The sequence below is a fragment of the Python bivittatus genome, unplaced genomic scaffold (assembly GCF_059951505.1).
Source record: "Python bivittatus isolate LINGU-HERP-01145 unplaced genomic scaffold, Pbiv_v1 ctg000840_np1212, whole genome shotgun sequence".
Classification (NCBI taxonomy): Eukaryota; Metazoa; Chordata; class Lepidosauria; order Squamata; family Pythonidae; genus Python; species Python bivittatus.
The window spans coordinates 4,911,641-5,199,998 of record NW_028277113.1 but is presented as its reverse complement, the minus strand read 5'-3'; the positions used below and the strand labels follow the sequence as shown (position 1 = coordinate 5,199,998).

Here is a 288,358-nt window from a genome sequence, read left to right as displayed (position 1 = left end):
AGAGTGACTTCATTTTTGAACAGATAATAATAATTATTTATAAATTATCATTGTTGGTTGCACAGTCAGCCAGATGTTTAGACTAGATTTGCCATTTTTATCCACCTATTGAGTCCTTCCCAAGGGCCTGGGATAGGCAGATGTTGTTTGATGGTGTTAAAGGTATTGTCAGAGGATGTCAGCTGTTCCAAGTGAAGCTGCCTTTTGCAATCAACTGATGGTGATTTTGTCAATGCCGATGGTCTTCAAGTGGTGCTCCAGATGTTTTGGGATTGCACCCAAAATGCCTATAACTATTGGTACTATCTTTGTTTTCTTTTGCCACAGTTGTTCTACTTCTATTTGCAGGTCTTTGTATCTTGTGATTTTCTCCATTTCTTTTCTCTTCTCTTCTGCTGTCTCCAGGTAGCGAAATGCCCTAAATCCAGACTTTTTTGGTCATTATTATTGTTGTTGTTGTTTTTCTCCCCTGGGGGAGTTCCAATTAATTAATTTTTATAGGGAAAAGCCTGGTAACTATATTGCCTCTCCACTCCTGTAGAGCTAAATTAAGACTGGATAAAGTTAGGAATGTTTGGTTTGGTTTGTTGCAAAACAGATTCCATAGCCTTAGAACCACTCCTATGATGAAGTGTTATAATGCCACCAGATTAGAACATGCATAGGGTAGCTACAATTGCTGGAAAAAAAAAGGTCGTAATTGTAACTGGTGGGGGATGGGATCTGGAATGGAATATATGGGATGAAATAGCACCAGCAGGATGGGCTGTGATAAACATTATGGACCACACTTGTAAGAAAAATGTTGCAATATCCTGTTAAATTTTAGGGTAGATGAGTCTATATTGGCAACTACAAAGATGGGGGGTTAGACTTTCTTCTCTGGAGATTCATTTGAGCCAATCTTTGATTTTCTTTTAAAGACAGAATTTTCCTCTTTCTAAAAGAGAACTGGGATGTGTGATGAATTTTTAAAATTCTGTGTCATTATTACTATTGTATTATTTTGTTGCTTCTTTTGTTTTCTTGATAATGATACATAGCTTTTTTTAGTTTAAAATATCTTCTGATAAGTATCACAAATAAAATAGGAACTTCTTTTCTAATGCTTCTCACAAAATAATTGCTTCATTCTGTTCTACTCTGCTCTGCAAATGATTGCTTCGTTCTCAAGAACACGTATTTTTTTTTCATTATGGTTTATTATACGAAGACCCTTAAAACATTTATGCTAAAAACAGAATATTTCATTCCACAATAGGAATGATTCTTGTAGAACAGTAATCTAATATATTCAATACTATTTGCTGTCTAGGTAGATAGTTCATTTTTATATCTTTAATTAATTAAACAATTTATATATTTGAAGCAGGTGGCTAGGAACTTAGTATTAAGCCTGTGTGTGTGTGTGTGTGTGTCAATTTATATCCACTGCAGTCAAAATCTATATGAATGTTATCATGATGGCAAAAATACCTCCAGACGCAGAAGCAGCATGTTTCTGAACACCTATCACTGGGGAACAACAACAGAGACATGTTATGCCTATGAACTTCCTAGATGCATCTGTGTCAAATAAATTGCAGCATTAATTAGTCCTTTGGACTGATCCACCAGCACTCTTGTGTCCTACCTTTGTTTAAATTGTACAGATCAGAATAAGTGCAAATACATGCAATACAAAGTTAATATAGCTCTGAAAAGCAAAATAGGCTCATGATTTACAGATACCATTAAAACTAAGGATCATCCGTAATAAATTCAGACGGCTCGACGATATAGTCCAAAATAATCTGTATGACTAAAGAGTATACACATAAACTCTCTTTCTCTTTCTCAGTCTCTCTCACCACAAAATAGTGCTATATATTTACATACATAAATACAAAGAGAAGCCTTCATATTCAGGCTAAGAAAAAAAAGAGCAGCTACCATCAGGGTACAATGATGTATAGCTCCGCTGTTTTTCTTGCTTGCTGTAGCTGCTTATGGCACCTAAACTGAAGGTCTGCATATTTGGACTTTAATACCTATCTCAAATGGGCATTCATATTAATACTGTAACAACTAACCATAATGTTGCCGTTTATCGTATCTGGGAAAAGAGTTCAAATGAAGTTCATGCATAGCTCTGCCCATAAATATCTATGTGGTTTATGTCCATATAACCAGTATACTAGGAACTCTAGGGTGTCTTGTACATTTTTACCTTCTTGAAATGCAAATGAAATGCCTTGAACTGAATTGATTCTGGTTTGTTTCTGTAGTCATACTTGGATAGCCTGATAATGCATGATTTATAATTTCCTCAGATCTTTCACTAATAGTTCCAATGGATTTTTTTTTTTTTTAAACTAGCCTCCTCTTCTGCATGATTAGGGTAAAATTAACAGCCCTCAAGTTTCTATTTAGGAAAGGAGATTCATAAATATATCAGAATAAACCCCAAACTCCATCTGATTTTAAAAGACTTTCCAAGAGGGCAAAAAAAATAAGAATGCAATATATTGTGGCAATATATCAAAGTGTGTTATTGTTTGTTCTTTGCTTCTTGCAAGTTTCTCTGCAAGATACTGTTGGTAGAGAATGTGTGTGAGATCATCACTATGATCAGCAAAAGGTGGAAAATAAATGGATAATGGAAAAATAGAATTTCTTCCATGGTCTCCCACTCTCTATAAATATGTCATTACGTATACATGCTATAGACAGCCACTTTGGTGTAGAGGTTAAGGCATCAGACTAGAAACCAGGAGACCAGGAGTTCTTAGGCATAAAGCCAGCCAAGTGACTTGGGCCAGTCACTCTCTCAGCCCTAGGAAGCAGGCAATGGCAAACCATTTCGGAAAAAGCTTGCCTAGAAAACTGCAGAGGCATGTTTGGGAAGTCACCAGGAGTCAACACTGACTCAAAGGCAAAAAGAAAAGAAAAGAAAAGAAAAGAAAAGAAAAGAAAAGAAAAGAAAAGAAAAGAAAAGAAAAGAAAAGAAAAGAAAAGGAGGCAGGTAGGCAGGCAGGCAGGCAGGCAGGCTGGAAGATTTCTGATGCTCCCTGCCAGCTTCCCACAAGCAAAGTCAATGGGAAACCAGCATCAAGTCATTCACCCTCCCGCTGCTTTTTTGTCCTTGATCATTCTGTTTCTCTGTTTAGGTAAGGAAATATCCCTAAAACAATGACACAATGGGTCATGGGTTGTCTAGTATCTAATACAGGTATATATTCACCTCATTTAGCAACTGCCTCATTTAGTGGCCATTTACAATCATGATGGTGATGAAAAGTAACTTTACACCCAATCCTCACATTTACAACTTTTGCAGGTCTGTAAAGCAAAGGAAAGCTGAAGTAAGATCTTAATCACAGTTGTAATTTCAATTAGCAACTGCTTCGTTTAATGACCAAGTTACTGGTCCCAATTGTGGTCCCTAAACAATGACTACCTGTATATCTGCTCTAAATACATGTTTAATTTTTAGCTAAGATTCTTTGGATATCTATTTTGGACAAGTGGTTTTAAAGAGAGCCTCTGCAGTGTTAACCTATGGTTGTGTAGGAGAAGCTCCAAGTCTGGTATTGCACTAGACATCCATTGTCTCTGTCCCTCAACCTGATCTAGAACTGAAGTGAGAACAGGAGGAACTCTTGGGTAAGGTCCCAGTCCAAGATCAAGCTCTTTGTGCTTGCTTTTGAAGAAGAAACAACAGCATCACCTGAGGTCCAGTTCTAATATGACTGCATGTTCAGTTAACTGATCTCAAGAAACAACCCCCACCAGTAAAACCCAAGCCATGAACATATTCCTCAGTTTACAACAATTTGTTGCAAAAAAGGCCATTTCTGCTAACCAAACTCTATGTTTGCTAACCTGGATTTTTATCTTGTTTCAGCCTTAGATTGTGAGAGTATATTACCATTGGATCCCTTCCTCCTTTTCATTTTGACTTTCCTGGAAATACTGGATACCAACACTAGTCCTGCTCCTATATAACTTTGATTGTGTATCAGGATTTTCTTGTCCTGGATCATTTGTTGCACTCTTTGCACTTAACTCCTGTTCTTTTCAACCCATGTGGATTGAGAGCTCTTTATTTTTGGATCTTAAAGCTTGATAAGCCCAATAAATACTGCGCTTGCCTGAAAATGTATGCTCTTGAGCAGAGATTTTGTGAAGACAAGGATAATACAGTGATTGACATATGCAATACAAAAATGTAAAGAGGCAAAGTGTACATTTCAGTGAAGTGATGTGAGAAAAGTCAGCATTTTGTTAATGCTGATCACACACACAGGTGTGGGTGAATATCTCAAAGTAGTGCAAGAATATATACTTATATGTTAATATCAGGATGGATAACACATTCGTGTACATCTCCATTTAATTGAATCATCTCTTGTTATTGTAATTATTTGCATCTTCTGAGCTTCAGATTTATGTCTGAGAAGAAATATTAATAAGCCATACCGTGTTATGGTTGTGAAAGAAATGTTGCATAAACAAAACCCACAGTGAATTTGGGAACTCTGCCTGAACCATCTAATAAATTTAAAGGACATTAACGGAATGTTGATATGACCAATGAAATTTCTAGGGGAGATTGCTGATGTATCTGTAAACAATGCTTTGTATCCATACAAAGTTCTTATTTTGAGGAATAACATTTTGATTTGGCATGAATTAAAGACTCTGCTTTGGGAATTAAAGGAAGTTCTGCCCTTGATTTAAAATATTTAATATAATCAAATTAGTTTATAGGTATTGTGGGGATCCTTTTATTAATTATGAGCCATTAAGTAAGTGTTAACTTTTAGAGACCACACAGAACTTCTCCAAGTTGATTTGTGGAGTCCTTGGGGTTCTCTGAGCTTGCAAATGTTTCATTACCCGGCTAGGTAACATCTTCAGTGCTAGAATGGGATGGGGTTTGCTCTCTGTTTATATTACTGTGGCATGCCCTGCCAGCGTTGGTGGGGATGGGGGTTTTGTTTTGCTCCTCTGGTAGTTCCTTGATTAGGGTATTGTTTACTGCTTGATTGTGTGCCTGGTGGTAACCTCTGCTTATCTGGGTGATCATTGCTGGTCTTTTGTTTTCTTTTCTATTGTCTCTTTTGAATAGTGTGTAGATGCTGTTTATCTCTATGTGTCTGTTGATTGCTGCCTTGTCTGAATACCAAGCTTCCAAGAATTCCCTTGCATTTTTGGATTTAGCTGGGGGACAGATGACCTGTCCCCGACCTGGTCCTTCAGATTGTCCAATCAGAACTGTGACTGCACTATACTGTTCTGCACTGTAACTGCATTAATTCAACTTGCTGTGGTCATCCTTCCCTTCCATTTTCCTTCCATCTTCTGCACCACTGTAGACTTCTTAAAAGAGCTGTGTTTTTGCATAATGTATTCAAAGTATGGTAATTTGAGCCTGGTCATTTGTACTTCAAATGACTCTGCATTGATTTATTCTATGATCTGTTGTTTGTTTTCTTGGGTCTCCAAAGTATTACTAGACTCACATACTCGCGTATATTGAAACATAGCTATGCAACAATCTTTAAAAAAAAATGGAAGGAAAATAAGACATCTTATAAAGAACTCATTGTGTGTAGATCCTAACAGGCCTGCTATAGATCTCAAACTGATAACGTAGAGGGAATAAAAAATGCTGCCCATACAAGCCACCCTATCATCATTCATAAATAATGAAATCCTGATCATTTTTACATCATACTTATTTGGGAGAACTGATATAAAAGATGCTGCATTTTTCATATTCTTGGAAGGATTCTCATTAATTGTTGGAGACCCATTTAAAAAGAGATGAAATTGATCATCATGGTACAGCTTATGGAGAGCTAGTGCCAGAGGCTAAGTGCTGAACCAGGAAATCCTGATGGAATGAGGGTAGAAAGAGGGGAAGAACAATCATATTCACCATGAATGAATCAGGTAGCCTTAGGCAAATGATTATCTTTCAGCTCTCCTTCTCCCAGATCTGTAATATGGAGGTAATAATAGTGACCTATGGTACACAGATGCCATAGAAGTTCTTGATATTACATGTGAAATGTTTTGAACACAGAAAAGCATTAATATGGTTACATATTGTTCCTTTTTCTTTTTTTTTACAGAAAATTTCCTATTGACCTGGTATTTTTTTTTAATAATATTTTTATTAGAGTTTTACATAGTTAAAAGCTAATACAGAATTAGAAAAGATATACAAACGAAAAACAAGAAAGAGGACAAGAAAAAAAGAAAAGAAGAAAATATAAAAAATAACTCCCCCCTCCCTCCAAACAAGTATAAGCATTTACAGTAACTTAACGCCTTCTTTAATATTACAGGAATTAAAAAAAAAAAAACCTCTTCTTCCCATTTCTCATCACTAAACAATAATCAAATTATAGAAAGGTTCATCAGTCTTACTCAGCAAAAGCATTAAGAGTACCAGTAGTAGTAACCTCTATGTTTTAAGCTTAGACAAATAAATCTATTTTGTATTTTGACTTATAACTTTCTCCAATAAGTAAGACATAAAAGATTTATTTGCTTAGGTATAAAGAATACCAATAATAGTAACATATATGTTAACATATATATTTTAAACTAGATCCAATAGATCCCTTTTACATTCTAACCTATAACTTTCTCTAACAAATAGGAGGTAAAAGATTTATCCCCACATGAAAAAAATCTTTACATCATCTTGCAATCCTGGTCAAAAAAAAAAAAAAAGATTTCAATAACAACAATCCAGAATCAAAATTTATACGTTTAATCCTGGTCCAATAAGTCCACTTTGAACTCCTTTTTCTTCTTCTTAAGAGGCTTAATCTTCAGTCACTTCTTCAAATAAAGTCCCACATAGTGATTTCTTATTATTTTCTCCCTGTCTGTTTTCAGAAGCAACTTCAGAGATTTAGTACTTCCCTTCTGTGGATCCAAAATAAGATAACTCTCCAAGTCACTCTTCTGATTTATAATCAGGATATCCCTTTCAATTGTTAAAACATCAACCAGCATTGTTTGTATATCCATTACAACTTCTTTCTCCATGTCACTCTTGTAGTCAAATATTTTTAAGTCCATTTTCAAATCCACAACATCTTTTTCCATATCTTTCATATCTCTTTTATACTCTGGCAATTCTTTACAGTCCATTTTAAAATCTGTATTCAAATCATCCTCAGCTTCTGTTTTATCCAGTAGAATCTTTTCTTCTTCTATAACCTCTATTAGATCCAATTTTAAAAATAAGTCCTGAACACATTGTTCCCGAACAGATTTAAATTCTTCTATAATAAAACAATGCTCGTCCAGTGTGTTAGAATGTATCTTTTCCTTATTTGCTCTCTGGTTCCCTCTAGTTAACCTTCAAACCCAGTCTTGTTTTTTGTTTAATTTCAGAGCCAAAACTTTCCCACAATAAGTTTTCTTACAGTTAATTCTAAAATCATGTGCTGTATTTTTATAAAATTTAAAACAGTCCATAAAAGAAGTATTCTTTCAAATCCAACTATCCACAGCCAACATTCTTAACTCCCTTTCGCTGTTTTCCAAAAGTTTCTTTTCTTTTTAGTCTTTAAACTTACTTAAATCTTCTTTCTTCCAACATAAAAGGAAATTCTCCTGGTGTACAGCAACTTGCCTTTCAGAAGGTTTTTAATTTCCAAGTGAATCGCTAATAAGTAATTTCTAATGTTAATTAAAAGAGGAAGTGAACGCAAATCTAGTGTCTCTTTAGAAGTTCCGAACCACAGCTTGGGCTCAATGTTTCCCATGATTCCCAAAGTGCTCAACCCACTGGAAATTGCTAAATTGTGGCCTCTTCACAGGGAACCTCTGTAAGGAGTAATTGTGGGTCACCTCCTTTGTCCAGAGATGTTTCCAAAGAGCTGGACTTTTCACCAGCTCCTCTTAACCACCATGCTTGTCAGCTTTGCAAAAATGGAACTGTCTTCAATATGCCACTACTCCCCCAGAAGTCTCCTGCCGCTACTCCCCTGGAAGTCTCTGACCTGGTAATTTTTTAAAGATAGTATGACAAAAAAATTTAAAAGTTGAATTTCATTTCTAAACTATTTTTATTAAATATTACTAAAACTTTACAGTTCCACAAAGCATTATGAATTACCTCTTAACATGTTAACTGCTATAAAGATACATTTCCAACTGGAAAGTGTACATAGTTTCTTCTTCAAAAGAATGGGTAATTAAGCTTTGGGAGTATGCCTAGATGTCCAAAATAACTTCATTATTTCAAAAGTAAAGCTGACAAAAAATGTAATTCAACTTGGACATAATTTTTGGATTTGACTCTACATATGGACTTGTGCCACAACCAAAATTTGGATTTCTCTTAACATAAAGTCTTTAACTGCTTGGATACAAATTACTGTAATTCTTAATCACAAGTTTTGAATTTGTACTATGCTGACTATTGATATTCATATATTATTTGGATTTTAACTATTATTTTCAGTTTTTAAAACAATCTAATATATTCAGTTAGTTAAACTAATAAATGAAATACTGAACATTTTAACTTAAATGTATGATGCTTGTAAACTGCCTGTTTATTCCCTTTGTGCTCTCTCTTTTCTTTTCCTTGTGTGTGTTTGTGTGTTTATTTTCCTTTCTTCTTTTTCTTTCCCTTTACTTAAAAACACTTAATAAAAATATAATAGAAATATGTTATCAGGAGCTTCATAGAAATACATAGAATGAATATGCATGGAGCAGAGAAAGTGCAATGTTTTTCTTCTTCTAAGATTGAAACTTGGGTCTTTCCATGAAACTGATTGGCAGGAGATCCTGTAAATTAAAAAGAAATACTAATACAACACTGCATAGTTAATTTGGGGAGGTTGCAACTCCAAGACATGGAAATAGTGGTAGGCTTAGATGGCTTTAAAATAGGGATTAGACTAATTCATGATGGAAAATGTTATTGGTGCCTGTTTGTTGTGATGATTATAGACCATCTCTAAACAGAGATTTAGAGGCAGTAAGCTTTCATAAAATATCTAATGAGGAACACAAGTGAGAATGAGCTTTTTCTAGAGATATCTGGTAGACCATAAGCAGGGCTATAGCAGATGCTTTTTATTTTTCATTAAGCACACATACTCTTTTGTTCCAGCTAAATATTTGAAGGAGAATAGATGCCCTCCACAATAATGTTCTGCAACATGTAAAGCTAATTTACAAGAAGAGTTTTCCAGTAAAAATTTCCTGGGTCAAAATTTCTTTAAAATATTGGAGAAATAAACCCCCTTTTAAGAGGCAAAACAACCCCTCCCCCTTTGCTTTTCCTCCAGTCACTAACAATATATGAATAAAAGTGTAGAAGAACTACTAAAATAATTTTAATTCATTTAGGTTGCACGGTCCTGCTGCTCTTAGCACAGAAGGTTGACTGCTATCTACCGAGAAGTCAAGGTCTGCTTTTAAATTCTGTTTGCAAATAGGATGGTAAAGAAAGACTCTTGGCTTGCCTAGGGTAACTTCTATTATTTCAAAGAGCTGGAGATGGATGGAATTTTGTTCATCTCTCCTGTATTATCTTCACAGTAATTCTGTGGTATATTGGACAACCAGACTAGCTCTAGGACGTGTAAAGCATTTCTACCTTTTTTGCATCTAATATACAGTAGTTCCTTTAATAAGGTGTATCTGACTTGATATGTATACAAGTCTATATACTGCATATGGAAATTCTGATTATGAGACTTTTAGTAATAATACTCTCTTAATAATGTCATTGTTATTATTTCTAATATTCATATTATATAAAATGATATCAGAACTCTTTCACTAAAGTCAGAAGAAAGACAACCATTACTTACGTTGCTTGAAATGAAATTTGCCATCAGTCAGTTCTACATGAATGTTGCTTCCTGTGTCTTTATTACCTGTCATGGGTTTGGTGGAGACTAGACTAAGAAAGGAAGTTTTTGGGAGAAAGAAATTCAGGATAATCCTGTCTCAATTCTGTTTCATATAAGAAATGGCAGAGGAATACTCTGGTAGGCTTTCAAGATTCTGTTATTATATCCTATAACAATATAGTAGAATTCAAGCCGTCCTTATGTTTTCTGTTCCTTGACCTGACCTACCTACCTTGAAGGGCTGACAGTTCCTATCCTTTTCTGTGACAAAGGAGAGGCAGGGTGCTTGCTGATACATTGCTATAGAAAAAGCTTGGGACCCAATGATTTCTTTATTTTAATAAATGTATATGGCCATCCATATAACCAATGGAACTCTGGTCAGCAAACAAAGATAAAAACATAGTACATAATCCACATCAATTAAAAAACCAAGTTGAGACTGCTGTAAAAAATCTAATCGCAACATATCACACATCAGAGCACCATTAACATATTGATTTCACATCCTGGGAGAAAAGCCAGGTCTTCGTGGTCTTAAGGGCCATCTATATCTACATGGGAGTCTGTTCCATAAGACAGGGGCCATTACAGAGAAATCATACATCCTAGGACCTGCCAGATGATATTATTTCATCAAGGGGACCTGGAGCATGCCCACTGTGCCAGATCTGATGGGAGAGTCACTTTTATGTGAGATGGGTGGCTATATAAATACGATGAATGAATGAATGAATGAATGAATGAATGAATGAATGAATGAATGAATGAAGGCAGAAACCATCAGGGACAGGGAATTCTGTAGTCGCTGGGTCCTATACCATGCAGGGCTTTACAGATGACAACCAGCACTTTCAATGGCAACTAGAAGCCTATGGAAGCCAGTGTAGGTCACATAGCAATGGTGTTTCATGGGTGTACCATGCTGTGCTCAATACTGCATGTACCACTGCATTCTGAACCAGCTGAAGCTTCCAAATACTTTTTAAGGGCAGCCTTATAGAGCATGCTGCATATAGAACATGTTGCTGCCTACTATATCATAATTTCAGTTCAAATTGAAAATGAACATGGCATTTTGCCCACAAAAACTTGCATATATTTCCCCTGGCCCCTGGATCACAGAAAATGGCTAGTTTGTCTCAAGGCTATGTTCTAAGCATTGGGCTAGAATTTGTTGCCCAAGCACTGGGCCATAATCTTTTACGGTGTAATTCTACCATATAGGTTGCCATTAAACATGAGCAGAAGAAGATGCCACTTATTTCTCTTTTCCTTCAAAAAACTAAAATTATATTTTCAACACTAGTGTGAGGAAATCCTGGCTTATGAGTCTAAAGCAGAGTTCCCAAACTTTCCCAGCTCATGGTCTGCTTAATGTCTCAGTAATGTTTTCATGGCACCCTAGTATTCCCAAACAGGGTGCCACAGCACAATTCCATGTATTAAGTCAAAAAATATCCCATGGAGCCCCTATGAGTATGTTGTGGTGACCTGGGATGTTGTGAGGCACCGTTGGGGAACTGTGGATCTAAAGTGTTGTTTTATAAAGTGATAATAACCAATATACTATACAAAATGACTTGCCCTGTAGTGATTATGATGGCATGAACCTGTTATTTTTTTTTTCTCTGTATGGGAAATAATCACACAGTCAACCAAATAGGAGTAGTAAAATAATAAGCTTTACTTCAACACGAGAGGATCAGATTCTGAAAGAAATTGGACCCGACAGACATTCTCAGCTTTTGCGAATAAATGTGTCATTTCAATGCTATCATTTTTGTTAGTTTTTTATAATATAGATTTTGTCAGAATATTTAACAAATTGTTTTTACACAAAGTTCTGATGGTTGTTAAAGATCCGTAAGTCCTATTTTCTAAATTAAAGTCATTTCTTTGACTGGCTCCATTTCAGATTTCAAAACCTAATACTGAATTTCCACTACAGTGGATAATTATCCCAAATCTATTTTTTGTCCAATTCCATCCAATTGACTTCTTGGTAGGGAAAAAAAAAAAAAAAGTGTGGGGGGGAGGTTATTATTTTAACTTGAGGTTTACAAGTAGGCAGAGAAATTCAATTAAAAGTAATAGAAAAATAATTCATTTAGAAATAAAGCCCACAGTTCTTAAGCCTGGAAATTGTAGCTGGAGAATATCTAGAGATGGAAATCCATTACCTTAAGGATTTTCCAACGTTTTCAATCTTTGGAAAAGTGGAAATCTCAGTGGAAATCAATATAAATTCTAGGTTTGTGGAACTGCTGGACAAGATATTCTCAGAAAATTCCTCCCCTTCTCACGGCTGTTACTGTGGATCTTTATTTCGGTCCAGATTACTCTGCAATGTAGCTTACATTGGGAAGCTAAGTGAAGCCAATGCTTTATCTCCCTGCTGGCAGTCATAGATGATTTAAACAAGGCAGTCACTTAGATAGATAGCAAGAGCAAGGAAGATGGGTAGAAAGAGGAAGTAATTATGGAAATTTGTCAAGAGGGGCTGCTAGTTATGATTCTCAGCAAGAGCCTAACAATAGGACTGCCCCACCCAATACTGCTGCCTCAAGCTGGTGACAGGATGATGTCTGCTCTCCATTACATACAGTATATGGAAGCTGATCAGAGTAATGATCCATTTGAATCTTAGTTCTTTGACAATGGGATCCTGATTTCCAGTGAGTAAGCAAGCTAATTTAGAGGTTTTGTGGCATTCAGAGTTCTCTTCTAACCGAGACAACACCTGGGGAGTTCAAGAGAAAAAGATAGAAGCCTGCTGTCCCCTAGCATCTGCTGCCTAAGGCAGTCACCTCACTCTCCCTCATGGGAGAATTGATCTTGCCCAACAATACTGTAATGAGCCCTGACGTCATCCTTTTTGGAAAAGAAGGTTTTTGAACATCCCAAGTTCCATTAATATGCATGGGTTTTCTTTCTCAAAGAGTAGTATTTGTGGTGAGCTGAAGAAAATCTCTGGCTGTTGATCTCCAAAGTATGAAAGCTGAGAGTATGAAGTATGAAATCCCACAAACATTTTTAAAACTCAAATTGTACAGAGTTGATGTGTTTTAGCTTAAAAGCCCCTTCAGATTTAAGATGCTGTTCAGAAACTGATGATAAGCAAGTTTTTAATGCTTTTTTTTTTTTTTTTTTTGTCTATTCTGTAGGTAGGGAGTCATTATAACCCTAGAAAATTGGTACATATCATCACTTTTCTTTTTAAAGGCAAATTTCTTCTCATTACATATTTGAAAGAATGGACAAACAAGGAAGGCAAAATAAATAATGGGACTATTCTGGGAGCTATTTTTGCCTCCCCCCCCCAAAAAAAAACCTGCTTAGGAAGGCATAACTAATGTTCATTCCAGTGTACTTTAGCATAAATTCCCATTCCAGGGGAAGATGCCCCCGATGTGTTATACTGGTGGTGTGTTCCGGCCCTGGTCAGCAGGCCTTCAGAGTCCCAGGCTTTTGGCTGATGGTGATGAATGCCAGGTTGGTCAATAATACCCCCCCCCCCCGCCTTATTCACAACCTTATTGGGGAGAGCAGGCCAACCTGGCATGCATTACTGAGATCTGGCTGACATCAGAAGAGGGTGTTGCTCTTTCGGAATTATGTCCAGCCAGGTTTAGGGTTTGGCACCACCTGAGATCCCAGGGCAGGGGAGGGGGTGTGGCAGTGGTTATCCGGGAATCTCTGCTGGCCTTCAGAGGCTCTGCTCCATAAGTTGCTGGATGTGAGACCCTGTTCCTGAGGTTGGGCACACGGGATCAGTTGGGAGTGTTGTTTCTGTGCCAGCTTCCATGCTGCACAGCAACCATCCTGCCTGTTCTGCTAGAGGCCATCTCGGGGTTGGCAGTGGAGTTTCCCAGGCTTATGGTCTTGGGGGACTTTAATCTGCCATCCCTGGGGCTGGCCTTGGAGGTGGCTCAGGAGTTCATGGCTACCATGGTGGCCATGGGCCTATCCCAGGTCATCTATGGCCCAACTCAGGACAGTGGCCACACTCCAGACATGGTTGTCTTGTTGGAGCAGTGGAGCATGATCTGGTGGGGGATTTGATATTATCCCCTCTGTCATGGTCAGACCACTCCCTGGTGACCTTGAGATTTTCCTGTGCTGCCCTCTCCACTAGGAGGTGGGACCCATTCGAACTGTCCATCCCCGGTGACTGATGGACCTGCAAGGGTTCCAAAGGGAGCTGGGGATTGTTCCTGAGGCCTTGCTGCATGGTCCAGAGGAGGCCCTGGACACAGCCTGGAATAAGGAGGTGGCTGGGGCCTTGGACAGGATTGTGCCTGTGCAGCCTCTCTTGTCCCATTGCCCCTGGCACTCCCCATGGTTTACGGCGGAGTTAAGGGAGCTGAAAATGGCCAAGAGACGTCTTGAGCACCGTTGACGGAAAACTGAAGATGAGTCCGACCGAACACAGATTAGAACACAGATTATTAAGGCCTACCTTGTGGCCATAAGGGTGGCAAAACGTCATTGTTTCTCCACTCTTATTGTATCCTCAGAGTGTCACCCAACAGCCCTGTTCAGGGTCACTCAGTCCCTCCTGGGTAGGGAGGGCTTGGAGGACTTTCTACAGGGCCATGCAGAGGAATTTGCTGAACACCTGATGGATAAAATCACTCACATCCATTTTCAGTTGGAAGCCAAGCATGAGGCGGGTCTAGTGGAGATGCCTGGGGAGTGGTCTTACCCAGTTATCTGGGAACAGTTTGATCCTGTTGGCCCTGAGGAAGTGGACAGGGTCCTTGGGGCTATTAACTCAGCTACCTGTATTTTAGATCCCTGTCCCTCCTGGTTGGTCAAAGTCACCAAGGAGGTGACTTTAGGGTGGGCACTGGTGGTGGTCAATTAATCCTTGCAGGAGGGGGTGTTCCCAAAGCCTTTTAAGTTCCCAAAGCCTCCACCCACTCTTCAAGAAACCTTCACTAGATCCCACCCTTCTGGACAGTTTTCATCTAGTTTCCCACCTTCCCTTTTTAGGAAAGGTGGTGGAAAAGGTAGTCGTGCAGCAGCTTCAGAGGATCCTGGAGGAAACAGATTATCTGGATCCCTAGCAGTCAGGGGCTTGGAGAAAGGAGCTGAACCAGCACAGAACTGTGCCACCCAGCCTCAACTCCTGCAGCTAACCCAAAAGGATACCATGGTTGATGGTATCAAAAGCTGCCAAGAGGTAAAGAAGAGCAAGGATGGATGCACTACCCCCATCACGCTCTCACCAGAGATCATTCACAAGTGCGACCAATGCTGTTTCTGTCCCATAACTGGGCCTGAAACCTGACTGCACAATCAATGTTGATAGGGAGTGAGAGGTCCAACCCATGGCTCCTACTTTGTGGGGTGCCTCAGGGTTTGGTGCTCTCACCGCTCCTATTTAACATCTACATGAAACCATTGGGTGAGATCATCCAGCACCATGGGATGAGGTATCATCAGTATGCTGATGATACCCAATTATACATCTGCATACCAGGTGACCTAAGTGATGCTGTGGCTACCCTTTCGTGGTGCCTGGAGGCTGTAGGGGCCTGGATAGGGGGCAACAGGCTTCAACGGAACCCTGGTAAGATGCAGTGGCTATGGATACGGGGAGCCTCAAGATCTAGGAGTTTATCATCTTTGGTTCTTGACGGGGTTGCACTACCCCAGACAGACCAAGTGCGTAATCTGGGGGTCCTCCTGGACTCATGACTCCTGTTCAAAGAGCAGATGGCAGTTGTGGCTAGGAGGGACTTTGCATAACTTCATGTTGTGCTTCAGTTACGCCCCTGTCTCAATCAGGAGGACCTCCGCATGGTCACTCATGTCCTGGTCACCTCCCGGTTAGATTACTGCAATGTGCTGTACATGGGGCTACCCTTGAAGAGTATCCGAAAGCTACAGCTTACACAGAATGCAGAGGCGTGGACAGTTCTAAATGCCCCCGGGTGGCCCATATAACACCACTGTTACGTGAGCTCATTGGTTGCCAGTTTGCTTCCAGGTCCAATTCAAGGTGTTGGTCATCACCTTTAAAGCCCTCCATGGCACAGGACCAGGTTACCTGAGGAGCCATCTTGCCCCTGTTATATCAGCCCACCCCACTCGGTCCGACAGAAGGGGCATGTTGTAGACTCCACCAGTCAAGGAATTTTGACTGGTGGGATCTAGGAAGAGGGCCTTTTCTGCCATGGCCCATGCTCTGTGGAACAACCTATCACCCAAGGTCCGGTGTGTCCCCACTCTCATGGCCTTGAGGAAGAGTGTGAAATCTTGGCTATTCCCGATGGCCTGGGGGCCACCTGTGGGCTCACACCAGTGGAAGTGGCTTGTGGGATAATTGATTTTACTTCCCCATCATCTTGAATGTTTTTAGTTTTTATGTATAGGGCTTGTTTTTGTAGTTTGACTCTCAATTAATCAATTAATTCATTCATTCATTGTGTTAATAATGAATAAATAAATAATTATTAATAATTAATTAATAATTTTAATTAATTAATGGCGGTATTTATTTTTTAACTGTTTGTGGATTTTACTTTCATTGTGAGCCACCCAGAATTGCCTGCTGGGGGAGATGGGCAGCATACAAATTTGATAAATAAATAAAATAAACGTGCAACCACAACCTTATGTCAATCACACACTTAAAATTCGGATGTGGTGACAGGATTATAATACATATTTTATATTTTTCTTTCTATCTGGCTTCTAAATGATCCCTTTTTCATAGTTTTAGACTGCTGATGAACTTTTAACATTATTATACAATACTGGGCATTTAATTTCTCGAGGTTTCAAATGATGTTGCTCTTAAAAGCAAAACAAATGGGACAGAGACAGCCTTGTAATTCCTATAATCTGCCAGACTTTTGGCTGTACAAGACTGAGTATTCCCTAAGGCTGAATTCCATGAAAGCCAGAAGTTAAGTAGAGTCTTCAAAAAACAATGCACAAAATTGAGGAGGATATGAATGCATGTGAATGCTTGATTACTGAGACTCATCCAGAACACACACACACACACACACACACACACACACACCTGTCCTGGTGCCCAGACAGCCTGCTTATCATTTGTGGATCATATATCCTTCTAAACAGAGGATCCATCTTAGAGCTATCAGGCTTCTGAGACAGGCTGAAGCCAGATCAAACTGATCCAGCAGAACAATAGTTTGCATTTTGATTTGCATGGAACAAGAACACGTGAGTTGGTGACCTGCAGGACTCCAGTTGGCCTACTGCAGTACTGTCTCCTTCCATCCAGTCCCATGGCTCTCGGCTTCCATGGCTATTTCTGGGTTGGCTGCAAGAGAGAACAGATCCTTGCCTAGCAGCCAAAGTTTTGCTGTGGTAGGAACAGTGGCTTCATGGAATGTATTCTAAAAGGTCATTCTTCCAACCAGTTCCTGCTCTGACAAAGAGGCTCTCCAACAGTGTCTGCATTTGGAAGAGGGCTGAGAGAAAAGAAAGAAGGAAAGCAACCCCCCCCCTTTTTTTCCCCCTTGTTCCCTTGAAACTGAGCACTTGCACCAGGAACTTTGAGTCTGAAGGGAGAGTCCCAAAAGGGTGCTTCTTCTGGGATGCATAAAAGCAATCTGCAAGATCAACACACATTACCTTCTGTGCAGGCATCAACTTTCTTGGCCTCACTGCAGAGGCAAGGGGAAAGGATTACTGTCAGAGAAGGGAGGAAAACATGTTGCTGGGGGTATGAAGTACCCATTAGCTACACAAATAAAGAATTGGTGCTTATTCCTGTCTGCTATAAAATCTGTGTAATGGTGAGGTCACATTGATGAAACCTAATAGTAGCATTTCTTTTATACTTCTCCAAAGATCACCAGATATAATGTAGGAACTGCCTATGAGGTCTCCTTCATAATAACATTTTGCTGTATCTTACCTTCCTGAATCCACAAGGAAGCAGAAATGATGTCCTTGTGTAATAGATGAATAGGTCTTAAGTGAAAGCAATACATTCAAGAAAGCTAAGGTGATTGCTGTCCTCCTGTTTCAAGCTACATTAGATCAAGCCAGAACCGTTGCTCTTGAACAATGCAAAGAATATGCAACGCTCTTTGGCAAAAGCAGAGTCTTATGACATTCAGATTCCAAATGCTTGTGCTGGTATTAATTTGCTACCAACATAATATTCCTGTGCTGCCAACATAACATTATGGTCTTATGATACTTCATTGATTCCCATATCATTGCTAAGAAAAGCCCAGGAAAGGTTTAGCCTTCTCTTATTTCCATAGGAGGTGGCTTAGGGCAGAAGCATCTGTAGGATCCCGTGTTTTCATTAAAATGATCAAACCAGTGTTGCACCTCCATGATACAAACTCTGCCCTTTTTGCACCATAACGTGTGTATAAAAAGGATAGAGGTTGGGTCAGAGCAGCACAACACAACACTTCTTGCGCTGTTTCCTTCCCCCCTTAATCTCCCTGCAGACACCTCTGCACAAGGGGCTATTAATAAGGCATATCTTAACTGAGAAGAAGACAAGAGACAAAAAACTCAGGACAGGCCTTTAGTTTCTAAGGCACCCATCAAATTGCTTGAATGAATTCTGATGTGTTATATATTTCATTGTAAAAAAATATTTAAACTCTGAACTATTTAATATAATTTAATAGGTATTAATATATTCCACTTTCAGCAGAATATGCTGATAGCCCAGGACCCTAAATTGACTTGCTTGCTTTAAATTACCTTCAGTGGGCACACAAAGAAAAATATTAATGAAACTCCTGCTTGTCTACTTATCAGAATTCTATGAACAATTGAGTTTAAAGACCAGAGATATTAATGAGAATAAATAGGATGTTGTATACCAAGGGCCAAACTGTGCATTACACTAGAATCACCATGTAGTTAATGGCCTTGCAGTGAAATGCAATTGTTTGTGACTTGAGGCAAAGTTATAATTTTGTTTTTCTGCTTATTTCATTGGCATGGTGTTAAAAAAAATAAGATAAAGAACTTCATCCTTTTTCTACATCCCTTAAAAATAATAAAGATATACATACAAGTACACTTGTTTTGTTAGTATAATGTAAAATCAATTAATTCTGCTGCTCATTTGATTTTTTTAAAAATATTACTCCACCAGACAAGTAAACCCAATACCCCTTTTTTCCCCAGTATATAATATTCTAAGTTCCATATACCATGAACTGTGTTTAACATCTCAGGGCATTTTTCAGCAGCCAGTCAGATATAAATGAGGCATTAAGTTTAAAACAGATCAGAGACAAATAGGTTTGGGGGGTATTATTTTATTTATAAAATAATTTATATATTTTTGTGTATGTGTGTGTAAATATATATATATATATATTATATATTATATTTATATATAATGTATTTATATATATATTTACACACACACACACGTGTGTGTGCGTGTGTGTGTATACATACACATATACATACATATTATACACATCTCTGTGTGTATATTTATTAAAATACAAATACAAAGAATATAGAAAAAAAAGTATTTTTGCTAATAGGAAAGAGGAAAAACTTGAAGTAACATACATTTAACTATTTCCAGGTCCTACGTTGAAAGGCTTTGCTCTTGTAAAGATGGGAATATTGAATCACAGGACCACATTTTACCGTACTGTAATTTTTACTGAAACGTAACACCCCTTTTTAGCCCATTTCCAGGTTGGACAGAGGAATTCTATATACAGCTTCTTTTGACAGATTAAGATCCCATGATAACTCTTGCTGTCACAAAGTTTGTAGCCTGTAGAATTCATGTGCTGTTGACAACAACTTAGACTTAGTGGATGACAGGCCTTTTTTATTATGCATGCTATATTGCATTTTGTATTAGATTTTGTATTTTCTTTAATGGGTCTAGGCCAATGACTCATAATATAGTCAAGTAAATAACTATTTCCAGGTGTGGAGTGTCACCCATTAAGATTTCTGATGGCTTACTTTCTATGCAGCAACAATTTTCTTGATCTTTCAGGCCCAAATTCAGTTGTAATGGATAACTCTGATTGTAGAGTTGCTCTAAATTGTCCCAGTTCTATTGTAATCTTACGAAGCATCTGAATTCAGTGGCATTGCACATCATTGCTTATGTGTCCATCAAATTCTGATCAGTCCAAAAAAATCATATACGCTGGATGGAAGGACCATCAAGGAGCAGCATCATACATGCATTGGGCCAGGGTTCTAGGTGAGCCTGTCTTAGGGTTATTTGTTTATGTGCTATGCTTTTATTCTATTATTATTACAATTGGTTGCACAGTCAGCCAGATGTTTAGACTGGATTTGGCATTTTTATCTTTTTTTTTTTTTTGGCACTTTTATCCACCTATCGAGTCCTTCTCAAGGACCTGGGATAGGGAGATGTTGTTGTTTGATGGTGTTAAATTATTATTGTTGTTGTTGTTGTTGTTGTTATTATTGATATTAGTTACCCAGAATCACATTGTGCAGCCTGTCAAAATCCTCGCGCTTGTTCTTTGGCATGTATGCTCAAATCACTGTGGTTCTGCCATTCTGGCAGGAAGTGGGGAGCAGCTTAGAGTGAGGATTGCTCGATGCCAGCAAGCCATTTCCTGAACCATCAGGGACAATTAAAAACCTGGCAACGGAGGAAATCAGAGAGCCTTGACACCCTGAGCAAAAAGGACTAAGGATCGAGGGGGAGGGGGAAAGGAAAGGGGTTTAAATTTGGGGTTTGGCTGGGGGGATTTAGTTCCAGCTATTTCTTTTTGCCAAATCACAGTGTGCTTCTGTTTTTTCCCCAATAAAACTTCTTATCCATGAACCTGTGGCAGTTTCAATGAGGATTGCTTTTATTGAGGACTGAACGCAACCTGACAGTTAGCTGGAACTCAACCACTTCTGATTTCCTGGAGCGGAGGCTCAATGAGAAAATCATTCGAACCTTCAGACCAATGGAATGGCAGATGAAATTGCCAAGATGGGGGCCACTTGCCCAAGGGAGCCAGAACATGAAGCGGAAGAGGAGCTATCGGGGGGAGCGACCCAATTAGCAGCAAAGTCAAAGGACTGGCGAAGGAGCCAATACTGGACAGCTTTCCTGGAGACGCTGAATCGGGATGTGTTCCTGTCCATGAGGAGGAAATCGGCGATGGCGGCATGGTTGATGGGGGTGGGGGTGCTGAGCCCTGCAGAAAAGGGGGAGCTGGAACCCTGGGCGGCCGCACTGGAAGACCGGGTAAATGTAATGGAGACCCAAGTTAAGGTGGTGTTGGATGATGTAAAGTCATTAAAGATCATGATGGTAAGAGTCCTGAGTTGCCTGGACCCTGGTTGTCCGACTGAAACCCATTTGACCCCGGGGGCCAGTGGGGAGACAAGTGAAGAGTCGGCAAGCAGTGAAGAGGATGGAAGGGAGTATTGTGATGCAAGTAGGAGGATAGAAAGGAACCTGCTGCAGGAGAGAGGCTTGAGGATGCACTTCAATGGGGACCCAGAGCAGCTGGCGTACTTCCTGACCCAAGTGCACCTCTATATGGAATGATGTGGCCGGTTGTTCCATAATGATGCAGAGAGGGTGGCATACATGTCAGGCTTCCTGAAGGGGCAAGCAGCAGAGTGGATTATGGAAATGTATGAAGCCAATGCAGGCGAGCTGAGAAATTTTGTCAGTTTCATGAAGGCGTTATGGGAACGATTCGAAGACCCCTTCACTGTTATACGAGTGAAGAAAAGCCTTGAGTGGATAAGGCAAGGAAACCAGCCAGTTGCCAAGTATGTCTTGGAATTTAAGAGACTGGCCGGGAAAGAGATTAAAGTTAGATGTTTCCAACAAGAGCTGTAGCCGGAGATCCTGGAACATGCACTCGCCAGAGGATGCCCAGAGACCCTGAGGGAGTGGGTTACCCTCGCTGGGAAGGTCAAAACCAACTGGATGGTGGTCAAATGGAGAAGTGGGAGTGCTTGGACATCACCCCCCCCTCGGCAGCCACGGCAGTTAAGCGAACACCAAGGAAGCCGAAGGATGGTGGTCAGGAGACGCGGCAGATAACATGGGCAGGCTTCAGGTGTGAGGCCAAGGGACACTAGGCCACAAACTGCCCTCAAAGACCCTAGCAGCAACCGAGGGGGGGAGAGCAAGCCGGGGGGGGACCCCAGGAGGACCGAGACGAGAAAAGAAAGGGATGGCAGCTGCAGGAAGGGAACAGCCCATCCAACTCCCGGCGACAATGGAAAGTGACTCATCCACAGATGAGCTTATGCAAGTGGGAAACTCCAGCTGCCTGCTTTAAAGGGTGCCCCAGGGCAGGTGGAAAATCAGGGCCATGATAAAATGGTGAGTGGAGAACGTGATCTGATGATGGTGGCAGTGAGATTGAAGGTACTAGGGACCCACAGCAAGGCGGACCTGTGTGCATTAATAGATTCGGGGTGCACCTGATGCCTGATTAGCCCCATAATTGTGGCCAGACTAGGGCTGAGGGTGCGGAAGTTAGAAACCCCTATCCTATTCAAGCAACTGGATGGGTTGATTGTGTGTGTGTGTGGGGGGGTCCCGTGGAATTTTACACCGAACTGGTTGAGATGAAGATAGGGACCCACCGGGAAACACTAAACTTTCTTGTGACCCCAATCGCCCACCACGTGGTGATACTGGGATTGGTGTGGTTAAGGCAGAGGAACCCCAAAGTGAATTTGACAGAGGGGAGCTTGAGGTTCAATGATGGGGAATTTCGAGCACTGAAAGGGGCTGGAAACTCTCCCAGGGTGGCACTGGCTGTGGCGAGTGTGGAGGTTCAGAAACCTAGTGACCCCGGAACCAACCCCTTCATCCCAGAACAGTACAGAGACCCGAGACAGGTATTCAGCAAAGCGGAATCGGATCAGCTTCCCCCTAATTGAGCCACAGACTGCATGATCGAGATCGAACCCAGGGTGAAATTTCCCAAGCCTAAGATATACTCAATGACCCCCAAGGAGCTGGGGTCCCTGAGAGACTTCATTGACACCAATTTAAAAAGCGGTTTTATATAGACCGCTAAATCACCCTTGGCGGCACCCGTCCTGTTCTGAGAAAAGAAGGATGGCTCGCTAAGGCTGTGCACTGACTACCAAGGCTTGAACATGATTTGCCAGGAGAATAAATACCCTCTCCTACTGATGAAGGACTTGCTGGCCCAGTTGTCAAAGGGAAAAATCTTCACTAAACTAGACTTAAAAGAAGCATACTTCTGGGTGCGAATCAGGGAGGGAGACAGGTGGAAAACCACTTTCAGCTGTCCCCTGGGTTGCTATCAATATTTGGTAATGCCCTTCAGGTCGGTGGGCGCCCCTGGTGTGCTTATGCAGCTGATAAACAAGGTGCTACACAAGTTTCTGTACTGGGGTGCTGCTGCTATATTTAGATGATATCCTGATTTGCTAGGAAATGATGGAAGAACATGTGAAAATGGTCATAGCAGTAATGAAAAAACAGTTGAAGGCACACCTATATGCTAAACTCTCTAAATGCGAGTTCCATAAGGAACAAATTGACTACTTAGGGTATAGAATATCCAGTAGAGGGTTGGAGATGGACCCTGCGAAGGTGCGAGACGTAGTAGGTTGGGAGGTGCCCAAAACGTGCAGACAATTGCAAAGCTTTTTGGGGTTTGCCAATTTCTACTAGCAATTCATCCCCAACTTTGCCCAGATTGCTCTCCCTCTCACTGACCTCCTGAAGACGAAGGGGAAGGGCAATAGCACAACAGCCCAGAGACTGGGGGTGCTGATAACCTGGACTGAGGAATGCCAGAATGCTTTTATGCAATTAAAAAGACTTTTTACTGCCAAGCCAATTCTAAAGTACCCTGACCCAGAAAAGCCCTTCATTATCTAAGCTGATACCTCGGAGGTGACAGTGGGGGTGGTGCTACTCCAGAGGACATCAGCTGGAGTGCTTAACCCGTGCATGTACGTATCATGGAAATTTACCAAACTTAAATGGCAATGGCTGGTCTGGGAGAAGGAAGCATTCGCGGTGAGGTGGGCATTGCTAAATTGGAGACACCTATTAGAAGGGTCGGCTCATCCATTCGAGGTATGGACCTATCACAAGAATTTAGAAGTGCTACGGTCGCTGAGGAAACTATCGCCAAAGCTTGTGAGATGTGTGCACTTTTTCAGCTGCTTCAATTTTGCACTAAAGCATATATTGGGGGAGGGGAGAACTTTTTGGCAAATGCCTTATCTAGATTACCGCAGCATGATAGCCAAAGGGAAACAGTGATTGCGGCCGTTATACCCGAACCCCACACTGGGCTGAGGGCAGCAACCCAGGCAGAAGGGGGGGCTGCAGGGGTTGACCCAGCATGGAACCTTTTAAGTGATTTTCACAACCAGTTGCAAAACAACAAATGATTCCAACAGAATAAAGACACCTGTGACAGGGCATGGTAAATTATATGTCCTGGAGGGAGCCAGAAAACTGGTGCTGCAGAAGGGACACAATAGCAAGACAGCAGGACACTTTGGCTTTGTTAAAACTTTACACCATTTGCGTCAACAATTCTGGTGGCCCTCTATATGCCGGAATGTTGCAGAGTATGTAGCCAGGTACCCTACTTGTGTTATGCCAAAAAGATTAGGTAGCAAGCTAGCAGGGCTCTTACAGATGGTAGCAAACTCAGAAAAGCCCTGGAGGAAGATCGCTATGGATTTCATTGTAGATCTGCCCGAGAGCAAATGAAACATGGTGATTTGGGTGGTGACCGACTTATTTTCCAAACAAGCCCATTTCATGGCATGCCCATCCCTACTCACGGTGAACAAACTAGCCAAGTTGTTCATACAACACATCTATTGAACACATCAGTCTCAACACCAATAATTTCCGATCACGGCACACAGTTCACATCAAAGTTCTGGAGGGCATGTATAAAATTAATTGGGTCAAGCCACGCCCTTAGTTCTGCCAGCCATCCCCAGACGGACAGGGCTACTGAATGTCTGAATGCTGTATTAGAACAGTATTTACAGTGTTTCATTAACTATCAACAAGACAATTGGACACAACTGCTCCCCTTTGCTGAGGTTGCCTATAATAACGCAGTGCATCAGAGCACTGGACACACCCCCTTCAAAATTGCCACAGGACAGGATTTTGTAGCTGTCCCCGAACTTCCCCAAGAAGTCACCCACGTGTTGTCACTTGATGAGTGGATCAAGCAATTGACTGACCTATGGCCAATCATTAAAACAGAGCTCCAAGATGCCCAGGATGACTACAAGAAATATGCCGATCACAAACGCACTCCTGAAAAGTCGTGGGGAGTGGGGGACCTAGTGTACCTGTCAACTAAATATCTCAAAACGGCACAGCCCTCAAAAAAGCTTGGACCCAAGTTTATAGATCCCTTTCCATTAGAGAAAATCATTAACCCTGTGGCGTTCCAACTAAAACTGCCGAAGTCCCTCAGTGGGATTCATCATTTTTCATTGCAGCCTCCTAAAAACCACTCAAGGGATTGCCCAAATGGCACCCCATGCAAAACCAACCTGAACCCATAATTATTAACGGCCAGCAGCATTTTGAGGTTCAAGAAATTCTGAACTCCAGGACATGGAGGGGGAAGCTGCAATTCCTTGTGCGGTAGAAGCACTTCCCAGTTGCGCAGAGCAAGTGGGTGGATGAAACAGATATTAGGGTGCCCCAATTAGTCAGACTAACAAACCTAGATAGTGAATGGGGTGGGATGGGGTGTATGTTTTATTTCCTTTCTCTAGCCTCTCCACAGGTTCCTTCCATGAAGACCAGAGCTGCTCCTCTTTTTTGGGGGAAGGCATGTCAGAATCCTCATGCTCGTTCTTTGGCACATATGCTTAAATCACTGCAGTTCTGCCATTCTGGCAGGAGGGGGGGAGCATCTTAGAGTGAGGATTGCTCGATACTGGCAAGCCATTTCCTGAACCAGCAGGGACAATTAAAAACCTGACAACAGAGGAAATCAGAAAGCCTCCACACCACACCCTGAGCAAAAATACTAAGGATCAAGGGGGAGGGGGAAAGGGAAGGGCTTTAAATTTGAGGTTTGGCTGGGGGGATTTAGTTCCAGCTATTTCTTTTTGCCAAATCACAGTGTGCTTCTGGTTTTTTTTTCCCAATAAAACTTTTTATCCATGAACCTGTGTCAGTTCCAATGAGGATTGCTTTTATTGAGGACTGAGCGCAACCTGACACATACCAACTGACTGAATAAGCAAACCAGCAAATAAATACAGATTAACAAAAAAATAAAAGCAGAGGATGTAGGATATTAAGATAAGGAGATATAAGGAGAAAAAAGGAAATTCATGGAAAAACAATTATAAAGAGCAAAAACAAGATGGATGATGGGAAAAAAGAACGGAAGGACAGAGCAGACTAATGAAAGAGAGACTGAATTATAGAATTTAGAGTCTCATGAAAGATGTAGTTGCTAGAAGGAAAGCCTCTTTGAATCTGTATTGCTACTAAATTGTTGTATTCATTTCTATTCAAGTTGAACCTCTTGGGGTGAGGCAGATTAAATATCCAACTAAAGAAAATAACTACTGTAAATAAATTGAACTTGAATTGCCAGCAAAGAGGTTTTGTTTTTGTTTTTTTTTTCCTGCCCAAATGTAGACAGGTTATATTGACTTCTTTTTTATCCCTAATGAAATGCCACAATGGACATTTCCAGTTTTATTTGGAACTGAATTTATCTATATAGAAATGCTGGAATAGATCTACATGTGAAAATGAATTCAGTAACAGCATAGTAACCAATTTTGACAATGATGGCCTGATATCATTTTTCCTAGTGAGCCTGAATAACCCTTCATTACAAGAAACATCAGGGCTAAATTTAGTTGAGTGAGGAAAATTGTAAAACTATCTTGATATTACAGTTAAGAAACCATTACATATTCAAAGCCATGAGTCTGCTTAACTATCAGATGCAATATAGTTTTCTGCAACCTCAGAAGACCACAGGAAGCTCTGTCTGTAAGACACATCTGTAGGGACTATTTCTCATACCATTCTATCAAGGCTCTGTTGAGATGCCACCTGAAATCTATTTCCAGTACACACTCTTGGAATATTTATTTATTTATTAAATTTTTCAACCGCCCATCTCCCCCCAGTGGGGGAACTCTGGGCAATTCATAACAAACATTAGAACATAAAATATATAAACACATAAAACCTTAATTTAAAACTTTACTAAAAAGAAGAAGGAGAGACCAAGAGGATGAAAAATCTGAGGCGGAAGGCAGAAGGACTCTATGGGGCTAGCCATCCCCATTTATGAATGTTGTGTCTCTAGCTTTGCAATCCATCAGACAGTAACATCTAAAAAAGAAATGTTTGTGGCAATTAAAGATTTAGAATTCCATGACGATTCTGACATAATCATCCAAGTGAGGTAGCCTTCCAAGACATGGGCATTAATCCACAAAGGGACACAGATAAATATGTTACCTTAGATTGAGTCAAACTTCTGGTCTTTATCAACCCAGTACTCTGCCTGATAATGGCTCTCCAGGGTCACAAACATCTTTGACAGCCCTTTCAGCTTCTTGAATCCTTTTAAGTAGAGATACCAAAAGTTGAGTCTGGGGCCCTCTACCTGGGAGGCATACACTCTGCATACTTAAAGGTCTTGTTAGTTTAGCAAATTTAGATGGCCACCCATCTTAACCAACAGAATAAAACAAAAACATAAACACAGTATAAAGTGACAGAAAATCATAGTTGAGGCACCCTTAAAAATCCAGCACCTGGGACCCAGTCAGCCTACCTAGCTATCATCCTTCCTCTGTACACATACCATCCCCTGCTCCCTCCTATCTTTCATTGTCAGCCCTACCAGGTAGACCAGACTAAGAATCTAATGCAGCATAGGTCAGGTCAGCTATTACATTTTATAGTAATAGCTATAGTGACAGAATCTTGCAAGTCTGAATGTGCTTCCCCCCTCCCTCTTTGTGTGAACTAGGGACGAACTTGTCTGAGATGTTTTCTCAAATTAGTTTCTTGGCCTGGGTTCAAGTCCTGCTTATCTGACCATTGCACTGGAAGAAGCTCTTCCTCCTGTCCTTCAAGGCCATTCCTTATTCCCGCTATACTCACCCAAGAAGGGGCAAGTGGCCCTGGTCTGCTTCCAACATCTTTTTTTCCAAAACCATCTAACACAAAGAACAATAATCTACATTCATCTAATCCCAGTGCCCCCCCCCCTGCCAGACCTTCAGAAGTGAAAAACATCAAAGCCACCATAAACCTTAAACATAACACCTAAGCCAAACTCCTGTTCTTTTCAGTCTCATGTCCACAGCAGGGAGTAAAGATGCCCCCAAAATATTAAAATGCTCACTGTCTCATGGGATCAGTCACATAGCAGCTGCAGGATGCAGGTCAGTTCTCACTCTGGACCACCGACTGCCCCCGTTCTCACTGCCATCTAAGACCTAGGTGTTTGAAAACCTCCAACACATGAGAATGGGCATACCCAGATCACCATTACTATTACTGCTTGCCAAGACTGGTCAAACGGGAGCAGCTGCCACCCTAATGCTGTCACTGGCAACATCAAGGACAGTCAATTCTGGTATCCCAGAGTTGCTTTCCCAAACTCTCACTACAACTTCTCTGGCTGAAAGTTGTGTGCTGCAAACCAGCTGATCAGCAGAGCTGTTGGAAGAGCTACATTGCCACTGGCTCCACCAGAAGACTTTTTGGCTGTGTGTCATGATCTCATTCCAGGCTGATCCATGATCCTCTGCCAACCAGTTAAGTGATTGAAGAAACACCTAGAAAGGCAGTATCATAGAGATCCCATAGGGAAAGATGGGATGGTAAACAAAGTTGAAAGCAGCAGGAGACTGAGTAAAGACTGAACAGAGACACTATAGAATTTCTGCAATCTGAGACTTCAGTACTGTGGAAAAAGTCAGAATTGTCCAAACGAGATAAACTATGAATGCTGAGAATGAATTCTTACAGAGAGTGAGTATTGGTCAGGGGAATTCTATAAGTAAAATACAATCACCCTCATCAGTGTCCACCCCGCTTTCCAATTCAAATATTGACCCAATTCAAAGAATTATAGGGTTGAAAGGAACCATCAAATCCAACCTTCTTTTCCAGTGAAGGAATCCAAAACTTCCCAGACAAATGTCCTTCTAGCTGCCTCTCTGAATATATCCAATGAAGGGAAGTTCAACATCTTCCTGAGTAATTGCTTCTACTATTGGCCTGCTCTTAGAGTAATGAATTTTCTCTAGCATTCATTTGTAATCTCCCTTCTAAAAACTTCAATCCATTTTTCAGTGTCTTGCCTTCCAGAACTATAGGAAAATGATTTGACCTTCTGTTTGATGTAAAGTTTAATCTGTACCCATCTTAACTAGAAAGAAATATCATTTTAACATGTTAATTAGGAAGGGTGAAAATACTAAACATTTTTTTTTCCTGGCTGTACACACATCTGGCATCAGATTTAAATTAGAAACCAGCCCTAACCCAGCCAAACATTGTGGCTAAGGTTGGCAATTGCATACCCTGGACTAAGAAACGGGACCCTCAAGGAACAGTATGAACAGGAAAGAGCTGAAAAGCAAAGGCAGTGGAGATGAGGAACTGAAGAAAGGAAAGATGAAAAGATTGTTTAGAAAACACTTAAGGCATTTCCCTGCCTGAAGCCAAAAAGCAAATTTACATGATTTATTGCTTAAATTTTTACTTGTTCTCATTATGTAAATACCGAAGCAGTTTACAATAATAATGTTAAAAAAATGGATGAAGTGAATAGATCACTAAAAGAGGGATATTTTTAGCTGGAGTGTAAAACAAGCCAGCAGGCACCATTTTACTGGACAGCAAGCACTATAGGAAAAGGCTGTCACTAAGTAGCAATTTGGGAGATATGGCCTGGACAGCAGGATCTCCCCTGACAATTATAAGGAAGTATAAAAGAACGGTTATTTAATGGTGTGTTCCCGATAAATGTCACTCCCGCCTAAAGTCATGACGCACATCCAGCCAAGTTATTCTGGCACCTGAGGCAAAAAAGAGAGAGAGAAATCCCACAAGGACCTCTTCTTGTACTTAGCAATGAAAATATAATATTAGCAAAGTAACTAATGAATGCTTTGCAGACCTTTCAGAATTCCTGCCTCGGCCAGTTGGCTCCTGAAGCTATTTGATAATATGTTGCATCCCAGATATGAAGGTGCTTAAAAATGGAATATTTAATGCCCCATGTGTGCCTGTTACCAAAACAAGAAAGCACCCCCCAAGGAAGGAAGGAAGGAAGGAAGGAAGGAAGGAAGGAAGGAAGGAAGGAAGGAAGGAAGGGGAGAGAGAGAGAGAGAGAGAGAAAGAGAGAGAGAGAGAGAGAGAGAGAGAAAGAAAGAAAGAAAGAAAGAAAGAAAGAAAGAAAGAAAGAAAGAAAGAAAGAAAGAAAGAAAGAAAGAAAGCAACTTACTGTACCTGTGTATTTTGCCTTTCCCTTTTTCTCATGGGAAAGAAATAGCTTGGGCAAGAGGAATGTGTTTGAAAATCAAATTGCAAGTAAAAGGAACATCAGTGAAATTCTAGTTTGGAGCAACAGATTGCCTAGTGAATAATTAATGAGAGATTCATACAGAAATATTTAGTCTGTATAGCCTGCAATTAGGAATTGGAAAAACAAATTCCCTTTCTCCATGACAGCTTTATGAGAGTAACAAATATATTTTAATTACCTTCCTGATTAATTTCCTTCTTAATTCAACTTGCTGTTATCTGTATCTTTGCAAAATCAACGGCCATTGCATTCACTCTGAGTAAATGATGTAACAGACCCACACAGATCCGTTAATTATGTCAAAACGGAATGATATTCATCACCTAAAATAGAAAATGCAGAGGGATAAGATAAGGTATTGTGCAGAAGACAGGACATCTGCTAATGCCACCCAACAGCACCCATATATTTGTTCATATTTGTGTGTGTGCGAGTGTGTGTGTGCTTCTTTTACAAATATCCTGAAACATCTTTAAAAGTGGCTTTTAAAAAATATTTTTAATTACTGTATTATACATTGGGCATATCTGCACTTTCCATTTAAGCTGCTTCTGTCCTGTGCTTTTAGCAGCTGAAACCTAAGCAAGTTTAAGAAAAAATATATATACAGACTGAGACACACTGGCAATGGAGTGCAAGATATTTGGTCTGGACTGCAGGACAGCATGTTCTTTCATTCATAAACCCTTTACTTCCAGTGACTGGAAAAACAATGAAAGGGTGGAATCTTGGCAGAAACCTGGCCTTTTTGTAAAATACCAGAAGCCAGAAATCAGTGGAAAAAATGTCTTGGAACCAGCAATCTCTCATCTACTAGTGTGAAATTCTTAACCATTGTGCTATTTTAATACTAAAGGTAAAAATGGTCTCTTAAATGCTCACTGATCAGGGCAATTATTGCCTCAGCTAAGGGGGTGTTCCTCCCTCTGCAAAGTAGCTAATGAACTGCTGGGGTTAGCCTGTAAGTAAAGTCCATTTCCAGCCACAGTGGACAACAGCACTCAAGGTGACATAAAAAGAAAAGTCTATTTTCAAACTGCAGCAGGAAAATGCATCCAGATTAAATTTCTGATGGGAGGGAGGTGAGTAAAGGCTGACATCATCCATGAATGCTGTCCATTCTGGCAACAGGACAACTAGGCTGTGTGGATAAGACCTTACACACAGTTTCTGTTTGCAGTTTCATTTTGATGCCTTCTTTCATAGTTCTAACAAGGAACCAGAAAACTAATAAAAATCAAAGAGACTTTAAATTTGTTGATTACATTGTTCTATTGTCATTTCTTAAGAAAGGCACAGTTGCAGCCTGCTCTCTGTTTGTTTGATACTAGGTTTTCAGAGTCTCAACTAACTGCTGGAAAACACTGACTGGAAGGACTAAATGAGATCAGCAGACTGCCTACAGTGTTGTATTCATTCACTCGCATATGTTCATCAAACTTATTTCTGTATACACGTTGGTTCAACAAATGTTTTAAGTTGTTAACTGCATTGTACAAGACAAAAGAAATAAACACAGCTAGTAACATACAAGAGCCATCTGTTTCTGCTTTATTTAGCTTAATTCTCTTTCATGTTTCTATAGCTCTTGGTTTAGCTTATTACTTTTTTGTGTTTTGAGTTGCAGAGGTGTTGGCCTATATATATTTGGTTTTATGCCTTTCCCTTTGTATTTTTAAATCACTTTCCATTTTAAAGATGGCATGCTGGATGCAGCAAATACATTTCATCATTGCTCTTTCTTTCTTGGCCAAACTAATTATATTACTAAGGTCTGAAGTCACCAGGGAGTAAGGAATATTGAATTCAGTTGGGAGATTTCTGAATAGATATATAAAGGATTATATTATAAATCCATGTTCACGTTTAATGAATAGTTGAAAACAAAGTATAGGAGCTTTCTTCCCAGTGCAAATAAGAGTAGCATGATATGGTTGTTTCTGATAGCCAATGGAATTTTTCCTTTCCCAACTGAAAGTCCTGAATTGTAGCACCCAACTTGTCACAATCTATACCCTTGACTACATCCACCCATAGTTGCAAGGTGGTCTTTAAAGGTCAACCTAGGATATTGCTTTTATTGGGGCTTTGAAGGATTTATCTTGTTTCCTGTGGCCTCCATGCTCCAAATAATCAGTCAGGAACCATTCATATGGGCTTGCTGACATTCATAAGTAGCCAGCCAATGAGTTTTATCTCCTTATTAAACTCTCTGCCTATTAGACCCTTTTTAGGGATAGGAAAGGTAAAATTAGCTTTTAATTTTCTTCATTCACTTTCTTCATTCAAAAAAGCTTCATTCACTTTCTCAGCTCTTGACTCCTTTAATGGAACCAGCCAAAAGTTTTTGTGCTAAAGGAATGTTGTATTTCTGTATTGGTAAACTCAACCTTTACTATTCTGAATATGGGCTCAAAGCTAAACAATCCAAGATGAACTCTTGGATGAAACCTTATTATCAAATTCTGCACAAATAGGGCAGGTTTACTGTCTTGATAAAGAGTAACTAGATGGAAGTTAGGCTAGGACTGGAAATGGCTAAACACTGATTGTTATGAAAAGTAGGGGAAAACAAGGCTACAAGCTTTCTCTATTCCAGCATCTTTCTCTGTACCTTGCCTATCTCTAGTTCATATCAGTGCATCACCCACTTCTGCTATTTCTACTAATTAAATTAAAACTGGATTCAAGGGAGAATTGACCTAACCAACAGAGAATATTGCTAGCAAGTCTGGTAGAACTAAAGTTTGCCCAGGTACTCTACTGAAACTGGAGAAGAGAACTTACTTCCCAGGAGGGGCCCAGCTTGCCCATCAGTGGGCCAACTCTCCTGGCAACCCACAAGACACAATAATCAGAAGCAGTAAAGTGTACTGCCCCACAAAAGCAAGTCACTTTTCATTCTTCAACTTCAAGCCAACCTGGAACTTCAGAAAAACAAGTGTAAAAAATATTGTACCTTGTATTCAGATCTCAATAACTTTAAGATGGAATAGGACATTTTGTGCACTGGTTCAGCCACTGTTATTCCCAACGGTAGCTTATGGGCAAACCTTCTTTTGAACAGGATCTCAAAATTGCTCAGATTAAATCAGTTTACCTGCAAATTTATCCTCCGTGAATCTGGAATCTCCAAATCCAGATCAAATCAGGACTTATTTACACAAGGCTGAGATATAGTGAGGGTGAAGTTCTAAATGAAGTTTGCATGATTTCGCTGTGCCTTCCTGGGCCTGGCATACCCCCTGGCTTTGTCTGACTAGCTATGCTCAGTTCAAAGAGTCACAACTATTTATTTTAATATGTGAAATGTGATAGCTTTAATTTTTCAGAGCTATTTTATGTAATTGCTATATGTCATTGTAAATTATTTATTTTAATTTTTATTCATTTTATTGCTTTACAGTCAAAGACCAGACCAACACACATCAAAACATACATAACATTTAAAAACTCAACATAGAAATGACATAAAATCAAGTCAGTCACAACTGTGAGGCAGGCACCAGTTCATTTCTATAGGATAATGGTACAGATAGAAATTTTGCCACCATCCTTGATGCATCTAAAATTGGTCACTGAAAAGAAAAACAGGGATCTCCCCAACATGAAGGAAATTAAAATTCCTAATAATTGGGGTTATGAGTTCTGATTGCCCATATGAGTATAGTCAACCTTTTAATAAGACATGAGATATGGATTCAATTTGTTTGCTTAAAGATATACAGGTCTGATTTTTGTATGGGCGATGGCAATATCTTCTTGCTGTTGCCTAATGTGTAACATATCAACACAGGCCAGAGGAAAAAACCTTCTATGCAGAACATGCATGATCTTGAAAAAATAGTTCAGAAGTGTCCAGGGAGAGTGGATGTTTCTATTATAATAGATAGGAAAATTTAGTCTTATCTGCCTGAATATCTAATCTCAATGTTGTAAATTGCTATGATGCCTTGGAGATGATAGCAGTATAAACCATTTGACAAACAAACAAATCAATATAGTTTCTCTCTTTGTTTTTGTCTCACCTTAATTTTTTTTTCATCCCATTTCTCAATTAACAACTTCACTCCCTGAAAAGACATGCCATGTGCAAGCAAATTACCATGCATTTTTGTGCAAATCCTTCATGTATGTATTGTTGAAGGCAATTTCCCTTTACAGTCATATTCTTGAAGCTGTTTTTTTTTCTAACCTAATAAAGCTTTGTATTATATTTTCCATTAATATATAAGGTTTTTTAGAGAACTCTACTACAAATTCTGAGGCCTGGAGGATAACTGTATTTCAATCAGTGTCTTGGTTCAGGATATGTAACATCTGGTATATTCTTATTCAAATCTGAGCTGAACAAAATTCTCTGCCTCCCCCTGCCCTAGCCAGGCATTGTACAGACCTTGTCTGAAACCAAGGGAATATAATGAATGTGAAGGGGGGGGGGGGAATGAGCATAATAATGTCATTTAGAGAAAAAAGCAAAAGAAACATGAACACCTCATCACTGAGCTACCAAATAAGGGAAAAGTGCAAAATGTCAGGAAAAGAGACCTGACAAAGCTGAAAAGAGACAAGAATAGCCAGCAGCTTTTTTTTTTTTTGGGGGGGGGGAGATTTTATGATGTTGAACCTTGATGCCACCACAATCTGATACCTACCAATATGCAAATCACCCCTTCAGCAGCACTTCAGCTTCTTTTTTGAGCCTCCAATTTCTCTCCTTAAAACTGAGGTCAGTAAGGCAGCCATGCAAAAGGATCAATAACTCCAATGTCTGTATGGCATTTGATTAAGTAAATTCTTTCCTGGCTTATCATTAAACATGCTAGATTCTCATTCCTAGAACTTAATTAATTCCTGTCTTTCTAATTTGATAACACGTGCAGATTTGACTTGAATTTTAATTCTCAGCATCGGATTTTTTTCTCTCTCTCTCCCCATCAAGAGTTCTAGTTTTGTCAAGAACACCTTCTAAAGATTCACAAAGGCTTTTGTTAAATTTATCATTCTAAAGAGGTGGATATATTTTTCTGGATGCCCATTCATTCTCTTCTTTAAAAAAAAAAAAAATCAGCCTCTTCATGTCTACTTATTGCAGATATAGTACACACTTTTTTGCCCCATACCATTCCAAAAAGAAGATTATTGGTATGATTTATCTCTATATCATCTATATCTATATAACTGTCTATATATACATATATCTCCCTCTCTGGGACTAAATGGCTGACATTCAATTAGATGGGTGATAATTTGGACTCAGGAATACCACACTGGGGTGGATATAAAATTTCTTCTCTTTTCCTATGAGTTCAGTTCATCCCATCTCCTGAAAGGCTTGCTTCTTATTTAATCAGCTCCACAGACTTCAAATAGAACTTGTGGTATTAAGATCAACAACCTTGTGCTCTTTCGTATTTCAGCACTTCCAAGTGCCAGGTGGATCAGATCTCCAAATGTGTCTGAACTTCTGAATCAGCTCAGGTGGTTTCTTCATAACAGTGCTTCAAATGCTGACAGACTGAAGGGCCAAACAGAAGGATTATGCAGGATTGGAAGTGAAGAAGCAGGACCTCCTTTGAATGCCAAGGGAGACACTGATGAACAGCCCCAAAGGTTCTAGTTGCAACTGGAATAAAGAAAGAGTTGACTGCTCTTGTGGGAGACAGGGAGAGAGAAAGAATGAATGCACAGGAATTTGTTTTTTAAAAGTCCTTTAAATGCAATGGTAGCTTATTTTCCAAACTTTGCTACCATGTCTAATCACAGATAAATACTCCTGATCCCTCATCATCTGCCACCAGAGTTCCTACCTCTTTTATTAAGGACTCCCTTCATGATTCCTGGCTCCTGAACTCTTTAACAGTTAGGAATCTCTACCCTCTTCCAGTCATTCTGAACTCTTGAAGCAGTTATAGAAGGCATGCATTTTTACTAAACTAGACCCCATAAAGTCTTCACTTGAAATAGGGTCATCAATAGTTAACTGGACATCATTCTTGTTAGGGGGAGTTTGAATATACAGTAATGTGCTTTGGTTTGGGTAATAGTCCTTTTGGCTTTCAAAGATTTATAAATAATATTTTTTTCTGATTTGCTGGAAAAGTTTTTATTGCACATCTAGGTGATTTGTTGATTCATTGTTCATCTAGATGATTTGCTGTGGATCCTGCTTTTTGAAAAGTTATTGTCTTTGTAACTGCAGTCTCTACCATAATGAAAGAAATGTGTCTTTGACTCGCCTGTGGACTATCATATCTCCTTGAAAGGAATTCACATGGAACCATTTTACTAAGAAAGGTATTTCCTTTAAGTGGGATTCTGATAAGCCTTTCTTCAATGCAAAAAAAAAAAAAGGATTGGAAGGCTCTACTCTTGGTCACTCATGCCCTGGTTACATCCCAAATGGATTAATGCAACACAGTCTACATGGGGCTGCCCTTGAAGGGCATCTGGAAGATGCAGCTGGTGCAAAAGTTATGTGTATTCCTCAATCAGCACACATTACACTTCTGCTCTGTGAGCTGCATTGGTTGCCAGTTTGCTTCTGAGTGCAATTCAAGGTGCTAGTAATAACCTATAAAGCCCTACATGGCATAGAACTGGGTTATTTGAGGGATTGCCTTTTCCTGGTTACATCCTCCTGTCCATTAGGTCTGACAGAAGAGGCATGTTATGGGTCCTGTCTATTAAGAAGTGCCATCTGACAGGACCCAGGAGGAGAGCCTTTTCTGCCATGGTGCTTGCCCTTTGGAACATCATGCCTCCAGAGATTAGATTGGCCCTGACCCTGCTTGCCTGGCTTTGTCATTGTGCCTGGGGATCTGGTTATGGTTTGGAGTCCACTAGATGGTTATATTGATTGATGCATGATTTTCACTTGCCTGCTTGCTTATGATGTTTTATGGTTTTAATCTGGTTTTAATGGTGTTATTGTTTTATTAATATCTGTATTTTGCTTATAAGGGTTTGTGTGTGTGTGTGTGTGTTCTGATTATGTGAGCTGCCCAGAGTCATGAATGTGAGATGGGCAGCTTTGCAAATTGAAGGAGGGAAGGAAGGCAGTCACTTCTCAACCCATCCCCCAGATTTTGCCTATTTCTTTGTTATATAGACTGTTGTTTTAGATTTCTTCTTGAAGCAGCTTGTTTACAATTCATTTCAGAGTTTGGAGACAACCTCCTACCCATCCATCTCTTTTCCAGCAGCTCCTCCAGTTGGAAAAAAAAAATGTTTTTAATAAGAATTTTCTGGACATCAAGAAAGCTTTTTAACATTGGTACCATTTCCTCAAAGGTACTGAATACCTTACTCAAGTTCAAACGGACCAGAAGAACTTGGAAGACTTTAAAGTTCATTCAAAAACAGTGCCAAGTCAGCACAATTATTTTTCATTTTAACTTTTGAATCTCTTACACATTCCTAGTTTGTCTGCACAATATGTCCACATTCACATCCCAAACCAATACAACTGTAATATCACAACAAGTGTTCCTTATGTACATACTTTTAGTTGGGGTTCTCCTCTTTGCAGACCTTTTTATCTTGTGTTCCAGCAAGGCTTCCTTACTGCAGTGGTTCAGATGTAGAGACTAGTATTTCTAGTCTGTTGGTGATTGGAAGTTTCTTGGGAAGTATCAGTTGATTGGTAGTTGGGAATGGTGCTAGCTCTATTCTGATTGGTCTGCCTCATCAGTCAGTTCTTTATATATTTACCTATTAAGACATTAAAGAACGAAGAGGATCTGGCATGTACTTGTCACTCACTGCTCAGTAGTAAAGTGTTCATTAAGCATTCCATTTATTCTCATGTCATATACCACTTGTATTAGTTGAGGAACCAACCTTCAACTTCATATTCATACCAAAAAGTTATATTTCAAGCTTGTTAACTTGATCATAAACTTTCTCTAAATCAACTGATGTACAATAAACATTCATTCTCACATGTATACATCCCTCAATCCCTGTTGTAGATGAAAATCTGGAGTGTAGATCCTCCCTGGTATAAGGAAATACTACATTTCCAAGTTTTTATTCATTGTCACCTCTTGAACCCTTTCAATTTTCTTTCCTTTTATTTTCATTTAGAATAAGTTGCTACTATACTTTAAACAGAATAAGGTCTAATGTAGTTTGGAGGGCACATGACAAACTTTTGCCATCTTGAAGGAGCAATAAATTATCATTTACTTAATTTAAATGCTTGCTCTTCAAGGTTATGCTTTTAACTTCTATTTTTAAGCCCCAGACAAACCTGTCTTTGCAATATACATAAACAATCTGTGATAAATTTGTGAGGAAATTTTGAATAATTTAGATGCTGCTCATCCATTTATGATAAAATAAACTACAGCTTTCATGTACACAGAGTATCTTCTACTGCTTAGATCTATTTGGATCTATGATCTCCAGTGGTAGGGCTAAAGATCAGTGGAAGGGTATATGTTGCAAGTGTAATCTCAGGATTAGTTATCAGCACTTCTACTCAATAAGGTCTCAGGCTGGGAAACCTTACGGCCTGCAGCTTAGACAATTGCTGACAATAGCAGAAGACAGCACTGGGCCAAATAATTCCAGAGATCCAATTCAGCATGATAAGTTTTAGTTGTCATGTTTCATCCCCTTCCCTGTACAAGATGTTCTAGTTATTTGTAGAGAAAGAAATCATAAAACACAGAACATTTCTCATCTTTGACTTTATTTATAAATATATGTATAAGCTGAGGATAGCTTATGGATCAACTCAACACTACTGCAAAGAAGAAATTCCACTATCTTACTCCCCCTCCCAAAAACACTCATTTACAAACGTGGACATATACTGTACACAAGATTCCTTCAGCTCACTATCTGTCTATTTCTTAGTGATATTTTTCGCACATCAAGCTAAGCCATGGCTCAACCATAGTTTAATTAATAGTGGTTTGCTGGGTTTAGCCAACACACTAAGCCATGTGTTATCTTTTAGGACACTTACATATCTCAATTATTTCTATTAACCAATTCCTCAGAAGAAGCTTGGAACTGATCTTCAGTCCTTTTTATTGCTGCTGGCCCTTTAAACACTGAGAAAGCCATGAGCCAATCAATGTTTTTTGTTTTAATTTCCAGATGACAGATTAAAGAGTGATCAAATGACATTCCATGTCCATGTTTTAATTTTAATTTCATGTTCTATGCATTTCTCTAGTGATTTCCTCAAAAAATGCAAGTAGTTACAGGGGTGGGGGTAGACATGCAAAACCACCAAAGCATTAACTTTCTGCTGCATTTTAAATTAATAGTGTCTCAGCAAATAACTGATCCTCTGTCAGAAAGGGGAAGACCCTAGATTGAGTGAAGATACTAAGCAAGTTTCTACTACTGTAATAGGAAACCCTACCACCCACAAACTCCCCAGAATGATTTTTATTTTATTTCGTTGTAAGTGTCCATGAGTTGATTATGATTTGGTGGCATATAAGTTTCAGAAGGAAGGAAGGAAGGAAGGAAGGAAGGAAGGAAGGAAGGAAGGAAGGAAGGAAGGAAGGAAGGAAGGAAGGAAGGAAGGAAGGAAGGGAGGGAGGGAGGGAGGGAGGGAGGGAGGGAGGAAGGAAGGAAGGAAGGAAGGAAGGAAGGAAGGAAGGAAGGAAGGAAGGAAGGAAGGAAGGAAGGAAGGAAGGAAGGAAGGAAGGAAGGAAGGAAGGAAGGGTTTCAGGTATAATTTGAGATGCACTTCAACTCAGCCAGAAGTAAATTATCTCTGCTGATAAGGGAATCACAAGCTTTGAGACTCGTACAAAGACTGCTTCTAAACCATATAGGTGGAGTTCATATCATAAGCTCAACTGAAACCAAACAAACCAGATTAAGGTTTAGTTATCTTCTTCTCCAACTAAGGTTTTCCCTAAGGAAAAGAAAGTTTGCCAGACTTGGCCAACAGATTTGGCCTATTTTAAACAGCCCTTCTAATCTCATTTCATTTCTTCTGTGCTTTCTTTCAAACTACTCAATCATATTCTGAATTGCTTTCCCATTTACTTATGCATCATGATGCAAATACTTGAAATAAAAGAGAACAGCTGAGATCTACTTGCTTGACTCCTCTTTGTGGGGCAGCTTATTCTGTTTTGCACTAGGTAGACCAATATCTGGTGAAAGAGAAATGCTGTGCTTTTAACTTGATTTAATTGCTTCTAGTAAGGCTACCTGTTTTTTTCACTCTGTGTGTGTTTTTTAATAGTGATGTAAGTTATTATTATTGGTATTTTTTTTTTAAAGTCCTTCATATATTCCCTAATAACTTTCTTCCGTGGATAGTAAGCCAATTCATTTACCAAATGAACTTGAATTTTGTTAACTTTGGTCAGTAGATTTCCCTATCTGTTATATGTACTAGTAAAGTAATCCTAGAGCACAGGGCCTTAGTGTGATGTCAAACTTAGCTTCAGGCTAAAAAAAAGTAATTGTAGATGACAAATAGGTTTTTAAAAAGAATCACAAATCCAGCACCACCTAGGTTCAATATTTTAAGGTTACACAAATAGGGTGTTTGACTAGCACAAATATTAATACAATAATCAAAGTTAAGAGAAACCTGACATTTTAGGCTCTTTAACCACCATTGTTTTAAAGGACAGTGAGGTTAATGCCAGCTTTATTAGATATAGCAGAATAAATGCATGATTTATATTGTTTATAATTTTGCAACACTTTCCTGTGTATCTTTAACAAGAGTCTCCATCACATTAGTACATCACATTAGAAACCTGCTATTCATATACAAGCTAGGACAGATCTGAAGCAGCGTCTATAAAAACTGTAAAGGCATATTGTGTCAAGGAAGGTAAACAGGGATTTTTCTTTTAAAAACTTTGTTTTCAAGAAAAGAAACTGACAAGACTTAGCCTAGCTTTTGTCAGTTTTTAGGTTGTTTTGCTTTCATAAATATACCATGAGGGATTTAACATGTATTATTTCTTAAGGTTACCTTTTGTTTACTATGCATTATGTTTTTATTCTCCATCACATATACATATTCTATTAAACATCAACATGGGCTACTAAGTACTTCCTTCTTCAATTTCCATCTTCCTTTTCACTTCTACCCATGATGCTGGTACAGGGTTTTTGTTTCTTTTTCATTATCAGGCATGGCATGCAGGGGTTATGCAGGGAATAGGCTGAAAAAGATGGCAGCCACAGTCACGGAATCAAGCGCTGCTATTTTTGATAGGTGTTGTGATGCCCATAGAAAGGGGTGGGGCTCAACTGCGTGGTTCTGGCTGCCATATTGGCTTTTGGAGAGCAGTTTTTTTAAAATTTATTTTAAAGCATTTAAAGAACAAAATAAGTTACTTCATAAAAGGAAAAAGAAGAAAGGGAAAAGGACATAATGGATGGAAAATAAAATAGTAAATAAACAGATCATTTATAATTATCATTAACTTTAAAATTCATTATTTCATTATTGATTAAATATTTTCAATCTATATAACTTCTTAAGAAATAATTGAACACTAAGCTCTAAACATCTTATATTGATGTCACCACTAGTTATTATTATTCCCAATCTGATATTGTTTCTTTTCCAATATTGGGCCAAATTTCTCCTTGCAGCAGTCAGCAAATATCTTAATAATTTTCTTGTTTGTTCTGGAAAGTTCCCTAATTGGGGTGGGGGGGTGGGGGGGAAGAAAGATTTCCAATTCAAACTTTGTTTTTGTTTTATTTTTTTAATAATGCTGTGTATTTCTTTCAAGTACTTTTGAATTATTTTGCATGACTATCACATATGAAAAAATGTTCCTTCTATATTACAAATTCCCAACAATTATTCTTATATGATTTATCTATTTTTGCAATTATTGATGGATTTATCTATTTTTGCAGTTATGCACCATCTGTAAAACATTTTGTATGAAAATTCTCTTAAATTATAGCTAGGATTAAATTCACTGAATTTTTCTATAAGTCCCCACATTGTTGATATGTAATTATTTCTTTAAAAATTTGCATCAACTTTATCATACAATCTTATTCCATCTGCATGCCACATTTTAATAGCAATATCTATCCATCCATCCATCCATCTCCTAATAAGTGGTCTTGGTTCTGTATAAGTATTTCAAATTCTGTAATTTGTCTTAAACCCCAACCCCCCTTTCTTGAGGCTGCTTTTTATTCTTCCAACAATCTGCAAATATACCAGCCATGGCAAATTTTGGCCTTTGTCAAATAATTCTTTCTCTCTCTTTAGTCTATTTCTAGAACAGTGTTTCTCAAACTTGGCAACTTTAAGAAATGTGGACTTCAACTCCCGGAATTCCCCAGCCAGTATGCTGGCTGGGGAATTCTCAGAGTTAAAGTCCTCACATCTTAAAATTGCCAAGGTTGAGAAACTCTGCTCTGGAGTCTTGATGTACCATATCCACATACATAATTACACTTTTCTTATAATAATTAATCTAGAATAAAAGACATTTGAGGGTGAGGCTAAAGGCAAGAATGTTTTTCTGGAATTCCATGTTTTTATCAAGGTCTGTCTTATAATACAAGTAGTCCTTGTTTAATGACACTAATTGGGACCAGAAACTTTGTTGTTAAGTGATGTGGCCATAAGTCAAAAAGCCACATGAATGCACCACTTAGCAATGAAAGTTCTGGCAGTCCTATTGTCATCATTAAATGAGGACCATGCAGATAATTAAGCGAGGACCTCACGTGACTGCGACTTCCAACTTCCTGCCAGCTTCCCCATTGACTTTGCTTGTAAGAAGCTGGCAGGAAGGTCCCAAATCACAATTACATGACCACGGGATGATGCAACAGCCATTAGTACAAAGTCTGGTCATAACTCATTCAGCACTGTTGTAAGTTCAAACAGTCACTGAACCAGTGGTCATTAAATGAAGACCACCAGTATGTTCTTTACAATTTTTATCATCTCTTGTACCCTTATACCATAAATATCTGTAAAATCCATTGGATAAATGGGTGACTTTTAATATTTACATTCTGCTATTTAGGGCTTTTACCCATCGATTTTCCATGAGAAACAGCTTGCACAGTAATATAATTTAAAATTTGGGAGAGCAAGTCCACTTTATATTTTAAATCTTGTAAAAAACAAAACAAAACTCTAGGGTGTTTTTTTTCTTTCCAAATAAGTTTGTGAATTCCATCTACCATGGAGCATGGATGGTGTGCTAAGATATTTCAGGAAGAAAGGATAAAATCTACCCTGTGACCAATGGTCTCTGATTGAATTAAAAACCTGATTACTTGGTTTTCTATTATCATGCATGTAGATGTCGTGTCTTTTGCACAAGCATTATCTAAAGACATTCTATTTTGTTCTGAAAGAGGAAGTTACATTGAGAAATTAATGCTTCTATCAAGATGAAGAGTATCATTTCTTAGTAGTTAATACAGGCCATTACTTATTATCCCTTACTGTTTAAATTAAGGAAGGATACATCCTTTCTCTATTTATTAGATTCCACTGTAGAGAATTTCCTATGTAAGTATAGAAAATGTCAGTATCTATCTGTGTGATTGCAAACTAGTATGTTGCTGGTAAACATGTAAGATGACCTTTGAGCTGGCCAATTCTCTTTTTTTCTCTAGCAGTCTGTTCATTGTTGAGCAGATCTAAAAACAATCTCTTTGTACTAGTTAATTATTGAGGTCTCCATAATCTTTGTTTGTATAACCACCATTGAAGTAACTGCTTTTTTAATCATTCATTGTTGACTTGATGCCTTTACACTGGGTTTACTAGAATATGTGTGCATAGATTTGGCACAAAAAATTGACTTAAGCTTCATTTCATTTCCTTGGCTGTGCTTTTTAAATTGTTACCTAATATCTGTTCTATTTCTGGTATCCAGTGATCATTTCCAGGCTAAATCCTCCACAACTTTGATTGATTACATGGAACACAAATTTGGACTAATTAGATTTAGTCCAAGTTTCTGTTCCATATATGAAGTACTTCTAGCAGCCAACTTTTTCAATGCTGTCTTCAGGCCTAGTGGGAACCATGTTCTTTTATGATTTTTTGGCTCTGAGTCCAATGATTGTTTGGATCAAGTAAGAAATGTAGAGCCAATGAGAATGAAGAGTAAACAGTAACCATTGCAAATACATTTTCAGTCAAATTGTTGTGCTTCTAGGCTTGGCAGAATCTGAATCTTTCTGAATGACAATATTCTGGATTATATCCAAACAGACTTGAAGATTTGGACTCATGTTAGTTTGAATCTGAAACCAGAGATTCAGGAGGCCCATTAACATATTTTAGGAAGGAGGGGAGGGGGCTGCAATGGACAGGGCTATAATACAAAGTGGGTGGATTCATGAATGGGGTAGGAATTTTGCGGGGGGGGGAGGCTCTTGATCTTGGCTTTTAATAGGACAACCATATCTGGGCTGCAAAATTCTGAATGACCTCTAAATGGCAGGAAAGAGTTTAAATTTTCTATATCTCTGTGATGTCATCTAATGGTAGTGTGGATTCTTGCAGCCCAGGTATGTTAGCTCTAGTAAAAATGTATCTGATATATAACAGGTATTATTGTTGCAGCCCAGACTTAGTAGCTTTACTTTTAGATGGGGACAAGGTTTGACTTCCTAAATTAAGCCTATGTATGTGTTTCTTACTTCAACATTGAGGAAGACCATGCCCGCAATTGTCATTAATTTGGGGGCACAGACACACAACACAAAAAGAAATTTGGGGGCTTCATGCAACCAAGGGTCTTCAGGCTGCCTACCATTATGTTTGTTTTTATTTCTCTGTGGATCATTCCAAAGTAAAATTGTTCACCTCTGGACAGGTTATTACTATATTTCCTCTATTTCCCTTTCTAAGACTAGCAGTTTTGACTCTAAATATCCATATTTTCACCAGCAATTGATTTTGTCTGAGGTTGATCTACCTAGGGCTGCTGTACCTGGGCTACAAAAATCCAGACAGCTACTAGGATTAGAGTATTCTGCAACTCCTTGCTGCTCTGTAGTGGCCATGCAGATTTTTGCAGCCCAGATATGTGTAGCCTTAACCTACACAGGAATTACATTCCATGCCTCATTTGCAGAACATACCAACCTGTTCCTTTTATATATATTTTTTTTATCTAAAAATACTATCCTTGATTTGTTAGAGTAATTGCAGCTTCCATATGCTACTGAACACAAGGTGTGATAAAGTTAAATCTGTCAGTGTTATTTGTAGAACATTGCTAGGTGAAAGGTACATGTGACTTATCTAGACAGGGGAAAGTAAGGTGCAGTGTTTGTAATCTGCATTGTGAATCTGATTAAGGGATTATGGAATTAACTAGATTGGGTTTTCTGATAAAATCCTGCTGTAAACCAGACTGGAGAATAAGCAAAATGCCAAGGAGACAACAGGAAGGAGCTTGTGGGCAGGAAATTATTGATTTTTTTTTTAAGCAACATTGACCGCATAGATGTAAGGGGGGGGGGGAAGAGAGAGAGAGAGAGTTTGAACTAGTGCAAAGATGAAAGGCTAAGAAACAAAGAATGATGGCTGCAAGGGGAGCCAACACTGTTCTGCTGTTGGTTACCAAAATCATGTGTTCTTTGGACTTCTCCTGCTTCTGCATGTCTGAGCTACATTCTTTCTGCTCACATTCTAAACACAGTGGACACGGCATTGTACAATTTATCATGCATCTACTAAGCAGCAGTTGCACTCTGGAAAATTACCACCAAGGCATTTTCGGTAACATAAGCAATTGCATTCCCATGTCCTTGTGTGTTTGCATTTGTAAAATGAACATCTGCACTTTTGAACTTCAATGCTTATCTGAGTAAATTCTCCCCTTCCCATTTTTTTCTTTCAGATCTGCATCTCATGTAGGTTTGTCTGTGCATGTGTACATATATGATTTTTGCATGTGCATTTAAATGGTCAGCAGCACATGCTATGTGAACAAAGTACTGTTATATGACTGTCTGAGGATGTTGCAGAGGATGAGTATGTATCTTCAGTGGTTGACCTATGCTGACCATGGCACTAGTACTTTCTATGTATTATTATTGTTGGTCGCTGAGTCAGCCAGATGTTTAGACTGGATTTGGCATTTTTATCCACCTACTAAGTCCTTCCCAAGGACCTGGGATAGGCAGATGTTGTTTGATGGTGTTAAAGGTATGGTCACAGGATGTAAGCTGTTCCAAGTAAAGCTGCCTTTTGCAATTGACCGATGTTGATTTTATCAATGCTGATGGTCTTCGAATGCTACTCCAAATGTTTTGGGATTGCACCAAGGTGGTGCTGCTGGTGCTGCTGGTGCTGCTGCTGCTGCTGCTGCTGCTGCTGCTGCTGCTGCTTCTTCTTCTTCTTCTTCTTCTTCTTCTTCTTCTTCTTCTTCTTCTTCTTCTTCTTCTTCTTCTTCTTCTTCTTCCTCCTCCTCCTCCTCCTCCTCCTCCTCCTCCTCCTCCTCCTCCTCCTCCTCCTCCTCTTCTTCTTCTTCTTCTTCTTCTTCTTCTTCTTCTTCTTCTTCTTCTTCTTCTTCTTCTTCTTCTTCTTCTTCTTCTTCTTCATCTTCTTATTCTTCTTCTTCTTCTTCTTCTTCTTCTTCTTCTTCTTCTTCTTCTTCTTCTTCTTCTTCTCCTGATTCTAATAACTTTAATGTAACTCCTGAGAGAAATCAGGTTTCTGAAAATATATTTCTGTTCTCTACTGAGCAGTAGATCTGTATATAATTGGACTTATCACTTCCAAATGCTTTCAAATGAATTTATCTTTAATTGCACAATGGAGCTCTTCAGTGGTTATTTGTGTAAAGGGGCATTCATACTTAGAAGAAGCAGCTTTCTAACCCCTGCTGTCTGGCAATTGTGCCTGAACATCTGCAGAGGGGACATCCCTGCCTTTTGCTCATGTGCACAGACTTTTCAAATGTCCAGGCTGAATCCGTGGAAGAGGGGCCAGGATTGTGCACTTCAGGGATATGGCCTACTGCATAGCTCTGCTAATTTTATTAATTTATGTTACAAGAGGTTTTCCCTCTGCTATAGAACTGAGGAACCTTTTTATGCAACACTAGAGCAAAGTCAGTGTATGCCACCCAGTGGAGTAGACTACCAGTGGATTTTGAAGGGTTTTATTTTAGCAAGGCAAGCATCTCACGTTCATTCTCTCAATCACACAAAGCTTACACATCAAGAAACCTTACTAGTCACTGGCTGAGCCACAAAAGGGAGATGAAAAGTCCAGAGAGCTCTCTGAGGTGATCTTCAGTGGAATGAAATGTGGGACTTCAACTTCTCCTTTCTTCACTTTGCTTTTTATAGGTAACATTGGATTATCTGAGCACTGCAGGTGGAGTCTTCATCAATCTACAGACTTTCACCTTTGTGGGCATCATTAGGATGTTCCTGTTTGTGCCTATACCACGACTGTGCCATAACCTCAGGGAGTGCAAGAAACTTGTTAGAATGATTAATTGAAGAATGTTCTTTCCCTTTACAACCCAGTACATTTTATAATGTCTCTAAACAACTTGTGCCTAGATGTGCACAACTATATGTCATTTTCAACGAGTGCAACACTTCCACCCTTTAATGTCTGGCCATTAACTTATCCTGCAACACTAGCCCTTCTGTATGTACTGTCTCTTTCATGCATATAACACATATAATAGTTAAATATGTGGTTATACTTATTTTATAAGTAAACTAAGACTCTCTTGAGACATTCCTAGTGATTACATGGAAACATCTGTGTAGTTTTTTTTTGGCAACAATATGGAAGGTGTTTGCCATTGTCTTCTTCCCAAGTGTTTTTTCCAACTTCCCCATCTGACCTACATTCCTTGGTTCTCTGGTCATCTACCCAAGAATTAACCAGGTCCAACACAATTTTAAAATCAGTCACAATCAGCTAGGTGCTGCTACCAAATGCAACTATCTTATAAGCCTCAGTTTATTTAAAATATAAGAATAATTTGGCATTTGTGGCTGTTGCCTGTATTCCCTGAAGGCATTTTTAAGCAAAGGAAGCTGTTAGCCGCAATCTGTTTATTTATTTATCCCACCCTTCAGCTATATATATTCAAGACAGCTCACAATCAATAGGAGGAATAGAAAGAATCAAGGAGTAAAATAACACACTTAAACAGTTGAGGTAATAAAAGTCCACAAATATCTCAAGAATAGAGTAAATTTAAATTTGTCCAGTTTTATTAAAAGAGGTGTGTCTCTGTAAGCTTGTGTTCATTATTCTGGTGCCAAAAGAGGACCATAGATTGAGTGAGAACACTCATTGAATGAAAGCAGCATTCCAGAGGCCAGAGCTAAGGAAATTATCTCACTGGTAGTTGTCCAACTAAGGTCAGAGGTCAGATGTAGCTAGACGGCTTTCGAGGTTCCTTATATATAATCAGTTACAATCAACCATTGATTGATTTCTTTCTTAACATCCTCAAGAATAACTTGGATGCTTCATAGCAACATGAAGAGCATCATTCAGTTGTCTCCAACCTACTGCTTTCCAGACATACCACTTTTTAAATGCTGTTTCAGAATTTTAGAAGTTAAAGACTACCCCATTTGAGGTATATTGCTCTAACACCAACTCTACCTAAATGCTTCTTTAGACTTTACTCCCCCTTTTCTCTACTTATCTAAGTTCCAACTTAAAGAAGAGTTCCGAAGAACTTGAAAGCTTGCTCAGTATTAGAAAACATTTTTCTGGTTCTAAGGGAGGTACTGCTATATTGTGGTACTGAAATGGATATGTATAGAAAGAGAACACATGCAGCATCTAAATTAGTTATTCAAGTTGCTTAAACAGAATAACCCATGCTGCAGAGACCTAGACAATGGAAAGTAAAAGCCTTGTCTTGATTATTATTACAAAAAAAACAAAAAAAACCCAGCACCACTCACATACATATGCACAATCAAACAGGAAATCACTTTTAGAATTGACAGAGGAAATTCAGTGTGATAGGAGAAATTGTGCTCTGGAAAGAAAGAACAAAAATGCAAAAATCTTCAACTGTGTCTCAAATCTTTAAAGGCACCCCTAAAGTTATTTCAGCTGTGGACTTCTTAGCATATACTGTAAGTAGCCCAGGTTGCCTATTCATTCTTAGTAGTTAGGTAAACCAACTACTGGAGAGCCATGTTGGTGTAGTGGTTAAGGCATCAGGCTAGAAATTGGAAGACCATGACTTCTTAGGCATGAAGCCAGCTGGATGACTTTGGGTCAGTCATTTTGTCTCAGCCCTAGGAAGCAGGCAATGGCAAACAACTTCTGAAATCTTACCAAGAAAACTGCAGGGACTTGTCCAGGCAGTTGCCAGGAGTCAACACTGACTCAAAAGCACAAAAACAAAACAAATCAAAACAAAACAAAACCCAACTACTAAGTATATATTTCAACTGTCCTGCATCTTAGAGGGGAAGTGTCTGTCAACAATTAGCTGAGCTTCTTAAATCTCATATTGGGGCAGGATCAGCAGAACAGCCTAAGGAATTAAATATGATACAGAGGCCTAGATCCCTAAAGATCTAGGAAAGAAAGGGTAAAAGAGACAGTATCAAGAGAAATCATAGGCAGAGAAGATTACACAAGAGCAGCCTTTCCCAATTTAAGTTCCCTTAGACTTCCAGAATTTTCTGCAAGGGTTGCTTGCAAAATCCTGAAATCTGAAGTTCACAAACCAGGAGAATGCCAATATTGAACAAATCTGTCCCAATCACTACAGGGTTGGGACATACTATCCCCTACAAGTGTCCTCCTTTCCGAATCAGCAAATTGAAGGCTGCAAGGGGAAGAAAAATCCAGCAAAATCCCAAATGTAGGAGTCTGTATTAAGTTTATTTAGCAAAAGCTGATTGGAGAAACTTCAAAGGAGATCAAAATAACTTTGAAGTTTCTTGGTACATTGGCTATTCCTTTTTTCAAGACAGAAAAAGAAATGTGAGCTCTATTTTAAGCAGTTACTCAGACATTGCCATTACAACTTTGCAGGGTGCTCTCTAATGCTAACAGTAATAGGGAGAGTAATAACTACATTAAATTAGAGTTGGAGCTGCCATTTCATAGCATTCAAACTGATTACTTTGAGACTTTATTTTTACTTACAAATGAACTGCTACGATGATGATGATGATGATGATGATGATAAAAAACAGGAAAATTCAAGCAGTTCATTCTTCTTGAGATACTAGGAGAGCCAACTATTCTTAGCTGCTCATTTTTCCCTATAACATTTCACAGTATGCGTTAATGAAGTAACATTTCCTCTCGGTGAAACCTGCATCTTAATATCTTTGAAGACAATCTATTCAAAAGGAAATCTTACTAGCTGTGCAATTTTCAAAGAGCAGCATGCAAGTAGCTTGGGAAGTCAGTGGGAAGTACCACTTAGTTCCTCCATTGGCAATGGTCTGAGATATTTTATACCCAAAACCAAATTACCAAGCAGGAAGCTTTCCAAGTTTGAGTTAGAATTCATTAAAAAAAAATTAAAAAATGCAGACAAACAGACAGACAAAGGCTGAAGAGAGGAGACATATTTTAAGTTGCTGATGAAAAGTGTGCCTGGAATAAGGCACTTTGGCAAGAGTTTGCAAGGCATTCATTCTGGACCACAGGCTACCACATCTTCCCACAATGCCATTTCATAATCTTTCAGAGTCAGATGTGGAGGATGGAATGTCACAAAACAGCAAAGATTTTCTGATTTTCTAATTGTCTAATTTTTTAACACTAGCTGTAGAGCTTGAAAACTTCTGAATGTTCCTGATTATTGATTGATTATATGCCATCAAGTTGATGCTGACTCTTAGTGACTGCATAGATAGATAGATTTTCTGCATGATCTGAACATTCCTGGAAGAATGTTATTGTTGAGTTCCACCCTCCAGTTTCTTTCCCTGATGGTTTTCACAAAAATTTTAGTTTGGTTTCCTTTTCCTTTCTCTATCCTTTCCACAGTGCTCCATCTGTCAAGGACAAAGTCAGAAGACGCTTCTTGACTTGATCTGAACCAGAGGCTAAAAGTCTGGCTGACCCTTCTGTGCTTTGTTGACTAGTTTCTCATGCCACTAGTTGGTGCTGAAAGTTTTTACAATTACACAGTAACCTTCTAGTTGATCAAATATACTGGGAGTGTACACACGTGTGAGAAATAATTAGCATTGTAAACAAAGCTATTTATTATCTGTACATTTTTTTCCTGTTTTATTTTTTAATTTTATTTTAATATCTGCTATTTTAGCTTTGAGCAGAATCCATTGATGAATGAGCAGAAGTCTATTTGTATGGTAGAACTTTGTATTCCTCTCTTTGATGCATATTTTGGTCCACTGTTCAAATGAACAACAACAGCAACAACAACAAAAGATTTTAAATTGTTTGAGGAACTGCAAAGGTCAAGAGAATCCCAGGTCTAGTAATAGAAGAAAATTGGATTCACTTTCTATCATATTGTACTATTTCTTTTATTTGTAGAATATTATTGTTGCAAGTTAATTGAGAAAGATTCTGCTATTACATGTAGACACAAATTTTAAAAATACAAATACATGTATGTATGCAAATGAATAGTGTTCTCCTTGTTCAGTTAGATTTATTTAACAGCCTGCATAAGACTGGTCTCCTCTCCCCACTCCCTCCCCTAGTATCTTCTCTTCAGTTTTGATCTGTCTTTCAGACAAAGGGATTCTCTTGGCCCAGTTTTTTAAAATTTTGTTTTGTTTTGTTTTGCTTTGTTTTATTATTTTTAGACTGCCCCAATCTGTTCTGACCCTGAGTGCCCGCAAGAAGTAACATGACTCCTTCCTTCCTTCCTTCCTTCCTTCCTTCCTTCCTTCCTTCCTTCCTTCCTTCCTTCCTTCCTTCCTTCCTTCCTTCCTTCCTTCCTGTTTTCTTTTATAATTTCCCCAGTACCTGAATAATAACTAGAATAACTATTCTTTACATAGCTTGAGTTAGATGCTTAGATAAAGTTACGTTATTTCAATAAAGTTTAGGGCCCCAGGGCACCACAGCCAACTCACAGGGGCACCATGGATATTTTACTACTTAATAAACAGAACTGTTAGTGAGTTTGCTGTGGTGCCCCAAGGCACCACAACACCAGTTTGGGAACTGCTAAGGGCACCATGGACTGAGAAAGCCAATATAGGTTTAGCCTATAAACTATTATTCAAAACATCCAAGCATCCTCTGATCTTTAAACACTATTTCCTAAATCTCACCATAAAGGTTTAATTTTTAGACAGGAAAACTGCTGTATCAGAATAAATATTTTGATAGTTTTTTAAATTACCAAAGAAGGGGAGAAGAATGTCAGCAAACCCTGTTTCCTGCCTGTCTTACGATGCACATATGTTCTGCTTTTTATTTTATCTAATTTATTTTATTTATTTATTTAAAAGATTTCTAGGGCTGCCCATCTTAACGTGCAACTCTGGGCAGCTCACAACAACGATAAAACCACAGAACCATAAAAACCGTAAAAACATAAAACTATAAAAGAAAAAAAGAAAAACCTGTCACCTCAATCATCCCCCTGGGAAGCTTTTACAGCTTGCTGTCAGGATACTGGTAACTCAACTGTATTTTCTCATCTAAAGTAATCTTATAAATTATATGCAAGGGAGTAAAATCAATGAATGAATGCATATTAAAGTCCTTATAATGTTATTATCAGTATTAGTATATTTCTTCCTGAAGAAATGTCCGTAGGACAACACATAGGACAATACATCCTTTTTTTTTTTTTTTTTTTCCATGTTCAAAACATCCTGATGGTGTAGGAGATGCTGAGGCAAAGTAATTGGCCAAGATCGCCCAGTGTGAAGGAATGTCAATCTGAGCTAGGGAATAAATGAGTGAACTGTTAAGAGAGAACTTTAAGAAAGTTTTCTTAGTCCTGGGAAAGAGGAAAGCATGAGAAAGATACCCAAAACACCCTTGCCTTGATATTGCCTAATATAAGATAGGGCAGAGAAAAACTTGAGCAGGTTTTTGTTCTACCCGGCTATAATAAAGAGCATTCCTGAATCCCTGTCTGCCTATTTCTTGACCTTAAAAGGAGATTTTGTGTTGGATGTCTTCTGGCGAACCGGTTCAATGAAAACTTAATTGCCTTGTTCCCATTAGTTCAGTCTCTTTCCCTCCATTCTCTAAAGCAGTTTAACTGTCAGATGTGTGCGTGTGTGTGCACACAGACACACATATACACACTTCCCTGATCAAGAGGCAAAACACTAGTGGTAGAGAACTGGCAATAAAATGGAAAGCAGAACATTTATTGTAAATGCAAAATTAACATTTCCAAAGTAGAAAAAACAAAACTTGAATTTCACAATTATTTGTGGGGTTAATGTTTTAACCAAACAAATACATGCTTTGGGCATTTTTGTGTTCTTACATAAAATTACATGAATTGCCATTTTCTTCTCATGAAGTTCCGCACATTTTCTTTTGAAATACTCAGGACTTTTATCTTTCAGGTGGGGAGGTTGGGTTTCAGATTATTTATTTATTATTAAATTTATATTCCACCCATCTCCCCCAGAAGATGTCTTTGTACAAAGGTTGAATGAAAAGCAATACCTCCGTCTCCAGTTTAAATAGGTATATTTTAATAAATGAAGCAGGAACATAACCCTTGAAATGGGCTTGTCAGATGTTTTCTTCACCCAGACTCAAGCCCCACTTATCTGACTGTTGCCTTGGTAGTAGCTCTTCTTCCTGTTCTTCAAGCCCATTCCCATGCCCTCTATAGGTGGATACTCTGCTGTACCCACTAGAACCTAGGTGTGAACCCTTGTAGGGAGTAGACAGAATTTAGCTATTGACTGTGTAACATTGCTCATACAACCTGCCAGAAGCACTATAAGCAATCCTGAATATTATGCTAAAGCCAGCCAACCTGATGGCACTTTAGCCAGTAATGAGGGAGAAGGCTTCTCTCATTTTTTTGCAATGCTCACTGAAAAAGGTTAATCTCATCCTTCTCCTATAGTGTGAGTTCTGTGGGAGAAAGCTACTGGGGCTCTGAAGGAAGGATTCATTCTTAATGCAAGGGAACCACTTTGCTTCATGAAAGATCTTATACACTGTCCTAGAAACCACCTTTTGCAATGCCCTAAGATGGAGAAGCAACTCTTGCCCTCCAGTGCTAGGAACAAGAACTTACAATGCATTGCATATTTATACTCCATGTAATGTAATGCATATTTATACTGATTTCCCAAGGAAGTTGACTGAAGTATCTGAAACTGGCAAGAGAACAAAACACATTTTGGGAAACCAGGCCAGCTTCTTATTTGAGATAGGTAGGAAGAATCAGATGGTGACTATTAAGGTCTCTCTCTTGTTGCTTTAAGTGGTTTTATGATGACTGGCTCATTATGATGTCTCCTGTCCTTGCCTGTAAATATAATAAAGTTATAAGAAAGCCTGAAGTGAGAGGGGAAAAAAGATGACACATCTGTTCTCACTTTTCCACTTGAAATTGCCTTTTTCTGCTACAGTAATTGCTGTTTGCTGAAGACCTGAGTCAGTTGCTGACTGTCTACCTCCCTGAGCTTGTTATCAGGCAACTGGGCATGAATGGGTAGGCATGAAGAAAAAACTATTTGCCCTAACTTAAAAATAGGCCACCTGATCCAGTTTTCTTTTTCTTTCACTGATGTATTTCAAAGCAGATCTGTTCACAGGGGAAGTCTGAAAATGTATGGCAAGCTAGAACAGGATTGTAAGCATTACAAGATGGCTGCCAAACAGGGTGTAGGCAATTCCAAACTGGGAAACTGAGTTATTCCCCATCACCTCCTGAAGCTCCCAAGGATGCTTCCTACCTTCACCACTCCAGCTTACCATTGCTTTCTGTCAGCCCTTTGAGGTAGTCCAGACTAGAAGCACAAACCATGAGTACTAACACTACCTTTATTGTAAAGTTACAGTAACAGAATCTTGCAAATCTGAAAGCACTCCCCTTCCCTTGTCCTTACTTTCCAGAGAACTAGGGACAGTCCTTAGGGGTGTGGGAAGTCATCTTTGAATGAACAGGTACAGTAGGTAGTTTAGTGGTGGTGCCAGAATGATTATCATTGTTGGAGGCCCAAATGACATTTGTAGTAGGAACGTCTTTGACCCAGGCCTTTCCATTATCTTGGAAGAATGCTTTTTTGTTTCTTTGTATCTTCCCTTTCCATCACTTTTTCAGAAATATGTTTTACTGAATATTGGTTTGTATTCTTTTGGTGTATTGTTTCATTGTACATTATAATGCTGCTTTGGCTCTAAACTGCAGTTATGAGGAATTACATACATACATGTATATGTGTACACCCCCCCCCCCAAGTGTGGATTGAATCAGTTTTTGGAATGCATCATAGCAAAAACAATTGCTGTAAATGTATATGTGAAGGGAACTTAGATGGGAAGGCTTCCAAATGCACCACAAAATGGGGGGGGGGAATCAGATTACTGGAAGTACTTATTTACAATTATATATTCATATACAGCAAGGAATTGCAGTCTCATTATGAATTTAATTCTGAAGGCACATCAGTGCTTCTCGAAATGAACAGCACCCTCAGCTCCATTGCAAAGTATCACACAACATAACAATACATTAATACTCCAGTCAAATGTACTTGAACAAATATTTAGGAATTAGAATATAAATCACTAATAGGTGGGAAAAAATTATTAACTGGCACACAATAATTTAATTTCTTTACTTTTGTAGGTGACTGGGTATTTCAGTAAAAATAAAACCAGTGCATCAATCCTGTATTTTTAATAACATTTGCAAATTATTGCTTAAACACATTTTAAAGAAACTCTATTTGTATGTGAAATCTCAGTTCCTGGAAAATGTGCATTTTTGCTGGTATATGCAATTGCTTTGGTAGAACACTGAGCTGTAGTTTCTGCTGATCTGAGGTTTTTGAAAAAGAAATTTTGTGTGGGCATATATATTTATTCATAGATAGACAGACAGACAGACACATCGATATCTGGGCTGACATTCCCTTCTTACACTTTCCTAAGGAGAAAAATAATCCAGGAGTTTAGCATTTCTAATGTAGAGGGAATGAATGGTAAGAGGAACAACCCTACCACCCCCCCCCAAACACATGCATACAGTATGTATATATACACACATATGTACGTTTGTGTGCATATTTCCTTCTTGTATTACCATATTTGAAGTAATTGTCCTGGTCGGCATTAGAAAAAAAAAAGGCCTAAATTAATTCTTCCTTCAGTTGTTTACATTGCAGAAGAAAGATTGTAATTATAATGTCTTTTGTTAGAAAGTAAATCTTGTTTATCCCACTGAGATGTCTTTCTTGTGAAAATATGTTTAGAATTGACTGTAACTCAATAAACATAGCTTATTATTTAGTATGTAAATACTTAGAATCTTGGTGTCCTGTATATTAGAGTACAGTCAGGTAAAATATATTGCAGTGAACTTAATAAGGTCTGAGTGGATCAGGAACTCATTTGGATGCTAATAATGCACATGTGAATGTTTAAAAGGTGTCCAAAATGATTTGTAGGCATCCCGTTTGATTTCACAATTTGAACTGAATCATCTTTTTGATTCAGAAAGCCACTTTGATTGGGAGATTTGATTGAATCGCTTTTCAATCAACACTCTGAATTGAAGCTTTCCGCGGCTCTGTTTCTTACACTGAGTGTTTATATTATTCATGAAATTGTATAGAAATATTTATTGATGATACACTTGGTATGACAAGAATGTCTTATCCCTGAAAAATATTTATTGTACTGGCTATTGTGATTCTTAATTTTTCATTGCTCCCCACGTGGCTACCTTCTTTCATATTGTCACCTTTCTTTTATGATCTCCTTCAATACCTCTCTGTGATGGAATGGAATTATGAAGGCCAGGCTCAGGGAGAAAAGCATTTTCTTTCATCTCCTGAGGAGCGTGGGAGATACAAGAGGATGAGACTGGCTCCTCCCTGAGGAATTCACAATGTTGCGGCTGGCATTACTTGGGAGCTGGAGTTTCAGTCTGGGAAGATTCTTGCTAGAGGTTGTAGCTAATAAACACAGCTGGACTGAATTTACATGGTCTCTTAGAGTTCCTTGGGCTAGGCCTGACACTCTCCCTAAGCTTGCTGAATTTAGTGTTTTTTACAAGGTGATTTCAGCATCAAGAAAATAACAGGCAGTCCAGTATTACACTCAGCATCATCAATGGAGAGGGGTAGGATGGGAGGAAGGGTGTCCTTCTACGAGCAGATATGTGATCCAGTCAATTCTGTCTGCCATAAAAGCCCAGTCCTGCCCATGAAATTCCATGTGCAGAAGCCACTACTAGGTGTATACCCACCAGCAATTGCAAAGCCATAGAACTGAGCATTTGGGGATTAAGAATGAGTTAGAGATGGCATTGGACTTTGGATGCAAAGGCACTCCTAACCTTTGACATGTTCCTGGATCAGATATTCAAACTACTTCTTCCTGGAGTTGACATAACTAACTTAAAATAAAACCATCAATGTTTTGCCTTGGCTAATACTTTGGGAGGAGGGGGTAAATTCTCCATTTTCCTACTCTATGTCCCTATTTATTAATGTGATATGACTATTTGTGATGGAATGGAATTATGAAGGCTAAACTCATCTGTTCCACCTCACCTCTGTACTTCTCCGGCATGCTACCAGGCGAACGCAGTAACACCGGTGGCGGGGGAGGTGGTGGCTGAACTACTGGTCCGAGTTGCTGTATTAGTTGTCCCATAGCTGCTTGCAGGGTATTAATCTGTGCATCCACTTGCTGCTGATGCTGTAGTAGGGCTGCTGCCAATAACTGTGGTGTCAAATTAGCTCCCTGTGGATCTGTTGCCATGATGTAAACTCCTTCGTCTGGAAGGTAGTATGAGTCTGGGAAGATTGATGTCAGGCCTAGCCCAAGGAACTCCAAGAGTTCATGTAGATTCAGTTCAGCAATGTTTATTAGCTACAACCTCTAGCAAGAATCTTCCCAGACTGAAACCCCAGTTCCCAAAGTCAGCCAGTCACAACAGTGTGAATTCCTCAGGGAGGTGCCAGCCTCATCCTCTTATCTCTTCCTCACTCCTCAGGAGACGAAAGAGCATGTTTTCCTCCCTGAGTTTGGCCTTCCATCACACTATTACAGTGATTCACCTGTCCATGGAACTCTTGGAAAGTTCATATAGAAAGACAGGGAAGATTCAAGAGATACCCAGATCACTGCAACTGAGAATGTGAGTAGGATAGATGTAACCCTGCATCCATCCCACTTGCAGTCAGAAACAGTTTGCCGTGTCCCATCCTAATTTAAGGGAATGAGATCACTGAGTTCTTTTGGATGGAATAAAATTGTGTGTAATGTACTAATGAGAGGGAAAGGAAAAACAGTCACATTTCTGAGATCTTGGAACCATAAGAGACTGCAAATGGGAATAACACCGTAGTTCCAACATTGCTAGAAGACAATACTGAAAGGGAAATGAAAACAATGGTACATATACAGAATACATATATGTATAAGGATGACTTCTGTTCCCTTCTGTTTAGTTATTGGTAAATTAATGCAAAAGTGATGCAGAGTATGTATAATCAAAGAGTATAAGTATATATGTTATGGTTAAGTAAACGATGCATAAGAGGCTCCAGCTTAAACTGTTACATGATATATCATTACCAGACAGCTGTAGGACTGAAATGTGTGAAACAAGGGGAATTCAATGTGACCTCATGTGTTCCATTGGCTGTTTTGCATTCTGTAAAACTTTCAGTCTCTCTGTAGGTGTCATTCTCACTAATGGTTCTCTCATATCAGCCATTTCTTCTGTGTGGATGTCTCATCTATGTAGGACAATTGCCAGGTATGAATCTCTTAGAGTTTTACAATCTTGTAGAGCAATTAAACAACTACCAAAGTCTGAAAAGAGCTGGTTGTATAAAAGTAGCATTGCAACTATTTATCTTTTATCTGCCATTGGGCAAACTGTTCTGTAGTACTTTGGTGTAAAAAAAAAAGACATACTGACAATTTGCACTGTTTTTCTTATAATTCTGGGATGACAGGCCCATGAAGTGAGCATCAATGCCCCACAGCCCAGCAACGGCTAGAATGATATTGTCAGCAGAATTCTAGAAAACTTCACATTTCTTTGAGTCTGAATGATTAAGAATGAAGAATAAGGAAAGATTGTTCAAGATTTTTGCTTCTAATAAATAGTCACTACAGAGTTTACTAACTTAGTAACCTACCTCAGCTGTCCTCAGCCTGATGCTTTCTGTCAACATGGCCTTCTGGATGACGTATCTAGAGAGCATCATGTAGAAAAGGCTACTCTGCTATCATTTGGATAAGTATTGGAATTTATCAATTTATAAATTGGAATGTATACATTCCAATGGCCTTACTTCTATGATGGAGTTTATTCCAAGAATTACATAAATAGGAGTGCCACTTTAATTTCTTATGACCATGCTATGCAAATGTAATGCCTTCATTTTTGGCTTAAACACTATGGTGTCTTAATCCCTAATTCTGCTTTTCTATCAGTATCATATCAAACCATCTTCTTTGTGCCTGACAAATGGATTTTGCAAAGTGAGAGCATCTTTAAGAAGGCTTCTAATGTTGATCTTAATGTCTGAACAGATTTATATCAAATGCAGTGCCCTAAATGATTCACAGCTTTAAAAGAAAAAAAAAATCTTCAATTGTGCCTGGAAAACAACTAGCAGCCAGTGCAGTATTGTGTACTAGTTAGCAGTCTGGCTGGTACATTTTGAAGTAGCTGACATTTTCTGGGCATTCCTCAAGAGTAGCTCTTTGTACCGAAATATAAGTAGATGAGCATAAAGAATGGAAAATGGATTTGCTAGGGGATATGACTGTTTTGCTGTGGAAGGGAATCTATTCACTTATTACTTTTTTTTTTTGCTAGAGAAGAGGTATGCACTTTTTTAAGGACAAAATGCTGCTTTAAGAAAGAGGCAAATATTCTTGAAATGACATATCATGCTTTTAGTGAAGGCCTTGGGAACCAGATCAAAGATTCAACCTGAACTGCACATCCAGATCATGTGCTTGGCATCAGGTAGTATAAATCATCAGATCCAAAATTTCACCATCTACAAATCTTTCAGTTAGCATGTTGTGCAGATATTATGCATTACTCACTGTGCCTTATGTCATGATGATGGAGAATCATGCCAGTACCACTCAAAATTGTTGCCCACTTTGACTTGACTGAATCAGAGGCTGCTTAGTATGATTCAGGAATCAAATCAAGAAGCTTGTGCTTCTAATAAGGTTATGCCTCTTTTCAATAGGGTTATGTTCACATGACATCCTGAACCACAAACTGGTCAAGGACATTGTAGCTTAGCATGTTGTACAAACCTAATGTGATTAGTTTATGGTTCAGGATGTCACGTAAGTCCCCAAAACGGTGTTATTTATGGATCAGCAAGTGGTATGAACATAAACATTGCAATGACATTTGCAGGCAAAGTAAATCCTCCTTGGGAGTAAAGGCAGCCCTAAACCTGAAAGGTAAGTACTGTATAAGGATTTTGGAGCTAGGCTGCTTTTAATCCTCCTCCTCTTCTCTACCTCTGGGTAGCATGTTTAACTTTTTTGTGGTAGTTTGTAGATACACTTAGAGTACATCTTTAGGCATAGTTACCCTTTGGCAGGGATCAAAACACTCCTCTTCGGTACCAAAAGATTCACATTTTTGGTACAAAAGAGGAATTGTTGCAGATTGGGGGTGGGGGGGGGGAAAAGAAAACAGATTTACTCATCTTTCTATTGATGGATATTACTTCTGAAAACGGCAGATGTAGACAAGGCTTCTGTAAACTGCTGAGAAATGGAGATATGCCGGAGGTATTCCTTAGTAAGAAATTTGACAAATGATAAAAGGATAAGTGCAGGAAACTGAAGATAGCCTCCACATGAGATTATGGATTTTTAAATAAATGTCTGTTTTTGTTTTCCAACAGAATTAATTACATTTGCAAAGCACTTCCATAAAGCATTGTGGCTTTCATGTCCTGAAGCAAAACTGCCTATCGTTACATGGTAGACTTGCCTTTTATTTGGGGCAATTCTTCTGTTTTCTCTCCCTTTCCCTAGCTATTTTGCAGAATTTCTGTCTTTGGGCTACAGTGTTACAATACCTCTGGCAAGCCAACATTTCCTAATTGCCCCATTCCAACTTGCCCCCTTCTAGTGATATCATGGCATGGCCAGTTTAAATCATATTGCCCAACAGTAGGTTATGAGGCTGAGTTGCAACTCCCAACCCTATATTGTCCATCCCTATCTGATTCCCTTACGATCGGAAGGCCCAATGAACCGCAAAGCTTTCATAGAATCATAAAAATTGATTACCTTGATTCATCGATATTTAATGATCTTGATTCAATTCTGGTCACTTGGAAAGGATCCTGATTCTTCTTGTGGAGTCATAGCTTCTATCTGTTTGAAGCAGTCCAATGTGCTTAAGATTTGCCTGAATCCAGTGCGTGCTCCTAATAGCTACTCAGGTCTTCCAACAGGAATGGCCATTTATCATAGAAGAAAATGTCAGAGGGTTGTAACAATATGTCTTCAGAAAATGTCCCTTCAGATGTTCAGATTACAGAATTTAACTTGCTGGTTGTCTCTCAATACAGGTAGTCCATTTGTTCAGTGACCATTCAAAATTACGACGGTGCTGAAAAAGTGGACTTATGACCTATGCCTGAAGTTATGGCTGTTGCTGCACCCCCAGAGTCATGTGTTCAAAATTTGGGCACTTGGCAGCCCGCCCGTACTTACGACTGCAGAGGTGCTGCAACTCCCCCCACCCACCTATCTCCCCCACTGATCTGTGCCCTTTTGGCCACACTGCACAGCATCACTCGTCAGGGGCAGTGCTGGGGCTGAAGTAGAGGCTGGGGGTGGTGGCAGCTGGCTGAGACTCCTGAAGGCCCTGGGCCTCTACTTCAGCCTCAGCCCTGTCACTGCCAGGTGCCACTATGCAGGGTGGCCAAAAGGGCATAGATGGGAGGGAGATAGGCAGGTGGGGGGAGTTGCAGTGCCCCTGGAGATATAAGCACTGCTGGGCGAGTTGGGGTGGCTGAGGCTTCCTGGGGCACAGCAACTTTGCACTGCACTGCTGGGCCAGACTGGGGTGGCTGAGGCTTCCAGGGGTGGCTGTGGCTTTGTGCTGCACTGCAGCACTTCCCCCAACTTGCACATAGCTGTGCTGAGCCTCCCAGGGCCTCCCCCACCCTCCTGCGGCACCCTCGTGCTCCTTACCTGGGACTCCCTCCACTTAACGACTCATGATTCTTGGTTAATGATGGCAACCAGGAATGCCAGGAATGCGGTTGCTAAGCAATGCGGTCATGTGATGTCTCGCTTTACGACCACATTGCTTAGTGATGAAAATTCCAGACCCAACTGCCGTCATAAGTCGAGGACTATCTATAGTTACCAGTTATCCAGAGTTTCTAGGCAAGTTCCATTCTTTCATATCGTGCAAAGCCCATTTACTCTGAAAACAATATGTCTGTACTTTCTGTCATTATCCCAGCAGCACCACAATATCTGGCATTTTGCTATGATGAGTTTCTGATAACAGCTGATGTGACATTGTTTGTGGAAAATTAATTTATACTATAAAATAGCCTTCATATCAAAGAACATTCTGAGGCATTATTGAACTATATGAAGAAGTGCTATGATCAGCTAAATGTGCTATGATCAGCAAGTTTCATATGAGCTGGACTGTACCTTTGTAACTCTTTGAATATTGCACTGCATGATTTATGGTGGCATTCGGTTTGCCAAATGATATCCCAAATCATCCAGGTGTCCTCCAGGCCTCTAGCAGAGGAACTTTGTTGTAAAGTACTCAGCAAATATGAGACTAAATATTAGGGCTGAATGGTGTTTTAGAAATACATCCCAAAAGATGTATTTGGGGTGGAGTAGGCACAAGCACAGCACTTGTTGGCAAGTCTTCAATGCATCCACATCATTTCCTGATTTAAAGAGTAGCAGATTGTGCTGTGTATGGGTCCCCACATCCTTCAAAGTACCTTTCTGGAACTGGATCCAAAGCACTTTAGAAGTCTACTCAATATTATCACCTGCTAAATGTGGCATATAAAACTTCAGTTAGAGAGCATTTACACTGATTTCTTTTTGTGAAGCTGGCAATGCCATGTGACCCAAAGGACATTCTGACCCAGTTCTGAATGAAGAGAGTAAATCTGTACATGACTTATACCTCTTCAGACTACCAGTGACAATTCCCAGTGTGCTTTATTGCTTCTAAAAGAAACAAAATCATGAAAAGGCTGGAGTTCAAGCTTCCTTCCTAACATGCAGAAGTCCTTTTTATTATTATGTGATCCCTCACTTGGCAGTGGAAAGGATCAAGTCTGGAATCCAGGTTTAACACTGCAGTGTGAGCTCGGCTGCTCTTCTCCTAGATAAACCCCTGTCTATGGAACAATCAATAGTTGGTAGCTGTGCAAATCTTTACAGTCATCTTAGAACCTTCAGTAGGCCTCAGAGAATAGCCCACAGTGAAGGCTATTAGAGCGTATTCCCAGAGTTGTGGTGCTGATATCATCACAAATCATTTCTGCTCAAGAGCATCAGGAGTTAATGAAGGGAGATGGAGGAAGACATGAATAAAGATAGTCTACCACTGGGAATAATAGACTATCATTCTTCTCACAGTGAACTCAGAGAGTGAGTGCTCATGAGATTGCAACCAAAATGGAGCCACTGAGAAACAAGAAGGAAGTATTTGGCATATCTGGAAGAACTGAGCTTTGCAGGAAAAAAAAAAAAGGCAATAAATAAATAAATAAACAGACCCAATAAATCCTTACAAACCCAAAGTACAAAGCAGCTTGTTGCAGGCTGAGTATAAAATCATTTATTTATTATTAGCATTTTATAAATACAGTAAAAGTATCAAAAATTAAAGGAAAAATAAAAAAGGAAAGGGGAGGGGAGGAGAGGAGAGGAGAGGAGAGGAGAGGAGAGGAGAGGAGAGGAGAGGAGAGGAGAGGAGAGGAGAGGGGAGGAGAGGAGAGGAGAGGAGAGGAGAGGAGAGGAGAGGAGAGGAACCAAGAAAACAAGCAAGAAAGAAAGAACATAACATCTTGAAAATCAGTTGAAGGAAAAATTAGAAATGTATTCATTTATTGAATTTACATCCTGCTGCAAACTCATGATTCTTGGCAGTGTATAAGATATGACAAGAACAAGTTAAAACATCCACAGTAAGATTAAATACAAACAACATAAAGAGACAATAAAAATAAAACTAAATTAACAACCACATATAACATAATAGTAAAAATAATATTTTGCTTTTTAAAAAAATGGTGCAGTAGCTGTAAATCACTAGAATGTTCTATGGAAAAGCTACGTTTTTAATAACCTTCTGAAAGCCCTCAAGGAGGGAGCTAGCTGGCAGGAAACTGTTCCACAATACTGGCATTGCCACTGAAAAGCATTGCCTTCCAAAAAGCTTCCTTTACTCCTGGAAGTGTAAGACTATCCCTCAGTGTTCCAGTAAGTTGGGCTGATAACAGGTTGGAAAAGCTGATCCTGCAAGTATCCAGATTGAAAGCCATAAAGGGGTCTTTGGATTAAAAACAGCACTCTAAATTGCACCCAGAACTGAATCAGTAACCAGTTCAGGGCCCATAGTAGTGGCGTTACACAATAAGTAATACTTTTAGCTCTACGCATCCAAACTTTAATAAACATTTGAAATGTCCAATATTGTCACAAAATAAAATTTGATTTTGTATTAATCTTGTTTTAACATTAAATCAAAATAATTCCACATTCTTTAAGGTGGCCTTTCACTAGTTCACAAGAAGAAAACATTCCAGTTAATTATTCTGAGATTTGCATAAATAGTTAATGTTGGTTTCATAAACTTCTCTTCTTCTTATAGAAGTATGTTACCAGCTTAGGAACCTCAACTGATTACTCCAGACCCATTAAAAACTATGGTACATCAGAGGAAGCACTGATCTCCGGTCTAAACAACCAAAAACAAGTGCTTAAGTTGAATAAATTGTTAGGAAACTCTCTTGAATAATTCAGATACTGCTTTAAGTTCTAAAACAGTCTTAAAACAGACAAATCTAAAATTGGTCCAAAATAAATAAATAATTTAAAAAAAAACTGTTGTGGCAGGCCCAATTTACCCAAAGCACATATTATTATTGGACTTCCAATAGAGATACATTATGGCTTTTACTTTTGTCATGGATTCCATCAAGTAAGAAAGCATTACTGGTGCCTTCAAAGCAGCCAAAATATCTGGCCCATGCTGATACTTTAAACATGCTTAAGTTGCTAATAGCCAACTAGGAAGACCATATTCAATCCGAAGTCAGGAGAAATCCTTAAAACAGTCATTACACAATAATTGGTTCAAAATCATAATCCCAACTTCTGCCCAAATTTCCAAAGAGTTAAATATTCATGAGTCAAAACCCAAAGTACACCCTAATATGGCCCAAAGATTTCTTACCATCCACACTCCTGGAAATAAAATACCTTTTCTGGTACATTTTGTGCAAAGAACTTGTCATGACTGCAAGGGAAATAGATATTATAATAGATAATAACTTTCCAATATGGCCCATAAAGGGTAATATTCCACTATATTTTCATTCCACATAATGACAGCTGATAAAATGTAAGCCCAATGATAATTAAAACCACCTTCCTCATATGGTAGTATCAGTTTATCTAAAGAAAGCGTTGGTGGTCCACTATCCCAAATAAATTTCCTAAGTAACCTATCAGTGAGAAGGAACTATTTACACAGGTATATCTCTAAGGACATAAATCAAATGAGAGTCAATATTCATTTTAAGAACATTAAGTTTACCCAAAAAGCTTAAGGGAATTTTAACCCATCTGTTTATATCCAGTTAAATTTGTTTCCACATATTTATAAATATTTTTGGGTTGGTCTTGTATTAGCTATAGCAGTCTCACATTCTGTAAAATCCATCTATCATCTCTCTATCTCTCTACTTATTGTATTTCTATACCTACCTAAACTGTTTCATCATGAGATGAGAAGACAGAATAAAATGATACTTTTTGATTTTTTTAAAAAAAGATGATGTATTGGTTTGAGCGTATTTTTCCCATGTATATGACAAGTAGAAAAATGTAGTTTTAGTTTTTGGCTTGATCATGATCATGAGTATATTTTCTAAAGTATATACACTTTGGATAAAACTCTTTTTTTTTTAATCCCAGCACACTATTAATTATGAATTGTCAGAGATACATGGATTTGTTCAGCTAGGAAAGCACATTAAAGATAATAGCAACAAGACATTTTATACAGTCATATAAATCTGTATTCCTGATTGCCCTTGATTAAACTATAAAAATAGAGAGAGAGGTAGGTAGGTAGGTAGATAGGTAGGAGGAGGAGGAGGAACAAACTGGCCTATACCAAAGAAAGCAAACTGGCCTATAAGAAAGACCAAATGAAGAATAGAAAAGAGACATGGCAAGGCAAAGTATTACATGGCCAGCACACCAAAAACAAAAACAACTAGCAGGCAAAGAAGATAACGATATCTGGCAATGGCTAAGAGCAGGAAAGTTGAAGAAAGAGGCAGAAGGGCTAATTCTGGCTGCATAAGACCAAGCCTTAAGAACAAATGCATACAAAGCTAGAATTGAGAAGACAGAAACATACAGCAGATGCCACCTCTGCAAAGAACCTAGTTAGCTGCTGCAAGAAGATTGCACAGATTGACTGCAACAAAGGCATGACAAAGTAGCAACAATGGTGCACTGGAATAGCTAGAAGAAATATCATTTGCCTGCAAGCAAGAACTGGTGGGACCACAAAACAAAGTAATTGAAAATGAAGAAGCTAAAGTGCTCTGGGACTTCAGAATTCAAACAGACAAGCACCTGCCACACAACACCCCAGACTTAACAATTGTTGATAAGAAAGACAAAAAAGTCTGGATAGTGGACACTGCAATACCTGGAGGCAGCAGAATAGAAGAGAAAGAACTGGAGAAAATCACAAAATAGAAGAAAATCACAGAATAGAAGACCTGCAAATAGAAGAATGACTATGTCAAAAGAAAGCTAAGATAGTACCAATAGTTATAGGCGCCTTAGATGCAATCCCAAAACAGCTGGAGCACCACTTGAAGACCATCAGCATTGACAAAGTCACCATCAGTCAATTTGCAAAAAGCAGCTTTACTTGCTACAGCTTATATCCTGCAATGATACCTTTAACGCCCTCAAACCATCAAACAACAACATCTGTCTATCTCAGGTCCTTGGGAAGGACTTGATAGGTGGATAAAAATGCCAAATCCGGTCTAAACATCAGGCTGACTATGCAACCAACCATAATAATAATAAACATGAGTTGTATATTAGAAAGTAAAGTGAAATGATGTGCAAAATCATTCTTGGCCTAATTATTCAGCAAAGAATAGACAAGCAATAGTGGAGCAAAACTGTGAGTCTACAAGAACAGGCTCAGAACAAACACATGTCCACACTTCTGACCCTTCCTTTCATTGTTCAATCTGAGCTCTCCTAATTGCTGAAGCAGCAAAACAGGCACTCCCGACAATTGTTCCCATTGCTGTTTCTTTCTCTCTCTCTTTCCTCGCCATATATTTACTGAATGGTTCCTGTCATTATTTAGTCATTTCATTTGCAACACTGACAGCTCACACTGCCATTCTATGATGTGAATAATGTAATGACTGAAGGAGAGGGGAAAAGGAATCTCACCAAAACTTGTGGCTCCATTTGTTAAACTCACAAGGTTTCTGGGTGTGAAAGGGAAAGTGCTGTTTCACCAGCTTTTACTTCTTCTGAGGGCTGTATGATGTACAATAGTATGATTGAGTGAGCCAGAAGAGTACTAAGATCTGACTCAATGAATCAAATCCAGGTGGACCAGTTCATACATGCCTGATAACTTCTAGATGAGTTGAATTATGATGTGTACATGTGTGTGTGGACAAGCCATCCAAAGTAATTTCCAGAGCACTGCCACTGCAGGCATGGTCTGAAAAAGAGTGTTTTTCAACTGAGACAATCTATACCATGTCCCTTGTTTTGAAAGTTGTGCACATTTTTGACTCTATTTATTTGTATAAACAGAAGTCAACCTCAGGGCACATTCCCATCATTTTTGTACCCTGTGGAACAAATATGTGTCTGAAATGCCATTTCTTTTGTGCTGTTTTAGTGAAAGTAGTTATTTGTTGTTGTTTTTTTTTGGTGGAGGAGGGGGAGTATATCCTTGACTTTCCCTTTTAATCTTACGACTGCCAACTCAATATGATAAAAATGAAGGAAATTACTTCCCCTTCGTTCATGAATCCTTGTCACATACTGTATCAGAATATCCCACTTAATCATGCACAGAGGATTTCTAGCTGTATGTTTCCACCCTGGATTTTGAGGTGCTTTTTCGTAGATAATTAGATAGCAACTTTAAAAATCAGACACTTTTATTATTTTGGAGTTAAATTAATGTAATTTTAGAAGCCAGAAAAGGGAGTCCCTCATTTCTATCTTTCCCAGTCAAAATCAAATAGTTAAAAAAAAAAAAAAAAGTCCAGCCATCTTTTCCCACAAGGACAGAAAATGTGTATACAGTATATGTGTGCGTAAACTCTATTGCTGATTGTCCAAAATGCAGAACTGTTACTAGAATTAAAAAAGAGCATCATCAAAGATGATCAGAATGTAATTTCAGAACAATAATGGAACAGAACCTGGGGAGATTATGAGTTTGTGTTTTATATATATGTGATTTATATATATGTGGTTATATATATGTGATTATATATATATATATATATATAAGCATCTGCAGGAGGGGTGGGCATCAACAGCATAAAAATGGCAGGTACCTCCAGGTGATCAACACCTCATTCCTTTTTAACATGCATCACATGGACATAAAAGAGGTAACTGTTGATTGCCCCAATTGAGCCTGCCATTTTGACTCTGTTGAATGTGTCCCCTCCCATGGATGCCCCTGCAACCAAACACACATCTTCCTAGTGAAAGATCCTGTGCTGTGGCTAATACACTTTTCAGAGAGCTTATTTACCTCATTCATTCATTCATTCATTCATTCATTCATTCATTCATTCATTCATTCATTCATTCAATTACAGGTTGCAAACTTTAAAATGATGGGACAGAGTTTGATTCTGGACAGAATCCCGGATACATGACAGACGACTGTACTCAAGTCAAAAGCCCTCTGTGTGCATAATATGAACCATGCTAAAGAACAGCCTGCAGAATAGCTGAGTGTGCAGAGATGAACCAAGGGGTGTGGGGGAGGGGAGGGAGAGAGAGAGAGAGAGAGAGAGAGAGAGAGAGATCTTTCTCCACTGTCAGTGCTGGATACGGTCATTTTCAGGCTGTTCACTTCAGAAGCCTGGCAGGTGTAGTCCTGGAGGATCAGTCCTGGAGTATCAGGCTCTTTGACAACCCCCCAAATCAGAAAGTGAATCTTTCCAAGGCCAATTCTCACAGCATCTCTTTAGCAAGAGAGAAGGGATGGAGTTACAGAAATTCCAGCAACTGAACAGTTTCCCATTTAGAACCAATATATCCCCATGGACATTTGGGTGGATATTTTCTGATTTTCTTTGTAATAGTCTTCCTATATCTGGTGAGCAGGCAGGTCTTTTCACTGATAACAGAGAGACTTGCAGATGTCTTTTACTTACTTATTTGTCTGTTTATAATTTAACTTTTATGTGGCCTACTGTTATTTGGCTCTGGGCAGCTAACAAGGGTTAAAAACAATGTAGTAATTAAAACCAAAGTCCAGGGTCATGCCAGGTACATATTGTTCTTTTAGAGTTCATCAGGCTTGGAACCTATTCTTATATTCACTCTCCCATAGTGCAAAACAGAACAGCCTGGAAGACAACGTCCAGAAGCTGGAGGGTAGAAGCATGGTCACACCTGCCTAAATGGCCAATAGATGCTGGACTGACCCCATTCTGAAATGTCCTCTTATCCCCAACTGTTGAGTACCGCATGGTCCCTGCCTCCATAGTTTCTGCCCTTTGTGTTTCGGCAGTGAAACAAAATCCATGTTTGAACTAACCGTTGGGATGAAATCCCTGCTGTTTTGTTTTTGTTTTATCAGATAGGTATTTATTCTAGTGAGGAGATGGCGAGCTCTTCCAGAAACAGCTGCTGTTTTGCTAATGCAAGAATGAATAAATAAATAAATAAATAAATATTAAAAAAAAACAGAATTCTCCTCACAAATATAGCAGTATAGTACTGTATAGCAGCCTGCCAGTATAACAACAAACATTCCCCTATACTTAAAAATAACCTCCTTTAACCCCACCCATGGACAACAATTGGGCATCAGTTGCTGCAGCTTTAGCTTTTCATGAACCATATTAATTTCAGCTGCAGTGAATCACCACCTTTTTCTCCACTTTGCCTTTGTTCTTCTTTTTGAAATGATGAGAATATTTAAAGGATTCCAGAGATGCATTGTAATGTGTGGGCATACAGTAGGTCATACATATAATAAGGTAATAGAGGTCATTCAGGATGGGCTAAGTATGCCCCAAAGGCTTTCCAAACTGATTTATTCAGTACCAGAAGGGATCCTGGATAACTGGCTAATAGCTCGGAAAAGCCTGCAACAGATAACTGAGAGCTGCTCCTGGAGATGCTTCGTGCCATGTAGTAATCTTCTTCAAGGTGGCTTCTTGTTCTTTGTGTTTATCGTAAGACCAAGTGGTGGTAACATATCTGAACACAGCAAGAAGAGAATTCTTGCCAAGCCTGTATGTACCTTCTGTTTTGTAGGAACACAGTGAGAAAAATAGTTGGCGCAGATGCAAGGAGTGTGTAGCTTCCAGTAAATCTTTCCCTTTACAAAAGGCAAGTGTTCAAGCCTTGCAGGTGCTTAGCCTATGTCTGAAGGTGCCAAAATCTCAGGAACTAGAAAGATGGTTGGACGTTTTAGTTTCTAGCTTATCTGTGTACGTCTTGTTACTTATAAAAATAAAACACCTCACGGAACATTAAAAGAAGGCAGAACAAAATGCAGATTGAATGAAATACCGCACATTTGAAGAACTGGGTTTATACAAGTCGTAGTACTGATCGTGACCAAGAAACAGCTCTTGTTATTTTTTAAGCACAGGGCCCATTGTCTTTCTGGCATTTTCGTTCTTCGTCCGTCTCCTAAGTCATAGCGATCCCATCAAGTCAGTAGGAATATCGGCCAGCCCTAATTAGATTTTGTTTGTGAAAGACTCTGTTACTGATTTAATTTTGAAATGTCTTGAGTACTTGATGATGTATATGCAATTGCCTAAATTAAAAAATCTGGCTTAACATGTCAGTGCCATCTCTCCTGTATTATGAAGAAAGCTGTTTCTGCAAATGCAGGCTCCTGATATTTTTCCTCAGGAAAATACAAATCCTGTTCCAAACTTCCGAATGTGACACTCGGCAGGTAGATTATTATGTTAAGCTGATAAATTTATCCGGGCTGTTAAGTGGATAATGTAACACTTTAACTTTGTGGCTGATTTTGTGAAAACTGAGGATTGAAGATTAGGGCTACCAGATCTTTGTTGAAAACTGAGCACAAAGCTCTCTGCTACCACCTCTTGGCGAACTGGAGATTTTCAGCCCCTGCCTTGTAGACCTGTCAGAATGCTATCTCTCTTTAAAGAAATGCTTAAAAAATGAGAGGGAGAAAATAAATAAAGCAGAGATCAATATGGTTCAAGTGACCATGAAATAATACAGCATGCAAGGAGGCAGGATTGGCGTACTTAAGCACAATTTTATTCCCAGGCAGGCCATGCAACTTTTCATCTCTGTTTTGCCATTTCAATATATTCTACCACTTGAAGGGAATTTTGTAAAGTAGAAGGAAGTGCCAAGAAGGAAGTGCCACAGTGATCAGCAGGTGACAAAACTAAATGAATAGTTTTGAAGGAAATCTCAGCAGGTTCGAAAGTCCTGAGGAAGTCAATATTCCTGTGAGACGTCTCCCCACCTGAAACATACAACAATATCACCCGGCCTATGATCTAGCTGAGCTCTTCAGTCATTTCCTGCCTGTTAGCTTGCAATTCCTCAGAAATAACCTAGCAAGCAAAAACTTGCTTCTATGCTCTTTCTTTTTCTTATTCGGCTTCTGAAATTGTTCAGCAAAAAAAGGCATGGATGTTATCCGCCTATGTAAGGACTGGACAGCATCTGCTGTTTTTTTCAGAAGTGTTAATAGCAGTCACAGGTGTGCAGTGCTGGGGGAGAGGAGGTAAACCAGTCTCCCATCTATTTTCCTTCCCCCCCCCCAAATGCTATTTATTTCACAGGGTAAAACACAGAGACACCTAATGGGCTTGCAGGAAATAAGTGTACTTTGGGATAATTTCTAGTGAAAAAGCAGGCTTGTAATATTATAAATTAATAAAAACATTGTGCTTTTCCCTAGAAGTTTCAAGGATCTTTCCGAGACCCGAGTTTTAAGTTTGAGTGCTATTACCAAACAACTGTGTACCATTTTTGAAAAATTTTGCATAACATTAGACAGTTGAGACCAGGGCAAAATGTAACATGTTACATTATGCAACTCACATCATCCCTAGACAGCATTTGAAATGGTGGCCTAATTCCAACAACTGGCCAGCTCCATTAGAAAAATACATTTAGTTGATTATTATAGTTTTTTTTCCAGCAAGCACATTAGGTATCTCTATGTTTTGCCCTGTGAAATAAATAGCATTTTGGGGGAAGGAAAATAGATGGGAGACTGATTTACCTCCTCTCCTCCAGCACTGCACACCTGTGACTACTATTAACATTTCTGAAAAAGCAGCAGGTGCTATTCCTTACATAGGTGGACAACATCCATGCCCTTTTTTGAGTGGAAATTAGTATTGTTGTTGTTATTTTAATAATCATTTCCAGATTTGTCATTCAGAATTTGGGGAATTTCAAGTGTGAATTCTGAAACTGCATTTTTTAATGTAACATTTAAATAAATAAATAAATGTAACAAGTAGTAACTGCTTTAGAGCTCTTGTAATAGGAACTATGTGTACTAACTTCAAATAGTATCAATTGCTAAATACCATTTAATATTAACTACAGGTAGTCCTCACTTAGTGACCACAACTGGAACTGGCAATTCCATAGCTAAGCACTGTGGTCACTAAGCAGAAAGTCACATGACTGAGATGGGCTTATGACATGACTTCCCATTCGGTCATTAAGTGAATCATTGCAGTTGTTAAGTGAGACATCACATGATTGCAACTTGTGATTTTACTTCTGCATTCTCCATTAACTTTGCTTGTCGGAAGCTGGTTGTGAAGGTTGTGAATGGTGATCATGTGACTGCAGGATGCTACATTGGTTGTAAATGTGAGGACTGGTCACAAAGCTTTATTTTTATACCATTGTAACTTCAAACGGTTTGCTAAACGAGACACTCAGTATGTGAGAACTACCTGTATTAACTGTTGTGACATGTATAGTTCTTAGATCAAATATAATTGCATGTGAAATTTTGATATTTGATGTCAAATATTTCATTTCTAAGAATAGATATACATGTCATGAGAACTTGCAGAAGAGAATTTTTAAGATAACTTCCTGGAACATACTTGTTTTGGTTTCAGAATTAGTACAGGGAATTAGAGGGATATTTAAGGCTATTAAGCTATTTTTTTATAGAAATAATAGCCATAGATGTTATTTTTCAAATAAAATGGTGAAGAATGGACATGGCACTGTACAACTACAGCAGTCTGTTAGCTAAGGATAGAAAAAAAAAAAAAAGTTTGATTGAACTGCAAATATCTAATGGCTATAGCCAAGCATTTACATGTCCATACTATTTTCTATCGAAGATTTAGGATTATGGTCTTGGATTTGAAATTAAAAGATTTCATCATCTTTACAATATGTACACTGAGCTAAACTTTGATTTTGGATGAGAAAAAAATGTTCTTATAGAGAGACACAAACAACAGGGAAAAAATGTAACTTCTGTTCAGGTTTCTTTCCATTGCATGGCATAAAAAAACCTGTCAGTGAGAACATAAAGCTTGCTCTCAGATGGATGTACATTGTATCACTCAATATTTTGATTCTCAGCTGAGCATATGAATTGTCTCCATTTAAACCTGGACACTATTATGCATTTACAGCAGATAACTTTACACCTTTGTCAGCTAGAGGGCCATGCTAAGCTTTTAGGTCACATGTCAAAGGTCACATTCTAAAAATGAATGACAGCAGACTCCTTTTGGGGAGGGTGATTCAATAGCTTTAATGATGAAATGGGTGGATCTAAAACAGAAACATCCCCAATCCCCGCAAAGTGCAAAACAAAGGATTTACATTTTAGGCTTCATCTACTTGGGAAACCATAAATGGAACACTAGTTGGCCACATCCCAAGTTTCTTTGCACACTCCCACGTAGAAAGCAGAAATATGACATTGGATCAGCTCTCTTGATATTAATGCATTTGTAGATGGCTAAAATGGAGTATATGATTTACGAGCAGGAAGACTGGTTTTTAATGTGTCCCAGTCATGTAGAGCGGCTTTACACATTCACTTCTTCTTAGGGAGGCACAGAGTATAGACACGAAACTCTCCTTTTCATCGTGTACAGAGATAATGTGTAATATGAAATTATTTCCTAAAGTGATTACTCAGCACATTCATACATTTATATGAACTTGATGCTACATTTAACAAGTTAGGAAACATCCATGTTTGGATCATCTGACAATTTCAGTCCCAAGTGAAGTCATGCCAATGCAAAAGACTGTATTGGTCTTTATAATCAAAGCTTGCATGTCACTGATTTTTTTTTTTTTTTTTAATGTAGACAAATGCTATGTAGACCTGTGAGTCCTTTACTGGAAAAAAAAAATTACCATATGAGAGGATAAGAAATGACAAAAAGGCAAAAAGCAACCTCTGCATCTCTGAACTAGCTATGTAGTGCTATAGTGGATTTTTCTCTGTCTTCCCCCCAAAAATGAGAGAATTAAGGGAAACAAGGGGAGAGAAGTTGGGGAGGATGAGATTCTTCTGTGTTGTTTAATGATCCACTGTCATACTGACTGTCAATCAACATTTACAGATTTTTACCTTGTTAGGGAAAAAATGGCAAAATTGCCTCTTTGATAGTAACAGAGCAGTACTTCCCCAATGCATTTTCACTTGGAGCTATTTGTTTTTGGTAGTAGCTTAAGGAATGATGCTTAATGGTAGAAAAATGCTGAACTGAAAGCAATGCCCATCTCCTCTGTAGTGCCTTTTTGAGGCTAGTGGTTGTTCACTAAATCCTTCTGAAATTGCTACTTCTACACACTACTTCTACACTAACATGAGTTAGTGACTAAAATAAATATTTAAAGGAAGCCTTTTGCCGTTTCTGAAAAACAGTGCTAATAGTCTCCCGTAGGCCTTCATTATATCTCATAACTTCGCATTACTCTGTACAGGAGTGTAATTGGAAAATGTCAGGACTCCCAAGTCCTTGAATACATGCTTTCTCCAAAAGAAGGGTGGGGTGTGGAATGGCCTAATGAGAGAAAGAAATGAATATCTGGCCAATTCCCAACTGAATTTCTAAAGGCTTCTGATTAATCTGGGGTCTTCTTTGTTTATTTCTTTTGTTTTTCTCCTTCCCACATTTCAAATGCTACTAACCTGAGGCAAAAACATTATGGTCTTTTAGAAGTCTTTATGCAAAATTCATTTTATGCTACTGGGTGACATTTTTGAGAGATGAGAGAAAGCAATAAATCAGGGTTCCTCAACCTCAACCTCAGCAACTTTAAGATGGGTGGACTTCAATTCCCAGAATTCCCCAGCCAGCATGGTTAACTTTAGGTTGCCATTTCTCAATGGATGCAAAATTGTGGCAAAAGCAAGCAGCAAAATTGGAAGGAAGAAGAACCTTTGTTGCTCAGGCAAATAGACCATTAGAAGAATGGCACAGTTTGAAATCTGTTTTGTTTATTCACTTACTGTTTCTTATCAGATACCTCTGAGTTTATTTATGAAAGGATGACTAATGGATGGAAATGATGTAGTAGTAGTATTGAATTATTTAAATTCCAGCCACAAAACTCTAGAGTTCAATATCTGATGATTTGGAATTATATCAAAGCAGCAATCCTTTGGCTTCAAGTATGAGAAATAGGAAGCAGAAACCCCATCTAATACTAAACAAAAATGGACACTTTGATCTTTGCTTATACTCTTAAGTATAAACAACATTTTGGAGTAGGAGTATGTATATGCAAAACACTGTACATGATGAATATAGGAGCATCCTGTCTTCCTATGATTTTATGGTGACCATCATCATCATCGGACAAACAAAAGCTCTTGAATTTTCTCCCCAAAACTCAGACACTGAAATCGGAGCCCAGAGTCCAAATAGGTGAGCTGTGTCAAACTGGATTTGGACTGGGACTGGGACTAGCAATTATGTGGAAGTGTTTTTTTTTCCCCTTCAAATCCTCGATTTACTTGCAATTGCTGGTCCTTCTTCTGTGACCTCTATACCTGATAGTGGAAGCAGTAGCTGTTTCCTTGCTTATTATTTTGACAGTGGTAGAAAGGATTTTTTTCCCTTTTTTCCGTCTTCTTTATCCTCGGCAGCTGCTGTGCCCTAGGCAGGAAAGATGGAGGGAGTTCTCCTCCTTTCTTAAACTTTCTCTCTCTCCCTCTTTCCTTTCTGGGATTTGCTGAATGAGATATCATCAGGTGTACTGGTAGAACATTTTTTCAGACATTAACACCTGTCCCCCCCCCCCCATTCCCCAACAATATATTTAGATTTAAATGAGAAGCACAAGATGTGGCATGCTAGTCTTTGATCCCAATCCCACAGTCTTCAAGATTATAGGATTGAGTTTTACAATCTAAAGAAGTTGGGTCTCTAATCATAAGCCTTTTTCTTATTTAATAAAGTATTAAATATCAGAAATAGAAGAAGGTCAAAGACAGAATGTTTTGGAGGAGATGGAAGAGTAGAAACAGAGCAGTTCAATCTCTATTCTTTCTCTCTGTTGTCACTATTGCTGAGGCAAGAGCAGTTGGATGGTGACAAGGAGAAGGAAACAGTAATAGCTTGGATGGAAATAAGAGGAAGAACTGTTCTTTAGCTGTCATTAAAATCCAAGTCAAGCCAAAAAAAAAAAAAAAAAGTGGCTTCATTATATATCACGAAGGCTGACATGCAATTCACTGCTATGAAATTACCATTTATAGCAACATTTCTAGGCTAGAGAAGTAGATTTGAATATGGGGCAGTTTAATTACACTTGCTCACATACTCACTGAACTTCACGTGGAGTATGGAGCTTCAGCATTCTTTCCATAAAAGAACATGCCAGTATGTGTGAACATACTAAATCCTCTGCAGTTACTATGCAGTAAAAAAGTGTGTGTGTGTGTGTGCGTGCATGCAAGCACATATATGTGGGTATATCTATACCTATCTCTGTCATCTCTCTCTATCTTTATAATACATCTCTAAAATAAAGACAGTTTGACCTTCAGAATACCAGGTAGCTTTTCCTGGCCTGTAGTACTTCAGACTACAGATTGTCTGTCTTTCTGTCTGTCTGTCGGTCATCTAGGTTAAAAGAATGCACACTGGGTACTTTGCAATAAAAAAAAAAATATTAATCCTTTTTCCCCATATCCCTTATAAAGGAAGCTACCTCGAATAGGAGAACTCAAGGAAAAATAAACCAACCAGTTCATTTGGAAAGAGCAATAATTGTGACTTACTTTATTGAGCATCTGAGAGAATGAATAAACAAGTATCCAGGTAATGTTCTGTAATCATAATGATTATGTTTCTGATTCAGGTCCACCTCACACAATTGCTTTAATCTGCAGGAAATACAAAATAACAGGTGAGGTTCAAGTGTAGAGACAAAAAAAAAAAAAAGGTTAATTATTCCGAATGCATGTTGAAGTTTGTTGTTTTTCAAAGAGCTCTGTCAATCTCCAGCTGCACTGAAATTTAGTCACAGCGAACTCAATGGGACATGTTAGTTCTGATTTAGGATCCATTGATTTTAATGGGAGTTAACTTATTAGAGATCCAACCCATTACTTTGAAGGGGTTTGAAGGGGTTTGAGAAGATTCCATCTTCTCATCTCAGTCATTCTTGCATAAATATTACTAACAGGCAAGCTTACCTCACTGCTACCAATTGAATTGTATTAATAATATTAAAAAGTAGTAAAACATTGTTTTATATGGAGAATATTTATGGCTGTTAGATTCCTCAGTTACCTGGAATTCAAAGAGCAAAGAGAGTAAGTAATTGAGCTGGGACATCACAATGATAATAAATGGAACAAATCTAGGCACTATAAATGGAACAAATCTAGGCACTTTCCTTCTGTTTACCCATTATCTTGTCATTTCACCGAGCCCAACAAAATGTGATTTACCTTAATTAAGATTTATTGATGCCAACCAGCAACATAATATATGCTTTGAAGCTGGCTTGGTTTACATAAGCTGTAGTTAAACTACATTTTGATGGGATCAGATGTATGACAAGTTATGGGTAATCAAAACTGGAAGTGGACTTTTTTTTTAAAAAAAAATCCAGATAGATAGATAGACAGATAGATAATATTTATTTTGGTCAGTGACCAGCTAAAACAGAACATAAATGAACTGAATACAGCAGAGAGAGAGAGGAGAAAATAAACAAACCATCCATAAAATAAGTAAATCAGGTATGAGGATGTCAGTCATGTGCAGTAGTTGTTTGTTTGTACACATTCACAGCAGCTATGCGGAACTTTGCTACATTATTGGTGACAGCACTATTGGTGACTGATAAGAGGAAGTTGACATGAAGTTCCTCAGAATAATTTGGTGCATTTCCCTACAGTTGTACAAGAGATGGAAAGGGAATGCGAGCACATATGAGACTGAGCTATATTGAAACTTATTCCTATTATGAAACCATGACTTATCATGCCTTACTTTAATGTAAGTCAATATAAAAATACTTCCATGTGCCACAGAATGCAGCTAGACAGTAAAGAAAAATAAAGTTTGTCCTGCTGTGTCTTTAGCAGCGTCTGAAGGGAGGGGATCAAAATCTGCCCAATAGCAGGTTCAGCTTTGTGATTCAAACCCCACCCATCTTTTTGTACACCATCACCCACATGGAGAAAAGGGGAGGGGTTTGGGTCACAATGCTGTGCCTATCATCTTTCACATTTTGGCCCCACCCAATCCTGCAAATACCATCATTTGCCTTCCTTTCATGCATCAAAGTAGAAACACTAATACAGAGTCTAATGTCTTTCTGCTATAGTCACAAAATAATGATATGCCAGTGTGGCACAAAGTGTGATTCACTTCCGGTTTTATTTTGCTTAAATCGCAGTTAAAGATACTTTTGAAGGAAAATGTCAAGTTTATTAGTTAAACTCTGCCAAGGAAAGATCATTTAACAATTATTTTTCTTATCCCCTTTCAGGCATTTGATCTCTTTTTTTATAATATTTTTTATTAAAGTTTACAGATACAAAGATAAAAAAAAACTAATACAAACTAAGAAAAATATAAAAAGAAAAAAGAAAAGAGAAAAGAGATACTGTATAGAAAGAAATGACTTTCCCCTTCACAAGACAAGTACAATTTCAGTAACTTATCACCTTCTCTAATTCTACAACAGAAAATATCTTTTTTTATAATAATTTCTATTAAAGTTTACAGATACAAAGATTAAAAAAAACTGATACAAACTAAGGAAATTATAAAAATAAAAAGTGCCAAGAAAGCAAAGAGCAAATTGATCATAGAACAAATCAATCTGGAAATCTCACTTGAGGCACTAATTATCAGATTTAGCTTACCATATTTTGGACACATTATGCAAAAACCCAGTTCCCTTGAGAAGTCTATAATGCTGGAACAGGTGGAATGAAAGAGAAGACAAGGACAACCAGGAGCAAGATGAATGTACAAAATTACAATGGCAATGGGTGCATGGTTGGAACACCTGAAGGACCAGGTTAGGATAATCCTGGAGAAGGTCCATCTAAGAATCAACAACTTGATGACACATAATCAGATCACATACATGCATACACATACGCACACACATCTATGTACGTGTGTGTGTGTGTTGTAGTGTGGATGGATGGATGGGTGGATGCATGGATAGATAGGTAGATTTAAAAATAGGCAAGCAAAGGGTATTCCCACTTGATCAGTGGTTTTTTGTTTTGTTTTGTTTTAACTGCCCTGCCAAATGGTGAGGCAATTTTATCACGACTCCTTATTTGGCCAAACATTTGGGAAAGTCAGAATGTGGTGAAATCATAATAGCTGATGCACTACATCTATGAACTCACTAGCAAATAAACAGATGGCAAATGGGCATCTGCATTCACATGCAGTGAGTCACTGAAGTGCTTAATACTCTCATTAAAAATAGTAAATATTCTTACAATGTCTATAGAAATCGCAAAAGCATAATTTTCCACTTCTCCTGCAAATAACAGAAGATTGAAAATCAGTTCACAGAGAAGTGCATAATGAGATTTAATAAATCTATCAAGATACAGAAAATGGGACAGAGAACTGGACAAACGACGTTTGCCCAATGTGAATCTAAGGACACTGATGTAGTGGAAAGGACAATAGAGCAGAATAAAATAATAAAACAAAGTTCTGCTTTAAGTTATTTTACTCAGCATCAGTTCCACAGACAGGATAAAATCTTTGCTGATTGTGGTATTGTAACAAATGGAATGTGAGCCTACTCCAATTTCTATACATTTGAGAGCCCTATTAACCGTATAGGCTTCAGTCAATTTTCTTTTATACCAGTCCTTGTCATGAGGAGTTGCATGCTTTTAGTTTCTTCTTTAACATTTAGGCATCAAAATTATTTTAGAAAGAAAAGTTTTTCTTACATCATTTGCTTCTATCAATATATTTTCTCTATATTTCTTTATTTCTTTATTTATAGTAGCTGATGGACTGATAGACATTTCTTTTTCAATACTTCTAGTTGAATGCTGGAAAAAAGGATAGGTAAAAATGTGTGTACATGTACAAAAATACATACCCATACATCACTTTTATAAGGATTCTTGTTTTTCTAGTTTGCTTTCTATAGCATCCACAAATGAAGGGGCTCATATGAGAAGAACACCTCCATTACATCACAAGTCCATCAGAACCATGATTTCTGTTGTGGTCTATCACAGTGTCTTCATAGTAGGAGGAAGCTGTATTGGTCTATGGTAACCAAAAATCAGAATGGAATTTAGTGGCACCTTTTCAGACTAATTAATTTTATTAAAAATAAAGCTTTTCAAGAAGCCACATTCAAATCATGAAACAATAATAATAATGTCTGTTTTTTACCTTGTTAACTGGTAGTCAGTAGCATATGGACTCAAAATATGTAAGTTCTGCATTAGACGTTCACACCTCAAATTAACCTAAAATTCAGTGGTTACAAGATGGTCATTAAAATACCCTAAGAAAAGAGGACAGTGACGCTAATGAAGGCATTCATGATGAAGGAGAACTATAAGGATAACTGATTTTTTGGTGTTTTTTTATACAATGAAAAGTACCTCCAACTAAAACAAAGAATAGCAGCAAGAGAAATGCTAGATATGTACTCACCAAATCTATACTCATTCTGCCCCCTCACACACAGACCTGCATTTTTCTCTGCTTTTCTCTTTCACATATATGCACAAACACTTGAGATTGATGGTGCTTTCTGAAATAATTGTACGGCTGGCTAATTTAGAATTTGCAGGAGAGATACCAAAGCAGGAGGACATTGAAAGAGGTGCCAGGACCAAAACAAACAGCATCATATTTATTTAAATTGTCCCTCTTAATTACAGTGCCAGGGGCCCTTCTTCTATCTGCCCAAGTAGCAAAGATGGTCTCTAGAATTCAACTCACAAAGGGGTTGCTTTCATTGGGCAGGTTTTATAGCCCTGCCACCTCTCTTTCCCCCTCCATCCCCAGAGCTTCTCAGTTTAGGCAGCAGCAAAGGAAGGTTAGATATTAATGATTTAAGCGTCTAGCAGGCACTGGGCACCTGCTATGACAAATAAAGGAAATAATTATCTGATTAGGGTTAGATCTGAAAGTTTATTATCTCACAGCTCTCAATAATAAATAGGAGAGCCAGCTTGTCTAAGCAACCTCTCTTCCAGGTATTAATTGAAAGATGCAAGTCAGACCCAGGAAGGAAGGCTTTTTTAATGAACAGGTCACAGCAGCAGTATTTGTCCTGGGAGTGAACTTTTAAAATTTGCACTGGAAGCCACAATGAGAAAGAAAAAAGGCTTAGAAATTTGCCACAGGACTCAGCTGTTTTTGCAAGATTGATGTCAGCCCTCCCAGGTAAACCAGACAAGAAACAAGACTAGACGAACTAATTCTACTTTATTGTAAGGCTATATTAACAGAGTATTGTCGAAGGCTTTCATGGCCGGCATACGATGGCTGGTGTGGGTCTTCCGGGCTGTGTGGCCGTGTTCTGGAAGTTTTGTTGATTGAAACTGTGCTGGTGTTTGTGAATCTCAATGGCTTCCCAGTATAGCCTGGTATAGTGGCTGTTGGTGTGGTCCAGCCACTATACCAGGCTATACCGGGAAGCCATTGAGATTCACAAACACCAGCACAGTTTCAATAAAAAAGAGGAGAGTCTAAAAATCAACAAAACCTGGCTACCAATCCTGAAAAATACAGCCTGCAAAAGGTCAAGGAACTCAGCTCAAGCACCAGGACATGTGAACAGTTCACACAATGAACTTGCTAATCACCCCCTGCAGCCCCTCGTTAACAATTCAATAGAAGAAAAAACCCTACCTAATCCCCAGGAAGATACACACATATTCTGACACCAAAACAAGCAGCCACTCAGTAACCCAACCCCCACACCCCCAATCCCCCCCCACCTCAGATCTCTATAAATACCCACAAAAGGGTCACATCACCCTGGGCACAGAGAGAACTGCTCCTGTCTGTGCTCCTGCACTCTGAAGATGCCAGTCCCAGGTGCTGGCGAAACGTTAGGAAACAAAACTTCCAGAACACGGCCACACAGCCCGGAAGACCCACACCAGCCACTATATTAACAGAATTTTGCAAGTCTGAAAGCACAAATCTCCCGCCCTCCCTATTTACTGCCTGAGTAGTTAGGGCAGGTCCTTCTTAAGTTTCTTTCTTTGACCATTACCCTGCTGTGGACTCCTTTCTCCTTTATCTGTTTGTTCCCTAGGCGGCATCTCTTCTCCCCATCTTCCAAGGCCACCCTCACATTCCATCACACTCACTGTCTTCCTGCCTGGACCATTCTGCCTCACTATTGCAGAGAGTCTTTGGAGCCTAGTCAAGATAGTCCTATGCTTACAGGTACCCTAACTCCTTCTGAATCTCATGCCACAAGATTCATGGCATAGGGGTTGGTCATCTGAGGGACCACCTATCTCCTGGGGTGTCTGTCCAGCCAATAGGAGCCAATAGGACAGGGCTGGTGCACTCCAGGTCCCTTCAATTAAAGAGTGTCATCTAGCAGGACACAGGAAGTGCCTCTTCTCTGGCATAGCCCCTGTCCTCTGAAATAAGGTTCCCCCTGCAATCCAGGTTCCTACTTTGATGCATTCCAGAGGTCCTTAAAGTCTTAGCTGTTTCCCAGGCCCTGGGTTAGGGTGGCTGGAACTCTGGTGGGAGGTGTTTGTATATGGTTTGTGTGTGTGTGTGTTGTTGACAAGATTTCCCATCTTGTTCTTTAATTTGTTCTTTATTTATCTTGTCTTTTTTCTTATCTACGTTCCACTTAATTTGTCTGTTACATTGTGAACCACTCAGAGTCATTCTTGAGTTGGGAAGTACCTAAATCAAATGAATTATTACTACTACTACGATGACGACGACAACGATGATGATGATTAGTTACTATAGTTGAATTACACAAATTTGGATGAGCAGTACATGGGAGCAAGGTAATCTATTAGTTTCCAGATTTTTGGAGCCCAGATCTGGTAGTCTTATGGGTCAGAAGCAGGGCAGACAAAAATTAAAAAAGGAAGGGAAAATATGAATCCAGCAGAAGTTGGAGGCAGACAGAAGGTAATGTAAATGTCTGTCTGTCTGTCCATCCATCCATCCATCCATCCATCCATCCATCCATCCATCCATCCTGTCTGGTGTAATTCTGGAATTCTATGCATTCTGTGCTATCAGAGAAAACATGGAACATGGACCAAAATGATATAAAGTTGAAACCAGACTGTAAGAAATTAATGACAGCTGTTATTTATATATATATAATGACTGTAACATCAACCATGTGAAAGTGAAATTATGCTATTTTATTGTAGTCATTACATGCTATTGTATAACCAGTTCCACTACTTTGTTTTTGAATATTTATTTACAAAAAAGTATATACCACCCAGCTCTCAAGGCTTCAAGTGTTTTATAAGTTGACTTGGAAACCATTCCGTAACATAATAAGAATTTGAGGCAAGCTGTGGATGTAATGAATTTTGTTCTTCACTGCTGGGTGACATTTGGCAGGAACAATATAATGCTAAATTCATACCCAATCAGGGTATAAGAGCTGAAGAACTCCAGATCAGCTCATGATGAGCCCAAATTTTATTTATGAAAAGCAAGCAGTTAAGAATATGAATATAAGCAGCAGCTTGTAGAATCAATCCATCTTGGGTCAGGCTGGATCAGGCTATCCAGTCCAATATTCTGTTACTCAGTGGCCAAACAGTTGTATTTGGAAAGCTTGCAAGCTGGGATAGGAGGGCAATAGCCCTCTTCCATTCAGCAGCTGTTATTTAAGGTATGCAGCCTATAATTCATACAGCCATCAAGGTTACTAAGCCACTGATGGCCTGAATCTGTCTTGTCATTTTAAAAACTGCCACACTGGGGGCCCTTTGATTTAAAAGAAAACACACACACAGACAGATTTTAACTATTTTTTACTTTATCTGAATGTAATTGATTTAAACAAGAGTTTATTGTGCAAAGTGATCCTACCTGTGTTTAATTTCAAAAGATGATCATTATGAATGAAGGAAAACACACACACACACTCTCTCTCTCTGTCTCCATAATACTTATACTGGGTGTGTCTTCAGATCCTTCTACTGGGTCTCCCCTTACCTCTCTTTATTCTATGTTACAGATCCCTTGAAGCTGTGTTTTCTATTAGCAGAGTTTCTGTAGCCCTGTAATCATTTTAACTACCCTTTTCTGCATTTTTCCTCTCTATAATATACTTTTTGAGGTGTAGTTATATCATCAGTTACAGATCTGTAATGTGTCCTTTCCCTATTTCTCAGTTATATATAGTGTAATAGGTGACCCTATCATGAATTATATCCCCCCAAAATTGTGCCTAATGTTGTCTTGATGAAAAATGCTGTTCTGTACAAACTAAGCTTTTCCTTCATGTAAGAAACAGGACTGAAGCTGGTTAGCTTTTGTTTTCTATTGTTGGAGCTCTCACGTTTTGGCGAGTGCAAAGTTTAAAGAAGGTATCTGGAAAAACACAGATTAACCTTATCGGAAGAGGAGGGCTTGCTTGCTCATTCATTTCTGTAGAATTGCATATGCGCATACATGCCTTTTTCAGTGTAATGGGATTGCGATGTACTTACCTGTCACCCTTTCTGGGAGAGATGCATCCACAATACTGCTGAAGCAATGCACTAAAATTTACAGCTGTGTGAACTAAAACACACTTTTGATTAAACCTTCCCTGTGAAAAATGCTATGCTGACACTTGGGATGGGGGCAATTTATTTATGTTAGGAAGCTATCGAACAACAGATAGGAAAGGATTAAAGCATGATGAAAAGGAGCTGCAAAAAGGATTAAAACATGAGGGAGAGGTATCTCAGAAGTTACGAATTCTTGCATCTCCCTTATAAGACTAAGAAGTTTGCATAGATGTTTAATATCATCCACTAATGTACTAATATTCCTTTCTCTGTACATATCAATTACTCTAATTCTATAGTGATGAACAAGTGAAATGTACCAACAGACCTGCAACAAAACTGTGTGTTTTGTTAATTTCAGCGGAAGCTTGCAGGTGTCGCTTCTAAGTGGGGGCATCTGCTTTATGGAACACCTCCCACTTGGAAAGTAGATTGGTTCCCATGTTTTCGGGTTTCTATCAACTTTTATGAACTGGATAGTTTCAGAGAAACTATGGAGGGCGCAGTAATTCCATCAGTTTATTATTGTTGTGACTGTTGCTTGATTTTATTTTACAATAATTAACATTACATTATGGATGTGCTATTGTAGTGTTGATTGCCATCTGCCTATTGTTAACCACAAAGAGTCTGTGGATAGCAGCAAGTATAAATGTAGGATGTAAGTAAGTAAGTCAAGTTTAATCCATGATAGCTTTAGTGGCAGAAAAATGAAGAATTCTTGACATTTTCCCATGCCTCTGACTTTCCCCTGCAACTCTGCTCTTTCCATTACAGAGTCCTATCAGAGAAGGCTTGGAAACATAACCACCACGACTCAACAAAAAAGAATGACAGGTAGAAAGTGAACATGTAAAAATTATGAGTAGAAAAAAGGTGCATCAACTCCGCTAATGCTTTGAATTCCCCACCCTGCTATATCTTATTTACTTCTTCAACTGCCTAGCTGCTACTATTAGGTTGCACCTAGGAATTGCACTGAGTCTAATGAGGCAGAAGTCATGTACATCAGGAGGAGTCTCAACACTGACTATTTATGTTTACAAAGTAGCAGCAGCTGTTGTGTCTGCAAAATATTTTTTACTCTCCCCACACCACTAGAAGAGGTAGCTTAACCATAGCCCAGTAGATCTCTTTTAGGCATGACAAAGGTAAAACAAGACTGTTGTTGCTTCTGGATCATTTTAATTCATTAAATATTCAAATATGAGCAAAATCCTTCAAACATACCTAAGACTTTAATTTAGGTACAGAGATATGGTTCTGTGGTGAGGATCTGCCAGTTATAGAAACAGACTGACAGACCCTGTTTCCTGTCAAAAAGCAGTCTTAAATTCATTTCTTATATCTTTTTGAAGGCAATAGGACTCTCCTAGGCTAAACCAGAGATTTTATGAAATGGCAAAAGCTATTTTTTATGACGAATACCACAACAAACACAAAATAGGAAATGCCAGCTGGTTGTTCACCACAAAATGGCAAAGATCCCAAACAGAGGCAAGAGGACGTGATTGTTGTATTGACTGACATGCTTTTGTTGTTAAGTACCTTATCTGTGGGTCATGCTAAGCCACGTTCAGTGCATTATGGGAAAATGTCCTATAAAACCTATTTTATATGAGCGCACATATGGCTCTTTGATTACTGATATGTTGTGGAATTAATGTTTTGGTTTTTAAGCATACATAAATCTCTATCACTGTATGTTGCTTTTATATGAGAGCAGAATGCTTCTCAACCAGGGATAGTAATACTCTATTCCCAACTCCCTTCCCAAGATTGGGAATAATATTAACCAAAGAAACAGAGGGAGAATGAGGAGGGCAGAAAAAGTAGGCTAGGTAGGTTGGTAAGGCAGTTTCCAGCTGAAGGAGCAGAGATAAAAGGAAGTGAGTGTTTCAGAAATGCCTTTTGTGACATTCAGACCTCGACTTAGAAGTCAGGACTGGGCTCCATCTTACTCGCCTTCAGAATCAGGGAAAACAGTTTTCTTCTACAGAATATTTAGTGGGGGGAAATTTTAATGATAGGCAACAGCTTTGGGATGGTTTTGTTTTATATAGGCAGACAGACAGATAGTATTTGGTTTATATTTCTTATATAGGTTATTGTTACAGGTGGTGTTTATAAGTTGTGTTTTATATTTTATATAGGATTTATTGTTATAAATTGTGTAAGCTACCTAGAGTCTATTGAATCAGGTAGCATACACATTTTTTGCAATAAATAAATTAAAATAAATAAAACCATGATTTGTCCTAGTTAGCTCACTCTCTTTTTATTTGGATTGGGTTGGGCTTAGGGAAAGACTGTTTTAACAGTCTCCCTCATTATTTGGACCTATTTCTTGGCTTGATTTTGGGGAAGACTGTTATCATAATTGCAGTGACTGCTTCAGCTGCAGTTAGAGCTCATTCATCAGTCCCAGTAGTACAAATTTTTGTCAGCATTATTACTGCAATTTGTTTTAAGTCCTTAAAATTGACTGTGACTTATAAAAGTAGTAGCAGAATGCACACAGACAAATATATGTTGGTAGAAAAAAATATCTTTTTGTTTCAAGCTTAATTAGAAGACTTTTTTTTTTTGATAGAACAACTGATGACACTTAAGATATGAAAGATTAAGAACCAATACACTAACGGACATGAAGAATAGTAATCACATTGAATCAACAACAACAATAAAGCAAGTAAAAAAATGTGCAATTTATATAAAAGTAATAGAAATGCCAGAGTTGAAGTCTGCTGGAACCCACAATGAACGTAGAAGCATTTCTCCCCTAATCTGGGCTTAAAGACAGGAGAGAATTAATGGGCAAAGACAGACTTTATTCATATTCTCCTTTTTTGGGGGGGGTATTTTTTCAGAACTGAACTTGGCTACTGAAAAATGAACTAAGCCCTGGTGACAAGTGAATAAAATTAAATTCTGCATAAAGGTGAAGAATAGATAAGAAGGCACTAATATTCTTGTGGGCATTATTTTTTAATCAGATTTATCATTGCCATACAAAACTATCATATCATGAAGGTTTTTGTAAGGGATATATATTTTATAGGGAAGATAGTTTTTAAAAGCTTATACAAACAACAACAACCTGAAACACCTTCTAATTTGTCAAAAACGTAAAGAACAAAAACAATGGTTCTTGATGTTCCCATTATGGTCAATAGACTATATGATGGTTTCAGTTTTCCAAAGCAAGGTTATGACTTGGATCTCAGGCAAAATTGACTAGACTACATTAGCCTACTTTCTGAAGGCTCAGAATGGGATACAGATCAAATGTTTATCTCCAGTACATAGCCATACTCAGAAGGGTATATTCTGTTTTCAACAGGATGGATCTATTATCTAAGGCATGGGACCAACATTTCATTTCTTCTCTTTCTCCTCCTTCTTCTCCACATCTCTGATTTTGGAATGAACTTCGAGACAGTGATACCCAGCTCCTTTATGCTGTGGCAGACTCATTTCTGCCTAACAGATCTGCACTAAGCAAGGAAAAACATAAAGCAGCCTGCCAAGGATCTTATTTCATTCTAAAACCACTGTAGTTTTTGCATGACAGAATAAATGGTAGTGATAGAATTAATTACAACCTGTGTATACAGAAGCTTCATGAGAGAGAGTGGAAGGTGGAAGTAGGTTGCTGTTCAGGAGGAGAAAGGAACCTCCTTTACTGACAGGGGGAATAAAACTCCATCCACAGACATTTGTTGTTTTGCCTTGCTTCTAATGTGTATCATCCAAAAATGCCAGGCTTAATCAGAGCTTTGTGCCTCCCTTGCACTATGATGCAGAGAACATTCTTGAAGCTTCAGGGCATCTGTGTGCCTGTGACACTTTGATTCCCTCCTTCTCTCTCTCTCTCTTCTTTTCCTCTCTCTCAGGGTATCTATGTGGCTGTTCCTGAGGTGAATAATAAAACAAGCTATTTATGCCTCAGATTGCCTTCCCTTTCTGTGATTAGCTTTTTCTGAAACATATTGCATGCTTCTAACTGTGATCTTATATTCCACAAGAAATGACTTTTCTATAAGAGATCTTTTTCTAACCAAAGTGACCATTTGAGTAGCAAAGTGGTGAGTGTATATCCTCAAGTTTTAATTAGGGTTTAATTTCACTGACATGACATCAGGGTTTAGCCCTTCCTTCCTTCCTTCCTTCCTTCCTTCCTTCCTTCCTTCCTTCCTTCCTTCCTTCCTTCCTTCCTTCCTTCCTTCCTTCCTTCCTTCCTTCCTTCCTTCCTTCCTTCCTTCCTTCCTTCCTTCCTTCCTTCCTTCCTTCCTTCCTTCCTTCCTTCCTTCCTTCCTTCCTTCCTTCCTTCCTTCCTTCCTTCCTTCCTTCCTTCCTTCCTTCCTTCCTTCCTTCCTTCCTTCCTTCCTTCCTTCCTTCCTTCCTTCCTGACTCCTACATGGACAAAACCATGTAGTTTCCTTGGCAAGATTTCAGATGTGGTTTGCCATTGTCTGCTTCCTAGGGCTGAGAGAGAGTGACTGGTCCAAAGTCATCCAGCTGGCTTCATGCCTAAGGCAAAACTATAACTCCCGGTCTCCCAGTTTCTACCCTGATACCTTAACCACTATACCAAACAGGCTTTTTTTTTTTTTTTTAGGTCAAGCTTATTTGTGGAAAATGTAAATGTAAATTACTCAGGGAAGTAGAACACATATAGATTTGTGGGTTCTTTCTTCTCTCTCTCCCCATCCCCTTCTTCTCTTCTCCTTCCCTCTTCTCTCAATTGGAACTTGTCTCTAAAAGAGGACTTGGGGAAAATGTTTCTAAATAAAAACATACTGTAGGTTCCAGCAAGCTGAAATACACACTTCTCTCTTTAAAAATTAAGCATTGTCTTGAATTCCTCTAAGCTTAGAGAATGAACCTGTGAATGCTATTGTTTGATTCTTTTATGTATCCTCTGAATCTTGTTCCTAGGGCTAAATTGTACCCAGGAAATGTTCAACTTTGGGCAATAGTTTTATGTACCACAACTCCCCTCTTTTTGATGATTGGGAAGGTGAATTGACAGAAAACAAGCATATTGCCCCTGATACCACTAGAAGGTAAAGGAGTATCCTTCCCTGCTGTTAACATGTAACATGTCAACATATAATATATTACAAAATTGACATTGTAATGTTTAAGCTAAGGATAAGACAACGATGTTAGTTTGCTTGATGTAGATTTTGAATAAATGTATAATGAATACTTGTGGGTATTATGATGTGCATTGGTTGGGAACATAAATTTACACCTTTATATGCAGAAAAGGCTGTATAGCTGGCTGAAAATCCAAACACAGGAACATGGATATGTGTCAGGCCTAGCCCAAGGAACTCCAAGAGACCATGTAAATTCAGTCCAGCTATGTTTATTAGCTACAACCTCTAGCAAGAATCTTCCCAGACTGAAAGCCCAGCTCCCAAGTAATGCCAGCCACAACACTGTGAATTCCTCAGGGAGGAGCCAATCTCATCCTCTTGTATCTCCCACGCTCCTCAGGAGATGAAAGAAAATGTTTTTCTCCTTGAGCCTGGCCTTCATAATTCCATTCCATCACAATATGAACGTCTATTTATGAAAGGCCAAGGTTGAATTTGAAAAGGAAAAAAGAGTGGATAGTTGCCAATTATATATAAATGGTAAAAACAAAAACTAAAGTAGATGAACTGTATTTTGGTTGAATGTTACTATAGATGGGAAAATTAATGCAGAAATGTTAACACATGAAAATCCTGGTAGAAAAGTAGTATATGATCTTGCAAAGTGTGAATATTGAAACAAGTGAAAATGATTGTATATAATAGTGTGCTTCTGCCCCCTTTTTACACAAGAACTGAGTAAGTCTGGAGAAACACAAAAATAAGTTGAATGTAGAAATTAAGATATGGCTGTGGGTTAAAACAAGAAGAAATAGAATCAAGAATGAATGGGTGCTGAATGAATGTGGGCTGAAAACTGAGTGACCAGAATGAATATTTGCATATATTATTTTATTATATAAAATAATATGGAGAGGTATAATGAATAGTGTTGGTGTAAAGCATTTATTTAACAGCCTTTATCACTGGCCCCATTCAAGTGTATCCTTCCAATAAACAACAGAAAAATACAAAAATACAAAAATGACAGAAGCAAAAATAAGACTAATACCATAAATTCCCATAAATTTGGTATGATGATACATGGGCTCAGCTCAAAGACATGATGAAATAAGACCATTTTGTTTTTATTTTTCTTATCTTGTGCCTGCAATTTCTTTGGTATATTACTTCTTCCTCTTTTTCTGCACTTTCATAATGTTGCTTCCCCCTAAAAGAATTAGTGCGATGGATATATATGTATGCATGTTTGATGGTGCTGTGGTATTAAATTTGTCCTACTAAGATCCTTCTGGGAAGAAGTATGTGAATAGGGTGGGGGTGGGGTTATTAAGGTGGAAAAACAGTAAAGAGAGAAGAAATTTGAATTTGATTCTATGAGGAATAGTGTCCTAATTTGGAAAATATCTCAGAACACCTGCCTTTTTTTTTTTTTTGGCCAATATAATGTTCCCAATATAAAAAGTTAATGTTAAAAAAAAAAAAAATCCCACCCTCCAACCCCAGCCTCATTTTTGCCTGTAATAGAAACCTCTCAGAGGCCTATTCTTCTGTCCTTTTCAAGCATTTAACTGAGAAGTATATTTAGCAATTATAAATTATTTAAATTCACAGAAATTTTCTGAAGAAAGCAGTAATATTCTTATGGGAAGGGTGATACTCAGTAAGTATTGGTTATTCAGTGTCTAAGTCACAAATAACGGCAAAACTTTCCATTGCGATAACAAGCACCACCAGTTCTAAACTGCAAAATCTAGATAACTACTTGGCAGAAAAAAAGATACTGAAAACTCTACCACTTGCCACCATCCAATGGTCATCAAGATCTTTGCAGCCTATATCTAGTACCCCTATAGAAATATAGATTCTTCATACACTTTCTATGTCTACACTTTAAACTGACAAGCTATCTCATGCCTCAAGCAACCAGACTGGTCCAGTAGCTATCAGTTACGAACCACTCTGTTTCAAAGTACAAAATGTATTAACTCTTCTAATAAAATCTGTAGCACAGCTATCACTTTAAGAGGGTGTTTCACCTCACAGTGACAGTGAGAAAGTGTACAAGCAGATAAATTGCTACTACAAAATGGAGGATAACGAAGATTGCTGGAAGCTTCTGTTATGCCTGGCTAACTTTGTGGTGAATTTACAGTAACTCCGGGCTGTTTAAATCTCAGACTCAGATAAATGGCAAGAAAGGGTTTGTAGAAATATTCAGTATGACTTATGCAATGCAGATCCTTGAAAATCATGGAAAGTGTAGCAAGAGGTTTGAAGAAAAGTGCCTGTAGTTAGTGCCTTGTAGAAAATAGGATCAAGATTCTGAAAAGGTATGCTGTGACATACAGAGGACACCAGAGTTTAGTTAGTTCATCCATTCATTCCTTCATTCATCTTGTATCCGGATAAATCAATAAAACTCATAGCAATTTACAAAAGAGTTGACAAAAAAACCCAAAGAAACAAACATCCAGAAACAGTTAAAATGTCCACACAGAAGCTATTACTATATTAGACAGATCCAACCAATTACTAATCAAAATTACAACAATCAAAAATAAATGGAAAGTAAATATAATGAAATCATAATTAAATCAAATACCAAAATAAAATAACATAAAAAATTAAATTTATTTATTTATTTATTTATTTATTTATTTATTTATTATTAAACTTGCATGCCGCCCATCTCCCTCAATGGGTGACTCTGGGCGGCTCACAATAATAAATTCAAGGTAAAGTGAAATAAAAATAGTGATAAACTATTCACCAAGTGCTCTTCAGAAGAATCCCATCTCTTGAATCATTTCCAGAACATTCAAAGGGATGGAACAAGCCTTAATTCTAAGTGTGTGTGTGGATGGGGGGTTTACTATTCTGCAAGCTGGGGTGGCAACTGAAACAAAACTCCTCCTCTTCCATTTTCCTTACCCCATGAAAATGGGACATAACCAAAAGTTATTAGGTTATTATTAGGTGGGCTGATTTAGGTAGGAAAAAGTGGTCCTGTAGGTACCTGGGCACCAAGCCATATAGAACTGTATAAAACCCATGACTTTGAACTGCACCCAGAAACCTATTGCTAAATTAGGACTTTATGGATACGTTTGTTTAGGATTTCTACAGATAATTCTCCATCATACAGTCCAACCGACTGGGCCATTTAAACCACACCAATTCATTACGCTTTAGCATAATGGGAATATATTTCTTAACAGAATGTATTTAGCCTTCCTTCCTTGTGGTGAATGGGGCAGGGGGGAGAAATATAAGTTTATTAACCATTAGAGAGAGACAAATGCTTTTCATTTATTTGTATGTCAACCCGGGGCCGAGGGAGCTGAGGGCAGCATACTGTACCTGCATGCTTCTCTTCTTAATCTCAAAGCAATGTTGTCCTAATTCCTGTGAGTTGATTAGATAATGAGGTAAGGGCAAGGTTTGTGGCTGAATGAGGATTTGAACTTGAATCGTCCTACTTCAAATATCATTCTTTTATAATGTTTACTAGATAGTAAGGTGGTTCTGTTCAGTAAGGCAAATAAGGCTTACTCCCTAGCAAATGTATTAAATTCAAGGCGATATCCATATCCCACCCTGGGTTCACAGATTAACACTCCAGCATGGACCAAGTTTGTAGTGTGTGCGTGTGTGTGTGCCTTTGAGTAAGTCTTGACTCCTGGTGATTGCCTGGACAAGTCCCTGAAGTTTTCTTGGCAAGATTTCAGAAGTGGTTTGCCATTGCTTCCTTCTCAGGACTGAGAGAGAGTGACTGGCCCAAGGTCACCCAGCTGTTTCCATGCCTAAGGCAGGACTAGAATTCAGAGAGTCCTGGTTTCTAGCCCGATACATTAACCACTACACCAAACTGGCTGTCTCAGGCTTATAGTAGGAGAGTTGTTTTCATGGACAATCTCCCTCCCCACTGGTGGTGGTTCAGTTCCACTGACTATACAGAAGGACATTAATACTGTTCTTCTGCAGCCACTATAAGAATGGAGTGAGGAAGTTAAGGGTCCCAACATCAAATTCACTCTCAAAAGCTGCCCACTAGCAAATCTCATCCCCAAAACAATACTTTCTTCAACATATTATTTTGCTGTCCGTATTTAAATCATAACTTCTTTTGGGGAAATATTTGATGCAGGGCTTGCTTGTTGTTAATATATACCCAGATAAAAAGGATAATTGGCAGCCTACCTATGATCTGTTCCCCCTTATACCCATGGTGCCCTGCCTTTGGAAGCTGCTCCCTTTTTAGTTTTCTCATATCAATCTGTCTTGATTTCAAGGGAAAATGGCAAAATTTCCCATTTTATTTTTACTTTGGTTAGTCAGGAAGAGCAGACTATTACTGGTTGGTAATAGTCTGCTCTTCCTCTATTTTTTACTCTTTATTTTATTACCATGTAGCAGGGCTGCTTCTTTTCTTTTGTATATATGATCAGGAGCTGCTTTGACTGCCTTTTCTAACCAAAATTGATAGCATATAACATCCAAAACATATTTAAATTGAATATGTGCATAGCCCATTTAAATTATTTGTTGACAGGTGGCAAAATTACTGGACTTTGCAGCCTTACCAGGCTAGGAAAATTTCCTTACTTTTAAGTGAACACTTGAACTGATTTTCATACTTGAAAGCGGTGTTTTTTGTTTTTTTTAAGTGCATCCACCAAAACCCCCTCATAGCACAGATTGGATGGAGCAATACTGACATCCTTTGGTTTACTCTTAAGGAAGTGTTTGTAGCACATCCCCATGTGTTACGAAGTACACAATCCTTGCCCTTCCCCCCTTTGCACAATTGGGAGGCTTTGGTCCAGTATGATCCAAGAGGGATTGTGCAGAGCCCAATTTGCAGCATTAGGGAGCATCAACTGTCACAGATTTAATCCGTGGAAAAGGATGACATCTGCAGAATAGCAAGCTACAGGGCAGCAATTCCAGTAATGTTACCCACACGCAGGGGATGCCAGAGATCGGCTGGGACAAAAACGCCAGATCTATAGGAGGCCAGAAAAAGAGCACTTGGATTTCTGCTTTGCTTAGATTCTGCAGAAACGATTGCAATAGGACCGCTGAAAAATTTAAATTCTGCAGAAGTCACCGGGAAAGAATCCAGCACGATCAGTATCTCGTAATGGGTTTGCTTCTCCCTTTTTATTGCAAAAGAGAGCTGAAAGCGAGCAACAGATAAACGCTGCCCTGTCTCCAATGCCCCGGTCAGAAAATGTAAAGGCAATTTCTTCTGGTATCACCTCCGAGAAAAGTATAATTTAATTTGTCACCCTGGCAATAGATGGGACGAGGAGACAAGTGCTGCAGTCTCCCGGTGGAGAGGGAGGAAAATTAAAGATTGCAGGAAGACACCCCTCCCCTCCCCTCCCTCCCCCCCCCCCCCAACAGCCCCAAACAAACCACCAAGCCCGAAGTGGCGATGTTAGGACTGTGTCTTGTTTACCGCCAGCAGAAGGGACGGGGCGGATTATTACCTTGGACTTGAAGCACAGAGACCCCTTCTGTCGGGAGCAGGAGGAGCAAATCTTCCGGGCAAAGCCCCCCTTTCTTGGTATCCCTCCCACCACATTCACTTGCAAATCCCGAGGAAAGCCTGCTCGTCCCCTAGTTTCTGTAACCTTCCGATGGCAAGGGCTGCGCCTCTCTCAGCAGCATCTTTCTCTCTCTGCCTCTTGATCTCCCTGCCTCCCTCCCCCTGCGCGGTGGCTTTTATTTTTTCTGGTTTCTTTTCCCTTTAATCAGGCTCGCTGAATGAAAGCCAGTCAGAGCGAGCGAGCGAGCGCTCCCCCTCCTTTTCCTCTTCCCCGCTTCCCATCCCCGCCGCTTTCTCTGCTCTCTAGAGTTAAGTGATGCTCGGAGAAGACGCTCGAATTCAATTCGAGTCGCATCGGGGTGAGGGGGCACAATAGCAGGGGGAAACCGCGAAAATAAAGAGGAAGAGAATCCAGGACTTCGGGGGTGCTGCCTGGGTTGGACTTGATTCACAGCAAAAGGTAGGACCCTCTTGCCTTTGGCTTTGTTGTGGAAAGGGCATAGGAGTTGTGTTTGCCCCCCTTGTGCACCGTGTTCTGTTCTGTAATGCATGGGGATATAAAACGGGTAACTTTCTCTCTCTTGCTCGTTCTTGTAAAAAGAAGCTTGCAAGCCCGAAGTTGCGCGTGGAGGGGGCTTCATATTCTAGCCGAGCTCCCTTTTTTCTACCGGCTTCCAAAGGGCGATTTGCAAAGCTCGTTAAAGAACTGCCGAGCTGGATTCAGGGCAGCATATAGATCCCCCATCTATCCAGCCACAGCTCCAACCAAAACTACCTAACTAACTGTAATAATACTACTAATATTAATAATGCGTTTTATTATTGTGGAAAAGGTGGAGGAAGGGAAATTCAGGGCATACTTGCAAGCTTAATCAGTCCCCCGGTAGCCCTTATCTTGGGCTTAGCATGAATTGCAAACATACATGTCCAAACTCACATATCCTTCTTGTAAGATTGCCCATGGGGTCTTCAGCTCTGAGGGCATGATAATGTCTCTCCCTGTCCCTTTATATTTGGGGTAAATTCTGTTTCAAAATGCTCCAGGAGTGTTTGAAGCATAGAGACTTAACTTATGTGTCTGTATTGATAGAGGGATACACAGAGAATGGTTGAGAATGCACCCATCCCATGTTGTGATAAAGGGCTTGCAGACCACAAAGGAGAGAAAGCAAGTTGTGTGTGCCTTTACTGTCCCTACTGCAATAAAATCCATATTTGATGTAGTGTTAAATTAATGCAGCATGGTGCAAGTCCCCTTCTGGGCTCCCAGCAAGTCACTGTTGGTCACTTTGTCAGCTGCTCTTGGTGCTGTGCTACAAAATTTCCAGCAAATGAGTGTGCATCATAATGCCAGCTGTAGCTACCTGAACTAAACAGAGCTTTCAACATCAAGGAGGCCACCAACTGACAGCATGTGTGGTTAGTAACAGGGTAGTACCTGACCTATCATCTTTGTTTGCATCTTCCACTCAAATGGAGCCTTTTCACAACATCCCTGGCTTGCAGTCTGGAAAAGAAAAGAAAAGAAAAGAAGATAGAGGGGATCTGTTATTTAAAACTGTACTCCATTCGTTTTGAGGCACTTTGAGGTGCACGATTTTTACCCTGGGTGCTAAAAAGAAGAGAGCAGAATTTATTTGCTTTCATATGGTACATGGCTCCATATTTACCTAACCAACCAGTCAAATTTTGACTTGCTGTTTGTTGAGTCCTTTCCTAAAATTATCTGTCAAAACTTTGTTGAGTTTCGAGTTACTGTTGTCTGCATTCCAGATTTTTATGCTAGTCTGGATTCCCTCTCCCCTGCAAAGAAAAAAAAAAAACTGGAGAAAGAGAGAGAGAAAAAGGTGGGAGGGGGAGTGGGATGAGGGCAGAGAATTAGAAAGACAAGTTCTATTTGCTTGGAAAAAAAGGCCTCCCATTAGCTGAAAAAAAATGTTGGTATCATTTGGTGGGGAGGGATGAACTGTGTGATTCAGAACATAATCAAATCGTCTCATTGAAGCTAAGCTGTTCATCTCACATCTACTCTGATCAATGAAACTTATCCTTTGTGCACACTTGATTGAAGGTGGGTGTTCCTCATGTGAAAGTTCTGTCCTGGGAAAGAAATGGGTTTTGAATTTCAACCTGGCATTTAGAACTATGGAACTAATTTTTTCTAGAAATGGGCTTGGCGTCAAACCAAATTATATCACAGGCTTTGTTCTTTTATATTTGCAAATAAGATACGATTTGTCTATGGGGTGGGTGAGAACGATAGAAAAATACAGCTCTTCTAGTTTGCTCTGCACTCATTTCATCTTGTTACTTCCGTCTCTCGTTTAGGTTGACGTATTTGGCTTGTATAGATGAGTTTCAGTGAGGGAGATTTTTAGATTTTGTCAACAGTCAAATGTTATGTGCAGGTGTACTTGGAGAGCACAGTGTGTATTTTTATTCTGTAATGTACTTTGGTGCTTTAGAAGTATGCAGAAATTTTCACAGTACAATAATGCATTCCTTTAAAAGAAATCAGGTCTGAAAGCAGATTTGGATGTGGATGATGATGATGATGATGATGATGATGATGATGAAAAGGTGATAATACTGAAAGAACCATAGGGACATTATTGTTCTTGTCTTATCAGAATAATTTGTTGTTAAAGTTAATCCAGAGAGCCCTGGTACTGAACATGGCTAGTAAAAAAAAAAAAAAAAAGACTATTGCTGCTGCTTCTTTTAATCAGAGTACTAGGTACAGAAGAGAGAAAAGGTTAATTTAAAAATGATAACCCTTTCTGGTACTTAGAAAGCCATTTCCTGATTTTAGCATGATATCCCAAAGGGGGGAAAAAAATAATGAAGCCTTACTCTTGTTTGCTGTCTGATTTTTGCTGAGGTGATTTATTTTCTATGTATTTTTATAGTAATAATACAAATCATAATAATTGTTCGTGCCCTATAATGCCACTAGGCTGCAGCAGTTGCACGCAGGGTCAGGCAAGTGTGGAAAAACACTGAGCAAGTGACACAAAAGCGGTGTAAGGAGTGTGCTTTATGTTCGTATTAAGTACTGACCATTTTTCTTTAAAAAAAAAAAGATTAATGATCAGTAGCTGAAGTATTTTATATGATCTATCCAGTTTCCTCATTAAACTGCACCACAATCCTCACTGCTCTGCATCATAGTGCTGTATTTATCTCCAACTGGGCACAGGGGAAGGCAGGCAGGAATGGGACAAATAAAGCAGGAGGGAAAAGATTGATAGATTCAGAGAAAACATGTAAATTATCATTTTTAATAGAGCTGAACTGGAATCTCTTTATGTAACACACGCAGTGGATGCTAATTAATATTGTATTCTCACTGCAGAAAACTAGATTTTGAAAAATCTAGTAAAGGACTGCTGGTGATTTTTAAGGTGGTTTGAAAACTTTTCATGTAGCTTAAAAGCAAATATGGTATACTGCTTTTAAACTAGGATTGGGAAAACCCAGATTCAATGCTCATCCCCTGCTATGGAAAGTGACTTCATGACTTTGAACCAATCACTACTTCAGGTCAATCAACCTCATAGGATTGTAGGAATGCTATGTAAGCCACCTTGACCTCCTGGAGGAGAGGTGGGATATAAATCTACAAACAAACAAAATGCATTGATAGCATCTAGCATTGTGGGGATATCATCTTTAATTCCACAGATTCCATGGAAGCATAAGTTTACAAAGTGCAAGTGATTTGTGCCCTGATGCTGCTACCTCAGAATCAGTAGCCAAATTCATATTCCTTCTCAAGGAAATATAAATGTTAAATTGTAAAAATAAAGGGAGAATATCCCCAATATTATTCAGAGCATTTTCCTGCTGCTGATCGATATTATTTAATGTATTTGCATTATTTGTGAGCCTTCCACTTCACCAGACTCTGGGCAGCCCCCAACAATAAAGCATCAATAAAATCTCCAACACTAAAATCATCATAAAATTAAAAGACTACAAGATCATTTAATAGCCAGAAACATAGAACTGAAACCTTCAGGGACAAACGTAGCAGCTGTTATTTCACCAACCTAGCCTCCAAAGGCTCAGCAGAAATGAATGTCTTCTCCTGTTTCTGGAAGGTCACTATGGAGGAGCCATCCTCACTTCAGTGATAAGAGAATTCCAAAGAATTGGAGTGACAAAGAAGAAAGCTTGTCTCTGTGCTGCTGTTGCCCAGAGGGAATGGGGAATCAGCAATCTTTCCATATAGTGTAAAAATACTCTACTTGGAGAAGGTAATCCTATAAGAATTGAAGAGCTGGACAGTAAAGGAATTTATAGATAATAACCAGCACTTTCAACTATACCCAGAAACCTATTGTTAACCAATGCTGCTCTCACAAGTTGGGCATAATTCTGACAAACCAGGACTAGTCCACTGGCAATCTGGAAGCCACATTTTATACCAACTGCAGTTTCTGAGTAGTCTTCAAAGAAAGCCCAGTAAAGCACATTACAGTCATTCAGTAAACTACAAAGCTCCTTGTCAATCTGTGCAACGTGTTGAGAATCCTGCCATGCATTTTAAAGCAAATTTCCATTTTTCTTATATGGAAACATTAGAGCAGAACAGAAACAAAATTCTTGTAGTTCATTATTTGTTGAACAAGTCATTGCCCACCAGAAGTTTAAATAGCTTTCAAATCTAAAACTCAGGCTAATGGATAGATTTGTACCCAGTAATTAGATTGTGGGGGTTATTCACAAAATGAAAAGATGAAATTAAAAAAAAAAGTTTTCTCATCCCACAAATGGTGTTTTTATACTATTTGTCAGTTGTTTCACTCTGTTCACACCGTTTTCTCTTTCTTAATCGCCAACCACTTGGCCAGGGCTGGATTTGGGTTGTGAAATTACCAGTTAACCTTTCAGTTTCAGGCCTTTCATCAAAATTTATTATATTATACAGCCCAAACTACGTTGTACTTTAAAATTCCACTGATGACAATGATAGAAACTAGTAGCTACGTGGGCTAAGAATTTGGGGTATAAAGTTGGAGAAGGCTTACATTTTTATTGGGGGGGAAAAATAGGTGTTTAACTGTGGTTGGACTGCAAACTTAATCAGATCGCCTTGCATATGTTCTCTCTATCTCTGCCCCTCCGTCCCTCCCTATCTATATCTCTCTTGTGTGACTGGATCAGAATATCCAGAACGTCTTCCCATCTCAAGATTAGGTTGTTTAATGTTACTGTGAAGCTGTGATTTGAGTACCTATCTAATAGCAAGGGCTTCTAATGAACTGTGCTTTATAAGTATGTACGTTTTAGAATGGATTCCATTGGACAATTTTTGTTTTATCTTATTTTTGCACACAGCCTGCTCATTGTCCATAAAGGTTTTTGAGCCTCTGAAAATGTGAGGCTATTGTATAGGGGTGGTTTCCTAATCTTGTCCCCTCCAGATGTGCTTTATTGCAAGTTCCAAGATGGCTATGCAGGCTGAAGACTTTGAAAGTTGTGTTCTGGCACATCTAGAGAGCACCAGATCAGGGAAAGCAGTTATACCCCCTCCCCACTTTTATTTTGTCCTGTGGTAAATCATACCTTATCTAAGACAATCTTTTGACTCTTATTCTCATTTGCTGATCCACGAAAGTTAACACTGCAAGTAAAAATGGACAAAGCTTGTAGATAGACCTCTATGTTTACAAAAGACACACAAGTTTCAAAACAATTTTAAAACTATTTAGGATCCCTGGAACCTATTGTTAATAAAATAGATACTGTATACTACATAGGTATGCACAAAACTGCTTTCGTAGGATTTTTGAAGGGTTAGGGTTTTCATAGACCTTATTTGGTCTACAGCCCTGATTTAAACAATTTTATTTGATGTTATTTGCAAAAAATGTCCCTGAAGCAGAATACACACATTCCATTTACAGTCGACAGGGGGTAGTACATTGTAAATAACCCCTCTGTTGCAGATTAGATATGTAGATATTCCCGTCATTAAAAAACAAAACAAAACAAAAACACTTTAGCACATCAAAAAAAAGTTCTCTTGGTCTTTCTCTATAGAAGGGGGTATTTTTTAATGCAGACAGGTCTTTAATATGGGACCATCATAGCTGCAGTCTGAATAATAGATGGCTATTAATGTTGTAAGATCCATTTCTCGTAAAGCTGGTGTGGTTTCAGTTCCCTTTCTATATTGTTTAGTAACACTGAGATACAGAAATTGTGTTGGAGAGATGGGCCATGAAGGAAACAGCAATCTACCAATCCTATCTTTGATATTTTGCGGGGTCTTTCTCCATAATTTTGTCTGTAACTGTCAGCCCTACAAGGTATTCTCCCTTGAGATCCAGAAACTGACTCCACAGGAAGACAATAACAATACTTTATTGAGATAGGCTAGAGTAACAGAATCTTGCAAATCTGCCTGTTCTTTACCTTCCCTTCCTCTTGTATCCCAGTGAGTCAGGGAGGAGCCAGCCTGAGTCTCTTCCTAATACTGTCTTCTTCTCCAGGGCTTAAGGAACACTTCTGCCCTTGCTATTCTGTAACGGCTTCTGAATGTTTCCTTCAAGGCCATCTCCATGGCTCTCTACACTAACATTACAATCTTATGTGCAATGGGTAGCATATAAATTTGATAAATAAATAAAAATAAAATAAATAAATGTGCCGTTTTGATCTTTTGTTATCTAACAGGCAGGGGTATCTGCAAGGTATAGTGAGAAGAGTCAAGATGCCAGCCATAATGTTGCAATCAAAACTCCGCAAAACTGTTTTTTAGGCATGGGTGGAGCTTCAGTTGCTCCACTATGACCACATGTTGACTTTTTTAAAAACAAACTCTGTGGGTACCTTTGCCAAGAGGCATGAAATGGAGCCATAGGAATTTCTTTAGTTTATAATATTCAACAATTTCTTCTGTCTGTTTAAAAACTGGCATTTGTCGGATACCCCTGACAGAACTTTCTGTGCAGTAGATTCCTGGGCACTGGGTTGATAAAACAAATTTTGTTCTGCAGGTAGTAGATGTCCTGGAAGAGTCTTTTGAAATACCGCTTAACTTGCTGTTTAAAAATGGATATGATTAGAGCAGCAGCGTCTAAACTACAGCATGCTAGCTGGTGGCGTGCAATGTTTTCTCAGCCCCAGTAACTTCAGTCAGTAGAATATCAAACTTTAGGATTTTAAACATTTTACTTTTTAGCACTACATATGGAGGTTCTCTCTCTCTCCCTCTCTCTCTCAGCACCAGAGGCCTCTAAAATAAAGAAAAGATAACCCACTTCCTAAGTTAGCATTGTAATTTCTTTTTCTTTTTCTTTTGGTGCAATTGATTACTTTCTTTGCACATAACTTGAAATACTAATTTGACATCCTTGCTCAAAATTGTATGGCTTTAGATTAATGAAGCATAATAACATCCATAACTGTTGTAACATTTGAGAAAGAAAGCACATGTTTAAATAAAATGATAACTCTGTGTGTGTGTGCGCGCACACACACCTACATACACATACTTGTATATAACTATATTTATAGATAGATGATAGATAGATGGACGGATGAGAGATAATACCCACAGATAAATGTATTCTGGTGTGTGTGTTTGTAGTGTATATGCATATATGTGCATAGAAAGAAAGAGTATTATTTTGCCCTCGTATTTTAAGCATTAATAATGTGTATGACTGCAGATTAATTGAACATATGAATAGTTATGACCCAACATATAATTATATCATATCACTTGTTTTGCAAACTGGATTTCTGAAGAGATATACTATCATACTAATTTCATCAAAAATATTCCAGCTCCTAGAAGTCAGAGTAAATGGATAATCTACAGTCTAGGAAACAAAAAACAAAAACAAACAAACAAATAAAATGCCTGTCATTTCATAATTAGATACCATTATTTTGCCAACATTAAGTACTGTATGTGCAAGACCTACTGCTGCTGACTACTAGTGCAGTATTAGAAAAAGCAGTTAGCATGGCAGAGATACAGGAAACTGAAATTTCTGTCCTTCAAATCAAGGTGAAGGTTTCTTGCAGTCTACAGGGCAAAGCTATAGTGAAAAAGATGTATTCATTGATTGATTGGACTTTTATACCATATGAGAACAGGAGTTCTATAGGTAATAGATTGGCTGGCATTTACTTTATCATCATCATCATAACCGTTATCATCTTAAAAAAAAAGATTACATGAGTATTCTCATAAAAATATATGATATTCTGATATATTTAGTCCATGGTGAAGTAAACCAAACTGATTAAAACTAAAGGGATTGGCTAGCCACCCCTTTCTGCAAAGACTGTGATTGCATACAGCTGTTATTGAATTCTTTTCTGCTTCCCTGCTTACCTTGTGACAAGTGATATGTTGTACATGATACATTTCTAATGTAATTAAGCTAGTGAGATGGAATCTTGAAAAACTGGACTGTATGTGGATCCCAATATGGGAAGTATGTCAACATTGTTTATGGAATCATGGCAGTATCACTGGGTCAGGGTTCACATTATTTTTTTATTTAAAAAAATTATCCCCATCTGCTATCCAGAGGAACTGACTATCTAACAGAAGGCTCCTGCATTCCTACCAGCACATGGCTCAGTGTTTGCTTTTTGGGAATCCCAGTTTGTTTATTTATTTATTTATTTATTAAGTTTATATCCTGCTTATCTGTCAGGTCCTAGTCCAATACCTTCACCATTACGTTACACTTTTTGTATCTGCAGTGAAGTATACATTCATATTAGAAGAGATTGTGCCCAAACTGCTTATTCCCCCCCCCCCAATGATGCATATATTAGAGTGAAGGAAAGTTGGACTCTATACTATGAATATATTCCAAAAGGTGTTGGTAGTACTTACAGACCATGATAGACTTCATGCACTAGCTTTGAATGTGGGGGTATAAAGGAAGGAGAGATGTGACAAAGGAGGGATTAGTATGTGCCCATCAAACCCCTATAGTTTAATTGCTGAGTCAATGCATTACCCTCATTTCTTACAGTTGGGTCCAAGCTCAATGGATGAGTTAAACAAGAGAATGCAACATAATGCCTAATTTGTCATTAAATTGCATTGCTGTGCACACTTTCTGAATCATTAATCCTATTGAACAAATGCAGAGGACTGAAGCTAATAAACCACACACGTGGATACCAGATGAAATTTAAGAATCATGCAGCGCATCTTGATCAGGTGACCCTACCAAAAATCCAGTTAGTAATTTAACTTGCATTTGCTGTTCACAGAGTTCACACACTGTAATTGTCTACTAAGAAGGTTCTTTTAGCTTTGACAACCCTGAACCAGCAAACATTGAAATTAATGAGGCCATCCAGATGCCCCATCCTACTTCTCTTTGAATCTGTCAATCATTAGTTGGGTTCACTCTTCTTTCAGATCCATGTAACTAATCTTCCTTTTCAGATATGAGGTATTTGTGCAACCCTCCAAAAAGAAGCAGATCACAGACCTAATTATTTTACAGAACAGAGCAGAGGTGCCATTTCTGAATTTTAACTTGATTCCTAGGAACTTGGTACTCACTTTCCTTCTTGCAGCTTCACACAAGCAACAAATATGGGTAGTTTAGATTATGTTCCTATGTTCTTTTACACAGAAATAACATCTAGAGGACTCAGCAGGGCTTAGTTCTAAGTAGAGATGCATAAGATTGCACTGTTAGCATTTTGTGGATCCCCATTTATTTTTATTTTATTTATTTATATGAATTTATTAGCTGCCCAATTCAAATGGATTTAAGATATGTGATTTGGGGGCTGAATTTGGGTCAGTTGATCATTGGGTTTGCAAGTTTCTATCCCAGATAATGAAATTTGTAGTGGGTTTATTCCACATTCTATTGCCGGTGGCAAAAAAAAAATCCTAATATTAACATTCATGTTATCACTTTTTTCATGAACTGGGTCACTGTGTAAGTTTGAGAAATAGCCTGCAAATTGGATTCCATAAGGCTGGGTAGAGTATAATTAGAATGCTTAATTCACCGTGAAAAGTAGCATAAAATATATATGGCCTCTGTTTGCCGTTGTGATTTAGTTGTATTAATCATCATATTATTTTAAAAATGTTCTCTTATTAAAGAATTGAAGCCCAGATTTGGCCTGAAGAACTGGTATGATTTTTCTCTCTTACAGATTTGTGATTTGCTAGGAGTGATCAGAAATATGCTTTAGTTTCAAGGACTTTTCTTCAGTCAAGACAGGCAATGTAAGCTTTGGGAAAATGTGGACACATTAAATAACTTTATGATTTGCCCTTCAGCATCAAATGCTCACACAGTTATTCACATAAGGACATCCTTATAATCTCTACTCAGATATAAGGATGGAATGGGGGGAAAAATATTAATTGTAAACCTCGTAAAGAGGAGATTTACAAGAGGGCCAAAACATTTTACAGTATCTATTGATTCCTGCCTGTTTTAAGTCACTAGAGTGACTCAAAACAATGTTGCTTCTCAAGACAAGCTTAGAGTAATTTGGATTATTACTGTCTATGCTATAACTGTTTTGGTTGCTAACTATTTTCTTCACCTGCCTGTATTATGATGTGAATATCTGCTGAGAAGATTAAAGGAGGTTATGTTTAATTGCATATGAGCTTCCTTTTTTTTTTTTTCCAAAGAGAAATAATTTATATGCAATAACTTCTGCATGAAATGTCTGTATATCATTGGCTGGAGGGGATTTCAAATTGGGACTTAATTCATTTAGTTACTGCCAATCCTTTGAACTCACTAAGAATAAGCATATGTAGGTTTAGACTAGAAGTTTCATCATCTTTATCATTGTTCACCAAATCATAAATTCAAACAAGTTGCTCCTAATCCCACAGTGGAAGATAACATTCTGTAAAGAAAGCCTCAGTTATTCACTATTTTGATTTTTAAGGGATTATTGTCTTAAAAAATGACAAATAATCACAGATCTCAAACAAAAAAAAAAGTTGTTCAAGATCATTATATTAACACTTCAATTTTAATAGCGGTAACTGCTTGTGCTCCAATGATGAAATATCTAAACTAAGAATAATATATTTATTTGTTAGTAGATTTATGCTCTACTTTGCTATCCATTTGAAAATGAAAAGCAGCTTACAACAATCAAAAATCAAAAATGTAAGCACACTGATGTTTAATTCAATTTTAGAACAAAATCAAACAATTGAAATATATAAATATACAGTTAAAAGCTTGGTGGGAGACATGCATTTTTACTAACTTCCTAAATACTGAGATAGTGACGGCCATGCAGAAAGCAAGCAAGCAAATAAATAAATAAATGGAAACTGCTGTAGGCACTAATCACTGAAGATAGGTTGATGCATGTTAGGTTCCTGAGATATTTTGAAAATTGAGTTTCTAAAATAATGGATAAAACGCTATAAAAATATGAAATTATACTCTTAAAAATACTGTGGTGAAAAATTACATGCTCTTAAATAACAACATCAATAAATCCCAAAAGGAGGGGAAATCTCTCTCTCTCTCTCTCTCTCTCCCCCCCTCCCCCCTCCCTCCCTCCCTCCCCCTCTCCCTCTTCTGCAAGAGACATAAATATTCTAAATCTGCCTAATGCTTTGTTTTGGGAAGTATCTTTGAATTGATGCTGTTTGGGTGGAAATTCTCAACATTGTCAGCTCCTGTAATGATTTACATGTTCTTCTCTATGTCTCTCCAACATAAAAACAGGAAACAAAGACTTTTATGCTGTCAGTCATCTGATATATCCAAGAGTTCTTACTTTTTTTTTTCCTGCCCTATATCTTGTTCAGTTTTGCAGTGTAAATTTGAATATACACTGTGGATTTTATTATAAAATCTGCTTCCACAAGTTAAGCTTGAAATAGCATATCTCCTAGGGATTGTGGTATGTTGCACACTTATGGGGAGGACATAAATATTACAACCATATGCATATGGAGTGCAATGCATGCAACAACTTCATAACACTACTGCATCTGGGGAGGCAGCATGGGTAAGACACCTCCACCCTGGCCCAAGACTTGTTTAATGTACACCTGTCCATTTTTATAGACTTATACACCAAGAATTGGCAAATGTGCTAATGTAGTAGAAAATGTTTTGTTCAATTGTACTAACCTATCATTTTAAAGTGCATTGGAAAAAGAAGCCAATTGCTACATGGGAAATGAAGCAGATTTATTTTAATGTGTAGATCTTGGTCACATTTCACTGAATTCTTATAAATGCGTAAAGGCAAAACCATCACCCTGACACTTAGTGCTGCCCAAGCCAGAATGGAATAGGCAAAATGGTGCCTCCCCCAAGGAGTAAAATCAGTAAGGTAAGGTCATACCACATTAAGCTTCTTCTCAGCAGAAGCAGTAGAAAACCCATAATGGACCCAATGACATGTTTTAGAACTAGCAACACAAAGTGGGCAGAACTCAGCCCTCTTTCCTAGTTTAAATTAACTTTCTGTGCAGTTTCAGTTTCTAGTTCCAGTCCTATTTTTTAAACAAAGATCTAGTATTCTTTTAAAAGATTGCTAAACCTGTGCTTAATGCAGCCTGCATAAGACATGGCATTTGCTTTGGAGAACACCAGTCAGGCAAATAGGTTGGCAGATGTCCCTGCAAAAGAGGTGTCTGGTCACTCCTCAGTCAGAGCTTAAATGTTGGAGAAGGCAGGTCCCAGTTTCCCATGCAGAAACATGAAAGTGGCCAATAGGACTGGGCAGATCCCAAGACCTGACAGTGTGAGCAGACACATCATCAGAAATGTGCTGGGTGATATATCCACATCATAAAATGTATTGGAAGCAGAGGAAAATGTCAGACCCAACCCAAGAACAGCAGGGAAGCATTCCAGCCAAGTTCAGGTTTTTTAATTGATTACACCATATAGAGAGAATCTTGCCATCTGTACTACTTTAACCTAGTGGATATATCCTGGGAATTTCTAGGGAGTAGCTATCCTAAATATCTTCCTCTTCCTACATTCCTGCTCTGGACTATGCTCTTTCTTGTCTCACCCCCCTTCCTAGAATGTGCTCTGTCCTTCCTGAGAACCTACTGCACTACTGTAGTCCCTCACATCACCTCCCTCTTCGTAGATATATTCCATTACAAGAAGACTCTACTTCCAACCTGGAACTGCTAAGGGTAACTTTAAACCACTTCAGGTATGGGCTGGAGGTTAGATGAAGGCAATGTCATGAGGACATAGCAGAAAAAAAATTAATTACAGGGGCATGTTTCTGCCATGGTTAGGGAGATGACAGGAAGAGCCCTGTCTCTGACCATTTATTTATGGTAGATAATTTTAGGGTCAATTAATTAATTGATTAATTAATTAATCAACATAGATTTTGATTGAATACAATTTTGTTATATTCTTTGCTTTAATAGGCCTTAAATGAAATTCTTATTTAAAATAGACAGCATGGAATAGCATGACCTATAGAGCTGGATTAAAATAAAATATAATAAACATGATTAGGATTACTAGCATTCAGATGGATGGATGTAATAAGCTGCTAATGGAGTCATATTAAAATGTTTAATGTGTATTAAATTTAAATGTTGTTGAAGGTGTCTGGGTACGAACACTATGTGTACTTAGCAATGAAGAGTGCGTCACAGTGCCTGTCAAATATATCCATACAAGTATGTATATGCAGAGGAATTACACATTATGTTTTGGGGTGACCATTTATGACAAATCTAACCTTCCTTCTTCTTCCCTCTATGCCGTGCATATCTAGACCAAAATCAACATGAATGCAGGAGTGACTTCTGTGACTAAGTCTTATGTTAAAGAGGTTCTGAAAGAGTAGCTGCTTTGGTAAAATACTCTTATATTTAGATTCCTAAGAAGTGTATCCAGCTAATCTTATTTTAACTGAACATTTTATTTTAAAAGCAACTGAAGATTTTTAAATTTCTCTCTCCTGGGTTCTTCAACAAGTTTACTTGGAGTTCTTTAATAAATAAATCTGTTGGAAAATGAGTTGATTTAGTTCTTTTCCTAGCTGGTAGAACAGTTTTACTCCTGTGGCAAAATTCTGTCCACAATCATTTACATGAATTTTAAGAAGATACTGTAAAAGTAAGCAAATCATGAGTCTTTTGATTGTTATTGTTTACATTAAAATGCAAATAGGCTATATTTCTTTCTTCCACCCTAATTTGAGATCGGGGAAATGGTTTACATCTTAATTTAATTATTTCTAATACATTTCTGTGTAAAGGCAGAAAGAATGGTTGTGTCCATTTCACAAGGTGATTTCCATCCTAGTGGAAACCATCATCTAAACTTCAGTATGGTGATTGTGGTGCAGTGTATATAGTTCAGGAGGTGGATATCTGCCGGGCCATCTCCTCTCAGTGATTTCTGCCCATCCAATAAAGTCTATTAGGGGAGACACCTTCTGAGTGTTTCCTTGAGGGACTGTCCTCATCAAGGAAAATAATGGTACAACTTTTCTCTCCTTCCCCTTTGAAAAGTGATCCCCCTGTCAGATCAGTATCATTCCTCTGGGCATTTAAGAGAGCTGCCAAGAACTAGATGTTGCATAAACTAAGAAACAAATGTTTAATCTCACCACCATGAAGGCTGGATGATGCTGTAAGATGCTGTAAAACATTGCTATGGAAATGCTGCAATGTAGTGAAAGTAAACATTTGTTAGCTAGTAGACACAATTCAGGGGTCTGCATGGTTAAGCTCCACTCACTAGCAAATTGCTGATTTGGCAGAAGTTTATAAATGCTAATTTCTATTCATATTCTGTGTTTTTAGATCCAAGACTTTGCGTTTGTAGTTTGTTTTGTATTTTGGGATCATAAGATACAGTATGATGTGAAAAACTAATTCCTAAAGTCTGGTGAACTGGGGAAGAAAGGATATTTGGACCATATATCTATTGTATATATTCATATATAAGCCCGTTTGGGGATGAGATGACCCTTGAACTTTCAGCTGGCTCAGGGTTTCTGCGAATTGAACTCTACAAATCTTAAAGTTGCTGAGGCTGATTATATGAAGCAAGGTGGAGTATGCAGCTGAATATTAGTGTATCAAAAGACCAAGCTAGTTATGTGAGACAGGGAAAATGGCACGAACAATTACATGCCATATTTAAATAGTGAAAAATTAGAGCATGTGCATGAATTTGTGTACCTTGATTAAATGTTTACTAATAATGGGGAAATGGATGGAGAATTCCTAAGATGTGCAAATGCTGGAAGAAAAGTAGTAGATCATGCATGGTAATGGGTAATGTAAGGAGCAAATATTTGTTGAAAGAAGTAAAAATGGCTGTGGTATATGAGTGTGATTTTGTCCACTTTTTAATATGGAAATGAGAATTGGACATGTCAGAAAAACATAAAAGTTTAAGTTGAATGGAGTGAAAATGGGGTACTTAAGTGTGTGGTACAACAAGAAGAGATGGAAGTGAAGAAGGAATGGCTGTTGAATGAATGTGGACTGAATGCAAAAGTGAACGACCAGTATACAGAGATGGTTTCAACAACATGTACACAAACATGCCTTAAGTCAGGGAAACAAAGAAAACATTAGGAAGAAACTCAGGCTGGTTCTGCCCCAACTCTCTGGGGTATAAGGGAAAGGGAAAGGAAAGCAGCTGGGTTTCAAGGCTCCGCTCCTATAGCTGTATCAAGTATAGTTCCAGTGAAACTTGTGAAGTTGCCTTCCTGGTTTGGCCTACTGCAAAGGGCTGAAAGTAGAAAAAGAATGAGAAAGTCATGGTTGGATGAGATCCTCAAAAAGGAAGAACTAAAGACAAAAAGCAGTGTATGAAGTGGCAAAAGCAAGCATGGTTGGCAAGGGCAGTAATACATGTAGAGACATAATGTTATTGGTGTAAACTAAATGAGCTCTATTTTTCTTATGTTATGCTTTTGATTTCTTTAGCTTACTATTTCTTACTCTCTTTCTCTATAAATTGCTTTCAATGAAAGAGAATAATGTGATAGGTAGGTATGCATATATGCTTTATATTAATACGTTAACAATGTTCTATTTTGCTAAATATTGAGAAAATTTGATTTGCCTTCAATATTTCTAAAATATTGCAGTTCTTAAGATATTAGCATAATGTCCCAGGATTCACATACAACTTTCATATCATGAGATGTGTGTATTTTTGTGTATATAGATGTTACTGACTTACACAATTTATTTTTGTATTCAAATACTAGCAAGCTAGCAAAAAGTCTCCGAGGTTGGCTTTTTATTTCTCCAAATTGTGTATACTACTACTACTATTTCCTCCTCCTCCTCCTCCTTGCTCTCAAGTTAGTCTTGAGTCGTGATTACTATGCGGTTTTCCCGGCAACATTTTTTCAGAAGTTGTTTCCTGTTGCCTTCTTTCTAGGACTGGGAGAAAGTGACTGCCCCAAATTCAGTCCATGGATTCGTGCCTAAAACAGGGCTACAATTCATAGTTTCCCAGTTTCCAGCTCAGTGTCTTTAACTACTGCATCAAAATGGTTGCTCTGTCATAGCTCCATGCAGAATTCATTAGGGTGATTTGATTAGCCTAAAACACTTTTCCATTCTTTTTAAAAAATCTATATTAAAAATATTAAATTAATTTAAATAGGGCATTATACTAATATATTAGTAATATATTGACCCTATAGAATTTTCTGATGAAATTCTTAACAAAGTACAGGTACCTTATTTTGCAGGCCAGTAAGTTTATGCTTGTTAGTCTTTTGGTGCCATCTTGTGGTATGTCTAAAAGTTTAGAAAACTTTTTTTTTTTCCCTGAGCATTGAAACATCTAAGAATATTGGTAATATCTATATAGCATAATGTAGCATGCTACAAAAATGGTATCACATTTTTTATCTTTATAAAGTTGATGTCCTGGGGGTGTGATTCTAAGTGAATAGGGTTAGAAAAAGTCATTGTTGACTTCCACTTTGCATCTGTATTATATCCGATTGCTGATCATATAGATGGCTAGAATCATGTAGCTGGCCATCACAAAGGTAATAGCAATACAACAGGAATTAGATTACTGAATGGGAAGTACCTACATTATTTCATAGGCTAGAATTTAAGATGTAATACAGGAGATGAAGACATACTGTGGCAGCTACATGACTTCATTTCTAAACACTTTTTGTTTTAACACTTCAATATCAACAATGCAATATCAATATTTCTCAAACCGCTAACTGTAAATAGAGCAGCTAATTATTAGGAAATAATTAACCCACCCCAAAGGACATTTTTGTGAACCTTTTCAGCATTGCTGCATGCTCGTTTTGATCAGAGTTCTCAGCAAGATTGTTCTAGTTTAAATGTGGTCCAAGAAACTGAAACTTCATCCAGACAACATTGAATGATTGTTGGCTGGGAATTTTTATCTGAATAGAGAGATGTTTTGGGAGAAAATTATGCTTTCTCTCAGGAATCAAAATACAAATTGGAGCTGCTCCTGGAACTGGCATTAGGCTTGAATGCCCAGATGGAAGAAATAGTGAAGAGCTCTTTTTTACCAGTTTCAGCTGATTCCTCTCCCTATTTTGAGAAAATGGCTTGGCCTTGGTAACTAATAACAATCACATCCAGAATAAACTGTTGAAACACATTTTTGTAGGGCTGCTTTTAAGCTTACACATTTCAAAACTATGCAAGCACTATGTAGCACAGTATAATAGCATCTTGCAGAAGGTTATTCAAAATCAGTTCAATATCATATAAGATCAGCATGAATAACTGAGAAAATGCACATGGGCTTATTGAAAATCAAGATCAGGATCTAAGAAATGAAGGTTTAAATCAGGGTCTAAGAAAAGCAATATAGAGGATGATCTTAAGAGATATTGACATGATGTCTTTGTACCAGTATGTCTCAAGACATTTTCTTTGCCATCTGTCCTATCCTCACCTCATTTTTTAAAACTTCTTTTATTAACCCAAAAAAGTAATTAGCATCATCTTTATTTTCAAAAATACCTCTGAGTCCCACATTAACCCAATAGGATTATTAAAAATAATTTTAAAATATGCTTGTAGCCCAGTGTTTTGTTTTGTTTTTCAACTGTGTGCTTCTACATGAAGGAAAAAAAAATGGTCCAAGATAAGCTGGGAATGTGGAGAGTATCTTCAGGAGCTGAATGGGTGATAGGGTGTAATTCCATTAATTGGCCTTCTAGCATATGAGTGCCTTATGACTAGCTATGACATGCTTGAAATGTCAGCTATCCTCATTGTTCAGAGAGATTATATCCTCGAGTGGGGATCATCATAGGAGTGGGGGTTGTGGAGTAGTGTGGTCTGGAATGTATTTGAAGGTTTCTCCTCCATAACCATGGTAGCACCGATGGATAAGCTCAGAGGTTACTAGCAACTTCACCATGAGCCCCAAAAAGGGTGTTAAAGAAGATTAATTTTAATTTTAAGATGGGAGAAAAAAAACTATATTTTTCCCAGGTGATATAATTTTCCAAACCTAAGTGCTAATTAGCAATTTTAGCATTTCCTTGCTCTATTTTTTTTTAAAGTTTAAAAGAATCTACTATCATTACTATGATCTGACTGTGGCTCAGATTATGAGCTTCTTACTGCAAATTTAGGCTTAAATTGAAGAATATAGGGAAAACCACTAGAGCACACAGGTATGACTTAGATCATATTCCTTGTGAGTACACAGTGAAGGTGATGAATAGATTTAGAGGATTAGATTTGGTAGACAGAGTGCCTGAAGAACTATGGATGGAGGTCCGTAACATTGTACAGGAGGCAGCAACTAAAACCATCCCAAAGAAAAAGAAATGCGAGAAAGCAAAATGGCTGTCTGATGAGGCTTTACAAATAGCTGTGGAAAGAAGGAATGTGAAAAGCAAGGGTGAAAGGGTAAGATATAAGCAACTGAATGCAGATTTCCAGAGAATAGCAAGGAGAGATAAGAAGGCCTTAAATGAACAATGCAAAGAAATCGAGGAAAACAATAGAATGGGGAAGACGAGAGATTTCTTCAAGAAAATTGGAGATATTAAAGGAACATTTAGTGCAAAGATGGACATGATAAAGGACAAAAAAGGCAAGGACCTAACAGAAGCAGAAGAGATTAAGAAGAGGTGGCAAGAACACACAGAAGAACTATACAAGAACGATCTTAATGTCCCTGATGTCCATGCTGGTGTAGTATTCCAGCTGAGTTATTTAAAATACGAAAAGATGATGCTGTTAAAATGCTGCACTCAATATGCCAGCAAGTTTGGAAAATGCAACAGTGGCCACGGGATTGGAACAGGTCAGTTTACATTCCAATTCCAAAGAAGGACAATGGCAAAGAATGCTCAAACTATCGCACAGTTGCGCTCATTTCACATGCTAGCAAGGTTATGCTCAAAATCCTACAAGCTAGGCTTCAGCAGTACATGAAGTGAGAACTACCAGATGTACAAGTTGGGTTTCGAAGAGACAGAGGAACTAGAGATCAAATTGCCAACATTCGCTGGATCATGGAGAAGGCATGAGAGTTCCAGAAAAACATCTACTTCTGCTTCATTGACTATGCAAAAGCCTTTGATTGTGTGGATCACAACAAACTGTGGCAAATTCTTAAAGAGATGGGGTACCAGACCACCTTACCTGTCTCCTGAGAAATCTGTATGCGGGCCAAGAAGCAACAGTTAGAACCAGTAATGGAACAACCGATTGGTTCAAAATAGGGAAAGGAGTACGACAAGGCTATATATTGTCACCCTGCTTATTTAACTTATGTGCAGAGTACATCATGAGAAATGCCAGGCTGGAAGAATCACAAGCCGGAATTAAGATTGCAGGGAGAAACATCAACAACCTCAGATATGCAGATAATACCATCCTAATGGTAGAAAATGAAGAAGAACTAAAGAGCCTCTTGATGAGGATGAAAGAGGAGAGTGCAAAACTGGGTTGAAACTCAACATTAAAAAAACTAAAATCATGGCATCTGGACCCATCAATTCCTGGCAAATAGAAGGGGTAGAAATGGAAGCAGTAACAGACTTCATTTATTTGGGCTCCAAGATCACTGCAGATGGAGACTGCAGCCATGAAATTAAAAGACGCCTGCTCCTTGGGAGGAAAGCTATGGCAAACCTAGACAGCATATTAAAAAGCAGAAACATCACCTTGCCGACAAAGATCTGCATAATCAAAGCTATGATTTTTCCAGTAGTAATGTATGGCTGTGAGAGCTGGACCATAAAGAAGGCTGAGCGCCGAAGAATTGATGCCTTTGAACTGTGGTGCTGGAGAAGACTCTTGAGAGTCCCCTGGACTGCTAGGAGATCAAACCAGTCAATCTTAAAGGAAATCATCCCTGATTGCTCATTGGAAGGACTGATAATGAAGCTCAAGCTCAGATACTTTGGTCACCTAATGCGAAGAGAGGACTCTTTGGAAAAGACCCTGATGCTGGGAAAGATTGAAGGCAAAAGGAGAAGGGGACAACAGAGAATGAGATGGTTAGATAGTATCACTGAAGCAATGAGCATGAAACTGATCAAATTCAGGGAAGCAGTGAAGGACAAGAAGGCTTGGCGCGATGTGGTTCAGGGGGTCATGAAGAGTCGGACACAAAATGACTGAACAACAACAACTATCATTAAAAAATTAAACTGGGTTAGTTACCAGTGATAATCCTTTTAGACAGCTGTGTTTCTTTCTCTAAACCTCTAATTTTCAAAGTTATTGGAGATTTGGCTAGCACTGCAAAATAGGTCATGAAACTGATGACATAGTTAGAAGGATATCCACTGAGGATATCTTAAGTTCTGAAACAGTGGGGCATCACAATAATTCAGTGTTTCAAATTATTTTGTTCTTTCTTATTGGTATTGTACATATGTAAATATATATGGAAATATTTTTGTCCCTTGACCTAGCTTTTCCAAGGGTAGAATCTATAGTAGTGGTAGGTTTATTTTTCATACTGGATGCTTAAGAAAGTATTACTGGAAAAGAATGGAAAAGAAGTGCCTTTTCTGTGGCTGCCCTACCTTGTGGAACATCCCCCCCCCCCAGTGATCTGTTAGTCCCCACCCCTTTAGCCTTCTGGAAGGCCATCAAGATCTGGCTTTTTACCCAGAAGCTGGAGTAGAGGGAAGATGTCTGGGGTTGGTTTTGGGGCATCCCAGGAGAATGACTGAGGTGCTGCATTTTTGTATTACCAGATCTTTTCATGTTTGTACATACAATAATCTCACTGCAGTTATCATATACAAAAAGTTCCATGACTTTATTCCAACTGTTTGTCCATCAGTCCTAAGAGGAGAACTTCTGATCTCAATTGTATATTAATCTTTAAAATCCTCTGAATCAGTGGGTGTATTTGAATCCAAAATTTTCTAGCTTTTTTACATGTCCACCAAACATGATAAATTGTCCCTTCCAAATTTCCAGCATAAATTTGAAGTGCTTTTATACATTCTAGACAATTCTCTGGTGACATATACCAAGGTTACATCATTTTTCTCTCTCTCTCTCTCTCTCTCTCTCTCTCTCTCTCTCTCTCTCTCTCTCTATCTTTAAGATTATAACATAATGTACATTTCAATCTTTTCAACTATATATTTTCCCACTGTTCCATCTGTATATTATAACCAAAATTTTAAGCCCACTTTCTTTTACTACTTCTGTTTCAAATTTCAATAAGTTTATACATTTTAGCAATTACATGTTCATCATTTATTCACAATTCTATTTCAAACTCAATCTTACATTATTCAAAACCATAAACTCTTTTGCCTACTTTAAACCTTTATAATTACTCTAAATAAGAAAACCATTGGCAACTATATCCTCTTGCCACCAATTGTTCTCTTGATTTTGTTTTATTTTCCCCTTGGCAAAATTCTCCTATCTTATGATATGTTAGCCATTTGTGTTTGCCTATTATTTCTTGTCTATAAAATGTTTTTTGTGCTGAGAGCCACCAAGGACACAAACTGGGTTCGTATCTATTCTATGTTCTCAATAAGGCAAGTGTAACATAATGATTTTTAAAATTTATATTAACCTTGACTTTATCCTACCACAAATATCCAAGCCACCCAAATCTCAGATCATGTTCTTCTAACTCCAAACACCTTCTATTTCTCAGTACCACCCACTCTTTCATTCAAACCAAACAAGGCTGCAAAATACAATTTTAAATCAGACAAACCCAATCCTCCTCTTTCCTTTGTATCTTGTAATACCTTATATTTAACTCATGGTTTTATCCCTTGCCACACAAACTTAGATATATCTTGATTTGCAGAATCCACCAATTGTCTGCACTCTTTCATAGTAAACAAATAACATTTCCACCAAGGTTTAGTCCGTTTGTCTGTTAATTCCAATTTGTTCAAAATCACTTACACCAGAAATAAACTTTCAAAATTACTGTCCCCTGTATCCATTTCAAACTTTCTTATATACAATCCTTCTTAAGCTTTTTGCTAAAAGTTTAAATCCTTTGAAGCCCCCCTCCCTTTCCCCCCCTTTTTTAGTCCAGAAAGAATGTTGACTCATCAAGTAGATTTCTCTTATCCTGCTGCTCACAAAATCTCTATTTATCTGTAAATAGATTACATCCAAAAGTGGCTAAGAAAGTGAGGCTTGTGCGAACCTTGTGTCCTTATAGGGTGCATTACGGCTATGAACTTGATTGAATTCCCTCAACCCCAGCTGTTTGACTCATGAGTCGCCTGCAAAACCTCAGTTTCTGCAGTCTCCTTGTGACGAGCAGCTGTCCGGGGTGCAAGTCAGCGATCTCATGATCTTTCTTTATCCAGAGAGACTGTGCTGACTAGAATTCACCATCTAGTTGCTGATCTCTGCCACAATGCCATCCCTGCTCCTTCAGGGACATCTAGTCCACCATAGATCCTCACCCAGAAGCCCTGTTTTGTGATTTTTATGGTTCTGTGGTTTTATTGTTGCTGTGAACTGTCCAGAGTTGTGCTTTAAAATGGGGAGCCATACAAATTTATGGATTAGAATAAAAATAAAGAACTAAGCCTGAATTTGAAATTTGCAAATTATTTTTGAATTTGAACTGTATCAGTTACAAAATATCCCATTTGGGGTTTGAAACTGTGATCTGAGCTCACCAGTTTGGAAACACTCTTGGTAAATGTATGGTACAAACTGGAATAGAGCAGCTTGGAACATCTGTTTTAGCTCAAGTTATTTTCCACACCTGGAGTCTCAACCCCTTCATAACTAATTTCTCTTGCTTTATGATTAAATCTGTAAGAGGAACTTTCTTTCTTTGCCTTTTGAGTAATAATTACTGGATATGATACAGGACAATATTAAACACAATATTACTCAACATGTACAGATAGTGTCCCCTAAATGAAGAAAAAGCTAAGAAGTTTTCTTTTATTTCAACAATTTTGAAACGTTTATGGATGTTGATTTTTCCTACTGCTCAATTGCTTAGCCAGAGGATACACAAATATATCTTGCAAGAGAGGATTAAATCAATATTAACATACAGATGCTTGCTAGTAAATGTGATATAATAAACATCAAGCATTTCAGTTTGACATAGATTGTTCAGCTTACAGTTTACATTCTTTTACCCAGCAAACTTCTCTTGACAAACCAGAGTAAAACTGAATTTATATTCTACGTGATCATATATTACTTAAAAAAAAATGACCTTGTCTAACTGAAATTTTTGTGAAAGTTGAACTGTAAGTAGATATAGTTTGTATTCTGCTGGCATAGATCTGTGGCTGTTAATGGTAATGGAATTTTCTCCTATTCTAAATCCAAGCTTCAAGTGTCTACAGTACTCTACCACTTCAGCCTTCTGATTATGCTTCATATTTTTATTATTGCATGAAAAATAAAATCTTTTATCCATATTTCTCTTAACAATCACTGTGTCTTGGGCTAAGTGTGTAACAATTTTTAGCTTTTCAAGTATCATTGAAGTACCATTACCATTTTACTTATGAGCCTCAGTTTATCATGTTTTGATTATTTAGGCAGCAGTTAGAATGACTTTCACCCTGTTTAGACAGAAACAGCAATGAAGGTTGGATATATTGGTTCTGGTTTCTCTATCTGTGAGATTTGCTGCAATAAAAGTGAAAGTCCAAAGTAGATTTTTATGTTCAGTTTTCTGTTCAAATGTAATGACAGAGCTTGCCCACAAGTGTACTGAGTATCAGTTTTCTATGGGATTTGGCAATTCATGACTATTTGGGTATCAACATTTCAATTATTTCTTACATTTTTTAATGGGGGAAAAAAACCCCACTAAAACGTCTCCCAGGATGTTTTAATGATTTTTAACATTAAAAATCAGGATGGTTTAATGATTTTTAGCATTATGGTTAGCGTCCAACATTCTTAACATTCTGAGTCATCTTACTCAAGAAAAATATCAATGACCCATTTTTAGTTTTGTGATTAGTGAAAGAATTTTTAACTATATGTACATGATTTGTTTCTGGGGTCTGTTTTCTTGGGATGTAGCTTAACAATTGATTGACGGGTTGATTTTGTTGACTCCTAGCAACCACATAGATAGATTTTCTCCATGATGATCTGTCCCTAACCTGGTCCTTCAGATCTTCCAATGGTGCATCCATCACCACTGTAACTGAGTCTCTCTACCTTGCTCTTGGATGTCCTCTTCTCTTCCCTCCCACCTTTCCCAACATTAGAGCCTTGTCTAGAGAGCTAGGTCTTGCAAAATTGATATCAGCCTTCCCAGGTAGACCAGACAGGAAACATGACCAGATAAGCTCATTCTAACTTTATTGTAAGGCTACATTAACAGAATCTTGCAAGTCTGAAAGTATAAATGTCTGCTGTCTCTTTTTACAGCCTAATAAATTAGGGAGGTTCCTTTCTGAGTTTCTCTGGCCGTTATGCAGCCACAGGCTATACCCTTTCTTATCTGATTGTTTCTTAGGCAGCATCTCTTCCCCCCATCTCCCAAAGTCATTCCCACATACCATTATACCTGGTATGAATATGTTTCCTTGTCTCAGATATAGTTGGGAGTTCCTTTTGCCCCATATACAGGTAGTCCTCACTTAACAACCACAAATGGGACTGGCAACTCCGTCTCTAATTGACACAGTCATTATCACATGATTGCACCTGGCTTACAACATCAATTCTGCTACAGTTTTCAAGCAAATCACCTGTGGTTGTTAAGTGTGACGTCTTCTGATCATGACTTCCAACTTATGCTGGCTTCCCCATTGACTTTGCTTGTCAGAAGCCAGCTGTGAAGGTTGCTAATGATGATCACGTGACCGTGAGATACTGGAACTGTTATAAATGCATGCCAAGTGCCCAAATCACAATCACATGATCGTGGGGACACTGCAATCATTGTAAGTTTGAGCACCAGTCATAAGCCTACTTTTTCAATGCCATAGTAAGTTTGAACAGCCACTGAATGAGGCCGTCATTAACTGATGACTACCTGTAGGTTGAAGCAGAATGGTATTGAGGGATATATTTGGGTATCTCTTAACATTTTTTTCTCTCCTTTCTCTTCCCTTAACTTTGCTCTCTTGTGCAACACATGACTTTTTCTTTAAAATAATCTTAAATCCTAAATTTGGGCTATTCATTTTAGCCATGCTAACACAATATGGAAAGATTCCATAAGGCAGTGAACCTGCAGTCTTTTAGAAATAAAAATAGGAAAAAAAAGTGACAATTATACATGTTTATTTTATTTTTTTTCTAAAATAATAATAATAATTTAAAAATGTCTAAATTTTAAGGCAGCTGAATGTCACTTACAACCTCAGTGTTTTCAAATGATGTCATTAGTTAGCTGCCACGGCCAGAGTTATAGCAGTCATTATCTAAATAAGACAACACACATAGTATTGATCCTGAAAATTAAAAACAACAACAACAACAACAGATAAGTAATCGTATTCTTTGTTGTAAGACTGGTTAGGTCATCATCTTTAAACAGATACATCGTTCTGACTCAGCTTGGCATTGTGTTGCTGGTTACATTAGTTCATAACATATGGATTTAGAATTCAATTTTCTTTTCTGCATTTCTGCCACGATTGATTTGAACGAAACCCATTATAGTAATAGCACCCATCCAATACAAGCTGCATTCCTTCAATGAGTTTCAAGAACAGCATAACTATTTAAGATTCCTGTAGATAAGAGATGATGACTTTGTTACAGAAATAGGTGGGCACCAGCTATAGTTTCCTGTTTTTGTTGGTATTCTTCCAGTGGCCATGTGTGGAATGCTTAGGAGAGAATGATGGGAAAAACTGCATGGTCTAGATGCCAGATAATTTAGAATAAAGTATATTTTATTCACATGCCATTTCATATTGTTCTGCAATTGCAAGAGTGGCACATTCCCCCTTTAGGATTCCAAACATGAAAAACTATTCATTCATCATGGTATATTGTCTATAATCAGTTGCTTATTTGAACAAAGAAACTTTGATCTCTAGGAAAAATTCCTACTGAGAATGCTTACCTTTGAAACTGTGAATTAAATCAGCTCATTGTCCCACAACAAATTGCAAGAATGGAAGATATGGGAAATTTCTATATAAGTTGTCCAGGAAGTCCAACTGGATCACAAAGAAATTTGCCTCTCGGATGGCTCAAGAAAAGTGATCATAGTTATGAACTCCTCATAGTTCAGTGACTCATTCTATTAGCTTGATTTAGGGCAAAGTCTGACTAACAATTCACACATGTTATTTTAAGAATTGTAAGTTTAGTGGTAGTTGTGGAAACAGGAATGAATATCTGTCAGTTGTAGTGAACATGTCCTGGGTTGTATACATAATCAGAACAAGAGATACTGTGTTTATGTAAGCAACAGAATGGAGAATAAGAGACCAGAATTCTGCAGACAGTGGTAGAAGACCCATTCTAGCAAAGCCCATACAGTTAAAGGGTCTAGAATACCTCTTACATCAGGAAATGTATCTCAGCAATGAAGAGCTATTTTGAATTTAGGAACCCAAACATACAGTAGATATATGAGTTATTTGGGTCTAGTATTATTTCAAAGTCCTCTCCCGAAAAATAGTGCTGCCACTAACAACTATTTGCCTATCTATTGTTTTCCCTTTTATTAGTATACCTACCCAACAACTAATCCCATCAATTTTTGTGAATTAGATCAACCATGGCAGGCAAAATACCTCAGTTGGGGCTGGGGCGGGGGACTGCGTTTGAAACAAGAAAGCAAAGGCCAGTACAATATTTATTAGAACTGTTGTTAAATTACTTGATTTAGCATAAATCTGTACAATTACTGAATTGTACAGAGAGTTGAAGCTGCAAATTCCAGGCATCCTAAATAGGCATTATTTTATTACCTAATCTTGGGAAATTTTCAATTGTTTCAGTTTCCTTTTGCAATTCAGTCACCAGCTGATCAGGCTTTACTGTCTGCTATCATACATTGATCTGTTTTATCTAAAAAAAGGTTCCTAATCTTAGTTAAATCTGTTTTTTTTCCCTTCCATAGAAGTAAAGCCTGATTTACTGTCTGAGAATCTGGGCATTTAATTGTCTTTTCATTCCACCTATAGCATTTATTTAATCTCAACTTGTTAAAACTTCTGTTAATCCTTTTTGACAGTTAAGCATTTGATCTTTTGAGATTCTTAATTCACTGCACAAGTTGTGTTATCAGTAAAGTTCAAGACAGGCTTACATGATTGAATGTGGGTTTAATTAAGTGGATAGATGCAGAGTCTAATTTGTGATGAGACCAGAACAGACTTTATTCTGAACAGGCTGAAAGTTCAGTCAGGAGGTTGATGACAACTTCAAAGCATTTTACCAAGGGTGGAAGGTTTTACTCTAAAGTACCTTTATCAACTCTGGGTAACGTGTTAGTTTACAACTCCAATATTTCTCCAGTCAGTATTAGCTAATGGCTGATAATATCTAGAAAGCACCCAAATGGGGATTGCTGCTCTGAATTGACTCAGAGCTCCTTTTACATACTTATTGGTAGAATAATACAACTGAAGTAACGGGACTTTATTCATCATATCTGATGAATTTGATATTTTTAATGAAAATATTTTGATGGCGCTATTTGTACCCTTGATTTGTGGAAGATTATTTGATTTTTCACCCCACCTCCATTTAAAAAAAAATATATTAAGAATTTTAATTACAATAGTAAAAACTAAAACAAACTTAGAGAAAGAGAAGAGAATGGGGAAAAAAAAGAAGAAAAAGTGCAAGAAAAGAGAAAAAGGAAGAAGAAAAAGAAAAGAGAGAATATATAGGAAAAGAAATATATAAAGAATTCCAACCTTCATCACAACAAGTAGAAACAAATTTAATAACTCTTCACCCCCTAGAAGGTTAAACAGATAACTGTTCATCCTATATCTCATCCCTTATCTATAAGCAAATTCATAAAACATCAACTTTTCAATTCTGGTGTCAGCAAAAAGTCCATAAAGGGTTGCCAGAACATTGCAAAAAACAAAACAAACAAAAAACAAAAATAAAAACAAAAAAACCCCCTTCCTTTTACTTCTAACAGTCTTAATCTTTAATTCAATCAAATATTGTCATAGGATTTGATTTCTCTTCAATTCTTTATCCCATCACACAGATTTCTTCAAGGCTTTAACAAGCCTTTTTTGTACAGTAGATCCAATAAGAAAACATTTTCCAGGTCATTCTCATGGTTTATCATTTGTATTTCCCTTTTATTTTTTAAAACTTTAGGCAGTTTCTTTTGTATTTCCAGTAAAGTATCCTTTTCCAAATCATTCTCTTGGCCTGTCATTTGTAGTTCCACATTCTGTGTTTTCTCTATTTTACCAGATAAAATTTGTTCCAATCTGGTATTCCTTCATTAACATCTTTTAGACATAGTCTGTCCGTTGAAGCAGACATCATTACTGACAGTGTTGATATTGTAGTTATTAATTTCTTGCTTTTTTCTTCAAAGGTCTCCTTTGATATTTCCAACATTATAACATTCTGTATCATTCTGTAAGCCCCAGGATTAACTGACATCAGGCTTTGTATTTTTTTTTCCTCTGCTTAAAATCTTTAGTCCCCTCTAGTATCCAGTTTCTAAAATCATCACTTATCTTTTGTTATGACTTGCAATTGCCAGGATAACCAAAATAAGTCTGTTTCCCATGAGAAATTGTTTATTTTTATAGTTAATTCCAAAATCTTATAGTAAAAGTCAATATTCCAAATTTAACTGGACTCTTAATCCATTTATAACTTTCTTAGATTAAAATCTTATTTAGTTTTTGCTGTTTATTTCAAATTCTTCAAATTCTTAAGCTTGTAATTAATTTTTCTTTTGTTCAGAGTTGAAGATAAACTCACCTCATTAAGACTTTTCAAACCTCTAATTCTGAAGGTCTCTAATAGCTTTAGAAGAGTTTAGGCAATTTCTGAAAGTGATTAGAATGTGAGTTTGCAAACTTAGTGTCCTTTAAAAGGCTCCACCATTGCTGTGAGCAAGATGGCTCATTCTGTCATTTCCCAGTGTTCAAACCCACTGAAAACCACTGTCCTGTGGTCTCCTCGTGAGGAACAGCCATCTGGAGCACATGTGGGCAATCTCCCATCCTCTCCTTATCTGCATTCTCTCCTTATCCAGAGAGGTGCTGAGGAACTAGTCTACTGGTTAAGACTAAGGTTCCTTGGTCTTAGCCGCAGTTATCGGCTCCACTTTTGCAGAGCCGTTTTCAGTTTGCCGTACCTCCCCCAGAAGGAACCAATTTTTCACCCATTTGATAGCAGTCATTTAGTGAAAAAGACATAGATCGTTGATGGAGGACATCCTTTTGCATGCTCAATCCCTGACAATTAAGGAATCTCAGAATGGATAACCTCCACTATTCAAAGTTTTTCTGTTCTTTGTTCAGTATTCTTGAAACAGCCCACATAGACCTGGGTGATATAATTCCTTCCTTCCCTCTCTGCCTTCTTTCTTCCTGTCTGGTTATACCATGACACCTTTGGCACAAAAAAGAAATTGCATATTCATATTCTGTATATGTAGGCTTGATCCATGCCCTTCATGGTTCCTTTAGAGTACTAGGAAGAATGTGAGCATATAGAGATTGTCAGCATGCCCTGGGGAAGGGTGTGAAACCACCTGTCTTGCAGGAGACAGTGATGCACACTTTCCTGAAGAAACTCCCTGGATCCAACCATGTTGACAATTTCTGTCCAGTGTGCAATTCTCCTTTTCTAAGGAAGGTTGCTAAGAAGGTAGTAGTGAATCAGCTATGAAATTCCTAGAGGAAATGGATATTTGCATCCTTTTTCAGGCAGGATTTAGGCCCAGTATGGGACAGAAACTGTGTTGGTTGTTTTGGTAGATGAGATACATCTTGATCAAGATAGGGTGTGTGTACCCCTCTTAATTGCATTAGACCTCCCAGTACCATTTGATACCATTGTGCATGGTATCTTCTGGTTCCCTTGTAGTAGTTGAGAGTTGGGGACACTATTTTTGATGATCCTGCTCCTATCAGAACAGAGGATTTCAGTTGGTGGTCATGTGGGAACAGTAGTCAAATACTCAGGGGTCAGTCCTCTTTCCCATGCTATTTAACTTCTACATGGGGGAAGTTGTTAGTTCATTCAGGGTGAGTAACCAGAATAACCAGATAACACCCAGTTATATATCATCACCTCAAGCTGATTCAGACATGCCATGGAGATCCTGAATTAGTTCCTGTTTATCATCAAGTGTCTTAGCAATCCAGTAAAAATTGTCCCAGCAGTTACCCTTCACAGAATTGTGCCCCTCTGAAAGAATTGATTTGTTATAAGGAGGTATTTGTAGACTCCTGGCTCCTGGTGGAACAACAAAAAGAAACTATGGTGAGAGAGGATTTTGCCCAGCTTCATCTGGTGAGCCACTTATGACCCTACCTTGACCAGCATACCTCTACAGTCTATGCCCTGATCATAGACTACTATAATGTACTCTACGCACTTTTGTAGATAACCTAGAAGCTGCAAGTGGTCCAGAATGTGGTGACAATGAGAAGGTTTGAAGTCATTGTATTGGTTACTGGTGAGCTTCTGGACCCAAGTTAATATGTTGGTCATTACCTTTAAAGACCTTCATTAAAGCTTTAAAATAATATATCAGGCAGTGCCTTGCCAAAACAAAATCTGCCCAGCCAGTTAGAACACATAAGGCAGACCTGTTGAAGGTCCACCTCCCATGTGAAATCAGTAGGGCATAGACCAGGTTGACAGGACTTCTTGACGGTGTCCCCTACGTTATGGAGCACCTTACCTCCAGAGGTACAGGTGGCTCCAACTCCTTGTCATTGGGAAACAAGTGGCACTGTTTCAGCCATGTTTGGCCTGTAGTTTTGTTTGGAAGACCATCAGAGTTAGTTGGGTGTTACAATTTTAAAAAGCAATTAAAATAATATTATATTTTGAATTATAGCATGCCATCCAGAATTGGAATGGGGTGGCCAATAAATATTGTTAAACAAACAAATAAATATTAAATTTCCTAAGCGAGCAGCAGCATACACCATCGCAAAAGCATTGCTAAATACCAAACACGTCAAAGAGTAATAACCAAGTATAGTCTGAACCAGATAGGTGTGTATATGCTTTGAATGAGGGATTTAATGAGAAACAGTTTAACATTAAATGTAATAATAGTTGTGATTGGACTTTGGGGAACTGCTTGCCAGAGGCTAGGATTTCTGCAGTATCTTACCAGCTCTGTGCTCTGAATGGGAAGAACTAATGAGAAACAGCCTGGTAGAAAAGATAACAGAAGTATGCAATAGCTCTGGATGAGGAACAAAAGCTCAGAATGATTCAAAATGGCTGGTAGAGCTTTGAATTATGATAGTTGAGAAAACAGGATCTGTGAGAAAAATATCCGGCAAATTAACAGATACAACTGCCCAGGTTTATGCTTCTAAATGGGAAAATGTCATACTCCCCAAGTTTGTTCTTTTGCATGGCAGATGATATGCAGTCAAGCTAATTATGCATGCAGTATGGAACACGATGCATAGTAACAGTTCTGGAACAGCAATCATCATACCAGTCTGAAAATCTTCTTTTAATGGGTAACTGTCCTGAAAAACATTTTTTTTTAAAAAAAAAAAAAGTCTTTTCTCCAAGGTGAAACTGGGCTGGGCGTAAGCAGTTGATTTCAGTTGTTTCAGATCTGCAAAACATATTAATTTGTGATATAATATATGGAGAAGATGCTTCAATAAAACATTCAGAAAATCAACTGCTTTTCTTTTTCATTGAACAGTCTTTCAATAGCTTAACCATCTGCTGAGTATTATTAGTGTTTAAGATATAGTGACCCAGTTTTTACAGCTGATTTTGCTGCCTTTATTAAATTTGTTTTTGTCTTTCACATACTCACAATTTTATAAGCTTTATGAATTGTTCTGACAAGTCTATGGCTGTTGGGATCCAGATAAAACATGCCAGAGTTGGCCCAATTATATTAATGGGAATTAAATTAACTATGACTCATTTAATTGATTTCAGTGCCTTGGTCCCGGAATGTGATTAAGCGTGGGTCCTAATCAATATACAGTGAGAGGGACCTAAAACAGCCATTCTGATAAATATGACTGTTTCAAATATCTCCTTTTGTAAGTAAAAGGACTTTAACTACTCTGTATCTCTTGATTTTAATGGTAGAAATTTGCTTAACTTTCACTGAAATCTGAAGGCTGACCTGATGAATTTTAACTGGAACATCTCCCTATTTGGCAACTTTGAATTCAATGGGATTTGAAAGGTCTGCATTATAAAGTCACCGGAGACAAGATGCCCCTCTTTCAACAGTGACACCACTGATGTGTTTTTATATAGTATAATCTTTATATTTCAGGCAGCACCTCTTCCATTTGGAACAGTTCCACTTTTCTTTTTGAATGCACAAGATATATAGGCATTGAGCATTGTGCAGTCATGCCCTTGAGCTATATTTCTCTTTGCCCATAATGGTAAAAAGTATTTCTCAAAAGCGTGTATTTTAAAGTGACAATTTAAAATGCAAGTATAGCCAAGCGAGTTACCTTTAAACATAATATGAGTGGATATTTCAGCATTCAAATTATAGTAATCCCTGCGGGCAGGGGAAAAGTAGGTAGTCTTTTCAGCAGCTGATGTTGAATCTCAGTCAAGTGATATTTTATTCTCTAGAACAGTAATTCCCAAATGTTGGTGCTGAGAAGGGGAGGGAGGGTTGTTGATTACACAGTACCGGCTTTTTATTCCCACTTGTTAAACTGCATTAAAATAAATTAGTAATTATTTTTAAATGGCTAGTGCAAGTTAATATTGCACTTAAGATTGTTAATAGCTTCACAAGATTCATGCTATTGGATGACTAATATACAGAGCTGTGGAAAGGATAGTTATATATAGGCAGACAAAAGTATAAGACATGGTTCCCCTGAGGGGTGACCAGTGTGTGGACCACAGATATGCATGGATACACATAAAACATGCATAACCACTTTTTCCAAATAATGAGGACATTCCCTGATTTATTATTTATGCATTTCAGTTTCAAGGATCTACATTTTATAATAAGGACACTGTGCTGGAAAAACAAAGGGAGTCAAGTTTGGGGTTAGCCTTGAAAAGGAAAGAAAATGACTCTGGGGAAGAAGCCATTAAAGATAGCATTCTACATCCTCTTGCAGTTTGAATTCCACTTTTCAAAAAAAAAAAAAAAACCCACATAAGTTTTGAATGATTATAAAAACTGAAGAAGCAGTTTGTGATGGGATACGTTTCCTACTTTTTCTTCTAATAGATCTAACTGTATAGCAAACATTTTTTTTTCAGATTGGTATGTAATGCAGATAATAATTAACATCACAAGGGAATTGTGAGAATGAATTAATTAGCAAATACTCTGCACAGTTTTGATATTGTAAAGTATATCATCCATGCTCAAATCCCATCCATCCATCCATCCATCCATCCATCCAATCTTTAAAAAAGGAAAGATATCAGAAGGATAGATATAGAATATAGATACATATAGGATATTTATAGGATATCTATATTTCTCCTGATCTCTTTTCTATTTGAAAGAGAACTTTTTCTTGGATTACCTTTTCAAAACAACCTTTTACAAAATTGAGACCTTGAAAAATACAAATGTCTAACTACAATTAGGATAACATATGTTAACATTTTCAATTACTGTACAGTTAAAGGCTCCCTATTTCCTGGATCTGGGCTCCCCCAGGTCGTGAAAGTGGCCAGGGAGGTGACCTGGGGTTGGGTCCATGCTGTAGTGTCAGCCTCTTTGATGTATGGGGCGGTGACCCTAACCTTGAAAGAGGCGGTGATGCACCCCTCCTTAAGAGGCCTTCTTTGGACCCAATGGTCTTCAATGACTACCAACCAGTCTCCAACCTTGCCTTTTTGAGGAAGGTTGTTGAGAAGCTGGTTGGTCTGCAGCTGATGAGAACCCTGGAGGAAATGGATTCTCTCAACTACATTTCAGTCTGGGATTTAGTGCTGAGATAGCTGTACGGATGGTGGAGATGCATCCATCCTTGTGCTTCTTTATCTCTCGGCAGCTTTTGATACCATCAGCCATAGTGTCCTTGATTCTCAGTTCCCACAGACAATCAAGAAGAATGTCATGTTCAGTGGTATTGAAGACCACCAAGAGATCCAGCAGAACTAGTAGAGTCACACTTTCCTTATTTAAGCCCTGCCATAGATCATCAGTGAAAGTGACCAATGTGGTTTCTGTCCCATGCCCAAGATAGGACCCTGATTGAAAAGGATCCAGATAATGTATTTCTTCCAGAACTGATGTTGTATGACTGCAATGGGCAGGTAGTAACTATTTCATAGAAAATCAAACGAAGATGGAAGGAATATACTGAAATTCTATGTGGTAGAGATGTCAACATCCTAGATACTTTAAAAAAAAAAAATCTCTATTTCCAAGTACCTCTAGTACTAGAAAAAGAAGTTAAATTAGCTCTCCAGTCATTACCAAGGCTAAAGGAATTGATGGAATATCTACAGAAATACTGTATAGCAAGCAACAGAGAAAGAATCAGTAAAGGCTATGTCAGCAAATCTGGAGAATGACACAGATTGTAAAAGGACAGTCTATATACCAATATCAAAGAAAGAAGTCTTAAGAGTGTGTGCAAACTATTGTACAATATTCTTAATTTCACATGCTAGCAAAATAATACTTACGATTGTTCAATGTAGATTATAGCTGTACACAGAAAGGGAGATGCCAAATGTTTTAGAAAAGGCTGAGAAACATGAGACATTATTGTTGATGGATGCTAGTTAATTCAGAAAGCCAAAGAATATCAAAAAGAAGTCAATATGTACTTCATTGATTATACAAAGGCCTTGGATTGTGTCAACCATATCAAGTTATGGAATGTGCTTGGGCAAATGGGAATCCCGGAATATCTCACTGTCCTTATGCAAAGCCTGTCAGATCAGGAAGTCAGAGTCCAGACGGAACATGGTGAAAGAAATTGGCTCCAGGTCGGCTGTATATAGAGTCCTTGTTTTCTTTGTATACCAAAGGTCAAATAGGCTTCCAGCTGCCTTCCAGATTACTGGGAAATTACCCAAATACTATATGGAAACCAGTTAGATCATCAAATGCCTGGGGTGGATCAGTCTTTCCTTTAAAGGCACTATGAAGTCTGATGTAACATAGAAAAAACCGGTCAGCCACTCTATTTGTTAAGGTACTTCTAAGGAATCTTGACCCCCTTAAAATGTATGCCATTATACTTTCTGGATGCCAACATCATTTTTTTTTTTTTAATTACAGTTCCTAAGTTACTGTATCTAGTTTTTCATAGTAAGCTAGCAATGATTCTTACATTCTTTCTGGAAATTTATTTGGAATCTCTTATGAGACACATCTTTCTAGAAGGTGCAGCCCTAACCTCCTAGCCTCAGATGTGCACTTTGGCTACTTACATTTCTGATAATTTACCACTTTTTCTGTGACAACAGTAGAAATTATAAGAGATGGACTTGCCATTCCTAAATAATGTGATGGGGGGGTGAGAGAGAAAGAGAGAGAGATGAAAGCTGTTGTGCTTATATCTTGCTTACATCTCATAGCCATTTAGTTGGCCACTGTGGCAACTAAATGGATGCAGGGCTAATATCCCTTTGGTCTAATCCAGCATCAGTAATTAACATTTTTATCATATTTCTTCCTCAAATCACATGCTACAGATTTTAGAATGTTCCCTGTATAACTCAAGATAGAATGAGGAGGAAACTCACTTTTCAGTGTCAGAGACACAATATTGCTAAATATCTATTGCTTGATAATACAGAGGTGCTATTATGATGATGATTTCATCTCTTGTGGGCTTCTGGTGGACATATTCTGATCCAGCAAAACTAATGTCCTGTTCAGTCTGTACCATTTTCCTATAATTTATCCACAATTCTTTTGTGCCCAAATTTTAATTGCTATCTTCAATGACTTGTCTAATATACAGTTTACAGTAATCGCAATACTATTACAATCCTGCTTAATAAGTAGCAATTATAAAATAATAATAAATATTGATCTGTAATGATTAGTTGTGCACATGTACAAATGAATTTTTAATCTCCTTAATTTCTAGGATCTGTGCTGCAAATCTAGAAAGGCACAGAATTTGTTGGAACCCTGAGTTCTGATCTTCAAATCAATCCAAGAGGGACAATTCAGGTAGTTTTACATTCGAGCTGACAAAAATTTAATTCCGTAAGCAACCCTTGAAGTAATAAAGTGAAAGCCTTTTGGAAATATTAAAAAAGAAAAATGTGCGTGTGGGGTAATGATTTTCCTGGAAGAATAAATATTTAAGGGTTCATTTGGAAGACAGTTATTTTCAGTATGGGATGCTGGGTGTACCTCATCTGTTGGCATCTGTGTGTATAAGAGAACTTAGTTGTAGTGCCACCATCTAATTAGCAGTAATGGTTATGCTTGGACTGTAATAAAACAACTTTGTTATACTTTGAGGGAGTGCATTATTAAATCACAGTCTCCTGTTTCTCGGAGCTTTAGTTCTTCATGCCTTGATGAATTGATTCTGCTCTCTGAAGCTGCAGGGTTTCAGCCTCAGCAGACACTCCAAACGCTTGATGAGCTAATGGTAGGTTTTTAGATGCTTGCCAACTTTTTGCCCCTTCCCTTTCACTAATAAACCTGGTAACTTGCTGACATGGAGAGATAAAGACAGAGAGAGTAGTCCTGGAGATTTAATATTTTACCTGCCTTGGAGGGAAGAAATGCCTTTTTAGAGACATTCAGTGTCATTCAGTGGAATTCTTACCACAAAGCAGGAATTCATCCGAAGGGCATGAGAAATGTTGAACCTGTTCATGCAGTATTAATCTAGACTGTTGACAACATACTAGTGTTCTACCAGCATTACACAAAAGAGGAGGAGAGGAAGAGGAAGAGGAAGGAAGAAGAGGAGGAGGAGGAGGAGAAGGAGGAGGAAGAAGAAGAAGAAGAAGAAGAAGAAGAAGAAGAAGAAGAAGAAGAAGAAGAAATTTGTCAATCTAACGGGAAGCTGCTATTTCAGACACCTTTTTATTTTAGTGGAAAAATGTATATTGATCATAAATCTGAGATATAGATATGGATATAGATATGTAGACATGTGCTGAACAACCTTTTCACCACTGCCAATCGTATATAGCAAGCACATTACAAAACAATTTTCTTTTACTGATGTACATAATAACTTTTAATAAATATACTATTTAATAATTAGCTTGCAGTGCTTTGATGGATACCAGAGGCCACGTTGAGAGTAGTCTAGCATGTCAGCAGGTAGTTAAATTTGATTAGGCATGTCTTTGGTATAAAAATTCACTGATGTTTTAGAGCTTTCTGTAAAAAAAAACTCTAGGTCATAGATGGAGGGTTTTTTCCTTTGTTGTAATTTATTTTTTCATTGTAAATACCCAGACTCCTTGTGATATAGGTGGTATGCTGTAATAAGTTGTAATGAATAAATACCTCCATAATCATTCAGTGGCTTCACTGCTTACATTGTCAGCCTCCAATTTCCACCCACATTAACCAGAGAAATAAGCCTAAAATATCTGATAGTATCCTTTACCTTGTTTTTTTGGGGGGGGAGGATTGAAGGTGTCAAAATATCGTGGGCAGATGATAGGGTAAGCCTTCCAACTGCATTCATGTCACCTGATGGTGACAATGATTCAATTGGTATGATTAGTCATGTTCACGCTAGGTGTGTTACTGGAAAATGATCAGTAACTTCAGCACTTTCTTTACAATGCCTACATAGATTTTCAGGCAGTAAGTTTTCAAAATTTACTGTGACTGTGAATATTATAAACTTAAGGGAAAAAAAATAAAGTTCTTGAAATGTTGAAAGGCGATATAGAAGTGGTTGAGAGCTTATCTGAAGTCTGTCAACTTCTCTCTCCCTCTCTCCCTCCCTCCCTCTCTCTCTTTCCTCATTTGAGTTGGTTAATCTGTTGACTTCACAGAAGCTTGCAGAGGGTTTTCAAAATAGAACAAGAGTGACTGCATATTCAAAACATTCCTTTTCTTTTGGCATTTCTTAAACTAAATGAGTGTAGTACAGTTTAAATTAAGCACTTCATTGGCTTTTCCCTGTTAATGCAGTTTTCATTTGTGCAGCAGTGTTCCCCACCTGTCTGCTCTTCCGATGAGAAATAGCTGGTAAATAACTGATAAAAATAACTGATCCTAAAGTCATATACATATTTCAACCATTTTCAGTCTCACACACAAAATCTTATTAAGTGCACAGATCTCATACACGGGCACATACATACATATTGTCTGTCAATGCTGTGAGGTAGAGCAGATCAGGAAACTGACTCCACAGGAAGAAAATGATAATGCTTTATTGAGATAGGCTATAGCCCAGTGTTTCTCAGCCTTGGCAACTTTAAGACGTGTGGACTTCAACTCCTAGAATTCCCCAGCTAGCCATGTTGAAGTCCACACATCTTAAAGTTGCCAAGGTTGAATAACACTGGGCTGTAGTAATGGAATCTTGCAAATCTGCTTGTTCTTTACCTTGCCTTCCTCTTGTATCCTAGTGAGTCAGGGAGGAGCCAGCCTGAGTCTCTTCCTAACACTGTCCCCTTCCCCAGGGCTTAAGAAAGACTTCTGCCCTTGTTATTTCTGTAATGGCTTCTGAATATCCCCTTCAAGACCATCTACAGTATGCTTCCCCTTTCCAACAGGAACAGGTAAAGAGGAGGAGGAAAAAAGCAGGATGGAGATGAGATGAAGAGATGACTGGGTAGAGAATGAAGAAGATAGAAGAAGCACTGTTTAGATATTACAAAAAGGGATACATTCACCAGGCAAGTAGTCCCTCCAAAAAGCAACTCATCTTGCGACTGTTTTTTTTTTTTTTTTTTTAAGTTATCTACCATTTATACTAAAATGTCTGCAGTTATTTAACCTTCCCAGTCCACTTCTAAGCCTTTCCTATTACGGAATTTTGGAGGGATAAAATCATCTTCTTAGACTAGAATTCACTTATATATTTCATATTCTACATAGTGCTAACCTAAAGAAAATTCACAATTTATAATGACTCTTGTATAGTAACTCTTATTACTTTAAAAGTTTTTGAGAGCAATGATAACCCTTTGAGCCTTGTAAATGCATTGCAGTTCTCATTACCTTAATTCTTTTATTGCACAAAAAAAGATACTGATGCTGAAACTAGGTGATTAAACAGTCTTTGTTCTTAAAGCAGTAAACTGTATTCATGCAGGATTCTCAAAAGGGATAGGTAAAGGGTGGAGGGAATGGAGAGATTTACTCACTATAGCAATCCATTAAGCAGACTTGTATGCCAGATCTGTGTACATATGCTAGTTTTGTAATTTCAACACATTCTATCCAAGCTTTTATTCTATTAACCTAATTTAACAAGAAGGAAATTCAGTAACAATAGCTAACGTTGAAGCATTATTTCCCCAGAGAAAGTTAACAATACTTCAACATCAGGTAAGAATGTGTGAAGAATGGAATATACCTTCGTACAAAGAAAGCAGGGAGGAAAAAGTCCTATGTCATATACAAACAGTTCAAAACTCACTCCATTTGATGAAAAAGAAGAAGGGGGGGGAGTAGAGTTGGTAGTAGTTCCTATGGCTGCCTATGAAATTTGAATATTCATTATTTGCTAAGGATAAGCATTAAAAGTCTTTTGCTTCTTATTTAAATTTAGCTAGCTAGCTATAAGTCAATCAATCAGTCTGTCAATTAATCAAGGGAATGCTTCCCAAGAGCAGAAATTTTGACTGGATATATGTTAGATCAAGTGGACAACTAACAGAGTGCCAAAAATGGTAGTTTTGGGGAGTCCGTGTTCTCTGAGCTTGGTTGGTCTCGTCTCTTCTAGTGCTTTTGTTAAGAGCTATGGAGAAGATGCTGTTTAAGGTAATAAATTATTTATTATTCACTATTAGGTTTTTAGTGATTTGTTATTGGATGTTACTGTCTATGCTATATGGACGTTTTTCTTTGAACATATTTTTTAAAACATAGTTGGTATTGTTCAGTTTTACTTTTAAGTAATTAGAACAATTAGATAAGAAAGGGCATTGTAATCAAGTTCTCATTATCTCCTGCCAGCAAGACCATTTGTACATTTTGCCATTGGGGTTCAGAAGATGCTAATATTACATCATATATATTACAGCTTCCTTCTCCAGGACTTTTTCCCCCATATAACAGAGCAAGGAAACCTTTTGCTGAGGTTTTTGAGAAATGATATAAACCAATGAATAGCTGACTTCAGTAGACCAATGTAAAGCATAATTGCATACATAATTCTCAATCAAAAGCATGTATAGCTAATTGTCTGTTTTTCTGTTTCTAGAGAATGTGATTCTCTGTTCCTAGAAATTGTTTCTTGTCATGTTGTTCTTCTCATGCATATGATGTCTTCTTTTGCCATTTAAAACACTCTGGAAAACGAATACTCTACCATTTCTGTAATTTCTAAAACTGTCTTTAAGTATTTCTTGGTGACAAAATTAATAAATTACTGGTTGTTTCTCAAGTCAAATCAGGCGGAAAACATTTTTGTTAAAGGCTATAGTAAGAGTCAGTTTGGTGTAGTGATTAAGGTAGCAGGGCTAGAAACTGGGAAACAGGAAGCTCTGGTCCTGCCTTGGGCACAAAAACAGCTGGATGACCTTGGGCCAGTCACTCTCTCTCAAACCTAGGAAAGAGGCAATGGCAAACCATTTCTGAAAAACTGCCAAGAAAACTTCAGAAACTTGTTCAGGCAGTTGCCAGGACTCAACACTGACTTGAAGGCATCAAAGGGGGCAGGGGGAGGCTATAATATTTAATATTTAAATCAGCGGTACAAATCCACTAATCTACATAATGAACATTCTAATAGACATTAAACCTGAAAGACAAAGATGAGGAGCTATATGAGGATGGAAGGAAAACACATTGATCTGTGTAGGGTGGAAGCAACTTCATACTACATTCATGTTTTACAAAACTTGGATTTGGTGACAGTTACTAATAACCATTATAATTATATCGACGTGTTTGGGGAGAAATAATCAGTTTTATATAATATTTGCAGCTATGGTGCCAAGAATAATTGAAAGCTAATGCACAGCAAAGGAATATATCTGAATCTATATATTATTTTTCTGTTTGCTTTAAGGTTTTGGATATGCACCGACTACAGATGGGCCGTTTGTTATAAACTGCACCAAGGGTGCACAAACAGCTTACTCTAAGAAGAGGTGTAATATTGAACTTGCAGTCAAAGGCACGTGTGAAGCTAAGAACTATGATAATACAGCAAATCTTACTGCTGGTGCTGCTCTGGGTATGCCTGCTACACCCTTGCTCGACAGCAATGGTATTCACTAGGACTACAGACCACCAGCCCCCAACTTTCAGAACTCATGGAGTAGGAAATGAAGGGAAAGTTCTGCACCGTCAGAAACGAGGCTGGATGTGGAACCAATTTTTCTTGTTGGAGGAATATACTGGGTCCGACTACCAATATGTAGGCAAGGTAGGTCTCATGAACTCTTTATTTTATTAATCCAATGCACTGCAGTGATTGGAATGGCAGGAAATCATCCCTGAGCACACTTTGGTTTGTTAAAAAGAAAAAGCACCAAAGCTTTGCAAATACTGTAGGAGCAGCAGGTTCATATACAAATGCTCTGCTGGGAGCAAACCAATTAATAATGTTGTTGCATTTCATATTGATGACATTATAGTTCCTTTAGGACTTGAGTTTTGAATCATAATGTCCATTAACATTATTCAATGCTCCGTCTTCCAATGTCACATCCTACCAATTTCTCTGAAATGCAAATATCCTCCACCTTCCAGTAGTGCCTCTTCCTCTGAAAGAAAGTAATTCTCACTAGCTAGTCTGATATAAAAATGATGTATGAAGCGGTGCATGAACTAGTGATTAAAAAAGTGTTTTAAATTCTGTGGAAAAGTAGATAAGATAGGACAAAGCCTATAGGAATTTTCACCTGGCTTGAATCTCTTGAATCTTGAGCTTAGAAGGTTGGCTTGTAATTTATTTATTATAAAATCTGGCTGTAATAGGTAGTGATTTATTGATTAATCACTCCCCCAGCAAACTTGCATGTCACCTAGCTTAAGTCATGTGATTCCACGAAAAGATGCAGTGGTTTAAAGAGGATGCAAACAAAAGCTACATTTGTGCCTCAGCCTATTTTAAAGTACCTTTCTGGAATCAAATCTTAACTACTGAATAGATATACTACAAATATACAAACTAGTTTGATAATTGCTCCAATCCATATATTGGTAGAGTAACTGTATACTGTAATATAAAGCAGTGAACCCATAAGATTACCATAACCCATAAATAATAGCTGTCCTCTCAGCCTTGTCCAGTGGCCCATCAAACAGAGGATCACCATCCTAGAATCTTGAAATGGTATTTAAGATTCTGTATCAAACATGCAGAGGTTCCTTGGAAGCAGTTGCTTCAAATGGGAAGGATTTTTGGACAGTGTGACATTTGATATCCATTACCGTTCAGAGAAGAGGCTGTAGACGGGTCTTTAGCAAATATTACTACCCTGATATTGTTCCCCCTTTCCTGTAGAATAATCAGTACCTTCAAAATGCATGCTTGAAAGTATCCCGGGATTAATCTGTGCATATTCTTTTCTCAGTTATGGTGGCTACCTGTGAATATATTTGTGAGTTCCTGATTTGAATCAAGTTACTTTATCTCTTTGTAGGGAAGAAATATAAGACACAATTTCAAATATTACTTATAGCACATGCAAATATAGTGATGTATAATGTGCCCTCTTTGGCTACTTTTCTTGTAGTATGGTATTGTATAAATGTATTGTTATAACTATGGGTCATATATACATCATGAAAGGCAGATATGAATTCTATAAGTAAATCCGTTGTCTGAATTCTTTCTGTATTTGCAATAACAACCTGGAGTCTAGTTACAGCAAAGGGTTCCAGCCACATGCAGAGAATATTCATGTCCTTATTATAAATATTCAAAGACATCACTATACTGTACGTACTGCCAAAAAAGATTGTTGTTGTTCAGTCGTTAAGTCGTGTCCGACTCTTCGTGACCCCATGAACCATATTGTGCCAGGCCTTCCTGTCCTTCACTGCCTCCCTGAGTTTGCTCAGTTTCATGCTCATTGCTTCAGTGATGCTATCTAACCATCTCATCCTCTGCTGTCCCCTCCTCCTTTTGCCTTCAATCTTTCCCATCATCAGGGTCTTTTCCAAAGAGTCCTCTCTTCGCATTAGGTGACCAAAGTATCTGAGCTTGAGCTTCATTATCAGTCCTTCCAATGAGCAATCAAGGTTGATTTCCTTTAAGATTGACTGGTTTGACCTCCTAGCAGTCCAGGGGACTCTTAAGAGTCTTCTCCAGCACCACAGTTCAAAGGCATCAATTCTTCGGCGCTCAGCCTTCTTTATGGTCCAGCTCTCACAGCCATACATTACTACTGGAAAAACCATAGCTTTGACTATGCGGATCTTTGTCGGCAAGGTGACATCTCTGCTTTTTAATATGCTATCTAGGTTTGCCATAGCTTTCCTCCCAAGGAGCAAGCGTCTTTTAATTTCATGGCTGCAGTCTCCGTCTGCGGTGATCTTGGAGCCCAAATAAATGAAGTCTGTTACTGCTTCCATTTCTACCCCTTCTATTTGCCAGGAATTGATGGGTCCAGATGCCATGATCTTAGTTTTTTAATGTTGAGTTTCAAGCCAGCTTTCGCACTCTCCTCCTTCACCCTCATCAAGAGGCCCTTTAGTTCTTCTTCACTTTCTGCCATTAGGGTTGTATCGTCTGCATATCTGAGTTATTGATGATTCTCCCTGCAATCTTAATTCCGGCTTGTGATTCTTCCAACCTGGCATTTCTCATGATGTACTCTGCATATAGGTTAAATAAGCAGGGTGACAGTATACAGCCTTGTCGTACTCCTTTCCCTATTTTGAACCAATCGGTTGTCCCGTGACTGGTTCTAACTGTTGCTTCTTGGCCCGCATACAGATTTCTCAGGAGACAGGTAAGATGGTCTGGTACCCCCATCTCTTTAAGAATTTGCCACAGTTTGTTGTGATCCACACAATCAAAGGCTTTTGCATAGTCAATGAAGCAGAAATAGATGTTTTTCTGGAACTCTCATGCCTTCTCCATGATCCAGCGAATGTTGGCAATTTGGTCTCTAGTTCCTCTGCCTCTTCGAAACCCAGCTTGTACATCCGGTAGTTCTCGGTTCACGTACTGCTGAAGCCTAGCTTGTAGGATTTTGAGCATAACCTTGCTAGCATGTGAAATGAGCGCAATTGTGCGATAGTTTGAGCATTCTTTGGCATTGCCCTTCTTTGGAATTGGAACATAAACTGACCTTTTCCAATCCCGTGGCCACTGTTGCATTTTCCAAACTTGCTGGCATATTGAGTGCAGCACTTTAACAGCATCATCTTTTAGTATTTTAAATAACTCAGCTGGAATACTGTCATCTCCACTAGCTTTGTTGTTAGCAATGCTTCCTAAGGCCCACTTGACTTCACTCTCTAGGATGTCTGGCTCAAGGTCCGTGACCACACCAGCATGGACATCAGGGACATTAAGATCTTTCTTGTATAGTTCTTCTGTGTATTCTTGCCACCTCTTCGTAATCTCTTCTGCTTCTGTTAGATCCCTGCCTTTTTTGTCCTTTATCATGCCCATCTTCGCACTAAACATTCCTTTGATATCTCCAATTTTCTTGAAGAGATCTCTAGTTTTCCCCATTCTATTGTTTTCCTCAATTTCTTTGCACTGTTCATTTAAGAAGGCCTTCTTATCTCTCCTTGCTATTCTCTGGAAATCTGCATTCAGTTGCTTATATCTTTCCCTTTCACCCTTGCTTTTCACATTCCTTCTTTCCACAGCTATCTGTAATGCCTCATCAGACAGCCAAAAAAGATATTTTAGAACAAAATATGTATTTTTGGTTTTTTTTTTTCCTTTGTTCAAAAAGTAAATCCACTACAATTTTGCATTCCAAATCAGGTTACTAAGTCTCAGTACGGGGATCCTATCTAAAGAAAATAAATGGCTATCTCTTTTAAGGTGTATTCACGAAAGGATGATGGGAATGGGTGTTCCATCACTATTCCTATCACTCCCCTGATCCTAAAGGGAAGGTTTACAGAAAAACTGTAATTCTGTTCAGCTGAAAAATTACTGTAGTTTCCCGCGACCTTCCCTTTCAAAAAAGGACAGTCAGAAATGGAGGTAATAGATCCAGAGGTATGAGTGCTAGTCTCTCATCCTGACTTTATTTCTTTAAAATCTCAAGAGAGGTTTTCCTCATTTTAAAACACACACACACACACACTCATTATCTAGACACTGACCTTCCTTAAGAGGAATATCAAAATTAGCTGTTCTAGTTACTATTGGTGCTTAATTAAATGTGAGTGAGGGGAAATGCTTCTGTGGGGAAGTGTGTTTGGAGAAAAACCATAAATAAATACATTCCTTGTATTCTAAACAAGTACTAGTGCTCCATATAAATTCATGCAATACTATCCAATTAAATTATTAGCATTTAAATCAGTAGTTCTCTTTTGGATGCTGGCTTTACTGCAGGTCCAGTGGAGGTGCCTAGGGAGGAGTCTTGCCCTGTTATCTGGGAATGGTTTGAACCTGTTGGATCTGAGGAAGTGGACAGGGTCCTTGGAGCTGTGAGCTCAGCCACCTGCTCTTTAGATCCATGCCGCTCCTGGCTTGTGAAAGCAGCCTGGGGGGAGTCGTGCAAGTGGGTTCTAGTGATGGTTAATGCATCTTTGAGTGAGGGGGTTGTTCCCTCACCTCTTAAGGAAGCCTTGGTTCATCTCCTTCTCAAGAGGCCATCGCTAGATCCCACTATACTGGACAGTTTTTGTCCAATATCTAACCTCCCCTTTTTGGGGAAGGTGATTGAGAAGGTGCTTGTACAACAGCTTCAGAGGACCTTGGATGAAGCAGATTATCTGGATACTTTTCAGTCGGGATTCAGGCCTGGGTAAGGGACTGAAACAGCATTGGTCATGCTTTTGGATGATCTCTGGCAAGGGCAGGATAGGGGTTGTGCATTCATCCTTGCCGTACTTGACCTCTCAGCAGCTTTCGACACCATCAACCATGGTATCCTTCTGGATCAGCTCAGAGGATTGCGGGTGGGCAGCACTGTGTTGTGCTGGTTCACCTCCTTCCTCCAGGGCCGATTCCAATTGGTGGTGGTTGGGGAGGACAGTTCCCACCCTCGGCCCCTGTTATGTGGTGTGCTACAGGGTTCGGTGCTCTCCCCCCATCTATTTAACATCTACATGAGGCCGCTGGGTGAGCTTATCCATCACCATGGGGTGAGGTATCATCAGTATGCTTATGATATCCAATTATACATCTCTGCCCCTGGCAAATTAAGCAATGCTGTGAATGTCTTATCTCGGTGTCTGGAGGCTGTGAGTGTCTGAATGGGGAACAACAGGCTTCAACTGAACCCTGGCAAGACTGAGTGGCTGTGGGTTCTGGGGCTTTCTGGTGCTAGAGTTATGCCATCTTTGGTACTGAATGGGTTTGCACTGCCCCAGACACACCCTGTGTGCAATCTGGGGGTCCTCCTGGACTCACAACTCGAAGAGCAGGTGGCAGTCATGTCTAGGTGGGCCTTTGCACAGCTTCACACTGTCACACATGCCCTGGTCCTCTCCCGTTTGGATTTCTGTAATGTGGTCTACATGGGGCTGCCCTTGAAGAGTATCCAGAAGCTTCAGCTGGCGCAAAATGCAGCAGCACAGGCAGTTATCTGTGCCCCTAGGGTGGTACACATTACACCTATGCTTTGCGAGCTGCACTGGTTGCCATTTTGCTTCTGGGTACAATTCAAGATGCTGGTTTTGACCTTTAAAGCCCTTCATGGCAAGGGGCCGGGTTACCTGAGGGACCACTTCTCCCTGATTACATCTGCCCATCCCATCAGATCTGGCAGAGAAGGCATGCTGCAGATCCCATCTGCTAGAGAATTACATTTGGCAGGTCCGAGGAGGTGGGCCTTCTCTGCTGTGGCATCTGCCTTGTGGAATCTCCTCCCCCTGGAAGTGAGATTAGCTCCATCCCTCTTAAAATTCGATAAAATTCGGCTATGCGATCAGGCCTGGGGTTTCCAGGGGACCGGGGAGATTTTACGATGGCTCCCTTATTAATTTTATCACCTCCTGTTTTGTGTGTTTTTACTGGTTTTTATATGTAGTTGTTTTTGAGTATTTATTTTTTAAATTGTTTTACGGTGTCCAGAGTCATCTTGTGTGAGATAGGCGGCTATATAAATATGATGGATGGATGGATGATGGATGGATGGATGGATGGATGGATGGATGGATGGATGGATGGATGATAAAAATGAATCATATAAACCAGCAAATAACAACAACAAGAAAGCAAAGATAGTACCAGTAGTTATAGGTGCCTTGGGTGCAATCCCAGAACATCTGTTGCACCACTTGAAGACCACCGGCAATGACAAAATTACCATCAGTCAATTGCAAAAGGCAGCTTTACTTGGAACAGCTTGCATCCTGTGACAATACTTTTAACGCCATCAGCCAACAACATCTGCCTATCCCAGGTCCTTGGGAAGGACTCGATAGGTGGATAAAAGTGCCAAATCCAGTCTAAACATCTGGCTGACTATGCGACCAACAATAATAATACTAATAATTTATTAAATGTATGTGCTGTCACAAACCTAATGTCTAAATAAATAAATAATGTTTTAAACCTGCATGCTGTCACAAATAACGTATCTGTCAGGCTGGGACAGTCATGGTTTCAGTGATAATCTCATCAGAAAATCCTGCTGTGGAAATCCTTTTTTTTTTTAATTGCATAACCCAGAATGGATGACCAGAATAATCATTATTCCCCAGTGCACATTACCATTACCGTTCATTTGAAAGCTGCTTTTGTGCAATTCCCATAATTTGCCACTGACACTCAGAAAGTGCCAGCCATACATATTTTGTGGCTTATCACTTCAAGCAAGCAGCACACAGTTCTCTTCTCACAGGTTACATAAAGAGCTATGAGATCAACTATGTAAGCAGACAAGCCATTGGACTTTAATTTGTAATTGGAAGGGGGAAAAAGTTATTCATACTGCTTATGTTGACTTAACTATCCTAATCTATCATAGTCTCTCATCTTTGTCTGCCATTACAATATACCGACTCATTCTTTCTTTAAGTTATCTCTTCTTGTTTTACCTCACACACTTCTTAAATGCTAATTCCCACTTTTGTTTCTCCTGAAATGCCCAACCCTCATTTCCATATAGCAAAAGCACACTCTTGTACAAGCCATTTATGCTTCTTTTGACAAACATCCATTTCTTTCAACAGCAAAACAGACTACCAACTACCTTTATACCCACATTGGTACATCTTGTATTGGTACAGAAACTGTAGGGGTACATCTTTAGTAAATCAGCCCTAAGATTATCGGAGGCTAAAAACCTTGCTCAGATTCTATATGGAGCCCAGGTAGGACAGTATATGAAGGGAAACAAACTTGAGTCCATACGAAAATGTTTAAGGTATATACTTGCAGCTCAAGGAGTATTCCTAATACATTACATTACTCAGACTTGAGGCAAGAATGCTCAAAATAGAATTAAGGGCATGGAGGCTAGTTATGACATACTGGCTAAAGATTACTCTTTCCCCAAATGGCCCAGTACTATTAATTCTGACAGATGACCACCCCTCACCATGGTTATCAGCAGTGAATCAGAGGGGAGGCTGTCTAGGTTTGCCATAGATTTGCTAACACCCTTTCCTGGAACAGCAAAACCTTCATAAAATGTGTTTGGCAATCTGCAAGTTACTCACACTAACCTTCCTCAGGTTGAAGAAGGACTTCTCCACGGCCAGGGACAAAGTGCTGCCATTGCCATTATTACAGATTTATCAAAATCCCACTAACAGAACAGACCTCCCAGTACGTCTCTGGGGAAATAGAAACTGCCCAACATGTGTTGCTTCACTGCAATTTCAATAAGGATCTGCACAGGATTATATATTACCCTGGCTACAATGCCTCCCAGGAAGGACAGAAGAATACTATGTTGATTTTCTTCTCTCAAACTTCAACTATGTTAGCACCAACACAGTAGCTAAATTTAGTATGGCTTGTGTGAAAATGTAGAAGCAATTAGGACAAAAGTGATAAATTTCCTGGCCAGGACCCACTTTATTAATTTTACTCTTCTTCTTTTATTCCCTTTGGTACTGCTGATATTTTATTGTAATAAAAGAAAATCTTTAGTAAGTATTCTGAGGTACACAAAATCATGTACTTGATCTCGTTTTTTTGCCATTTATACATAACTTGCAATTGTTCACTTGATTTTCCTTCTCAAATCTTGGTTCTTGGTCCTTTAGATTCATGCTCCTCATTGCATCTCAGATATGTCTAATATTGACTGCAGATATTTCAGCCCACAGTATGACATCATCTGCAAACAAAACTGCATATACATGCATATACCCAACTAAGACACCTCCAGTATCACCATAAGCATTCCATATACACCCATCCATAAATATACTAAACAACCAAGGGGACATTACACATCCTTGTTTTACTCCCTGTTAATTAAATATACTACTTATTCTTGTGAAAGATTTATGTCCATTATATATGGCTATTATCACATTCAGCAACCATATTTGTGCACAACATTCCATAATTCAAGCCTTTTCACTTTATTGTATGCCTTGCATAAATCAAGAAACATATAACAAACTTACTTTCACACATTCGTACATTCCTTAATGACATTCTGAAGAGCAAATATCTGGTCTGTATGTCCCCTGCCTGGCATAAAGCTGCACTGCACTTCCTCTCATGTCCTACAATAAGACTTTTTTGCCAAACACTACCCAGATACACTTAAGAAACCAGTTCTCCTGTAATTTCTGCATTCATTCTTGGTACCTTTATACATATAGGTATATAGGAATAATAATAATGCTATTCTTCCAAACATCAGGCACAGATGTAGCCTCATGCACACATGTTACACAAGTTATAGAACCACTTTATAAACAAACTATGAACATATTTTAAGATTTCTCAAGTTACACCATCTAAACATACAGGCTTTTTAACATTTGCACAGCGTTCATGACTTCTTTTTCACCTTTTTTTTTTTTTAAATATTTCATTACCTGTATATCCTTCACTAATTATTTCGGTGTTTCTCCATAAACAATCAAATCAGTTATACTTTTATAGTCGTTCTTTTGCCATGTGTACATTGAACAGACTCATGTTTAAGCCATGTATTTGAAACAAACATATATTTTTGAGGCAGATGTTTATCAGTCATCATTCCAACTCTTTCTTGCGTATCTAAATAGACCAGTCACCTTTTTTGTACTTACCCTTTTGTCTCACTCCCACCTCTCCTTTCATTTCATATAAGAGTTTTTATCTATCTATCTATCTATCTATCTATCTATCTATCTATCTATCTATCTATCTATCTATCTATCAATTATTGTCGCCTCTGGATCACATTCATTTAGAAGTTTGCTTTTTTTTTTATTTTTGGTTAAACTCATATCACTTCCTTCCATTATGTCCATTCAATGGAGTGTAATACAGGGTATACTAATCTGTATATTCTAATTTCATACACACTCAAAACAACGTAAATGACACTGTCATATTTTTGCATACATTGTAGCTCTTTTATTCATTCCTTTTCATTCCTGCATCTTCATTTTTCTTCATTTACTTCACTTTGAAAGATAGATCACATTCATTCAGATCCTTCATTCAGATTCACATCATTTCCCTTTTTCATAGTTTCATAGACATATAGTATGTCAATTTTTCTTTCTTTGTTAACTCAAGTTTTTTACCATTTACTTTTCTTATATTTTGAGTTTCAGTTTTCTGTATGCCATAGTCAAACAGATAATGCTGGTAGGTATTGACCTCAACTATCCATCATTGCTTTGGTCAATCAAGGCTTTCACATAATGTGTTTTAGTAAGTAGAGAAGACATAGGCTAGGTGACCACCCTTAGTTGTACCCATGCCATATTTCTTATTTCTTCCTAATGGTAAGACAACACTGGTCCCTTTGTCCAATATGTTAGAAGCACAACCAAAGCCAAGTGTTACCCCAAGGTTTTATGCAAGCTAAAATCTGTAATCTAAAGATTGCCTTGCAGGCCAACATACTGTTAGTCACATCCCACCAACCAAGAGATACATACAGTGTACTGATACGCATTCAGGATATGCCATTACAGTATAGTTACCTGAAGTTCCTTCTGTCTTGTGTTCTGGGTTACACCATCCTGTTGCTGCTGGCTCCTTAGAGTTCCTCATTGGAATAACAATGTTTGAAGCAACGTTGCTAGTAAAGAATCCTGCTAGTTTTCCCATGTCTCAGCAAAGATCAGGTATATGAAAAGAGTATGGCTCCACAAAGGAGGGGGAGCAGCATGAAGATGATTTAAATTGATTATACTCCCAGTCAGTTTCCTCCAATGCAAATGTATTTGACACAAATTCATTCTTTCTTGTTTGGATAATGTTCGTTGCTAGTATCAAGTCAGTAAAGATAGCTGTACTGACCATGAGAAAAATTGCATAAGCCCAACTTAGAGCAGTTAGGACATAGAGTGGCTATATTTACCTAACACATTTGATACCAGTATGATATGTAAACATAGTGTGGAGAAATGTGGGTTAATAGAGTTGTGGTTGTGTGAACCCTGTGGTTGTGAACCCTAGGTAAGTATATTGTGCAAACACTGCCAAATACATAGAGACACTAACTGCTCTTTCTTCTCATGAAGCGTTTTAAAAGGGGGCTGAACTTTCAAAGTGGTTTGTGATTGTCTGCATCAGAGAAAGTTTGGTGCAATGTTAGAATCACAGTTGTTTGAATACCATGCTGTATATGAAGTTCTGACTCAGTACTGAAGATGGCAAGCAGGTTTGGTCCTGAAGAGAGAAAATCAAAGTTTCACATTAGTAGTGACTGCTTTGAAACAAGTGTTTCATATCAAGCTGCTAGTACACTTCATATTAAGATGCACTTGTAAAAAGAGAGGATAATATGTAAGACTAATTCCCATGCTAATTATTTATACGTACGGTGAACATATTTTCTTGGAAAAAATAGGACAAACCTGAAAAAGGAGCAAGTATGAAAGAGGTTCATAAGGACCAAAAAAATAAGTAATTGTTTATGTTTAAAACATTGCTTTACAAAGGAAAATTCAAGAGCAAAACCAGGAAAAAACTTTACACAACACATATCCCATCTAATAAAAATACCTAAAATCAAACTATATATGTAAATTTATTTTAAAAAGACAATTCAATTTTCATATTTTCAACATATTTTCCACACAGTAAATGGTCCCATTTGTATGATAAAAGTTAAATGACCGAAATAAAAGACAAAAGTGAGTTTTTGAAAAAAAATTAAGCTTTCTCAAATAAAGGAGTGTCTTTTGTAATAACAGACATATGGTCAATGTATTTAAAATTAGTCCTCAACTCACAGCCACAATTGGGACCATAATTTCCATGGCTAAGTGATCTGGTCATAAAGCAAGATGTCACATGACCACATCACTTAGGGACAGCATTCCCTGCAGTCCCTGTTGCTGTCATTAACTGAGAATTGTGGGTTGTTAAGTGATTACCCACTCCAATCCAAGCCATTCTGGGCTTGGTTCCTCCCAGCCCCGAGCCTCAGTAAGGTAAGGGACTGCCTCCAACTCCCCACACCTATCTCCCCTCCATCTCTTCCCTTTTGGCCGCCCTGCACTCTGCCTTGTGGGATGGGATGGCAAGCAGCCCCAGAACCATGCAGCTCTGGGGCTGCTTGCTACACCCTGGAAAGCCACAGCTGCCCTAACTCAGTCCCAGCCACAGTTGCCTTTGCCACCCTGCACTCCGAGACCCCTGCTGTCCTGTGCTCCACCACCCCAACTGATCTTTGCCATCTTCTTGCTCCCACTGCTGATGAGGTGTGCCTGGCCTTGCTGCTGGGCCAGGATGGGGCTGTGCTTTGCGCTGCAAAAAATAAAAAAATTAAGCCATGAGCAGCCCCTGAGCCATGGTATGCCAAAGATCCCCCTTGGCAAAAAGCTCCTGGGTGGACAGAATCTTTTTGAAAGCTGAGAAGGTATGCTACTGTTATAAAGGGAATGAGGAATCAATTTCTGCTTAAATATTACTTGTAGGAAACAAATGCCAATAATCTACTTGATCAATTCAGATTTGGCATGTGGTGTTTGTCGTTCCTACCAGTCATGACAAAACATGCATTAAAAAAAAAAAAAACGAACTCTGCAATGGGTCTTCCATCCTAAGTTCATATTTAAACTATATCCTATAAAACAAGTTGTTGTTTTTTTATCCTAGAAGGTGGACAAAATACTAAACATTTCTGTATAAGAAATCTCTGTAAGAAATTATTATTAGCCCAATGCAAATCAGCTTTGATTCAGTTTTAATTTGAGATTCAAAAAGGGCTTTCAATTCAGAGGTGCATTTTTTTCAAGACTTTAGGGCAAACCAACTTGATTTGAGCCACTCTAACATTTTTAAAAAGAAATTACTAGTAGATGATGGGGAGAAAATTAAAAGAACTGCAGCTGCTTCATTTTGGCAGGGGAGGGGGAGAAGGGGGAGAATGGAATGAAAATTGAGATGATAGACATGGATGCTTTAGAAAATGCACCCCTCCTAAATTTTAGCTGGCTAAATTCCGTAGTTTCACTGCAATAGTTGTATATCTATCTATCTTTCTATGTAAAATACATATAACATTCCCCCTGCCGCTTTTTTAAGACAAAGGAAAAACAACACAACTGTTTCTAAAGTGTCAAGAAAGGACGTACAGTGAAAGTGTACTGAACCAATGCAGAAAATGTTCCACTTCAGTTTAAAAATAAAAATAAAAAATCTGTCTAAAACTCTTTAAAAAGTGAGGTCACTCTTCCTTCCTTTTCTGAGGAGTTGGGCTTGCCATAATACTGAACAATGTCCATTAACTTGTCCTTGAGGAGTAATGTAGTTTTGCTGTATCTGATCACTGGATTTGATGGGTTGCCAAGAGAGTTTTTTGGCATAGCTTTTTGACAAGCTTGAGTCCTCTTGGAAGGGACCTTCTCATTATTCACTTTGGTTAGATGCCAGGCTGGGCAAGGCACACTGGCAACACTTGGCCAGAGAAAGAGTCTGGCATTAGAAAAATGGCATTTATAGCCTTAACACCCCCTATTCTTAAAAGCAGTAAGCATTTAGACTGGCCAGCACCTGTAACTCTTAGTTGGCACACTTTCAGGCATTGTGGAGAGAATTAGACCTGCCCTGGTCTTGCAGAATTTAAAGAGAACGTTTGATCCAACAGTGCATATGGAATTGGTCAGCCTTAAATCCATATTCAGAGTTCTCTAAATAGAGATGAAGCTTTGTTACTTTGGAAGTACCAGCACAAAAATGAAACTTTCCATTAGCACAAAGGGAGGGGGGAAGGGAAGGGAAGGGAAGGGAAGAAATAGTCTTGGGTCCGGTCACATTAAATACCGTATTTATTGGCCTATAACACGCTCAGGTGTATAACACGCACCTTAATTTTAAGAAGGAAGTTTGAGTAAAAAAACTTAAATTTAAAATAAATGACTTGGAAGCAAAATAAAGGGAGCTCTGAACTATTTGTTTATTAATATTTATACCACTTATAAGGTAAATACGTAATATGAAAGAAAAAACACCTCTTTGAACAAAGAAAACTGGTGCTCCCCATCGCGAGCAAAGCGCAGAGCAGGAGGGGAGTGGCGGGTGAGTGAGCGAGCAAAAACCAGTGCTCCTCATCTCACGCGATGGAAAACTGCTGCTCCCCAGTACTCACGCGAGATGGGGAGTGCCGGCTTTTGCTCGCTCGCCTCCAGAGCTGCCCTGGTTACAGCCCTGGCTCAAATGAAGGCTCCACTTTCCCAGCCCTGCTGCTTGAGTATCGACGTATAACACGAAGCTAGGATTTCAGCCCCAAATTGTAAGGAAAAAGGTGCGTGTTATACGCTGATAAATGCAGTAAGTTTGAACTTGAAAAAGTGAATGAAGTCCAAAGCAATGATAGTTTTGCGCCTCAGATGAGCTCTGATAGCTAAAGAACTTAACAAGTTGATAAGTTGATGGTCAGCTACTCATTTCAATGTAAGAGGGCCTACAACATCACTAAATGCCCATCCTCAGTATTCTCCATATAGGATAGTAAAGTTATGGCATTGTATCTTGTCTGTAACAACTTCAGAAGCGGCAGAAAATGCATCGACTCTGCAAAGCACTTCACAGCTCCCCTATTTAATTTGTAGCACTAAAGTGGTTCTGCTTTGATTTTCACTTTGGTTTGGATAGGATGAGTCATTCAAATCTTCACTTAATCAGAGCACCCGTTTGAAGTTTTGCATAGCCCTAATTTTGATAGCCTTTTCCTTAGTTTGCCCTGTTAATATATTTCAGTCTTGATTTTTCAGTGTAAGAAAAATCCAACTCAGTTCTTTTAATGGAATGTTGTGGTTTGACTCAGTGGCCTTTGAACTGGTGAATGTTAACTTAAAAATAAGAAGGAACAATGTGAAATTGTTAAAGGATGTGTAACTTTTGCAAGAATCTAGGGGAAAATGGATTGATAAGGAAGGAAAGGCCAGCTTTCTCATTCATTAACACCCAAGGAACATGGCACAGGGTAGTGATAAAATTCTCAAATACAGTTGTTTATTTGTAAGTGAAATTCAGTGTTATAATCAACAATTTTGATCAACACCTTCAAGGTGAGAATTACAGTGATTCATTCTTGTCAATGTATCAATCTCAGCTTCTTTCAAAACTGAGTTATGTGAATTTTTACATCAAACAGTGACAATGAGGAGTAAAAGCTTTAAAAAAAGTCTCAATGGCTTTGTTTTATAATAACTACCTCTTTCCTTTTGTCAGAAAGCTTTCATAATTGTCCTATTCACTAGATTTTACCTTATTTCTTAAGTGGAGCAGTAAGGCTACATTATTACTTTTTTAGTGTTGAATACCAGTCTTGGTAAAAGCTGCTGCATGTGCACACTCAGTCATTGTTTTCAGCTTTGATCTTTTGTTTCCATCTGTATTTAAAATTTGTTCACAAGTTTTAATGGAACAGACGATTTTGGGAATATGTCCTACTTCTGAGTACACATGTATTACTTTAGATGATCCATTAAAAAGGAAAATGTATACAGTAATACAGTTCCATAAAAATCATGTTTGTGTTATTCATGCATACATTGAAGAAAGTACACGTGCATTGCTTCCGTCGTCACGGATATGCGTGCATATTTTTTTAATTATTTTTGAGGCCCGTTGTTTTTAATTTAACGTCCTCCTCAGTGATTTGGAATAGTCTTGCATCTTACACTGCTAGGCAGAAAGGAATCCTTGTACATATTAGAATGGCTTTTGATGGATATTTTAATTAATGACATTTATAACATCTGTAAAAATAGTACCCATAAAAAGTTTAGTAACGTATAAGATAGTAAAATAATTTTAAAATCATCAAACTGTTCTGGAATTAAGGTTAGGAATTATTTAAATTAAGCTTGATGGAAAACAAGAAATTTACTAACCTAGGGAACAATAACAAAACCTGTGAAACAATAACAAAATGGAAGTGTAGCCTTATATGGCTCCCTAGCTTCCTTTCGAGACGATATCTAAACAGCCATTTTTGTAAGTTAAAAAAAAAAAAAAAGAGGAAAAGAATGAGAACACAGTGATTTTTTTTTTTTTAATATGTAACAAATCTAAGTATGGAAACAGACTGTCCTGCACATATTGCCTTAATAGATATGTGCAAAATAATTTGAGCTACCTTCTTCAACCTCGGCTTTGTCCAGAGGGGTCCAGAGGGATGTTTTAATATTGAGTGCAGATGGTTCATTAGCAATTTCATAGAGCTGCCAGTCGACCTCTTTCTGTAGCAAGCAGGCCATGTTTTGCCTCCTTTTTCTGTCTTTTACCTCAATAGGAATAAACAGTTGAATTAGAGAAATCCAAAACAGAAGCACCGTATGCTGCAGTTGTGGGATGCTACATAGGCTGAAGCTGTTAGATTTTAGTGAATTGGCTTCTGTTTTCACAGGGCCATTTTTCCCCCCTTGGTTCCTTCCCACCCACATTGCTTCCTCCCACATGCTAGCGCGCACACTGCTTTTGCATTCCTGTCACGTTGTGTAAAACTCGGCAAGGCAAGCATAGCACAGCATGTGCAGGCCAGCCCACCAACTACAGCTCCTCATAAATAAGGCCACTTCTGGAAGGGAAAATGGGAGAGAAGAAAGAGTGAAAGTAGAGAAAGAACCAAGAATAAGAAAACAGATCTCTGTATGATTTGCCTAAGAGCTGGACAGAGGTATAATGGGCTTTCCTACAGTAAAATGTAGGACAATAATAGCATGCATGAACTTTTAGGTGTGTGGACAGCAGTTCCCATCACCCCTCATCAACATGGTCAGTGATCAGAATATCAGGGGTTAGAGTCTAAGGCACCAGCTTAGGAAAAGTGGCTTAGTACAGTCTTTGCTGGCTCAGGCCCCCGAATATATCTCCTAATCCAGTACAGGGAAATCTCATCTTACTGGACCTTCATGTAGCAGACCATGTTCAGCAGACGTAAACTACGCTGCAATTTATAAAATGTATTTATTCCATTTACATAGTCCTGAATCAACAAAGGACTTCTGGTGGTTAACAGTAATGCTAAAACATCCATGCAAAAGTTAAAATAATCAGTTAAATCTCCATTTAAACCCCCATGGCACATGCATAAAGTAGCTACACAAATGCAGTGATAATAGCAGTAGTAAAACAACTGATTCCACAATTACCAATAAAACCAAATGTCACTAACACCATCAACCATCTTAACTAACTTCCAGAAACTTAAAATAGATGGGGTAAACCCAGTTCCAGCTGTTCCACAAAACTGGGCCCATGAGAGAGCAACAGCATCTCTGGTCTTAGATAAGGTTGCAGCTGGTACATCAGCTGGATCTGGACAAAGACCAGCCCCAGTTCATTTAGCAGTAGCTGTGGCCCAGGAAAACCCCAATATATGGACCTGCTCCCTCAGGGTTAGTTCCTTCCCTTTGAGTGCCACACTGGAGCCATTTGAGAATCTTGAACAAACAGTAACTTGCTTGGACTCAGCTTCAGCCAATTTTGTTCCATCCAGAGTCCTATATTTTCCAGGTGACATCTTTCACAGTATTGCCAGCATCGGATGGTGATGTACAAGTGGGCATCATCAGCATAATGATGATACTTGATCACAAACTAATGGATAACTTACTCCAGCAGTTTCATGTCGATATTAAACAAATATATTCTCTTGATCATCCTGAAACTGTTTACCCTAGAATGTCCCATTGTAACATCAGAGTAGCTGGCACAAGGATTGTTCTCTAAATCATAATTCTAATGGGTGAACCAAACAAATGGAAAAACTCTAGATTTTATTCCAAAATTTGACACACTTAAAAGTTAAGTCATTATTTACTATCATTAAGAATAGTTTTTTCTTACCTTAATTAATCCACGAGTAACATAGTTAGCTTTTAACTTTTTCTTCTGTGTAGTTAAAAAGAACTTGGATTAATATCCAATTATTATTAGTATGCTAATCTTAATCTGTATCTATAGTATTATTTCAAACTTTGTTCAATTATATCCTCCACAATTATTAAAAAAGAGCTAAGAAATGACCACTTAAATTTTTACTGAAATCTGAAGGCTAAGTACCATTTACAAGACCTTTTGCCAAGTATATTTTATTTATTAATAAAGCTGGACTACACTGAGAATCTTCAGGGAAATGCTTAAAGGCAGCAATATATTCCACTTCCTCCAACATCCCTTACTAACTTTCACAATCCTAGACGTATGAGGCAGTTTTGGGAGCGCAAACATAATAAAATAAAACTGCAATAAAGCTAATAACCCTCTTTGCCCTTCTTGCTTCCTGTGCTTAAAGACATTTTATGCAATAAACTCACAGAAGGCATTTATATACCATCAAAATTGCATGGATTTTAAGCAGACTGCTGATGAGAGTTTATGTACAACTCTCTTCTTACTGTTTTAAAGTTTAAAAAAAAAATCAGTAAGGAGGAAGGGAGGGTGGTTCAGGTTTGTGGACTGGTTCCAAAAATCATAAGCAGAAGATGAACATGTACCATACCTTAGTAACATGATATGCATACTCTTGCGGACAGATTGTGTTCATTCACAAAGACAAACACAGGGAATCTGTTCGGTTGCAAGGCTAATTTGCTCCCCACCACTACTACCTTAATGAAGAATACCATATCGCTACATAGGAGATGCACAGCATAAAATTAGCATTCTACATTTGGATGTAGACATCAGGAGTGCTTAAACCTTTGGAGGGTGGAGAGAGAGAATCTTTTCTTTGGGGGGAGTGATGTGTTATACCAATGATGAGTGGAATTAAACAAATGGTAGGAAATCCTTGAGTCAAGATTGTTGGGGTCACCTTTTTATCTCTATCTAGTATCTCCCCCCCCCCCATGTTCCCATCATCCTCTTCCTTCTCTGACACCCTCTTTTCTCTCTTTCTCCTCACACAGCAGCCAGCCAGGGAAGGAACAGATTGCTTTTGTCAGAGGTTTGAATTGCTGCTTGCAAAAGGCTTTTGGAATCAGATCAAGGGCTGCATGAAATTAAGCTGTGGGCTGCATGTGATTGTAGGGCTGCCGATTGCCCACCCCAGCTTTAACAATAGACTGAGTGACACGGGTGCCACAATCATCAACAGGTTGTGATTGATCTGGACGGAAGTGGGAAGACCGCGTTGCAACATGTTTTCCTGCATTTCATTTTGTGTTGCTGCACTTTTCTTGTATCAGTGGACTGCAAGCATAACCCCAGCAAAGCACTTGTGTATCATACAGCTCATGAACTGACGTGTGGCTGATTTGTAGGGTACATATGTGACTTGGGTGCCCAGGTTTTACTCAAATTCTACCATGAAAATTGGTGTCCATTTTACTACTAGCAGGATCCCCAGCTTTTATTCCTTTGCTTGCTTCAGACATATAATGCAGGGTTTGCAAGTTCTTACAGCTTGTGGGCCAAATTGGGCTTTGCATGGCATGTTAAGAGCCACACTGTAAAATTCAACTTGTGTAGGGGATGGGTGAGGGTGAGATTTTTTTTTTCAGGGCTTCAAGGAGTGCTTTCAGTTTTTTCAAGGCTTAAGATACCCATCTTGCTCCTCAAAACATTCTCCCACCCTCACCCCCAAAATGAAATGTTTGCCTCTGTCTATTCTTGAAGACTCTGAGAGCCACAAAAGTGATACCAGCAGGTCTCTCACACCTGACATAATGGATAGTTGTGCAGTTGACAGCTATAATTTTGTTGTCAACATAAATGTTCATCTGACAAAGTTGCATTGGGTAAATGCCTGTTTCTGGATTTCAGCTTTTCGTTGTTAATATGCACAGCATAAACAAAAAGGAGGAGGGAAACATGCAGTTTTTCACTTAGTGACCACAGCTGGGACCAGCAACTCTGTCATTAAGCACCATGGTCATTAAGCAAAACATCGTGTGATTGCGATGGACTTAACAATGTCACTTCTGCTATGGTCATTAAATGAAGCATTATGTGACCGTGACTTCTGATTTTACTGCTGCCTTCTCGATTGACTCTGCTCATTGCAAACCAGTTGTGAAGCACACAAATGGTGATCACATGACTGTTGGGATGCTGTGCTGGTCCTAAATGTGAGGACTGGTCATAAAGTTACTTTTTCAGCACTGTCATAAGTTCGATCAGTCACTAAACGAGTGGTCGGTAAGCAAGTACTACCTGTAGTAGTAATGGCAGTGGAAGAGTGGGAGCAGGAGGAGGTGGTTGTTTTTAGGAGACATCTCTAAAATATACAGCAGTTCCACCTAGCCAACAGCTTTCAAGGTGCTCTAGACTCTTTGGGTCAGCCTTTAAGAGAAAAAGGAAAGAAGAAACAACCGCTGGAATCTTCATAATTGCAAGGCTACTTGCCTCTTTCATTTCAGATATTTATTTTATTTTACTTATTTTATTTTACTTTATTTTACTTATTTTGTTTTATTATTAACAACATTGAGCACTGTGCTTAATGAAGATGCCTACTTATCTGTGTCGTAGAATTGATCCATTTTGGCAACTTCTCACATCTCAGTAAGGCAACAGGGCAGCTGAGTGCCAGTAAAGAAATGGCATCTCATTGATTAGTTGGCAGGGAAGTTGAGAGTAAGGGCAGTGGGCACCTTTCCACCAGACATTCAAGAAAATTAATCATTAGTGAGGTGCACTAAGCTACTTTTGGGCTGGGAAACTGTCTGATTCTAACTTACAAAGGATGCAAGACTATAGGCAGAATTCTTTTTTCTCTGCCTTTCAAGAAAATACAACTTGGGAAACAAGTTTCTCTTTTCAAGTTGACAATTCCCTATCACAAAAGCTCCCTGGCCACATTAAAAAGCTGATTAAATTGGAATAATTGGTATTCATAGGAGCAGCAAATGAAGAAAATGAGGGAAAAGAGGAAAAGAACAACAACAACTACATTACAACAACACTGTAACAACACTAAACTACTTGGAAATAGATAAGACTCCAGATTAATGATCTTCACCTCTGCAACTTATTTAAAGTTACAACTAAATACAATAACTTGAAAATCAGTTATTTTAGCTACAATTTGAAATCTGGTAGTTAGGGGTCATTTTGGCTCTTTCTCGTATGTTGTTGACCTTTTAAATCTACTTATTTGGCACTTGAGATGAGAGTGAGTGATTTGACTGTAAGAGAAAACAGTGATTTACACCTCCCTTTCGGGCATTTCACTGCATTTGAAAAGTTAAAGAATGACTTTTTAATCTCTCTCTGTTTGAAGCCTTGCCTTTATGTGCATATAAAATTCTTCTCAAAATTTCTTTGTTCAACTGGTTTATAATTTTTTTTTTTTTTTGGAAAAGATTAAACCATGATTACAATGTGCTGTTCTATTTCTTTCACAGTTCATATTTTCTGTTGAGATTCAAAGTATAATTAAGGATTGAATGTTTGTCCTTCTTGTACAGAACAGCAGGATTTATTTCAGAATAAATAAGTATCCCTTGACTTTTTCCTGATGTTCCCAACTGTTCAGCTTAATATAAGGATCAGTTTATGAAAAAAATATTCAACCATATTTTGCTCCCTGAAGAGGGCCACCTGGACTGCCAGTTACCAATTTAAAGGATATTGATTGCAAAAAGGACTCTTAAGGATCTCAGGATAGGGTTTGAGCATGAGATGTGAGGTTGGAGATGGGAAGGCAGAAAATGGGGAAATTGGGATCAGAACAGACCATTTTCTAAACATAGACTAGGTGTAAACCAGATGGCCAGGATGAGAAATAGATTGCAAGCAGTCATTTATAGCCAAAGGGCAAGAGAAAGAGACTCATTGTTTAAATTTTAGGGCATAGATATTTGTAGAACCAGATTGTTAGCCTTTGTAGAAGCTAATCTTCATTGTAAGTTGTTGCTTGTTGCTGGCATCTGAAATAAAGTATGCACAAGCTGAATCCTTGTCTTCCCATGAAAATACTGAGTTCCTAGAGAAAGAATTATTGCAGTGGCCATGAGGCAACCATTGACATGAGGTACTCACTAACAGAGCCTAGAGATCCAGGTTGACGTAAATCTAAAGGTTTACAGCTAGTTGATGATTATACTTAATCTAGAACTATGTAAAGTCATTGTCTTCTTTCAATAAAAGAAGAGTTGATAAAATCCAGTTTGGAAGAAACAGCTTGAAGCTTCCCTCCTCCACTCTGGGTAACTCCATATGTATAGAGAATACAGCAAAAAATTGTAGAAGCAGATTTTTGTTGCTTAGAAGTCACAACCTCTCTTTAACCGGAAAACTGGAACTAGTCAGGTTAGGCGATACGGATATGTAAAGTTCACTGATTCAGCAATAGCATACACTGGAAGTTCTGAACTGTCTGGCAATGTCATAGTCCTCTTGGATAGTTTGGCAATTTCTAATAGTAAGTTCTTCACATCAGTGTCAACTGCTTCCAGTTTGGGAGGTATTGAGCCGTTTTTGGTTTGGAAGGTTAACATATGGAAACTGCCCAACTGTCCCTGGAATAGCATGATTCAGAAGGAGAATCAGCATGGTGGGAAGGAAGAATATAATGTTCTAAAGTCCTCTGGAATGCTCCTTTCCTGGTATGGTAGATGTTGTACTTCCTTAGTTGGCAGGGACAGTAAAGGCAGATATGTCAGGGTTGTTTTATTACTTTTCAAGGCTATGTTGCTTGGTTGTGTAGCTTTATTGATGCTCCTGTATTCTGGCCCTCTTTTGGTGTGAAGATCCAGGCCTTCTGTAACTTATTGCAGCTTACCTGTTTTTCAAGCCGTTATTTTCCTTGCCTTTAATAAAATTATTGTTTGTTACATTAGTGTTGGGTTAGTAGTAAATAACCTTAGTCAAAAGTGAAGCCATTTATTTAAAAGTTTAGCAGTGGGAAGAGGCAGCCTACCTACCTGCGGAGATACAACTTTTTCACTTTGGAGGAATAGTTATTCCCAGACACCCTGGAATTCAGAGCAGGTGGATGGATGGAGATCCCTGGAATGGATCAGATATACTGTGCTATATGATTGAAACTTAGACCTCTTGCTGCAACTCAATTAGACCAGGCGAGGAGGTGGAATATGGTATTAAATTGCAAGTTATGCTTAATTTTGTTTAATGGGAAATGTATTTCTCTATACTTGTGTTCTATAATCCAGGACTTTGCTATGGACAATTTGAAGCTCTGTTAGAATAAAACAAGCAATGCTTTAAACAGGGAATTATTTGCTTAAGCACTTACCCATCTTGCAGTAAGCATGATATGTAATTGGAAAGATGGATTTGGGCATCTGAAAAATGTACTATTGAGGGCTATTAGTTCCAGAGTGGCTTGTCTGCCTTACTGACCAAAATGTGGAAAATAAATTGTAAACATAAATAAATAGTCCACAGACAGGAAGGACAGAAAGATGGGTGAGACATTGATCCCAGGGACAGTTTGAGCCAGTACTGCTATTGGAATTTACAGGCTCAGAATAAATTTTAGTAAATGATATTTCACAATTTCTGAAAAGAAACCAGACTCTCTTCAATAGAAATGCTTCGAGGCCATATTAGAAAATACCATTTGTGAATTAGAACATAGATTTATAGCAACCAATAAGACTGCATTTCAGTTCTCTTCCTTTGTAAAATATGTGACACCAGACCTCAAGTAACTGGTAGCAGCTTTTAAATATTTATTGCTTCCTTTTCTAATCCCCATTTTTGCTTAAGCTAATTTCACTTGATTCTCCTTCAGTTAGTTATCCAAATTTCCATTTCTCTTCCTTTCTAGACCTCCCCTCCAGCTCTTCCACAACCTATTCCAAAATATTTTTTCAAGACAGATTGTTAGTTTGCATAGCTTCCCTCCCTTATTCTGTAATTAAATATTGTTTTAAAATAGATATTTGGAAATGTATTATCATGTAAATCAACCTTTTAAAGCAGTGCCAACCTATCCCATATTGGCCATATGATATAGTGGTTATTTAAGGCACTACTATCTCACTCCTATAAAGTAAAGAGAGAACACCCTATATCTAGTGGTGATGGTGATAGTGTACCATTTATATTGTTATTATAAGGAACCCCCATTTTAACTGTGGTTTTGCTGAAGACTCCTGATTGATTTGTTGCCTAAGGATGCATGTTGTGGTTTGTGCCTCTTCTGGGCATCAGTCATTGCTGGAACACAACACTAATAAGTATTACTGCTTTGTTCAACACAAAACATCTTCCACGCCACATGTACAGTTTAGACAGAAGTGTGACAGAGTCTGACAGAAATCTGTAAACATTCCCCTGTTGCTGCTTGCTTGTAATCCACCCCAAAATTTTCTTCTCCCATTGCTGGTTATAGATTGCAGTGCTCCCTCAAATTTTGCATCATAGCAAGTATGATATCCTACAGGATATCGGGTTCAAATTCATTCAGGTGAGTCTAAAGAGCAGTAGAAGTACTGAGTATTACAAAATATTCATAATATTGACTCTATGTTTATTTTATTATTAATTCATTTGCTCTTAAGTAAATAGCATTGGTTACCTGTATACAGGAATTGTGCTGAAGGGGGAAGAGAAATTGCTATTCAGTCAGACAAATTACATACACAGAACAAATTATCCTCCATTTTTTTTTCATGTTCTTTCAATTGGCTTGTCCCTTGCATCAGCCTAGGATTACTCAAAATGCTAACACCTATAAGAGAAGAGAAGGTAAAGAAAGATATTAAGGAAAGAATCATGTCTGACTGTTGCATAGTGAAGAGACATGTTCCATGATCCTACATAGCATGAGAAATATCTCGGTCCGAAATCATCTTTTTCCCTAAATTAAATTTACTGTTTCAAAACTGTATTCAGGTGCAAACAATAAACATTTTAAGATTATTAAGTAAAATAAAAGTTTTAAAAGACCTGGATTACCTTTTCCAGGTTTTTTTTTCCCATGTTCTTTTGGGAGATGTCAGCTTCTATTTCTTTAATAAAAAATTCAGTGCAAACAGGGCCACCCATGTTCACTTTTTTAAAAAATTCTACTTAATATGTACATTTCTCCTTTAACACTATATTATTGTTGTTGTTTGGTCACTCACTTCTGTGTGAGACCCAATGAACATCATTTTGCCAGGATTGTCTGTCAAATGCAAATGCATAGCTGCATGTCCTGGGCCAACCAGCACAAACAGAAAGCCAGGCAAATACTAGTTTGAAAGGCCTTATTGCTATGCCATAAACTTTTTGAAGATAGCTGGGAACTGGGTGAGTAATTAGCCAGAGAGCAATTAAGACTTAAAAAGTTCAAAGAGTCTGTAACTTGCCTTTGAACTGTAGTGACATGCTGGCATCTGTAAAACAGAGCCAAAGCCACAGGAATTGTCTATAATAGTCCAAGGTTTGAGGACCAGAGAAGTCTACAAGCCGGTCTGAATGTCAAGTCAAAAGTTTGAATGAAGAACAAGAGTGACAGGAACACAGGTCTACAGTTGGAGAGCTATTTCCAATAAAGACCGAGGCCCTAGATGGTGTTCTTATATAGCTCCAGGTCGTGATGTGGCTTGATCAGAGGTGCTGCTGGCCTGCCTTTTCAGCCTTTGACTTGGAGGATTCAGATGAGATTATAACACTGGATCATCGCTGAAAGTACCTAGCCAGTTTGTCTTCTGTTGGCCTCTTTTGGATTACCTTCCATTTTTGCAAGTTTCATGGGCTTCTCCAGTGACCCTTGCCTTCAAAATGTGTCCAAAATATTTAAGCTTCACCTTCATTATTTATGCTTCCAGAGAGCATTATGATTTCACTTCATCTAGTACTGATTTGTTTTTCTTCCATTCAAAAGTATTCTTAGTAATTTTCTGCAGTTCCATAATTCAAAAGCATCAATTATTCTTTGTTCAGCCTTTCTGATAGTCCAGCTTTCATAGCTATACAGGTAGTCCTCAATTAACTATGGCAATTGGGACCAGGAACTCTGTTGCTAAGTGACATGGTCGTAAAGCGCAATGTCACATGACTGCACTGACTTACAATGGCAGTTCCAGCAGTTCCAGTTGCAATCATTAGGCAAATCTGCATAGTTGTTAGGCACAATATCATGTGATGGTGTTTGTGACCTCCTGCTGGCTTCCCCATTGACTTTGTTTGTCGGAAGCCAGCTGTGAAAGTCGCAAATGGCAATCACATGACCACAGGATACCAACCATTGTAATTGTGAGCCAGGTGTCAAGTACTCAAATCACATTAAGTGATCACAGGGAAACTGCAATGGCCACAACTTGGAGGATCAGTCCTAATTCTCCTTATTCAGCACTGTCATAACTTCAAATGGTTGCTGAACAAATGATCATTAACTGAGTATTATATCTGGGAATATATAGGATTACCTGTATATTATCTCTGTAGTCTTGCCATTATAGATCCTTGTTGTCAGGATAATGTCTCTGCATTTTAATGTTTCATCCATATCTCTCACAGTGCTTCTCCCCCATAGCAAGCATCTCTATTTCATGGTTCATCCATGTAAAAATTTGAGCCTAGATAGATAAAATCTATTACTATTTCCAGTTTTTCTTTCCAGCTTACATTGGGTTGGCCTTGTCTGTTGACAGTCTTAGTGCTTTTTAAAATATATTGAGCATCAGATTGGCTTTTGAATATTCTTCCTTCACCTTCAACAAGGACAGCCTCGCCCCAATTTAAAACATACATCAATCTAGCCGCTCTATGCATCGAATGATGTGAGCTGCAGCTCCTGAAAGCTTATGCCTTTAAATAAAATTAATTAGTTATAAAAAGTGCTTCCTCTGATTTTTCAATTTCAGCAATAGATCTCTTACATCTTACTTGCTTCCAGATGTCAAAGTAGTATCGTTTTGATATACACAGAGCATTTATGAGGTTCTTGATGTTTCAGTTTCTGTTTCTTCCAGTCCAGCATTTCTTATGTTATATGTTCTGCATATAAGTGAAACTAATATGATGATATATATTCTTAGAGCATTCCCTTCCCAATTTTGAACCATTTAGTTGCCATATATGTATTTCAATCGAATTGTGGTTTCCTGACCATCCTTCAAATTCTTTAGTAGGAATCTAAAATGTAAAGGCTATTCACAGTTTGCTTTGGTCAGCATGGTCAAAAGTCTTTGTATAATCAGTGAAATGAAATCTCCAATTTTCTTTGGTATTCCCTTGCTTTTTCCATTATCTATGTTACCACTGTGATTTTGGGTGTACCTGCCTCTTCAGCTTTTACATGTGGTAGTTCTTGAACCTTGTATTGTTGAAGACTGAATTGCAAAATATTAATAATTTATTCTTAACCATTTTAATAGGATGTGATATAAGTGCAATTGTTTGATAGCTTAAACAGTCTGTTGTACTTCCCATTTTTTGCTATTAGAATATAAACTGATCTTTTCCAATTTCTGATCGCTGCTCAATTTTCCATAGCACTTGTACTATTTCAAGCATTTCTGCTGATATTTCATCAACTTCTGAAGCTTTGCTATTAGCAATATTTTCTAAGGCCCATTTAGCTTCACCTTCCAGAATGCCTGGTTCTTGTTCAGAGATAACTTTCAATAGCTTTTTCTTTTTTTAAATTCCAGTCTTCTGTATATTTGTGCCATCTCTTTCTCTACTAGATCTTTGAATTCTTTATATAAATTTTATCTTTAATTCTTGAAATATGTAATATTCTTAAGTAAATCATTTGTCCTTAGCCTCAACTTCTTTGCATTGCTTATTTAGATATAAGTCTCATTTCTCCATTTTCTTTGAATGGCGAATACAGATTTAATAACACCAATTGAGAAGTCCTGTTATTTATCATTAAGCAATTTCCTTCACTTCCTTAATGACATAGTCTCAAACATTTTAGACTCTATCATAGGTCCAGCCCATACGGTAGTATTTCGTTGTAATTCTGTGTCTTCTCCAAAACACTAGGGAGATTGTTTTGCTATTGTATAAGGTATGGGCGAGGTATTGTTCTCCCTTTGAATTATTTTCAAGGACAGCTCTTTAATATGTACCGATGCAATTTTATTAGGGAGCTTTTGTCATGTTTTATTCCAGTTTCTATGTTTATTCTTGTCCCCAAATCATCCTTCTGTTTTTGTTAAAGCATTTATATTTTCCATGTCTTTTTTTCAGTAGTTTATATATTTGAGAGACAAATCCTTTTTGTTGCTCTGTATTTCCAGATTGAAGCAAAACTTCAAATTCTGTTGAATGTTTAGTCTAAACATTTATTTATCCTCCCCTGCCACCCCCATAAAATTGTCCTTAAGAGCAGGTCTCATTTAAATTGCAGAACTTATATAGAAGCTGGATAAGATGTGATGCTGACTACCAGCTTGGCTGGCTTCAAAAAAAGGGTTGGACCAATTAATGGAAGTCATGAGGATCAATGGCTATTAGTCATCTGAGCAAGCAGTTGCTATAGTCAAAAGACTTTGAGAGACATGTGATGAGATGTCTACAGTGGGTCATAAAGAATTATGATCTAGCTTGGGAGATACCAGGGCCACTGCCAATTAAAGAAGCAGTAGGAGAATCAAGATAGGTCTCAGGTATACAGTGTAGAACAGAACTTGAGATTAATAGACTGTTTATATAAGACAGTGTTATTTGCAATCTTATTTATTATATCAATTTTTATAGCCACCAATCTCACAATTGAAACACTACAATTTAATACATAGGATTGAAACCAAACAAAAAAGACACAATAATAATAATAAGGAAAGTAATGATGGCTGAAGACAAACCTGACTCCAATAATAAAAGAGACAAATTTACCATAACAGGCTCACTAATGCCTGAGAAAGCATCCAAATCTTCATGGGCTTCCAAAATGCTAGGAGGGTTGAGTTGGGACTCACAAATTTCAGAGAGTTTCAGACTGCAACAGAGAAAACATGCTTCCTAGGTTCCACAGATGGCATAATTTAATAGATGGAGCCAGGACCATGCCCATCCTGCTGGATCTCATGGGACAAAGAGAGAGAGGGAGAAAGAGAAGGGGTCTCATAAATTACCTGATTCTGTGACATGTAGGAGCTTGAATTGCATCTGGAAGTCCACTGGGAGTCAGTGCGCTCATAACTGCTCACACCACTGCATTCTGAACCACTCGTAGTTTCCGAGTAATCTCAAGAGCAGCCCCACATAGAGCACATTTCAATAGTTCACTTAGGAGGTGACCAAGGCATGAGTGATTGTGAGATTTGCTACCTGATCCAGGAAAGGGTGCAGTCAGTGCACAATATGGACTTATGCAAAGGCCATTCTGGCCATAGCTATCCCCTACTCTGTGAACAGGAACTGAGAGTCCAGGAGGAACCTCAAATTGTGCACCAGTTTGGGGTGGGACAGTGCTACCCCATCAAGAACTAAAGATGGAAGATCAGTGGATCTAGGAAGTCCTAAATTCAAAAACCATATGGTCTTACTAGGGTTGAGCTGAAGCCTGTTGTTTTCCTACTAACCTCCAGAGCCTGAAAGAAAACCCTGACAGCATCATTTGGTCATCCCAGGGTAGAGGACACCACACAGAAGAGATCTTGGGCTAGATCTCTCCCCCTCCCCCCATCAACATAGACTAGAATTGTGCCTAGAGGAAGGAAGAAAACTATTGTAATACTGTGTCCCCCCCCCCCCCCCCACTGCAAACCTTCTGAGCTGGTCTGGAAGGATACCATGATCAATAGTCTCAAAAACTGCCGAGAGATCAAGGAGAAGCAAGATGGATTCCCAGCCCCTTCCTCCTCCCTCCAGAGGTCATCCACAAGTGCAATCAATGCTGCTTAGTCCCCATACCAAGCCCTGAAACCTGACTGAAAAGGATCTGGATAATCCACTTCTTCCAAGGCTCTCTGAAGCTGCAACACAACTACCTTCTCAACAGCTTTCCCTAAAAAGGATGAAATTGCAAATACAGTTGGGTCCAGTGAAGGATTCTTGAGATCCTGTGGGATGAAGATAATCTAAAAATAATTAAATAATTGGGTTTCTCATTTGGTATAAGATTATAAGCTCATCACCAACCATAATGTGGATGTAGACTCAGTATGAATTCTGCCCCGAGCCAATGTGGCATATAAAAAAAAGTTTCATTTTCAAAATATTGCACATCTAGATACTACATATTCACATGCTAAAGATACAAAACAGCAAAAGAGCATAAATACGTTTAAGTTCAATTGAATTCAAAGACCACAGAACATGTTTCCCTCTCCTGTTAATACTGATAATATGTAAAGGTTCTTAGCTTTATCTGATTCCTGCTTGAACTTTCTTTTGGATTTTCTTCCCATTATAATAGCCCTTTTTATTATAAGCAGCACTGGAACTCTTTACAAAGAATTAGGACTTGTTTCATCTGCTTTACAATTTTATACACGTGCAGGTTCTCTAGGGCTTCACAGGAATCTTTAAACCTTTAGAGATGTACCTGGATAAATGAGAACAATACTTGGCTAATGCCTTATCATTATATGCCTGCCCACTCTATATGTCCTCAATGCTCATAGGATCATGGAAGCCTGAAATCTGTCATTGAGCACTAATGAGTGCATTTCATTTTTTAAAATTAAAAAAAACAAACTCACTCAAGCAACATGCTTGAGGTCAATTTTAAACTCTTGTCTCAGACTATGAAGAATTAAAATTGGATTGATCAAGTGCTGGATTACTTCATTTCTAAGATTGTGCACTTGCCAATGACTTTGAATGGTCTACAGAGAGTTAGAAAGCAGTTAATGACAATAACAAAGCAAAATTTATTAGTGAATGATAAATTACATTCTAAACATGGAGGGTGACCATTCTCTGGTAGATGCCAGAAATTAATGGGTTGGTCTTTTGAGCATGAAAATTCTTGTGCTTTTTTAAGAAGAGAGGTAAGATGCAGGCACCCGCCGCCACAAAGCCCATTTAAGTTCCATTGGATACAGTGAGAGGCAAATAGCGTGCATTTTACATGCAAAAGAAAATATCAATTTAAGAAAGGATTTTATATCCAGATAAAAGCTTTTGGAAATTGGCTGGACTCATTGACTCAGATTTCATGTTTCAGCTTTTCCAGCTAGTGATATTTTGCATAAGCAAATAGATTCTAGTCTTGGTAGTTTAATGAATGCTGAAGTGAGAAAGAGAAGATAAACAGTGACACTGAATGTCAACATTTGACAGAAAGAATGCAAAATAAGGCTGAGCAGTAAACAACCAGACCCATCCTTCAGTCCCAAATCCTCTAAAAGCCACTGATCTGAAAACATGACAAAGTATCTAGTGATTTATAATTTGTTTGACTGTAGTGAACATGTTCCCAAGGGGGAAAAAAATAGTCCTGTGGATTTTTAATTTCCAAATCAACACATGAGTTAGTGGTAGATGCAATATACAGCCAAGTAAGGAAAATATTTTAGTACCTATCTAGGACGGGAAATAGAAATAAAACTACTTTAATATATAAAGGCAAGCAAGGTATACTCTTTACCCTGCATGAATGATTAAATGGATATTGCTAAATACTATACAGAGACTGCAAGAGAAATTGATAGTGTGCAACTCATGCAATTCCCCCAAGTATTGCCAAAATATATTGTGTTCAATTAAACTATTTGCTGCTTGGATGTAACAATAAAACAATCAAAATACCCAGTAATACCTAGCATAGATAATCAGGAGAAAATTTCATTTCCTTGTTAGCTAATGAACTTTTCTCATAATATCTGTTAGGAGTGTTTGTGATATTTTAATTGCTTTATTACTGAGAGGTTAAAAAATAATCTAGAAATAAAGAAGAAGACTACAAAAGGCAGAGAAATCATCAAGCATTTTTTTTCCTCTTTTCCTTTATAAAAAGAAAAGCATATTGAGGAAATTCTCCCCCCAAATCTTGTGAATTAAGGTGTATGGTATGTATATGTTTGTTGAAATGAGTATACTATACAATCTATAATGGTCAAACACAAAAGAATTTTATAATTCTCCTTTCTCCAGGCCTATATTAAAAAAAAAAAAATCAACTCTCAGTGTCCTTATTTTCAGATGTAGTACCTGCTGTGTACTTAGCTGAAACCATTAGTCCTTAACAGTAGAGTTATCTACTGTAGAGTTTGTTTACTTGAACATTTTGGATATTTCCGAAGCTGGATAAATATATGAGCTTTTTTACTGGCATACAAACTAGTTTATTGTAGATGGTCAGGACATCTTCACCTGTTACATTTCTTGGAGGACTTTATATCTAAGTTTCTTTAAATGTAGATCTAAAAATATAACATCTGAATATGGAAAGCAGGACATTGAACTTATGGGGGATGGGGTTTGGTAACTAAGGTCATTGATGGGTGCTTTATTCTTGGCTGCAATGCATTTTAATGTTTGTATTATTATTTTTTAATTTATTTTGTTCACCACCCAAAGTCACTTGGTAAGATGGACAGCCATACAAATCAATTAAATAAATAAAATAAAATAAAGGTTTGTCACTACATAATATGTGAAATATCAGATCTTCAAAGTAAATTCTATTAAAAAAATTTAAAAGATTTGAAGAAAAATCAAAAGATGCAGGCTTATGGATAAGCCATAAAAGATACAATGAGGATAGGCCATAAACTGCATTAATAAATGTACAGCTGTAGTGCTGAACCAAACCATGTATTAATAGCAGGCAATACCACAAATATAAGTTTATGCTGTGTCTATCCTAAGTTTTGGATCACTACAACACCCTAAAAAAATGCAAAAACATACTTTTTCACTGTGCTTGACCTTTCGCTGTGTGATATTCATCTGTTTTATCTGAGAAACGGTGTTCATAACTATTGATAGAAATAAAAGCCTGTTCTACCATTTTTGGCTACCTATATCAATATTTATTCTCTTTTCCTCTTCAACATTGAATCAAAAACAATTTCAAATTGCTGCAACATAAATGAGTGGGAATGTCATCAATTAACGGTGAGATTTTAAATGTCTCATTGAAATACAGTGTGAAATTCTTCATCACAAGAGACTTAATTTTAACACTACTTTCAGTGTAATTTGGAAAACGTGATTTTTATTAAATATGAGTGTGAGTTACACTAAGCTGAGTCACATTACAACTTAGACGCCCTATAAGAGATCAAAAGAGATCAAAAGATCCTCAGATGAGAAGAAGAAAACAAGAAAGAAAAGCTGACATATTTTCGATATGTTATTGCAAATAGTGAATCTATGAATCATGCCTACTGTGGGACTGGCAGTATCTACCACATAGCTACAAGCTGTGTATTTAATGTTAGTGCAACCTTGACTAAGCATATGTATACCTGTAAAATAATCTGAACGTACAAATTAAAAACATAAATGAGAAGAATCTTTTCAATAGGAATTCATGGCCACACAGTGTCCAATCCATGCATCAGAGTTTTTATGGTATTGTACAGTACGTGTCAACAGTCTTTTACTCCAGATTATCAGGTTTGCTGTTTAAAAACCCACAAGCTTTTATTGTGTGGACAGAAAGGGAATTAGGACAATGGCCTTATTCTCATGTTGGGCAAAACCACAGAATCAAGGTATGGTGGGACATCAAAAGACTCACCCCTCTAGCCCTCACTTCAGCTTACCTATTTATCTATTCTTGGTTATATTCTTGGAGCTTTGTTCTACCTCCCCCCAGCAAAGTGGCAGGCAGTTCTGCAGGTCAGCCAAGGAGCGGAAGGAGTCTTCATAGGGGCTCTCCTGAGGGTCGTGAGGGGAGGGCAAATGGCACAAGCCTATATTATACGTGGGGAGGGAGGGAGGGAGATTTCTGATGCTCCCTGCCACCTTCCCACAAGTAAAATCAAGCCGGCAGCAAGTCATAAGTCACTCACACTCCCGCTGCTCTTTTGCCCTTGATCATTCTGTTTATCTGTTTAGGTATGGAAAAATCTCTGAAACAATGTCCCAACCGGTCGTGGGTTTTCTAGTATGTATGTATGTGTCTATATATGTGTGTACACACACAGACACACACACATCCCCAACTTATACAATATAACCCTGGGAGGCTCATAGCAGCAACATAGAAAAATTTAAAAAACAAAACACAGAGTTAAAACTATCACACAGAACCAAGATGCCATAGCACTCCTATACTATGTACACATGTGGTGGCCTCAGCTCACATCCTTTCTGGGAAACAGCAAGGTTTTCACAGTCTCCCAGAGACCAAGAGGTTAGGGACCCTCTGGATCTCAGGGGAGAGGCTGTTTCATAGGGTAGGCACTGATAGAAGGCCTGCCTCCTAAGTCCTGCCAGGAGACATTATTTAATAGAGGGTACCTAGAGCATGCTACCCTATCTGATCTGTTGGGATCAGCAGACACCCTTAGGGAGAGGCGGCCCCTCAAATAACTGGGCCCCATACCATTCAGGGCTTTAAAGGTGATAACCAGCACCTTGGATTGCAGCTAGAAGGAAGCTGATAGCTGGTGCAACTCATGGACAGTGGTGGTTACAGTGGTGTAACATGGACAAACTAGCTTCTCAGTGTATTCAACAGCAGCCCTTGTAGAGCTTTTTGCTATAATCCAAATAGGAAGTGACTAAGGCCTGAGTGATCAGGACTTCCCAGTCCAGGAATAGCTACAATTGTCACACAAGATGGATTTTTGCAAAGGTTTCCCTTGCCACAGTTGCCACCAGCTCCTCCTGCTCCTTGAATAATGAAGGATGATGATAACCTCTGAGCTATATTCCCAACTTCTTATACGTACAATTTACTGGTGGAAATGGGTTTCATTGGAGGCAATCATGTGAACACTGTGTTTCAAGGAAACTTTATTGAAAACTTGAGATGTTTAAGTGCAAGTCAGCAAAGCCAGAATCTCTTACAGTATCTGCCTATATAGGAAGAGCACTTACCACATTTACACTTCAAATAATTTCTCTTCAAAGCAGCTGCTCAGTGTTGCTACTAACTTGTACATAGCTTCAACAGTTATGCACTTTTAGTGGGTGTGATTAACAAGCTTCTTCCACTTACTACTTGCCCCAGGAGAATGTAGTGTGACATTTCATTTGTATGACATGGCGTCAGAAATAAATTCTTTCTTTTGTAATCAAAGAAGTTTGTGTCCCAGGTAATGTTAAGCAGTTGACAGAACCCTAAGAATGCAGGGAGAGAAAGTGAAAAAAAAAAATCTTCTCTGAGAACTTTTGTCTCTCGTACCCATTCATTAAGGAATTTGGAAGAGGCCCAAACCATACAGACAATCGTTCTAAACAGAACCAGGCTGGCTGTTTGCTTTAGCAGAGTCCTGAGGAAATTGATTTGAATGCAAGGAGAGAAATACTGAAATTATTTCTTAGGTGATATGGGGTATCTAAATCTATCAGTCAAACTTCAGGATTCTCAGGGATTTATTTTGTTTCAGAAGGTAGATATTCTAGAACTTTACAGACTTTACCGGATGATGATGATGATGATGATGATGATGATGATGATGATGTCATCTTTGCCAATGGAGGAAAATATAATTTGATAGTTTAAGATGTTAACAATACTTAACCAGCACCGAGAGAATTCTGTATATTGGAATAGATTAAAAAATATATAATTTAGAAACATGTTCTTTAAAATTAATTTTATAGCATCTAAGTGGATCTATATTTAACTTAAGTGTATAACAGCGTTATTCTAACAAATTGATATTTGATGTTATGGGGCATTTATGAATCAGAACACTTACCACTAGATTTTTGCTAAACACCAACCAATATCTTCTAAGAGGAGATCCATATGACTGAAAGAGCTCCTCATGAAATTCATCTTGAACTCTTGTAGGATGTAAATCCAACAAATTAAATTTAAAAAACACAAAGAACTGGCATGCAGAGCAAGTTGCTCAGAAAGTGTTGTAGGGTAAAGTCATGATTAATGAGAGCAAAGAATATGTAACAAATACAAATTTATTCAGATTCGAAAGAGGAAGGTACAGTTAGTGACTGTTGAAAAATGAAATCCTACGGGGGGATGGGGAGAGAATAAAGGAACTCATTGAAGTAACAGTTTGCAAAATATCAGAGGCAAGATATAAAAACAAAACCACATCTTTATAGCTGATCATTTGGGGAGAGAAAATTGCTCAGTTAAACAGATGTCTTTTCCTTTCTCAGCTTGGCTGACATAAATCACAGATGCCCATTAGCCAAAAGAAGTGTCTGAACATTTTATGCTTATGACAGAAAATAAGAACCACACTGTTACACTTCAGATTTTTGTTGCTGTTGTCATTTTACCACAACACAAAGGAAAAAGGATATCTTTAAAAAAAATCTGGGACAGTTTCTGGAAGTTTATTATATTTTGGAACTATTCAATTAGCATGTGGCTAATCCTCCTCCTCCTCCATCATCATTAGCTTCTAGTTTAGCCATTGGTAAACACACTTTTATTATTATTCTAATGAAACAGTATTTCCCATTGAGATGCCTTTGACAGCCCCACTGAATTGTTAAATTAACCATGACTTGGGATGACTTCTAAAACAAAATATGTGACCATCTTTAGTGAAGAAAGGATAGGAATTCCAATATATACTTTGTAAATATTTTCCACTTAAAATTAGGAGCACAGTTATCCAGTCAAGCTGAAGCGCCAAAGTAGTTGACCCCGTATAGTACTAAAGTGACAAGAAAGTACAGCATTTTATTATTCATCACTGGTAGGTCAGGCTTGGATTAGTTAATATGAGGCCTGAACTAGTCTTTTTTATATAATTTTTATTAGAACATTTTTAAGCAGATAAAAGATAAACATAGGAAAAATACAGAAAACAAAATTAAGAAAAAGAAAAGATAAAGACTGCAGTAGACAAGAGATGGAAAAGCAATGTTTAAAGAAGCAACTTTGATCTTCCTTACGACAGTTACAAACACACTTATTGTCACTCCTCCCCCATCAAGGCCTGAACTAGTCTCAAGTTTAACATAGCCAGTGAACCAGCAACTTCACCAAGGTTGGCCTTGGAGCCAGATAAACCATCAAGCAGAGAGAGATTGTTGCTTTTGCTGGCAGATGCTTACAGCACTAGAAGTGGCAGTGAAGTATTAGAAGATCAATCGATGTGTATCATGCAACCTGTCCTGCACATATTCGCTAGCCTGTTGTCATCAGCTGTACTGGAAAATGCTATTCTGTCAATGTGATTAAAATAAGATTAATTTTGTTTGTGTTTTTCATTCAAAATTTCAAGATGTAAAAAAGAAACAAAAGCTACTATTTTGCAGGAAGAGAAGTGCGATAATTATTTTATCTTTCCTGTTCAAAGATAATTCAAATTCCAAATAAAATATTAAGATAGAGGATTAATTTTCTTTTGAGTCACATTTGTGCTAGTGCTTTCAATTCTACTACTTCAGATTAAGATTGCTAATAGCAAGACGCTAAAATCATTTGAAAAGAAAGGCATCAAGAAATGACTTACATCTCCCTCCCTCTCTCTTCGTCCCTTTCTGTGATGGAGTTCCTATTATTAATTAAGCCAGCATTGCACCATCCATTGTTGCTTTTGCATAGTGGACCAACTCTGGGACATTGATCTAAGAATCTATTCAATAATGTCTTAAATGGATATCGTTTCAGCATAAAATCTAAGGCAACAAGAAACTGGAGTTTTACTGATTAAGGGTAGTCATAATACATATGTGAGACGTATTCATCAATCTGCTGATGCCTAAGACATCAGTGTGTAGTCGATTCATTTCATCTTTTACTGTGTTGAGTTTTCCCATGTTCATGTTTCCTACGTTCCGTGTTCCCATTCTAATTCTGTCTTTGCAGCTTTCAATTTTCTTTTCCTGTATGGCAACATCAGCAACTAGATGTCCCAAAGGCTTTAATCTAGTCACAACATAAGCACCATTGATATTCCACATGATCCTCAGCTCTTCCTTGGTAGCATGTTGAGGGCCATCTGACCTTAGGGGCCCATCACCTGGCACTACATTATCAATCATTTTATATCCATGTGGTTTTCTTGATAAAATACAGGACTGATGTTCCATTGCCTCCTTCCACGCAGTATGAAATGATGCCTTTGCCATTGTCATTAAAGTGATCACCCACCTCCAGCATCTTTTTGTATGAATGCTGCCCAATATAGGTGACTGCTTGTTTTAGCTGGGTATTTGGGATGACCTTCACTCCTTGGGTGACCCTGCTGGGATTATATTACTCTTAACATACACTCTCAGCACCTTTTTTGCTCATCCCTCCCAGGAACACCGCTCCCCATCATGATGAGGTAGCACAGCAGGACTTGGGGGTGGGGGTGAGAAAGGGCTAATGGGATCATATCTAAGCTAGTTGTATAAAGGCTTTAGATCTTTGCTGTTGGAAGGGAGTGTATGGCAGAGTTGTCCTCTCTCTCCTTTATTATTTGATTTGTGATTGGAATCTTGAGAGCACATGATTCGGCAGGTTAATTTAAGAGGATGTGTTTGAAGAGGATATGTTAGTATATATTAATAAATATGTCTTCCCCACCAAAATTAATAACATTCATTAATGGTTTTAGAACCTTTTCTATGTACAGTATAATTTGGTCTCTAACTCTAAATTGATGATTTTGGAAACTACCACAGTATATTATTAAAACAAACTTCTTCTGGAAAGTTTCAGTAAATACCCAGAAAAAATAAATAACAACTAAGCTTGAGCTAGAATTTATCTCAGAATTTAAAATTTTATTATTACTGTTGTTCTGATTATTAGTATTCATAATAATAGATCAGTGAACTGAGATTTTGGGAAATTAATAGTTCAAAAATTAATGTTTTGTTATCAATAATGTATATCATACATGGTGTTGCTTTATATATTCCAAACATATAGTATATTTTCAGAAATTTTGTGTACTGTTTTGGAAACACTCCCCTTTTTTTTACTCAGAAAGTCAATTGTCTGAGAAGATTTTATTTTCCAGATTTTCACATTCTTTCTTAGGTTACTTAATGGCAAGTTTTGCTTGCTAAAATTTGCTTTCACACTTACCTTGTAATACTTTGTGTGACACACTTGATCAATTTGAGGGTTTAGTGTTCCAGTTATTTAGATTAATATGGAATTTTCCCTCCTAAATATAAGCTTCTACAGAGGTATAGCAATACATGGGGAGATTTTTGAAGCAAGTTGGATAATTGCAAGATTAGCAAGGTTATTATTATTTGAAGAGTATCGTTTGCTAAAACATGCAGAATGATATCTTTAGTTAATATCTTTTAACTAGCAACCCTCAGAAACCCCTCTAGTACTAGAGGATTCAACATAATAATAGATAAAATAATATGTAAAATAACATTTCTTTAAAAGGGAGCTGCTATTTTATGAAGAAATGTTGAATTTTGAGAACCACATCCAAACTTAGCAGAAGCCACCAATTTGTTCTGAAAAGTGTTACATAGAGGCCCAAGACATATAAGACAGTCCTTTTGGCTGAACTGAACTCTATAGAAATGGAACACACAGATACTAAAATGGTGTGTCTTTTTAATGATTGTGTACTAGGCTTTCCATTATAATTCCATTCATAAAGATGGCTATTATATGCTTATTATTTCTCTCTTTTTTAACAAAAGTAAAAACAAAACAAAAAACAGTGTGATGACTGGGTAAATGGAATCTGTTACTCAAAGATTATTAAGCCAAAATACCTCCTTAGATAGTCCATTAGAGTACTTCCTCAATAGTCCCTCAGAATATTATTGAAGGAAGAATATCAAAAGGAGATGCTGAGATTCCAGTTGTCTCAATTGGTGTCGCAGTTTGCTCCCCGGTTTTATTCTGCTTGCGTGTTGTTTCTATAGTCAAGTAATATTACCTTGAAGATGGAATTGGTAAAGTTATAATGTCAACTGACTGCCATTTAAGTAAAAAATAGGTAAGAAAAAGGCATCTTTTAAAACAAGGATGAGCTATTTTTGACTTCCAGATGTTGTTCAATTTTAACTTCCATCAGCCTTAGCCAGTATTATCTATGGTAAGAACTGATATGAGTTACATTCTGAAGGAATTGATTTGCAAATCTCTTATAAGCAATTATTTTCTTGAAAAAAATTAAGGATGGATTAAAATTCCTTCTTCTTTCCCCTTCAAAAATCCCATTTTTAATTTTTTAAATATTGTGAAATGTCAGTACTGCGGTTTTCTGGGGGAATCCAAAAAAAAAAAAAAGTCAGGATTTTACCCCCTCTGTAGATACCCCTGGTATTGACATGAGGCTGTTTTGCATGGCAAGCAAAGATAATTTCCGATACTCAATGCAGATAGAAAAGCCTTATCTCTCAGTGATCACAGATCAAAATCTAAAATGGGATTGCCTTGTCCCCAGTCATATGTTTTAATTCACATTGATAACTGTTTGCTATTTACTTCTTGCTGTTTATTGCTGCAATAGTAACAAAGTCTGTTCCCCAGTCAATCTGGCTGGATATTTTAAGGAATATTATTTGAGTATATGAAAAACTCTTATATGTTATAGTTCACTCAAAAAATTATATTTTTGGTTGGATGAACTGTTAAGGAAGGAGCCTCCTTTCTCTAGCATGATTTTGGTGTATCTCAAAATTGCTCTTGCCTTGCTTTTACAAAGAGGAGGAGGAGGATGTTTTCACAAAAGCCAAGACTGTGTTATCAGTACCAAGCAGCTGTGACAGGCCACATTGGAGAACCTGAAAGAAATGGCAGCTAGCATATACAAGCAAGTATGACAACATCCAAGATAGGATTTAGAAGCTACTTGGATGGAAATGGCATATAAGCCCAGGTAATACATAAGTAAATAAATAATTGTTGGCCCAAGAAACATACCTTTTTCTCCAGAATGCTTAGGTTTTTATCATCATACAATCATAGAATTGGAAGAAGACCTATAGGCCAACTGAGTCCAGCTCCCTGCTGGGTGCAGAATCCGAATCCAAATCAAAGCATCTGTGACAGATGGGTGAGCAGCCATGGCATGAACATATCCAATGAAAGGAAGCCCACAACAATTGGTTCAGTTGTTAAACTACTCTTACTTTTAGAAAAAAATTGCCGTCATATTCAACAAAAGGGTAGTGGATACAGCTAATAGAAGTGATGCTCTCAGTTCATTTATCTAAAGTGGAGTCAATTCAGGACATTCCTGAGATCCTTCCTCTTGCTATTGCCTACAACATTGCCTTTTAATATTTTGCAAAAGCCTTACCAGTGATGATGAGCAAATCTTCCCATCTTAAATTTTGCTTTTATTTTTTTTCCCCCAAGCAAGGTACAGATAAGTTGCTCTTTAAAAACCAGCAGTTCCTGTTTTTTTCCCAGTATAGGGGAAAAAAACCACCACCACCAAAGGTTTTACAGAGAGCAGTTTTTAGCTGCTTATATTTTTGTAGAAACCATGATGAAGCAAAAAAAAAAAGGAAAGAAAAGAAAAAAAGAAATATCTGATGTGCATAAAAACAAGCCTCTGTTACAGCCTGTTGTAGAAAATCTGCTGGAAAAGGGGGAAAATATTGTCAATCTGGATAATAGGAATATAAATTTCAGAGGAAAGGCTTCTCTATGCTTTGCAATAATTTTTTTTTTAATCAATCTGTTTAGATAGAGGACTAGACCAGGGTTTCTAAACTTTATCAACTTTAAGATGTGTGGACTTCACCTCCCAGAATTCCTTCCATGCTGGCTGGGGAATTCTGGGAGTTGAAGCCCACACATCTTAAAATTGCTAAGGTGGAGAAATCCTGCTTTAGACAAAACTCCCATTTCAGGACTTTCATTTTCTTAATTGTATATTTGGTGATAAAGCTGCTATTGCAGCCCATAATAAGTTGTGGGCAACTCTGAGCTTGTTTCTGACTCACAGCTGAAGACCTACATTTTTATGCTGCATGATTATCAGTCAAGGAGATGGGAAACTTCTATACACTGAGCCTGTCTGCTATTCTAGCTAGCCCAATGTTGTAAAAATAGCCAATAAATAAATAACAAGATTTCAGGCAACATTTTTTTCCAGCTGTACTTGCAGATGCCAAAATTGAACTTTCTGCATGGAAAGCTTGTGTTCTGCTCTGGCCACCCTTTATATATTTATTATTTATAGTTCTTTCTTCCAAGTGCTCAAAGTAGTTTATTACAATGCTGGCTAATATGACTGAGGTGATACAGTTTTTACTGATGCTGTCTTGGTTATTACCAAGGACAAGGAGGCAAAAAAACAAATGCAACATAAAATCTGTTTTAAAAGAATATCTGTGATCATTTCTTGATTTAGTCTGCATCTTATTACAAGAAACCCATACTCAGTATAATATTGATGTACGCTTAGTTATGCATATTATCCAGGATGCATTTTATAGTATGGACATATCTAGTATACTGTAAAACCACTTACAGAAAAAAAAAAAGTTTCTGCAGGTATTCAAATATAATGAAATTAATATGCAAATTTGATAATTAGTAATATAACTGTATAAGTCCTTAATTTTCAAGAGAGAATGAATAAATACAAGCCCAAATTGTTGCATGAACTTGCACATAAATGGAAAGGTGCATTCCACTCCTTGGATGTATTATTGCTTAAACTAGTGTTAATAATATGAGCTTAAATTAATCTCACTGTTGGTTTCAAGGGTAGTTTCAACTACCAATTCCAGAAATTAAAAATTATTCTCTTGATGTACAGGTAGTCCCTGGGTTAAGAACACCTGTGTTATGGACAATCCATAGTTAAGAACAGAGCCTAATGTAGCAAAACTCAAGTTAAATACGCAATGATTTGAGTTAAATACACAATGGTTCAAGTTAATACACAATACTACTTATACAGTATTATACAATAATACTGTTCCAGCTTACATACAAATTCGACTTAAGGATAGACCTTGGGAATGGAACTCAAACTGGGGACTACATGTATGTCAAAGGATTTTGTGTTGTTAAAGCCAATAAAGCAGCTTTCCACTGAGTTTGATTTAAACAAACAAACAAAAAAGTATTGCTTTGTTAATAGACTTTCTCTCATGGTACAACATTCAAAAGGATGAGGTCTTAATAGGTTTCTTTATGTTATTAAAAATAAAATGTCACCTTGAAAACATAATGTATATTTTACCCTTATAATGTGTATGTTCTACGTAGACACCTAGTAATTTGCAGAGATAATGGTAAATAGAAGTGGTGTGAATATGAAGGAAAATTCTGATGCATTTTCAAGGTACAGAATAAGAGACATCTGTCATTCTTAAAGGCATTTTGAAGAGGGAATAGAGATAATTTGACAATGGGTCAGGGGAGGCATTAAAGGCCAAAAGAAATTATTCCTCAAAACATGCATTAAGTGGAAAATGGAAGGGACAGAAATAGGATGGGCATTCACACATGACCAAAATGAAATAGCAGCTAAAAAAAGATTAGAAGATTTTCATTCAAACGTTCATATACATATAGTACATGAAATATGAATATAGTATATGCATATGAATATATATGATATATTAATAAAGACTTAGCAGAGTGGGTGGAAACAATAATCTAGATGTTGTCCAGGTGATAATTGCAAAGCGGTAACTACAGTATTAGAAAGTGGTAACTTCTCCCTGATTTTATTCTTCAATTTTAAAACTGCAGTCATCTTCTTACTTTTTTGGGAGTTAGTCCAACTGACTTTATAGGTACTTACTTTTGGGCACACATGTTTAGACATACACTACAAACAAATAAACAAACCTGGAATAGGCAGTCCTTTAGAAAATAGCTGCTTAGAAATATAGTAAAGGACTTCTCTCAGACTTCTGTTCAAATACAATAGGATAACATATGATTACCTGAAGGGAAAAAGGACTCAGGCAGAAATGTTAAGATGTTATACAAGATGTGAGTTGCAATGTATTGTCCACAATAAAATAGATAATTTACATGTTCAGCAAAGAATACAATTTTTTGTGAATTAATTAATCAAATGTATCAATTCTTTGGTGACCTCACTACTTTATTGACATATCACCAAAATAAAGATATCATACACAATATAGGAGACTGGAATTCTAAAATTACAAGTTAAATAGCAACTGGAATACAGAAAGGTTTGGCCTCGATTCAGTGTTTATAGCCAATACCTTCTTCTGACAATCTAAAAGACGACTCTACACATGAATATCATCAGATCTACAATACTGAAATCAGATTGACTGTATATTCCGCAAACAAAAATGGAGATACTGTATTCAGTCAGCAGAAGAAAACTGGGTGCTGACTTCATCCCAGATCACAAACATGTTCTTGCAAAATTACAATTTAAACTAAAGAAGTCAAGTAAAATAATCATACCAAGAAGATACAGTCTCATATGGTAAAGCTAAAGAATGAATGTTTATGAGATCTCATGTACAATGAGATTAAAGAAGGAGTTAAAAGGATTAGATTTGATTATAGAGTGATATATAGAAATGTAAAGAAAAGATGGTACAAATATACAGAAGAAATGTACAACCCCACCCCCCACCTCCATACAAAAGAAGGATACATACAGAGATCTCATGAGAGAACTAGAGCCATGCATTCTGAAAAGTGAAGTTAAATGGGTTCTAGAAAATACTGCCAAGCTGCAGAAGCTAATGAAATACCATGGCTGGTTTGCAGACAGCTATAGAAAACATAGCAGTGACCAAGGAACTGGAAAGGATGAATTTATATTCTAATAACAAAAAATTGCCAGGGACAAAGAATGTTCAAACTACTGAACACTCACCTATTGATGAGATAATGCTCAAATGTTTGCATTTCAGACTTTAGCAATACAGGGAACAAGAACTACCAGATGTAAAAGCTGGATTCAGAAGAGGCAAGGGAACTTGCGATTGCATTGTTAACCCAAGTAGTGGAAAATGCAAAGGAGTTCTCAAAAAAAATCTGATGTTGCTTTATTGATTATACAAAGGTATTTATTTGTATTTTGTTTGTTTACACTATGCAGACTAAAACAAATTATTGATAACCCTTAAAATTATATGGATAGTACATTACTTTCTCTGCCTGTTGAAGGATTTGTATGATGGCCAGGAAATAATCATTAGGATGGAATATGGACTACTAGACAAAAGAGAATTTCACTGCTCACCAGAAGCACACATAATGAAGCCAAAGCTTAGTTAGTTTGGATACATAATGCAAAGCCAGAAGTCATTGGAGAAGACCTGATGCTTGCTAAAACCGAAGATAATGATGACGATGATGATGATAATGGATCTGCAGAATGCATAGAGGCTGGATACTATTACCGATGACATAAGTGTATGCTTACAAGAACTCAGGGTAGCAGTTACTGATATCCCAAACTGATATCAATCAACATATGAAGAGTAAGAAGGGCCCAAGCAACAACAAATGTTATTTTTGTTACTTGCTCTGAGTAAGTTAATTGCAGTTGTATCTAAAATAGAAACATATTTCTACACTGATGTCTCCTTGAAATTTCGTTTAACGGCTTCTGGGGGAGTAATGGCGATTTGAAGATGGATCTGTTTTTTGTGGAGCTGACAGCCACGGCAATTAAGAGGAACCAGCGAAGGATCCAGCTTTTTGGAACTATATCTGGACAAAGGAGATGATTGGATCACCAACAAGTATTCCTTACAGAGGCGCCCTGTGAAGAGATTGCAAATTAGCAATCTCCAGTGGGTTGAGCACTCTGGGAGTTGCAGGAAACATCAAACCCAATCCGTGGTTTGGAGCCTTCAAAAGGACATTAGATTTGCATACACTTCCTCTTTTATTTGACAGAGGAAACTACCTATTAACAGTTTATTTGGAATTAAAAACCTTCTAAAAGGCAAATTGCTGCATACTGGGAGAATGTCCTTCTATCCTTGAAGAAAGAAGATTTAAGTAAGTTTAAAGATTAAAAAGGGAGAGAAAAAAAAAAACTTTAACTTTTAAAACAGCAAGAAGGGATTTAGAATGTTGACTGTGGGCAGTAGGGACCAGATGGATTTGTTTTAAATTTTATAAAAATACAGCTGAAGATTTTGGAATTAACTGTAAGAAACAATGTGGGAAAGTTTTGACTCTGAAAAGAAACAAAAGATGGACTTTGAAAGTTAACTAGAGTGAAGGAGAGAGCAATTAGAAGAGAAGATACTTACTAACATAATGGAGGGACATTATCTTATTATAGAAGAATGTTTAAGTCGGTTTGGGAACAATGTGTTCAGCACTTATTTTTAAAACTTTTTGATACTCCTATGGTGGAATTAACAGAGGTTATAGAAGAAAAGATTTTATTGGATAAAACAGAGGCTGATGATGATTTGAAAGAGATCTTAATATGGACTTTAAAAAACTGTCAGACTACAAAAGAGATATGGAAGACACAGAAGAAGATGTTGCAGATTTGAAAAGGGACTTAAAATGTTTGACTATAAGAGTGTCATGGAGAAAGAAGCTGATTGGGACCTACAAGTTATGCTAGATGATGTTTTAACAAACGAGATATTCAGATTATAAATCAGAAAAGTGACTCTGAGAGCCATCTTATTTTGGACCCACAGAAGAGAAGTATGAAAACACACAGGGAGAAAATGACAAGAGATTATTATGTGGGACTTCATTTGAAAAACTGACTGAAGATCAAGCCTCTTAAAAAGAAGAAAAAGGAATTCAAAGTGGACTTATTTGATCAGGATTAAATTGTATAAATTGTGATTCTGGGTTGTTACTATTGGAATCTTTTATTATGACCAGGATTGTATGATGAGGATTTAAAGATTTTTTCATATGGGGATAAATTTTCTATGTACTATTTGTTAGAGAAATGTATAGGTTTGAAGGTAAAAGGGATCTATTTGATTTAGTCTAAGATATATACGTTACTATTGTTGGTATTTTTATGCCTATTGGGATCAATATTTTATGCTTTACTTATTAGAGAAATGTATAGTTAAAATGAATAATGGATTTATTTGTTTAAGGTTAAAATAACTGGGTCATTGTTACTGGTACTGTTATGCTTTTGCTATGTAAGATTGATGAATGAACACACACACACACACACATACACAGTATATATACACGCACACACGCACATGCTATTTTGAAGGATGACAAATGGGAAGAAGAGGTGTTTTGTTTTGTTTTTTTTAATAATAGAGAAGGTCTTAAGTTACTGTAAAGGTTTATACTTGTTTGGAGAGAGGGGAAAGTAACCTTTTATATGTCTTTCTCTTTCTTTTCTTTCTTTTTCTCTTTTCTTTTTTGTTTGTATATCTTTTTTACTTCTCTATTAACTAGCTTTTACGTATGAAAAATCTTAATAAAATCTGGTATGAGAATTTTGTTTAACCACTTGCATCATTGTTCTTTTATATCAAAATTAAAATAGATTTATACAGGAAGTAAGGAACCTCTCTTTTTGGAAGAGTACAAAATCTGGGGTTGGTGAAACAAAATGATACAAAATCAGTGCAAAACTTTGACAGAGGTTTTGGATGACTATATCAAAACTGGATAGTTTTTTTTACAATTTTTTCCCTTTAAAAAACAATTTAAAATGATTGTAACCCGTAACTCTGAGCTGGGTTTGATGGAACAAAAGAATGCAAATTTTTGGAAATGGTTTGGAATCAATAGGGCTTTGTTCATATTAAGGTGCTCCATAGCTCTCTAGAGTGTTACCATTTTAGGAGGAGAGTAGAAAACCCAAGCTTAATGGGGGGGAAAATAAATAATAAAAAAGACAACTTCTATCATATAGATGGATGAAGACAACTATTTTTTTAACCTAGCTATGGGGCTGAGATTGATAACAGTATGGCTCTGTGTTTGTGTGTGTGTGTGTGTGAGTGAGTGAATGCTGTAGTTACTTCTGTCTGTGATCACAACCACTGTCTACGATCACAGCTGTATCCAAGACTATATCAAGCATTTATAAAACCTTTATTATTCTGCTAATATACTTGATTATCATTGAAGTTACATTAAAATAATTGCTGGAATGTTACGAAGTTTATCATAGTTGAAAAATGTCAGATAAATAATGACAGATATCAATAAGAGAACACAACAAAACAATATGTTTGCATTAAGGCCAAACTAGTAAGAGAAGGTCACTGGTAGAGGGGGTGGGAAGAAAATGTAATAAATAGTTGTAATTTGAGGGGTGATTGCTTAATAAATCTCTTCCTTTGTCATTAAGCCATTTTTCACTATTTGGAAGTAATGAACTTAACAGTGATTTATGTTGGAACATACTTGTATTTAGAAGAAGGAAACACAATCGTGAAGATAAATGATACTATTGCATCTTAAGGGGACCAAAAGTATGAGCTTTGAGCCAAACTTGCTACTTAAAATCTCAAATCAGCTATTACTCATGAACCGGACTTACTTAATAAAGCTACAGTTTTACCAGTCTCATATATTTTCTGCAATATGGTGATAATACAATTAGGAAACATTAGAGAACCTCTTAGAAGCATTGTAGAGGCCAGTGTGTGAAGTTCTTTGCAAAAATTAAAGGAATATTTTCCAGTGATTTTTTTCCCCCCAAGATGGCAATTGGGAAAAGTTGATTCTTACTGTAGGAGATGGTGTGGGTATGGTGGTTGTTGTTTTGTTGTACATTGGCGGTTGGAGATAATGTATATAGGATAGCATTGTGTCAGGGAGGTGAGGAAGGAATATGTGGGGGAAATGGTGAGTTGGACTAGCATGATTATGATAGCTAGGGATATCCTGCAACTGCTGAGTATGGTAGGAAGAAGCAACTTGGGGGTCTCCTGACTGGGTATATAGTTGACTGTTGGGGGTTGATTAGGTTAGATAATGTCTGGGATAACAGGGCTTGTGGGAGTAGACAGGGTTTGAGGGTAGGACTGGTGGTAGCTATAGGGCAGCAATAACATCAGTGCAGAGGGAGATGTGATGGGAATCTGGAGGTGAACCACTTGTGGGGAAGGAGGATTTGATATTTAAAAGGTTTCTGCCTCTCAGTATTAAGCCCTGATGCCAGGTCATCTGATCCTGGCCTCCTAAATGCCAGTCAATCCATAATAAAGTTTTTCTCATCCATAATCTTATCTTGGATAAGGCAGCTGACATGCCATGTATAAACAAGACCAGGATGGGCCCAGAGGGTAGTTTGGTTTTCTTGATATACCCACCTGGATTGATTATTTATTTATGTATGTATGTATGTATCCATCCATTCATTCAATTTCAGGGCTGCCTAACGCCACAGCAACTTGGGGTAGCTTAAACATAAATAAATAAATATATAAGAAAATAACACATAACAAAGAATAAAGCTGCCCAGAAGGCAGAACCAAAATCCAAAAAGGCTTAACCAACATCCTGCCCTAAAGCCTGGGGGAAGAACCAGATCTTTACCAATTTGCAGAAATTCAAAAGGATAGGAGCAATACCAGATCTCTGAGGCCATATCATTTCAAAGGACAGGAGAAACCACACTTCCTGGCAGCCAGTATAGCTTAAGAAGCAGCAGGAACAAATACTGTGACACACCCATCACTGCTCACATTGCAGCATTTCAGACCAGCTGTAGTTTCCAAATGGTCTTGGACCATTGTAGAGGTGCCCATTGGTCCCCATGTAGAGTGCATTACAATAGTTCAGTTGAGAGGTGATCAAGGTACGAGCAAGTGCCTGAAATTAAGTTTTGATGTCAAACTCTGATTCAGGTTCCACCAGCTGGAGTATTTTTTGGTTAATAGTCTGAGCACGTAGGATATAGAAAGGTTTCTCTTCCTTGTCTGTTCTCTCATCAGTAATGAAAAGGGTGCCAGCCCCATCTCCTGACAAGATCTATTTGAGGGATCCATCTCCTTTGTCCCGGTCAGAGTCAACCTAGGTGAAGAAAAAGAACAGGAGAGGACAAAGAGACAGGCCTTTGTAAAATAAACAAACAAATAAATAAATAGAACAACAACAGTAATGGGACTTTAGAATGACAAGTGCCTGCCACACAACACCCTAGACTTAACAATTATTGATAAGAAAGACAAAAAAGTCTGGATAGTGGACATTGCTATACCTGGACACAGCAGAATAGAAGAGAAAGAATTGGAGAAAATCACAAAATATAAAGACCTGCAAATAGAATTAGAACAACTATGGCAAAAGAAAGTAAAGATAGTACCAATAGTTATAGGTGCCTTAAGCACAATCCCAAAACATCTGGAGCACCACTTGAACACCATCAGCATTGACAAAATCACCATCAGCCAATTGCAAAAGGCAGCTTTGCTTGGAACAGCTTATATCCTGCGACGATACTTTTAACACATCAAACAGCAACATCTGTCTATCCCAGGTCCTTGGGAAGGATTCGATAGGTGGATAAAAATGCCAAATCCAGTCTATCCAGCCTAAAAATCTGGCTGACTTTGTGACCAATAACAACAACAACAACAACAACCCTCAGTGAAGCACTATCTTGACATGGTGTGGAGCTTGAGTGCTCCAAGGAGGATGAGAGCTATGCCAGAGGTTCAACCATACTAGACAGGTCACATCAGAGGAGCCAGACGAAGAGGGCCTCTCCCATAAACAATATGATGAGACATAATTTATACAAAGCTAAACTGGATCAGTCACTGGGATCAACAAGGACTGCGCTAGGTGTTCTAGTTACTGGACATCTGGTGACAAGTGGGCTTCAGGACTCAGGACTTTTGGCTGAGCAACCAGGGCCAGCAGCTGCATGACTACTGGAAGAAAAGTTGTTTACCCATCGCAAATATATGAAGACTGAAAACAAAGAAATAATTTTCTGCTATTACAAATCAAGTCCAGCAAGAAGAGGATATCTGAAAAAAATGCACAAGTTGTGGAAATAACACCCAGAATCAGAAATAACAGAGCAGAAGCTAGTACATCAACAATGATTTATAATATGAAATAAAGTATTCACAGAAGTAGAATTGGAAAAACTGCAAAGGTCTACCCAGGGCAAAGAAACCAAAGCCATGCCAGAAGTAGCTCAGACTGTAGAGGCAAACCAGGGGGAGTCAGCAGTAGAGGAAGCCAGGATAGCTATTGAATCATTTTCATTCCCAAACCAGGCACCCACTCCTATGCCTTCTCCTCAGAAAGAACAAAGCCGTCTAAATAAAAAGTAAGTGGAATTGAACAAAGAATAACTGAGCATCTAGAACAGCACAAAAACCACAGAAAAAGATTGGCTGCATTGAAGTGTGTTCCAAAGAAACAGCTAGCACAAGTATTAAAAGATGCCAATATTGTAATATCAAATATAAGCACCAGCTCACTGCAAGAAACAAACCAACTAATGTACAGCATGGCTGCAGTTATAACTGAATACCTTGGATGCAAAATCAACAGACAAGAAAAAAAACCCAAACAGTGCACCACCAAAAGATCAGGTTGGAAAATAAGATCAGCATGCTAAGATCAAATGCAAGCAAGCTAGAACAGATGAAAGAAAAGAAACTGAAGAACAAAATGACCAAAGAATATCAAGAAATATCACCTAGAAACAAGGTAGATCAAAGAAGCACTGGAAATAATAAAGCAGCGAATAACAGCCATAGCCAAGAAGATCAACAGATATAAAGCTCGAATTGCGCACTATAGGCAGAATCTAAGTCAGAAAGTTCTTATATAGCACCTCTGGAAGGAAAAAAAAGGAAATCTCATAATGCAGAAATAAGCATAGATAATAAAAACCAGGAGATTACAAGTAGCAGGATATGAAACTAGTTTGTTCATGCAACATAACACTCCTTCCTCTATGGCTGAGACTGCCTATTTTATCAATGTGATTCAGTCATTTCAACCAATCCATCAAATCAAAGAGATATTTCAGGTAAATTGTTAGATCAAATGTCCAGTTAAGATCTCACTTAACAATGGTAATTGGAATTGGAATTTCCATCACATGACTATACCACTTAGCAAGAGAAATTCCTGCACTTCTGGTTGCCATCATTAAGTGAATCACAGTGGGTTGTTAAGCAAAGACATCATGTGGTCACCATTTGCAACCTCTTGCTGGCTTCCCCATTGACTTTGCTTGTAGGAAGGTGACAATGAAGGTCACAAATGGTGATCACATGACTGTGGGAACACTGCAACCATCGTAAGTATGAAGACTGGTCATAAGTACCACTCATTCAGCTCTGTCACAAGTTCAAACAGTTGCTGGATGAGTGGTCATTAAGCAAGGACCACCTGTATAAGGAAAGAATCTGATATATGTCCATGTGCAAATAATCTAGTGGGGAAAATTGTTATCCTGAATCTTGATAGATGAAGCAGTAGTCACAATGATTCCTTTATATATGCTTGTGCACTGACAAAAGACTAACAAAACCCTGTCTTTTTTTCAAACAACTGATACATCAGGGAATATACATGCTGCTGTTTACAAGATATAGCAGTAAAAGCTATAACTATAAAAATAATCTCATTTGCCTATTATGCAGCTTCACTAATGACAATGCTGCAAATGAAGATGAAATATGAACAAGCCAGTGAAAATGAAATGAAGATAAGTAATTTAGAATGAATCCCCAAACTAATATGTTTGTGGTGCTCAGCATTTGGATCCAAAGCAGGAAAGGAAGCTTCAGTTCTGCTGTGGGCACCCTCTTGCTACCTGTTATTTGCTATTTTGAATTAAGAGCATTAAGAAGTTAATGACACGGTGTTACTATGTGTTGCTATTTTTTAAAATTGATTATGTGTCATCAAGTTGACTCTTAATGACCACATAGATAGATTTTCTCCATGACGATCTGTCCCTATCCTGGTCTTTCAGATCTTTCAGTGGTGGACCCATCAACACTGTAACTGAGTCCGTCCACCTTGCTGCTGGTCATCCTCTTCTTCTCTTTCCTTCCGCCTTTCTTAGCTTTAGAGTCTTCTCCAGAGAGCTAGGTCATTGTATAATGTGTTCAAAGTAGGATAATTTGAGCCTGGTCATTTGTGCCTTGAGGGAGAACTCTGGGTTGATTTGTTTGATGATCTGTTGATCTGTTTTCTTGGCTGTCCACAGTATTCTCAGGAGCCTTCTCAAACACTAAAGTTTAAAGGCATCAATACTCTTCCTATCCTGCTTCTTCAGAGACCAACTTTTGCTTTCATAGAGTGTCACAAGGAATACCATTGCTTGCACTATTTTTATTGTAGGGAGGGAGAAAGAGAGAGAGAGAGAGAGAGAATGAGAGAGAGAGAGAGAACTTGCTGCTATATTGCCACCTCCGTAATGTCTCCTGAACTCAAACATATATTTTTCTAAGGCTACGACTCCATTGTGTGAGTCCAGGAAAGACACATCTGATAGATAAAGAGAGACTGCCCACACTGGATCTGAATTGGCCACTTTAGATCATTGCATACCTCTATTGCACCTCATAGAGAAAGACCACTGACCCAGAAACAAATGTTAATGTAATAAACATTACAAAGTACTATTACAAAAAAAAAAAAAAAACACTAAAACATTTTGCAGCAGGTGCTGGGAAGACAGTAGAAGAATCAAAATTAAATCTTCAGCAAGATGTCTAACATGGCCTGCTTGGAGCACAACACAAAGAAGTGCCCTATCTTGATGGAATTTGCGAACGCAGTCATGAAGAAATAAAGGCCAAATTTTTCAAAAAGGGGCTAAAGAGAAACACTGAATATTTGATAGCTGTCCTAAAGCAAATGTCTACAGTGTTGAAATATGTGCAGAGAAATAATTGTTTCATTTCTGATGCTGTTGAAATTCAGAAGGAATTGACCTTGAAAAGAAAAATAGGCAGTGACAGACTTAAACTGCACTAAAAAGAAACCCCAATAACAAAAACAAATGGAATAAGCATTATCTCTAGCTCATTATTTTAGCCAGTATTCTCAATCTTTGGTACCAAGGTCAACCCTTAACTGTTAAAGAAAAATTGGCCAAGACACGGGCATTCAGCAATCATCCTTCCATATTGTCAGTTATAATGAATTTTAGGGCTAAGGGTGATCTATTCAAGAAATAAATGTTTGCTGTTAATGTCATACCAGTAGCGATCTTTTAACTTTTAAGAGTAGTATCTTCTGCTGGATTAGAAAATATTCCTTCTTCCTGCCGCCCCCCAACCCCTTTTTCAAAGAATTCATTCGAAACTGAAAAAGCAAGTTGGGAACTTTCATGTTAAATTTCTTGTGCTGATTTGGCTGAAATTGCCTACGTATGTATGTCTATTATATGGGAAGAGAGAGGGGGGGAGAGGGAGAGAGAGGTTATAAACAAAATAATTAGTTAACATGCCTGTAGTTTTTTTTTTTCATTAAAATAAGTGTCAGAATTATTGTTTGATTAAGAAAGCTAGCCCAAACAAGCCTGATTACTACAGTTTAAAAGTTGATAATGGTTGTGTTTTTTGTATATTATAGCAATCATCATCATCATCCTCATCATCTTCAAAACATCCAAAACAGTTCATTAACCCAGGGCTTATTCTGCTCCAAATGACTCCTGATAATTCCCCCCTCCCTCCAGTTTGCTACTAAGATCATTGTGTAATTGCTTTACATGCCTGTTTAGTCACCAGGAATTTTGTTTGATTTGAGGCATCTTTACATTTAACCTCCTAAAAATCTTCCTGTTTCTCTCTGAGTACTAAAGAATGCACAGATTATACCAAACAGCAAGAATACACTTTTATTAGAACTCATAATTAAAGAATCTGCCTTATTAGAGATTCAAATCTGTTTTAAATGGAATCTACTATGGTTAATAGTCAGGGATATACAGCAGATTGGATCTAGGACATTCAATGTGTAAAACATGGGCTGAATCACTGATTTGTCTTTGAGATTATTTAGTCACCCTACAAATAACAGATCTTAGGGCAACATAGACTAAAATATTCAGATTTTCAAAGATGAAAACAAAAATAATATACCAAAATAATGAATTAAAGCAGCAGAATCTAAGGCAATATGCATTACAAGAACTAAAATGTCTCACAGAAATAAAACTACTTATAAACAAAACATGACAACAGAAGTATACCCTGAGACAACAAAACAATATCTGTCTGATACTAAGCAGGGGATTTTCCATGAAACATCTGCTCCTATATGGCTTCTGTGACAACCCCAAAACCAACGTGGCCCATATCCATAAGCAGCAAAGATTGACCTTCATGAATACCAGTTAGATTTACTTCTTCAAGAGATGGAGCTGTTAAGGATGAATAAATGAAGCCCCCTAATCCTTTCTTAGATCAGAAATATTCCATGTCTAGAGCTCTTCCGTTCCATATCTAATACATTTTAGATTACAGAAAGAATGTATTCAGACATTTCAGTTTACCAACACATTTATGGGTGTCCCCCATTTATGGGTTTGTTTTAAATAAATATGAAGTTTTGAGGGTTTTTAAAAAAAATTTTAAAGGACACCACCAGCTCAAGATACGTTTCTTAATTAACATGTATCCTGTCATGTCCTTTATCTGCTTAGAGAATTTACAACCAAGGCAGCAGGTTGTGAATGTTTAATATATTCTTTTTCAAGAAAGAAAAGGTCAGCATTAACATAAAATTCTTCTAAGATTTGTGACACAAATGTTCTGCTCTGCAGAACAGGTGTCGCTAGAAAAACTAAAATCTGCCACCAAAGCTGAGCTATCAAGATTATTCTCTGTATTAAGAGCATTGTGGTAAAGAGAGGTTAGCTGTAACTGCTTCTGCTACTGCTACTATACCGACACACATAACAATCTCTGTGAGTTGGAATGGCCTTTGTCAATTCATATTTTCTACAAACTCTTCTGTGTGCTTTAATATATAATAAACTGGCTTATTATTATTATTACTACTACTACTGTTATTGTTGGTCACACAGTCAGCCAGATGTTTAGATTGGGTTTGGCATGTTTATCCGCCTATTGAGTCCTTCCCAAGGACCTGGGATAGGCAGATGTGGTTGTTTGATGGCGTTAAAGGCATCGTCGCAGGATGTAAGCTGTTCCGAGTAAAGCTGCCTTTTGCAATTGATTGATGGTGATTTTGTCAATGGCGATGGTCTTCAAGTGGTGCTCCAGATGTTTTGGAATTGCACCCAAGGTGCCTATTACTATTAGTACTATCTTTGCTTTCTTTTGCCACAGTTATTCTATTTCTATTTGCAGGTCTTTGTATTTTGTGATTTTTCTCCATTTTTTTCTCTTCTCTTCTGCTGTCTCCAGGTATTGCAATGTTCACTATCCAGACCTTTTTGCCTTTCTTATCAACACTTGTTAAGTTTGGGGTGTTGTGTGGCAGGTGCTTGTCTGTTTGAATTCTAAAGTCTCAGAAAACTTTAGCTTCTTCATTTTCTATCACTTTGTCTGTTTTGTAGCTTCACTCTGACCAGGACAAAGGAGATGGATCCCTCAAGTACATCTTGTCAGGAGATGGGGCTGGCACTCTTTTTATTATTGATGAGCGAACAGGAGACATTCATGCCACAAGAAGAATTGACAGGGAAGAGAAAGCTTTCTATACCCTACGTGCCCAGGCTATTAACCGAAGAACACTTCAGCCAGTAGAACCTGAATCAGAATTTGTCATCAAAATCCATGACATCAATGACAATGAGCCAACATTTCCAGAAGAAATTTATACAGCAAGTGTTCCTGAAATGTCAGTGGTTGGTAAGTGTACTACTCAGAAATGGGGGAGGGGGGGGATGACCCGATAGACCTTATTGTGAAAGTAGATAGTTGGAATATGGGATAGTTTAAGTTAAGAAGATTGTTTAAATTAAGTGGGGCTAACAGGTACTCCAAAGTATGTGTATAATATACTGAATCACACATTAAAAGTTGTTGGGTTTTGTTTTCCCCCTACTTTGCATTTAGGCCAGAAAGAAGCTGGGTAGATTGCATGTTACAGTATTTTTTTATTGTAATGCTGTTCCTTTGATGTAGAAAAGAAGAACATTAAGATCCTAACCTAGGCTTTTTACCAACAGCTTAAATAATAATAATAAACAATAATAATTGTTTTTTGGATATATTTTGGTACAGAAGCATTCAAATACACATCGAATTCTTGCAGCCTGGAATCATATAATCTAATATACATACATACACACACACACACACACACACACACACACACACATTATTTAAATAAATTGTCATTCAGACTAGGGTACTTTAAAACAGCCTTGGCATTGCTGCACCAGAAAGAAACCAAATTAATATTGTGGCTCCACATCATTCATAAACATTATCATCTGTATTATTATTATCTGTAATCTGGCAGTAACCTTTCTGATTGCCAAGTTTGTATGCATTTAAAATATTTTGAGTTCAAAACACCCTCTATCAAGCTTAAAATATTCTTAAAAATTAGAATAACTAGTTCCCAGTTTAATTTTTTTTTCAGCCTTATTAGATTGTTCCAGGCTCAAAATGACCCCATACCTACTTCAAAAGCCAAACAGATCATTTTGAACATTGGACAGCCTGTCTCAAGTTCAGAACCAACATGTCATGTTAAAAACAGTCTATTTTGAGCTCAAGGTATTTCAAATTTGAAATATTTTGCATTCTTTAGCCAGGATAGTTTTATATTTACTCAGAAGTAAGTCATAATCTTCAAATTTAATTAAAAGCAACACCATCAACCCTAACACTATTGCATTATGACAACTGTTCTTCAATTATCCCCTCATCCTCAAGAGTGCATTAATTATTATTTACTCTCATTGAAAAACTATCATTAAAATGATAACGAGTAATTAATTAAACTTTAACCCTTTTCTGAAAGTAATTTAGTATTGGGCAGTTAAGATTTGCCAGCCCTTGGGTGACCTTGTCTGGGCTCAGAAGCTCAGGAGGTTCAGGTCTGGTTAGTATTTGGATTGGAGATTTCAAAAAGTGTCCCAGACAAAGGCAGTGGCATCCCACTTCTGCATTGTTGCCAAGAAAATTGTGTTAAGTCACTAGAAGTCAAGCTCGTCTTGAAGGAGATTTTACCTTAATTAAGATTTAATTAATGTTACTATATTACCATTGAACAGAAACTAATTAAGCAGATAGAAGTCACTAAGAGAAATATCCTGAGTGAAACATACTGAGAAGCCTTATAAGTTCTGTGTAGTGTGGTAATAGCAATTATAACCACATACACACAGAACCCTATGAGAGAGAGAGAGAGAGAGAGAGAGAGAGAGAGAGAGAGAGAGAGAGATGACAAAACTATTGAATGTAATGCAATAACAATTACAGAATTAGGGGTGGGTTGTTTTTCTGCAAAAAAGGAGATAAGAAGAACAATTCCTAAGAAATTGATGTGAAAATAGCTGTGATTATAGGATGAATCAGACACACACACACACACACACACAAATTATTCAGATTAAACCAAATAATTGAACTCTGCTTTATAGCTATGCCTCATCCCTTAGGAAGAAGGTGAAAATGAACCAGGAAGGCTAGCAAAGGATAGGGAAGAAGCCTCTGTGGGTACTGGCTTCATACATGATGTAACATGCCACTAACAACCTCATCATGTCAAGAATAATGTAGTCATTCTAACCTTTCTTATGCAGTGCCTCTGTCCTCACTCTGTTGTGGCTCAGGAGAAGATGCTTGTAACAATAACTGGTAGTTTGTGTTCAGTTACACAGTTGGAGGGTGTCTGAAGTCTAGCATAGTCTATTAAATCATGACTAAAATATTTTAACCAATATGATCATATGACAGACAGGACAACATGTGTAAACTCAGAAAAAGTTGCCAAGCAAGTAAATTAGAATTCAATCTTACAGAAACTCAATTCAAGTCAGTAGGATTTCCTTTGAAGCAGACATATATGAAACTCTACTGTGAAATATAAAATTGTTGTTACTTGTGGCAGAAGAAGGTAATCCATTACTCTTTCTCTATGTCATCAGAAGGAATGCTCCATTTGCAAATGTTGTAACTAATTATATGCTAACTATAAAAGAAGGAGCTGTTCACTGAATGTTCCCCTAAAATAAAACATTACTGACTATGTAGAATGAAATTCAAGCTGTGCAATTTTACCCACCTTGGCTAAATCAGAAAAATATAGGTTGAGAGATTATATGGAAAATATTCCATAATTCAATAGATCAAAAATTACCTTGATATCAGACTTTGAATTAAGGTGTAGAGGAATTCAGAAATTCTGCTTGTGTGCACGCTCGCTCTCTCTCACACTCACACACACACACACACACAAGTTCTAACTTCCTACCCCTCCACATTTGGAAAGATTTTAGAGGGTTTTTTTTTAATGTATATTGTTTGAGAATCCTTACAAATGAGTAAGAGCACATAAACAACTACATTTCCAAAGCAAAACTCCCAAATCCCTAAGTTAACACATTATTTTTCATTACACAACCAGATAAATTTTCTGTGCCAGCATAGTCTCACATATGGGGATTCTGTAAGAAATGCAAGGACTGGAATTGTTACATTAACCTTTCAGTAGCATTTAAAAATGTGTAGAAAATTTTCTTCATACTTAGAACTTCATTTGTTGACTTCTGTTGTTATTTCTATATAAACTTTATACAGCCTTTTTCAGTCTGTAAACTTCCACACAATTATTCTTTCAACTAGTTATTGTCATGGTGTAACCTGTCAGAGTAAGAAAGAGAAAGGAATTTCCCCAAGATATCCAGGGGGCTGTATTGTATATCAGTGGCTTGAAACTGCTTATTTTCCACAACTAAATACATCACTTACTCCTTGCCTTTAAATATCCTTTGATACACTGTGAAGTGCAAGTTCCCTTCCAAGTTCCTCTAATTCTTTAATCTCAACTTTGATGATAAATCCTCAAATCATGCTGTTAATCAACCTGTATGTTATTCCCTGTCCATGTTTCAGTTTTGAAGCGGAATATCATTAACAATAGAGGTTTGATACTTCCTCCAGGATGCCCTATTTGGTAGAAAAGATTGAGGGGAGATTTGTGTGTGTGTGTGTTTCCTTTCCCCCATCAATTAAATATATGGAATATATTCTTTTCTCATGGTTGTCCACATTTTATTAGACTGCATAAAGGATGGGCAATCATTACCTAATGCTGTTAGAGACAAACATGTTCAGTCTCTCCTCATAAAAACATATGTTCCACCAGTGCTTTACCACTCTCCAGAATGATTTTAAAAGGGGAAATGATTTTGTTGGTGGGGGAACTATAATATATGAACAAAGAAGAACCTGAAAAGTAAGCAATTCTCCCTAAAGATATAAGGCTGAAATGTACTGTACATGAAATTTAAGATTATAAGGAAAAATGCCCCAAATAATATTGGATGGATGGATGGATGGATGGATGGATGGATGGATGGATGGATGGATGGATGGATGGATGGATGGACGGACGGACAGACTAACTTTGAACAGAGGAGAGCATAAAGAACATGCAGAATCATATGTAGAATGGAACACTGAGTTCTGGGAAATTGTGTTCCTTCCTTACGTAGTTGAATCACCTTGGATTTCAGGAGAGAATGCTGCTTGCAGGCGGGAAGGACTAGAAAAACACAAGCTACGTTGATAAGTAATTAGCTATGTCAGTGGATATGCTTGGCAGGAGGAGACCCTTCCCACAAATAACTAGTCATATGGAGCATGGATTCCAGCAGCCAGGAATTGCTGTTTGATTCAGACACTCAAATCCACTGTGACTGGTAAAACAAATAAAAGTGTGGCAGTGACATGGCATCCTAATGCTAGATCTGGAGGTCAAAAGGCCTGTTGAAAAAGATTCATTTTGCTTTTATATAACAAAAGAAGGTACGAATTTTACATCTTATTTTTGATGTGTACATTCTAAGGGATTTCACTAGAACTTCACTGTTTACAAGATCCTACAGCACCAGCTGTTTAACTTTCCCTCATTCTCTTATCACTCCATAAGTAATATATATGTCCTAAATATAAATCCGCTATATACAAAACAATCAGTGATTATCCCAGAAGTCAGGGGCAGATTAAAAGATCAAGAGGCTCTGCTTTAAGCCTTATTTCCAAAGCCCCCTCCTCAATAACATCTTTTTCTCACGCAGCAACAATTTTCAGTGTGTGTGTGCGTGCGTGCACATTTATACATATATTTCTCTTTCTGAGTCTATGAGTTCGTTAGTTTTTTGTCATTTTAATAAGACTAAGATTTTTTTTTTTTAAGTCTGCAACTGCTATTCTGTCCATGGTTGCTATTTCACAATGTTCACTTCCATTCCTCCCTCCTAACCTACTTATTCTGTGGCTTTCATTTCTCTACCAACCTTTTACAACCTTGGGTCTTCAGGATTTAATAGCTCATCCTTTGAATTACTCAAGCTATGATTTTCTCAGCACTGCTGATTGCTGACATCCTTCCTTGTTGGGCTCTGAGCCCTCTAATCTCTTCTGCCTCCTGTCTCAGAAATGTCAGGGCAAAATTCACACAGGTGTGACCTCCCTCTGGGTCCACAGGCAGTCTGCAGAAGTTACCCTGCTAACATTTGGAGCAAAAGTGTTCCTTTTGTCTTTGTCTTCAGAAGTAAAGCAAGATATTTTTAGCAGCTACCATTTCCTTCCTTCCTAGGTTTTCTCATTGACGCCATCATTAGTATGATGTGCCAGCTTTTTCACTGCTAGATCCATTATACTTCTTAACAAGGCATCCTTCATCTTACCATCATTCGTCCTAGTAGTGTTATTGCATAATGCTGTCAGTATTATTTCTTCATAATACAACATAAAAGGATAACACAATCTTAAAACACACACACAAAGAACAATGCCACATAGTAAAGGATTTCATCTGAGCCCCACCTGCATAGAACCTAACTACAGATGACTCAAGTAAGGAAAACAAATTGTGTACCTTAGTCCTTAGTGCGGCTTAAATGTGTTTACCTAGGAAAAGTGGAAGAATGTTTGTAACATTCAAGGGCCACACAATTGAAAATAGTTTCTAGAGGAGGGAGAGTGTAAATAACTCACCAAGGGTTTTCAAGAAAAGGAAGGCAGGCAGGCTATTAAACCTTGATTTCCTATCAGCAGTATTACATGATATTATATATTATACAGAATATCCTAATTATCAAAGCTAAGAATGATAGTTTCTTAAGAGAGTGTTCCTTGATGAGTTTAGGTAAAGTTGATGTTTGCCCTCAGCTGGGGGAGGGGGGGAGGCAGGAATGGAAAATAGTGCTACACAGCTTGGAAATCCCTTCTGAAATTCATCCATGCTTTGCAGAGGGGCTCAGAGCTCTACAAAGCAGTGCACGTGAACATACCACTGACAGGGATTAAAGCATGGCTGGCAGGCAAAAAATGAAATAATTCTCTAGAAAGGTAAGTATAATATGTAGAAACGTAACAAGCAGGGTACTGCTGGAAGGCTGAGTCAGGAGTTTCACTTAAATTTAACTCAGAAGTCTTTGAAGGCTGTGCAGTTTCTAAATCGGCTAAAGATAGAGATGAAATAGAAAGGAAGGATCTTAATGTATTCAAATTGATTGGAATGGATTAGTCTTCCAAGTGATTAGCATGGTGAAATGGAAGGCAAGAAAGCTACAGGGGAGAATTCACCGTGCCTTTAAAACTGACCAAATTATTCCTTACAAACTTATTAAATGGAATGAATCCCATCTCCTGCTTTAATTATCAGTCATTTATCTCTGATAGATTAAATTGTGCCTGCCTGGTGTGCCTTTAACAAATGTGTGGGCGGGGATGAAGATTTTCCAGGACTTTTTTTCCATTGTTAAATTGCCAGAGTTTGAGGAATGAATAGGCAAGGTTGGCAATAAGGTTTGATGATAACAACCAGCTCTGACTGATTTTTGTCTTTCAAACAGTTGTGTGCCAGATTAGGAAAGAAGAGAGGAACAGAGGTTCCCTGTTCTTGCTTAATTTCCTTCCAGGATTGCTAGCAGGTTTCTTCCACACATTTAAACTGATTTGACTGATTCACTAGATAATCCAGGAGAAGTATCTCCTAACCATCCATAGGTGTGCCCCAAAGACCTTCAATTAGCTACCACTACTTCACAGCTTTGAGGAATGGATCCAAAGCAGAGCTTTGCATGTGTGAGCTACGTCCTTGAATAATTTGGGCAGGTCTTTGGTATCTTCTGAATAACAGCATTTCTGAAGGAAAAGTTTTCCCCACCATTCTTTTCCTGAACCTTTAGGGTGGGGAATGGGGTGGGCAGCCATTGAGTAGGTAAGGTAGAACTTAACATCTTGCTGAATGCCACAGTTGGTGGGACAAGTATCCAGTGTGCACAGGGATGGGATTTTCAGGAAACCACTTCTCTGAAAACACTTTTGTCTTACTGGGATTCAGCTTCAGTTTGTTGGCTATGCCTGGGAGCTGTCAAACACCAAGCAGCCTTTTCTGATTTTAAGGGAAAGGAGACATAGAATTGAGTGTAATTTATATACTAATGTCACCACACCCCAGATCTATGAATCATCACCCCAGTGTCTTCATACCATTCTTAAACAGGAAGAGAAAGTATTGAACGTTATACGCTATACTCACAGGAAATATGCCATGAAGCCAAACAAATCTCTCGTGGCTGCTGTCTGGTAGAAATTGTGTAAATAGGAATGAAACCACTGTAAAATGCTGCCTGCAATTCCCAAATCACCAAGCTAGTCCAGCAATATCCCCTGATCATTTTAGGCAGTCATAGTAAGCAGGTGCTCCAAAGGCTGCCAGAAGGATTTCAGAATTCATATGTGGTCCTGGAGTTGCAGGTTTTCCACCTTGCTTTAAACAGAACTTAAAAAAAAAAAATGACCTTGTACATTCATTATGACCCGTAAACCCAGTCCCTTAAACTGATTTTGAATGTTTCTTCCCATAGAATGACAACACCACATGTAACAGTGGATTGTCATTAGAAGCTTGCAAGTTTTAGTGATTTAAGGTATGTTGATAGCCTCTCCCAGCCATCTTTGAAATGGTATACCCCCTATTCTCATTACTGTTATTTTGTAATTATAGAAGGTGCTGGAGTAGAAACTCTTTCAAATGTACCTAACAAGCTGAGATGCAGGGGCTGCCAACATCTATTCAAGAAAAATAAATAATTCATGTGCACTTTAGCATTACATTCCCTGATATTTTTTTAAAAAAAACAGTTTTAGATAAGGTAAGTGTGTGTCTGTCTGTGTTTCTATCTGTCTATAACCCAGTATCCATCAAGAACCAACAATGTATAAATCATGTTACATAGTATATGAGAAAAAGTTCTTGCTCAAGAAGCAACATTCATATTCCTGGTGAAACAGATCCAAAGTTCTATGTCAACTAAACATTACTGAAGTCACAGAACTGCCACAAAAGCACTAGCATTTCCCTTCTCCCTTCAGCACCCCCACCCTCCCAACTGATAATGTGTCAAAAAGCAACTTGTGTGGTTTGAACCTTCTAAAGATGTTCTCAGAAAGGTTTTGAGATTTAACATTGGAAACCACACAGAAATCACATGCTAAAAAAAAAAAATGGTGCTTTTTATTTTTTTTAGAAATTGGAAGAAGTATGGCCTATCAGTAAAAATGGTGCCTCCTCTATCAAAATTCTGAAAATTGTCTGAAAAAAAGGATGCCTTTAATTTTCTCTCAAAGGACTGGAGGAAAAACAAAAAAGAGCCTTTTGATGAAAGGAATGCCATTCTGAACATTCTAGGATATTATCTGGGAAAGGCATTTCTATGGTGTGCAAAAGAAAATACTAACATTTTCCATGGGAAAGAGAATAAAAGGAAAGAAGAATGGCTGCTTTTAGTAGGCAGCATGAATCTCATGAATATCTAATGCTGAGATGTTTGCATTTTTACTGCAGGAGAGATAATATAATTACCTCTAGGTCCCTCAGCTCTCTGGTCAAAATATAATGTTGATAAATGTTTTCATGAACAGAGTTATGGGAAAAAAAGAAGGGCATTGTTTTTGACTTCTGACATGATACCTAATTAAGTCCCATTTGAATATTCTAGGTACTTCTGTTGTTCAAGTCACAGCCACTGATGCAGATGACCCTTCTTATGGAAATAGTGCCAGAATTATCTACAGCATACTCCAAGGCCAGCCATATTTCTCAGTGGAGCCAGAAACAGGTGTTGTTGTTGTTATTGTTCTTAATTAAGGACTTCTGCCTTGTCAGAAAATGGTAGTCACATTATTTTTCAGCTGCATGCCATATTCAGATAACTTGAACTGCTGTAAGAGAATGAGAAAATGTTGTTTAATTGCTACAGCCTGAATTCAGATCTGGGTATTAATTGGGTAGCAGTTAAATTTTGATCTGGATTCACCTGAGAAATCTGAAGTTAGAAGGAAAGGAAATGGTCTTGGGCTAAACAAAGGATTCATACCATGAATCAATTGATTAGTAACAGCTATTTCAAGGATTCTGAGAAGTTACATTTTGAATATAATTTATCTGAATTATCTGCTTGGTACTGTATACAATTAAAATATGTATTGTTAAAGCAATATAGTCCAAACGTTTCAAGAGTTCCAGGGGCAAAGAAGGAAAATACTTAGATGTTTAAAAGATGATGTATCTGAAGGAAAACCCAAGATTCGATTCTATAGAAAACTTAAAAAAAAATAGGATGGTGAGATAGATAGATAGATAGATAGATAGATAGATAGATAGATAGATAGATAGATAGATAGATAATCCATTGAATAAGGAATGTGACTATCCAGTATTGGAAAATCAATGGAACCAAGTCTGAAGAATAGTTAAAATCCTTTGTATTTGAGAAAGATTTCCAAAGGACCTCTCCAACTATTGTCCCATTGGTTTGTTATCAATGGTATGCACATTTAAGCTATGCATCTCTTAAATAAGTTAGGAATGAGGCCAACAGGCTAAAATCTTGGGAATTAAGTAGGCTGAGTTCAGAGCGGGTTGTTCTGTACTGGATTACTGTCTGATCTTATACCATTTCACTGAAAAATATTCCTGGGGACTACAACATAATCTTTTTGTGACTTAAAAGAAGTTTGAGATTCTATGTGCGAGTATATTATGGAAAAAGATGAGGAAATCCTCAACTGACAGAAGGCAGCTTTTTCTTATAATGCAATTATACTCTTAAGTCCTTTTTACATATTTGATATAGTCCCAACGGTGTTTTAACTAATTCAGTTCCCTCACTCAACATGGAGTGAGGCAAAGGTGTGTTTTGGCTCCAGCAATGTTCAAATTTTATAAGAGTGACTTGGCAGCCTCTTTAGAATCTGAAGACTTTCATTCCCCCTAAACTGGCTGAAATATGTGAGCCATCACCATATATATTAATGTAATCATTGGAAAAGCATAGTAGTTAATAATGAAAATGTAATACTGAACTACATTACAGAAATATGGAGTTTGACACTTGATGGAAATCTCTGGTTTTTGTCAAGCCAGGAATTTGTCTAAGACAATTACTCTACACAGATGGAAAGGAAACAATCCTCCAGATGTAAAAGAATGGATTCAAGAGATGTGTTCTTTGCCAATTTTTGAAAAGTCTATACTGTAAAAATGAGAAGATGGAAAGTGTGTTTCTATACAGTCAAGATTTAATAATGTTAAGGGACTGACCTAGTAGTGTATTAATACTATATTAATATTTTAATGCTCTTCTTTTTTATTTTTCTTTTAGTTCAAAAATTGGTTGCATTCTATTGCTTATTTTTGTTTGTTAATGTCACATCTATCTATCAAACTACAATTTTAAAAAAAACCAAATAAAACAGATGTATTTTGTATTTGTAAAACAGAAGAAGGTATAGGTATAGAGTTTAACTCTATAGAAAGATATAGATATAAATATGGATATGGATATATAGCAGTCAAAGAGAAAGATTAATAATAGTAACTAAAAAAAATGCAGGGGATCAGTTATGTAAATTATGCAGAAGGAAGTGATAGTCCCACTTCACATAGTAGATAAATTATATTTTCCCTTCTTCCTCAGAAAGTCCCTGCATTTGCTAAAACAAACACGAGGGAGTATATTATGCAAAAAATCATCTCCCTTATTTACTAGTTTATTACTTTAGGAAAGTGGTGGTGGTTGTTCTTAATGTGCATTCAAAAATACTCACCCCCTCAGTGTCTGAACTAGTGAACCCAGAACTGCTGTCTAATATATAAATTGTTACTTAATATATAATTACCACTATGACCTACTTGTAATTTCTGTGTTCACTGTATTCATTAAACTGTGCTTGGCATTTAAAAATTCTCTTCTAAAATAATAGGCATATTGTTCCATACAGAGTGATAACAAATTGTTGTTTGTTTCTTTTTCAGGCATCATTAGAACAGCTCTGCCAAATATGAACAGAGAAAACAGAGAGCAATATCAGGTTGTCATCCAGGCAAAGGATATGGGGGGCCAGATGGGCGGATTATCAGGAACCACCATGGTGAACATCACCCTGACTGATGTCAATGACAATCCACCTCGATTCCCACAGAGTAAGCTTCCGTTAATGGTCCTTCTGTGCTACAAAAATATCAGAATAAAAGAATTAGGCAACCACCATCTGGTTTAATTAAAAAAAAAATCTAGCTTATGGAGCGCATACAAAAAAAGGTTTTATCCACAGATTTATTCATCATTATTAAAAAGTAAAATAAAATGTTACGGGGTCAACTTTGTAAGGGGAAAATACAGTTGCAAGGACCAGTTGCTTAACATGGGATACTTCTTAGCATAATGGCAGAGAATGAGACTTCTCCCCCCTCCCTCCCTCACAAAAGGAATGGAAGAGATAACAATAGTATGTAAGGGCTGGGAATGACCTTGGAAATTATTTAGTTCAACTAACTACACAGTGCAGGAATTTACTGCTTCAGCATCTCTACCAGATGGCCATCCAGTTTATATTTCCTACAAAGGAGAGTCCACCACCTCCCAAGCAGTCTGTTCTATTGTTAATCAACTCTTACTGTTAGGAAATTTTTCCTGATGTCCATTTGAATTTGCAATTAAACCCATTGTTCTTTGTTCTCTTTTCTGGAACAGTTCTGCCCCATCTTTTACATGATAACCAATAAGATAATTGAAGACAGCTATTGTGTCTTCCTGCTCTTTTCTCTTGTCAAGGCTAAACATACCCAAAGCTTTCAACTATTCCATATAAGGTGGTGTCCGCCCCCCCCCCCGCTTATAGGTCCCTCATCACATTAATTGTTCTCTTCTGAACATATTACATTTTGCCAATGCCCTTCTGAAACTGTGGTACTCTGAAATGAACAGAATATTCTAGGTATGGTCTGACCAAAGCAGGATGTAGAAGGACATTGATTTCTCCTGAGCTTGACACTATAATAATAGTTTCAGGAGCACATCTCTGTTACCTGGAAGTTAATAATTTGAGCAATGTAAAAAAAGAGGGGAATGCTTTCTGAAAGATGAGCACAATTCAGAGTTAGCTCGGATGTTGAAACAGGAAGCTCCCAGTCACCACACCAAAGCTACTTAAAGAGATCTGCAAAGAGCCATAGATACAAGGCCACAACCCATTGTATAGTTAACATGCTTTAGTGTAGTAGAGAGCTTGTTATCCTTTTCAGTTTTCCAAAGATGACTCAAAGTAGTTTGGGAAGAACTAATTTTGGCCTCCTTTTGTCTGTTTCCCTCTCCTTGTCCAGTTTCTAAAAGTAGGTAGCGGGAGGAAGGATTCAAGAAGGTATTTGCAGATTCATTTCCCATGTTTCCCAGAAGTAATTTGGGAACAACACAGAATGGTAAAGGAGACTTTTCCAACTGCTGATGCATTGCTGCATTGATTTTTGAAAGCAAATCAGAGGCAATAGGAGGACACACTTTTGGTTTTGAGTGCTGACGTCTAAGTAAACCATTATCAACCAAGCATGACATTGGAAAATTGAGGGTTACTTTCCGAATAAGATTTCATTTATGACATCAGTTAATTTCAGCATCATCATTAGGTGTAACTGAAACTAATGGTATGCAGGTTTTGAGTCACAATGATTGAAAAGTTAACCAAAAAAAAAAAAAAAATAGACCTAGAAAATGTTATTTGGACCATCAGGTTGAACCCACATTCAGTGTATTAATTAAAGCACTCCAGATGTACCCCACAGGTGTAGGAGGGGGGTGTCCAGGTTAAGGCAGTGGCAACAGCATAATCAAACCCCCACCACATTATATTTATAGCACACATAAAAAGGTTTCAGTTATTATTTTTTTAATTTATATTTATATATCAAATTTGTCACTGCGCATCTCGTTAAATACAACTCTGGGCAGTTTACAGTTGCATGATTGTGGCCACCATGTCACTTTATGTGATATGGGCAGCTATATAAATGTGACATATAAATAAATAGAATAAATATTGATTTTTTTATCTCCATCCACCCATGGATGCCCCTGCCAGATGGATGGCTATCTAGCTCTACTTGAATATATCATGGGAGGTGCTATAATTTATTTTTTAGTTACAATAAACCTGTCCATGGATTCAAATATTTGATTAGACTCAGGGTTGCACTTAACTTTTCTATGACGTCAAGGACCACAACTTGCAACAAAGCAAATTTGACAGGAATATGCAAGGCCCATGGGTAGAACTAGGATTATGGGGGGTTCCTAAGTTTTGAGGAATTTTTTAAAAAGCATATTTTAGAACTTCTGTTCAGCTTTTATGCGCTTCTCATCTTAAAATGGCAGAAAAATCTAGTTAATTTTTGCCAATTTTGGCCAGGGAGAGCTTGAAGAGAGAGAAAAATGCAATCTGGGTATTGTTGCTCAGGGGCCCAAATTGGTCAGCTTGGATTACTTACCACTGTGGGCCCTTATTAAAACTACTGTGACTCTTTGTTGGTTTAGGTATAAACATAGAATGAATAAAAATAAATTTTAAAATATAAATGAATAAGCAAATACAGGTGAACAGGTTATGATAAAGTGAGAGAAATGATAAAGTGAGTTTCCGGGTAGGGGAGGGTGCTGAAAAGAAACAGTGGTGAGGTTTCTTTGGTGGACAAGTTACATTTGACCAAAATTTCCTCTTCTACACAGCTATTAAAAATTATTTCTGAATAGTGACGTAATAATCAGTCTTCTGCTGTTTCCAGCGCCTAACATGGAAATTCTTCTTTTTTTTTCCAATTTTTCATATGGAAAAGAAAAGAAGGAAGGAAGTAAATCTGGGTTCTTTGTGTGAAGAAGGTTCTGTGTGTGCATGTAAAAAAGAAATAGGGATATATCTATATACCGTAAACTCAGACACAGTTGGCAAAACTTTAGTAATTCTTCACCAGAACCTAAACATGAAATTCAGTTTGGTTCAACCGAATATTACTATATAGCTGATTTTCCTCTGTTGTACAAATGCAGCATTAATAATAGTGTGAATTGTACAGTATTCAGTGGACTGTTCATGGTGGACTTGTTGTTTCCAGGGATTCCATTCCAGCATAAAGCCACAGATAATGACACCATGAAAATGAGACTTTGAGTTATGAGGAATGGGAGGTCAGCTTCTGGTCCCTCTGGTGGTCCTCTTCATCTGTAGTCATTATCTGCCCTATGGGCTGCTCTTTATTTCTTCTCTTTGTTTGATCATAGTAGGTATTGCTGGATGAGCCCAGTCATAAGGCCTTGCATAGCTTCCTTCCAGCAGCTGGCCCTTTCTTCACTGAACTGATTCATTTGGTTAGTCATAGAGGGGGACGAGTCTTTCTTTTTTATGGTCTCAGGGAACAGGGTCAGCCCTCTATTTCATTATCTCAGTAGCACTGCTGGAGGCTGGGGCTGCACACATGCCTCTTTTGTTTGTTTAAGTTCCCTTCTTCCCCTTTACTACAGAGGATACCAATGATGTTCTTTCACAGCAGTGTATATGAGTCTTTAGTCTGGGCTTGGAAGCTAAGCCGGGTTGGGCTTGGTGAGTCCAGAGAATACCGGAGCTGAAAGCTAGATGGGGAAATTGAAAAACATCATGGAAGAAGGCAGTGGCAAATCACTCTTCTAATGTTGCAAAGGAAACTGCATGATTGTGTCCAATCAAGCTCAATTTGAGGGCATATTTACCTTTGCCTTACAGCTACGTATGCACATGGGAAGATAAACTATCTCTTTTTGCTGTAAGGCATTTTTTAAAATTAAATATTCTTCCTCCCCACTTCCCTTGACAGTCTCCTTATTAATGAGGCTTATGTTAAAAGAAAGCAAATGAATGGGTTTGTGAAAGGGCTTGGAAAGGGCTTGATTCATGTAAGTGCTAAAAGCCTTATTGATTCCTTCTTAAAAGAGAATCAATAACATTCATGTCAAATGTGAAACTGTACACTTAATGGATCTTATCTCTTATCTGATTTGCTGACTTGATTCAAGAGGACTCATGAAATTGGAAGCCCCTTACACAGTTATTATCAGAATAGGGTTGTATTAGTATTAATGACAAAGAACTACTCACAGTTATGGGCACCTTTCTGAAGCCTTGTGAACTCATTAGATAAATGACAAGTTTTCTGAGTCAAAAGGAAGTCAAGTGCTTTCGTTGGAAATATTTTCAGCACTAAAAATTAAAAAAGCAAACTTTTACATGCCACCAATGAGCAGTTGGTGCTGCTGGAAACTCAGCTGTGTCTCCTCTTTACGTGTGACATTAGCAATGATTAAACGTGATTGTCAAAAGAAATATACTTGTTAAAGAACAGTTTTTAAAAAGTTTTGAATACAGAAATTCTGTTGTGGAAAACTCTGTTCCAGTGCTAAAACATTATTTTCATATACCATCAGATTTTATGTAATATCATCAGGCTTTACTTATTATACTGATATGCTGAATCTTTTTTCCTAAGAACTAAGCACTCTATATGATTCCCCCTTTCCTTTCATTTTATCCTCAGAACAGCCCTATGAGATCTGCCAGAAAAACACCGATTCATGGAAAATCTAATGTTTGCTATGGATAAACAAGGAATTATGCATGAGTCTCCTAAGTTGCAGACAGATTTAGTCAAGTGCTCTAACCATTGCATGACATTATTTTTTGTTTACTGCAGGACTTTTCATTCCAGTAACTATAGAATCACAAATGTTTAGGCTGAACTGGCCCTCCCTTCCCTCTGGCCTTCTTCCCTTCTCCAGCATCTGGAAATTAGTTTTATAAGCCTTCCCCAATTTGTTGCCTTCTAGAAGTGTTGGATACCAACCTTCATCATTCCTAATTGACATAGATCCAGTTAGAGGAAGCTGTTCTAGAGCATACTCTCAATTTATGCAAAGTAATGGGATAGCCCACTGCATGAAATAAGTGTGTACTTCTATGTAAAATGCCTGTTTTCATAGCTCCCTTCTCCTGCAAAACGGAGTGGAGAATATTTTAGGTTATTTCCTAGGGAGTCAGAAATATTCCCAGAATTGTCAGGCATGGGAGAGAGCTTCCTGAAGAGCAGCAGTGTCATGTTGCCTAACTTGACTGTAACTGAGCTGGAATTGGCAACCAGAAGATTTCCCAGTGGGACTATCATCTTCCTACCTTACAGTGCTACTGGAATGATGTAATGTCCTGGTATCAGCATCAGGAAGCATTGTATATGAAAAACATACCTTACCGGTTGCCAGTTGTGTGATTCTGTGCCTATTTTTGACAGCAGAGGAACTAAGTTTCTGGAAGAAGATTCTTGTTCAATAAAGCACAAGCACAGGATTCTTCCATCCATAATTCCGCCCTGAAATTTGAAGAAGTCCCTTCCCCTACTAAAAATATTTGTAGTTATATTTTTGCCTTTCTCTGCACAATCCCATTTCTTCTCATGAAGGAAAAAAAAAATTAAGAAACAACTGTAAGTTTGTTGTCAGCAGTATTTCAAACCGATTCAAGAGTATTCTGCAAAGTGCTGTAGTTCATGCATAGCATATTAGGAGACAATGGGATGCAGAAAATATGTCCTCAAGTTAGGATGTTAGGAAAACCACTGAAATGGAAATTGTAATTAGGTAATATTTACCTGAATTTTAAGTTACTCATTTTGAAAATGGATACTGGAGAATGAAGTCATATTTCTCTGAAACTCAATCTATTCATTTTGAGAAGGGAACATTTAGGATGTTTTTCTGGAACGACTGGGCTTGTTCAGCAGAGTTTTCAAAAGCATTGAGTGGGGCAATTTAATTTAAAAGAAATCTGGGCTTAGAGTTTTTAACCAATTAGCATATCATTATGCATAGAATACTGAATAACAAAGCAAAAGTTTTGAAATATAAAGTACTGTGAAGGTTAGGATATTGGTGCTTGAAGGCTCAATTGTTCTCCATGCTACCCATCAAGGCATCACATATCAGCTGAGTTCTTTGAGATAGAAAACGTACAATACTTTTTTTTTTCCCTTCAGTCTGTCCTTTCCATTATAAAATGCATTTCTTAGAGACTTCGGTACAGTTTTAGAAACTATATTCTCATTTCTGACAGCCTTTTCAAAGAATTTACTAACTGAATCCCTGGATTACAATTTGGTTTTAACCTAGTTTGACAAAATTATTTGATTCATATTATTTCCACCTGTTATTTTTATTTCAGGTGCTAAAGACTAACGTAACATAGGTTTTAGCAGAGTAGACCATTTGGTCAAATGCATGAAGTATTATTTTAACTTAGAGGTATATTTAGACATGAGGCTGTAATAGGAAAATGAAATAGAAATAGGGAGTTTACTTATATGAAATGAAAATTATGTCATTAACAATGTCATCTATACTGTAATGTTGGGGATAAAGCAAACTTCCTTGCAGTTTTAAGCTAATTAACACTTCCTGTGTCTGATAAAATAAAGGCTAGCCCATTAAAAACAGAGATGTCAATCTTTAAGAAAAGGTTAGGCAGCCTTTTTGTAGCAAAGGGCCACATTTCCCCCCTCTTTTCTGATGCCCAAGTAGTTAAGGTGTTAGAGAGGGGGGGGGGAAGTTATTTCTATCATAGATTCAGAAGCACATTCTTATGTAGGTAAGCCCAGAACAACTAATTACAAATTAAAAATAATACAAATTAAAAATTACACTGTTGTCTGGTCAAAAAGATAATTCCTAATATTTATTCCATCTGTTTTGGACTAAACCTATTTTGATAGCTCTGAAACAACATTTAGCTATGTTACCTCAGACTCCAGAAGATGGAATTTTACAACCAGGAAAATCTCTGATTAGAGAAGTTATAATACAGTTGTGTAAATGCATTACAAAAGGTCATGTCCCAACAATTCTGAGTTATTCCTGAGTGCCTCACAAAGGAAATTTGTTAAATCTAACCTCTAAAATTACAATGAGGAACCCATGCTAGTATAAATGCTCTGTGGTATTTAAGAATAGAGAGTGAATCAAGGTACCTCAGAAATCTAATGTGTTAATTTGATTCTCTATAATTATGTGTATCTTACTGCAGCAGCCCACATCTAATCTCCTTTCTTTAAGGACTAACTTTGCTTGTTTATATTCCAAGTTCCTTGGAAGAACTTTAACTTGCAAAAGTAACAATCTATTTGGGGAAGGCCCACTTCCATTTGGAAGACCAGTGGATGGAGTAACAACACAGAGATCCCAGAGAAGGGAGCACTGCTAGTTTTTGAGGTCAGCTTTACAGGAGAAGTGTGTTCAAGTGTGAAGTCTTACATACTAGATTTATGTTCTTTTCAGCCTACAATGGTTGATGGATTGTTGCTAGAGCATATTAAAAAATGCTATGATTCACCAAGGAAAGTGCATCCATGGCTTAGATTGCAGGACTTGACAAAGTCCATTGCTAAGTTGATATGCTAGGCCTATATTTTAGAATTGTGCATTTTAAAAAAAAAAAATCTTAGGGTTGCATTGCATTTAACTGTTTTATTTTATTTGTTGAATTTATTTCCTAGCTTTCTTCAGGAGCTTCAAGTAGCATACATAGCATTCCTTCCTACAAATTCCCCCACAGTAATGCAAGGTACATTAGGCTAAGAAAAAGAGTGGCTGGCCCCAAATCACCTACTACATTTTTATGGCTGAGGGTAGATGTGAACCTGGGTCTCCCTGGTCCTAGTCTGTCCCTTAACCACTACTCCACACTGCTTAAGAAAAGTTGTGTACTGAAGAAAAAATAGTATGAGGGAAAGTTACTTAGAAATATATAATTAATATATATTAATTAAATAATATATATTGTACAGAAAAAAGTGTATAAGAGTAGCCATTTTAATTATGCAGAATAGCAAGTAACTTATAGAAAATATGTACAGAATCCATATGACCGCAACTATGTATTTAATGGTAATTTTTTTAAAAAAAGATATGTTGAAAAATTGGATGAAACAGAGCAGAATCGAATGTAGCATAGATACTGACCAGATTTCCATGCTTCTTTAAGTTGAATGGAGGCAAAAAAAAAAAAAAAAGAAAGAAATTGCCAGAAATGAGTCATTGGGCCTAATTACACCCCACCCCATCCCATCCTTGAATATTACAGTGTTTCGACTCTCCCAATGGAGAAAATATAAATGAAGTCCCAATAGATTGCCTATGAGACAGGAAATGATAACATTTTTTTTTTTCCCTCTACCAGAGTCATGGGTTGGTCCACAAGCCCTTAGATTATGGGACAGGAAATGACACTGTGTCTTTATTGAAACTCTTTGACAACTGTAACTGCATCCTTCTTTTCCAAAGTAGAAGAAAAGATGGGTGGGTTTCCTTGGACTTGCACCAGGAGATTATGGTGGGTTCCATTGACTTTGTGAGAGGGGTTGAGATAGGAGCTAGAGGAAAGCTGGCTTCGGTAACTTTCAAACATTGCCAGCTTCAGCCCTCCCAAAATACAAATAGTTTGAAGACCAGCGGGGGCAGTTTGCTCTTCTCTGTTCTGTTTTTCTTTTGAAAGACACAAAATGAAGCCTACTCACTTCAAGTGAGTTGAGAAGAGCTGTGCATCTTGGCAGCCCTGTAGAACCTGTTAACAGTTATAAAAATGATTGATTGTGATTTTATATTGCTTCAAGGCTGCCAGAGCTTTTTAGCTCCTTGCGGCAAAGTGCAAATAAAGAATAATAATGGTAATTTATAACTTACCTCAAAAATCTAGGTGCCTTGCTTGTTTATTATCTAATGAGGCACAAAAAAGAGAGAAGGAAATAAAATACAAAGAATGGGGTGTTACAAAGTTTCACACACGGTTGTCCCTCTGTAGTTCCCTTCATGATACAACCTGGCCTAATTATCTTACAGATTTCTTTAAGAAGCTGAACTATCTTTCTTTAAAAAAAAACAACAACAACAAAATCCTTTATTCTTCATGTCTTGCCTGGAAACTAAACATTACTGGAGTGCATAGCTTTTCATCAAATTGGCTTCTATGGGAATAATGCTTTTCCTTTTTCAAAATAAACATTTCCACCAGATTTACATTCACTTGAGGCTATGGGTAAAAGAAATAAAGATGAGCCGTAGTCGGGTAGGCAGAAGCCCACGTGCAGAATCTTGGCTTTTTTGCACAACACATGCTATACAAGAGAAACCATCAAATCCTGCAAATTGAAGCAGTAATCCATCAAAAACACGTCCAGTACAAATTGTACTGTAATGAAAGAGAAATGCCCAAGAGCAATACTTTATGACTCTGCAGACCCCATTAATTTCCATGAACTCATACTCTTGCAGCAATTTTTTTTAAGCAAGTTTTCAGTATCAGAGATTGGAATGCATTTCCTTCTTCACCTCATCTGCTTACTGCAAGCACTAAAATGCTCCAAGGAAGAAGGAGGTTGGAAAGAGGCTCACAAAATCCAGATCGAATCATTTCCAGCAAGAATTTGTGGAACTTACAAATGATTGTGATACTTGGATTTGATTTTTATTGTTATTTTTATTTTAGCTGAAGCTTATGAGGATTGAACTCAACTGCCAGAATATGTTATTGCAAGTGGTAGTGGTGGGTGGTTTGTCCCTATTTCAGAAAGGGCTTGTTCAAGTGGAAGATGATGCCCACTCGAATTGCAGTTGCCCAACATTGAGTGGGATGCTGATAATATTCTTAATTACAATGCCCCCCACAAACACAAGTTGGGAAGAATTGCTGAAGCTCCTTTATCCTTTTGAAGTCAAAATTTAAAATGACCTTAGCTGAAGCTGCAGAGCCTGTGAAAAGGAAGTTGAACCAAACAATCTTAAAAGTGATCCTTAAGAATGATATCATCATCCATTTGCAAATACACAATCTCCTCTACATCTATCAGATTGCATGGCTGTTTTACTGACTCATTAGTATTTTATTTATTTGCAAATGATTATTAGTATTCACTCGTGTCTGTACTTAAAACACCCTTTAGTGAAATTGCACTTAGTATTACTGTAAAACCTATTTGTTTTTTTCACTTTTTTTTTTTTTTGACCCACCAAGCAGTGATACATTGTGGCTGGCAAGTGCCTGATGATAATCTAGTGGTGTGCAAAAATATGTCCTCCAGTTTCTTTCACATATAATTCACTTCAGGTGATCAGATTGCTTTAGAATTTTGCGGGTGATGTTTTGGGTTAATCTTATTATTGCAAAGTAGCCAAAGGTGCTGTGCTTTATTACTTTTTATTTCTTTCTTTTACACATCTCTCCATCATATGGCAACCTCCTCGTGCTTCCTGAACCAAAAAAGGTGCTCTGGGAACAGGCAGAAAGGCTGTTTCCAGCTTTTAACGTTTCCAGACAAGGATTTGGCTCTGTCTGGAAGACTCAATTTCTCTGCTTCAGTAGGCTTTCAGAGTGTTTCTTTCAAGTCACAGTGGCCTCTCATTTTCTCATCTCACCCCTAGCCAGCCAGTAGAGTGTGCGTTGGCCTCCTTGCCTGTCAGCTCTCAGATGCATAGTGGCCATCAGCTATACTGGCTTGCAGGAAAGTACAGACAAGGCTGTCAGGAGCTTCTGATGAACTAGAAAGAAAAAGAAAAAGATTGGGAGAGGCAGGATGATGTCCCTCAGTCACTGTATAATTAAGGTATACTCTAAGAGCCTTCCAGTTAGCCCCATATATCTTCCTTTGAAAATTTCTTCCTCCTTCTAAGTATGTTGAACAACATACAATGACTAGGGGGAAAAAATCTATAGAATAACGTTTCAGCACAACACAACTTGCTCTCCCAGAAAAGCTGGGAAAACAGGTTCTTCGTAGGCTGCCCAATAATCCTATATTTGGTGAATCACCAAAATGCAGGTTTGCTTTTGGAAGAGTTGGTTTGAAACCAGTCCCTCTGTACTTAAGTGGAAACCTGATGCTCTTGGATTTAAATCCATAACTTACCTCTCTACCTAACCCTTTTAAAAATAATTCATAAGATTAGGATTCTTGACCAAAGCTGTAACGTTAGGATCTCAATCAGAACTCTTTTAAATATCTCTGATTCTTCTTCTTTGCAGGCTCAGTCCACCTACGCATCCCAGAATCTTCCCCAGTTGGCACTGCCATTGGAAGCATCAAAGCCTCTGATGCAGACATTGGGAGAAATGCAGAACTTGAATACCGTATTATTGATGGTGATGGAAGAGACATGTTTGATATTGTTACACAAAAGGATACACAGGAAGGCATTATAACAGTACGAAAGGTGCATATTTTCATGTGAAGCATTGCATGTTTGGAGCCACTAACCATTCAGTGCTTGCCAAAAAAAAAAAAATCACAGACAAAGAAACCACAATGTGGTTTTATTTTAATTCCCACTCTCATTTTTTTATATAGAAAGATTTTGCGCAAAAAGTACTACATGCAGCCTCAAGAATATTATGAATAAAAAGCAACAACCCAACTTTTTTTTTCTATTACTACTTATTATATTCATTACTTGTATCATATTATTGATTAGGAAGGAAGAATTATGATTTGTTTGTTCGTATTGGATATTTTCTAAAAAATACAGTGGTTGACAAATTTATTCCCTATATTATTGGGAAATCATCAGTTTATGAATTATGAACTATGCAAAAGGATCCAAGCATTAAAAAAAAAAATGATGGCCTTGTTTTTGAATTAGAAATCTCTTTGGATGGGTGTTTAGAAGTTCTGTTAACAAATTTGGCAAATAGAGGTATATGGCATTGAAACTATATGTCCCACAGTTATAATAATTTAATTTATTTAATTTTTTCGATTCAATTTAATATGGAATCCATTAAAAAAGAAAACAAAACCCACAGAAACAGGCAGCCTGGGCTAAAACAATTAAAACAGCAAACAATATTTTTAAAAAAATGCAACAGAGGCTCGACCAATAAATCACTTTCACGTTAATCCCAGGTCTGGGAATGGACCCAGATCTTAAGGGCTTTATAGAATCCCAGGAGACTGAGCACCCCCCGAATGTTTGGAGGGATGCTGTTGCAGAGGGTGGGGGTCACAACAGAAAAAGCACACTTCCTCAGTCCCACAAAATGGCAGCATTTAGTTGAAGGAAACTAGAGTGCCCCCACTTTGCCCAAATGTACTAGGCAGGCCAGAACAATTAGGGATTGGTGGTTCCTCAGATAACCAGGCCCTAAGCCATGAAGGGCTTTATGTGAATTGCACCTGGAAGCCTACTGACAACCAATGCAGCTCAAGTAGCAGTGTGAAGTGCCCATTACTGCTCGCTCCACTGCATTTTGTACCAGCTATAGCTTCCAGATGGTCTTTAAGGTCAGCCCATGTAGAGCACACTGCGGTAATCCACTCATGAGATGACCATGGCATGGGTGATCATAAGAAGAGATCCAACATTTTCTAAATATTTGTCCATGACCATCATAGATGGATCCCTACACAGGCATAATAAATAAAATGGGGCTTGCAGCTGCCTATCCCCCCTCCCAAAAAATTGATGCTCATATGCTATCACTCTTGGAATGAGGTATGGTCCAATGCTACATTTTTGTATGTACCTTTTCACATTCATATAGAAACATACATAGAAAATTGAATTTATATATACAACATTTCAGAGTAGACATACATGCAGGCCAACAAGCAGCTTTAAAAAATCTTTCTTTCTGCCCTGTTTCTTTCTAATATTTTTTAGGCCTACCTTGCCATGATTGCTATGAAAGCACAATGGCTATAACTCTTAGATTTATTTGATTAATTAGAACCTGACTACCACACATTGGAAAAATTGTAAAATGGTGCACCACTGAACTTTTCTTTTAAAAAAATGCACAGGGAGAACCAGGTAGTTCAAGAAAAGAAAAAAGAAAAAATAGTATTCTGCCAGGTTTCAAACTGGCAACCTTTTTTTGCAGGGCAAGAATGATAGCCATTTTGCTAATATAGTATCTTAATAAGCAGCTTTAAAAAGTATCCCGGAGTTTGGTAAACATTGACTCAGTTGAAGGGGTATTCCTTCCTTTGTAAAACAGTCAATGATCTGCTGGGTTGCAACAGACTAAAGTGTATTATAATGGACAAGAGTGCTCAAGGTGGCATAGTATAGAAAAGTGTACTTTGGAAGTGAAGCAGGAAAGCATGTTCAAAGGTTGCTTTGATGGTTAGTGGGGGATTAATAGAGGATGATGTTGTTTATTTCTGCTCTCCAGTAAAGGTTGCCTGTCTGTTCCTTCAAGGAGGCAACTGACAATATAGTTAAGCCCCTAGTCTGTCTATCAGACAGAGTTAGGGTCTTTCACAGTAGCTTTGCCAGAATTGTAGAGAATGAAGAATTAAATTGTAGATACATCTTTCTACCATCCTAAGCAAGATAAAATCTCTATGGAGTGACACTCAAAGAATCTTGTTTTTAACAAACACTTAAGGCAGACTGAGAATCCTTTCTCAATAAACAGTTTTATTGTTTATTTATTTATTTATTAAAATGATTGATATGGCCTCCCAACCTGCAAATAGAAACTCTGGGTGGCTTACATAAAATTAAAAACAGAAAAACCAATGACTAACCACACAAAACACCACAATGCAGCATAACCAAGGCAAAGCCACAAATATTCCAATGCAAAGTCATTTCAGGATAGGTTTATCCAATGCTAGTCTCCAATGTCTTGGAAAACACACACACACACCAGGATTTCAAGGATTTATAGAAGGCTAAAAGGTTTGAAGCCATCTGAACCTCAAAATGCTGTTCCAGGGCAGAGAAGGCACACTTCCTAGGTCCCGCTAGGTGATCTGAAGATGCTCACCCTACCAGATCTCATGGGATGAGCAGAGATAATTGAACACAGGAGGTACTTCAAATAAATCAGCCCATTGCCATGATGGGCTTTATAGAGGATGATCAGTACTTTGAATTGCTCCCAGAAGCCTATAGGAAACCAGTGCAGCTATCAAGTGCACCCATAACTACTATTCTGGACCAATTGCAGCTTCTGGATAATCTTCGACTGTGCTCATATTATTGAATATGTCAAGGTTACTTGTTCCCCAATTAGAATATCCAGTGTGTATGTCTAATCAAACCTGAAAACAGATACTTCATGGAGAATCTCAGTAAACAAATATAACCGTTCTAAATGTAAACTTCCCAACAGTAATATAGTGATTGTTAGTTTCTGGTTCATCTGAGGTGCATTGGAAAAATCAAGGTAGTGAATTGGAGGCAGGGCTAGATATTTTTTTTAATAGTAATTTTATTAAAGATTATAATTACAATAGTAAAAACTAATACAAACTAAAAAAAATAGAATAAAAAGAAAAACTGCAGAAAAGAAAGAAAAAAGGGAAAATAGAGAAATAGAAAATTAAAAAATAAAAAATATAATACAGAAAAAGAAAAATATATAAAGAAGTGATTTTCCACCTTCATCACAAGTATAAACAATTTTAGTAACTTATCACCTTCTCTTATAATACAAGTGATCTCTTCCCATATCCCATCTCTTATCTATAAAGAAATCCATAAAACATCATCATTTTAGCCCTGGTGTCAGCAAAAGTCCATTAATGGTTACCAGAGATAATAACAAAGCTATTTTAAACTTGATCAAATAAAACAACTTTATATTTCTTCCTTTTACTTCTAAAAATGTTAATCTTTAATCCCTTCAAATAATGTTGTAGAATTTGATTTCATTTTTTATTTGTCCCTTCTCACAAAATTCTTCAAAACTTTAACAAGCCTCTTTTGTAAACCGCATATAGGAAAACTATACAGTTTGATTTGTTGTTTGTATATCCCTTTTAATTATTAAGACGGCCTGTCTTTTGTAAATCTACCTGTTTCTTTTGTATGTCCAATGTAACATCTTTTTCCATGTCATTCTTTTAGTCTGTCATTTCTAAATCCACTTTCAACTCTGTCTTGATCTTGTCAGCTAGAATTTGTTCTTCTTCCATAACATCTTTTGGACACAGTCTGTCTATAGAGGCACACACTATTAAAATTAACTTCTGGGTCCACTGTTCAAAAATATCCTTCAATATATCCAATGTTAAAATATTTTGCTTCATTCTGTAATTGTAAGTCAAGTTTAAGTGTTCTTCTCTTTTAATTGTAATCTTTAGTTCTCTCTAGTTCCATCCAGTGTCCAATTTTTAAAATCTTACATTTTTTTTTCTTTTTTAATTCAGAACAAAAGCATTTGTCCATGAGAAGGGTTCTTTATAAGTAATTCCAAAATCTTATTTCAAATTTATCTGGATCTTTAGTCCATTTGTACCTTTCTAAAATCAAAGTTTTAATCACCCTTTCACTTTTTATTCAAACAAAAAAAAAATTAAGTTCTTAAACTTGTAGTTAAAACTTATTTTGCTAAAAATTGAAGGAAACTCAGCCAGTGCTGTAAAACCTGTCAGTCCAAAGTTTCCTAATAGTTGAAAAGCAGTTAACCTGCAATTTTCAAAGGTGATTAGAAAAGGAAGTATGCACCCTTAGTGTCCTTTCAAAGGTGCTGACCATGGTTTGAGCAAGATGGTTATTCCTTCATCTCCCAGAGCTCTAAACTCACCAGAGACTTCTATCTTGCAGTCTTCTTGTGAAGAGCAACTGTAGGGAGCACTTGTTGGGTAATCTCATGTCCTATCCTTGTCCGGAGAGAAATTATTGAAGAGCCGGTCTACTTGCCAGCTCTTCATTCCACCACAGTGACGGAGCTGTCTTCAGTCCGCCATTTCTTCCCCGGAAGTCAGTGGTTTTGAATAAGCAGGGATGAAGGAAGTAAAAAGGAAAAGGAAAGGACAGATCTTAACAGAAAGAAACATACTTTATAAAGCACTCTGACATAGAGAAAGTGAATACAGTTCTCTTGCATAGAAAAATGGTTTTTTATATCTATCCTAGTTTCCATCAAGCAAGCAAAGAAAGAAGACTGCTTCTTCAGCCAATTTGTAACTATCAAGAAGGGGTAAAAACAGATTAGTCAGGGTTTTAATAAGCCACAATCAAAGAGCTTGATAGCCAATTCTGAACTGAGCCAAACAGCATGATGTGGCCCAATTTGCTTTGAAAGGGAGTAACTACAGTACTTGATTGAAATCTGAGGATAGTTGTATTTTGTTGGAGAAGGACATGGGAGGAAAAATGAAGAATAAAAGAAATACAGTTTTGTTTCCATTTTGCCTTCCAGTTTCCATTAAAAAAGGCTAAGTGTAGATAGATAGATAGATAGATAGATAGATAGATAGATAGATAGATAGATAGATAGATAGATAGATAGATAGGATATATTGCATTTATTATTTATTTATTTATTGGATTTCTCCCCCACCCATCTCCCCCACAATAGGGGACTCTGGGCGACTTACAAAAAACATTAAAACTATAAATATATCTAAAACGCATAAAACATCCAAACTTTAAAACAATACTAAAAAAAGGAAGATCCAAGAAGATGGAAAATCAGGCTGCAGAGAGCTGGCCACTATGGGGCAAGCCATCCCCCTGCTTGAAGTATTCCCTCCCCACCCCAGGCCAAGTGGCAGAACCAGGTCTTCAAGGCCCTTGAGAAGGCCAGGAGTGAGGGGGCCAATCGCACCTCCAGGGGCAGAATGTTCCAAAGAGCGGGGGCTAGAGATTATATAGAGATTATATCTCTATTCTGTCAATTCTACCAAAGACTCATGGTGGTTTACAATTGAAACATTCATAATACAAATAATTAAACACTGACAATAAATAAGCTAAGTAAAATCACTCATCGAATCTAAACGTAATTACATTAAGTGATAAAATATTAACAAAACAACAGCTGTTTAAAATAACAATTATGGGAAAGTCAGTCACCAGTGCTGTTCAGAAGAACTCACTCTTTGCATCTTCTAGAAAGACTTCAGAGAAGGACATCAGAAGCTTAATTCGGTAGCCAGCTGGAACATCAAGTGTAAAATATTTATGAAAATCATCTGGCTTTTTAAAGGGCATGTGCCTGTTGCTTGTTCAAAGCCGAGCAATTGACAAAAATATTTCAAACAGATCAACTGGAAATATATTGGATGATTTTTCTAGCATCCAATCAGATGCCTCCTTTGGTGGCTTCCCTTCAATGCCTGGAAGTCACACTATTGCTTTGTAGAGTGTAACCCTGTGCAGTTCCCAAACCTTAATTTATGTGAGATATATTAATTACAATATAGGATTAAAGTCTCCTTGAAAATCATATTAAAATGGCAAGGAGGAGAGTTTCAAGATAATATGGAAAGGGAACATTTTTTTCCAACGTAATATGACTTTTGAGTAAATGAGAAGATTTAACCACAAAGACAGTCTTGCCTCATTTGTGTATACTAATTTATGATTACATAAATTCAAAAGTATCCACCAAAGACATTCTGAGTCCATTTCTGACACCTTTCTGCTCTATAGTCATACAAACTACACTTTTTCACAGCTTTTTCACTCCCTAATAGTCACAAAGAAATCATAAAATAAAAATTCTTCTGTAATACACACACACACTTCCATATACACACATACACTATCATACTGCATATATATCCTAACTCCAAACTTTTTCATCTTTTCATTTTTAAAAAGTGATAAATTTGGCATATTTTTTTTAAAAAATTCTCTGATACAGGATTTATGAAATTCATTGTATATGAAATTTGTTAAGCAAAGATGTGTCACCTAAAGCTAAATCTGAATTTTGTCTTCCATTTCAAAGCAAATTCATTGTACTTTGGAGAATGAAATCAGTTTTGGTATGGTCACCTGCTTTGAAATTATGTGACTATTAGTACTTCTTTACTGCAAATTAATTATTCTTTGCTGTCCATTTGAAAAGTTGCATTGGCTCCATTATTAAAAGTACTGGTTTACATCATAGACTGTATAATGTAGCTTGGAATAAATAAGTTCTGTTTTATAATAAATTATAATAATTCATTATATAAAATGTAATAAATTATAATAAATAATTTCTGTTTTATCTGCAGGACCTAGCACACAACTGGCATAACATAAATGGAAACAGTGCTTGATATTCTCTTCACACTTTTTTACCACGTGTCATTTTAATACCTAAGATACTTCTGTGTCATTGTGTTAGTAACTTATTTTATTTATTCATTTATTCATTTATTTTTAATATAGCCATTGGACTATGAAAATCGAAGGCTATATACTTTGAAAATAGAGGCAGAGAATCTGTATGTTGACCCACGCTTCTATTACCTTGGACCTTTTAAAGATACAACTACTGTGAAAATATCTGTGGAAGATGTGGATGAACCTCCTATATTTAGCAGATCTTCATACCTTTTTGAAATTCATGAAGATATTGAGGTGGGCACCATCATAGGCACTGTAATGGCACGAGATCCAGATTCTGCTGCAGGCCCAATAAGGTAAATACCAGAATCTAAAATATTACAGATTACAGGAAGATGAATTCTTCATATCACTATTTCAGTTCATACTTTTGCTGTGACTGACAAAATGTACAGAAAACTATGAGAAAGTAGAGCATCAAATCACCCATTTAATTTGAGCTTGGTCTAGCCAGAGTTCCCTTTTGAGCCATGTGAGATAATATCGTACAAGTATATAGCAGCTTTACCCAAGTAAGTGGCCACCAGACAATTAATAATGACAACTCCCCATGTTCCCAACCAGCATGGATAATAGGGAAAAATAAATAATTTTGTTCTGTCTGAAGATCTAAGATCTAAGATCTGTTGTCCCATGATATCTGCAGAGCATCAGATTGGGAAAGGCTGATATACAGAGCATAACTTAATGCCAAACAATGTGACTGAAATTGATCCATAGGTCAGTTTTCCCTGCTTGCTTGCTTGCTTGAAGCAGACATTCATTAACTGACCTGAAACAGGCATTGATAACTGAAGGAAATGTGCCAGAAATTCACATTTGGAATACATCCTTCAATTTAAATGTGAAACTGTCATTTTCCACCTGATGTTTCATTGCTCTAATTGGTTAGCATCTGATTTCACAAAACTCAAATATGAAAGTTCATAAGTTGTTGGAAAATACTGTCATTGCCTGCAAATAAATTCAATCCCGTACTAAATATTATATGTCACTCAGTAGTACCTGAAATTCAAACATGATCAATAATAGTCCAGTACTAAAATAATATTGCATGTCACCTATGAAAAACACAGTTATTTAATTCATTATATCAAATATCACAATTCTAATATTAAATTGCTCAATGAATAGTCAAATAATAATTTCACATTAGCTCCATGTCTCTTGTATTTCTTCAAAGCATGATTGTTTTCTTCAATTTTCCCTAATATTTATCACCCAAGAAATAATAAGGTTATTTAACACAACAGCTTTATTACCATCTTACTTGACAATACAGTAAAACCTCAGTTTAATTGATCATTTGTGGGGAAAAGGTGTCCATTAAATCAGAAAGCCCAAATCTATATAATTGACTTAATTTATGTCATTTGTGCAATTCACATGCAAAACTGGAAAAGACTGAGTTTTGTTTCATTCCAAAGTTCTCTTGGCAGCTTAAAACAGAGGATAAAATAGTTAAATAACCATAACAGAACATCATTCAACCATAAAACTTAGTCAGACACTACTCATAAATCCATGCTAGTGTAATATTTTTTGTTAATTTGGAAGCCCTTAATATAAATGTCCTCAGTCCTCATGGGGATGTCCTTTCATAATCTGAGGATGAAAACAACTGCTACTGGAGAAGGGCAAGATATCTGTCCACATTGACTGTTAGGTCTTCTGTTGTAAAAATGAAAGATTAAATAAAAATAAGTAACATAGTTTGAGAACAATATGTTTAGCTATTTCTGTATACTTCATAATTGCTAGAGATATAAAAGCTTATTTTGTCAAAACATTAGTGTCAGTTCCACTGCATTTTTCTGTATGCTCTTGGAGCAGATTTTTACAACTGTGGTAAGATTTTGCCCTTTTGCAAAATACTCTGTAGGTGAAGAACAAAGTAGAAATAGTGATCAAACTGAAAGGAAAAGCTCCCTGTGCATTTTATGCAATTTGCGGCAATAATAGGTGAGGTTCAGAGTAGGACCCATAGGGTTACATTATATCTTTCTAATTAAATATATATATATTTTTTACCAACAGAGGTAATAGGGCTAATAAAGGTAAATTACTGTATTTATCAGAGGGGAGCAAAAGTTGTTATTTGCCTATTAAATTACAATAAGTGATTATTATGCTTCCTGCCAAAACTGTCTTTTTACAGGATGTAGAACAGCACTTGATGCAACAAACTGTTCATGTAAAAAGGAGAGATTAAATATAAGCTCTCTGCAACAATGATAATATATGTATTTATGTTAGCACCATGTATCTTTTCAACATCAGCAAATGATGTAGAAAGTACCTTTTATGCTGACATACTTCACTGCTGCCATATGTTCCTCAGTTAGGGAGCACAGAAAAGCCTGCCTGCATGCTGAACATTCTGTATGTGCTACTGGAAATGTATTAAAGATTTTGAAAAGAGAAAGCTCTTGGTGAAAAAGGCACATGGACCACAGCACTTCAGGTTATACGTAATCAATTTTTATCTTTTGTTCCATCTTCCAGCATCATGGATGGCTTAGTGCATTGCATCCAGCTCTGAATTCCTTTGACAGCTACTGTCTGTGAAGCTGAGAATTGAAAAAACATTATGACCATCTACTGAATGCTCTAATTATAAGGGGTCATTAGGTTTTTTGGTGGGGTGCAAATTTGTCCTTGCTGTCGTGTCTATTTCTAGCCATTGCAACTTAATCTTTATGGATATTGGATTGGATACAAACATTTTCATATTAAGTCCAAGCTGTCAGTTCTAAATATGTTTAAGTCTAGATCTGCCCAATTATCTCAGATTATTTTTTATTGTAGCATAATATGGTATTGTAGCTGTTCTAATTATTGAATCTTGAGTTAAACAGCTTCAGGAATTGTTGTTTTCTTAGGAGCTCAACATTGGACAGGAAGGTAACATGTCCGTGGGGGCCAGGTGTCAAAATCAGCAAGATGGTCAACATTGTGCCATGAGGAAATTTTTGAACATATCTGCATTGTTGCCACACATAAAAAGGAGACAAGATTCTCATTGCAACACTATCTGTCTCTTGCTGATTTTAACTCTCTTTAAATGCTGTTGACAACTGTGTTACTACTCTGAATTAGAATAACTGATAGTCACAAAGATGACTGTGGAATATATGTACTTCTCAACACAAAACTTCTTTTCTTCCTGCCAATCTTTAGGTTTTCTTTAGATCGTCACACTGATCTTGATAGAATCTTCAACATACATTCAGGAAATGGATCTATTTATACTTCTAAGATGCTTGACCGAGAAATATCACAGTGGCACAACCTTAGTGTGATAGCAGCAGAAATCAGTAAGTCCACCACTATTATTTGTGTATATATTTTCTTTATTGTGTCTGGAGAAAAGTATTTTAGCTATATAACACTGTTTTGTTGTCCTCCAGCAAAGGATGCATGTGACAGTCCAGCCTTCCCTAATTTAGCACTATTTAAATATGTTGGGGCTACAGTTCCCTGAATAGCCATAGTGCTACAAGAAAAAAAAAATCTATTAGAAAATAAGTTTTATTTTCTGTTGGAAATGTTGGAAACTACTGAGTCATCTTCATTCCTATCGATAGGAAAGGTAATCTACAATGACATGCCCACAACTTACATTAGGAAGGGATTTTATTCAGCACTGTAGTAGCAAGGTGAATTTCGTCCTGCTGATGAATACATAGTGTTCCTCTGTAGAAATAGCTGTTTTGTGGTATGTGGCCAAAAGAGGGGGGTTTTTTTGTTTGTTTGTTTTGTTTTTGCAAAAGCACCAGAAAAAAATAAGTAGATTTTCCCATCTGATGCTATCTTGATGTGTGGATATCAAAGGCTATGCTGGTTGATGATATAGGGAGGAATTTGGAAACTAGCAGGTTGGGATAGGCTGAAAAAGGGAATCAAACAAGAACATAGTTGTGTCCTTATCCAATTGTCCTTCACTTTATAGAAGCTAATGAAGATAATATCCCAATCAGATATGTTCAGAATGACTTATGATAATGTCATTCCAGGACTAAGAAATTCATAATATCAAGCACATTTTGGAATATAAGATTCCTCTGCCCTAAAACAACAGTCTAAGCATTACCTAGATGAGATACCATAGAGACAACAGACCTGGAGATTGTTACTAGTTCAGTGTTGTTACTAATTCAGTGTCTTCAGAAAGAAAAGTCTTTTCTTATATCTGAAAAGATCTCCACTGCCTTCAAAATAGTTTTATGAAATATGGACGTTCAATATATTTATTTAATTAATGAAATAAATATAGATTGGAGAAGAATGTCAACTATGCATGATACAAAAGAGGTCAATGAATAACATATTGTGATGACATAGGGATGGTTTTCTTTAATGTAAAATGATTTACATATATTTTTTAACTATCTTTCTACTGTCCCTTTCGCTTTCTAACTTTACAAAATGTTTAAGAATATGAGAGCATAACTCAGACACACACTACCAACAAGTAGATGTTTCTGAAAGTAAATGTGCATAAAGTGAATCTATTCTAGTAGGTTTGGATGATACCCAAGATCATAAATACAAATAAAAACATAATAGAAATATATATCTTTGGTATCAGAGGGTCTCTTCATAATGTACCAAGTATCTTCTTTCATGAATTGAGGACTGTATGTTCTCTGCTTACTCCATGTTTCAGACCTTGAATTATATCAGGTTATAACTCTAGCCTTAATCCATTATCTGGATTGTTGGTGTAATTATTATTGTTTTTAATCCTTGTAATAAACATCAGAAGGCATTTCAAAGTTTTTCTTCAAGTACTATGAATAACATAAGTAACTGCTATTGTTAAATTTATAGGAGAAAAGACTATAGATCTCATTTTGCAATTTTATAATGCCAATCCATTGATATGTATAAAAAAGACTACAGATCTCATATATGCAATTTTATAATGCCAATCCATTATCCTTCCTTCCCTTCCTCCCTCATTCCCTCTGCACATATGCGCATATTAACTTAGTTCCTGTACAATTAATATCTGAATTTATTCAAATTGCCATTATATTTTCTAATCAATTTAGAATCTTTCAGCTCACTATAACAACCTGGGCTGATGAGAAGTGTACTTAGCATCAGACAATTTTTGATATATTGATCACAATCAACTGAGTTATAATTTTTTTAAAAACCTAAAAACTGTGAGTAACCATACTCATTCTAGTCCACAGTGATAATATTTTTTAAAAAAATAGACTATATCCAGTTTTAAATTGGATCTAGTGTCGATTGAGTCTCTGACACAGCATCTCAGCATGAACTCATGCTGTTTTTATTCTGTTGATCTGGATCAGAAAAGTTCAACAAACATCCTTGTAGAACTTCATTTCACATTAAAATTCAACAGAAAAAAGCCAGTTTTTGTTTCCTTGTGATATATATATATATATATATATATATATATATATATATATATATATATTTGGTTTGCCCCAAAATAAGGAACTAAGATGCCTCTTGCTGTTTTAAACGGCAGGCAGTTGAAAAAAGTAGACTTAAAATTTTGGCCCTGCCCATTCAGTTGAGATTGATATCAGTATTTTCAGCCACAGTTGAAAAAATAGTGTGATCTCTGGTCACAGAAAAGTTGCCCACCACTGTTTTACATTTGTCACTTACTGAAAAGGGCGTAGAAAATGAGCAGTGATTTAGGTGCCTTCTGTGACTAACAGAACACAAACTGGCTGCAAAGGGATTGTCAGAAATGTCTTCAGATTAAACGTTTGTATTTGTGGGCATCCCGGTTTAGGACTACAAATCCATTTTTAAATGAAATTGCCTATTTCCCCTGCTTTGACAGACAATCCCAAAGAGACAACACGTGTTTCTGTGTATGTACGGATATTGGACGTGAATGACAATGCACCACAGTTTGCTGTGTTCTATGACACTTTTGTGTGTGAAAATGCAAGAGCGGGCCAAGTAAGTCATTTATGTGCATGCTTAAAACTTTCTAGCTTTGTTATAGGAAAAGGGAAACCTGAAAGATTTCATATAACATCCATTTTGGAAATATATCATGAAAATGGAAAAATGGCTGCCAACAAATTAGAATCCAGCTTTGCACAGTTGTGATTTCTTGCAAGGCCAACAGCAAATTTTCTGTATACTCACAAAACACTTCGTGTTTTAAAACTTTTTTCCCTCCCCCCCTCCCCCCCGTTTTTGCTTGGTTCATTTCTCAGAAACACCTTAGAAGACAATTTCTTAATTACACTCAGTGGTATCTTTGTGGAAGAAAAGTGTGTTAAAACAGTTACTTATAATCAGGTGTGTGTGTGTGTGTGTGTGTGTGCGCGCTTTAACTTTCATTACACAGCTCAATTGTTCTTTGAGTTAACATGGATCAAAACATCACTGACAGCATTTTGTTCTGCAAATGCCATTTTTTATCTCAGACAGCTTGTCACAAAAATAAAAAGTAGTTAGTTTCCAAAAGAGAACACATGTTTTCCTTTACCTACAAAAGAAGTGCTTTGAACTGACTCTCTTTACTCTGAAATGACTTTATAATTCTGAAAAGCGCAGAACCAAGCATTAAGGCTCAGTGAAACTCAGGATCCTGTCAGAAACGTCCTTTTGAGGAAAGGGAAACCCAATTGTTTTAATAGTGAAAACTACCCCTTTTCCTTAATTCTAACGTATGGGGAAAGTTACGGGAACAAAGCAACTTTGGAAAGTCGATTCTGAGTAAACAAATGACAAGAGGAGAGACTGAAAATAGCTCAAACAACCCCCAACCTACTTAGATAATATTTTTGTCAGGAAAAAAAAAAAAGGAATAAACATGGAGGGCTGGGCTGATTAAAGCTGCTTCAGGGGCAGGTTTCTGATGCCAAAAAAAGAGAGCAGCATGTAAGTAGTCACTTTTGGATGTGATCGTTGCTGGGCAGGTCTTGAACCAAAGGAGTAGAGAAGAAAAGATCAAGGGTTGGGTTATGGCAGAAACATTTTTAAAGCAGACATTGTATAGATAGTATAGATATTGGGGATACCCCAGAGAGGGGCATTACCAGGAACAGTATAAAAGGGACCACATTGTGAAGCCACTGCAGGTAACCAAAATAAAGAATTCAAATTTTTTTTCTTGGGTACGGTACACAGAGCTATGTTAAGCAAATAATTTATCATCTTAGAGAAATGTGTTACTCGCTTGATGAAGTGAATGCAGTGGCATGTTAAACTAACTTTATAATCTTTTTATATGATTTTTGCCTATTTTAACCGGAAATAGAATTGTGTCTTAGCAAACAGGGAAAAACATACTTTTTGCCTTAGTAAGTAATTTAAACATTAATGCATTTAACTTATTAGAGAAATTTGACAGTACGTATCAAAAACTCTGACATGTGTCTGGTAAACAGTGAAAGAAATGGCTTAACTAGAGACATAGAATGGGATTTTTTTTAAAAAAAATAGAGACCAGTTATTCACAGTCCAATTTCTTTGAAACATTAGCTGTTCAGATATTGAGAGGGAAATAATTTAAATGCAAAAAGCAGCATTTCTATTTAAATGCTACTGGTATATACAAATTAATAGAAGAAATCATGCTGTGCAAAACTAGAAATTATAGAAATAGGAACAAAGTTATAGATGTTGCAGAATAGGCAAGAGACAATAAAATATACCTTGGTATAAGAATAGCAATTCAAACAAACTGAACTAAAGTACAAGTACATTAGCAGGCATAGGTAACTCCCTTACATATTGATTTCTGACCTATTGCCTTGTTCTATGTATCTTCGTTCTGCAAGGAGCTAACCTAAGGTATGAGAAATAGCTGGGGTTTGGAATGATTCCTTGTGACCCAAGAGAATCAATTATGAGTCAAAGTTTATTGTAATTTGGAGCTGGATTGACAAACAAGGTAGATTTGGGTGTCTTTGCATCACTTCCCTTTTTTCATTTGATGCCTTCGATGCCTGTGGTTTGTATCATGACAGTCTGGAATTAGAACAGAAACTATAACTCGCATCCCTCAGTTTTGCTGAGGTGGTTTAAAATGAAATTGGAAAGGTGTCGTGTTTTCTTTGCAGATTTGTTAAAGGAGGAATGGGGAGTGGTAGGTTTGTAATGTTATGCCATTGTTTAGTGCCAGGAGTCCCAATGTAGTGCAAGCAACCATAGTTGTGCCCACTAGCACATTGTTGCACCAGATTGTGTGTGTTTGTGTGTATGTTTGTGTGCATTTAATTGTCCATGCCACTATTGCAGCCATTTTGTAAATTACCCAAGGTGCTCACCAGCCAAAAATATTAAGGAGCCTGGTCTAAAATAATGTCAAATCAGGCCACTACAACCACAGCAGAACCTTTGCTAGCCATGATCCTTTGAGTATCTCAGGATCTATTGAGTGTCTTGCATGGGAGCAAGGAGAAAAAGCAGTATATCGATAGGTATGTTGGGATCTGCTTAAAGTTCTTTTGTTGTTTAAACCTGTGAGAATGGATGGATGGATGGATGGATGGATGGATGGATGGATGGGGATGAATGATAAGATAGATAGATAGATAGATAGATAGATAGATAGATAGATAGATAGATAGATAGATAGATAGATAGATAGATAGATAGAATTTAACTAACAAAAATAGCTAACATATAACAGTATTAACATTATAATGTAAAATCATCATTACAATATTTATTTTTTTATAAAATAGATAATTAAACAATAGGTGGGAAAGACTGGAAAATTATAAAACTGAATAACTAAAAAAAATAATAACTATATTGCACAACTACTACTTGGCTCCTGCCTGTTCTTCTATATGCATCCTAAGGGGAAGAGAGAAATTAAAGCACGATATGCTTACCTCTCCATTTGGATTTGGAATTGTGCAGCTGGGGGGCCTAATAACTGAAATTCATTGGTCCTAAGGATCAAAAACCAAACTGAAAGCTGTGGAAATCCAGATTGGGTCTCCTGTTGCCTATCCCAGATTGAGAAAATCAGCCAATATACTTAATTTATAACTGATTTTGTCATGTTTGATAAAGACCTTGTGTGCCATTATGCCAACACATAATGTGTTTTATTAATATCTTTTGTGACTTCTTTTTATTCTTAAAAAAAGCAGTCATCTATGTTGCAAATTGCACCTTCTTTTTTTTGTTCTTCCCCGCAGCTAATACAGACCATTAGTGCTATTGATAAAGATGATCCCCTTGGAGGACAAAAGTTTTTCTTCAGTTTATCTGCTGTTAATCCAAACTTCACCGTCCAAGACAATGAAGGTAAAATGCATACACATCTAGGATGATTAATTTCCTTTTATTGTACTTAGGAGTTAGGTGTTCTCAGATTCAGGAAATCAGGACAGATTTTTTTGAATATATATATATAAAAAATTGGCAAAATATAACAGCCAGAAGATATGATCAAATACAACCAAAAACATAACAGTGCTAATATAATCAGAAAAGAATATACAAAATAGTGTATTGACATTTGAAGAAGCTAAATATATATCCATAAAATGTTAATATAGAATTAGCTCAATCCTTTAACATATTATTAAATCTAGCTGTATTGACCATCTATTTCTCTGTCTTCTCAGTTTGGTACAATATGTTATTTCAATACAGTGATACTTATATAATAGATTCTTAATATTCTATTATTATAATATAGATAATGATATTATTAATATTCTACTACTTAGGTCCTTTGAGCATTGAATATAGATAAGAGGAAAAAGTGGATGTTCTACCAATATTAATTACAGTTTCCAATATTAATATTAAAAGCATCATAATTATTTGAGTTTCTTAAAAATTATTTTTGAATTATTTCTTCAAAATTAAATATAGCATTGGAGATGAAATGAAAAAATGAAGGAAGAGCATATATCAAAGCATTTGATTTGTAATAAAGGTTTCGCTCAGAAGCTAAATTACCTGACGTTAAAGTCTCCATTGTTTTATTACTTTGGGGGGGTGTATGGATATATAGTATGTGTTTTTATACAAGTTGATAAAGGAAGAATAAGTGAAAAAAAAAAGTTTAGCAAATTTGAAATACTAAAAAAGTAAAATAAAAAAGGCAAAAAAGGACAGAAATTTGACAGAGATAGACATGATGATGATGATGATGATGATGATGATGATGATGATGATGATGTTTTGGTAAATGTTTTCAATCACTGATTAGTGCTTATGGAGCAATCTGTCCACCTAACGTTTTGGAATGTTTTTCAGAACTTCCAAATGACTCCTTGTTTCCCAATTAAAAGTAATTTTTTGTAGAAATAAGCTATTAAAACTTATAAGATCTGTAGGAAAAAGTATTGGAAAAAGAATAACTGCTTTCCATGCAGAAGGCCCCAAATTCAAATGTTTTTGTACAAGGAAGCTCCACTTAGCATGTGCCCATTGATGGATTTATGTTGCAAGTACCCTGCTTTGATGTGTATTTCGGACCAGGTCCACTCTGTGGCTGTTACACTGCAAATTTTAAAGAAATGAGAGATCCAATTTACCTGCATTGGCCCAGGAGAGAGCACTACAGACTCTTGTGAGTTCAATAAAAGAGGTGCTTTTCTTTGTAGTGTGTTACCTTCAGAACTCTATTACACTACCTTACGATTCTCAAACAAAAGTTGCAAGACAATAGAATTTATCACTGAGAAAATAAGCTTATATGTTGAGTGAAAAGGGGGGGGGAAACAAATTTGGAGGAGACAGGTAGCATTATTATTATTGTACCTTATTAACAGGACATGAATTTACCATTAGAGTTTCATCCAATGTGTGGAAAATGTCAGTGAATCTGTAAGTGTGGCTGTGAGTCAAAAGGCAACTCATATGAGAGATCAAGCTGCTTCTTAGGAAAAATGTCTGGTATAGTACTATGGATTACATTCCTTGATGGGTTTAATTGTAATGAATGTATTGTTTGTCACTTGCTGGTCTAGATAACACAGCCCGGATTTTGACAAGAAGGAATGGCTTTAGCCGGCATGAAAAAAGTACATACCTCCTTCCAGTGGTGATATCAGATAATGACTACCCCATCCAGAGTAGCACTGGCACACTGACAATCAGGGTGTGTGCTTGTGACAGTCGGGGGAACATGCAGTCCTGCAATGCTGAAGCTTTGCTCCTCCCAGCGGGCCTTAGCACAGGCGCACTCATTGCCATTCTGCTCTGTATCATCATTCTCCTGGGTAAGTTTTGAGAGAATAATCACATGCTAAATGTAATGCAACTCTAGAAAAATGCTAGATACTGCCAAGTTGAATTGGGTGCAACCCTTGCAGAGAAAACATCTTTGGCACTCCTTGCAACCGATCAGAAATTAAGTCTTGTGTAGCTACTGTAATTTGAGGGCCAACCTTGGATTATAAAGCAGTGTTATACTGGAGAACAAATCACAAAGATGCGGGCAGTGTGAGCCCAGGTCAGATTGCAAAGTACTGCATTAAAATCCATTACAAACCACAGAGAAAGCATGGGATATTACTATGGGGTGTGCACAAAATGGAAACACATTGGATTTGAAGGACAGAACAGAAAAGTCCCATCAAAATGTTCCCCTGGAACAATATGAATTGGCTGCATTGTCATGGAACAAAATTATGAACAGCTTGAGTGTTTTGCCTTTCATTGAAACAAACCTTGAAACTTTTTGAGTGTTCTGTCCTTAAAAAATGTTTTGAAACTTGATATAAGCCCTTTGCTCCCTAGTTTTTCATCCCCAGAAAAGTAACTGGCATGGCCATACACACTGGCTGCCACTTGTCATCAAAATTGCAGGAACCTATTAAAAAAAACTCTTGAAAAACAATTCAAACTTATCTCCTTTCAGTTAACATCAGGGGATACTGCCTGGATGTTCACAGCATGCACAGTCCCAATCCACACAAATATTTTGGAGATGACCCTGACATACCAGAATTTAGGCCTGGCTGCTGGTGCTACTGCAGGTAGCATGTCCACCCATCCCTTCTGTCTGAATGCACCCAAACTTCCTCTCAACATAGCCAGAAACCCATTCTACCAGGCAGCATCCCCTTTCACCTTGAATTACAGAGGCTGGCACACCTGCTTGATACCTAAAGGCTTCAGCTGGTACGTAACTCTAAACTTCTGGTCTAGCTGCTAAGGCTGTGGTATCTTCAAATCCTAGTTTCTCACAAAGTGTGTGGTTGTTTTAAGAACCAAGTGTGAAACCCAGCTCAGTATAATTACATCTATGTGTCAGACATTGGTTGCAGCATAGAAACGTCTAAAGCCATTATCAGGGGTGGAATACCTTGAATATTATGCACAACTGCTCCAGTGGAAATAACCCATGATTTTATAACCCTTTGTGCCAGATGAGATCTTGGTGCTGGGCCTTTCAGACCAAGGGAATTCTTTGTGATCAGATGCAATCTGTAGGCAAAGCACCTGAAGCCAACCAACTGTGCCTGATATATTGACCCTAGTGTCCATGAACACAAAGGGTTACTTAATGTTTAGCTTATCAGTCAGTCCTCAGCCATTGTCAGCCCTTCAAGATAGACCAGACTAGGAAGCCAAAGTTATGAATGCTAATACTGCTTTTATTATAAGATTACAGTAACAGAATCTTGCAAGTCTGAATATGCTTCCCCCCTCCTTCCCTTTATTCTTGTGAGAACTAGGGAGGGTCTTGTCCAAGACGTTTACTCAGATTACAGTTCTGCCTCGGACTTAGATTTCTTTTATCTGACCTTTGTATTGATAGTGCCTCTTCCTCCTGTCCCTCAAGATGTTTCCTTCTGACCATTACAGCTATGCATTTAAAGTCATGGTCGCTTTGCCTTCCAATGCAGAAGGCAACATCCACCCATACCTAGATCCTGCAGCTTGAGAGGTGATTCCCTCAGCCTGGCCCTATTCCCTCTTAATGTGCAGTGACAAAGAAGTAAAGCATGCAAACTCTACCTTGACTCATCCAAATATCTGAAATGAAATGGATGTAAGTGTTGGCAGCTGATGCTCACGGATATTGCAGTATTTCTTTCAGCATGGGTGGTACCAACTACCTGCTGAAGGAAGCCAAGAATTGCTCAGGGGCAACTTACTAGAGATAGTACCAGAACCTCAAAATTGAAGACCTGCTTGTCCAGAGCCATCATTTGCGTAATCGTTCATATCAACCTGATCACTTTGATCCACCCTGCTGTTTATTCCTTAATGGCTGCTTCATCCATTGTGGTGGCATCTCGATCTGTTTAAGACCAGGTGCCTTATCACTAGTCTACAGCACATGTTACTAACTGTTGCCAGGGTGGAAAAGATACCTGGGTGATGCCTAAGGAGATGTTTAAGCATCCCAGAGATCAAAAGATGCTTAGTGCCTTCTCTTTACCGGCCCATTTCTTTGAATAACCAATAACAGGAAGCATAGTGTGGGACTTCAGGATTAAACTTGAAGTGTGTGTACCGCCAGTACATAATAAAACCTAATCAAAGGAATTGCTTCCCCCAAATAGGCAGACAGGCCTTATTTGCAGGGATCAGGGAGGGAATGTCAGTTTAAACACAAAAGGAGTCCAGGTTGAAACCAAGGGCATGGCAGGAGTGAATTCCCTCTCTTTTCTCTGTCTCTCTTTTTTAAATACTGTAAAGCTGAACAGGAAAAAAAAGAATATAGCTAAACTAAATGAGATCGAGGATGTGGGAATTATTTCAAAAGTAGGCAGCCATATATCCACCAATTCCATGAAAAGCAGCAACAGTAACAACCCAGTGAGTCACGCAATCCAGTTACAAGGGCTTTGCCGCAGTCCTGATCTTCCTCTCTTGGTCTCCCACCAGCAACAAACAGATCCAGAATAGCTCCTCATTATGCCATCTGCTGCTTAAATGCCTGCTACATTGTTCCAACATTCAACTTTCTCTGTGTTTCTATAGCAGCCTTCTCAATCTATTGCCCTCTGGTTATATTGGAATCACAACTCCCAGAATTCTCAGCTCTACAAAACAAAATGCTAAACCAAAGAGATATTTTGGTCTACTTCAGCAGGGATTTTTTACATGTTCTTTCGCAGTTCATTCCACAGGTCAAGGGTCAGAGTCACTGATTTCCATTGGGAACTCTCTTTGCAGGTTTCCACAAAAGTGAATATTGCAAAACAGTCACGTATTAGGTCAAATGTCTCAGATAGGGAGACCAGAGGCACACAGCCCACAACTGAAATCATACACCAAGTTAGTAAATTAACAATGCACATAATAACCAAATTGTATACATTGTGTTTATAAAAATGGTCTTATAAAATGCAATTTTAGTTAATTCAGGTTTTTCTTTCTTCCAAGTTATAGTGGTATTGTTTGCTGCTCTAAAGAGGCAGCGAAAGAAAGAGCCTCTGATCCTGTCTAAAGAAGACATCAGAGACAATATTGTGAGTTACAATGATGAAGGGGGTGGAGAGGAAGATACTCAGGCTTTTGATATAGGCACTTTGAGAAATCCTGCAGCTATTGAAGATAAGAAGCTCCGCCGAGATATTATCCCAGAAACATTATTTATACCACGGAGGACTCCTTCTGCTCCAGATAACACAGATGTCCGAGATTTCATTAACCAAAGGTTAAAGGAGCATGATCATGACCCCTCTGCACCACCTTATGACTCCCTGGCAACTTATGCCTATGAAGGAAATGATTCTATAGCTGAATCCTTGAGTTCATTAGAGTCTGGCACTACCGAGGGAGACCAAAACTATGATTACCTCAAGGAATGGGGCCCTCGGTTTAATAAGCTTGCTGAGATGTATGGTGGAGGCGAAAGTGATAAAGACACTTCCTAACCTACAGTAGGATATATAGTTCAATTGAGAGGAAGTAACGTTACAGATACCTTTTCCACGTGACAATATTTGATGTTCAGGAGCATTCTCCTATCACTCAGCACAATGTTTCTTTTCTTCTTCTTCTTCTTCTTCTTCTTCTTCTTCTTCTTCTTCTTCTTCTTCTTCTTCTTCTTCTTCTTCCTCTTCCTCTTCCTCTTCCTCTTCCTCTTCCTCTTCCTCTTCCTCTTCTTCTTCTTCTTCTTCTTCTTCTTCTTCTTCTTCTTCCTTCATTTTGTTTTGAATTGCTCATTAATGTCCTTTATTCTTTCTTGTATTATGTCACATGGAATATATACAGCATTTATTTCACCCCGTTCTGAAAGCCAAAGCAATTGAAATTTGGTGTCATCCATCTTATTAAATAAAGGATACACTGTCTTTGAGCAGGTTTACAATCTCTCAAACTCAAAACGAGTTGCTTCATTGTTAAATACATGTTCTCCTCTTGCAAGTACAGCTTTGAAGAAGACCTAGACTGCAATCTACAAAAGGGTCCTGCATGCATATTCTACATGCACACCCATATTTTCCTTGGAAATTGTTTCTTTTTCAGAAACTATGCACAGAAGACCCCCATAAACCTTATTAAACATTTTCATACAGAGAGTGTGCCCCCCCCCATATCTACATACATAACAAATGAGTTTTTTGTTTGGAGAAAAATAGCTCCTCTGAAAAATAATTTGGTGCTGTATACCCTGAGAGTTTTCAGTATACACGTTTGAATTTCATTGTTTAGAGACAATTGTTATAATCTGGGGTTTTCTGCTTGTGCAGCTTCCGAAAAATGAACTGGGGGGGGGGAAATGTAATGGCGTGCACAGAGTCTCTGTGCACTTCCTTTTGGATCATGGCCCAAAAGAGGTGGGAAGAAAGCAGCGTGCCCCTATCTGTACATTAAAAAAAAAAAAGACCCCTAGAAATGTACACGTGGTGTTAATGTGATATGCAGCTGGTTTAAAAAGAAAAATTTTGTGCAACTTCATTTCATCAGATTCTATCTGCCAATGTTTTATATTTATATTTTTGTATTTATTTTTAAGAAATAAACCAGTTTTATAACGATTTTGTTCCCTGGTGGTTCTGTAAAAGGAAAGAATATATTACAAGTTTAAGTAAGCCTCACTGTACATGTAAGTAAATTTTATTAAACACAATGAGGCTTTATACATGTGTTATTTGGGACTGACAGACATTTTAAAGGTTTCAAACAATGACTGTTGTGAATGCACCTAAGATTTTATTAACAGTGCAAACCTATTTAACAAAATTGTAATCTACAGACATAGCCCTGGCACATTTTCCTGGGAGTTAGTCATGGAATGCAACAGAACGAATTTACTTTGGAAATGTCTATAAGATTATACTATAAATTATCGGTTAGACTTTGAACATATTGCCTACAGAGATTATCTGGTATGTGCACAAGCAGCCATGAGCATGTATGAAATATATGCTAAGCCACAGACCTTGATTAAACTGCAGCACATAGCAGAAGATAAAATGACAGCCTGTGCGTGCTTGTTATCTGAGTTTTCTGGTCTTAGTTTGCCATGGGAACACAGCTAAAGATTCTGGTTATCAGAAAGATAGCCTTTTGCAGCAAAACAATGAAAAGACCTAGGACATTGTGAAGAGTAATACACTTATTTTGACACAAGGTTTCAGAGTCTACAGTCACCTTCATAAAGTTCATGGAATCTTATAGATGATGACTTGGAGAGAAATGAAATATTGAGGAATCAGGGTTGGTTGGTTGGCTGGTTTTCCCCTATTTAAGAAATAAGGGTACTCTGACACATACACCCCCATGGTTTTTGAGTGAACTGCATTTTAAACAAAACATGCAAACACTGGAAGAGGAACATCTTCCCAACCCATTTCACAAAACTGGACCTTCACTATTTTTCTCCTGATGTAACACTATCCTTGCCTATACTGAGAAGTCTTTATACTAGCTAAAACTCAGCATTATGGCTATCAAGATAGCTGGCAGCAGGAAATGCACCACATGACTGTGACTGGCTTGTATTAATTCATTTGTGAGTGCAATTGAGAAACAAAATTCCCCCTAAGCTATGTTCCTCCATACCTGCTCATGTATGTTACCCTTTACAGCCTTTGAGAGAGGAAAAAACACTGAACCAAGCAATCCTATGAAGGGAGTTTCCTTTCTTCTTGGTATCTCTGCATACAATTGATCCAGAAAAACGTTATTGATCTTAACTGCTTATTCTGAAACAAAATAGGAACAGTTGTGGTGTCCAAGGGCTACACTTAATCCTGTGGGGGGAGAGACTGGGAATCAAAAGTAGGGGGGCACAACATACATGCAGATAAGACTGTTTTGTGAGGTGGAGGTAGGGAGGGTTGTTTTAACTGTGATAAGCCTATTTTTAAGGTTTACACTACAGTTTTCGTGTATTCCCCGCCTCAACATGGCAAGAAAATCTGTCTTTTTACAGCAATCATGGTACAGAGGGGGCTCCAGAGGCAAGTAAAAGGAAACTCAAGAGCTGCATTGAGTTTTGGTTCCCAGTTTTAAAAGGATAGGATAATGGTTTGTCAAGCTGCCCAGTCAGTGCATCCTTCCCAGAAAACTCTAGTGTGACATCTTAATAAAGGAGGGATGTAGGTTACACAATACTTGGCATTTCTTCAAATACAGCCCTACTTTGGGCCTCCTAGCTGAAAATGTGATGGTAAAGGAGAGGCAGGAGAAGAACAAGAGGGGAGGTGCTCTTGTTCTTTTGTCAGTTTCAAACTTGATATATGAATGCTTGGATGGGGTCTGCAATACCTTCAGCTACATATTACATGTTTGTTTATTTATATATGTTTGTACAGAAGGATAACATAAAGGCAGGCAAACCAATGTTCACCACAGGTTTCAGCCTTCAGCTCCTATCTGGTGCAGAGTAGTAGTCCAAAACATTTGGAGGCCACTATGTTGTCTGACCCTGGAAAAACTACAGAGGCCTTTGAGTTATTTCAGCTCCTGGTGACTCCATCTACTGTATGTAGTTTTCTTGGCTGCGGTCAAGAAAGTGGTTTGTCATTAGGGTCAGATCTGTGGGGTTTGAGATATATAGTGTTTTTAGGAAGACCATCAACACATTAGATGCAACATGCTTCTGGAATGTTTCTGGACTATTTCCTATCCCTCAAGGAGAGAATTGATATCTGAGGAACTTTTCCCCTTGCAGATGGATAAGGCATGACAACATAAGAGGCTATGGGTCTGGCAATCATCTGGCTTAATAACTGCTGTGGACTTCTGGTTGGTTAACCAATCTAAAGTACATGAATTTGGCCAAAGGACCTTCTTCTCACTCTCCCAATTGCATTAAGTGATTCCATCTAAGAATATTTAACTAAATATGTATGTATATGTATGTATATATAAAGATTTCAAGGTACAAGATGTGCCAACCCTTCTGTCAACAGTCTTGTAATAAACTTTACCATTTACTTTTGAAGTGGGAAAAATCTTTGCACCTTTATGTAGAGCAAGCCTCTGTTAGCAGAATACCTTTCTGAAGAGATAAAATTAAACAGTATTCACTTTAAACAAATATTTTTGTTAGACTTGCCATGGAATGTAGCACCGAATACTTTTCTGAGCACATACTGTATATCTTCAGTAATTGCTTAAATCCATTGTGGCTTTAGCAACTCAGGTCAGGGTAAGGGGTGTTCACTATTTATCTAGTGTCTCAAAGCCACTCTCAGTCATGAGTTTAAACTCAAGGTTATGATGTAGGTTGAAAAGTTTTCACTTTTTCTTTTACTAATATAAATGGATTTTGAACAATTGCACCACCTTGCTTTAATGCAAACCCTATGTGAAAAGTCTGAAGCAGGGTCAAAAATTGGGTGTCTTCCAGAAGTTTTACATTTCAGCTCCCATCAACCACATCCAGCATATGACCACTGGAAGGGATTATGAGAGCCTAGAACATCTGGAGGCACCAGGTTGCCTGGTTTGGTCAAAAGGAATATCACCTAAAGTATTTGTTTGTAGCTCAAAGTGAGCTCTTTTGATTTATACATCAAAAACAGTATTTTGTCTTTCCTTTGGTTCTTTAATATTGTCAGCACCTAACCTATCATTTATTTCTTAGCCTCAAAGTGTTTAGCAGGATTGACTTTTATCTGCTGCCTCTAAAATGAGTTTTGCCAGAACAGCCCTTACGATGATCAAATCCATTTTGATGTTATTCACAAATAATATTTATAGTGGCATAATGAAGGAAAGGAGATTTTGGGTAAAAGAAATGGAGGGAAAGGCTGCCATATATTTTGATCCTTTAACCACTTAAAATATTTGAAAATATCAGATAGGGCCACTTCAGAACATAGGAAGAAATACTTCACCATCTGAATACTTCACCATGTCAAAAATTGCCTGTGAAAAAGGAGATTATAGACATAAGAAGACAATGTTTATTTGCTTATTTTTTTATCAGATCTGAAAAGCCACCTAACTCCAGAGGAACTCAGGGTGGCATTACAAATTTGATAGATATATAAATAACTTTGAAGCTGTCATGCTGGCTTTCCACAGATCAGGAAATGTGAATGGGGAAACACTGACCCTGACTTTCACAATCTCACTTAAACTAGTGACATGCAGCCCTGCCACAATATACAGTGTCTGACAGGTTTTTGACTTATGTGACACACTCCAAAAAAATATCAGGATAAAAAGTTATTATATTCCCCTCCCAAATTCTATTGAAGTTTAGCTAAGCAGAAATTTCAATGTAAAACTTCATGACAATTGAAGGATAGGCAAAACTTTACTGGGAAATTTTGAAACTGTTATGAAATATTATTTTGTTTTTAATAAAGCAAAATAAAAACACAACAATGTAGAGTATGACCTATCTCCTAAAATCTCAGTTCCATATGCTACAGGAGCAAGACTGCCTTCTAAAATACGATTACTACATACATAACAGTACCTAAAGACATATACAGCTTATAGAGTCGAAAGGAATCAAGTGATTTCTTTGGGGAGGGGGGGAGAAATATCAGTAAACAATTTCTAATTAATTTAGTTATAAAATTAGCAATTTAAAGTACAAAATAATTTGCAATACAAAATCAAAAGGGGGAAAAAAAAGAGCTGGGGGTTAATTTTGACGACTTTTAACCAGCAGTCTGGGATGACCAACAATCCTGGAAATAAAATTAATGTGGGTAATATAAATAAAAGGAAACTTGAAAGACAAAGGATTTGAAAAGAATGGGGAAAGTGTATAAAAAGGAGCACTGAAAAAGAAAGAGATGAGCTGAAACCAGGGGCATCCATGGGGGGAGGGGTCAAAATCTGCAAAATGACAGGTACACATGTGAAAGAGATTGATGCCATGCCTGCCATCTTGCAGATTTTGCAGATATCCCTGGTTGAGAGTGAGTGAATCCTTGGCTTTATTGCTGAACAGTATTTGGTTGAAGAAGGAGTAAACTTGCAGAAATAGAAAGGAACAAGTGAGAGATATTTTTAAAAAGGGTCTTAGTCGCACAGGTTTTTCTGAGAGAGAGAATAGTTCTCACCTATTCAGAGTTAAAGAAAAGCATGGAGTTTGCAGTCAAGAAAACTTTCTGATAGTCAGAATGAAGAGATTTAAAAGATGACCTGACTAATGAATAGCGAGAATGCATTGGATCCAGATCTCAGCCACTAAATCAAGGGAAGACAACATTTGTGACAAGAGCCACACTTGCTTCATCATTTTGGAAGAAGTTGAGAGCCACAATGTGGATGGAGCCCTAAGACATATCTAGTTGGGAGGGGAGGAGTTTTGAGATCTTTTGTTGTTTTATTTTGGATTTTAAGGCTTTTATTACAGTTTTCAGAATGGCAGGATTTTCCACCATCCATTTTAAGTAGTTACGGACAGAGGGGATCCAGACTTACAGAAAAGTGACACAAGGACCACAAATTGCCTCTTTTGGCTACAGAATAAAACAGGAGTTCCCAAACTCTTCAGCTTATCGACCCCATCATGAAGTTTTAGAATGTTCATTGGCCCCCACAAACATTTATTATACGAAAATAATTTAATAACTACTACTTTAACAAATAGTACTATGAATAACAACAACTTCCTATCTCACATCCTTGGGAAGGACTTGATAGGTAGATAGAAATGCCAAATCCAGTCTAAACATCTGGATGACTGCATGACCACCATAATAATACTGACCCCTTAGATAAACCCATCAATCCTCAGCAGTCAATATTGACCACTTTGGGGAACCTTGGAATAAAAGGATTTTAATTGAAGTTACTATGGAACCAGTTTCCACTCTGACAGTGAATCCCATTACCCATTGAGGAGATGGGTATCTCTTTATTGGATATGTTCAAGAGAAGGCTAGACCTCCTGTTTGAATGCATTAATTTCTACCAGTTAGAGGATTTAGAGCCAGTGAAATAAATGACCTCTTCCAAGTCTATGATTCTGTGAGCAATTCTGAAACCCTTGTCCCAACCTCCCTGGCTGGAATGGCCCAGATGACCATGGATGTTTAACCTAAAAAGCTGGACAAATGTTAATTGATTTAAATTTTAATGTGTTTAATGTCCTGCCCTCCTTCTTCCTCCTCAGCTTTCAGGGAATCACACACATACACACGCACACAAAAACCACAACAACAACAAAAATAAAAACAGATTTCAAAACTAAGAAAAGTTTGATCTGCTTATGGATTCTGTCTTGGCTATGCAGCAGAAGTTATAGTCCAAGTTTTGATAATCACAGATTGACACAACATATCTCCCCCAAATCTTGGGAGTGTTGCAGAAAAGAAGGATAGAAGGTTCTCTCGAGGTCTCTAAAAGATCAAACAGTACCCTGAAAGGCAACTAACCTTTTAGATCAGAGAATTATGTAGGTATGAAGGAAATTGGAAGAATGTTTATCATTCTGGGGAAGTGCTTGACCTTCTTGGACTACTCCATCACTTGAGAAACTCATCGTTGATTTTTTGAGTGATTTAGCATCTAAAAAGGGAAAATTATTTAAAAAGCCAATTTGATTCTGGTATCTTCTTAGATGACCTGTTACTCTTGGCATATTTAATGTGACATGCACACTGTTCCTAGGTTTATTGCTTCTCTGCTGGAAATCATCTTTTTTTTTTAATCTCTTTAATAATGACACTGCACTGTGGTGTGGTGCTTTTTTTTTTTTTTTACAATATACATCCTGTGGTTTCCCTAAAGGAAAATTGGCATACTTGGAGGTAGTGTATAAAAACTCAAGGACAGTCCATAATCTAATTTCAGAAATATAGAAATCATAATTCTTTCATGAGATTCTATATAAAACATGGGATCATAATATGCATAAGGGAGGGGGACAAGTCACATATTTGCTTAGTTTGCTTCTAATCTAGCCTGAGCATTGTTCTTCAGGGCTTTTGAATTGTCAAGATATGTCAGTACTGAATGATGAATAAAACAAACAGATTCATACAGAAGCAGTTTCAGCCACCTCTTTTTAGACTACAGTTGTTCAGACCTTTAATTATTTTTTCATTTGTTTTTCATGTCTTTCAGTGTAACTCCTCACAAAATTCTTAAGCAGTAAGAACATCAGATAATCAATAAAAGCAATAAAACCATGACAAAGTTCTACCACTCATATGTCTTTTTCTATATTATATTTTCTTTCATGTGTAATTTCTCCCCACCCTCCCCCCAACCCTTTGGCGACAATAACGGTACTTACCTCAGCACCGTCGAATGTTAATACTTCAAATGCTGCAGTTGGATTCTTGATACACTGATTGGAAGCACTCTGTCATGTTTGTTTTATACTTTATTAAATATTCCAGCTCAACACAATTAATTCCCCAATTTAATTAACAACAACAACAAAAAAGAAATCTATTTTGCCATGTAAAATGTCAATTCCATTCCAAAGGATTTGGTGCTGTAGATATACCAACAGCAAAGGAAGAGACATAGTTCATTCATATGTGTAACAGAATGTTTTGAAAATGTCATAGTAACCTTTGAAAGTGACAGTTGCAGTAAAGGAAGCTTGTTTTCTTATCCTTAATTATGGTTAATGAAAAGAAGTGTCATGAAAGAACATATTTTACTTCCTAAAGACTCATTTGGGCCTTGTATTTGTGACTGTTCATGCTGCCAATTATCCTGGTGATAATTTCAGTATGTTGAGACCTTCCCTTCTTCTCCTGAAGGTTGCTTCTTTCATGTTATTATTTCATGGAACTATAATAAAAATTGATCTATTAATTAAAACAGGAGAGCTGTGTAATGGACAAGCTACAACCTGCTATCTGTGAACTTGGAAACAATAATGGGATTATTGGAATCAGTTGTGTGTGGACACACATAAGAAGAAACAGAGAGGGCTTCTCTTGTTTACCTCCATGTTGGCTCAGCACAAATGAGTTAACTTCAGAAAGATGCTGATTTGAATAATTGTTAAATCTTTATCCATATGCATATGAGTTTTGAAAGAGGAGTATTTCTGGTTGTCAAACACCAGACACCATCTTTGAAGCAGTGTACTTTGACGAAGCCAGTGCCAACTGCTTGCCATTGTTTTTAAGTACTTTATCACATATAGTTTTCAAGAATGACTGCTATCTCATTATAATCCCATTTTTTGTAAGTTTATTTGTGAAGCACAAGAATCCAGTATCCAAGATAACACATGCAAATATGGCAAGGCCATCCAAAATTCTGGCTCAGGAACTTTATACTGCTTCATCTAATATGCTTATTTTCCAAATGAGAAGATCAGAAAGATGGTCTATGGGACAATGTTTTCTACGTAAGGTTGGTATGCTGTGATGGAGTGCTTGAAGATCTGCACATGCTGTGCTGGCTGCGGTCCATCTAAGTGGAACATTTTTTTATGCTTTCTAGCCTCCATTTTCCTTGGAGACATGGAGGGCTGTGTTCTTTGTATCTTCAAAGCTTTCTAGCAAGTCTACTGTCTAAACTTACTCAAACCCTATTCAAGGTCTTCTAGCCTGGGACGTCCAGCTTTGGAAAAAACCAGCTGTGGTAGCTGGCAGGATTTCCCCACTCTGAGGCCAAACTCTGGTGGAAGATATACCAGCAGAGTGTCAGCCCCCACTCCCTTCTCACTGAATGGCAAAGACCAGGCTCAGATAAGGCCTCTTTGTATTCCTTGTTTGTTCAGAAACAAAATATAACATTTTAAAAAATACTTTATATGAAGGGCATTTTGATCTCTATAACAGAATTTTTTAAATGTCATGGGACGTGCTTCATTAATTAGAATGTCAGGAATTGAATGATAGAGATGTAAAACTAGGGATATTTTTTGAAATAGCTCAGAAACTCTCCAGCTTCTCAACTAACAACTCCTATGGTTATTGTCTAGAGTTTTCATCTTCCATGATTATGGGTCAATTTTATTTCATCTTGCACATGGGCTGCAGTGGGTAGCTTCATGGACAACACTCCAACCCATTCTAAACCAGCCATAAAATCTGCTCAGTTTCAAGCCATTTAAGAGCTGTTTTCACAAGATTGACATCATCTCAGTTGAGACAGAGTAGGATTTTTTTTTCTCCACAAGAATAATTGTAATATATTGACTTCATTATATATAACAGTTGATGAAGGCATTTAGAGAATGTCCAGATCTGATGAAAATTAACGTTGGACTAATGCTATGCATCCAGGGAACCCCTAAAATGCAGCTTTGGCTGGAGATGTTAGATTGGATTGGAGAAAAGTATCCTGAAATTGCTGAAAAGTATCCTAGTTGGTAAAGGGCTTTCAATGTGTTGCTAATGGCAGAAGAATGCCAGTACATGTTTGTGTTTGCCATTGAAGATTGCCATTGTATTGCTAATACAGTACTATTCTCACATGACATTATTTGTTGGCAAGAACCATTCACAACTGAGTAACACTCTTGTGCTGATAAGGATATTTACCTTCTTACATATTATTATTTATTACATTTATACCCACCCAACTCCCAATGACTGTGGGTAACTCACAAGTCAAACATAAAAAAATAAATTAAAAAAAAAAGTAAAACAATATAATAGTGAACAAGAATAAAAGGTAGCCAAAAACTGGCAGCAACAAAAGTGGACCCATACCACCTAAAATGGGGTTTTAATCATCCTTGTCAAAGGCTTGGGTGAAGAGACAGTAGTTGCTGATATAGAGAAGGCGCATTTCCAGGGTCCCCATAGATGGCATAGTTTAATCAAAGGCAGCTTGAGTGTACCAAATCTGCTGGATTGGATCAGCTGGGCAGATACTATGGGAGATAGGCAGTCCCTCAAATAACCAGATCCTATGTCAAATCAACTTGGTTTATATGGATGAAATTTGGTTGAGTAATAATGTTGTGTAATGCCATAATCATACTTGCATAGAACTTATATAAGCACATAGCCATGTTTTACAAAACCAAATCCAGAAGTGAAAGGCAGAGTTTCTAAGGTGGGAAAAGCACCTCCATCCCATCCTAATCTTATGTAATATGTGGCCCACATATATTACCAGCATGCCTTCCTTTTTTTCCCCTTCCTTTCAAAATAAATTCTGATCTGGAAACATTGGTTCCTCTCATTAGCATTTTTGTTCAGTTTTCCAACTTTTGTACAAATATTTTAGCAAATAGTAATTTGGTAATTGTGGAGGATAAGTTATAAGGACTTTAGTTTTCAATTTCCGGTCTTTGTAAAAGTTGAGTCAATGTGCAGTAGACCTGACTCTGCTGTAGAACTACCAGGGTTTGATTCTTGCACTTCCTCAGTTTCTCATATGAACATTGATCATTACTCAGTTGGCAGCTCCTCTTACTCCTTGATAGATCTGAATCTGATTTCCTGCAACTTTATCTCTAAGAGAAGTATCATTAACTTACATTAGTACATTAAAACAGTTCAGTAATAACAATTATGCCATGCGTTTGCTAAGAGGAAACAGAATTCACAGATTCTGTGGCTGTTTATTAGATCCCACTCAGGCATGTTTGTTATGACAAGATAGATTTAATGAAATACAAGCTCTATTCTGAAATGAGTGACAGCTCCCAGGTACTTCCAGCATTGACTCAAATGTTACTGCATTTTCCTGGCATCCAGCCAAAGCCAATGGTGATGGGGGTCAGTCCTTCCCAGAAAAGGCCAAGTTGGCCAAATGCCTATGCCAACCAACTTGGCATCCCAGAAAACCCAGACTGGAGGCAGCTAAGCTCACCATCCCACAAGGCTGCCCTATTATATAGCCTATGAACATTTTTTTCCAAGTTCCATCTCAAAGTAGCTCAAATCAAATTGAGATGCTTTCACATCTCAGATCTCAAAATTAAATCATGCATATCCAAATCTTGGAACTGCAATCTGAATTGAATCAGGGCTGATCTGCACAGGCCTAATATAAAGGAAGCTGTTCTGTATAAGTAGGGGAATTTGGCTACAGCTACCTCTTTCACAGCCATTATTTGCTCCTTTAGATTTCCCCTCCTGTGATCTTACTCTCATTCCACCCTGAAATCTCCCAATTCCTTGCAGAATCATTTTGTGCTATACCATTTAGGACAGGGCTTCCTAAACCTTTTGTCATCACACCTCCCTTTAGTGTAATCTTAGTGTACACACTGCCCTAAAAATCCAAACACCCAAATGAACATAAATAAACAATGAAAATAATACAATGAAACTTTGGGAAAGGTGGTTTTATTGTAACAATGTAACTAAGAGGTTCTTCACACCTCCCCTGGGCTCTGTCTGCACCTCACCAAGGGAGGTACACCACATAGTTTGGGAAACTTTGGTTTTCAAAAACAGCCAGTTTAGCACCTTAAGATCAGTAAGAATGGACTGAGGGAGGTGTGGCGAACTGAAGATGGCTCTGTGAAGGCGGAGCCAATGACTGTGGCAAAGACCAAGAAACTAAAGACCAAGGTGAGTAGACTGGTTCCTTGCAACCTCTCTGGATAAAGAGAGGACAGGAGAGTGCCCACATGTGTTTCAGATGGCTGTTCCTCACAAGGAAACTGCAGGACAGTGGTTTTCCATGGGTAAGAGCTCCAGGAGATGAAGGAATTTGCCATCTTTCTTGCAACCATGGCAGAGCCTTTTAAAGGACACTAGGTTTGCAGACCTCATCTTCTAATCACTTTTGGAAATTGCCTATTAACCATTTCAAAGCTATTAGAGACCTTTGGAATCACAGAAATTGCCTGTAACTTCTTTAAAGAAGTCAGACACCTTCAAAATGACAAGGCTGGAAACACCTGGTGAGTGCCTTTAATATTCCTTAATATAAGAAAATGAAACTGCTTCTTTAAAAGCTTTAAGAATTGAAAATAAACAGCAAAAAGCAAAACAAGATTTTGGCTATAGAAAGTTTTAAATGGATTGAGGGATCAGAAAATGTTAGAATGTTTGATTTTGAATATTAAGACTTTGAAATTAATTTTAAAGAATAAATGTATTTTTATTGGAAAGAAAAAATGTTTTTTTATATTGGAGACATAATAAGATAAGCAACTTATAATGCTGTTCAGAGACATTTTTGAGGAACTACATCAGGACCTTAGATCAATAATATGAGCTGTGTTGTGTGTTCTTAGGAACAGTCTGTTTCCCAGAAGCTTTTACAGAAAAAGATTTGCAACAAAATTTATCTGAGAACAATGTGAACAAGAATTTGTCATTAGACATACAAAATAAATAAATAATCAGATGAAGCTTTAAAAATTAAGAAGGAAATAAAAATGTGAATCCCAGAGAGTAATTGGAATAATTTCTCCAATAATTTGAAGAAATTCAAAACAAGGCTCTATAATAATCGGAATTGATTAAAGAGCAAGATTGTTTTATTCAAAAGGAAGGAACACAAAGTTGGTTTATTTGATCAGGGTTAAAATGGAACATGTTATTTGGGGTGGTTCTTTTTGGACTTGCTGCCATCTGGACTGGGAACATGTTGTGCATTGGATTTGCTTACAGTTAACATGGTGTTTAAGCCTTTTTCCCCACAATCACTTTATTTATTCTAATCTGACAGCATCTAAATTGGTTTTGTATCTGTCTTTTCACTTAAAGTAAGGAATCTTTGTGAGCTTGTTCTCTTTAAAGGAGAAATTGTCCTTCTTTGTCATGTTAAAATGTCAGTCTTTTGTTCATCCTAGGATGCTGGGACCACTTTATGCCTTTTAAATGTGGATTTGCTTACACTTAAGAGTTGAGATATGGAATGGTGAATTTTACATTTGTTAATTAATGTTATTATTTTAGGACTCTCTTTGGACTTTTTGCTGACACTTGGATTGGAGAAGACATTACTTACTGGATTTGCCTATAGTTAAGAGTTGAGTTATGGGATGAAGAGTTTTATATCTGCTAATTAAGAGGAGGTGAAGAGATAGTGACATTGTTTATATTTGTTGTGATGAGGGTGGGAAGTCTCTTTTTAGGGCTTTTTTCCCGCTTTCTATTTTTTCTTTCTTTATTTTCTTGCACCTTTTATTACCTTGTTCTATTTTTTTTCTTTTCTTTTTTAATTTGTATTATCTTTTATGATTATAGTTAACACTTTTAATAAATTATTTTTTAAAAAGATATAGACCTCCAACAGAAGTGATTGTAAGAAGAAGAAAGTTAGAGAGGAAATTAGTATTAGTATTAGAATTAGTATTAGTACTAAACTTGTATGGTGCCCAACTCTCAATGACTCTGGGCAGTTCACAACAATCAAACAAAGATTATAATAAAATCAATAAAACATAAACATATACTATATAGATAAAAGCAAAAATGGCTTCCATCGTTCTTTTCCTACTGGTGAGTGTATATGTATGTATGTATGAGAGAGAGGAGGAAAGATAAAGTGAAGACAAAGTGAGAATATGAAATATGCAACAGTATATTATGTTCTGTACTGAAGTTAACTTGTTTCAGGTAGAAACATCTGACTTACTTTTCAGAATGATATGTAAGGATTGCACTGTGAAAACAGTAATTTCTTCAAAAGGAAGGAAGGAAGGAAGGAAGGAAGGAAGGAAGGAAGGAAGGAAGGAAGGAAGGAAGGAAGGAAGGAAGGAAGGAAGGAAGGAAGGAAGGGAGGGAGGGAGGGAGGGAGGGAGGGAGGGAGGGAGGGAGGGAGGGAGGAAGATCCAAACTAATGGAAAAATATTGGCTGTTGCACTCATAATCCTCTATAGGCATAACATTTGAAAGACTGGATTTTGAGAGTAGGTTTCTAAAGCTTATGCAAACTTCCCCTGAAAGCTCAGTTTTATCACTCAATGAATGGGTAGCCCTAATATCAAGGTGTGCTTTTAATGTTATGGCAGCACTTAGAACACTTACAAATTATGACCCTTCCATTAAAGATCCTGTAGGTAGGTATAGATGGCAAGAATGTATGAATGGGAAGAAGAATCTTGCATTGGGCTTTGAGAAGAAAAAAATCTGAACAGATGGATAAATTGGTGAAAAACAGTCTGATTTTCAGCAGAGTAACTTAAGAGAGGAAAGGAGAAAACAGAACACAGAGAGGCTGACTGGAAAAAGAAGGGCTGGTGAGACATGAAATTGTTGAATGATGGAGCTAAGAGAAAAATGGAGCTGGAACAATTTCATATAGAACCTAAAGGTAGGATGGTTATAAATTGGCAGAGAGAGGATGGGGCAGAAGATGGGAAACTTTGAAAGCTGAAAGGCAGTGATGGCCAGGAAACTGAACCAATTCCTTTTATTCAAGGCGTTTAGCACAAATATAGTTTAGAAATAAGTGATCTTCTGGCTTTTCGCTTCTGCTTTTGAGTACATGAATATTAATTGTGCATCACTTGTCAGTAACTGTTTTCTCTAGCTGCTACTGGCTATGCTTAAATGCTGGAAGCAATTTGTATGAAAGAAATACTAACCCAACTCGGAAACTAAAAGCAGAAAGATTTGTGCCAGCTATTCTGCTCTGGAAATACTAAGTTAGCTTGCAGGTAGTATTTGAACATGATAAAATAAATGAACCTGCAACTAGCATTCACAATCATTACTTTCCCTCACTAAGAATTCCATCCCCCAGTTAACACACTACACTGTCTCCTTTTGTGTATGTGCAGTGTATTTATTGTATAAAATACTGAAAGGATAAAAAAAAATCTGCATTAAGCATGAAGGTGATAATGGAAGGTCTTATTGCATTACTGGTAGATGTCTTCTTCCATTGCATTTCTCTGTTACTGATGGGTGAACTTGAGACACTTCAGAGGACATTGTGATAAGCACACCAAAGGGTGGCTGATTACATTTGCAGCTTATCTAAACCCTTTTATGGTTTAATCCTGCAGCTTTCCACAAACTTTTTTCACTGAAAAAGTACAGTGCCAGTCTGATAAAAAAAAAAAAAAAAAGCCCAGAAACTAGCTTTCCAATAGCTAGGGCTACCAGAAAACCCTTTGTTTTTTAGTGCTTGTCCATATTTTTGAAGACCAAATCAGGTAAGTGGCATGTTTATTAGATATCTATCAGATGCCATCAAGCCATTCACTGTCATTCTTTTTCTGATTATGTCTCATATGATTCCAGACTATCTTCAATTTACCTCCCATCATAGAAATGAGAATGGAGTAGTGAAAATAAATCTAGGTTAACTATAACTGGGCTTTGCATGAAAATTGCACCTAATGTCCATTGTCTTGTTGAACACTTCTCACAGAAAGTATGGATCTATTTCTTTCACCTCAAAGGGGGGGGTGGGGGAAAAAGAACAAGTAAAGCATGCACACACACACACACACACACACACACACACATATATACACACAAGGAAGCTTCACTAGCCAGAACTACTTCAAGAAAAGCAAACCAGTAAACAATCTGCATATATTTATCTATCCCAGGAATGAGGATTGAGTAGCCTTCCAGACATTGTTGGCCTCCCCAACCAATGGATGTAGTCAGTAGCCAGTGATCAGAATGACTGTAAGTGCAGAGGGAAGAAAAGAGAGACACCTGCAGGACAATCTCCTGCTATACTGCTCTCCTCTGTGTTTGTATGTGTGTGTGTGTGTGTGTGTGTGTGTGTGTGTTTATAAGAAGATGCAGTTGGGGACTAGCTCTATGTTTAAGAACAACATGAAAGAAGGAACAGAGATTCAAGCTGCAATTCTGTGTACATTTACCTAAGAAAAGGTCTTCTTAATTTCAGTGAGCCTTTTTCCACCACTAGGAAGATAGGCAAAAGATTGTGTTGCAAGGTTGCAGCCATTTGCACATTTCTCAAAAAATGTTGTCTGGGACCACAGTGTTAATCATGGTTTTGACTTTATTTATTTACTTCATACCTACTTACTTACTTAAAAGGGCTTATATGCCACTTGGGTTGCTGTACCTGCATATTAAACCAAAATGTAGTTTAGTTTTGGTGTAGCATTCAGCTACTAGATCTGGACTGCAAATCTCTAGATGACAGTAGAGGTCAGCCAAGGGACAGGGCTTTCTATCTTTCTATCTTTCTTTGATGACATCTGGTGGCCCTCTCAATGGTTGTACCCTAGTCTAGTGTGGACACTGTACTTTGTAAATCTGAGATCATGTTCTGTTGGCTGAGCAAACACAGCAAACACAGCCTCTTCTGATTTATTCAAAATATCCTGCCAAAGCAAACTATGGTGATGCATGAAATTGCGTGGGCCTTCAGGTGTTGTTGAACTATAATTTCCAGCATTTCTCTCCTTTGGTCATGGAGAGATACTGGGAACTTATTTTTAATTTTGCAATTTTTTGTAAATTTACAATTTAAAAAAAATACACACACTTTATTTTTTCAGATGGATTTTTTTTTTTCTGAGAGGATGGCAACTTAAGATGTGTTTTTGTAAGTAATTATACTGACTGCACAATATTTTGAGTTTCTGAATATTGGAAGGAATTCAAGGGGGAAAATAACCAATCTGAAGATACAGCATATTGACAAATGAACCATCTTTGATTTATCCGCTACTTACAATCTACTTGCTCTCCATCTCCTGGATTTTTTCTCTCCTTCATTCATGCCCATTTAAAAAAAAAAAAATCATGGACTACATTATCTGAAAAGCCATCTGACATTCCACTTGAAGGACGTTAAATTGAGAATTCTCCTGCAGAGGTAATACCAAATTTTGTGACTGAAGTTTGATATCTGAAAAGGAAAATGTTAATTTGCTCAACAAATGGTTATATTATGGAGACAGTTATTACATTTTGCCACACCTTTAGCCTTTCGTTGAACAATGTCCATTTCACAGCTCTAATGCCAGGAGGTTGAGACATGTCACCCTTTTCCATTTTTCTCTAACTTTCAGCCTTTTGAAAAAAGAGAAAAAAAGTCTGGCTTATTTTTGAATAGAGATGTATTTCCCCAATCTGTTCTGTAAGAAATACACTGCCAAGGACAGACATCAAAGAAAATATTTGCTACTACCATTTTCACAACATTAAGCAAACTTGTGGAATTCTGTTTTCATTGCCAATTATTTTACATAAATGGTTTCTTAATAGGATTAGACATAGTCTTGAAAGAAAAGTCAGTTAATAGCTTGGGAAGGGGGGAAACAAGGGAGAGCAGATGGCAACACAGGTATGATGACCTCATCATGCAAGTGTCTCAGCTAATGAACTTCCACCAGACATTGGGACGAAAATATGTAATGGCAATTGGGAGATCACATTATGTGCAAGCATTGTCATTTTGGCATCATCGTGGATTCGTGCAAACATCTGTCTATTACCCATGACAACTAACTGCAGTCACTATTTCCACCAAGCAAGAGATTCCCTCCCTCCCTCCCTCCCTCCCTCCCTCCCTCTTTCTTTCTTTCTTTCTTTCTTTCTTTCTTTCTTTCTTTCTTTCTTTCTTTCTTTCTTTCTTTCTTTCTTTCTTTCTTTCTGCCTCTGATGGCTGCTGCTGATCTGATAAATGTTTGAACTATTGCAGAATATACTTATATTCTTAAAGGTACATTACTCTTTGACAAGCTCTTGAAAGACCCTATTTCTCTCTGACATACTTGTTTCTTTGTGCGTAGGTATTTTATTTTAGATGGGCTACTGTCTGGGTAATTGATGAGATGTTAAGGCAGGGCCTGTTTGTTAACGTATCTAGTCCTATATAAAGGGAAGGGAAAACTATATTTTTGATGGACTGCATGTCCATCTGCACTATATACATGCATAGTCCCATGTGTACATCCACCATACCCCCCCCCAAAAAAGAAAGGCTATTATTTTATTCATCAAAAATAGATGGAAATATTTTCATAGAACTAGGGATAGAAATAGAGTTAAATTTATTTAGAGTTATAGACATATGAAGAATCCATGAGATCTTCTTGCCCAAGGATTCTTTCAATACTCATACTAAATACTAGGTACTTGTCCCCTGAGGAGTAGACTCCTGGCTAAAAAATTAATTAAATTGCTTTAATTTCTGGATAGCCAAACTTTTTAGGAGCAAAACCTTGAGCAAAATAAATAAATAAAAATAATAAAGCCATAGCCTTGTTTCTCTTAGTGTTTTTCCTCTGCTAGCATTTATAAAGAGCAGAGCAGAGGAAGGTAAAATTAGGGAGTCATTGTAGGGAACATAACTGCTTTCTTAAAAGTATATTCTGGCCTTGGACCCACTTCTTGCTGACTCCTTGCCTACAGATTACAAGGATTATTTTTATTTTTGCTCCAGTCAAAATCGCTATCATTCTGATAAAAATAACAATAATCTGCCACAGGTAATGTTGTTAAATTCAACCATATAATGTTCTTGTTGGAGATGATGATGATAACAAATACTTGTTTCCACAGCTTATATCTATACAATGATAAAATAAGAAATAGAAGTCAAAAGAGCACTTCCACCCAAACTCTTCTATTGCTTTTTAATACCTGAGTATCCTAAAGATGCAACTGCTGAGTTCCATTGACATGGGGCTGATATTAAGCACTCGCCTTTTCAAACATCATTCCCCTCTAGGTGAGACTGGCCCTAACCCTATTGACATTCCATAAAGCCCTTAAAACCTGGTCTTTGGGACTGGGGATCCCATGGAAGTAAGGAGCCTGGTAAATGGTTATATTGTTTGTAAGTTTGGAATGCACTCTTCTGTGTTTTGTTGTTGTTGTTGTTGTTTCATTAGTTTTAACTGTTTTAGCAGCATTTTAATGGTTTTGTTTTTCATTGTTTTGATTGCTTGGTTTTAATTGTGTGTGCTGCCCAAAGTCACATGTGTGAAATGGGCAGCTATATAAATTAAATTAAATTGATTGATTAATTAATTAATTAAAAGATGGCCAAAAGTACACACAATAGTTACATAAAGAGTAATGTGTACCCATGTTACCAGGACAAAGGTGTTTGGTAAATCAAATTGTGAATGCATTGCAGTAATACACATAGCTTTTGAGCATTTGGCTGAATGTATACCTTGATTATGTTTAAGGTGTGATTTGAACCATAATTTCCAACACGTAGCTGCTACATGTGACTGGTATGTTATGTCAGGTTAAACAGCTGACAGAGGGCCCTGAGTTGACAAAACTGAGGAAAGGAGCCTGAAATATATAGGTGCAATGCACATTTTGATTCCAGAGGGACATTTTTTGCAAACTATGCCTCCATGTGCACATGAGAGAGAAAGGGGGCTGGGGACACACAGAGAAAGTATATATACATTAGATTGTACTGTAAAATGCTGTGATTCATTGAGTAAACTCAATGCAGGTTTGGTAGAATAATAGTAAACAGTGGAAATAATGATAAACTAATGGCAGTAGGGAAGGCCTGTGCTTAGGAAAAAGGGATTCAGACAATGAATAGGTAAATCCCATGGGCCACAAAAGTAAATGTTGGGAATGTACATATTGGTCTACTTCTGTTATGGGTCAGATCTGCATCTATTCGTTCATAAGTTTAATCTGTTTCATTTCCACATAAAACATGCACAAATGTACCCAAAACAAGTTGCTTAATTTTCTGAATGTTCTGTTTTACAAAATACATCTCTGTACGTTCTTTTATGAAGATATTATTTGCTTTATTTGCAAGAGAAGGTTGATTAGTAAAACTAATAAAAAAGATGCCTTCTGCTGTGCATGAAGATATAATTAGCATCATCATCATTATAAATTATTCCTGATTGCATAATCAGCTTAGACTAGATTTGGCATTTTTATCCACCTATCAAGTCCTTCCCAAGGACCTAGGATAGCCAAATGTTGTCGTCTGATAGTGTTAAAGGTATTGTCGCAGGATGTAAGCTGTTCCAAGTAAAGCTGCCTTTTGCAATCGACTGATGGTGATTTTGTCAATGCCGATGGTCTTCAAGTGGTGCTTCCACTTGAGATGGGACCCCAAGGTGCCTGTTACTATTGGTACTATCTTTGCTTTCTTTTGCCACAGTCATTCTATTTCTATTTGCAGGTCTTTGTATTTTGTGTTTTTCTCCAGTACTTTCTCTTCTCTTCTGCTGTCTCCAGGTATTGCAATGTCCACCATCCAGACTTTTTTGTCATATACCATAAAAGGCATAGTGTGGAAACCTTTTATATCATGATTATCTACTATGAATATCCTACTTTATAACTTTATTATTCTGCATCATTTCTAGTTCTTTTTGAACCAAGGTTTTAATTTTCTTAAAATGTAACCTTCTTTCATTTAGATGATAATTACGTATAGTTGTCTAGTTGTTTTACTGACTAATATATTAAGTATTACTCTTGCCTATCCAGACTGGCAATAAGGTTGTCTACACAACAATTTTTCCCTCTTGTGGGTGGAATGTTAGATATTCAATTACTGAATTTGTGTTGGAATTTTCTTTTGAAGATGCTTGTTCAATATGAATTCTTTGAGGAAGCTATTTGACCCATGGAGATGGCTTGATTTGTTTCATTGAAGCTCACAGGCCACCCAACTGTCTTCAAACCACTTTGGGCCTATTCTTCTCTCAGCCTTCCCCCTCAGCATGGACCAAAGGGCTTTCAGGTTGGGTACTTTGGGAGGCCCACAGCATTCACTGAAGCTGCTAAAGGGGTCTCAGGCTGAACAGCTTTGGGGCATATTGTGGGAAATCCCCAGCATTTGCCAAAACTGCCTTAGCTTGGAGGCTTTTGGTCCATGCTGTGAGGTTCCTAAAAATTTCCCCAAAGAAGGTGTTTCACCCTTTCACACCACTTAGTCTTCCAAGAGGTGAAAGAGATGAACATATTAAAAAGTTGTATCCTTTTGCAACTTCTCAACCAGTTGGGCAAAACAAAAGCAGCTTTTCCATGTTTCTGGCTTTTCTCAAATACCTCCTCAGGTGGTAGCTGAGTGGAACAAAAAGATCCATGTTTTCACACAACTAAATGCTCTCAGGTTTCCATCAGCTGGTCAGCAGTCCTGAAAGCTAAGATGTGCATAAGAAGTTTTCCCCTACCATGTTCAACTGAACAGCCTGCAGAAGGCTTCAGGGTAGGCAGAGATGACCAGTCCTGTAGTATAACCTCCAGTCCACACTGGAGCCACCCAATCAACCTTGGAGACCCCTTAGCCTGTGATGAAAATGAAGGCTCCTATCAGCCTTTTCCTGTAGTACTACCTTCACCTGTAGCACAAGTTCTGCAAAAGAAGGCTAAGAAGGACTATGAAAAAAGACCAAAATGAAGCAACATGATTGCTTCCCTATTAGAAACAAAGGGACCATTTTGTTGAGTGCTGAGGTGGTACATCCCTTTTGCACAGCCCTACTTTGAATGTTGTGTCTTGTTCAAAGAAAGAATGCAGTCAACTCCACCCATTGAAATGTTTTGCTTTTTTAAAAAATTATCTTCTAGAATCACCTTGGAAACCACATTTTGGAGAGAGAAAAAAAATTAAGATGAACTTTAAAACCCAGCAGCATACCTGAAGTCAAAAGGCAGCTCACAAAAGAATGCACGATTTGACAGTAAGGAGAATACTCCATCATTGGGGGAACTAAGGGAAGTGCTGCCTCTATTTCTTACTGTGTGCCACTTCTGGGTAGATTTTCTAACAGTTTCCTTCCTCCCCAGATTTTTGTGAAATTAGTCTATTTAGAGGATCAGAGGAGGCCATTCATTTTCCCCATAGAGTCTCCTGATTCTTCATGGTCATGTTTCAGGAATTGCTGCAGATGACCTGGCCTCTGTATAAATATCTTTGTGCTGCTGTTATTGTGCAGGGCATTTTAACACTCCAAAAAGGTTAATGGAATCACCAGGAAGTTTTATACTGAAAAATATATTCCACATCCCATGGATCTATTAGGTGAGTAAATTAAGAACTTTATAAAGACAGTGAAATAAATCACGTTCACTCCCTGAAATAGCCAGGGTTCCTGATATTTGTCCCTTCAAGTACAATTTTGCATCTTTTCTCAAATGTAAGAATTGGCTAAGAACAGGCATCTGCTCCCCCCCCCCACTTTTTCTTCTTTTTTCAGAAAGCAAAATTCTATCCCCCTACAGGGATATCATTGTAATATAGTTGTCCTTTCAGAATCAATTCAAGCAGCTAATAATATAAAAGGCCTAGAACTATTAAGAAAGATTTTAAAAATTAAGAATTACATGTTCACAAGAATAATATATTCAGCACTAAATAAAGCAGATAAAAGAATATCCTGACTATACAGAACGTCACTGCTGCTGTGACATATTCAACCATTTATTTCCTAATTGCTTGTCAGAATATATTTGTGTGTGTATATATAATAATATATATATATTATATATATTCTTTTGCTTGCATGAATAATTGAATAATTATTTCACTGATCACAAATTTTGCATTTCTGTGTTTTGTAAGTAATTCTAGCTGCATTACTGCAACTTGTAATTCAGGCACTTGGCAATCAGCACACATTTATGACAGTTGCAGTGTCTCACAGTGACATAATCACCAATTGCCATCTTCCCTGCCTGCTTCCAACAAGCAAAGTCAGTGGGGAAGCCGGCAGGAAGTTGCAAGTCATGGTCACGTGTCATCACATTTAACAACCACATGTGATTCACTTAATGACTGCAGCCAGAATTGCTGTTGTAAGTCAGCAATGGTCATGTGACATCGTACTTAATGCCTACATTGCTTAGCGACAGAGTTGCCAGTCCCAATTGCAATCAGTAAGCTTCCAACAAAAAGTCCCTAGACTCAGTTGTCTTCAGAAGTAGAGGTCTGCAAATCCATCCATAATGGGTTTTCTCCATTTCTTCTATTTGTAAGTTTGTCAGTTTTTATTTACCTTGGTTTCTCTCTCTCTCTCTCTCTTTTCCTATTTGAAACTTCAGTTTGTTCCATTTCTGTACTGGTTTGAGAATATTTTTCACTGAATTAAATTAGTTTGTATGTATGTATGTAAGTATACATGCAAACCTTGTTTGAGCATTCCCATTTGCATTTGGAATTTTACCTTACAATTGATTTTTGCCAGCAATTTAATCTAATGCTGTATTTTTGTACATTATTTTGATGATTTTTCAGTGTTATGCTTGATTGGCAAACTACTAAAAAATTCATAGAAGTATATATTTGAAATTGGATAAATGTGCATTCATATATGAATTAAATAATTTCTCCCCCATCTGTACTCATGCAGTTTCTAGAACTGACCTTCAAAAGAAACATCAGGAAAATCTGATGTACTTCCTTTGGAAATGTTTACTGTTTCTGTGGGCTTGTGAATATTTTTCCATTTTACTTTATCTTCCATGTTTTTAAGATTGGTACTATTTATTTATTTTCTTTTATAGACTCATCTTGTTTCTATAATGATAACTTTTAGACAGATTGTTAAACCAAACCCACAATATAGATATACCCTAAAATGCTTGCAACTACTTAACAAAAAAGGTTGCAGGAATGGGTTGCTTCAGTAACTAATATTGATAATATTCCTACCGGACATCATTTGATGTGAAACTAACATTTTATCATGGAGTGAATTGGACTGTTGAACACTTTTAGAAAATCTGAATTGTTGCTATAACTACATGAGAAAAATGGGCTTGGAGACAGAGGAGTGTGCAAGAATTCAGCATGTTAAAGTCAGTTCCTCTCTTCCTCTCAAAACAACCAGTTAACAAAATTATTGTGTTGTGTATTTGTACTAATTATCTTGGAACTCTTAGACTTTTGGTGGCTAACATACTGCAAAGATGTTACTTCAATAAACAGGCACCTTGTGACCAATTACATAAAGATTCAAGCTTTGGGGACCTGTAGAAGCTTGGCTTCAAAGCATAATATTGTTTGTTGTGACCCTTTGTTAGCTTGTAGTAAAGAAATTCATATTGATTATACAGTTGATATTATTTGGGCTTTTCCTTCTCTACTTCTCTCATTTGCTATGTGTGGTTGACACATGTTCCTAACAGTAACACCAGTAGGGCTGTTTTCTTAACTGTTCGTGACTTTGTTCAGCAAAGTAAGTGATGATTTAATCAGTAGGATGGTGTTGTCGTTGTTTAACTCAGTCTGAAAACTCTGAGGAACCGCCCACATGTTGCTTTGTTTACTGAACTGCAGGCAGACGCCTTCTTATGGATCTTCGAAAATTTGTGATTAAATTGTACATTTTAATATTACAGAAAGGAAAAAAAAAGACCCTAAATATGCAGGAGTAATTATATCAACTGAACTTAATTATGTCAAGATTCAATTTTGTTCTGGCCACATTCATTTTAGGATAACTGTGTTTGCAGAATGTGAGTAGAGTCAAAACCTATGTAAGTGAGAATATTTGGAATATTTCTATTTTTTTTTTCCTGGTTTGAGGGGATGTTTTGGAAGGTCAGTATTTTCATGGCTGAAATAAAATGATGCTCCTGCCTTAACTCCGAAGGAAGTCTGGCCTTACAACAGTATGTCATTGCAACTAAAATACGTTGTATGTTTAGTCAAAGCTTCATGCAGTTCCTATGAGTGAACAACATCCCTTTTTGTTCTGCTCTTCTGGACAATGTGTTTGTATGACCTTGGTCTAGGAAACATAAATAAACAATTAGACTGCCTTTTCTGTAGATATTTGGGTATTTGGCCCATTATGACAACCAAATATAAGCAACACAAATATCCCTAAAACAACTTTGGGATTGGATATAAAATATTTTGCAGGTTTTTGATAACATTTGTTGCTTTACACATACTTGCGATACACCCTGTGAGCAAGTTAAGTACTGAATACTTTTACATCTTATACAAGGCCCTTGTATACTTTATTAAATTAGCAATGAGAATTGCACAACTGCTGTGTGGATCTTATTAAAATCAGAATCACTATTAGAAGGTGAATCCATATATCTCATGAATACAGCAATAACCATTAAAATATTTTAATAGTAATAAAAGGGAACGTCAGCTGAATATATAGTGCTAATGGGTTTTGCATATAGAGTGTGTCTACTTTACTATTGTAATAAAAGAGGAAATACTATTCAATAAAAATAGCAAGATTTCATAGACACTATGAAAGCAGTAAAAAAAAAAGAAATCCCATGAAGAAATAGAGTACATACAACCACTCTCATTTTACTGTAATATAAACTGTCTATGTTCTAAAGTATTATAGGCATAAGCATAATTAATTGCAGAGTCATTAGAAATTCACATTATTTTATGAACATGATGTGCAAGAATGTATCGTTATTAAAATATTGTTTAATAATGACTCCTAATCATGCACTAGAAAACCATGTGAAAGTTTTCAAAATCTCTTCTGCTTCCTGCCAAATTATTTCCTACCACCACTTAAGGAAGGCACAGTTATACCGGTACTTGTCACATTATTTTTGTTATGGCCTTGGCTTTATAACTTCCAGTCTGGCAGAAATAAATATTGAATGTCTGATGAAGGTAATCCACAAATCACCTGTATGCACCCCAATAAATGCTTGCATGGTAAATTCTATGGCAGCTTGTAATGTTTGCAGTCCTAGAGACAGGGAAAAAAAAATGATGTTTTGTATTTTAGGGGCATCTAAATCACTCTGCATTGTTTTCTGTTATAATGGGGTTATATCTATTGTAGATTTAGAAGCACGTCATTTTCAGCCTGCAGGAAGGTCACGGCATTCTCAAGTGCATCACTGCAAGTGGTAAGCTTGAGCAGCAAGTTCTTAAATAAAAATCTGATTCCAAATTTGGAGAATGAGAGAAATGAGGGCAAACTGCCAAGCTAACTCATTCTCACTTCGTCCCCTTTTTTACTGCACCTCTTGTGGACAGTTCTATCAGTTATTGAGGTCGCCTGGCCTTATTAGCTGCTGTTGTTTATGTTACATTATAATGTTTGGGGGAGGACTCTCAATTTTGCCCATATTTAAGCTCCACCAAAAGGAAAACAAAAACAAAAAAAAATTCCTACTGTCCATTTTTCCTTTGACTCAGAAATATGCCTTGCTTCCACCATTGTATCGATGTTTGGCTCGTGATGTGTTTTAAAAAAAGAAAGAAAGAAATTGCAATGTTGGTTAAACCAATGATGTTTCCGTAAAACAATAGTGAAAGATTGATATCTAGAATTTCAGACTGATTTGGATTATTCCATTGTTCAGGTCTCCAAGGTTCCTAATCATACATTCAGGCTCTGCATTGTTGCTGCCAGCCTTATTGTCCTGAAAACACTTTTTCCAAGTGTTTCCAGATAACACTTAGTGATTTAGACCCAGGTCACTGGCTTTTCAATCTCCCAGTTAAGACAATGATGCGTGTCACTTCAATTTCTTCTTGTCCCTTTCCCAGTCTAGTGGCCCATATAAGATCAGATCCTTATAAGGTAGACACAGTCAATAGCAGTAGCTGCCTCATTTTCCACTGCATATATGAATGTATTCCAGAGGTGAAGATTGGCAACGCTGCCCCTCGCTTGCAACTGCCTTTCTCTTGATAGTTCAAATTATCCCATTTTTAATTAACCTGTCTGAAATAGTGTAGATAGCCTAACAGTTATGTGTGTACAGCTGAGACACAAAACTCTGATCGATTACTCTGCTTATATCCACAAAGCTTTTATATTAGCCTTGCCTTTGTGATTAGTGCCTGGATGTCAGCCCTACTCTTGGGCACGCAATCGGCTTGACTGATGGGAATAAAACTTCTTTCTGCATACAAATGGCTTGTCTCTAACTTGACTAAGGGCACTGTGATTTCAGTGGGAGTCTCCTGCCTAGGATAATACTTTGCAGAGCAATCTGTTATATCCAACATGGCGGGTTTATGCCAAGACTGAAAGAAATCCATTGCCACTATTAAGACGATGTTCTGTCAGAAGCTCAGGAGCAACTGAGAGCTCCTCTTGATTCATGTTTCTGTGTGGCCAACCCAAATGAACATTTTGAGAAAAGCTCATTCTGTAAGCTGACAAATGAAACTAATGCATCTTACTGCCTGTCTCTGTTTACACACATTGTTTTATTTATTTATTTTTTCTTATTACCCACAGACCCAGGGAATTTGCCACATTTCATTTCTTATAATAATTGGCACCACACATTTCTATCTCTTAAATAATATGCATTGAGCTCCTTTTTCATTCCTCCTCATCAATAAACCATCCATTTTTGAAAAAAAGTATTATTCATTACTAAATTTATATCTCACCTTTCTGCTTCTATCAGTACTCAAGGCTGCTTAAAATAACTCATGGGAGTTTACTGTCCTTTATCTCCCTTCCTAATCTTATTTGAGTCATAGGTATGCTGAATGTCTTTATCGCCTGAATACTTTGCCTTAAATGTTAAATTCCAAGCATAAGTTGATTCCCTAGGCACAGAGTTTTCAAATTTCTGGAGCCTCCAGTTCTGAGACAAAGAAAGACTATGCCAGAGAAATAAAAATGTGATTTAGCGGAGCCAGCCCTATAGAGTTCATCAGCCGTCTCAAGTGGCATATGCTGGTGGGGTGGGAGGGATTGGAAGAAACAGTTATGTAAGGACCTCATGGTCCACCTTGAATGTCCTAAGCTAATTTGATGCTTTCAAGTACAAGGAGAAAGTTGCTTTATTACCAGTGTTTGATTCAACTGTCAGTAGAGTCAATGTCTGAATAGGAAGAGCAGCGTATTGTCCTTAATCTCTGGCAGAAAAATGCACTGCATTAGCCTTGGAATTTAGAAATCTGGATAGATACAGCCTGGGAGATAGCTCATGAGTAGAGCCTGATAAGAATAGGAAATAAACTAACAGCCAGTATTAAGTATTGATAGCTGCTTGAAGAAGTCGATTCAATTCAATTCAACTCAATTTATTTATTAACTAAATAAAATGGATTTGATTAAAAATAAATTACTCTTCAGAAACCTCTAAGAAGGTTGCAAAATTCCTATCAATACCTACAGTTGTTACAAACCTTCTGGTTCTTCCTCTGTTATATTAATTGTCAGCTGCTAAATGCTTTAGGATTTTCTTGATCTTTTTTTTAAATTTTCCTTTATGGTTATTGTATTGTATGTCAGTCTTTTATTGTGCTTGATCTTGGACCATAAATAAAATTTTGATTTGAAGATCAATTATAGCAGACAATCACTTCCTTCCTTTAAAGCCACCCAGTCGCTGATATTTTCTCTGGAAAGCTTAAAAAGGTTCTTAAGATCCTCACAGCTCATGTTGAACCCAGAGATCTGGCAAGTCTAGCTACATATAACCCTATGAAAGCCATATACAGTATACTAATAAATGCTTGCATCACATTAGTGTTGCATTTCTGTTCCAAGTACTGTACTTAAGCATATCCTTAAGAGGAAAGCTTTATGACCAGAGACTCAGACTGTGGAAGAAACAAAATTAAAGAATGATAAGCATAGTACAGAAGAGTAGGAAAATAAATTAAGCTGAGATAAAAGAAAGGAAGTTTGAAATTGTGTTTTCTCACAAGGGTAGAAGAAAGGAGCCATTTTCTTGCAAACTAGATGCGGTGGAGATCTACTTGTCATTTCTTTGTCATCTTTGCATTATCTATTTCCTTTCTTTGGTTTTCACATCTATCAAAATTCTGCCAAGTAATAAGACAGCGTTCAGGGAACCTCTCTGCACGTTTTGGAAAAGATAAAGGAAGCAAAAGCTGGAGAAGCTGAATTTCATTTGACAAATGCTGCAGTGTGGTATACGTGCAAATGACAGCCCTATTAAAGAACAACAGTTCATTTAATTCTCACCTATTACAGCACAGACTTCAGGAAAACATATATAATGTAATAGCATCAAATATGTCTCAAATATCAGAACCCGTTATCAGCAGAATGTTCCATTCTTTCTCCCAAGCAGCCAAACAGAGTAATTTCTATTTGATCTAATATAACCTTCTCTAGCTTGGTGCCTTCCAGATTTGTCAGAACTAGGGATGTACAAAATTCTACAATGGACTCCGTAGTGAGGAAAACCAACTCCTTTTATTCGGGTAACTAATTTGGCTAGTATGCTGAAGTAAATCATGCTATGTGTGGAGCCCATATAGTGGTTTTGCTGAACGTAGATTCTTTTTAGACCCCAGCTGTGGATTTTGTTACTTTAATTTTATGGGTTTTATATATTTTTAATATGGTTTGATGGCTTCTTGTAGTTTTGTAGTTTTAAAATTGTTGTAAGCTGCCCAGAGTCATGAAGTTAAGATGGGCAACTATACAATTTGAACAAACACATGTATTTGATCACACAAATGCTGTCTATTTGTAGTAGAATATTATTGCAACTTTTCAAAGATCCTTTGCCTCCCATTCACACCCAACCTTTAATTTTTGCTTTGAAAATTCAACCTCACAAAAGATTGACCTTCTAAAGTTGAGTTTAAAGGTATGACTGTTAGGTGATATTAATCCAGAACAAAGGAACAGACAATTCCCTAATTTTAACCCTTCCCTCTAATTAGGGGAAAGGTGGATTTTGGTAATAGACTGGAGGAATGGATTCCACTTGCCTTTGCCAAGCTTGGCTGCTTTGATGCACAGAAGCACCCTGTTTTGTGGGGGGGTGGGGGGTGGGGGTGGGATGGCTGGGCATGGAAAAATTGAAAAACCATAATAAAGAAAGAACAAAGGGTTCTAAGAACCAGACTTCACCTGTGAAACAACACACCTAGAGAATGGAACAGCATGTTATGAGAAACATGAAAAAGGCCTGGAAAATTTCAGGATGGGATTGTTCCCTTTTATTTCCCCTCTGTCTATAACCAATCTGTAATCTCTCACTTGATATGATTGTTTCCAAGCCTTTTTATGGTTGAACAGTGGGTGAGCAGGGTGGACCAGAGAGGGCTCAAAGGTGGCTCATGCAAGGCCTTTATTAAATCTCTGGAAATTACCTGAGCCCATTATGTAAAAAAAATAGCATAATGCAATTTAACAGATTATTTTAACTGAGGGTGAATACTCTTAGCTGGGGTTTTCAAAAATTGTGATCTTGATCTTGGCTCTTTTTATCAATCACCAAGGATAGGGCTGGGGAGAAATGGTTAATATTTTTCAGCTGAAATATCCATTTCAGTCTTTAACTCTGCCTTTGTTGGCTCCATTTGGAGGGGAGGGGAAGGTAGAATGCTAGTTACACCTGGCTGAGCATCAGAAGCTGCAAACAAACAAACAGAAAAGACTTTCCTGACCACAAGTGCCACATGATCTGTGGTATGAGCCATGTGCAGCAGTCAGTGGCACCCGTGGAGCCTCAACCAGCAAAGCTAAGGCTCCAGGAGGGAGCAGAGGTCCAGAATTAGGAAAAAATAGCTTTCCTGTCCTCTCTTTAATTCAGGAAAGAAAGCAACTTATTAACAAATTGCCAGCACACCCCTGAGTTTCAATGGATATGGAAATCCTCCAGTCAGAATGCAGACACATCGGGGATAACAGGCTATGTTTTGTAATCTAGTTGTGCTGTCAGCGATTGAATGAGAAGGAAGAAGAATGGTCAGTTGGCTGATTATTCTCCCCTCCCTTTTGTAGTCTGGGTCCCTGCCTGTGGTGAGGACATTATCAGGCCTAAGAGTTGAACAATGAGGTGGCTTGTCTGTCCAGGACAAGGCTAAAATAGAAGGCATGAGAGCATGAAGGATGCTTCCACACAACAATGTTTCTCCCTCCCAATCCTGCCAAAGCATCCTGAATTGGGATGTTTTTTGTCTTGCTAATCATGAAACAATGAGGGCACTGTCAATAAGTGTCCCTCCAACCAACCAATAGGAGAGTGGGAAATTATCAGTCAGTCTCCTCATTCCAAGTTTTTTACTTCAGGTTTACCAGCTCTTGAAGTAAAAAAACCCCTCTTTCCTCTCTCCATGCAGAAGGGGAACATTAAATGGCTGTCTCCCTTTTTCAGTATCTGCTTGGCTATTTTGGAAAAAAAAAAATCTTGGTAGGAAGGAAAATTATTTGCCATGGAGAGGTAGAAGGAAAGAGAAGAAGAGGGCAACCAACAGCAAGGTGGATGGACTCAGTTACAGTGGCGATGAGCGCACCACTGGGAGACTTGAAAGAGCAGGTTAGGGGTAGATCATCATGGAGAAAATCTATGTATGTGGTCACTAGGAGTCAAAAACAATGTGACAGCACATAATCAAAAATATAAATTCCTACAGATAGCTGTGCTGATGGTATTACAATGTTGTTTGCCATAGATAATGTCTCCCCCAACCCCCACCCCCGTCCAAATGCAACCATGATTAGAGGTTGCCATGTAGATCCTTTATGTATTTGATGGGAGGAAGAGAAAGCAACTGCTCACTAGGCTGGGAAATCAGGGGAGGTCAGTCTTTGGTGCCTGCTATTAAGTAAGCAGGGAAATTCATCTGGGCAGCTAGGACCGGAAAGTAACTTGAGCTTACATTTGCTGAAATATAGCCTGCAAAATCTGCTCCAGAGTTGTGACTTCAGGTGGCAAGAGAAGCAAGGAAAATGGGGAAATGGAGAAAAAAAGAAGTCTCAGGATCTGCTCTCCTATTCGCCTCCTTAAAGAGGGGAGCCATGAGGAAGTAGCAGGATGGTCTTCTACAACAATGGGAGAGATTTGCAGAGATTTCCCTCCTTTAAATGGAAAGGATATTGGTACCATCAGAGAATTTATTTTGTTCCTCACCTGGAGTAAGGGGCTTAAATGAAAATATAATGCTGCTGCATCCCTGTGGTGTTAATATACCCTGCCAAGTCAAAGTCTTCCCCACCGCTACCTTAAATTTTATTGAAACTTATATCCATGGTAGGCAATACTATTTCTCTCTAGCACATACCAGCAATCAAGTGAAAGCATACAAACTTTCTTTCTGTGCTTTTTTTTTTTTTTAATTCTTTAAACCAGCGCTTCTCAAACATTTTGGTTTCAGGCCCCCTTTACATTCTTAAAAATGATTGAGGACCCCAAAGAGTTTTATGTGGGTTATATCTATCAATATTTATTGTATTAGAAATTAAAACTGAAAAAAAAATAAAATATTTATCTGAATTCATGGACCCCCTAAAAGGGTCTCAGGGACCCCTAAGGGTTCCCAGACCACATTTTCAGAACTACTTCTCTAAACCAATGGTAAGAGATTCTATTGTTCAACAACTCCCATCAGTCATAACCAAAGGAAGTCGGGGCTGCAATCCAATAGCATCTAAAAGGTCATAAGCTCCCTGTCCCTAATTTAATCTTCTGCATGTCCTCTTATAAATCCTCCTTTATTCTCAGGTGAGTGTCAATATATGCATAGAAAAACAAACTAACAAACAAATAAATTACTGGTAGTCCTCATTTAGTGACAATTGGGACCAGCAACCCAGTTGCTAAGCAAAGCAGTCACTAAGTGAAACCGTAACTGTGCTTGTGATCATACTTCAGCTTTCCTTTGCTTTACAGATCTGCAAAAATCATAAATGTGAGGACCAATTGCAAGGTTACTTTTTCATCACCATCATAACTGTGAATGGTTGCTGTATGAGACAGTCACTAAATAAGGAAATATAAATTATACTAGTGTGAAAATAGAATTTATGCTAGTGTGAATCACAATGCATGGCCTTAAAATGAATTCTGTCATGTCATAGGAAATAATAGCAACAATAACAATAATATAGAGGCTGTATTTCCTCAGAGAGCTCAAGCATGCATAATATCTGGGCAACTCTGGTAATTTCATCCTTGTAGCAATGCTGTATGAAGAGAAACAGATTGACTGGCACAGAGCCATCTAATGAGCTGTAGCACCTACTATGACACATTGACTCTTTGCTCTTACAATCAAGAAAGAAAACTCTGAGTTTAAAAATAATACCATGTGGGAAAAAGCAGAATGTACATATTTGTGCATCCCTCTCAGCATTCTTGTCCATTTTCTATTATATGACATTCCTACTTCTTTTCTAGGCATTCCTCCAAGCTGATTGCAAGCACTGACAGAAACTCAGAACTTACCTGAAAGTGTAAAATCATACGGGGGTTGCATGGTGCAGCTGCAATATGTTTTAATATCAATCTTTTTCAGCTTTAAATGACCTTCAGCATTGACACAGGTGAGGTGAGATTACAATGGGATACACTCAGGTGAAGGGCTTTCAATATTATTTTGAAATATGTTTCTGAGAAATAGTTGACTTTAATAAATACTGGATGTTTCTCCTCAGTCATCCATATGAAACAAGGTTGATTTCTATACCTCCATAAGTCCCAGCTTGCCATATTTAAGTGACATGAGACCCTTTCTGCTTTTCAGCTGTAAAATAGAGCAGAAAAGGAACAGGCAGAGGGGTTTCTATAGTTTCTGCCATCTGCTACTTGTTTTCCTCTCATGTTTTTTCTGAACTTCCTATATTTTTCCAACCCCCTTTCCATCATGGAAATATAGGTTGAAGCTTAGCCAAAGGTTAAATTGTAATGGGGATGGTGGGAGCACAGAGCAATTTCCCTGAGTATTTCACATGGGGGGGGGGGGAGCCATCCAAAGCAATGTATTTGAATGCTAGGAGTCATTTTCAGTTTTCCCACACACTCCTGATTACACACTCTTGACAAAAACCAATGGAGAAAAAACTTGACATAGCAAGAACAACATGGAATTGGCTAAATGAACATTGTCTCAAAGTCTTTAGAAGGGCCTGATTGTAGCCATTGTGTAGATTCAGACTTAGAACAGAAATGAACAACTAGTGATTGACTGATTCTTGGGGGGGGGGGAACTCCCCCTAATAAAAGCAAAAAAATAAAACATTATCGTGATTAAAGTAAACTAAACATGATCAAAGCTACACTCCCTAATTAACACAAAAAGCATATAACAATTATGGATAATGGTATTAAATTAACTTAATCCTTAAACTCATCATTAAATCTAGATCACATACAAACATATTGCATTATCTGGTCATTTTTAGAATGCAGACACTTTTCAAAAGTGGGTAACAAATACATATCCTTAACCCATTCTTTAAAATCAGGAGAATAAATTTATTTCCGGTTATATAAAATTATTTTCTTTGCCATGTCCCAGGCTTAATAGAGTCAAAGCTCTTCGTGAGAAGACAAACTCCATATTTTAGGAATATAATTTAACATCACATTAAGATCCCTAACTATAATATTTCTTCCCAAAATTCTATTGGCAAATGAAGTGATTTGAAACCAAAACAAGGCTGGACAAGACCAGATTATATAAATTAAAGAACTGTCAAATTTATTGCAATGCCAACATAACACATTTCAAATTCATTCTTTTTTAAAATATTCTTCAGGGATCCAATAAATTCAAAATATTTTCTGATGAATTTATTTCATTTTTAAATCGTAAGTATATTTCACATTTCTTAACATCTGAACCTGTTGATTCTCAAGAACTCACTATAATTCTTTATTCCACAATTCAAACATATAATAGTAACCTTAATTTACCTTCATTTTACTATTTAATTTTTATTTATCAAATTTGTCACTGCCCATGTCATTGAAACAACTCTAATTAATTCCTTATCAAATTGAATTGTTGGTTTCCATTCAGGAGCGGCTTCTCTTGAGAAAAGAAATGAGCAATCCAAAGGACTGTATGTAGCTCCTGAGCCTTTTTTTTTTTTTTTACAAGACCCAGAGCCTCCTCTGACCACCATTCTTGAAAACTGGAGGCAGTATTTCTCACTATTTGGGGGCAGGAAATATGACAATGTAATACATCTTAATTGTGCTTAATATTTAGTGTAACACACTCATTCTCCTCATTCTACCCCCAAACTCTCAAAAGCAAGAAAAAGCATTAGGTTCACCCACTTTGCATTTTGGCCCTTTGACTCTTGACCACCTTTTTATGTGTGGTTTATCGTGTACCTTTAAAACAATTTTTCCTACCCAGGGTAACTCCAGACATGTGGACTTCAACTCCCAGAATTCCCCAGCCAGCATGGTCATTGCTAAGGAGGAGAATTTTGGGAGTTTGCAAATCTGGAAATAGTCCAGTCTGAAAAATGTTATGTTAATTGAAGAGGGAAGGGAAGGGGAGAACTTTCCTTCCATAGAAAGGAAAGATCAAACAGAGAGCTTCATTAGATCAAAGATCATGGTGTGGAGAACTTCAGATGGTCATTTGGATTTTTGGAGCCCTGAGCTCATAGACTTAAAATATAAGAGCAAAGCATGACACAAGCAAAGAATGCAGCTGAAACCCCGTAAAGATAAAATTAATGCTAGGTCTCCAGAAGTACAATATTTGTGGATATGCAAAAAATTCCAGCAAAAAAACAAACAAAAAGACAAAACAAAACAAAAACAAAAACTGAAGCTGCTTTAATTTTGGGTCAGACAAGGATTAATACAAAACAAAGACCATAACATTGCAAAGAATGCTTCATCTTTCTCAATACAGTTGACTCTGTTGGTCCTATTTTGGGGTGTTTGTCAAAATCCAGATGAACGTTCATGTCAAAGTTGATCCAACATTTTTTGGAGTGATCAATATATAGAAAAATCCACAAAGATTCTGGCTTACCCCGTAATTCATTTGTTTTCAACTGAAACAAATGCATTAACCTGGCATTTCTGTGCCGGTTAAATTAATAACAAAACAAAAAAACACCTTGACTGACAATACAAAATCTCTAAGGCATATGCTAACAGTCTGGCATAAATCTTCATGAGCAATTAATCTAATCCATGCCATTAAAACAAAACAAAACACTATTAGTCTTTCAAATTCCATGAGACTGTTGGCTTTGTTGGCTAGTGTACATTTGATCATGTACTTCCTTTGTTGCTTTCATCTTCTTCTCACCAACCAAATCTATATTTAGATGGTTAATTTGGGGTGGGGTAGGGTTAATTAGTTAGGGAATTTCATTACTGGCCCCATACAATGCTAATAGCTGTATAAGTGTGTGTCTGCTTGGGTGTGTGTATGTGTTTGTGTGAATACTTCAGAGTAAAGCAAATGAAGCTCAGCCATATTCAGTCTACAAAATGTTGATGGTATGCAATTAAAAATGGAACATACCTTGCATAATGTGAAACATTGCTTCTGCCTTTCATTAAAAACACAATCAGATAGAAAAGAAGCTAAATGATCTGCTTCAACTTATGTGCATGGACAAACACACAAAATTAATTTTCAGACTAAGTAGATTACAAATCTTGTTTTTAATATAATCTACTAATTAAACACATTCATTTTCTCAGAGTTATTCATCCTGTTTAGTAATAGAAGTCATTCAACATGATTTGCCTTCTCTCTTTTTCTCTCTCACACACACATAGGCTCACTTCTTTTCTTTTTAAATGTGCCCAGCTATCTGAGCATTTTACTATTAGAATATGTGCTTCCAAAATGTGGGAGAGCCAGATATATGGGAAAATATATTGATTTAAAATGAAATATGAAATGGAAAATAGTAGGCAATAGGCTGATTTATGGAAATACATTGATTTAAAATGATGAAGGAAGAGAGAGGAGCTGATGAAAAATGTTCTAGACTTATCAGCTTGAATTCAAAAGTTTATTCTTTATTTGGCTAGTTCTTTAAATCCCTGTTAGCTACTCAGCCCAACCCTGAGTCTTCCCTACATTTCTGCACATAAAGGTTTTTTTATACCCTTCAGTGGAGTCCGATGAAGAGAATTAAGAAGCCCTTCCTAGTACAGAATATTTGAACATGCACTAGAGGCCCTTGAATGTGATGGAAGCAGACAGTAGAATCTGGTTGTTCACTGCAGATGTTCATATACACCTCCCTGAGTTTCATGTCAGCTCAGGGCAGCTATAGAAATGGAAGAAATAAATGTATAAATCATTATCAATTCATGAACATCCAATAAATATAAATATCAAGGACAAGAACGTGTATTTTTCCAGTCATCCCCTAAATTGTTTTTCTAATGTGAACAGCTGTTGCTGTATTCCTCACAGACCATTAAACAATGACAGTGTTGAATCATTACACACAAAAGCACTTGACTTAGGTGCCCTTTAGATGTGATTGCACTGCCATGAGAGCCAATTAGCTATGGGTTCATCCCACACTGCTGCCATGATATGCTGAAAGGCCCTTCCTAACTAAACATCATGACTGATCCTAGCCAAGTGCTAATTATGTAAGGCATATCTGTATCTCCTCCTCCTCCTTCACTTTTGGACTAGTTTACTTACATCCATACAAAATCAGATCTGAAACTATAAACAAAACAAAATCAAGGCAATCTGTCTTATTTTGTTTTTAAAGTACAGAAAGTAATTTTAAAAATAAAGATAAAAGCTCCTTTGAGTTAAACTCAAACCCTGGTATTGGGTTGTCATTAAAGTGTTGAACCAGGAGAAGAGAACCCAGGTTCTACTTTACCCTCAGCCTTGATATTCTCCAGTGATCTCCCATTTAAGTACTAACTGGGTCTCAGTCCGCTTGCTTCTGAGCCTAGATAAGGACAGCCATATACTACCATCTGCTGGATAAAAAAGAAAAGAGACAAAAATAATTTAGGAGGCATATATACAGATATAATACATACATGCATATATATAGGTTTTAAGTGCAATCTTAAATAATTCACTTTATGTTACAAAATTTCACAGAAAAGGAGCTGCCATTGAGAAGGCAACAATTCTCAAAGTTTAGTTGTACAATCACTACCAAGGCCCTACTAATTGACCACAACCCTGAAGAAAGAAGGTCTATAAGGTACAGGTTCCATATTTTTGGCAGGCATGGGAGAACAAAGCTGGGTAGCTTCCACACTACTAATTTAAATATATGAAAAAGGAGGAAGAAGAACCCTTGCCACCCTAGATTTCTTCTTCTAAGACTCCCCAATTCTTCCTTCTATGCAACAGAAGAATTGAATCCCTCACATATCCTTGCAGTTGCTCATATTTCTCCTTGTGTGCTTGATTAAATGTGTTGAATCAACACTGCTACTTTTCACCTGCAAGAACATTGCTTAGTATAATGGGCTACATCTGGCCCAAAAATCTGAAAGGGTTGGGTTCAGAGAGATATCCAAAACTTTTTGGTGCCTGAGAAGTAAGTTCAATACAAGGTGATTATAATGAAAGAATAATCTGTGGCATACTAATTTATGATTTACGTTTGTTAATAATAGGTGCCAAATTCTTGTTTAGCCTGAAGCTCACTAGATCCACATATATTGCTTTGAACTCTTGTTTAATAGAGTTCAATGTATGATCCTTAATTCCTATCTTTCAATGCAACTGAAAATGTGGGAGGAATTAAATCACACCCAGTACAAGTGCTTGGTGGAATAAGTCAGTGCTTCAAGGGAATAGATAGTCAAGTTCATGAGTTTCTTGTTGAGGTGGAATTGCTAATATTATGAAGTACTTTTACAGACTAAAGGGTATAACAAAAATACAAAGTTGTTGAAAAAATACTAGCACTCCAGATTATAATATCTATCATATTATTGATTGTATTATGGACTTTTTTTTACTTTATCAATCTTACATATTTGTCCATGTACACCTAACAATCTTGATTAATGTTCTATTATCCTGCTTAGAACAAAATAATGGAGAGAAAACTTGAAAAGTTCTTCCCAGATGTTATCAGGTTGTTACTTTCTGGATAAATTATTTGAACTGAATTTGGAAGCTTGCTCTTCTAGCAATTTCTCCATCCCCTGTCTACCATTATCTACCATTTAAGGATTCATCAGTTTGTCATTCACAGGCCCAGCATATGGTTTTAGAGTTTTACACAATTACTGCTGAACTGGTGGTTCAAAAGTCTAGTCCCAAAGAACCATTTGCTTTCAACCTTGTCATAAATTGAGACACTTATTATTTGATTGGCTGGCTGACTGTCAATGGAAACATAACAACTGATAGTTGTTCCATGTGGCAACACATATTCCATGATTGCTTGCTGCTGACACCTGGAGTCCAACTGAATATAATTAATGAATAGCTTAATTATAGCTGCAGACTGGACATATTTCTAAGGCAGAATATAGTAATACAGCCCATGGAGGAGCCACACAGAGGTGTTCATGTCCAGTATGTAATTATTTTTTGTTCTGTCTCCAAAGCTTGCAACAATTTATAAACAGCTCAGTGAAGTCCTATAGCAAAGGCCTCTAATTTTGGACCTAATTTTATAAATTATCTCTACATGCATGGCTATAGAAATCAAGGAGAGCAATTTCTGAATGCTCAATCTGGTTAATATTTTAGATATAATTATCCAACAGAATAAGCAGATCAAAATGATTCTTGTTGTATATTAAACAGGATGTTTAAAGAAAAAAATCAGTGTGCAAACAGAAACAGTGTTTCAGCCATAGATATTTCAAGTTATACCACAGATGCAGCTTTTCAATAAGCAGTGGGAACAGTGACAAAAAGATACAGTGCATGTATGAGTGTAAAAAAAAAAAAGTGCAGAAAAACAATTTCAGTCCCAGCCACAACATTATGGAATAACAGAAGAGACCTTTGATTGTTCTAATTTTTCTTAGGGGGGGAGAGGGGTTAAACAAAAATCAACCAGTTAATGATGAACTTGATGAGCAGACCGCAGTTATAGCCAGGACGGGATTCCCCTCCCCTTGTGCATCAGTTATGAACTCTCCCAGAATGGGAAGCTCTACTCATACCTTAGTTACTCATACCTTAGTCATCTCTTGATTGCAGATTCAGAAGCTGTAGCTGATCCAGACTCTGATAGCTTGATTAGTTACCAATGCATCATAATTTGCCTATATAACACCACTACTATGAGAGCTGTACTGGCTCTTCAGTTTGCTTTTAAGTTCAGTTCAAGATGTTGATTGTCATAGATTGTTGTTCAGGTCAAGATGTGGGTCTCTGCAGGACATCTACTCCTAGCAGTATCTACTCATCCAATAAGATCAGGTGGAATGGGTTCCTTTTATGTCCCTTCACTAAAGGAATGTCATATCCCAAGATCATGGAAGTAAGCCATCTGTTATTGTCCAAGTGGCCCCTTCCCTTCATGGCTTTTCAGAATGCCATGAAAACATGATTATTCCAATTTGAGCTTGTTCTTCTGACAATGGAAGGCTTCTTTTTTAGCTTGACTGCACTGATTAATTTGATTAATTTGATTTGATCCCAGAGGGAGACAGGGAGGAAGATAGACAGACAGAAGATAGATTTGTTTTGGTAGTATTCATATCCTTTATTGCATTGTTTTTAACGAATTTATGGAATTTGGGATATATCTTAGCAATTGGAGTGGCCTATAAGCCCTGTAAATTAATTAATTGCCATGAAGTGCATCATCATCATCATCATCATCATCATCATCATCATCATCATCATCTTAACATGTTTTACAGAAAAAGAAAAAAAATACAAAAACAGGGAAAGATATGCATAAAAAGGATAAAAATAAAATGTAACAAAAAGAGAAAAAGGGGAAACTATTCATATATGTCATATATTAATCAAATGTTAAACAGATTTCTAAATCTCATTAGAAGAGAGAAAATCTCATTTTTCTCATTAGGGAGAAAAAAATAATAATTATTGTCTAATATCACAACATTTCATAAAATCTATGCCACAGAAAAAAAAACATACTGAGTTACTTTTTTTTTTTATTAGTAGATAAAATTAACTGTTCAGAAATGGATAAGTCACACATCTCTTGAATCTAATCCTTAATGTCAGGAATATTACTACTTTTCCAATTTCTACAAATAATTCTCTTAGCAACAATCCAAGCCTAATACAACCTTAATTCCTCAAAAATAGCTGAATTCCAGAGTTTTGGGAGACTATTTAACATAACATTAACATCTTTAAACCTAAAGAATTCCCTTAAATTTATGTATATTAAAATATTATTCCAAAGGGGTGTCAATTATTAACAGGACCAAATCATATGAGTCTATGACCCCTCAAACTTTCTACCTCATCAGCAAATAACATCTGATATCCATCCTTTTGAATACACTTTTTGGAGTGTCCAGTAAACCACAAATAAGATATTTTGATAAATCAGTTTTAGTTTTAAATATACAGAAGCAAATTTAACGTTTTTTAAGACCTGCAACCATTGATACTCTGTTATTGTTTCAGTTCTTTAATCTAAGAACGATAACTGTCTTTAATATCAACATTAAAATTTTCTTTAGTTTTTGATACAAAAAGGATGCAGGTTTAATTTGAAAACATCAACTCCATCAAATAGATTAACACTCAGGTTTCTCAGACATTTCTCCACCTTTTGGCTAAGATCAACTGTATCCTACTTAATAACACGTTGAATTTGTTCTCACACCAATCTTCAACCAGTTTTAAAGGTAAAATATAAAAGCAAATTGAGGCATTCAGAAGGGCAGCAGTTGAAAAATGCAGAGAACAGCAGAAAAAAATGTACATCGATCTGGATAGTTCTGCACAATGTTTTCAAAACTCAAGCATCTTTGAAGAAATAGTTGCCATGTACAGAGTACTGTATTAAAAATATATAGGCCTGAAGAGAAGAGATAAATACGACAGCTGAAGGATGAATAGCATAGAGAGGGAACTGGCAGAATTGCTCCTTCTAGTCTTGTTCAGATGTAGAAGGGGAGAAAGTCTATAATGGGAAACAGGAAAGATGCTGGATCACATTCTATATTTCACCCTACTTTCCAAATACTGTTATAATATAGTAATTTATATTAATATTAATTGATTTTTAGAAGTTGAATTTAAACAAGGCACACAATTTATAGAGGACTACTATGCTACAATTATTGGTGATACCGCATAAACAAACTAGGTCAGGACAGTTGCAAATCAAGTTATTCAGAGCAATGAAGTATGAACTAGAAATTACTGCAATAAGTGGGAAAAGAATGAATAGCTTAAGGCCACTGACCTCTTCCCTCCAAATCAATTATAAGTTAGCAAATAATACAGATACTTAAGGTCCCATTATATCCTGAACTGACCAGGTTATTGGACTCAATAGCTCAGAATGAAATTCTAACTGCCCCTTTCCATTTCGATGATGATGATGATGATGATGATGATTGTATGTGCAATATATGTGCATGTACACATACACATACACATACCTCTCCTACATTTCTTCATAGAGGTTGTCCTTGTTTAGCAACCACAATTGGGACTGGCAACTTGGTCATTAAGCAAAGTGACCACTACGTGAAACTGCAGCTGTGCTTATGATCTTACTTCAGCTTTCCTTTGCTTTACAGACCTGCAAAGACCATAAATGCGAGGATTGGTCATAAAGTTACTTTTTCATCACCATCATAACTGCAAATGCTCGCTAAATGAGGCACATTTCTTTGTATTAATTTCAAAACAAAGTAGTGAATCATTATACATGTCTAGTGGCAGCACACGTATGGGAAAATGTTTCTAGAAATGTTTTTGAAATGATACTTTTTTACCCTTCCCTTCCCTTCCCTTCCCTTCCCTTCCCTTCCCTTCCCTTCCCTTCCCTTCCCTTCCCTTCCCTTCCCTTCCCTTCCCTTCCCTTCCCTTCCCTTCCCTTCCCTTCCCTTCCCTTCCCGCTCATGCTTGGCTCTGGCATCTTACAAATGGCAGAATATGAGCTTTAATAGGCCACAGTTCTATGGCTGTTGATTTGACAAACTAAGGCCCACAGAGTTGTTTTGTTCTCAGAACTGGCTCCAAAGAAGGGGTAATAAGAGGTTAGTAGGGATGAGGTCAAGTAACACACATATATATAGATATATGATTAAATGGTAGTTTAATTGTTGCCATCTCAATGTCCTGTCCACATACATACACTACAATAGCTGCTACAACCCCCATTTTCTCTCCTTTCCATTCTCTCTCTAGGTGCATTTATCTTCATTCTCTCTCTGTTTTCTACATTGCATTATCTCCATTCTTTCTGTTCCACATCTTACTGGGTAACTTGGTCCCTTTTCTTTACCTTTAAAAAGAGTATGATGCAGTTGTGTCAAGAACATGCATTTGTCCAGAAGGCCTCTAGAAGCAGTATAAGTTCATGTTAATCTCTACCTTTGTTCCTTTAGGATCATCTGTCAAGAAGCCAAGTGAAACTAGACACAGCTTCCCTCCCTCCCTCTCCTTATACAGATAAACATAACCACACTTGGGGCTCTTACAAATTCCACTTTACAAAAAAAAAAAAAAAGTTGGATTTATCTCCTGTCTCCAATTCTTGGCTCTGGGATCTATCTTGGGGCTCTGCCCCAGCTATCACATGATAAACATGATTTCAAGGGTTTGTTATATTATTTATGACCCACAGTTGTTCACCACAGGAACTGAAAAAGGTTCCAGGGTATTCTATGTTCAATGACATTCCGGGAGTATATTAACACATGATTCCTCTCTGCAGATTTCTTCATATGAAAAGGATTATTTAAGGCATCAAGGTTCTAGCTACTAATTTGCCAAGCACTGTTGGCAGGCAACCATTCTTGTTCAAAAAAAAAAAAAAAAAACCTTGCATCATAAATGGAATTATGGAAGTGATCTGACAACCCATTTCACAAGAGCACTTCTATATATTTCAGTCAGAATATTCCTAGGCCATTTAATGACAATGGCTTCTGCATCTGAAATACTTTAGAGATGTAAATGTTAATGTTGCAACTTGGTTTTCAAAGGCTATTCCCCCTTTGGTCTTATGTTATATAGCAAACTCTTAAAATCCTTGTCCTTGATAGTTTGATATTATCTATGGTTAACATATGCCGCTGTATAATCATCTGTTAAATGCCAGTAGTTTTCGACTTTAGGAGCCAGGTTAATTAAAGAGAGGATCTCTTCTGGAATCTCTGCTTTTCAACATTATCCAAATGTCCTGTCTTGTCAAAATCAGAAGGAGAAAGGTTTTTGGCTGATACAGGTTGTAAATCCACCTCTCACAATGTGAATGTTTTATAGGAGGTATTTGCAAAGTGAAAAGTTTGACATTTATTCAGTAATAAATGCATAATCTCTCTCTTATATGTCATATCCTTGAGATAAAAGTAATTTTAAAATACAAGGTCAGGAAAATATCTGTCAGTGTTTCAGAGAGAAAGATAAAATAGTAGTAGTAGTGGTAATAATAATAATAATAATAATAATAATAATAATAATAATATCAATTTCAATTCTACATATTGTCTAGCCTGGGAAATATAATCTCATATTTAATTTGACATTAAAACAAATCACTTTTCTTCAAAGAGATCAATATCAAATCCCTCTATATGTCATATGTTCATTGACCAAAAAAAAAAAGTGTGTTTGTGGGATTATACATCTCCTATATACTGTATGACCAGTGATATTGAGCACCTCAGTCTCAGCAGGCAAGATGCTGAACAAATTGTCAGCATGATTTACATACAACTTGTCAGCATCATCTGGGATCCTGTGCAGAAGAATGATGGGCCACAGCTGTTCTTGGAGACATTGCCATCTGCCCTCACTACATCTACATCCCCCACAAAACAGTATATTTGAATGGCTCTTACAGAGACAACATTTTTTGCAAAGACCTCAAGCTCTCTTCTAGTTAATATATTACTTGTAGACTATACATATTTTTAACAACATAATGAAGGTGAAGTACGGAATGGGCAGGAGTTGCTAAAAGTGAATTAGAACAGCCTTCCTGAATCTGGTAACTCCAGGTGTATTAGAGGTCAACTCTCAGATTCCCCAACCAGCTTGGAACTCTGGGAATTGAAGTTCAGGATGTCTGAAGGGTACTAGGCTGGAGAAACTGATTTAAAGTAATTATTCACTAACTTTAAGAGAGATTCATGTTACCAGAGGAATATGGGAGGCAGTCCTGTGACTTTCCCATGGCCACCACTTCCTATGGTCCTATAATAATGTTTAAAGCAGAGATGAACATTTCCCCTCCTCTCTCTGTCGAGGGCTACATTTTCAAGGGAGCATTCTGTGGGAGGCGTATCATCTGCCTACAGTGGATAAAACTGAAACAAGTGATGGACCAAGGCACAGCCAGGTAGGAACAGAAGTATAGTTTCTATTTCTGACATTTCCTTTTTTCCCCCTCATACCCCCCTTTTTTCTTCTCTCTTCTTCTGCCTGTGGCCAACTGTCAGAAGAGTGAGAATTCAGTTTTCCCCAAAGTGGGTGGTTCCAGCATCGCAATCCCCCAAATGGTTTCTTTCATGGTGCAGAATAGAAGAGGGATCACCAGTTGCTGTCCTTTCCATCTCTATTCAGTTTATGTCATATGTGAATAATCAAAGGACACTCTCTTTATGACTGTCAATGCTAATTGTCCACAGTATTGTTTCCAGTGGCTCTGGAAAGCTCTGTGATTTTTCATATAGAGAGATATAGAAAAAGTGTAAATTGTACCCTGTTGTTCCTGTCTTTTTCTTTTGTTGCCTTTGCTTGACTTTTGGCTTGTTTTGCCACCTTTTTTTTTTTTTGCTTGCCAATGTTGAATGAATAAACTTAAAACCATATTTTGGTATCTGAACCAAGTCGTGAGTGTGCTTGCTCTGACCTGGAATAGGGAATGACTGGGAGTCTGCTGGGTGTAAACTAATTTCTGCATTCTTTTAATTCAGAATAAATTAATTAAGCATTAGGTTGGGAGTTGCATGAAACTGAGGGCTGGTTGTTCATTCTTGGTCTAGATGGAACATCATAATCATAGCAGGTTTATTCCTACCATCTGGTCTCCCAGTAGTGTTGAAAGAAATAACATCAGTATTGATGCCACCTGCATGGTATCTCCATTTAGACTAGACCAGTACAACTTCAAAAAAAAAAAAAAAAGGAAAAAACACCTAAATCAAATGCAAACCACGTGCTAGGTACCATAGCCTACCAATGTTCATAAGATCCCATTTCAGGGATTCAGAGGGTAGTGTCTGGAGCATATACCAGAGAGTTATTGAATTCAATGAAGTTTTGGTTCACAATAGGTCCATCCATGTTCGAAGGAAGACTCTTCTCAGTAAGAGATAGAAAGGACAGTAATGTTGACAAATCATTGGTAAAAGAAGAAATAGAGAAAAAAAAATGTAAGGTAACTTACTTCCTTTGACTAAAGCTCCATCAGGATATATCCTGATAAGGTCCAGGTTTATAACAACCCCATTTGAGCAATGGGAAACCGTATTTCCAGCTTTATGCTTTCTGGCGTGTCATTCATCAATCCAGAATAACTTTAAAGCAGAGAAAAATGGGGAGATGAATGCAGACTTGTCAGGAGTTAGGAAAAAAACTGTAGGCTTGTAAATGGATCAAAAACTAAGGCAAAAAGAAAAAAAGAATCTGAGCCCTATCACAGCAGACTTCTCTCTTTCTCACTTTTTCTCTTTTGTGTGACTGGCTTTGTCAGCAGAATGTTCCCTGTTTGGGACTTTTTAGACTTCAACTCCCCCTCTCCCTCTCCCTTCTTTGAGAAAAGAAGGAAATTCACAGTTAGAAATTCTTATGTTGTTTGACTGAATCCAGTTCTAACTATTTTACTCTGGGTTAGCCTTTGCTGAGGTGGGGAAGAGAATGCTCAGCTCCTGAACTGCTTAGACTATGAGCCCTCCTTTACTGATTTATTCACTTTCTATTCTATTTTTCCTCCAAGAATTCAAAATGGCATACATCACATTTCTTTCCTCCATTTCCCCTCCAGGGTATGTTGCGGGGAGGCACATTGGGCTGAGAGATAGTGACTAGTCCAAAATCACCCAGTGAACTTTGCTGGTTGAGGGTGGACCTGAACTGGGTCTCCCTGGTTCTCATTCAACATCTTAACCACTACACAAAGCTGGCTAAATTTTCACTACCTTTTAAATGGATTTAATTTAATTTAATTTAATTTAATTTAATTTAATTTAATTAACTTCTTAACTGCATTTGCTTTTCCTTTGGGCTAGGTCTTGTCTTCACTATTTTATTTTTAAACATTGTCCTCTATTTTTCCTCCATCTCATTTGTCTTGGATTCAACACTTTATATCTAGATGTGATTCTCCCATGGTCATTTTAGGATAAAAAATAACCTCTCCAAAGTTTCAATACAATTTAAAAGTAGAGAAAAGAGACATTGGCTGCATATCATATTGTCTCAGTTGAAAAGCAAACAATAGTTCCATCTATTTTTTGGAGGTGGATTGGTGGTGATGATTGCTGAGTATAGACTCTGGCCTAGTAGAGGCTACTATATAGTGTTACAAACTATATAAACTGTATGTATATGTGTTTGTATGCACACACACACACACACACATACATACATACATACACACACACACACACACACACAGGGAGGGAGGGAGGGAGGGAGGGAGGGAGGGAGGGGGGATCATCCTTGCCTAAAATGAAAATTGGGAAACTTGGCATTCAACCCTTACCTTGTCTACAAAAGGGAGTTTCTGCTACTGTTCCTCTGACTTTATTGACTAAATTCTGGAACTCCAAAGGAGGAAAGAACATACTTTCTGCCTTGATGTGGCCACAACCCTAGATTGTCTCCAACACCCTCAGCCTGAGGGACAGAGGTGAGATTCCTCCATGCAGATAAGTCCAAGTCCCACTTACATTCCAAAAAGGAAGTACCAAAAGATTCTGGCATCACAATGCCTAAAATACTTTTGTGACAGTGTTGTAACACAAATCCCATGCCCTCAATTCCACATATCCTATAGTGCAAAACACGAATTAAAAAGAAAAGAAAAGAAAGGCTTGATGTTTTGTACATAATTAAATGGTTAAAAAATAGCACTTATTGACCTGAGTTGTATGACAGGGCAGCTCATAGTTACTTGTTGCTGTTTTAATGTAGCGTATTTAGAAGCGTGAAAGTTAAGATCACCAGCATAGTTTTCTTCTGAATTAGGAAAAAATCAAACGGCAGGCAGTATGTTGAAGAAAGGCAGTTGCTACTGATGGGTGTTGACTGATAAACAGACAAGTCTTCATTTTAAAACATATGATTCAAAGACACTACAGACGCTCTGAAAGTCAGAAGAAGATTTGATCTAGTATGCCAAGCTCTGCTTCAAAGATGATTTCCTCTCCTCCTGGCAACACAAAGCAGGAGTTTCACAAGGATCCATCTGCCTCAGCAGAATGTAGGAATTAGACTAATTACCCCTTTTTTACCTCCTAGGGGGACAGGATTGTGTGTGCATCCTTCTTGCTTGCTTTCATACTTACTTAAGCCAAAATTAAATGGAGGGGAAAAGATCTCTACTGGGGGGAATAAATAAAAATCAGAGCCCATTTGGGTGAGGGAGAATAGAAACCAATAAGAAGCTGATAGAAAGTCAAGAATAAATGGGCATCAGCCAAAGAGGGAGAAAATTATAAATAAAGGCTGTCTATAATAAGTAAAAATAAACAAACAATTTATTGAATCCAAGTGTTTATGCATGATTCATCCATTCCTGTCTAAAAACAAAAACAAAACAAAAAAACAAACACAAAATTGTAGGTTTTCATAAAATGAAATATAACTTGGAGAGGAAGAGGGAAAGTATGCACAAAACGTATTGTCCCAATACCTTGGATGTGATATTTATCTATTAACTAGTTACTTGGAATGGAAAAGTATTGATAGATAGATAGATAGATAGATAGATAGATAGATAGATAGATAGATAGATAGATAGATATTCCTCCCTCCCTCCCTCCATCCATCCATCCATCCATCCACAGGCAAGTCCTTCTTTTGACAGAGTTCGCTGTTCTTCCTAGGATGTGGGGAAGAGCTGGGAAGTAGCAGTCCAGCCAATGGGTGAATTAACCCTTCCAGAAGCATTGCCTTAATTGCAGTTGGTTGTTTGCAAGTTACGCTCCACTACTGAAGGGTCTTCATTTAGCAAATGCTTCATGAAGGAGTACAGGCAGGGTTTTGTTTTGTTTTTTGTTTTTGCTAATTCTTCTTCCCCTTGAAATCCTGCATTCCCAGGACCTACTTCGATCTGCCCCAGAGGGTAACTGTTTTGGGTAGGGTGGGAAGTGGAATTGTCCTCTACACATAGTGCTTATTTTAATCTATTGGTAGAATGTTCAGGGAGGTATATTATTTATGAATTTCCCTTTGTAGACCAGTTACTATGTAATCCCAAGTGGAGGTTTGAAGATGGCTTTTAGCTTTTGGGGGAAGGGGGGTGGGGGTTGGCCTTATTGGAGAGAACCCATTAATCATGAGGCAATGATCAGTGTTACTTCTCATTATTGCTTTTTTAACTGTTAAAAGGTAACTGAAAATAAGACCCCCTTCAGTTGCATATAGTCCTT

General features: G+C 37.6%; 1 protein-coding gene and 1 pseudogene across 1 annotated transcript; both read left to right on the top strand.

The window, feature by feature from the left end:
- The first annotated feature begins 13,362 nt into the window (after nt 1-13,362).
- Nucleotides 13,363-14,956, top strand: LOC148213689 (uncharacterized; annotated as a pseudogene).
- Nucleotides 14,957-97,091: 82,135 nt separating this feature from the next.
- Nucleotides 97,092-239,685, top strand: CDH10 (cadherin 10). The gene is made up of 12 exons (XM_088130720.1): nt 97,092-97,435; nt 138,718-139,077; nt 194,721-195,015; nt 203,355-203,474; nt 205,673-205,840; nt 216,772-216,959; nt 223,866-224,119; nt 227,004-227,140; nt 229,657-229,778; nt 232,988-233,096; nt 234,776-235,027; nt 238,149-239,685. Exons 2-12 carry the CDS (start codon nt 138,847-138,849, stop codon nt 238,640-238,642), a joined length of 2,370 nt encoding a protein of 789 aa, XP_087986846.1. The 5' UTR covers nt 97,092-97,435; nt 138,718-138,846; the 3' UTR covers nt 238,643-239,685.
- Nucleotides 239,686-288,358: the final 48,673 nt, after the last annotated feature.

What these genes read in the sequence shown, in the direction of transcription:
- CDH10 (XM_088130720.1), top strand. Translation starts at nt 138,847, where the DNA reads ATGATAATACAGCAAATCTTACTGCTGGTGCTGCTCTGGGTATGCCTG. An exon ending in TCTGCTGCAGGCCCAATAAG is followed by an intron (nt 224,120 to 227,003) that starts GTAAATACCAGA and finishes GCCAATCTTTAG; the next exon opens with GTTTTCTTTAGATCGTCACA. An exon ending in CTGTATCATCATTCTCCTGG is followed by an intron (nt 235,028 to 238,148) that starts GTAAGTTTTGAG and finishes CTTTCTTCCAAG; the next exon opens with TTATAGTGGTATTGTTTGCT.